The 282,978-nt window shown below is 44.0% G+C and overlaps 7 protein-coding genes and 6 long non-coding RNA genes across 30 annotated transcripts in view; 7 read left to right on the forward strand and 6 right to left on the reverse strand.

Annotated features, from left to right (window-relative positions):
- Nucleotides 1–20,789: 20,789 nt before the first annotated feature.
- LOC118178080 lies at nt 20,790–25,172 on the reverse strand. The gene is made up of 2 exons (XR_004756055.1): nt 25,138–25,172; nt 20,790–22,192 (listed from the first exon to the last, which is right to left on the reverse strand). It is a non-coding gene; the product is annotated as an uncharacterized LOC118178080 (long non-coding RNA).
- On the forward strand, nt 21,177–30,014 carry LOC118178079. Its single transcript, XR_004756054.1, has 3 exons — nt 21,177–21,314; nt 24,030–24,033; nt 30,001–30,014. It is a non-coding gene; the product is annotated as an uncharacterized LOC118178079 (long non-coding RNA).
- Nucleotides 29,391–31,928, reverse strand: LOC118178078 (neurofilament heavy polypeptide-like). Its single transcript, XM_035346300.1, has 2 exons — nt 31,881–31,928; nt 29,391–31,127 (listed from the first exon to the last, which is right to left on the reverse strand). Exon 2 carries the CDS (start codon nt 31,004–31,006, stop codon nt 29,867–29,869), a length of 1,140 nt encoding a protein of 379 aa, XP_035202191.1. The 5' UTR covers nt 31,007–31,127; nt 31,881–31,928; the 3' UTR covers nt 29,391–29,866.
- A 3,257-nt stretch (nt 31,929–35,185) lies between these two features.
- Nucleotides 35,186–38,707, reverse strand: LOC118178077. The gene is made up of 2 exons (XM_035346299.1): nt 38,585–38,707; nt 35,186–37,297 (listed from the first exon to the last, which is right to left on the reverse strand). Exon 2 carries the CDS (start codon nt 37,277–37,279, stop codon nt 35,948–35,950), a length of 1,332 nt encoding a protein of 443 aa, XP_035202190.1. The 5' UTR covers nt 37,280–37,297; nt 38,585–38,707; the 3' UTR covers nt 35,186–35,947.
- Nucleotides 38,708–40,444: 1,737 nt separating this feature from the next.
- On the reverse strand, nt 40,445–46,845 carry LOC118178085. The gene is made up of 3 exons (XR_004756059.1): nt 46,409–46,845; nt 46,079–46,253; nt 40,445–44,489 (listed from the first exon to the last, which is right to left on the reverse strand). It is a non-coding gene; the product is annotated as an uncharacterized LOC118178085 (long non-coding RNA).
- Nucleotides 46,846–50,634: 3,789 nt separating this feature from the next.
- Nucleotides 50,635–98,087, forward strand: LOC118178084. Of its 2 annotated transcripts, none has more exons than XR_004756057.1 (5): nt 50,635–50,753; nt 50,939–51,024; nt 51,507–51,601; nt 52,602–52,787; nt 97,188–98,087. It is a non-coding gene; the product is annotated as an uncharacterized LOC118178084 (long non-coding RNA). The 2 variants fall into 2 exon arrangements; XR_004756056.1 differs by lacking the exon at nt 97,188–98,087 and adding an exon at nt 58,688–58,785.
- A 7,543-nt stretch (nt 98,088–105,630) lies between these two features.
- LOC118178082 (zonadhesin-like) lies at nt 105,631–145,648 on the forward strand. The gene is made up of 34 exons (XM_035346301.1): nt 105,631–105,658; nt 110,658–110,765; nt 116,216–116,408; nt 116,924–117,060; nt 117,576–117,800; nt 118,301–118,442; nt 118,746–118,869; nt 120,226–120,417; nt 120,807–120,944; nt 121,603–121,785; nt 121,888–122,082; nt 122,530–122,678; nt 123,832–124,000; nt 124,407–124,494; nt 125,023–125,067; nt 125,187–125,327; nt 125,915–126,097; nt 126,475–126,546; nt 127,340–127,466; nt 127,724–127,863; nt 128,554–128,757; nt 132,129–132,233; nt 132,323–132,467; nt 132,581–132,795; nt 132,879–132,978; nt 133,710–133,876; nt 134,919–135,152; nt 135,572–135,669; nt 136,343–136,520; nt 137,760–137,894; nt 141,302–141,493; nt 143,235–143,384; nt 143,524–143,627; nt 144,113–145,648. Exons 5-34 carry the CDS (start codon nt 117,770–117,772, stop codon nt 144,353–144,355), a joined length of 4,389 nt encoding a protein of 1,462 aa, XP_035202192.1. The 5' UTR covers nt 105,631–105,658; nt 110,658–110,765; nt 116,216–116,408; nt 116,924–117,060; nt 117,576–117,769; the 3' UTR covers nt 144,356–145,648.
- A 780-nt stretch (nt 145,649–146,428) lies between these two features.
- On the forward strand, nt 146,429–169,174 carry LOC118178083. Its single transcript, XM_035346302.1, has 32 exons — nt 146,429–146,521; nt 147,210–147,374; nt 147,610–147,761; nt 147,989–148,157; nt 148,371–148,479; nt 148,999–149,144; nt 149,506–149,631; nt 150,049–150,228; nt 150,405–150,629; nt 150,859–150,985; nt 151,307–151,506; nt 152,150–152,362; nt 153,283–153,428; nt 153,974–154,101; nt 154,952–155,084; nt 155,396–155,528; nt 155,916–156,068; nt 157,143–157,269; nt 157,476–157,687; nt 158,399–158,561; nt 158,963–159,045; nt 159,827–159,987; nt 160,235–160,388; nt 160,772–160,959; nt 161,060–161,138; nt 161,647–161,778; nt 162,334–162,663; nt 162,988–163,097; nt 163,815–163,930; nt 165,126–165,240; nt 165,803–165,940; nt 167,285–169,174. Exons 5-32 carry the CDS (start codon nt 148,421–148,423, stop codon nt 167,471–167,473), a joined length of 4,266 nt encoding a protein of 1,421 aa, XP_035202193.1. The 5' UTR covers nt 146,429–146,521; nt 147,210–147,374; nt 147,610–147,761; nt 147,989–148,157; nt 148,371–148,420; the 3' UTR covers nt 167,474–169,174.
- Nucleotides 169,175–187,780: 18,606 nt separating this feature from the next.
- Nucleotides 187,781–207,314, reverse strand: ATP12A (ATPase H+/K+ transporting non-gastric alpha2 subunit). The gene is made up of 23 exons (XM_035346304.1): nt 207,020–207,314; nt 204,947–205,090; nt 203,275–203,334; nt 202,165–202,368; nt 201,488–201,601; nt 201,180–201,314; nt 200,530–200,647; nt 199,809–200,077; nt 199,130–199,328; nt 198,543–198,652; nt 198,048–198,182; nt 197,574–197,766; nt 196,908–197,083; nt 195,719–195,855; nt 194,843–194,993; nt 193,156–193,324; nt 192,316–192,470; nt 191,503–191,626; nt 191,033–191,178; nt 190,294–190,427; nt 189,248–189,349; nt 188,503–188,594; nt 187,781–188,328 (listed from the first exon to the last, which is right to left on the reverse strand). The coding sequence occupies exons 1-23, from the start codon at nt 207,026–207,028 to the stop codon at nt 188,300–188,302; spliced, it is 3,105 nt and encodes a 1,034-aa protein (XP_035202195.1). The 5' UTR covers nt 207,029–207,314; the 3' UTR covers nt 187,781–188,299.
- A 2,207-nt stretch (nt 207,315–209,521) lies between these two features.
- Nucleotides 209,522–226,265, forward strand: LOC118178090. Of its 3 annotated transcripts, XR_004756062.1 has the most exons (7): nt 209,522–209,737; nt 209,828–209,973; nt 211,043–211,104; nt 212,863–213,290; nt 222,008–222,073; nt 223,013–223,182; nt 226,138–226,265. It is a non-coding gene; the product is annotated as an uncharacterized LOC118178090 (long non-coding RNA). The 3 variants fall into 3 exon arrangements; XR_004756063.1 differs by lacking the exons at nt 211,043–211,104; nt 212,863–213,290; XR_004756064.1 differs by lacking the exons at nt 211,043–211,104; nt 212,863–213,290; nt 222,008–222,073.
- A 7,256-nt stretch (nt 226,266–233,521) lies between these two features.
- Nucleotides 233,522–242,213, forward strand: SCN3B (sodium voltage-gated channel beta subunit 3). The gene is made up of 6 exons (XM_035346321.1): nt 233,522–233,911; nt 235,485–235,648; nt 237,238–237,463; nt 238,507–238,645; nt 239,252–239,348; nt 239,845–242,213. Exons 1-5 carry the CDS (start codon nt 233,857–233,859, stop codon nt 239,313–239,315), a joined length of 648 nt encoding a protein of 215 aa, XP_035202212.1. The 5' UTR covers nt 233,522–233,856; the 3' UTR covers nt 239,316–239,348; nt 239,845–242,213.
- Nucleotides 242,214–247,260: 5,047 nt separating this feature from the next.
- Nucleotides 247,261–282,978, reverse strand: part of GRAMD1B (GRAM domain containing 1B) — a 147,133-nt gene continuing 111,415 nt past the window's right edge. For 6 of the 14 annotated variants that reach the window (XM_035346317.1, XM_035346316.1, XM_035346319.1 and 3 more), the window contains 21 exons: nt 282,347–282,557; nt 280,781–280,801; nt 275,002–275,022; nt 273,352–273,375; nt 265,819–265,921; nt 264,827–264,930; nt 264,577–264,672; nt 264,020–264,100; nt 261,578–261,693; nt 260,936–261,149; nt 260,027–260,216; nt 259,501–259,644; nt 258,519–258,637; nt 257,815–257,957; nt 257,166–257,269; nt 256,556–256,759; nt 256,238–256,328; nt 254,289–254,300; nt 253,844–253,951; nt 250,547–250,664; nt 247,261–249,799 (listed from right to left, as the gene is read on the reverse strand). In XM_035346317.1, the coding sequence (XP_035202208.1) occupies nt 249,710–249,799; nt 250,547–250,664; nt 253,844–253,951; nt 254,289–254,300; nt 256,238–256,328; nt 256,556–256,759; nt 257,166–257,269; nt 257,815–257,957; nt 258,519–258,637; nt 259,501–259,644; nt 260,027–260,216; nt 260,936–261,149; nt 261,578–261,693; nt 264,020–264,100; nt 264,577–264,672; nt 264,827–264,930; nt 265,819–265,921; nt 273,352–273,375; nt 275,002–275,022; nt 280,781–280,801; nt 282,347–282,557 (2,314 nt within the window). In that variant the 3' untranslated portion in view covers nt 247,261–249,709. The remainder of the gene's footprint in view (nt 249,800–250,546; nt 250,665–253,843; nt 253,952–254,288; nt 254,301–256,237; nt 256,329–256,555; nt 256,760–257,165; nt 257,270–257,814; nt 257,958–258,518; nt 258,638–259,500; nt 259,645–260,026; nt 260,217–260,935; nt 261,150–261,577; nt 261,694–264,019; nt 264,101–264,576; nt 264,673–264,826; nt 264,931–265,818; nt 265,922–273,351; nt 273,376–275,001; nt 275,023–280,780; nt 280,802–282,346; nt 282,558–282,978) is intronic. The other 8 variants (XM_035346308.1, XM_035346305.1, XM_035346306.1 and 5 more) reach the window with 8 other exon arrangements.
- On the forward strand, nt 247,907–251,436 carry LOC118178089. 2 transcript variants are annotated; one of them, XR_004756061.1, is made up of 5 exons: nt 247,907–248,044; nt 249,064–249,243; nt 249,714–249,883; nt 250,299–250,462; nt 251,309–251,436. It is a non-coding gene; the product is annotated as an uncharacterized LOC118178089 (long non-coding RNA). The 2 variants fall into 2 exon arrangements; XR_004756060.1 differs by having other exon boundaries at nt 251,182–251,318.

The raw sequence follows: 282,978 nt of genomic DNA on the forward strand, positions 1-282,978 counted from the left end.
AACTTCTGAATGTCTGTGCCAAAACAAAATCAGAGAAGGCAGGCAGGGAGAACTTGCGGGAGCTTGGGTCTGAGTGGAAATTCTCCTGACTGGCTTCATTGGCATACATTCAATGAGTTAAAGGTAGTCTGAACTTCGTGCAAGTTTTGGGAAAACTAGCAGCATCTACCTGGCTGTTCTTTTGTAGACTTGAGATTTTGCAAATTTCAGAGGTGTCATCCCAGCAGTGCCAGCAAAGGCTTTTTACTATGCTGAAATAACAGACGTAAATCAATCTCTATGAAAACCTGAGAATTTTGCAAGTAGGATTTGTTTTGCATGGCATCTGATGGTATTTTACCTCAAGTGCGGTGGTTAGTCCCTGGGTGTTTCACTACTGCTGAGTTTAATTCAGCGTGCAAGATGCTTGCCTGTTGAAAGTATTGGTTTTGGAAAGCCTATGTGCACAGAACCAGACAAGGGAGAACAAGCAGAGGAAGCACAGCTTCTGAAATGGTGGTTCCAGTAAGGTAGAAGTGTCGGGGTTTCCATTTAAGCTTTAAGGGAAAAAGGGAACTTGAGAAGATTGAAGCAAAAAAAAGTCAGGTGTCTCCTGAAATAAGAGGGAGACCTCTGTCCCAGAGGTTCTTCTCTTTTTAGTTTAGTTTTAAGCTTCTGCATCTTTAAAAGTGTAAAGAATTAAAATAGGGTATAAAGTCACTTTCTGTAATACAATGTCAACCATAACATAAGTTTTCTGTCTGTAATGACAGTGTAATTACATTCCAGTTTTGTTTCCAAATATGTAAATAATGCTTATTCCTATGACTGGAAGGTTAACTTTATGACAACATAACAACCTTGGCTATTACTCTTAATGAAGTGCTATTAAACTCCAGATATCTAACTACATCATATTTATGTTGTAATTATTGCTACTTGCTTGGTGCATTTCCAGTTAGATAAATCAGTGGTAATTTCCAAAAGGCTAAAACAAATGTCTTGTGTAATTGTACTGTAATTGTTGGGTAATTACAGAGTAATTATATGATTATAAAATATGGTCTACTATAACTTTTCTCTTGTTTGGGCTTTTTTTTTTGCACTGCCACGCAAGGTTCCTGAGTAGACTTCATGACCATGCTGTATACCTCGAAGGCAGAGGGCCTTTGAATACTAGAAGTGTTGAATCGTGGCTTCCATGGAGTATTCATCATGGTTAATGGATTTCAGCACCCAGGAAATTGTGGTGAAAGCCTTTCTGGGCCTGGTGCTTTGACTTCCTTCCTTCCAAAATGCCCTAATCTTCCTTCTTGCAGAATACTTGCTGCATGTCTTTGCTTACCTTTACCTGTTCACAAGATTTCTGTGAGGGTTTTATTTTCTGTCTCCTGTCCTTCTGTCACATTTAGCCAAGTTGTCTCAAACCTATTTGGAGACTCTAAGACGCAGATGAGGACATAAAACCACTGAAAAAGCTGAAGTGTTGTTTTCACGGGAAACAACAACAAAAACCTCTGTATTTTCAATAAAGCTGTAGGCAGAACGGTCCATTTACACTGATGTTATTGCCCTTTCTGAAACTATAATTTCATGGAACATCTTAAAGTATTCTAGTCTGGCTTTGTACCAGTTAGGATAATGGAATTACAAAGCACGTAAAAATCCTTGTTCTAGTTTGTGTGCTCCCAGAGGCATGTTCACCGGCACACATTATTTCCCTTTCTTTAAACTGGAATCTGTAGCTACTTGACAGAATTTCAGTATGAAATACTTTGTCTCCCCGAGTTATTGAAATAACTGGGGATAAAACTGTCCAATGAAACCTTCACAATGCCTTTTTAAACAGCCCTTCTCTTATTGTTCATCGCTGAACAGAGTGTTCCCTTTCATGCACCCTGCAATGTTCAAAAACTTGTTGGAGAACCTTTTTGTGTGTCTTGCAGATGCTAACTTTGGGTAAGGTTTTGCTCCAGCATCCTTGTTCCTTCTGCTGTGAATATGCAAGGCATTCCCCCTGTGCCTCCCAAATATCTTAACTAAATGGACAGGCTTCCCTTTATTCTGAAAGTCTGTCCATGTGGGGCACAACGACGATGTCTGGGCTAGTAAGTCCAGAAGATCAGGTAGGGTACACAGAGCATTGGAATGGCTATATCTGAGATGGTCCTGTAAGTGTTACTGTGGCTGTAACCATGTAGATAAGCCTGCAGCATATTTGTGCTCTAATTGGATGCATTATCTGGCTAATCACGAGAACTTGCTGGTAGAATTGTTTTATTTTCCAAGTCTAGACTGGAATAGCTGTCAGTCTAAGCTTTGATGTTCTAATTCTGTTCATACAGACTCCTGGGGGGGAAAGAAAACACTATTTCAGAAGCAGTCAGGCATGAAAAGCAAAAGGTTCTTATCTGAGCTAATAGAAGAGACCTAACACATACAGCTGATAGTTCAGAGTGTTAACTTATGGTGCTGTACACAGAAACATGCCCTGAGTATCTATTCCCCAATATGTTTTCACATATGTCTGTAAATTACATGACACTTTTGAAAATGCCTTGCACACTGCTTCTTGGTTTCTTCAGATTTTTTTACTGAAAGGAAGTATTGGGATGCTGCTTCTTTTCACCAAGCTCTGTTTGACACAAGCGAGGTGGGAAACTTGCTACTTGAGTCACAGGAACTCTGGCTGCTCTATCACAGTAGGAGAGAATAGGCTGCTCAAGTTTGCAAACCTGGTTCTCATGCCTGAGGGGCTCACTTCTTCCTTCCTTCCCTGCCGCTGCGCAGCTTTCACACTGGAGCCCTGCTGGTTTTAACAGCAGCTGAGAACTTTCTCATGGCAGTTTCTGTACTTTTTTATTTTTACTGTTCGAATAATGCAAAAAGCTTGACTACTAGGAAACACTTCTGGAAATCTTTTCTTTCCCTTGAATATTTTTGATGGGTAAAATCGTCCGGGGCCTCTTTCTCTTGCTTTTTCGTCATCATCAAATGTACTTGGGATTGATAGGAAAGATCCTGTTCTGTAGGGACTGAGCTATAGTTCTCTTATCCCTGTCTCTGACTGGAGTGCATCCAGAGCAGAAGTATTTCCCTCAAAGCCCTATTAGTTTACTTTTTCTCCCCATGTTAGCAGACACTAATAAATCATGTTCTGATGACTAGCTGACTAACTTTTCCAAGAAAATCTTCCTACTGAGAGGTCTAGGACAAAATACAATGCCACGTGTTCATAGGTTAGCTTTCCACTTCTGAGTGAAATGCTTTAGTTTTCTTTCATTTGTAGTTTTTCCATGCAGAAACCAATGAAGGAGTTGAAATGCTTGGTACAAGATGTCATGCGGTCCCCTTACACACATCTATGTGTGTTTTTCTGCTGTGTGTATTTGCATGAAATAATCACTCCATGCTTTTGTCAAGGAATGAGGTAATGCAGACTTGAATACTACTGCACAGATGTGCATGCATGCTTCACACACACATATTTTATAGACTTGTATCTTCTGATGTCTGAATGCACTTTTTGTCACGTTGGTTTTCTGTTCATTGCTGTTTAGGCTTATTCAGGAGATAACATGCTGTCATGGGTGCCTAGTCAACTGGGGGTAAAACATCAAGTCACAGAGACAGCGTGACTAAGATGGGAAACAAAATGTGTGTTCTTTTTCTTGACAGGTGCTCTAAGTTCCAGGAACATGGAAATGTTTGCTGAAGCACCCACAGCAGAAGCCCCTATCTTAATGCCAAATTTTCAGCACTCAAGCATTTCTAATCAGATTTAGGTACTCAGCCAACACAATCTTTTTCATGGTAAGGAGAGTTTATTAGACTGCACTAAGTTGCACTTTCAAACCAATGATCTCGACTCTTTGAGAAGAAACCATTTTCATGATTAATCCTGAATTTCTGCTCCTGGAGCTTTTCTGAAATGAGAGAAAAGCAGAAGCTTTGAAGCTAATTTCAGCAAAAGCAAGAAAGCTTACACTCCATCTGTAATTCCAAACCTGCCTTCTGAAATAGTAATTAGAGATATTTTTACAATAAAATTTCCCCATCATGCGGATGTCCAGATGGATGGGCAGGCTTCTTCTCCTTGTGCTCAATGTAAATTAGAGTAGGGAAGTGGTGAGGCAAGGCTCTTGGGTTTCATTTCCAACTTCACCACTTATTCCCTGTGTGACCTATGAGTAACAGTTTATTTTAGCTAATGCTTTATTTGTAAAATTGAGATGATTATACTTTTCCTCTGGGAGAAGAGGGGAACTGTGCCAAGGCATAAATCAGATAGTGGAAAACAGTGTAGGAGAAACTTGCAAAAACTTTGGTTGTTATCCTGGTCCCCCCCAGGCATTTCAAATGCTTTTATGTTGCGAGAGGGGTGTTGCACAAAACTAATAACCCGTGCAGGTTTATAATCTAAAGTTAGAATCATGCAAAGATTTAAGCATTGAATGGGAAGATGCTAAGCTTGTTCCCAAGCCTTTGTAGGTTGGAGTGCAAAAAGACAGAAAGGGTAAGAATAGTGTGTAAAACAGTGAAGCAGTTGGCTAGGGTAATAATGGGCATATGTCTGGGTAGTTTCACTTGTAAAAGTTTGAGCATGAATCTTGGTTTGTAATGTGGTTTGAGAACACAACTAAAAGTGCTACTGTCCAAATTTGTTGTATTTATTTTGTAGTAAACTGAAGCATGTAGATTAGGAATCTGGTGCCTTAAGCTCCCTCTGAAGTTAGTGGATAGAAGGAGATGTGCAGAGTACAACTCATCCCATTTGAAGTCTCTGCTTTGGTTGTGGAAGGAGCCTGGAGTAAGTAGGATGCTAATGTGGTTACCACGGGGAACGGCTTTAAAGTAAGGAGTGATAAACGCAAGGCAATATCTGTAAAAGAGCAGGCTTCTTCTTTTCATCCCTTCAGTATAGTGACTGTTAAAAGCCAACACAAAACATCTAGGAAGAGAGCATGTGTGTGAGGTAGGAAGCAGCCACGTGGTATTAATTGGAGAGTGCTGTCCTATTCAGAGACAGGCTGCATTTGCTCCTTCTTTTCACAAGGAGAAAATACTGGGGGAAGATCTTCAGTGGCAGTTATATGCAATTTGATGGCTCAATGAAAGGTGACCTTCCCTTGGGTTTTTGAAAGCCCCATTTTAGTCCTTGAATTAGAAACAAAGTACTTAGAAACATGGGTGCATACACACATGCTCCTTCTGCCAGTGTTGGAGGGAATCTTTTATATCTTTTAATGAGCATTTTAAAATGTGTCAGAGCTGCTTGATTTCCTTGGCCTCATAAGGGAAGAAGCCAAGAGAGAGATTTAATCATTCACGTGCCGTGAATAAAACAGCTGTGGAAGTAGAATTCTTCTTCCAAAAATGTATTTGTTTAACAAAATTCTGGTTATCAGCTGAGCTGGCCAAACTGTGTAAAACTGGAAAGTTATGGGTATAGCAGTAGCACAGGATTATAGCAAAGGTGTGTGGTACAGCCCCTAGCTCCTCTTCGCCCCTATCTGATGGATTTTCTCTCCAAAGAAAGCAAAGCTTCGAAAATCCCTTCCTACAGAATTCACCTGCTGTGCTGTACCTTTGTACGAGCTGCACAACAGATCGGAGGGAGGGCCCTCCTGAGTGATTTCCCACTGCTCGCTTGTGCACAGTGGGTTGGATTCTGCCATCCAAGGAAATACTTTCATGCAGGCTATAACAGGGCTACCTTTCCCGAGCCTCCATCTGTCTTTCATGTTTTAAATTTGACAAATTGAGCCACAGTGTGTGTATTTATACAGTCGGTGTATAAATATACCTTGACTTCCATCCAACCTCTCTTTATCTCCAGAGATCTAGGCCCCTTAAAGAAAATGTTACCTTTTGCCAGCAGCACATAAGCATCCATCTGCAGAATTTTTCATAAATAGAGCCTTCCCGAGGGCTGTATTATTGATTTACTTTTCACCTAGCACAGCACCAGTATCATGATCAGAAAAGGCTGCTCTCAAATTGTGAGGTTCTGTTTTTCCTTTAACTCCATTATCAAAACATTCACTCTTTCCAAGGCCTGAAATAAAGCAGCCTACCTCTGCCAGAGAGAAATACTGTTTATGATCTGACTCATGTCTCTGATAATTGAGACCTGAATGCCAGAAAGTCATAAAAAGTTCCCTCTGGTCATGGAGTTACTTCTTGTTTATTTTTCTTGCACTAATAATCTATTCTTTCCCACATTTTTCTTCCTGTTAAGCACAGCACATTGAATTACCCAGTCACCTCAAGAAGCTCTAACAGTCCTGCTGTATCTTCCGAGTTGTTAGGACTACATTTCATTAACCGTAATATACCAGCGTGCGGTGTTTACGGGAATAACAACGCGTGGTACAGACAGAGATAAGCTCCTGTCAGGAAGCCTCTATAAAGCACAAGCAATTCCAGTGCTTGTTCTTTATGTTTCTGATATTGTTGGTGGAATTTCAATTTTGTATCCTGCAAATGCGAGCAGTGCTTGTGATAGTTATGTGCGACTGAGATAGCACCTGCAGGCTGCAGAGTAGGGAAACATCCGTCTTTGTATTTCCACGTATGAAACGAGTCAGGGAGAGCAGCGCGGCTGTGCACGGTGCTGCATGAAATAAACCAGGGCCGTGCAGAACTCAGAATTAAATAAAGCTACAGCAAGAGGTGAGAGCGGAGTAACAACAACAACAAAGCGGGCATAGCTTGGAGAAGGGGCACCATGAGCTAAACTGATAGCAGCGTATGGTGGAGAAATCACTGTGTTCACTTTTCTAAAGTCTCCTTAGCAGGAGTAATTTTTTTCAGTAGAGATTCATCCTACAATGAGCACAGAATTACTTCTGAGATTTGGAAATAGGCAAAGCGTTTTGCAGCACCTCGATTCAGGCTGCAGCACTCTGAGTACGTCAGTATTGAAAGTGAGTTATTTGAAATGACAGAGACCACTTCTGTGAGTTAGTGCACTTCTGTTTCCATTCGCACTGGGTGGAGGGAAGCATCATCCTGCTAGGTAATGGTCTAGAATGTTTCACTTCAACTGCAGGTTCTCACCGTTTTTGTTGTTGGTTTTACTACCTGTTACAGTAGTATATAAAGAAGTTTTAGCACTGAGGAAAGACTTACTGTGACTGCCGCTGGGCGAAAACAAGTACACAGTTGTTGCCTCGAAGCCTTTTTATGTCAGTTCTCCTGCAGTCCTCCCTGATGATGCAAATATTTAAATTGGGACCATTTAAACTCATAACACAACTTTTTCAAATCTCAGAAATACATATTTTCATATTACTAGATTGCACCTGTGGCTCAGAATACATTGGTGTCTCTCTTATCTTTGAGATTAGCGTATGTTGGGTAGAGAGTATATTCGTTCTTTGCTTTATTTGCCACAGAAACAGTCAAGTCAGTCTTACATTCTCTCAGAGCCTGGAAAATTTTATAAGGCTTAGGGGTTCTTCAGGAGATCATAGAAACAGATGATGCCTTTCCACCTGCTGTTACAAAAAGAAAGTTTTCTAGGTGCTTGTCCTTTCCTACTGGGCTGTCGCAGATCTTACATGAATCGTGGGAGTACTGGAGAATTACTGGTGAAAACATGTATTGGGCCAGGGCTAGCTGATGCTTTGTCTAAGAGATGGCTATTAAGGGGATGAAAATAGAAAACTTCCATGAGATTTGCTGTTTCCCTCTCCTGCATCTCTAGACCTTCTGCCTTTCCTTGTGCAGCAATGATTGTTCTCAGCATTAATGGCACGTTGAGGACAAAACAGATCCTATCCTTTCTTTTTTTCTTTTTTTCTTCATATTCCAACCATGTAATCATCTGGCGTTCTGCTTCAAGGGAGAAAACCACTGAAGCATCAGCAGGTTTCTTTGCTGTCAGCCCTTCTCTATCAGGGTATTTTATGCTGTTTGTCAGCATGGTTTCTAAACACCTGTGGCCTCAGACTTTGAAGGAATCCAGCCTCTCCAAAAATTGCTGATGTTCCTTGTCGTATAGTTTGCATAATTCTTGCAGTAGGCTTTTCCTTAAGATTGAGAGTCAGATGTGATTCAAATGTGAGGGGACCTCCAATTGTAATCCCCTCCTCTCCTTTCCATCAGCATGCTGATGTTTGTAGAGGCCAAGCACCTCTATCAGTCTTCCTTACAGCTCCCCCTTGCTTTGCTCTTTGGACTATACCTTAGGGCATGAAATTGTGTGAAGCATTACATATTTTGTGTGCTAATAAGCAAAAACAGAAAAAAAGCAACAACAACCTGTGCAATAGCTTGCTCCAGCATGTGCTGTAACATTATTAGCTGATTCCTTTGGAAAATTACCACCAGTACAGCTTTGCTGACTTGCACATGTATAATGTATAAATGGAGCCATCAAAGTTTAATGCACTCTTAGCAATGTACTTCCTAACACTGCCTGTGACATGGGTTTCATTTTTTTTTGTCTCAACGGTTTATCACACTCAGCGTGACACCAGTGCAGTATAATGAAGTGCAGCCCAGCTGTGCCATCCAGGTAAATTTTGTCTTGTGTTCACTTTTCCACCATGACATGCAATACTTGTCGATGAGGGTTTTATTTTTGCAGCCTTACGATGTAGTCAGGCTGCCTCTCTGAATTTATCCTTAATAGTACAGTAGTGGCCACAGGTCGTAACTAAGGTCCAGGTAATTTCTCTCTTAAGCCTTCATAATTACATACAGACACACACAGAGTACTCTTTGCCCTAAGGAGGTTATGATTTAAACAGACTGAACTAAGGAATGTGAAGACAAATTCATTATACAGAACAACAGCAGATGAACAAAAAAAAGCCTAGATATTTTATAAGCAGGAGCTTCCGTGACCACTAGATCATACCTTGTTCAAATTTTTCTTAGTATAAAAATAAAGGACAATGAATCTGAACTGATCATGCGTAGAGAAAAGGAGGAGATGAGCAACAAAATAGAAAGTTACCTGGGTGAGAGAAATACAAAGTTGGACTCTGTTAAAAGAAAATGCTATTGCTTCTGATTTAGATGTTTTATAGAGGCATTTGCAGAAATCTGAATACAATAATTTAGAGAGGTTTGCCCAGAATTAGTAGCCAGTATGGCAGATTGATTTTCAAAGTCTACACAGGAATACATCCCCTCCATCTCTGGAGAGTGTCTGTAATCGAGTTGTGCAGTTGCTTCTGTACATGTAGCAAGGACTTGGAGAGAGCACTGAAAAAGGAAGAGGTGCAGAAGGTTCAGCTTTGAGAGTCCACACAGCTGAGTAGTGGAAAATTATTATAGGATTTAGATGCAACCACAGGAAAACCTAGATTTGCAGCATAAATATGATAAATCTGTAGCTTTGTACAGCTTTCAGCCTGGAAGTCAGCAGTTGTATGGTTTTACCTTTGAACTGAAACTCTAGGAAGTTGAAATCTAAGGAGAAAAAAATGAGTGGCTATGTGAAAAGCCATGCCTCAACTTTGTAGCATCCACAAGACTGGACTGCTGAACTATGATGATCAACTGGCCTGTTTCCAGAGGGAGATTATCATCGTCTGTGGGCTCTGTTGGTTTCAAAACTACCACTTTTGGCTTAGCCATCAGGGATCAACAGTAGATGATTGCATAAGGTTAGATATTTATCCTTTAATTAAATGCATTGCATTTAGCATCTTCTCCTGAAATGATGTGTTTATTAACATTTACTTTTGGTTGAATATATATATATAGGCTTACATATATCCAACAGGAACTCTCGGCAGTGTGCTAATTGCTTTGTGCTTTGTGCCATGTATTTTTGGACTAAACTAGTCATTGACTTCATAGATTTCTTTACATTCTTCCCTCCTGCAAAGAATTATGTTCTGTTGCAGCTCAAGAGCTCTTTCCATATTGTCAAGCTCCCTTATATTTTCAACCCCCAAAAGAGTTCACAACACTACTTATTTTTTTCTACAATCCAGCAGGTTTTGATTTAATAAGGAGTAATAATGTTTTCCAATGTGGATTTCTTCCAGGGTAATCCAATGGCTTTTCAAAATGGAACTGCATTATTTCTGTAAGGCTCTGATACAGGGTGGCTTCATGCCTTTCATTGCTGCCCTCCTGCTGGCTGGAATCCTGCTGCTTTGTGCCACAGGCTTCATATCATTTGCCAGCTCAGAGTCTGATTTTGGAAGCAAGAAGAGCTGAGCTCTTCTTGAGCTCTCTTCCTGCTGCTGCCATGAAGTTATGAGCATGAGCCGTAGGCAGCCCTCCTTGCTGACAAGTACAACATCTCATGCTGCACTTCTTAAATGTGTGTGAACTATTATGTTCTTGGTGTTTTTTTAAACTATTCTTTTAGCTGACCTGAATTGTGTTTCATTCCTTTAAGTCCACTGGTAAATCAGTAGCAAGGAGGAGTATTTGCACAGATTACCAAGATGTGAAACTGCTCTGAGTTTATGGGTACTGACTGGTCTGCACAGGGACTTGAGGACTAACCTGGTGGAGACGGCAGCAGCAAAAACTGTTGATCAGAAAGTGTTAGAGGAATTGATGAGGACAAAATGATTCATTTTGTGAGCAGATGTATCAGTAGGGCTGAATCCGTTTCTGAGTCCGCCATGCCAGGGCAAGCAGCTCTGTAGGCTGCAAAAGGACTAGCAGCACAAGGAAGCAGCAACATCTCTGTGCTGTGTGAGCTGAGAGAAGGGCAAGCAGGAGGAACCTTTCCTTCCCCTTTTCCTCCCTCACTACCCATTATTCATTTTAAACATTAACCTTTTAGGGAAGTAGAAAACAATCACATATACTGGAAAGAAAAATTGGTTTGATCTTTTCCATAATGGCTTTCGCAGCCCCAAGAAAACATGAAAGTTAATATTTAATACTAAGCCACAACAAAGAGAGGCTGAGTAAGGAGGATGAGATGGGTTTTCTTCTTGCCTTCAACGCTCACTGAGTCTCAGAAGCATCAGTAAGATAAGATTAAATTCAGAAGCACAAAGCACTTGATTAAGGTGGGGAGAAGAGTAAACTTCTCCCTGTGGGGAGGTGAGGTGACAGAAAACAGTTATTTCATTTTTGGGTTGCTTTTTATTGAGGTAAGTAATAGACATTCTCCGTTGTCTCCGTGTTGTCAGAACACCTCTTCAGTCATCTCTTCCATATTTATTAGCAGAGAGGAGAAGGAGAAAGAGGTGAAATTTATAGAACATGCCATTAATTACTGCTTACCCTTCTGTTTTGATGCTAGCAAGTGATTTATTTCTAAAAGGTGTGCACTGCAGGCATGGTAAACAGGCAACAAACCTGAATCAGTACCAGCGCTGAAACGAAAATTGCCAGCTCAAAAGTGCCCCAACAAACCTGTCAGAAAAAAAGTTTCATTAGAAGTCAAATAAATTCAGTTTATGACCAGCCATCTTTGTTCACTTTCACTGCTAAGGTCACCAATTTTAGTTTAGTCGAGGGAAGCTGCAGCACTGAGGTCTTGAGAAATGCGCAGCACAGGCAGCAGATGAGTAATGCTGGGAGAGTTAAATGCCATCAGAGAAGTGATCACAGAGGGAGAGAAAAATAGAGGCGGTGGAAATCTGGGCCATGCATATTTCAAGAGATAGAAACTTAAACTTAAACTGGGTGGCATGGGTTGAAAAAATAAGGCTATCACCTAACAATGCTCCTTGACGTTATGGGGTAGAAATCAGGGCACTTAGACTCTGTAGTGAGTGGGGCTTGTTTTTAAAGTTCTGGCTTTGCTGTGTTGCCAGGTACAGGATGGAGAGCTTTATGTCCTGTCGCAGGAGAGCCAATGTAAGAGGAATGTCAGGTCAGTGCAAAGAAAACATAGAATAAATGCATATTTCTCAAAAATCTTTTAGGTTTCTCAGGTGTCTCAGACTACCTTTTTGAAGCAATTTAAGTACTTGAGAGGTTGTTGCATATTTTAGGAATGCTGAGTGATTTACACTCAGCAAACCAATAAACTTAAAACAGGTTCCAGGCTCATTTTCTGTTTTACTTCGTCTATATTTCCTCCGTCATAAATTGGTGCTGACAATGTCCAGGTGCTCCTGCAGGGAAAAGGCAGGCAAATTTCTTCAGGGATTTTCTCTCTCCTTGAAATCTGTGATGAGCTTTCCTACTGTAATACACTGAAGTGTTTGGAAGGCTAAGAAATTGAATGGGTGGGTATAGGAGATGAGATCTGTTTCACTCATCAAAATTGATTTATTTATAGTGTCATTTCTGAGAAGTAACTCTGTTCTATTGTGGATCTTTTTGTAGTCTATCTACAGTGAAAGTATTCATATTTTGTTATCTCAGGAGTCAAACAGATGCAGGAGATGAGAGTACGTAGATATCCTTCTTTGTTTTGCTGTCAGAATTTGTTGTGAGAAGAGAGCTTTGTGTAACTGTTTGTCCTATACTTTGGAAACCAATGTATTTTCCTCCTCTGGAGGAAACTGCAGGGTTTAAGTAATTGGGTTTGCACTAAACTGGGTTCAGAAAACAGGGGATCACAAGCTTGCGCTTCAGTTGATATTCTGGGTGAGCAGTTCATCGAGGACACCTCACCACCAGCTAGACAAGAAGCAGCTTTAAGTTCCTGAGTAAGAGATAGGACTGAACCATCTTAGCACATATGGCCCTCGGTCTTGTCTCCATTCCCTCATCAGCTGCTTCTTGTGCAGTTAACTCAGAAATTTTCCAGAAGCACCTGTCTTATAAACCTTGAACCTTCTATAGATTTCTGAAGCTCTTTCCCTAAAGGAAAGACCCTAAGTATCCATATACAACAGGCTCTAGCCCTTACGTTAGCTGGGGCTAGTATGTTCTGCTCAAGCACATGAAGGTCTGTGAGGTGGACAACATGCCGAATCAGAAAAAAATATTAAATTGTATGTAATAGGCAACTGTTCGAGTACCTTTATTTGACTAAAAGGCTGTGCAGTACAAAATGGAACTTGGAGCCCTGGTGGTTTATTATCAGATTATACAAGCTGACCAATGTTTGGAGTCTGTGCTTGTTTTCTTTCATCCGGCCCTCTGCAAAATGGAGGTCCTTAACCCCTACCCCTCAATTTCGTGGTACTTTGGAAACTTCAGGTTTGTGTCCACAGAGGGAATCTATCCCTCATCCTGTCCGTGTCACGCATCTGATGACTCAGAGGGATCCCTGCATCCCTAGCATGCTGCATACTCATAACACAACTCAAACTACCAGAGTTGCCACTCTAGGCTTCTTTGGCAGATTCCCAGCTTACCCAGAGAAAAAAAAATGTCCTTAATGTTTAATGTGAAGTGGATTTCCCTGGAGCCGATTCTTCCCTTCCTCTCTTACACAAGGGAAGCCTCTGTTCCCTTCCTCACAGATCAGTGAATCTCACAGTGCATTCTCAGCAAGTGTAGCAGTGCTTTCAGGAATTGCACCTGTAGCACAGAGCAGAGAAACAGACTCAGGAGGGAAATCCTACAACACTCCATGAATAGAACTGCGTAGTTGGGGAAAAAAATCTCTGTTTTAGCCCCCGTTTTATGTAAACGCAGCTTCTTTCTGTTTCATCTAGTCCAGCTTTTATACTTGCACGAATGAAGGAACAGCTGATGCCCATGTAGTACTCAATACTAAGATGTTTTGACACAAGCAGCATGTGCGTGTGGATTTGGGGTGGAAAAAGAGACCCCAGTTTGTATGTATGTTAATGACAGGCTTCCTTTTCTCATGTGTCCTTAAAGGAACGTAGAAGCCAGTAGCATAAAGAGTAGACTGCAGGTTGAAGTATGTATCCTGCGTTTTCTGTTCCCTTACAAAGAGATGCTTATTCTGGGCACAGGTTTCACCTGCCATTTCATATGTAGCCAGGAGTTCCTCTGGCACTCTTTTGACATCTGATCGCACGTTTCATAGGTGCTTAGATTTCGGAGTGTGGATAGGAACATTCTCCTACTAGGAAAAACTGTCAAAGTGCAGAAAGTGAAGATTTGTACCTCTTCTTTTTTGAAACTTTTCAGGCTGACATTTTCTGTTCCAACAATGTAAGTAGAAAGCACTCCATTCAGAGCAATGAGCAGCTTCTTCCTACTGAAGCTAGCTCAGATTCCAGAATTGCTCTGTGGGAAGGGAGAAAAAGGGTTGTAAGTCACATATTTATCCAGCAGGATAATTAAGCCAGGAGGACTGAGATGAGTAACTAAATTATCAGTACAAGTAAGTGTTAGAAGATTATTATTTTTTTGTATCTAGGTGCAGGGAGGAGTGTTTGTTCTGGAGCTGCTTATGCCAAGAGAGGTAACAGCAGCACTGGCTCAATAGTCTACATAACACTGAATATAGGCAAACAAAAGGGGTGGTTGGCTAAGGCTCAGCACTGGGATCTGGGTTAAGCTGCAGGAATTACTGCCACAGCAGCAGGTACGCAACAGGCCATCTCCCTACAGATTCAGTAAGGGCTGGAGATAAATACCTTCTTTGGCAAGAGTATCTGACTTAAGACCATCCTATCTATTGTGACAACACAATTCGTGCCACTTATCCAGGGCAGCTAGCAGCTATTGCAAGTAAGTAATATCAACGCTAGCCTCCTATGCAGAGCCTGGTTTCACTGGGATCTTTGGCAGAACAAGATAAGCCCGGCAGTGTGTTACTGTTCTGTTAACTGTGCACAACTTGTAATTGACGACTCCCTCATCGTCTAGATGAGCATTTCTACTACCACTTGTACGTATTTTATGAATGTTGCAAGGTGTTTAGTGTAAAGATACCACATGTATCCCTTTACATGCATTCTGTAATTATATTTTGACTTCAGTTATGAACCAGGAGGTGGTGCAGCGTGGTATGGGATGGAGTCACAGAGAAATGTAGAGCAAGGATTTCTTTTAGAAGAGACACTCGATTAGTTCCTTTCCTCATTCTTTTCTCCTGAAGTCCCCAAGGATCCGTACCTACAAGCACAAGAAACTGTTTTCTCAGTACCATCGCAGCAGAGCAAATCTTGACTTAGGAAGATTGCCTGTTCTGTTTGCAGTTGCAAGCCACAAGTGGTGCAGTGAGAACTTGATGGTCATTTCTCTGATTAAGAAGCAAAACAGAAACCAGGGCTTGCCAGAAGCACAGTCAGGAGCTTTATGCCCCTCTCTTTCACCTACATACATACACAGGGGGACAATCCCCTCCCTCGCCCTGCTGCCCACGCTGCTTCTGATAGGGTTTGCTTTCTGGGCTGCAAGCACACATTGCCAGCTCTTGTCAAGCTGCTTCTTCCACCAACACCCCCAGGTCCTTCCCATCAGGGCTGCTTTCAATCCATTCTCTGCCCAGCCTGTGTTTGTGCTTGAATAACACAAAAGGCCTCCTATAGATACAGACAGTCTGTAATTTATCAGTGGGTAGTCAGTGTCCAGGCCATTCCCCCAGACACCGGATCACAGCCACGGCCAGTTACTCAGCTTCCTACGTAGTGACTTGTTAATGTGAAATCAAACCATCAATGCAAGCTTCTTCTCCAGTAATCCCCAGATAGGTCCATGGCCTGAAAGCAGAATTTCATACAAAGGAAAGGAGAATCAACCAAAAAAAAAAAAACAGTTCAGGAGTCTTAAGAAGTTATTGAAGTGACAGTTTATTCCTTGAGAAAGTTTATTCACTGGGCTTTGCAGCACAGAGTACCTCAGTTCCAGTTTCTGGACTTCATTCTTAGGTTATCCTCACATTGTATAAAATCTAATATCATTCTTGTGTTCTCTAGATGTATTTAGAAAGCCTGTGTTCTGCCTAGCTGTGCCAAAGATCTCTCACGGACCAGGACCTCGAGCAGAGCCAAGCAAAGACTTTAAGCATGAGAAGCTTGAAAATACTTGAAGGTGAAATAAATGGCCTTTTGTGTTTCCCTGCAGGTTTTCTCCTTGCCAATTTGTAGACCTATATAGCAAGTTACTGCGTGTAGTTGGCTGGTATAACTCTGAAAATCTGTTAGAGAATGGGAGCATGTATTTTGCTTAGTGCTTTAAAAACTCCACATTAGCTGTACTCTGGGATAAGCTTCACTGCTTTTTGGTGATAATAAAAACTATCTTTCGCCTAGCAGTTAGCTTTCAGAAGACTTACTGTCCTTGTTTTCCCTGAAAATAGTGGGCTTGTGTGGTGTGACATGCCATTTCTGGCACTTTGGTATGTATGCTCAGGCAGAGCACTTCCCAGAGCATCTGGGCTTTTCTCTCTTGCTTCTTGTCCCCATCACTTTTCACATTCTTGGTTCCATGACCTCTGCACTTGGCTCCCTATTTTCTTTAGCAGAATCTCACCACTCAGTGCTGGCTGCTTCAGCCTCCTGCCCTTTAGCTTTCTTAGCATTGGTGTATTCTTCTTGCTAAGTTTTCAAGAAAGCCAGGAAAAGCCTGGTATTTATTCCTTTATGTACCAGACTATGCTGGTTAATTGAAAGGAAAAGAGATGGAGTACTTTGCAGTTGCACTACAGCAGAGCTCAATTAAGTAGAAGTATGGTATTCATAACTATTAGCTTTTTGCGGTTGCCATCATGCTGATTTACCGCATTTTAAGAACAATTTCTTGTTTAACTAGGCAGCATCAGTACCTGGAGTTTTTCAAGATCTCTCTTCTCAGAGATTCTGCTCACAGAGCAACAAGATGGCTGTCTTGTGCTATAAGCTCACACGGAAGAAAGGAATCACACTGGGTCTTTCCTCCCTCAGAGCATTTTCAAGCACTTATGCATATGAATTTTTAAAAGTTTAATATCTTGCTTCAGCAGTTAGGCAGTGCAAATGCATACAAGCTAGAGTGTTAAGATTGCCTTTGCTCTGTAAATGCAGTTTCTGTAGTATTAGTAAATTTAAGGGGTATTGCCTGTTGGCAGGATTTAGTCCTATGAAACAGCTCTTGAGCCTCCAACAGCTTGTTATTAATGGGTAAGACATTTTCTACAGCTACACAGTGTTTTTTTTTTTCTTTTAGCATGCTAATGCTGAAAAGAACATAAATGCTTTTAAAAGTCAGATCGTTTTGGGTGTACCTTGATCCAAATTGTAGCAAAGAGCATTCTTTAACACAACAGGGTTTTTTTGTTGTCTAGGTGAAGGTATGAGCCATGTAAGAGAGTCACATGCAAGTAACAGAATACTCACATTGTTAGCTTCAGGTCATTTCACTCAGAGAACAAATGTGTGCTAGGTTATTTTCCCTACGCTAAGAGGCTAAAACATTTGCATCAGACCTACTTTCAGTGCACCTGACCTGGGTTAGCCTTTACACTTGCTAGTTAATTGATCAGATAATCAAAGCTGATTTGGTGTTAGCTGCCCAGATTATCTTTCTGTCAGCTGAAATATTTAGCAGGTAACAGATTTTAAATCAGTTTAACAAAGCCCCAAGTTTTCAGTTTTCACTGATGTTCCAGAATAAAAGCTTTTCCCTCTTGCTGTTTAGCCCTAGCTGTGATATTCCATCACCAGTGTTGCATCTTTTTACAGAGAACATGTTAGAAAGCAAAAAACAATTATTTCCAATAAATATAAAACAGTGTCCCAATTTATAAGCCTGCTTTTCCAAATGGATCCCTATAGGAAGCACTAAGCACTGCAGCAAATACCTGTGTTCCAATGCATTCCCTTTAAAATAAACAATCAACAGACAGTTACAGAACTGACGAACAAAGAAGTGACTACAGGAAATACTCTTCTCAATAAAGTAAGAAGAAAAGAAGAAAAAGGAAAAGCATTTTCCTAACAGCAGAGCAGGAAAGTTATTTAACACTAATTTCTACATAAAAGCCTTTTGTAACTTCAGGCTGTTCTTGAATAGAGCTTGGTAGCCACCTTCAGCATCTTTGCCACCTCCTCACAGTGAGTTCCACATAATGATTTTTTCATGACAGTGCATTGCATATTGAAACGTATCCTAATCTACAGCACGGAACTGTTGTGTTGAATTGTGCAGTGAGATTAATTGATGATGCAGACTTTCAGTTAAGAAATAAAAAGTACCCCCATGCAGGGAAATGTAACAGCCTAATGAAACAGAGCAATAATCTCTGACACAGACTGTTCAACTCTATACATAATTCTGCTTTAAGAAATTTTTGCACACTCCTACCTGCTGAATTCCGAGCTCAGTTATACTGAGCATACCCCTTTACTGTCAGCAAATTACAGCGTGAATGGGCAGATTACTCAAAAGCAGGAAAGGAAACAGAAAAAGGGTTTATCTAGGATCACAATACAGATAGAGAGGTGAGCACACACAGGGCCATGGCCTCAAAGTATCCAACATATAATTGGTGTTCACACATTCACTGACTGTTTCCACTGAATTGTGATAGTGAAATCACACATAGCACTTCAGGAAAGTAAAAACCTCTTAAGGTTTTGCCTTTAAGTGAAAGCCTGGGATACTGTGTCTTACCAGATTTAAACAAAGATCCTTTCTTCCCAACTGAGAAAATCACAGGCTGTTATTACGTGATCTCCCCTGCTCAGATACATGTTGAATATTGAAGCAGGTTTGCAAAATGAAAATCAGGATTCCTCCTAAATTTTTAATGAACTGTAATGGATGGACGGAGGAAGTATAGCAGTTGTGCTCTAGAGGCAGTGGCAAAAATAAGCAGGATGAAAGGAATCAGATGAGTTGTTCTGCAGGCAGAATCCTGTGTTTGGTTACAGAATGCCTGAGTGTTTCCACACAGACAATAATACAGAGATTCTGAGCTGCTCTGTGTCCTTGATTTTCAGTTACCTCATGATTCAGTGCTCCCTTGTTCAGGGCCTCTGCTTAATCACAATATGAAATCTCCCAGCCTTAAAACAACAACAACAACAACACACAAAAAAAACATGTTACATCCCTGCTTAAAAAAAAAGAAAAAGAAAAAAAAAAGACAAAAAGCCAAATACAACCCCCTGCCTTAAAAAAAAAAAAACAAAAAACAAACAAACAAAAAAAACTCCCTGCCAAAAAACAAAACCACCACCAACAAAAAAAACATCTCCCTGTCTTAAAAAAAAAAAAAATCATTCCAAAAAAGGGGCAGAGGTGCACAGGGGTGTCTGGCTTTGTGGTTCGGCCCTGATCACTGGAACTGGTTTTGGTCTTTGCTGTTACTGCCTGAATCACCTCCTGCAGGGCTCGCTGTGCCTGCACCGATAACAAATTACTGACCTGTTACTGCTTTCTAACTGCCCTCATCTTTGGTTAGCACTCAGATTTCAAACTTGAGAACGGATGGAAGAAATTCTCCTACTTCCCTTGACTTTAAGTTACCAGCTGTACTTTCAGAGGTGAAATACCAAGAGCCCCAGCAATCTGGGCCAAAAAAAAATCACTATGATAATTGGCAACACTCTTTCAAGATATCAGTGCTGCTGTAATTTGTTTTCATCCCTGATGTAACTTCCCCAGTAGCTTATTAACCTGTACAGGAATTGCCTGGTCCACCTGCTATAGATATATAGTCAGGTAGACTGCATTGGTGGTCTAAGAACCTTGATGAAGTGCATGTAGAAAGAAATAATTAAGTACCAGAGCTCATCACGATTGCCCACAGCAGCTGGTTTAGCACACCTTCCAAAACGCTTACTACAGTCATGCTGACAGCGGATAGTTTCAATACCTGTATGCTCTTTATTTTTTCTTTTGGGGTGTGTCTTGTTAAACTCTGCTTTAAAAACTTTGTGTAACATTTTGTTTGGGGACTTGGAGATTACAGCAAGCAAATGTTATCCTTATAGGTCATTAGCAACCAAGGAACTCATTTTGCATCAGGAGAAGCAGTGCACCAGATGGTGCTTCTGAGCACACGGTGAAAAACAGCTGCTTTGCTCCTTATATATTTCTTTGCCTGCACAGCTAACTGCTTTTGATTAAGGTAGAAGTATAAAAAAATATATGCTGTAACTATTTTTTTAGTTTGAATTCTGTTGCAAGGAAGGCACTAAGGTACACCCTAAGCTTGTTAAACACGGTATTAGCAACACCATCAATACGCTGACAGCACATCGCTGTCCCCATTCACCTTAGGTAGGCTGGTGATGCACCTGTCAAGGCGAGAAACAGTGGGGCAGAACATGAAACTGCATCTTATGTACAGGAGAGCACCAAATGAGAATGAAAATGGAAAACCGACTCATTCCAATCATCATGTGTCCTGCTGGGAATAGGATGAATCTCATCAGTGCTCAAAAGCAGTGGTTGGAGGGTTACACTTAGGAACTGCCCAAGGTAGCCATGCTGTTCCTAGGACATTGACCACGAGTGTCAGGAGCACGGGCTGGTTGCTCATTCTCTCCTGGAAGACTGGCTAGCACTCCCTGCTTCTCAAGGGTAGGCTGGGATACTGATATGGGCCAGGCTGCTTCTAGCACAGCCTGTGCTGCCCAGTCCCTGTCTCTCCCAGCAGATCAGCTGCCTTGTTGTGTTGTTTCCTTCATCTCTGACAAGGATTTTTCTTACCAGCTGCTTTCTTTAACAGAAGAAAGTTGGGCATTTTTAGGTGCCTTTGCTTTTCATTAGTGCAAATGTGCTTTGGTCATTTCTGTGACATGTATGAGCCACACAGATGGGACACAGCTCCAGTAGTCAAATCAAAAACCGTTCTGCAGTTTTAGTTACTTTTCCTTAGACTGTACTTACCTCTCTCTTCCAGAGGCAGCCCCACTGTAGCCAGAGCATAAGCTGCTGGTTTCCTGCCTCTCCAGTTCAGCAGGGAGCTCTCCTAGTTCTCAGTATCATTCTCTGCAGCTGTGGCTAGGTTGTGGCAGCCTATTTCTCCTCCCTCCCTTATCCCCCATTCAGCTGTAGTCAACGCTTCATTTGAGGCAATAAAACTAGCTTTTATTGACTTTCAAACATAAAAATATACACAAAGCAATCAATTCGAGTAGCAAAACAAGAGCCCCTTGTTTACCAACCCTCCCACACAACACCCACTATTAACATTATGCATTTGTAAACATCTAGTGTTTTTATAATGTATTTATTTAGTTCAATAGTACTAATGCACTTGCTTGGTCTGTCAGGCAGAGCAAGTTATTAAAAGCAGGGGAAAGGAAGGCAAATAGTGGTGGGAAGCACTAGGAAGATACAAATTTGTACACTGCACTTTTGGATAAGTTCAAAAAGAAAGCTATTAAAGCCAAGCCCCAGTGAGCAAGAAAGAAAGGCAAGCCAAACATCTCACAAGTTGCTTTCTAAGGGAACAGAGCCATCCAGTTTTCCACTTCTACCCCACCCAGGTTGGAAGCTCTCTGTACTACACCCAGGCCTGTAAGACAGCCAGAACTATGCAGCAGACAGCCAGGTTGAAGATGACAAAAAAATGATTTTCTGCCTATCAAGTCAGGCTTCCCTTCTTATTAGTCTTTTTTTTTTTGAGGGTACCACACAGGGCAATTGGTAGTCCTTTCACAGTCCCCAGGAAGCCTCTCTCTTGCCTGGTTATTACATCAGGCTTGGCCTTAGCTTTTTTAAGCAGAGGACTTGAGTTTCTTCAGCCACCTGCAGAGAGGGCTTGGCTTGCACTTCTTGCCACGTGGTCTCTTGCATACCACTGAGTTTCCTTCTACTGGTGCCTGGGCAGTCACCACATCTTTCACATCTCTAGCTCCTGTCTCTACAGCAGCCTGCAGATGCACATCAGGTTCTGTTACTCCTGTGTCTCCTGAAGCTGGCTGAGGCATTGCAGCTCTTTCCTGAGCTGGAGCACACAGCGTGTCTGGACTCATCATTGTAGCAGGCTTGGTTTCAGTCTCTTCTGCATAAGGCTGGATCTCACCAAGGTCTTGTAGCTCTGTGGTTTGCACTGCTATCTGTTCCACAGACTTCTGCAGGTGTTCTAGAGATGAGGCTATTTCATTTTCAACGTCTTCATTCTGTGTCCTTGTAGCATTATCTTGTGATTTCTCCTTTGGAAGACTGCTCCACAGCACAGCCCCCAGAGCCTTCGGGACAACAGGGAGATCACCTTCTGCATTTCCTTGCTCAGTTGCCTGCCTTTTAAAATTCTTGGACTTTCTACAGCAATACCTCCTGTGACTGATTTCGTTTCCCATGATTGAGATGTACAGCAATAATTCTGCTAGCAGCCTTCTCCAGCAAGCCTTTAGACTTTGGGATACTGAAAGACCTGGGCAAAGCAAAGCCTAGAAGCAGACACTGAGCCCAGCTTCTTCCTTGTTGCTAAGCTGACAGACCACTCCAGAGCCAATTATCCCACCTGCAATACAGTAAGAAATTCATTAGGACCCGCACCCTATCCCTGTGTATCTCACATACTGCTTTAACTGAGTTTCTAAGGAACATGTGATAAGAAAGTTTAAAACTCGATGTGGAACCTCTCTCCAAGTGAGAAGAGAGATTCTGCTAGTAAGCTTCAAGCTGTATGTTCCAGATGCAGATAACAGAATGAACAAGAGCACCATGATTTGGGGACTTTCCTGTGCCTAAGCACTGTTACCATCTAATTTTTATTTTGACCAGGAAAGAACCCCTAAAGTGAAGTTCAGATTCACATCTTATTTCAGAGGGGGCTGGACACAAGTTGCAAGATGTACTGTTTTAGTCTGTCTTTGTTCAAGGGACAGTCTTTTTTTTGGTCTTTTGATATCAATAAGAGCACTTAGGAAGGAAGTCAGTTACTCACCATGACTCTCAGCCAATACTGCACTTTGCAGCTATTAGTTTGTATTACCGAAGTAAATAGTATTTAGGTCTCCTCTTATTTCCTAGCCCATTTGTTAATTGTGGGAATAAATTCACATTCAGACGGAGTAGTCCAATATAGGCCTGGTAGGATATGGAAGGGAGGAAGGAAAGGCAAAATGCCTCTTTGTTGAGAGATCAGAAACAGGTGGAGTTCAGACCCCTTGGTCATTATTTTATCAGGCATTTGCTCGGTTTTTAGAAAGCACAGAAGTGTCATCACTTCAAACTCAAGTTAGAATAAGGGATGGTACATTTCAAATGCAGAGAACAATTTACCTCAAGTTATGTTTGGGGAGTGTTGTTATAAAACCACAGGATCATTAGAAAGTAGATTAAGTACTTTGCAGAGAAAGATTTCAAAGGGAATTAATAGACAGAGCTGTATGTGGGTCCCTCTTTCCCTTTTCAGCAAGGTTTTCTTGTACTCTATCTTATGCAGATCAGCCACAGTTGTTAGAAATAAGTAAACACAATTTAAACTCATAGATCAACAACAATAAAATTGCTGTTGCTGGCAGAGGAACTGCAAATGAAGCATTATTTAATGCATTTCCAGCATCACAACTTCTCAGCCTTTATTTCTTACTCAGGTTGATAAGGTTTTGCTCTTAAGTAGGGTAGTTGGTGACACCAAGCCTTTTCCCCATAAGTCCCAGATCATTAATTCTCTTAAACTGCTGTTCCAGTGCAAATCCAGTGCCACTTCTTATAGCTAAAGACTTGAAGTGAAATAGAGCCGCTGTGCAACATGATATGATTACTGATGGTTCGGCAGAAAGTTTAGCCATCACAATGTAAAATAACAGGAACTGCAGAAAAACAGATCTATAATTTAGGGACTACAATTTTTAAATTGATGCTAATGGACCCAGAGCAGTTTCGATGCACCATTTGAACTGTTTTTATGGATAGAATCTGCAGAAATGTGCGATTCCATGCCAGTTAGGCACTCACAAGACCACATGAGCTTAAAACTACATAGCTATAAGAAAGAAAAAGCAGGAAAGACCAACCCAGTCACCTTTGCTGTGGAAGAAAACAATATCAGAAGACGAAGACGTGCTATTTGATGCCAAAGCTAGAAGGAGGTCAACTTACAAATAAATTAGTGTTTTGTCAGGTTGACTGTTCAGAGTAGGCAATTGCTGTGGCAACAGCAATGATTTTGTGTAAATGAGTATAGCAGGGAAATGTTTCATGCGACTTTGGAAGGGGAGCATAATGCTAGGAGGAGAAAGCAAAATAATAGTTTATTCTATGATGTGTTTATATTTGTTATATGTTGCCATCACTACAGAAGCTCTTCAAAATCTGAGGATTGACAGATTCTACTGCTGTTGTCTCAAGAGATGTGTTATTTATAGAAAGGCATAAAGATAGACTCATTATCGTAAATACAAATGCACCAGTTACTTTTTTATATGTAGTAAAATTGTTTCCCCTTCCTGATCTTAATTTGGCCATTTCATGCTGTGAATGTTCATTCACTCTTGCTGCCAATATTGGAACTGTTTGGTGGAGATTTGGATGCTACTATAAGAACAACTTCTTTTGCTAGAAGCAGGAGGTAGGCCCTCCTGAAACAAGGCATCAGGAGGAAGACTAGATGTCAGAAAACCCATCAGAATAGGCATACACATCCCTTACTTATAAGATGATCCCTGTCCAGAGCTCCAGCTCTGACTAACATGCATCCACCATGATGTGCGAATTAAGGGTGAATGATGTCCCTAGACTCCCTCGGGTGCACTTGAGGATATTCTCAGATACCAGCAGGGCAGAAGATGAGACTGCCACTGAGGATAAGAGCAGTTATTTATCCCTCTCTTGTTCTGACTTGAAAAGCACAGATGGAAATCCATTTTTTGGCAAGTAATCAGAAAGGAAAAGCATTGTTTAAGGCATTATTTTCCTGCTGGTACCCCATAGGCAGTAGCTTCACTTAGATGGAAAACATACAGAATTATGACTAGGACAGAGCCTTCATATTCACCAGCTTATGTCACAGCTTTGACAAAATTCTAAAGCTTTAAAGTAAGAGAAAAAACAACAAAAATCAACATGCCAGCAACAGCCTACCTGAAGTCACTAAAGTACATAACCCACCCCAACATCTCACACATCTAAAACTCTCCTGTATTTCTTAATTTCTTAAATAAATTCTTACTTGTTTGTGTTTCCCCAATCTAGGTGATCTTTAAGGTCCCTTCCAACCTGAGCCATTCTATGATTTCATTACTTATCTAACGTGAATTGGGCTAATCTGTTTTAGCATACACAAAGCTTAATGTGTACTACTAGGATTCTACTAGGATTTTGTTCTGAGAAGAGAGCATAATTACACTTTTGCCAATACCTAAAGGCTGGACTCTACCTCACTAGAGCAGACATATAATAAATAAATAAATAAACACAAAACCACCACCCAGACTGGAGTCATACAGCATCCTCACTCACCTTCACAAAAGCACCCCACACACAGCTATCAGCACATAGCTTGTAAGAGCAGGTGGGCCTTAAATAGGGCAGGGCAGCCACTCCAAATTACTTCCCTCCAGAACATAATGATTGAATTATTGTTCCCTTTTGCCAGCTCTGCTGCCTGAAAAGAAGAGGTGAGGAATTGTTCATGTTCCATGTTTATGAAACATCCTGTCATGTTCTTTCCTGGTTCAATTCATAAGCCTCTGTGCATTTTGGATATCATCATCTTTTTTTTTTTTTTTTTCCTGAAATGTTTATACAAAACTGAAGAGAAATGTAATAGGGTATTTCTACCTGCAAATTGACAATAATAACCAGTATTGTAGACTGAGCAACAGCTACATAATAGGCTTTAGGAAAAATAGTTTGTTGCTTGGGTGTTATACTGTGGTTCTCAGGCACAATACATCTTCCTCGCAGAGAGGAAGGGCAGATCTCAGGTGCTTTTCATCCGTTCCAAAGTGTTGCTGTCTGCTTGCATTGTTCATCTGCAGCAAAGGAGGCAGAGCTGCTTGAGACTCTGTGATCATGTTTTCTCTGTTTGCAGAGTGCTTTCTCTCAGGAAGGTTGTTTTGACTGGCTTTTGTTTCTCAACTTGTTAAAATTTCCTATCCTGTTGTCAAATCACCGACAGGTTTTGTGGCTTGAAATCTGGACTTACATCTTACCAAGGGAGAGGTGCTCAAAGAAGCAAGGAAAACATTTTGTTGCCGAAGGCCAGAAAGAGATGCACTTTTAAAGTTTTTTTTAAAAATAACGTTTTGTATTGACAAAAAATATTGACCAACAGCTGGAGCCTTGGTTAAGGGAATTGTTTGAGTTTTGACCAGCTGTTTTCAGAACACTTCACTAAGTTGTGTAAATACTTTAAACAGTTTAGGAGAAACAAACTTTGTGTGACTAAGATGCTGTTGACATTTTATGGATGTTTCAAAAGGAAAAGAAATATATATGGGAGCTCCTTTCAGCATAAGTAGATAGCAGATGTTAGGCTCCTAAAAACTCCTGAGATTTTACATTCTCAGGTGTGGCCAGGTTGTATTTTCAAGGTTTCCTGCTGAATGACAGAAAGCCTTATTTATGAAAGTTAAAGATTCTTAACATCAGGAGCTAGGATTTTCAGAAAGCTAAAAATTGCATTACAGTACGCCACAGTATCCACAAGACAGTTACGGGAATCGGTGATGCTACTTTCATGCTTATTTGCAGTGATTCATAGTCAATTCACTAGCCAAAGAATTTGCTGCTTATCATCTTAAGAGGGCAGCCTGGAGCCTGGGAACAGAGCTGAGTTTTACTCACACTGCTACATTATTAATAAATTCTCCAGTTTGAACTTGCCTAAAAAGATGAGACAAACAGCAGCAAAAGGTACAGCTTGCAGTCACTCATCAGTGACAATGAGGCAGAGTCATGGTGGCTAAGAGATGTGCCGCGCTAGGTGGTACAATTGTTCTGTCCTTATGGAGTGGCTGTCCTTTTTTTTCTAAGGGTAGGAATAAGATTTTAAAAGCATTAAAGTGTTCTCATGACTTAAGCCCTATTTATCTCACAAGAATCACATTTGAAAGTTTAGCCCTGCATCTTTATTTTCAGCAGAGCTTGAATACAGTGAGCCCAGGAAGTGTTAAAGATCTGTAAAGAAATCATCAGGAGATGACAAGTACCTTTCATTCTGAAGCCAGCAACATCAATATTCAGCATTTTACCCAAATACTTTACAAGATGAAAAGGGCAGAAACATTAGTTTTGACATTAGAGGCAATGCAGATATCAGAAATGACGTAGAGTCTCTTCTGGCATAGCATTAGAATTCTGACATACCTCTAAAGCCATTAGAATTGCAGGAGCAAAATCTTCCCCAAATGAAATTTTGAGTAGGTTAAACCAGGACAATGCAATTGCTAGTGTTTGAGAGGAAAGCTTAGCTTTACAATACGTCGGGGCACAGCTTAAAAAACAAAAGGAGTATGATGAAGACTCAAGGAAGGAGGAACTGTCGCTATTCTCATTTACCAAGGAACATCTTAGGAACCATTTCTCTAGTAGGACACCTACCCATCGGTCAACACTTTGCAAACATTCAGGTAGTTGTAAATGAAGGCAGGATGTTGCAGAAACCTGTTTCCCCAAATTCGTGCAGTAATACATTTCATGAAAGATTATTCCCTTCTGCCAGATATTTCTGAGAAAAGAAAGGACTACTCCACTTTCAGAGCAGGAACAGAATGATGATGGCTCAGATTGTAGGTTCCTTTCCCAGATTTGCTCTCATTTTGCAATTTGATTTAAATACTAAGATTGAAGTAAAACTGAAATTAAGCATCTACCACAATTGTTCGTGCATACTGGTAATCATTTAACAGCCCATGGTGGAGACTGACAAATTAACAGCTGTACAGCAGCCAGTCTGATGTAGGCTTGAATTTAGGAATAATGTCTGTGAAACTGTAGCCCATGGTATTATTCAGTATGATAGTATTTGGGGTGAAAATTGATCCCTGTCACCCATTTGCTTCAGTCTGTCATGTAATTATACATTTTACTGTCACTCTAGATTAAACCAATACCTTCAGCCTCAGCTACGTACTACCAACAGTCATAATGGGAATAAGAGTTGCTGAATCACTCTTACATGGCTCCCTGTTGAGTAGTGAGATGCAAGCATTAATTAAATCACAAGCATAAAATACAAAAACAAGCTGATTTTGAAAATAAATGATTCTCTAATGCAAGAATGCAAAAATCTATTTTCCCAGAACCAGAGAGATATCTTTGCTCCAAGTTCTCTGAAATGCTTGCCCAACCCCAGTGATGGAAAGTCACTATCAGAATCCTACATTGCCATTGTTTCCACAATCCTTTGCCATGAATACATGCAAGCAAGCTTCCATCTACTCTGTGCCTTAATCTGTCCCTCATAATTTCTAAACTTTCTGCTGTTTAGCACTTGTGCAGCATAAGAAGAAAAGGTGTTCCTTTGTCTCCACTGTAATTCTCTTCTTGAGTATTTCACTGCTTTCCATATTTCTTTGTGCCACATTGTCAAACATCCCCTTGGTTTTCTCAGCAACTGCAAAACAGGGAGCAGATGATAAGTACTAACCTTTGAAAATACTTGGCAATTAATTATAGTGGCTGTTCTGAGTATCTAAGATACTGGCAGAACAGTGCACAGAAGCTTCTGTTGCTGTTTGCTGGCTTTGTTTCTTTTTCAGTGATTTCCTCAGGCCTCCTCGCTTTCCTGGCATTGGTAAGGAGGAGCCTGCCTTCCCATCCACAGGTTGGTAAATCTAAGTTGTAAGTAAGGAGGGCACACGTTCTTCCAGAGTAACATCAGCAGCAGTTTTTTTAGAAGCAACCAACCCAGGGCAGCTTGTCATCATAATCACCTGATGGAGATACCTTCAGGATTTTACATAACAGCCAAGGGGGATGAACGTGCTCTGTGTTAAGTGACAGTAAAGAGACATTGCCATAAACAGTGTCTCCATCCAGATTTGGTGAAGAGGGAAAACTTGTTAAGGAAGGCTTTAACTGATAGGCTCATGATGCACCAGCCTGGTCCCTTGCTTTAAGGAAATGTTAAAGGATACACTATCTTCCTGATGTGATTAAGCTAATAAAGATAGTAAAGCCAACCATCCTTTAAACAGATGCATCACTAGCAAAATCCTCATATCCTGACTCGCCTTTCTTTATTTTCCCCTCTCATGTGAGGACTGCTATTATAGGAAGTACACAAGAACACAATAGCTAGAAATGGTTTCTTTAGGAAAGATTAATCCTACTCTCCTTTACATTGTAGTTCTCCAGCTTTCTGTCCAGTACAAGTTCACTTATAATTCCCCTTGAACTCTAGCAGAATAACTTGATGCAAACCCCTTTTTGGGGGGTTGAAACCAAAGGAAATAAATTAGGCTTTTTTTCCCTTATCACTATATCATTTTTGAAGTTCATGTTCAGTTGCCCAACTAACCAGGTTTGACAAGAAGCCTCTCCTGCATTTAGGAGCTGTATAATTGGAGACAAGCATAGTGTCTGTGGTAGCCTGACGTATTTATTACTTGCAGCAAAGTGACCATCAGGAATGTCTCCTGGTGGTTATGCTCTGGAGATGACTACATCCACAGGCCTCTTCTCCTAGCTTATTTACCTCAATTCAACTAGCACAAGCCCTGGAGCAGCTGGCCATTAAAAAAAAAACACACAGCAATTGATATCAGTCAGCATTAAAATATGCCCCTTTATTGATTACAATTGCAGCACAGACTTCACAATCCACACAGCATTTCAGCATAGTTTCAAGCAGTGACAGTCAGAGTAGGGTATACAGACAAGAATAATTAGTAGGTCTGGCTTGTTTGTCAGAGAAGACTTAACCCTGTGCAGTCACACAGAGAAAGTTATCAAGTGCTAGCCCTAGCTTGGGTGTGTGTGAATGTGGAGGAGACAGGGAAGTTATCTACATAAACATACTTGTACTGAGGTACACTTGCCCATATCCCATCACCTCATACCACCCCCCAACTAGGGAAGGACAGTAATTGGTGCCACCTGCAGAAGGCTATATCCCAGCCTGAAGTGCAGTACCACTTTTCAAAGCAGGATTTAATGACCACCCTGTCCCAAGTCCTTTAGGATACAAGCACCCATCGGGTACTTGCCCATCTTGGCTCCTTGCAGGATCAAGGCAGCAGGCTCACTCTGCAGCAGACAAACCCTGAGTCTGCTCAGTGGTTGCTGCATCAGATTTCAGGTGCTCTTCCAGCAGTTCTCTGCAGCAGGCTGGTTCTCCCCCATTGCTAGCTTTAATCATCTCCTTATCCTGCAGAGCAGTCAGAGTTTCTGCCAGACAGCATGGGATCTCTTTTGATGTTTGCCCGTCATCACCAACCTCAGCCATTTCTCCAGCTTGCTCTGACTCAGAAGCATTTTCTTCCACATACTCGCTAATAACAACCTCTGCGTCTTCTTCCAGCTGGAGATCAGGTGGGGCCTTAGCAGCACAGCATGCTTTTTCTTCCACTGTCTGCTTTTCTGCGGATCTCTGCACATTTGTGATGCCCTCTCTTGTCTCTGTGGCCTTCAGAGAGATCTCTGATGCTCCCATGTTACACAACGCAGCTGGGGACTCAGCTGTCCTCTCCACAGGCACTTCCTCATGTATCTTTTCCTCACAAGTTTCCTCTGAAACACAAGCAACTGCAGCATCTTCTTCTGCATGATGCGGCTGCTCAGACTCCACAGACTGATCTTTACTGGGTACACCTTGGACTTCTGCACACACATGGACATCAACCTCTACTGTAGTCTGTGTAGGAGATCTTGCTTTATTACCCTCACAGCTGAGTTGCTCACTGGCTTTACAGCCACCAGTAGGCTGCTCAACAGCTTGAGCTTCACTGGTCTCTTGTAGGCTTCTCCTGGCAGACCGGGCTTCTTGTTTTGTCTGTTCAACAGGTTCCTGATGTTGTGTCTCCTCTGTGATAGGTTTGGCTTCAGGGTCCTGTGGCACCTCACCATCCTGTGCCTCTGTAGCAGAGGCAGTAAGTGGGGTCTCAGTGTGCTGTGCATGCAGAGGTGCAGCTGGATCTCCTGTGTCCCTTTGAGTTTGAGCAGCAGGCTCACCTTCAGGAATATCTGATTCTGCAAGAGAAGGTTCAGGGCTTTCTGGGGTCCTTCCTATACGTGCCAAGTGAAAATGGTTCTCCCCAGTCCATGTTGAAGCATCGTGGGACATATGTGCAGCTCCTGATGTCTTTTTTCCCTTGGCCTTACAGAAAACAACTTTCCTGGGAAACACACAGAGCCTCTTGTTCTTGCCAAAGATACCGCCCATTGCCAGAGCTGACAGAAGTAACCCAATTAACGGCTGCCTTCTGGAGGTGATGCCACCCAGCTACAAGCTGCACACTGCCTGAAGATGAGCAGGAAACTGTCTCAAAGAAGCAGCTTCACACCTGAAAGACATGGATACTTATTAGCTCACATCCATCTGCAGACATTAGTTGCCAATGTTCTCACATAACATTAGCTGGAGAGCATTATCAGAGGTAAGCTAAATACAGGTGGAATTGCACATGAGTGGGAGGAATGAGACAGAGATGATCTTTAAAGAAATAACAGTCTGAGGAGGAAGGAAGAGAGAGTACCTAGTACTTCCTAGGTAATCAAACCAGGCCACTGTATAAACAATTGCAGTTCCACCTAAGCTTCCAGGAACCAAGCAGGCACTGCTGTTACCTTTCAGCAGGATGGCTACAGTGCCAATACCATTGATATACTACAGGCTTGTGGAGCAAAGCTGCTGAGGCTATTAGACAAGAGTCAAACCAGTCAAGGATACAGGCTTGGGGGTAGGAACAAAGCAAACAGGAGGAAAAAAAAAAAAAAAGCAACACATGAATTTGAAGCCCACAAGACACAGCATGCCTTACTCCTTAATAAGGCCATTCAGAACAGATTAACCACCTGCAAGAAGCACAAAGCAGACCAAGAAATAGAAGTAAACCTCCAGCACAAGAGTAAACCTAGAGAATGGAGTAGCAAGGCCTACCATCACACAGGTTAAAAACAAAGATACCTACTTGTACTCAAAGAGACCCACATTGTAAAAGCTTTCATAAAAGGGAAGGAAAAAAAGATAAAAAAACAACTAGCTGATAGACTCACAGATAGCACAAAAAGCACATCATAAAATTCCCCACCCTTACCAACACAACTCCACAGCCCTCCCACTAAACATCCATCACCTACAACACAAGGCCATCAGTCTGGCCTTAAATAGGAGGAGGTGGTCACGCTCAATCTCTTCCCCCTTTGGCTCTCAATGTTAGTTCCAGCAGGTTCTGAAGGCCCCTTAATGTTAATTTTTTTTTTTCTTACAGTTTTCCCCAGCCATTTCATAGCCATCGGAAACAGCATATGGCTGTCCTTCCTAAAAGCAGCTGATACATTATTTGTATGATTGTTGTTATTCGGTAATTGGCATTGGCTATTAAAACTAAAACCAAAGATTAAAGCAGTGCAGTCATGAACAATGAACAGCGACCAGTATTTGTAACATGCAGTGTGTAGTACCAGAGTAACAAGCACACCGAAGGCAGTCACTGCTTTCATTTACAAACGATGTTAGTGAACCCATGGTGTCTGGTATTATTTTATACTGGCCACTTAGGGGTGAAAAATTATCCCCCTTACCACTTTTCTGCTGTCTTCAGCTGATTGAGTCATACAATTAGCTATTTCATGCTGGCTACAGTTTATTTTAGTACTTCCAGCCACAGCTGATAACCCTCTGTTGGTGTTAACATTACCCTATCACTCCAGTTGTGTTTACTGACTGGGAGCTGCAACGCTAAATAGGTCACCTGGGCAAAATACAAAAGCAAATATCCAGTAAAAGCAAACTAATCCCAGAGACAGGAGCATAAAGGCAGATTCTAAATATACACCTCCAACAGCAGTGCACCTGAGCAGGATCAAAAAGATCAAAATAACTGGATTCCAGACTATTTTATTTATTGTTAAATGAACCTACATCTTTTGATGGCAAATCTGGTTCAGCATCCTATACTTGGCCTAACTACTCCGATTCCTTGGATTCAGAAATGCAGGAGGAGCTTTTGTTGATGTAATTCTATGCATGCAGGCCGTTCTGAGACCGTAACAGGACAATGTCCATGTCTTGCCTTTTAAATGTGGTCCAACGTCTGCATTGTACAGTACAAAACTGGCCTCCATGTCTCAGCGGTTTCCCTGATCACATTTGCATTGGCTGTAAGAGTCTCATGTAACATCTGTTTTTCCTTAACAGCAGCTTTTCAAAAGCCATTTACATATTTTCTATCGGGCTTCCATAGAACTGAAATACATAGGCAGTTTAGGGTTTCTTTGACTACTGGAAACTTCTGCTCGTTAATACATGAACTTGATCCACAATTTCACTTTGTGAGATACACAGATGAAAATATCTGTGTCTCTGCAGACTGACACAGATCAGTGGCTGTAAAACTCGGGTCACTCTAGGGCTGCAAGTCTATGCAAGACGTGTGTGCTTTCCAAAGCAAGGTGGTTGCAAGGAAATGATGCGTCCACAGCTCCCTCTTGGTTTGAAAACGCTGTAAGAACTTTTGAGTTAATTTGTTGATTTTAAGTGAGAAGAAAAATGGCTCCTGGCTACAGCTGTTGAGGATAGATGTTGTTGTCAGTGTTGTGTACAGTGGGAAGATGCTTAGCTAACAGCTCGTCACTGAGTGGTGGGAATGTTTCTGAGATTCAAAGTATCATTTTTTTTCCTTACAAATGTATTGTTGTGGAAAACAGAGACATTCCAGTAACACAGTCCAACTTACATCCATTTGAAACAATCTAGAAAATCTGTTGCATGCAAGACACTGTGGAAGATGGCAATGTGACACATGGGAGAAGAAAAGAAGTTCTGTCAATCACATCTCTCTTGGCTAGATTTAGTATTTGTCTCCAAAGGCTTGTCTGCTCTCTGCTACTTTGATGCATTTAAAAGGGTGGTTCTACAAAAGCATACATCTGATTCTCTGACAACTTTAAAAAAAGCATAGACCTTAGGAAGAGCTTGGCTCAGATGGCAGCTCAGAACTGGGTTGCGTGGTTGAACGCTGTAGAACAGCACTGTTACAAAGCCTTTTAGCCGGCATCATCGCTTGCAAAGAGTGCACTGCAGTCAGTTCAGAACACCGATCTTTGCGTTGGGGTTTTTGATTGCAGAGAGTTCAAGCTGCTCCCTCTTACTAGAGCTGTCTCTTCCTTCCTATGCTCGTGGCAGGGCCTCTCAGTACATTAACTATGGCATCTAGATACGTTGGATGGTCTGCCTAGGGGCATCTCTCGTTCGTCATTCAGCTGACATTACAAGACAATGACAGGCTACGTTTGAAAAATTTTCTCTTCAGAGAGTGAGAAGGGCTTTCAGACACCGAGCTCTGCAGCACAGTTTGGATACCAATACTTAGCTTTTCCAGAAAGCTCAAAGTTTGTAAAATCTCTGCCTTTCCTTTGTTTCCAGGCTAAGGAACCACATGCCGAAGCCTTCAAATGGTTAGGAAACATTTCCTGTAGCACAGTTACGTATTATAACCCTGCTTAACAGAATTAACTTATCAAGCCATAGGCAGACATAAACATGATTGAGTTTAATTTCTCTTGGGATTACTTACTCAAGCCTCTCTCCTGCCTGAAGTGAAGCTTTATGTTACCACGATCAGTTTGGGGAAAAAATAGCAGTTAAGGTGCCCAGCTCCCTGCTAAGCAGCCTTAGAAACAAGCTTTAGCAGGGAAGACTGCATGACTTTTGGCAGAACAAATCAAGTAAGACAAGCAACTTAAAGTTGAGCTTTCAGTAGGCTTTGCAGAGGTGTTTATTTAATGGTTTCCTACTTTTAGGTCCAAGAAGCCCATTGTTCAGTGTCAGGTTAGAGGTTGTCCAAGCTGCAAGAGTGGTTTACCAGCTTGGACCAGCCTTGTACATAACAGGAAAATATTACAGGTATCTATTTCTTTGCAGCATATGGAGTCAAATAAGAGAAGATGGCAAGTCTGAAACATAGGATGCATTATCAGCCTAAGTGCAGTTGGAAGAAAGGAGGTCAAAGTGTTTAAGAAAGCCTTCTCCTCTCCCAAAAACAGTTCACTTTGAGTACTGAGTTATCCCCAACATCCAGCCTAACTTGAAATATTTAGCTCTCAACTCCTCAGCTTTCAGCTACATGCAGGCAAAATAACTGAAGTCACCAACAAGATATTTGCCTTTGAGATTTTTTTTTCCAGCATCATTTCAGAGTCCTGATGCATGTTATAAGATCTAGAAGTTTCAGCATGCCTCCATTCCCCCCTCCCACTTAGGCAGCTGGGCATTTTACTCCATACAGTCACTGAGTTTGTTAGGACTTCTTGAAGAGTATTACCATCCATCCCTCAAAGCATATGGAGAAGGGCACAGTAGTTAGTCATTCTTCACCTCAACAATTAAGACACATTCAGCTTCTTTTTTGTCATGATCTTAAAATGTTTATTCTATACAGTTATGAACATTAAAAGTCAGTATATTTAAGTTACAATACACTGACTTATGCATTCTGATCAAGACTACATTTTTTATGCATCAAGAATCACATGAACATTTCCATTACCACAAGAAGTACAAACAACAAACCAGAAATAGCATTTCATTGACTTCTTGTGAAAATATTTGTTCAATATTGACAATATGGCAGTGACAGTCAATTGTGAGCTACTTCCTTGGATACTTCCCTCACAAAGACTTGATTGTTTAGAGGTAGCAAGGGAAGTGGCTGTTAGCCTCACAGAAAACACTTGACTGGGCTAGATTAGAGGAACATTTGTCTGTTTTGTTGCTGACTCTTCATAAGACTGAGGTGAAACCTCATATCACGATACCTCACTGGGGGAAATGCAGTGCCCAGCATTACTTCAGTGAAATCACAGTTTAAGTGAATTACTTCTCCCAGTAAGGTGTGAGAACAGAATCAACTGAAGAATCAGCTACTGGAAAAAAAAAAAAGGAACAGAACTATGACTGAACTATAATTCAGGAGAATATCTGGGAAGGTCTACTGTATACATCACACATCTGTTAAGATAAATCACTCTCTCTAGTCCAGGACACAAAACACAGAATCCTGCGTTCAACAGCTTGAGTTAATTGCTTCTTTTAGCTGAAGTTCTTCAAGGCAGGTACATCATCTTTGCCATTGGATACCAATTCATTTGATCCCCAGGTCTCTCAAGCTTGAGCATTTTCAGCCTGAATCTCTCCTCCACTCTCAAACACTTCAGAATGCAGGGGTGCCACATTCAGAAACTCAGCTTCTTCCTTTACAGGCATCTGGGTGCAAGCCAGGGGTTCCTCTGGAAGCTGAGTTGTTGGTTGTGTGATCATCTCCTGTGGCTCTGCCTCACCTCCTAGAGTTTCTGGATCACATTCCTTGATCTCCTCACATTCCACCAGATCACTGAGGCATATTTGATCTTTGTCACTTGCCTGGCAGAAGACTTCACTCAGTTCAGACTCTGCAGAACTCAGGCTCCGCATCTCCTGTGCGGTTAGCACAACTGACTGGGTGTCTTGCTGCAGGAGGTCAAGCAGCTGGTCTTCTGTCTCTGGAGATTCCCCTCCTGGATACAGAGCCTCCCAAAGCATTGCAGAAGTAGAGTGTCTCTCAGCCATACCACTTACTATTTCTTCTGGAGAATCCTCTGTCCTAGTCTCCTGTGTAACCTGGAAACTCAATAGAGGCTCGGTCTCTACAAGACACATGATCTTGTCACTCCCAGTGGATTGAGGGCTTCCTTCAGCAAGACTATCCCTGTCCATCTCCTCTGTGTGCTCAGCAGGAGGACAGGGCCCAGCCTCCTTTGCCATCTCCTGCACAGCATGCAGTGGCAAGTTCCTTCCTACAGGACTCTCAGCGGTCTCTGTGGGAGGCTTGATCTCACAGTCTTGCCCAGCTGCCATTTCCCCTGTGATTTCCATGAAGTTGAGAATATTTGTTTCTTGCAGAGTCCCTCCAGCATATGAGCCACCCTGACTGCCAGCCCCAGCCTGTTCATCAGGCTGTCCTATAAATGCAACAAGCTTCACATCCTGAGCTGCATGCATAACCAGCTGGGCCTCAGAAGCATGGGAAGCAGGTTTTGTTTTCTCTTCAGTGTTGCATGCTTTCTCTCTTTCTTGCTGGCTTTGCAATTGGGTTAAGACTGCAACCTCTCCTTTGGTCTCCCTATCTGCAGATGCCACCAAGAAATCCACGGAGCCCCAGGCTGCCTCACATTCCTCAGTCACTCCCATGGGATCTGCAGGAGAACAGGTCTCTCTGCTCTTCTCTGCAGCATCAGCCAACAGCTGTCGATCCCAGCATGGTGACTGCACCTCTTCAGAGCCTTGGTCAGAGGTTTTCAGGGCTGGTGTAGAAGGCTGCTTCTCAATGCTGATTGATGGATCCCTCGAGGTCTGCAAGATTGGCTTGGTCTCACTGGTCTCTTCATTTGCTTCCTCTTCCTTCTTACATCTCCCACAAGTCCCACAGCAGATCTGCATGCTGAAATTGCCCCCCATGTTGTCACTTGACAGAACCTGCAAGAAACAAGAACTGTTTATCTTAACTGTTTCACAGCAGTGTTTTATACACCAAAGGCTTGTTGGCTTAGTTCCTATGGAGGTCTATAAGCTTGCAGCAGAGAGACCGTAAGGCCCCACATGACAGGGCAGACCTCCCTTTACATCAGAAGCTGAACAGCTCCTTTATGCCAGAGGACATCTTCCTAGCACACTTTGGGTAAGTATCATTACAACAGAAGTGACAAATGTACCACTGAACAATCCTAATGAACTTAATGGTAAGAAATCTGCAGTGCTAATGCAGTTCAAGTGCATCATTTCTCTGCTGTTAATCAAGGATTCCCATCAGCCAGCCAGGCACACTTATTAATTGCAAGGTGGCAGTCAACACCAAGTAACACCTGGTGTTAATCCCATCAGGTAGCACAGTTCAGATGCAGCTTGTTTGAAGCAGAAACTCCTTCAGCTTGAAGAAGGAACTGAGCTTGGACTTTCAGCTAGAGTACCAATAAAGGGAAATAACTAACCAAGGCAGTGGTCTTTGTTAAGGTTGAAAGACTAACTTTGCACAGTTATTCTCCACAAAGGATTTTTTAGTTTTTTTTCCAGGTTGAAGCCACATAGGCCTGTTTTTTTTCCTATGGCTATTACAGAGAAAGGGTCAGACCTGGGACTAGCCAACACAGCACAGCCACACTGTAAGCCATTAACATCTTGCACCAAGACCAGTGTATTTCAGAGCACCGTGTTTTGCAGCTTCTTTAAGCAGGCATCCACCCTTTCCACCAGAAGCACAGCATCATATTTCCAAGAACCATTAGAAAAATAAGAAACTGCAGAACATTAAGTTGAGCAAAGTGCCCTCAAGCACTAAAAGGCTTCTGAAGCACAAGCATATTTTTTGGCTTCCCACTGAAGCCAGACACATTTTTCTTAAAAATCTAACATTCCCAATAGTCACATGGTTTCTTCTAGGTTTCTGTATTTGCACTTGTTTAAAAATAAAGAAAAAAATCAGACCAGGTAGTCTTCTCAATGCAGAAGTATAGCCTCTAATGGGAAATAAGAGCAGCAAACATATTAGGAGCCTTAGTTTTCAATAACACTTGAAGCCTTTGAAAAATGTAATATTAGTAAAAAAAACCAAACACCTGCATACAACAATTTTAGGACCCATACTTATCTACAAGCCACACAGGGTGATCTCAGTCTCTTCCAATTTCCTTGTTTCCCCAGTACATTTCTTCTAACAGCAGACACCATAATTAGCTTCTGTAAATCTTGAGAGTTGGAGAAACTTACCAGCCTATAACAAATAAAAGCAACAGAAACCTCCCAGTTGTCCTTTGGACCTCAAGCTCAACTTAAATAGTACTGAGGGGCCCCACAAAACCACTTCCCCCTGCTCCTTGGGCAGCGATTCCCTGAATATTTAGTTCCTTTCCATTCTCATTCCCGTCTGGGAACAGCTGTTACAGCTACCTCCTTTATTTTACAGCTGAAGGTGTTTTATTGGCAATTTTTTTTTTTTATCAGAGGGTAAAGTAAAAATAAAATGCAGCTTCTGTTTATGGCAAATGAGCGATCACTGGCAGTATGCTGTAACAACACTCCATCGTAAAGCAGGAGAGGCAGAGGCAGACTCGAGTGGTTTTCCAAGAGCAGGCTGTCAGGCAGCTTGGGCTTTGCCTCAGCTCCATCCGCCCTGCCTTCTTCAGAGAGGGTGAGTTAGCAGGCTTGCTAGTTTTGCTGCAGGGGAAATGGGGTTGGGCATCCTTTAAGCTGGTCTTCTCACTTGGTAGTAGGCTCAGAAATATTAGTGCAAAGGAGATGCCTGTACAAAGTGGAAGGGCCAGCTCTTTTGAATAACAGAAACAGACACAAGAGTGGTGAGAGTCCTCATTATACTCAAGACCCAGCACGTGATGCGGGAGGAATAATTTTCTTTCTTCTGGTTGTTTTCCTAAATAGGTCTGTGTGTTTTGTGACTCGACTAATTGTGAGTGCAGACAAATATAAGTCATTTGAGGGCTTCTCTTCACCTCAGTGCTCAGAAAGTTTGAAATTAGGGGCATTAGAATCATAAAATTATAGAATATACTCAGTTAGAAAGGACCCACAGGGATCATACAGTCCAACTCCTTAATCTGTGCACAACCACCCAAAAATGAGGCCACATGTCTGAGAGCATTGTCCAAACGCTTCTTGAACTCCGTTAGCTTGGTGCTGTGACCTTGGAGAGCCTGTTTCAGTACCCAGCCACCCTCTGGGTGAAGAACCTTTTCTTGATATCCAGCCTGAACCTCCCCTGTTGCAGCTTTGTGCGTTATTGCTGCATTTTCAAAGTCAGCTTAGAACCTTCCCTAAAACAAAACAAAAACCCTGAAACAAAACCAAAAAAAGAAAAATACAAAAAGATCAAACCTGTGTCTTTAGTATTAGTCACATCCTTGCAGAATCTACCTGAATAACATATCTTCAGTAAGTGGACAGAGGGTACTCCTGAGGCTTGTGTATTACTCTTCCTAACATACTTCCATGTTTTTTTAGTTCATTTGTGTGATGAAGAATATAAACACCCCAAGAGTGAACCTGATCGGTCTCTGCAAAGTACACAGTTGCTTCTTTCTTATTCGCCCTTGTTTCTCAGAACAGCCTCCCGTTTATGGGTTTACCCGACTGTCATTCAAACTATTGTATATTTCCTTGGCATGGGCAGAAATTCCGTCTCCTCTCAAAACATACTTTATTCTACCTCCACAGAGTGACACTGATGCCAATTCTGAAGGAGCAGGCATCACCCAGGTCAGCGTCAGCCCAGGGTATGGAATATTACTGTTACTGCTTTGGTAATTTCAGTGAAGTCAGTGCGTTGATGTATTTATGGTACACATCCCATGAAAACCAAATAGCAAGTAAAATAATGGAAATATTTCTAAAACATTAGGTTCTGGCAAAGCTAGAGCAAGTAGCTAAAGCACTGAGGTCATTTGACCTGGAAGTTAGGGCAAACACTTAGCTTGTGAACAGGAGCATCGGTGGGACACATGCTGCATAACTGAGAAATATGCAAGTGTGTATGTGCGGAGTATGGTTACACGTTTAGTAACCTGAAAATAGTCCTGTCTTGTAATACATGTGCAAAGATACACAGCTGTCTGAGTTTCATCACAATCTTTTTATTTCCTTGCTGACTACTGAATACTGTAGAATTTTCCACATACACTTCATTTACTTCCACAGCACATTGGGCATCTGTTATTTTTAAGGACAAAAGTATGCCAGGCGTTGTGTTCCTTCAAAAAGAACAAGGCTTAAGCCTCACTCTGATCACGCTGGACTGCTTCTGAGTGCTATCTTCAGTTTTGCAGCACACCTTGCTCATGTTCTTCCTCAGATAGGGGTGGTCCCAGTGCTCATTTTCACATTTCTTTGCTCCCTGCAGCATCCTGGACTTGTGTCCTACTCAGCCTGTCAGTTCATCTTCACTTTGATTTTAAAAGTAGTCTCATTCACATAGGAGACAGCCTAGTGCAGTGATCCATACAGTTTATTTATATTTATTTTGTTTATTTTTATACAAAATATCAGATGTCTCAGAAGACAAAGATTTTCCTTACATGATATTTGTTCCCAATGCTTTCAGCACCACAGCGGCAACATACCTAGATAGTGAATCAATTATACAAAGATTTTAAGTGCACTACCATAGGAGACAGGTTGTTAGCTGAGGCAAAGTAGCTTCTGAAAAAATCAAGAATATTTTCACCCACAGATGAAGAAAATTTCATTAACATCCACACACTGGAAAAAGCAGAAATTGACTGGTTTCTGTGGGGAAGGGGAAAGGGCAGAAAAACTGGTCAAAATGTATATTGTTTCGCTCAAGATACTGATCTGGAGATGGAAGAATGGAGTTAAATACATCAGGCTTAAATAAGCAAGTCGTCCATTTCATAGAATTAAAGGAAATTGTATGCAGATTCCCCATGAGGTATGCAACGCATTCCAATGGTCACAGAATGCCTTACATTTGTGTCTAGAGACTTAAAACCATAGTATTGAGATCCCTGATTTAATGTGAAAGATTATGTACTTCTACAAGTTAATGGGCTGTTACACAAGACTGGATAGCGTAAGTATTTTTGAATTAAAGCATGGACTTCCCCCTTGCAGGGTAAATAAGAGCACAAGAGCTCACCAACAATAATACATCAAAATTTCCTTTAACATGCTTTGACAACTTATTTTGACAGGTGCTTAATTACAGCAATATATCACGAGGCATTGCATTCCCCTTCATTGTTTTACAAGCAAGTGGCACAGGAACATAGACCATACCTATCAAAAAGAGCAACTCCACCATGTCACCTAGTAACAGTTAAACACAAAGCAGTTAAGTATTACCTTGTTCAGTATTTCAGCACACATCAAGACAAGCTACAAACCACATGCCCCCGCTCCACTTCTCCCTGTGTCCCTGAACATTAGTTCCATTAAGTCAGTTCCTCCTCACACCGTTCCCTATTGTATCACATGCAAGGTGTTATTTAATGGCATTTTAAAATGTTTTTAGATCTGTATGCTTGTAACATTTTAAATAGCATTGGTTTAAGACTCTTGACAAAGTATATTAGAACAGTCAAAGGAAAGACTATAAACAAGAAGTCTAATTTTCTTTTCTTAGCCTTTGTGATTTTTTTTTGCATTTACAGCATTGGAGAAGCGTGCACACTTATTGTCTGATACAGACTGTTACACTTCCCTTGCAAAAGTTGAATTGACTTGGCAGACCAGCTTCAAGAGGATGCACGTGTCAGAGCTTTCCCAGCCCCTCACTGCTCAGACAGCTGCAAAAATCCAGTTGAACCCTTAGGCCAGCTGGGGGACAAGGAAGCACATGGCCCAGGTTACTGGCTGAACAGAAGAACTTGGCCTCTTCAACTTCTGACAGAGCCTGTCAAAATTCAAGCCTACTGCCACCTGCAGCAGATCTGCTCCCCCAGCACGTTATGGCTGGGGACCAGTTTGGTATCACCACAGCTGGTCACCCACCAGTGAGCTGCAGCAGAACCCCATGCCGTGGGCATAGTGAAGACAGTGTGTCAGCAGAGTATCAGCTCCCAATTCCCACACCTTTGGTACACGTGTACTGAATGTAGTGTCACAAACAATATTCCAGAGCCTTCCAAATAAATGAAGCCACTTCTTTAACTGCAATTCAAGGCCCACTGCTAACCTAGGCCCAGACTTGTCCTGTCTACCCAGGACAAGGGCAGAGACAACACTTGAGCTCTCTATTCACACCCTAACAGGGAACAAGATTCTACATTTTATATCATGTGTAGCTCACATCCACCCTATTCTCACTCCTCTTTAATGACTAAGAGTGTCTCCAGATGTTTCTCACACAGGTAAGCCAAGCTAGCTCACTTGAGACTGATCCAGGAACTAAGAAGGCACCCTGTCTGGAGTACTGCCCCTGGTCATGCCATCCATATTCCTCATTCTGGTAATAGGCACTGGAAAAGGAACATTCCATATAGGCCTGTGAAAGAGCTGAATGTGGCTTTAACTCAAATACCTTGAGCACAAGATGCTGCGAAGCCTAGAGTAGAAAAAAAAGCAGCAGAAGGGGCCAATCTCTTTAGACCAATGACATGAGTGGAAGATGCTTTTGTTCCAGGGACCTTAAAGCACATCCCCCACCTAAATAAGTACTGGACTGAGCAGAAACAGGGTTAGTAAAAAGATCAAACAGCTTGAGACAACAGCATGGTAAGTAAAAGATTAAAAAATAATGAAGCTGCTTTCAACCCAAGTGAAACTTCAGAGGAGAGCACACGTGTTTAGAAATGCTTTGAAGAATCATGTTGCATACATCTCAGTTTCCTTTTCAAGGGAGAATTTCAAAACATCAGTGTGACAACCTCAATTAGAAAGCAAGGCCTCTTTTCACCGTATTACAGCTTGGGCCAAGGACTTTGTTGTTCAGTCACCACAAACTCCAACCACAGTAACTACAGGAGAGCTACTCTCAGCTGTTAGCCTGGTGTTTTCCCCAGCACAATGAGGCCTCTGAAGTCTAGTTAAAACATTACAGAAAAAAATTACTTTGGTACTAATAGGATGACAGACAGGTGCAGAACACTCAAGTTACAGAATGCTCGCTACACAGCTCAGGTTTCTTCAGGTCCTGCATTTGTCTTCATTATACTGAGTCTATCTATAGCTTTCAAACAACTTCATTTACATTAAAGTTGCAAGACCTTTAGAATCATCTATGTGTCTTCAGCCAAGTCTCAGTAGTACAGGTCTTGACACATTAAGGAACTTCACTGATGCTTTGAAATATTGCACAGAAAGTATTCATTTTAAACTCAGTCATGTCTTCATATTATAACAGACAGCTTCTAACACTGACAAAATTTCCCACAAGGTAGAGTTACTCTTGTAAATACAGAGACTGGCCCGAGTCAGTCCAGTTAAGATGCACATCTACCAGGAAGAGACATCTCTAGCCACTATCGATCATGCAGTACAGCCAAAATACATCAGCAAGGCCATTACCAAAGACATGAACGCCAGCTATTGTCCATTAAGCATTCACTTTTTGCTGTACAGAAGGACAACATACTTCTAAGGAAAAAAATCAGCCTGTTAAACCCAAAAGAAGATTTCCGTTGCTGTAAAGCCCCCCTTCAAAAAATCAGAAAGGATGTTAAACAAGCATCCCGAGAGACTGTGATATAATCCCCATCTTCAGTCTGCAGGGATGGGAAGCAGTTGAAACAAGCCCCAGCCTTCCACCCCTGCAAACAGAGCACAAATGGAAACAGAGCACAAATACAGCCTGCATGTCTCAGACCGACAGAACAGTTTTTACAGCACATGCTCTTGATCACTTTTACAATCTTTTTCTTGCATCTGCAGAGGCCTGAAAATCCTTACAAGTTCCCTTAGCCGGCTCTTTGGTAGTATCCTGGAAGTCATCAGGCTTGTAAGGATGTGTTGAAGCAGTCTCTGGAACTTGATCCACCTTCTTGGCGATTGGCTTTTTGTAAACCACACTGAAGGGCTCCTTACTGAGTTTATCTCCCATGTTCACAGGTGTGCCTTCCAGGGAAGTTTTAAGCAGTGTACGTCTCCTGCCCAACAGTAGCAACCTTCTTGCTGCCACCGGAGCACCCAGCACGCCTGTAAAAGACTAGTTATAAATCACATTAGATGCTTTTACAAATATTAGCTAATCCACTTTTGTTTTTCCATTCCTAAAAACATCTGTCTTGTGAAGCAAGCTAAGGCAGACTGCAAGTTAATTCAGTACCTCAGTCAACAGCATTCCTGGATGGCACTCATTAAAACAAAAAAATACTTCAAGATTTCATGTATAACCCAGAAAGTAAAGATAGCAGGGTGAGCAGCAAGACCGAATTTTTGAAAGATTCTAAGTGAGAAGAGCAACTCTTTATTCTTAATAGCTATAACTAACTATTTCAGTAGAAGAACCTGTACTTTTTCTGCAGAGATCTAACAGACAATCATCATTTTTGACTCCTTTTCAAGAACCTTGGTGTTGTGGGTTAGCTCCAAGTCCCACACAGTTGCTCACTCACTGTTTGCCACTGGTATGGAGGGGTGAAACAGAAGGATAGGAGCAAGAAAATTAATGGGCTTAGATGGGTTTAACAGGTACAACAAAAGCTGCATGCACAAAACAAAATAAAGAATCCATTCACTACCAGGCAGTGATTAGCCAGGAAACCAGGGCTTCATTGTACCTAACTGTTACTTGGGAGGCCCAATGCTGTATCTCTGAGTGTCCCACTTTTTCCTTCAACCAGCTTTTACTGTTGAGCACATTTTGTTGTGTGGAATATCCCTTTGGTCAGGTTGGTTCAGCTGTCCAGGCTGCCCTCTTCCTACTTGTGCACCCCCAGCCTACTCACTGGCAGAGCAGCCAGAGAAACAGGAAAAAACCTTGACATTGTGTAAGCAGTGTTCAGCACTAACTAAAACAGTGTTATCAACGCTGTCACAAATCCAAAACATAGCTCCAGAGCTACTATGAAGTAAATTAACTCTATTTTAGCCTAAGCCTCTGAAGTACAGCAGAATTTATGAAGAAATACTTCACTGTGAGGGTGGTGAGGCACTGGCACAGGCTGCCCAGAGGAGCTGTGAGTGCCCCATCCCTGGAGGTGTTCCAGGCGGGCTGGACAGGGCTTTGGGCAGCCTGAACTGGTGGAAGGTGTCCCTGCCCATGGCAGGGGGGTGGAATTAAATGATCTTTAAGGTCCCTTCCAACCCAAACCATTCTACAATTCTATTACTGTCATGCAAAAGATTTCTAGTACAGAGCTGTTAGCAAGTCCATAAAAATAGTTTCTGGGGAAACAAGAAGATGACTTTAAGATTAGTGTTTAAAGTTAGCTTCCTGAGCACAGCTATTTGGGTTTTATTTTGGTATCTCACCCAAATCGTTCTGTACAATTTGTAGCAAGTTAGAGCAAACAGCAGAATGTATTGCCATTCATTTCAAACCCACAAATGATGTACCTACAGGAACACAGTGTATTTCAACTTTCATACTCTCTTTCTAATTTACTATCAAAGTTGCATCAACAAGTTACATATCACAGCCCAAAGTCTGCCCCATAACTCAAGATCGAGGCTGTTCCCCAGTCATCATGTTTTGTTACCAAACAAAATAACACAACCCCATTATAAGGCACTACTGAACAATAATTAGTAAGACTTGGTGCCCAGAGCAGGAAGATGTTAAAGAACACTTACCTGGCTGTCAGCTAACCAGAAAAAAGTTGCTGTAAACCTGCAATAGGCAGCACGCCCCCAGCTGTGAGCATTACTGGTTGGCTGGTCTTCCGTGGGATTGAGGAGTCGCACAAAATCACTTCCCCAAAGTCCCTGAGCATCAGTTCCTCAGGCTTTCTTCCTCCTCAAACCATTGCTGTTATGTCATATGAAATCTAAAGATAAATGCTTTATTAAACTACTTACAAACAATGTTTGTAAGTTAGGCATATTTTTACATATTTTAGGCATATTTTTACATATTAAACTACTTACAAAACTAGGTTTGTAAGTTAGGCATATTTTACTCACCTTCTCATGTATATATTCTTGTGCCCCTTTGAAATTTGAAGTTTTTGTTCATAACGCTGCATGATTATGTTAATTCATGTGAAGTATTGGTAGCTAAACAGTAGGTCCCGCAAACCTATTTATACATTAAACACTACACAATTCATATCACCATTCATTTTAGCATACTTAGAGTAGGAAATTAAGAACTTGCATGCAAATTTGCACCAATGGAGCCTTACAGAAGCAGACAGAGCTATGTCCATCATCCTGTGTATGTAGTACTTCAGTCCAGCACTGGCAAATAGCAGCTGCCTGGTGGAAAGCAGTGCAGCACCCTGGTAACACTTGGTTCATGCAGAAGGAACAGCATGTGCTGCACAGAGCGGGCAAGTGAACTGCATTTCTGCTATTGTTTTGCTCTGAAAACAGAGGTAGAATCCACCTGGCTTAAGACAAACATTCAAGTAAAGTGATGGTTCACACGACAGCCTTAAAAAGTTGAAGTAAACTAATTTATGCCCAACTTAAGAGCATTATATGACCAATTAACTGGATTAATACCATTCTTAAATCTTTTTCATACGTGGCAAGTGATTTAGAAAGCATTACTTCACCAGCTGCTTTTGCTTTTTCTGGGAGAAAACAAGTCTAAATACACCATCTCTACTGCTGTGCTACCTAACAGTTTTCGTGAAAAATCACCACTGGTTCTCACAGGACCAGGTTGCCATTTGTTGATACCTTGACTGTTCCTCTCATATCCTCACAACCCTTTTACAATGCAGTGCTCGCTGTGCTAAAAAAAATGTTATCAGAAGTGACAAAATATTTTCCAAAGCTCCTTAAATGCAAAAGGCAGCGCTCAGTCTTTCAGCACCTATTGCACAGCCAGGCAGAATCAAAGAAAAGAGCTGGATTTATCATTAGAATCCTATACAGAGAATTTACCCACCTACTTCTCAATCCAAAGCAGCAAACAGGAGGTGTTTTTCCTGTCACATTGCTGTGAAATCCAGAATCATGCTAGAAGTCGCTTCTTGTCAGCTTGGACCATTCCCAGACTCTCCTCTCACAGCTGCCAAAGCACTCACATTCTGCCAGGGTGCTGCATGCAAACAAAGCAGGTTTTCCTGACTGATGCCTGACTCCAATTCATACTAAATTTGAAGCGATCATAACTGTCTAAGGATCCTCCCATGCATTGTTGTTTCTTGTTCCTGGGGTTGAATTCATTTACCATCACCTGCAAGTAACTAAAGGACTGAACTCCCAACTGGAAACAGCAATAAAGTTCACATTATTTCTTCAGCCTTTAGTACGGGTACAGAAGATGCCTTCCCCACACCCGAACACTCAGAGGAAAGGCTGCTGAAGAAGCTATTACCTTCTAACTGCACTAGACAGACTTCACCATGGGAGAAGTCAGGGTGGACATTGAAAAGAATGGGGCATAGTGGGCAATAAATCTGATTCGCTAATTATCTGGAGATTTCATGCCATCCTAATGGTTATATTGCACGTGGCTGACTCAATACAGTGGGATAGTTTCTCTTACAACAACTGAGAGCATCTCTAGAGAATAATTGCAAATACCTATCAAGATCATCCTAATGTAAGCAAATGATGGTGGCAGCAACATGAGTCACCACCTATCACTGCAGTTTCTAAATCTGTTAGGGAAATATACATACTACTGCTGACAATAAAGAAACTGCTAAATACAGTTAGGCTTTTTTATTATTTGTTTCCCCCCTAATTACAGTTATTTTATTGCGACACTGATGGCAGCCCATCAGCATTTTGTTCATTCACTGTAGCATTTCATGATGCCAAATCAGGCTTCAAAATATTCCTGTGTTATAGAGCTCACTTTGAATATGATTTCTTGCACAGAGCCTGAATGGTTACATGCATTAGCTTCTTATGGCTCTCAAGCTTGCTCTTAGTTTCCAAACTCACTAAAACTGCATCTATAATCATGCAGTATATCACAGTAGGCTATTAATTTAGAAGATAAAATAATCTGTCTATACAGTTCAGCATCCCAGGCCAACTGCCATGTGAGTGCAGGGACAGTAAGTGATACATCCTGGCTGGAACACCAGTTTAGCTCCTTTATGTTCACCACACCACACAATTATGGAGACTGAAACTCATTTGAACTTCAACCCTACCGTTCCCAGATAGGGAAAACTCAAGCTTTCAGCAAGGCAGAAGCTCACAGTTGGATTAAAAGCACATTAACCTCTTCTCAAACTCCAACACAGCTTTAAACTGTCCACACTGATACAACCACAGCTAAGCAGCTCCGCTGCTGGTCACTGTGCTGTGACCTAAATTTGAGATACTTTCTCGGGGACAAAGGGGCTTCTGAAGTAATGCACTGTTAAGAGGGCACAGAGGCAGAAGCAGGCCACAGTATGATGTCAGATAATAGCATTATCTCAAGTTTTAAACTTTTCTCCTCTTGACAGCTGTGACATGTCACTTGCACATGTAGCAGAGCCAGAAAAGCTGTAGAGAAGTACTTTACATTAGATAATTTAAGTAGCTTGTGGAAAGACAAGTCAGTTTAAGATGACAAACCTTGGACAAGGATTAGCATGTTGATGAAAAGGACACTTGGGAACAATTGCTTACATCTCTGGATTTGGGGTGAAAAGTCACATTTTTTCTTCCAAAGAAGAAACCTAGATGGTATCTTGACCTTCAGGACAAGGTCGTATGAGCACTGCTTTGTGAGGGACGCAGAATCTCTCCATCACCTTACTACTCTCATCTCTGATCTGCAGAGCCAGCCTTTGCATGCCATGAATAAGAAGACCAGGACAGGTACATGAGTTACACTTTCCACTACATCCCTCTTTTCTGCAACTGATTCCTGCCCCTCTAAGGACTACTGATCCGCTGTTAAACATCCATTTCACACTATGCAGCACATCATTTTAAGATAACTCCCCTGCAAAAGCTTTTACGTTACTTGAATGTCATGTTCCAAATACCCCACCAGGAACAGGGCTAAACACTCAGTTTGTTAAACATCCTTAAGCCTCTAGGCCATTCTGCCTTGGAATGAAAACTGCTATGAAAATCCTACAGCTGGTCAGCTGCCTGCAGAAAAGTCAAACCTGTTGCTTTTCTTGTTACTGATCACTATGATGCTCATACATGCACTGCCTTTTCAGGGGGCTTCCTGAAGTGGCTTTCATTTGATCAAGTATGTGTTGATTGAAGGCAGGTTCCTGACCAGATCTATCCCCTCCTCATGGATTACTGCAAACCTGTCTTTCACTGAACCACTTCATTCCAACTTCAGATGAGAATAAAAATAAAGAATCCTAAAATCTCCTTAATAAACATAAAGGTACTCTGCACTCCAGTACCAATAACATGCCTTAGTATAAAGCCCCAAACACCCTACTATTAGGCTGAAATGTAACCAGGTTTAGGACTCCAGTTTTAGTACTCAACTGCATTAAACTAAGTTTCAGATCCTGCTCTTTCTATCAGGTCAGAGGCTGCCTGTGCTTTCTCATCTCCACCCAGGTGAGAACTCCCTAAATTACAGGAGTTTACACAAACACTTCGTACCTAAAGTAGGGCAGCAGCCACCTTATGAAGCTGTAGGAAGAACAGCTACACATCAGAAGATTGGCTTGATATGAGCAAGTAACGCAGCAATTTAAACATACTTTCAGGTAGTCCCTAATCCAATAGAGCTGTAAGAGCAGCAAGCACTGATTTTGTTTGTGTTGTTTTGCTTTTCCCCAACCACAATCATTACCCAATTACTACACAAAGTACACAGCGACTCATAAATTATTGATGGCCAAAGCGAGCTTTACAGAGCAAGAGAGCAAACTGAATTATGCTGGTAAACTTCGAAGAAAAAAAAAAAATAAATTGACACACTCCCAGATCTTTAATCACTAATACTGAATTAGTTCTCAGGGATGTTTCCCTCAATAGTCTGAGGGCAAACCGGCAGATGCCTGGCCAGGCAGCAAAGCACCCATCACACTGACCAAACCCCACTGAAGGTCAGGCCACTGCTGCCACCATGTTGTGGGGGCGGCCATTTTGGGGCAGCCATGTGAGGGCAGCCATTTTGGGACATGCATGTGCTGCCTGGAGCTGTGGGGGTGATTGTGGTGGGGTTTCTTGAACAAGGGCTCCTGTGTGGGAAGAGAGAGCTAGTATTTGTGTCTAAAACAACTTTAAGAAAATGTTTGTTTTGTTTTGTTTTGTTTTTCTTCTCTTTTTGAATTTGCAGTGTGCTTTCTGGGTGCTTAGGACTGAGGGTGTAAGGGTAGATTGCTTTGCTAGGGCAATCAGGGGTAACTGGGCAGCAGCAGGATGGTGGGTGCGTAGTTTTAGCCTACTTGCAGCAGTTCTGCAGGATAAACCCAAGGGTGGATAGCTTGGGGAGCTTACTGAGAGCTTGCAGCTTCCCTTAGAGGCAGATATGTAATAATCACTATTTACAGCTGTTTGTGTCTTTATTGCTCTAATTTAGTGGCTGCTTTCACATTTATGTTTTCGTTTAAGGTCTGGAATGAAGTGTATGTGCTTGAGCTCCTGCCTGCTTGAAGATGGATGGATCAGAACCGTGTGTTAATTGATGGAGCAGGCAGGTAGGTAAGGAAGTGGCTTATGCGTGTAGAAACAGCCAGCAGTGTATCTGCAGTTTATCCATATAAAAATTCTATATTTTTAACTAGTACCATTTTAGTCATTTTATGTAGAAATAGATTTAGTAGATGAAGTAGTTATCAAAATGGAAGAAGTATATGCATCAAGGTAAGCTGTATCTCAAACGAGAATGGAAAATGCAGATACAGGTGTTAATTGTATTTATGTGATAGAGTTTTGTGATACCATTCAGAATCAACATCTGAACAGGCCTATGTGTGAAAGATAGAAGATATAACTGTCCAGGAAATAAAAATAATGAACTATTTCAGCTCTGTCAGTTAAAATTCAGTATGTCTTCCTTCTTCTGTAGGTGATTTTCCTGCATTTCAGTGCAACTGCAAAAATAACTTGGCATAAAACTAGGGACAGTAAAACCCTAAAGAACAACAATAAATACTTGTCAGATTTTTTTCAGTTACAGAGTTGCTGCAGATTGAGTTCAGATATGAAAACTTGGAAAAAAGTGCTCGGGAGAGAAGGGGTTCATTAATACGAAAGCTCCTCAGACCAGGAAAGGTAAGTGACTTACTATCTTGTTTACAAGCTAAGGGGGTTTAATGCAGTGAATGGAAATCAGATTGTAACTAAACATAAGAAAAGATGAGGTCAGATACCAAAATTGGGAGGTGCCAGGACACAGATGGTGGGGAAAGTGTGTTCTGAGCATTACTTGAGACAGCAGCTATTTATAAGTTGGTTTTATGCCATTACATAAACTTATATGCCTCATGAAACAGCTTTAGCCTCCACTTGCAGTGAGGTTAAGGTGTAAAGATTGGAAGATTGCTTCTTCTACATAGGTTCTTCAAGTTGCAAGACCGTGGAGTCCCTTAGTGAAATAGTTTATGAAGTGAGGTTGCTGTGTATGGCTACTTAAGACATAATTAAGTAGATCCGTAAGGAACTGGAATCAAAGGTTTGCCATGACAATAACTCTTCCTGCTCTTGATGTAGTCTGTAACTGAGGCTTATTCCGTGGAAGCTGAAAGCTTCTTTTGTTCTGATTTTGAAACAAGTGTTAAAATAATGTATACCCATGTGAAACGTAGTGATTCCAGAAGCCTCAGGTGTTTGTGCTAACTAACTACTATGTGTGCAGACAAACAGAGAGTTATGCAGCTTACGCAGTTCTTCTCTTAGAGAAGCAGCAATTGATGTCTGCAAAAATGGATCCAGCATTTAATTAACATATGCTGGTCAAGCCATACATCAACTTGCAAAATCGATAACAGCCTGCAGGACAAAACACTAGTGCTGTTGTATAGTTAAGCTGGCAAGGAAAATCAGGCTTCATCTTAAGGTTGTTTGTTACATGTGACTACAGCAATGTAAATAAATGTATACTGTATGCTTTTACTAGGCAGAAACTGTTTCCATTGGAAGGTGCACTTTCAGCTGTAAGGTATTAAAAAGTAAACTATTAATAGGCATGAATAGATTAAAAGTGGTGTAAATGAGAGCTTGCTTCCTGCTGAACAAATGAATTCTATGTTGATTTGTCCACTGTTTTTTGCAGCAACCACTAGAGGGTCTGGGGCTTCTTTGGCAGGTTTTCAAAAGTGGTATTGCCCAGCTTCTTGAGTGTTTTATCCATCCTGAGGTGTTCTTTCAGATCTGCAAAAAGAGTAGCAGTGAGAGATGGCTCCCTGCTGAACTGGGTACAAGAGATGCTGGGGTTTTCTAGGGATGGGTGTCTACATGGGTAAGAAATGGGTCATGAGGTACTTTATTACAGGTATTTTGCTTTCACGAACGGTGAAGCTGTTTTAACCACTGAAGACAAAGGGTGTGCTGTAATGTATGCAAGTATGTAAAAGGAACTTTTCAATGTCCCCACAGGTTTCATCTTGTTCCCAGAGCTGATGGAAAGAGAGAGGGAAGTCCTGCCGCTAATGAAACATGTCACCTGCAAGTATTTAGATCCTAACAGCACTAGCAGGTGGAGCTCAGGGAGAAAGAAGTGTTAGTGAGTAGTTAGTTAACGCTCACATGGAATTAAATTATCTCTTTAGGAAGGTGTTAGTTGAAGAGCACTATTTCTGTCATGGTTAACTGTGAAACTGTCTTAAATTCATTAAGTTACACTATGGCTCACAGTTGTAACAATTGTCATTTAAAGGCTGGGCTGGTAAAAATTAAAAATGGAACTAGATGAAATGAAGATGTATAGTGATTGTTCTGATCTCCTCCAGAAAATAGAGGAAATTATACAGCATTTAATCAGGAATGTATGTTGTGGTGGTGAGAGAACAAAACAAGACTTCTGATAGTCTAGATTTTTTTTTGCAAGTGGCAGATTTGATTCCTTGAGCTTTTTGTTCACTTAAGCAGCTTACCATTCACGCAACTCTTCTTTCAGAAAGCTGCTGTGTTCTTAGTCTGCTTCAATGAGACGGAGTTACTTTCTTCACAACTCAAGAGCCTGAGTTCAGTACCAATGCTTTTCCCTTTAATTCCATTGCTTTCCTCATTTTTGGTAGTGCAGAGCTGAATTTCACAAGTTTAGTCAAACTCTGAAGCTGCATTTCCTAATAACAATTCAAACAATTAGCTTTATTCTTTGTTTTCAGAATTCATAAACTGGGAATTTTTAAATGTGTGGCTTAACAATGTGTTCTCTGCCTGATAAGCTTGTGCCCTTCTGAATTTAGTCTGAATACAGGTCAACTTTTATGAACTAATGCAGTGAAGTCCTGATCCTGTAAAGAACTTGAGATGTTCCACACAAGCTCACTAAGGGGTATTGTGTAAACTGATGCAGGTGCATGGATCTTTCTGATCTGAAGTTCTGTATGTGTTCTGCTGGATAAGGTTTTTCATGGAAAGCTAAACAGACTGAAATGCGTCTTCAAAGTAGCAGTTAATTATTAGGAGCACAAAGGAGCGTGACCTTAAAAGTTGGCTGGTGGGACAGTAATGTTAATATGCAAGTTCCACTGTTGGGTGGTTGTTAGCCCTGCAGCATAAATGCAATTAGCTTCTGATGCTATTATGGGAACTGAGCAGTTGTTTAGCCTGCAGCACTTGCATCATTACTTCTCTAGGGGTAAGGAGAAGGGAGCTGGAGGAGTTGAAATGGCTGTCTTGCTGCCATCACATTGAATATTGCAATGCCTGTAGAAGTACTGTGAGTTCTAGTCCTTCAAAATCAGTGGCAGTAGTGGAGAGGATGTCAGCAGGATCCAGTGTGTAAGCATATTTCTGGACTACGGCATGATATTTGGGTTTGTAGGTTATTAGTAACCCTTATTCCAGAGAGGTATTGAAGGGTAGGTCTTAGTATTCAATTTTAGAGCTGTGAAACTGGTTTAAGCCTTGCATAGGAATAGTATCAATAATTTTATTTCATTTCCTCTTGTCTGTTTCCTGCTTCCCGCTTCTTTGTCTGTGTCTTGCCTCTGTGAAAACAAAGGCTTGCTTTTTAGTGTAACATAACTAGTTAGCTTCTGATTTATTCCTTGTTTTGTGTGTTAGTGGTGTTGAACCCTGGTACCACAGTTGCCACTTCATATAGTAAGCTTGGGAATCAAGACAAAACCAACAACAGCATAGCTTGAAGCCTGGCAGTTCTTCAGTGCTTTGAATACAAACACCACTGGCTGAAAGGGCTGGGCCCTAGGAGTGTGTTACAGGGCAGAACAGTTGCTCTACAGCAGCAGTAGACTGATATCGGGTACTTGAGCTCTTAGATGTTGTCTGCACCTGCACTGAATATTAAACCCCTGACAGCTGAATCTTTGTAGCTGTTGGATGAGGTTCGAGGTGAGACCTCTACATGGAAAATACAGCAAAGAAATGGAGGTCTTCACAGATTCAGAGAACAGACTGAAATGGCCAATAGATGGCCTTTGGGCTGCTTTCTTGCAGTGAGATAATTTAGTTCTTGCTGCAGATTAACGAGTCAGGTGCTTGCAGGATCTGTGGCTCTTGCTGGAGAGTTGCAACCTTTTCTAGGACACAGTTGTTGTGCCATATGTTCTGTGCCCCAGGCAGTAGAACAATGAGTGAATACCAGAACTGCTGCTAGCACGAGGTCCTTAAGTGCATGGCTGGGAGGTGACTGACCACAAAACTGCATATCTACTGCTAAATATTTGGAGAACTGGTGAGGCATTATACAAATGATGTTTATCTTGCCACAGACGATCATTTAATAGGGCAATTACTGGGTGAAGTATACGCTGGAGTGCAGTTGGAACTATTTAGAAATATTGTCCTGGTACAATACTTTTTCTTCCTGCTTGTAAAGACAGAGCCAGTCTGCTGAGAAAGCTTGGAGAGTACTGCAAGCCTAAGTGCTATGAATATAGAACTCTTTGTGGTTCATTACAATTCTTTCCTCAATGTTAGTAGCTTCAATTACGAATACCATACTACAGAGGAAGGTAGGCAATGGTCCCTAAGAGTTTAGCTTCAGCTAGCTGTAGGAGTAAAGTAAAACCTAAGAACAATTGGCTATGATAATAATGTCTCCAGCTGATGGATTTTTTTCCTTGTGCAGACTGCAGATTCAAAGGCATAGGTATACCTTTGGCTTGCCTTTTACCTTCCAATTTTATTCAGCTGAATTGTGGAGCAGTTCCTTGGGGATTTTTAATAGGGTAAGGATGTCTCAATTATTGTATTTACACTGTGTTTTCAGAAATAACAATTCCTGCTTACACCTGCAGAGTTCTTTTCTCTGATTTCTGTTACAGACTGTATATCATCACCTTTGTGATGCCAAGGTACTGACTTGGACTGCATAATAATGAAAGTAGCTCTGTACTTAGGCTGAGAAATTTTAGACAGTATGTTTTTATTTGTCTGGGATGAAGGTTTTGGGGAATTTGCAGGATGCAAATGATCATATTTCATATGGATACAGCTGAAAGTACCTCAGTCCTCTTAGGCATTCTAAAAGCATTTAACACTTAGTGCCTGCATGACTATGGAAGCTCTTACTGGGGAAGAAAACCAGTAGACTACCTTTGGAAGCCTCCAAACAAAAGGCTTTAGATTGTGGCTTAAAATTAGTTTTTTTCAGATGTCCCTCGAGTCAGAATTTAGTTGAATTTAGAGACCTCTCATTGAAGTCCTTTAAGCTACAGGAAAAAACAGGGCTTATGTCAGGATTGCAGCTATGGATGGAATCAATTCATTGAATGAACATTACATAGAAGCGTGGCATTTATTGACAAACCTAAATTGTCTATAGGAATGTCCTTCAACAGCCATGCTTTTCTCTTTCAAGGCGCTTCATAAGCAAACGTGTACAACTTAGAGGCTATATACCTTAAGCAGCCATAACTTCAGCAAATGCACTGTATGCTTTGTTCATCTGTGAATAGTAATTGAGTCTTGGACTGCTTTTATAGTGTGCAGAGAGTAATACAACTACCATGATGTATAATAATGCTTAAGAGCTCCAGGGAGGCTCATTTACATGATAGTGAGGGAAATGGTCTTGCAAGGAATAAAATTAAGAGGTTGGTATTGTGCATGTTAGAGATATATTTTGAAATAGCCGAAGTCTGACATGAAGGAAATTTATGGGGGGGAAAAAGTGGTGTAAAAGGCCATTTAAAATGCCGTTTAGAACAACAGTGGCCTTTATTTCTCCTCTCCCTTGGAAAAAGGGGGTTCAGTTCCTCTGTGAGTGCTTGGTAGAGATGTTAAGTCCGCCTTTAGTGAACTGGGCACTTCTGTTCCTGAAGATCCTGATGACCAGTGGGGAGTGCAAGGAACCCAGGTGCATAACTGGGAAATGCAGAGTTTCCAAAACTCTGATGTGGTCAGATGGGAAGGAAAGATTTTATTCCCAAGTTCAGAGTGTTCTCTGGGCACAACACTGGTTTTTACTTGTTTGCTGTCGGTTGGATGTCTGTTTCCTCACGGCTTTGATATTTCCTGAGCGTTCAAGCCTTGTCCAAGCTCAGACTTTGTGGCTAAGGACTCTGAAGCGTTCATAGGCTTGCTGCTCCTTCACAGGGGTGTTGATCAAAACATCTCAACTGGTAACATGAATGTTATAGCAGAAAGGCAAATCAGAAATAAGATGCCCAGGCATTTAGTAATGAGCATGAAATGTGTGACAAATGCAGAGCCTTGGCAGTGTGGTATGATTTGGGTTTTCGTGTTTCCTTGGTGCTTGTGCATCCACTATTTCCACCCATGTCCTAGGCATTTGTTAAGAGGATCTGGAATGATTCAGTTGCATCACTTGAGTAAATTATTTGAGTTCTAAGGGACTCAGTGTTGTCTTTTCAAAAAGCAGATCTCAAATGCCAGTGAAGAACAAATATTCAGTGTCTGAAAGCTCAGTCTAATCTACACCATGTATTGATTTCCTCTGAAAGTAATGAAGGTTAGTAGGAAGGGACCTACACACTGTAAGAGGGTGGAAAAAACAAGGAATTGTGCATAGTTCCACTTGTATTTTCTTTCTGCACCAGTTTGGTACTGTATCTTGCATGGGCGGTGGTCTTTGTGCATACAGTTGGTGGATGCACATGCTGAGCCTGTTCTTTCATATGAAATCTGGAAGATTTGCCACCGATCTGCAATAGATGAAGTCTGTTTTACTCTGGCACCACAGAAGATCAGATCCTTTCCTTAAGGAAGGAAGCTGATGAGTATATCTTGTTGCAGAGCTTTATTTTTGAAGTCACGGGCTTATTTTCAATAGGTGAGTAAGGTTTTCCTTGGACTGTTTTGCCCTGTATTTTTTGTCATTTGGAAACAAAACTTCTATTTTTCCCCTACCAAACTGGCCATTCACTGCTTTCAGTGTAACACAATGAGAATTCCCCCACTGTATAGTTTGAGGGGCCTCATTAGTGGTGTAATTCCTCAGGTACAGGTGTTTCTTCTACTGCAAAGCAATGAAGAACCACTTTCTAGGGAATCTTGTGTACCTGGCTGAATGATTTGAGTTCTGAACAGTCTGTGGATGCTTTTGTTCTGCTGTGAAGCAGTGTCAAACTTTATTACTGTACTTGTTTGGGATTCAAGACAGTTACACGTGGTTCCCTGTTTGTTCTTTCTAACTTTAGCATAGCAATACCACAAAGGTTGTCATTTCCAGCAAGGCTGAGATGGGTGGCAGCAAGATGTGCTGTGTTCTGGTGCAAAAAGGGAATTGTGCTGTCTGAATAAGCTCATCTGCTGCACTACCAAAAAGATGAGCGTGGAACGTATCAGTACAGCTTGGTGAATGGGACTGACAGTGGAAGGGCCTTTGGGAAGAGTGGAGCCTTCCTGTGGAGTAAAGGGCAGGGACAAGATGGATATGCTGCTTTCTCTTGAACTCAAGAGTTTTCTTTATGATTTCTGTGTAATCAGTTCTTGTGGATGTTATCCTGGTGACTAGCCCATGATATTCCCCATAGTACCCTTGAGATACTGTAAACTTTTCATTACCTGTCCCCTAAAATGTTGATGTAAGCACAGTGGCCCAGCTATTTTTGAGTACTCCCAAGTTTATTTTAAAGTCAGAAGAGAGTGAGGGAAGGGTATTTACAAATGCAAATTTTCCAAGGCTCCCAGTATATATAGTTGGAGAGAGATCCTATGGAAAATGATTTGCATCAGTCCTGACTTAGCTTCTGTCTTAAACTGCAGGATCTGCAATGATGGGCCTCCTTAGCTGAAGTTAGCCTCCGTGAATGCTCCCAGAGGTATGCTGAGAAGCTCCGAGCGTCTGGTCCATCGTTTGTAAAGCATACCAAGTTCCTGTGTAAAAGATGCTGCTGGAAAGCAAAGTAGTATTATTGTTGTCATAAAGTTGACATTAGTACATCTGCGTGTCCTGGGGGAATGTGCTGTGTGAGCATAAAATGACTTGGTAGTTTTCCCTCCTTAAAAAGACAGTAGCTTTTAGAGCTATGCTACCTTTGTTTATACAATATATCGATCCAGCAGCATCGTGGTGAAATATGACTTCTCTCATTAGCTAGCAACTGGAAGTTGCTGTAGCGATTCAATAAATTAGCATGAGTACAGGCAGAGGTAGGAAGTGGTGCCTGGTCTGGCAAGGGGCTGGTTCAAAGGTTTATGTGGCTGTCGTGTGTGCTTTAACAGATGGCTTTACTACAGGCATGAGGATGGAGTTACATTACTTCTTTGTGGTGAGTGCCATCTCAGCCTTGTTTTGAAAGCCTTGTGCAGGTCAGCTGCAGCTTCACCTCTGAAAGACAGCTGGAGCATCCTGCCCTTGGTTCTTTGTAGCTCCTGCTTGAACCAAGAGACTAATTGTTTCATGCTGCTGTCATCACATGCTTAGAATGAGAGTTCACTTACTAGTGCCTGCTGGTGCGAAGCCATGCCATGCCATTGCTCTCATTGAAAGGAGCAGAGAGCAACTTAAGGCTTAGGGCTTGATGAGGCATTTGGTCCCTTCAGCAGGTAGCAGAGATGCAGTCACATGCAAATGCTCCGGAACCTTTGTGACTGTGTTCATCGCATCACAGCTGCTTGTTACAGGTAGTACCTTGCCACACTGCCATCCTTTCCATTTTGGTAACAGGAAAGCCAGTAACTGAAGGTAGGTGAGGGCAACTCCCTCATCTTACATTTTCAGAAAGCAGCGGTGGAGGGGGAGGGAAATATCTTAGTTGCTTCAGCTTTTTCTGTTGCTTGGTGTAAGCTAGTACCCAGTATAACTTGTTCCAGCAGAAGTGTAGCAGGCTACAGTCAAGCCTTTCCCCACAAGCTGAACATGGATGGGGACCTGCTAGAAGCAGAAATGGTGAGGATGCCTGACAGTAACTCTAGGTTTGCTTGGGAGGCTCCCGTTTCTGTGCTTTCAGTGACATGAAATTGTGTGTAGCTGAAGCACAGGCTTGGCATCTTCACGTCTGCAAGAGCACCGTACCATTCAGAGCAGAAATGTTTGGTTTGCATTAGGGACTTCTGTCCTAAAAAAGCTGTCAAAAAAGGTGTATGTGGGGGAAGCTAGGACTGTCAGCAGTGCTAAAGCCGGTACAGGTCAAAAGCTAACCGGATTGCAGTGCACTTCTGCAATCTGTACTCTGCTGGAGTGGCATTAATGGCTGCTTGCCAGCTGTGACACCCTGCCAGACAACTTGCATTACTGGTCCTGGTACATGGCACGATGCATGTTAATGCCTCTAATATTGCTTGCAAAGGGCAGCAAGCGCTTGCCTCCTTGGGAAAAGGTAAAAGGAACGTGGAAGGGCTGCCAGAAAGGTGTTGCTGACAACTCTGAATTTCCTGCTGAGAGATGAATAAATAACCTGGGTAATGTTATGCAGAAATCATTTGTCTTTGTTTTAGCCTAGGCTGTGATGTGTGTAGAAGGACCACGTAAGTTAAAATAGTGCTGTTGCCACATCAGCTTTGCACTGCTGTGAATTGGAATGTAAATTCTAAGATGAGGCAGAACTGATGCAGCTGGATTCCTTACAGATGAAAACTAAACTGTGACATTTTAACACCTCTCCAGCAGAGAGCCTGCCACCCCCCTTTACCTTCTTGGGATTTATGGCTTACTGTTAAACTGCCTGGGAGACCTGGTGCTGATGGAACAGCCAATCCCTGAAATAGCTTTCTGGTGTCAGGCTGGCACAGTGCTTATGCCTGCATTAGATGGTGTAGAGGCTAAACAGAAATATTCTAGCTGGCAACTGCCTAAATAAGCCCATCACTCTGCAAGTGGACAGCAGAGCCGTGAACCTTGCCTTCCTACCCTGCTTTGTAATTTGAGTTGTGCAACTATCCTGTAATTTGCAAGGTTGGTTTTACTTAGATTTGTCTTTCACAAGGAAAAGATTCTTCTCTTTGATTCTCCTCCAACTGCAGTATAATTTGGTGTAGTAACCTAGATGCATTTTGTCCTGGTTTCATAATAGCAACTTTTAGCAAGGAGTTGCATAGGATGAAACTGCTTAAACTTGTACCGTGTTTCCTAGGGTAAGAAAGCTGGGTAGACAGGTGCCCGTTGGCCCTGGCAGGCCATTTCGCAGGGAGGTGGCCTGAGAGGTAGGGGTAAGTTTATAAGCAAGAGGTTTGTCTAAGGAATCAGTAATAATAGACATGGGGCTTTGGTAAGCCTCTTCTAACACAGCTTACTGAGATGGTTTAAAACAAACAAACAAAACTATTGCACAAGCTGACTCCAGGAGCGTGCAGTCCTTATAGCAAGTGCATGAGGAAGGAGCATCTTCCCACAGGTCAGGCGTCTGACCTGTTAGCATGGATGGATGAAGGCGGGAAGCTTCACTGTTTTTGACAAATGACCTGTGGTCAGGGACATCACCAGCCATATGTCCTCATGGTTAACGTGGGACATCTCAGTAAGTGCAAGGTTTTTTTCTGATACTGTGCTGTGTAGGTGGATTCCAGGAGTAAGAATGCAGTTGTCGCTTTCTAGTTTGTAGTCTGAGAGTAAGGACTGGTTGTGATTTTAAACTAGGAAGACATTTTCTTCAATAAATGTAACTTGTGGGGCATATAATTTGGTTCTTTGGCCCCAGGTGTGGAACTGTCACTGGCCACATGTGCAAGCAGGTGCCAGTGTTCTTTAAATGTAGTGATTTGCCTCATGAGAATCTGGGAGCCTTCCTTGCAGACATTGTTGTTCCACTGGTATGACATACAGTTGCTGTGAAATACTTAAAGTGTGTCTGTACAAGCTGCCATATGCAAGATACACTTGCATGGTCTCTTCTTAATTGTAAATAACTTCTGCTTAAGGCTACAAGAAAATTCTATAACAAGGGGTAGGGCTGTGTGAACAAACACTGCAACAGTCACGTATAAGCATCCTTGAAGGGCTATGCATGCTTAACAGATTAGAGAGTAGCACCTAAGTCTGTAGTTATTTTAAATGCTTTTTGACATCTTGCATGGAATTGTGTGGATAACTAAGCTTGCAGCACACCTGTAATAGGAGTAGTGCACTGGATCCTTGTGATCCAGGAATGCTGCTAACAGAACAGGTAGGTGTAATAGATGACTAGGGTCAGAAGTAGTAATGAAAGCAGCTGGTGTGCAGCTCTAATGGGCTGTAGAAAACCTGCCAGGTAGCTTAAAATAGCAGATGTGTTTATGAAAGCACAGGGAAGTAGGCCGATTACTTGTTTCTTCTCTGAGTAGTTTGTTCAGCACTGAGTATTGATTAGGTAACATTGGACCTGCTGGCAAAAACAGTGACAAGACTTACCCAAGATCTAAGTTGTCTGTGCCAGATGGTGCCAGTTAATCTTTGTTTGCTGGCAGCCTGGAAAAATGCTGCATGAGACAGGTTTGTCTTGCTGGCTCAAGAGGTACCCACACCTTGTCTTCCTTGTCTTTGTGCACCAAATACTTTGCGCAGCTGCTGAGGTCTGTTTCTGAACCAAGGGATGCATTTGAGTCCTTACCCATCTGAAACTGCAGATGTCAGACTTTTGAGGACTTACGTAGCTCACTGCACGCTCCAGCTAATACTGTGATTATTCTTGGCATCTTCAAGTTTCAGTCCGCTAAAACAAGCTTCTAGAGAAGTGTTCTGTGGCATGCTTTTGGTGGACCACGTATGGCCTTTATGTGTGCAGGAATCTTCACATTTTCTTTGGGAGGATTACAGATTGAAAAAGGAAGAAAAAGGTAAGGGCACTGTTCTTGAGATGCTTATTCTCTGGAGCAGACCTGACATAAGCCAGAGATTCTTCCCTTGGGCTTTGTATGCTCATTGTAGACCTGGAAGAATTGATGAGCCGTTTACTGGAGTGAGGAGTGGTCTTGCAGAAGCAGGTAGCATCACCTACCTGCTCAAACACCCTCTCAAAATGTTGCAAAACCAAAAGTGCCAGTCTACCAGCTAGGTCCATGATTGCAAGCATTTTCAAGACATAAATGGAAATCTGCAGATGCTACGCTTCCATTATTCACCCAAACCTGGCTTTCCTTCTGCTCAGCATTTAATGGTCCAGTAAACAGGACAGCAGCATCTTAGAAAGAAGGCACAGTCATCCCGGCCCTCAATTCTTTCTGCTCTGCTGAAATGTTTCTATTAATAGCTGGGACAAGGGCTCCTGTCCCACTCTCTTGCTCTCTTATTAGCATGCTTTTAGTTTTCAGCAGAGCTGGCTGATGTGCTTATTGGACCTTGAAGGATTTGCTCCATGTCAGATGCAAGATATGAGTACAAATGCAAGACACACTTTAAATTCATAGAAGAATTCTCATAGGGATGGTGGTGAAAAACAGCTAAAGATGTGTCGGTGTCCCTGACTTGCATACCGGAGGGATGCCTTTCTCAGCGTTCTTGGTAGGGTGAAATAGTCACCTGGTGTTTTTCATGCAGAATGGATGATCCTGGTTTCAGTCTCTTTTAGTGGCAGCAGAGAAGCCTGCTGTTTGAGATCAGAACAACAGAAATGGAAAAGCCCTGTTCAAAAAGCAAGCAGTAGGAATAAGGATTTGTAGCAGTTCATGTGGTTTATTTCTTTTCTATGGAGGGGAAAGAATTGTTCAATATTGGCAGCAGCGCAGAAACATGAATAGAAATTAATCTGAGCACTTAGAAGTACTGATCTTTATCCAAGCATCATAAAAAGTTATCTGAAGGTGAATTGGTAATGAGCTTGTTTATAGCTAGCTGAGGAACCAAATGCAACATAATTGTAGTTCTAAAGCTGAAAGTACTGATGCTATCATTAGTTTGGGAGGGAGTTTGGGAGGTCAAGGATTGGCCTGCCTGTCAGAACACTTGAGGCTTTTCACATCTACTTTTGGTCAAACACTTAAAGTACTTTGAAGAAGCAGGCTTTAGATGAGGATTGGCAGGAGGTCTTTCCACTTCAGAGATTTTGTTGAGGAACCACAGGTCTGAAGTGCTGATCTCACCCACACGATGTGCATGCTACTCTCACCCTGATCCGTGTAGCAGTTCATGAATTGTTGCAGGGCTAAAACAAACTGCAGAAGAATGAGCTTGGTTTTATTTAGGCTATGTGGAGAGCCCATTGTCAGGCATACTGGTCAGTTGCTATGTGCACAATTCTTTTAATTCTGCTGTGACCAGATGGGAAGGGATAAGCTGATCCGTAGACAATCAGAGGCCAGCCTCTTACCAGCCTGCTTTCTTCAGAGATGGGACAACTTGTAAATGTTTTTTCTTCTGCTTCCCACCAAGCTGACATAAAAATAAAGTATGAGTGAGTATGTCTATTAAGGAGCAAAAGAATTAGAGAAGAACGAGATGCTTGGAAATCCTCTTAACCCTTTTAGGGGATATCAAATGAGTACAGTTGATCTGAGTTTCCAGCACTGTCTTTTGTATTCTTCACCTGTGGCAGGTAAAGAGTTTTACAGACTTGTGAATTGTTAGATGGTGAGGAGCTTGAGGCAATATTCAGGACAGTTGGTTGCTGCTAAGCCAATTCCATGTATTCCAGATGAGAAATGAGGAGCTCTGTAGGTTTGGTTAATGAGAATTGGTACATGCATTTTCTATGTCTAACATATTACAGGAAGCTTTCCTTCTGCTCTGTTTAGAATTCTGAGTTACAGTAAGCCTCTCAAAAACTGGGGGATAACCAAATCCAGCCTGTTTCTGTGTTTCCTCAAAGCCAAAGAAAGCTGAGTTGAGAGTTTATGACTTTGGACAAAGGCTTAGCTCAAATAAACTTTAGTTCATTTAGTTAGGTGTGCTGTCAAGCTTTTGAGAAGTGATGCAAAAAAACCCACGTCCATCCCTAGAAGTACCAAGAAGTGCTATGTCCACCTGTGACACTTCTGCTTAGGTTGTCTTTTGTTGGCTTAAGACATCTCTTGAATTATTTTGTGTGTTGCCAGCGTAAATCTAGGATAAAAGCTAGCACCTGCGTAGCCTTCAACTATGGCACAAACTAAGGAATACTTGTGCAGAAGTGGATGGAGAAGAAAGTACTTTATAAATTCTTAAAACACTTTTGAACTATCCAAATGTTCATGATAATGCATTATTCAATCAGAAAAGTGCTTTGCAAGGAGCCTTGAAATATATCTTCATGGTAAGTGCATCTGTTGTTCCTTGCAAATGATTAGCTGTCACCGAGTTGTGAATTCTTCTTTTTGTGTGGTTAACATGATTTGTCCTAATTAAGGACTGACGCTAAGAAGCTAGCTGTATCTAATAGCGCTAGGGCTTTGGGTCATTGCTGCTTGCCAGGTCGTAAACGTGGCTGACGACATAAAGCAGCACCAGTGTTGTACTGAGGCAGAGCCTGCAGACCTGTGCTTGTGCTCATTGTCATGAGTCCCATTGTGCAGGCTGGGCTGATAGATAGCAGCAGAGCATTTAGACTCCAACTAGAACAAAGAGCAGGGGAAGACTTATTCTTAGAACTGGCTGATGTTTCTCACTGTCCTTCTTGATAAGGGAAGGTTGGCAACAGCATCAAGAAATAGTCCTGTTGCTGAAGCGTAAGAGCTGTGAAACTCCCAAGGTCAGTTTTTTTTTCCCTCATGTGCCCTTTAAAAGCAAAAACTCGCTACCTCCAGAAATAGAAGGGAGACTGCTTCTGGGATTAAAAAGAAATTACGAAGAGAATAGTGATAATGCATTTGCCTGGACTTAAAGGGGGAAAAAGCTTTGAAGTCTACAGAGCTGCTGCTGCTCTTTTGTGTGTTAGTTGTAGCAAAATAAGCCATGATGATAACGTGAAGTGTTAAGAGTGATGTGGGGTGTGAGGGGTTTTTGGTAATAAAGGATGTGGAAGATGCTGTGGCAAAGACCGTGGAGAGGCTAGGCAGATGGAGTAGAGTTGGTGATGTGAAGACTGCCAGGGAAGCTCTTAGTTTTTGTAGAGTGGAAACCACTTTGGGTATGAATGGGAAACCCCAGACAGGGTAACAGTCTGAAAAGATAAAACTTTCATTTCTTGAGGATGAAATTCTCTTTAGGCAAAAGGTTTGAGTATGTGCTGTGCAGCAGACATGAAGCGATGTGACCTCCTATAGTGTTTCCTTGGCAGACCACGTGGTTTTTGACCTGTTCACCTGCTGGCATTAAGGAGCTGGAGAACATCTGAAGTGAAAATGCAAGCAGTGGAACTTGGCAGCTGCTTGTTCTGAAATGGGACAGGCGTGCATTTTTGTACCTGCAAGGTTCCCTGCTAATACTTCCAAGTGATGACTCAATTTTACAGCTAAGAGCTTTATTCTGCACAAGCATGGAGCTCCATTGCATCGCTATTCAGCGGAGGCTACACGTGGCTGGTGGGTTTGCTGTCAGACTTTCTCCTTCAGCTGCCTTCCCAGGTTAGATCACTGTAGGACTCCTTCTGAGGTAGTGAAAGAAGGTTTTTAAAGGAAGTAGCTGCCAAGAAATAAGCAGATTAATAGCAAAATAAATTGCTATAAGATGGACTCTGTTGTTTCCCCCTTAGGCTGACCTTTGCCTGCTTTGCTTCTCTGGCCTTGCTGCTCATTGTCCAGCTGTTGCACTTCAAATGAATTGTCCTTCCCATTTGTTGTTTTTGGGCCTTTGTTTGCACTTGGAGGTGGAACAGCCGGGAGGAAGCTCACTGTAAGCTCCTCCAGACAGTTTCTATGGAAACTGTCAGCTCTCCAGCAGGTTCTCCGATGGGCACAAGCTGTGGATGACTGTGAGTAATGGCTGCATTTACACACTTCTGAACCTTACCCCTGGACACCAGCAGATCTCCAAAACGGTTTCCTAGGTGACTGCATCTTCCATGCTGGGACAGGAATGGCCATGTTAGCAATGCTTAAGCAGTGCTTTCTGCACCTCTTCTTGCTTGTGATGGAGTATCAGGTGAAATCTTGGGGCCCTAGGTGCCTGTCTGGGGTATTGTTCCAAGTGGGACCTGTTGGTCTGCAGTTGGGTACAGGAATTACACGTTTCTGTATGAGCCGTGGTGACCAGCAGGGTTTTGTCCTTATTCCTTGGCTAACAGACCTGCTGGATTTCAAAGCAGCTTTTTGTGCTAGGATTCTGTCCCCTCCTAGCTTCTTGTGCAACTCCAGCCTTCTCCTTGCTGCCAGGGTGCTGTAAGAAGCCCCAAAGTCCTTGATTTTGTATAAGCACTGCTCTGCAACAACTAAAACATCAGTTATCTGTGCTAAACACAGCACCATGCAGATACTAGGAGGAAAATTAACTGTATCCCAGCCAAAACCAGGGTGGTATTGAGATGCAGTATCAGTAGAATGAATAATGGATGTTTGGAATCAATAAAACTGGTTTGGAGTGGGTAGAGCAGGTAAATCCTCCTCTTTCCAGTAAAATGGCAGCTTAGGGAGTCAGAGTACATTATTTCAAGTTCTTCAGCTGACTGAGACCTTTACTTTAATGACTACATGTAGTCAGTCCTTCTCTTGGAAAAGTGCAAGAGGGTTCTGGTCTGCCACTTCTGTCTTGCAGTGGCATGTTTCAATGCAGCATGTTCATGGGCTGCTGATGAAGGACTGAGGCTTTCCTGTTGGGAGATGAACCTAGCAACAAAAACAAGCAATGGCTGTGATATGTTGCAGACTACCTACTCTCTTGAAGCTGCATGCTGTAATACTTCTGTTGCCACTAGGATGAAGCGTAGAAACCATGGATAGCTCTGTGGAAGATGGTGCACCAGCTCCCGATAAGTAGAATTTCTACTTAATTATATAAACTGATGGGTTGGGAATATTCAGTGGAGTGTTCAGTGCCACTGAGCTGATAAGGAGTTGGATTGGAAGTTGCAAGAAATTAGAATACTTGGAGGGGAAAAGGGAAGGCAGTTAAGGAGAGGTTGTGTGTACTTTAGAGAATGAAATCAGTTACTAAAAATAGGGGAAAACTGCATAGAATTAGGTGGGAGTACGTGTCTCCTAAATTCTATGGATGAGCTTTAAAATGGCGTAGAAAGGATCACAAAATGCATACAAAGGATCAGTTTCCATTAAAGGATATTGCTTTAGAGTAATCAGTATGCAACCCTATTGAATTCCATATCCGTTTCTTTTCTAGGCATCTGTGCAGAGCTTTCTATGAAAGGCTGCAGTTAAACCACGTAGCTTCTGGGTGGGATTTTAGCGGAGAGAGCTTCTGGTCAAGTGCTTAATCGCTAGGAGCTGAAGTTATTCAGCTAGCAGGAAATGCAGAGCATTCAGCCCAGTCCCTTACCACTACCTGCAAACATCCTGCTTGAGTTGCCTGCTTGATACTCCTGGTGTTAACAGAGAAGGGTGCGTGCTTCCAGTGGAGAGCTGGAGCTGTTTGACAGCTTCTGTGGGTCAGACTAGAGTCTGGGCTTGTAATGTCTATGAACTTGGAGGCTACACAGGTGCCCAACGGCCGCCTTCTCTGCTCTCAGTAAAGAAAATGAACCATGTGTGGGAGCTGAGAGGTGCCTTCTGTATCTCAGGCATCTCTCCTAAGTCAAAGGAGAGCATCTTGTGGTGCCCTTCTGTGGGGCAGTAAGCTGCCTTTGTAAAAGGGATCATATTTTTCACGAGTGATTTGAATGCCCTTCTCTTGCTCTTGTTTCACCCTTGACCAATAATTGCTGAAACCATAGCTAGGAATGCTTAAGTCTGTTATGCATGGACCTCTCTAAAACCTTGTTTGGGGGCTCTCTCTGGGAGGTGATTCAGATAGTGGTTTTCCATGCTCATTAAGAGCCTTGGGAGATGCTGAAAGGGCTCTCACTCTGCACTGAGCAGTTCAGTCAGTGGGGACAGAAGGGTCCCAACCTTTTGTGTCATCTGCCATGAAATCCAAAGAAGTGTTTTTGTTTCTGTAGGCAGCCATTCCTCATCTGGACATGGTTACTAATGGTGATCCTTGCTGAGGAGAAGGGAAAATCTGGCTGAGTTCAGTCTTGTCGGGTTTCACGACTCCAGTTAATCCAGCTGGGTTTGTCCCCTGCCTCCCCTGACATCATAGTGCAGTGATGTCAACCCTCTGTGCGTCTAAATGAGTGCACTGCAGTGGCTATTAAACCTGGGACAGGGAAGGGGACGTCTGCTGCTTTTACATAACCTGGACACTTGCATGGGGGAGAAGACTTTCAACTTTCTATTGGCTCTGAGAAAGCCAAGTGCTGGCAGGGCTCATTAATTTTTAATTTAGTCTCCTCTTCGCTGCACTGCTGTTGTGTTTTATGAGGACATTATGCTGAAATGAAGGCTTGTAAAACAGAATTTCATAGCTTAAAAGGTACGGTCATTATAATAATCTGCATGCTGAACTAGGAGTGGGTATTTATAGCATGGCTAATACTAATTATTTTTTATTGTGATGTCATCCTTACCGGTCAACTGCACAGTAAGACACGATGTAGGCCAGAACTCCCCGGGCAGATGACTTTGGTTTAGGGGCCTTACAAGTGTTAGGGTGAGTTTCACAGAGGCTGGTGCTGGAAAAAGCATGTCCTAATTCAGTAATATCCTTGTTCTACCCCACTGGCACAAACACCTGCATCTTGGCCCAAGTTTATTGTGCGTGGATGCATTTCTGTTCCACCTCCTGTTGGTTAAAAATGTTTTAAATGGTTTCTTGTGTTTCTTGTTAAATATTACCTTATGTATTATTGCAGTCCAGGATATCATTCAGTACTATTACCACTGAGATGCATGTGCGGTATCAGAGTTAGGAGGTGCACCTGTTAGGATAGAGAGGACCTGTGGAATAACACTTCTCGGTATTGCTGCTGGTGATCCGTGCATTGTTTTGTGTTTCTGTAAATACAAAAACGAACGTGGCGCCTTTCTCTGCTCTAGACTCTGTGCTAGCAGTTGACAGTGACTTGGGGATGGTAGGGGCAGATGAGATGTAGCTGCTGCAGTTTGGAGGCAAAACTGCTTCTGTTGTAAATCCTGCATTAGACTTGGGCCGCTCAGACTTTCAGGACTGCACCTTAAAGTGCGATGGACTACAGGGAGAGTACAACACTAGTCTAAAAGCATGTCTGGGCTACAGGAAGCACAGTAGCAAACCTCTTCTGATGTTGCAAGAGAATGTAATTCCTTCTGGATACTCTTATCCCGTACAGACTGAATGGCAAAAGCCCTTTTAAAGGGTCTCTGAGCTGTGCTGTGAGGAACAAGCTCTGTTTTTTCTTTTTTTACCATCTCCATTTGATGTTTTAGGTCCTTATCAGCTGCCCTCTCCCAAGCAGGCAGGATCAGTGTCTCAGATGCAGCTGGGCTGTAAACAGCTTTTACAGAAGTTGCTTTGAGAGCTGTAATATTTACTTTTTGACAACTTCTTTTTGCCTGTGATCTGCAATTATCTCTATCTTTGACTCAGTCTGAGAATGATGTGGTGGTTAACTTGATTGGAGCTGGACTGTAGTAGAGTAATTCAGGTTGGAGGGGACCTCAAGAGGTCTGGAGTCTAAAATCCTGCCCAAAGGTCTGTAAAGACTTCAGAATTTACTACAACTGGTTATCTTATGAGGAAAAGCCTTGAATGGGAATTGATGAGAAATTTCTTTGCAGTGAGACTTCCCATTACTCAATTGCGTATTTTATCGAGGTCCTTTCCTCTGTTGGAAGCTTTGTCTTTGCCCAGCCTTCATGTAGTACAATCCTTTCAATCGGCTGTTCCTGACTCCCCCGCTTCATAAAAACCAGCTGCGTGGGGAAGGCTGACAGCAAAGGACTTACTCAGGTTCTGTTATGCTTCGGGGAAGAAAGCTTTGTAAATTCAAGAGCAAAACAAATTCTTCCTCCGTTGAAGGAGCTGTTTTGGACCTATCATGGGCCTTCTCTCTGCAGGATGCACAAAGTGGGCTTGTGAAATGGTGGAAGGTGTCTGCCAAGGCACATAACTAAGGTATAGAAAGCACTCCCCCAAAGTTTCCTTTTAAGATGTTTTTTCTAAAAGCTAAAATTCTGAGTGTGTTATGCAGTAGGTCACCAGGTACCTCTGTGTGGCTGAATGATGCAGGCAAGGAGCACTTATTTGTTGCAGGTGGGCTAATGAGTTGCAGCTTTACTAGCCCTGCTGCAGGTATTTCATTTAGAGCTTGGAGCTGCTTGCATGGAAGTTGAGGCTCAACCATTTCTGAATAATCAGATTATGCTTGTGCCTTGACCTGCCGAATGCAAGAGGTAATAGATAAAGGTTTTAAAAACTTATCTCTAGGCTTGCAGGGTGAAATTCTGATCCATTTGGCATTAGTGACAGTGTACAGGGCTTCAGCTACCTCAGTGGAATAGCAGGAAATAAATTCATGAATAATGGAGAAAGAGCTTGTATTGAAACTACATTATTCAGCAAATCCATCGTTTTCATCTGAAGATCTGCGGTTTGTATCAGATTAAGAACAAGGCTGGGGGCTTGTTTTCTTTGCCTCACAGGAGTAAATAGCTGACGAATATAGAAATAATGAGTACCAGAAACAAAGCTTTAGAACTGACTGACAGAGTTGTAGGCAAGCTGAGGGACAGTTAAGTGAAATAATTTCTGGCAAAACCTGGTCTGTCCTTGTGCCACCTGAAGAGCTCAGCATAAGAGTTATTTCCAGGCAATTTGCTCGTCCTACAAAAAGCAGCCCCCCAGAACAGGGATTTGGATGGTGTCTTTCGCCTGAAAATCGCAGCATTGTAAATCCCCGAAGCTCCTCCCCTCCTGAAAAAGTTGAAGCACAGGAGGAAGTTCCCAGGCAGCAGACTGCAGTGGTGGTGAATAGGATTTTCACAGCTCACTAACCTCGTAAGTGTTTAATAAATCTGAGATCCATCCCAAGGATAAGGTGGCCCTGATACCTAAGCAGACAGACCCTGCCTGCTGTCATCTTTCTTAACACTGACCCTGAGCAGCAGGACCAATTACCCAGCTAACAAACTGGAGACAAGTGTCTCCTTTTGTGCTATCCTGGCAGCGGGGCTAAAGGTACTGCGGTTGTCATGGCAATGTTGCTTCAGGTGCTGATAGTGTGAGTGGCTGTGATTAAGTGCCTGAGGATTGGGTATGGAGATTTTTCCTCTTTTTGTATGGATTTTCTTGGTTAATCATGTGACCTTGCATTGACAGGTTGAGGGATGGTCTTCTCTGAGCAGTCTGATGCCGTGATTACTTGCTGAGGCAAATTGGCAAGTTCAGGATGTAGTAGATCCTATAGACACTGGTAAATGAGTTGCTGTGCTGGGAGAGATAGCTGTATATAAATACACGGAGCAGAAAGCCTTTTGCAGGCTGCAATGCAGAGGATGAACAGCTTAGGCTTCCTGTAAGCTCGTCTTTTAAATGTTGTCAGACTGCTCTGTGCAGGTGAGATGATTGTTTTGTTTCAGTCTGAGGAAAGGATTTATGTGACTAGCTTGTTTCTTAAGCAATTGCCACTGGTCATGAAGTTGTAGATCTAAGCAAATGTAGAGTTATGAAGCTGAGGCTCTTGCCAGGGAAGGGTAATTGGGGAGCAATATAATCACACGATTGATGTCCTAATCAGCCAGCTGGTGGCAGAAGGCCCAGTTGGCATCTCAGAAGTGATCTTGAGCATGAGCTGCTTGTTCTCTGGCTAGAGAGTCCCCGTGGAGCGTGAATGCTTTACTTCAGAGAAGTTGGCTGCTTGGCCCTTTGGCTCATGACCCAGCATTTAAAGTTCTGAGACCTCTTTCAGCTTGGAAATGAAGAAAATGCAGGACTAAAAGGCAGCGCTGAAGCTGTTGCCTCGTTTTTTATATCCTGGTTGCGTGCATATCGCTGTGGTAAGTCTATAGACTTATCTTTTGTCAACTGGTGTGCCATAAAGAACCATGAAATACAGTCACTCTGGGTTTAAAGTAACTGAGTGTAATTCCATTATGAAATAGTTTCACTTTGGAGGTGAAAACTATGTCCAGGTGTACAAGGGAGATGAGTGGATAGAAGCGCTTGCAAATGCCAGCTGACCTGGCATAAATTTGTGTGCAGCTAGGTAGTTTGTCTCGCTTGCCTTATTCCTAGATTGGTTTTGATTCTTGCTGTAGCTTGCTATAGAGTGGAATCTTCTTCCTGGAAGTGGCTATGTCCTGCAGGGATGAGTTAAAAACAGCCTGTACACAGGAAGCCAGCTCAGCTCTATGTGCTGGCGGTGGTGGTGGTAAACCTTTGGTCCTGGGGTTAAGAAGGAGGACAGGAAAGATGGATGTATTGTTCCAGCAGAGCAAGTAGAGGTTTAAGGCTGCTTTTTTAGAAGCAGCTGAGATGCAGAACAAAAAGGATGCAGTAGAAATTGGTGTTAAAGGTGAGACGGTGTTGTAGAGAATATGAATGATAGTTTTGGGGCAAGTTTTCAATAGTTGTCTTATGCAGGTGCTGTTAGTGATGTCATGTGCTTCACAGTGAGAGCATCTTTGGCAAGGTCTGCTTCTTCCCTAGTACTGGGTTCCAAATTGACTTCCAGATGTAAACAATTCAGTAAAATGTTAGACACAGAACAGCTAAAGGGAGGCCTTGATGCAGGAGGCTAAGAACCAGGTGCCAAACTGTCCTGATGACTTGATACCGACTTGTTCAGGAATCTGGGGAAAAGCTGAGAGAGAATTTGTCCTGGCTTGCTTGTTTGATGCAAGTGGACCTTGAATAACTTAACTCCTTTTAATGGGTTGCAGGATAGGGAGGGTAAATACCACGCTTCCCCTGTTGTCCTGATAGGTAACTAAATTGTCATAGTTGGATTCACAGGATGGTTGAGGATGGAAGGGACTTCTGGAGACCAGCTAGTCTACCCCCCTTCCCCCCCCCCCCGCTCAAGTAGGGTCACCTAGCATCAACACCAGGCAGGTTTTGAATATCTCCAGAGGAGTTTCCACAGCTTCCCTGGATGACCTGTTCATTGCCGTCACCCCACTGTGAAGTTTTCCCTCATATTCAGATGGAACTTGTAGAATTTGAGTTTGTTGCTTCTTGTCATGAAACAATTAGGATTGTTTTCTGCCCACAGAACAAGAGTGTTTTCTGACGTTCTTGTTGGCCCTCTCAGACTGGTAGTTCCTAAGGCTCATATGTTCTGGCAGTAGCCATGGGTCAGAAGGAAGCTAGCTGAGCTCCTGTGTTCTGGCTGAGGTCCCGCTGCATTCTAAGAATGGGCTCCAGTTCTGTACTGCCAAATCCAAAGTGGTTCATTAATTTATTTTGCTGGAAATAGCATTTGTGCCCTTCGGTGATGTGGAACTTAGTATTATGGCTGTGTTAGGGCATGCACCTTGAATGACAGCAAGCAAGGTAGTGATTTGCATACAGAAAGCAACAGCCTTTACACAGTGCAGATAATGCACATTGTAAAACAGTTACAATAACATTCACTGCAGCCATGAAAACAATTTTACAGCAGATTAAACACACTTAGAAAAAGGAAAAAGATGAGAGAGAAAGCAAAACCGACACTAAATTAGGGTTTAGTCAGCAGCAGAAGAACATAAGAGAAAATGAATGTTCCAACTGTCCTCTACTGCATAGTTTTTTCCAGGCCAACTGTTCCGCTCTAATCTATTTTGTTGGGCTCCAGTTTGAATTGAGAAAGTGTTTTCTGAAATCACGCCTGTTAGTGAAGAATACGAGAGCTGAGACAATCAGATAGTGCTTGGATCAGCAGCGTGCGCTGGCGGCCAAAAGCACCGGCTCTGTCTTGGGGTGTGTTGAGCAGAGCGTTGCTGGCTGGTGTCAATGGAAGCAACTGTCCTGCTCTTAAACGAGACTTAGTTTAGTTGGTATTCTATGGCTGGAGGACGAGTTGCACTGTTTTCAGACAGTTCATCTGTAGACTTGGTGTTCCTTCTTTGTCATGTCAGCCTCAGTGCTCAGGAACAGCAGTATCCATTCAGCAAAAGACTCAGACGTTTTGGTGGGTTGTTTAGGCTGTAGCCGCCAGTATGTGTGAAGTGTTTACTCTGTTATAGAGCATGGTGTTGGTTCTTGGGCATGGTTTGGAGCCTTTCCTTTGTCAGGCTGAACACTGTTAGGGGAGCATGGCATTGCATTTCAGGCAAATGCCAAGGTCTGATCCAGGCCAGGTGCTGAATGGTTGCAGGCTGCAGGAACCCCAGTGCCTTACGTTGAAAGCTATTGTAACCTGCAGGTGGCTGTAAACCAAAACCTCTGGTTTTCTAGATGATTGATCAGATAGCATTTTCCCACCTCTGGTAGCTGTAATGCTGTGCTTTGGGGAGGTTTAAGCAAGCCTCCACTGCTGATAAAGCAGTGGGAAGGTGCATTTCCTTCAAAGCATAGAGGGAAAACACTTTTATACCTCGCTGTAAACGTGTTGTGACTATATGCATAGGGTACGAGCATGTCAGCATTTATCAGCATGGCCTCTAACGTGACAAGCCCTGTCCTGGTATTTGCATGTGTTGCTCTGAGAATGTCTGTAATGGAATATTGCAAAAGTTTTAACTGTTGAAGGGTGAGAGGAGGTTAAATGGAAGTCAAGGAGTTGATTCTATCAGGATCTTCAGGGATTTTCCAGTCTGGCAGATTCATTACTGTCAGAAATGATAACTGATTGTATCTGAAGAGGTCAGAGGAGGAGTAATTTAGATCGTGTCCATTACTTGTCAGCAAATAATGCTGCATAGAGCTGCAAGGAATGAAATGAGTGTCTGACATTATCAGTAGCTCTCCCATTGACATTTCAACGAGAGCTACTAGTTGTGCTCTTACACATATGTATCTTAAAGTTTGAACTATCATTACTCCTCTCTTGGTAAGAAGGGATACCGGTGGGAAGTGTGCAGTGAGCCACCTTGCTCTGGTGGCTAGGAAAGGCCAGGAACAGAAACTTAGGAGACAGTAAACTTTACTGCAGGCACGTGGCTGTGCAGTCCTTAAAAGCTGGCATGGTGCAATGCTCTGCTAATCACATAGCTATATGGTATGTGCTCTTCCAAAGTATTGTTTGTGCTCTGTCTCGCAGCACAAATACATCCTCAGTTTGAAAGCAGCTGATGGCAATTGCATGTTCAAGTAACTTTTGCTGTTGCAGAATGTCACTGCTTCTGCTAAATAGAAATGTGAAGAGGTAAAATACTTGGTTGGGGGGATTTGTTTAACTTTATTCCTCACTATGCTTGTGGGTGTGTTTAAGAGCTGAGTCTGGAGGAGAGGTTCTTTCATCTCCTGCTTTCTATTCCAGTGTTCCTCAGTATCTGGAAGACACTTCCTGCTGAGGTGGCTGCCCCATGCCTGTCAGTGTTCAGGAGGTGTTTGGATAATGCCCTTAGATAATGTGCTTCAACTTCTGGTTAGCTCTGAGGTAGTTGGGCAGTTGGTTTCCATCGTTATAGGTTGCTTCCACGGAGTTATATGTTGGGAAATCATGAAAGTCTTCTCTAAAAGAGCCATCAGGAGTATACATAACCCCCAGTGCAGTGTTTGATACCAGGAGTTGATAGGCAGGAGTGCTGCTGGCTCTGTGGGTAGGCTCAGCTGTTGGAGGCACTACGTTTTGTTACTGCTGTTCATCAGTTTTTTACCTGGCAGATGTCCCTGCTGGCGTATAGCCTTTTAAAGCAGAGACCACTTAACTCTGCCGTTTACTGTTGTACTTTTCTCCCTCTTCAAGGCTGGCTGGGTTGACCTCTGTTTGCCAGGCCAGGAACTGAATATGCATGGGCCTGGACTGGGGCAATCTTCATGTGTTAACCTACGTGTGCTGAGCTTCATGTAAAACATGTGCGAGCCTTTCTGGCTGTCCCTTGCCTTATCTGCATGGTTACTCAAGAGCTTTGCCATTCTGAAAAACTGCATTCCCCAAACTTAAGGACTATTGGGGACCTGCACTGCAGCTGCTGTGCTCTCCCAAGAGTTGACCCTCATATCTGAATGTTCTGGCTCACGGGTATGTAACTTGCTTCCCTGCTCTTCTAAAAGTCAGGCTTCTGTGGAGGTGCAGTGGTACTGATTAATAAGTAGGGCTTGAAGTATTTTTTTTCATCCAAGGCTCTTTATGGGAATTGCTCTCAGCAATCAAGAGATGGAAATCAACTGAGATATCTTTTTCTTTATGAAGTAAAATGAATAGTATCTTGTGCTTGCTATAATTTCAAGGGTGTAAAGCCTGTTTATGATAGTGGAGTTTGTAATTCTATATCTGCAGTTTTATTTTAGCAATGTTGATGGAGTGCATATTAGAGAAATAGCTTTGAATAGTAGATCACAGCGAAGAACAGTGGCAGGACTTAGATGGATATGCATGGGCCAATTCTTCTGCAAACGTCAAAAAAAAATCTTTAAAGTATTGTAGATTTTGTCAGTCTCCTAAGATACCCATAATATCGGGGTGGAGTCCACCTCAGTGCAGCTCAGTAGATTTTTTTTTTTCCCTGCCAGTCTTGTGTGGAATAGACCCATTATTAAACTAGAACTTGCACTGGATTTTGAAATGCCTTGTTGTGAGGTGGGATTCAAGAGTAACACTTGCCAAGCCAGTGAGTAAAGTGATGCAGTATGGAAAATGAAAGGCCACTGGGGAGGCAGTGGCTGAGCAGGGACCTGTGTTTATTTACGTGGGCCTGTAATGAAGCTGTTCCTGTCTTGTGTTGCGGAATGATGTCTATACCTAAATGACATTAGGTAATCCTCTGTACATCTCCGAAGCAGATGTATTCAAACAAGCCTTGAAGGAACTGCAACGTGTTTGTAGCCATAATCGGTGTGGTCAGCAGCAGACAGTGTGGAAGTCATTGTAATTATGTTCGACTCCAGCCAGGGAAAAAGCCCTCATCTTTACAGGTGGTTAAAGCGGGGTTGTGACCTGCAGGGCACAGAGCAGGGAAGATGGAATGAATATCAGCAAATGCTCTCCCGAGGCGCTATGCGTGGACACGAGCCAATTCTGTTGCCAGTAATGCTTTTTGTGGTACTTGGGTTTTAAGTCTCCCTTTAAAGTTACTGATCCAGCATAAGTCTAAGATCAGATCTGAGTCCCAGTGCTCTAGGCAGTTGGCTGCTTTGATTTTTCAATCTTGATGCTGCTTTGTCTTATAACAGACTTGCAAAAGAAACGACGTATTTTGAAGATATGGCTGTTGGTCTTAAGCTGATTACTATTTATTGCTCACTTCAGCAAAGTGAAGAGCCTGCCTTTTGGGAACCAGGCAGGGTATATGTATCAGCTCCTGTGAGCAAAGCAAGAGAAACCCCCTGAGTGAATTACCAAGCAGGACAAATGGGAAACTAACAATATTCCTGGGTTTGGTTGCTGGTGAGTTGGTACTCCTGGCTATCCGGGTTTATTTGTGCTTGAAAAGTTTTGTTTTTTTTTTGTGTGTGTGTTTTGGTGCTTGGTCTAAACACTTGGGTATTGAAGAGCATAAGAATTGCAAACTTCCCTTTATGTATGTGCAGGGAATCACCTGCTTCTGAGAGTTTTATGTAGTGAGGAGTGTGGGGGAGTGTTTCCTGCTGGCAGTTCAGCGGGCCGCAGTCCCTTTCTTCTTGCAGGGTGGATAGCGAGTCAGGGAACTGCCATGTGTGCTAGCACGTCTCACAGCTGACTTTCATTTTCCTGTAGCTTGTTAGTAGAAGCTGACTAGATTTATTCTAACATGGAAACCAGGTGAAGTGATCAGAGGACAGCCCCAGTTCTAACTGTCCATGTAACTTTGAGCATGACGGGCTGTAATGCACAGTTCTAATGTAACAGGTAATAACTTCATGTGTGCTGACGTGTAATGTTTTTCTTGGATTTCAGTTTGCTACCTGATATCTTAATGAGCTAAGTCCTCCTTTGGTTACTGTGGAATTAAATTCCCTAGTTACGCTGGATGTAGCTCTTCAGATTTTGACAAATCTGTTAGAGCCCTTTTCAAAAATTCTTTTTTGGTGAGGTTCAGTTTGTGTTCCTGTAACTTCCTTGTGCAACTCCAGTGAAGTGACCAGAACTGAGCAGTATATTTGAGGCGGACCCATGGTCAAGAATACCATTTAAATGAGGAGTGCAGAGTACCACACCTGTTTGCATCCCCAGTACCTGATGGAGAGTTGGTGAGGGCAAAGGTACCAAGACACCAAATAATAAAACTGGTGGTGGAATTTTGGGGTAAGGGGCATGCAGAATGAGGTGGGCCATGCTGGTGGCTTGTTTCAGCATGGCAGAGGAGATCTCTCTAGCCACATGGGGTGGAAAGTAACTTTCTCTTGAATATAGTATAGTTTAGTAATAGTCACTGGGCCTGGGTTCTCAGAAGAGCTGAGGGGGATTTACTTGCCTGCAATCTTATCTTCAGACTTCTCAGTATTTTGACACCTCTTGGCAATTTTCCTAAGTGCTTAAACTGCACATTACCGTGAAGAATGTTTTTAGGCAGCTACATGTTCAAATTGGGTAAGGCTTATTTACTGTCTGACTTCTGTCTCTGTTGGCATTTATTTCACTAAACACTTTCTGCTAAATGAGTTATTTTTCAGTTAAATTGAGCAGGTTCCCACACTTGCATTTTCTTTCCATTTGCATTTTCCTTCCTTTCTGTCAGTGTAAATCGTCCAGCTCCATAGGTAAAGGAAACTCTTTTTAAAAAGTCAAACATTTTTTGTCACAGGGTGTGATAAAAGGGGAGGAGAAGCAGTGAAGGTCTAGGAGAACCTTGCAGCTTTTAGCTATTGAATGACATAAGCTGCTTTATGAGAGTAAGAACTATTTCATTTTACCTTCCTCTCTTTGAGGAGTGACAACTTATTGATGAGGCCAGGAGAGTTTGGGGTGGAACCAAATAATTACCTTTCTGAAAAGGCGCTTTAGGGTGCCAAGATCGATAGCTCTAATTCAGTGGTCTTCCACATACCTGGCATCCTTACTGGGCATTAAGCGTCCACAAAGTGATGACTCAACATAAGTGCTTAGACTTCTTTTGAAGGGCTGATGACATGTTTTCTAACCTTTGAGCTTCCAACTCCGTGCGCTGCTGTGTGGAATGCCTACCCAATTTGATAGCACTTAGTGGCCATGGAGAGATGAAAATGCTTTGAAGATGATTCTCTTCTCCTGTAGGTCCTTGAGAACCCTTTTCTGTCTCTGAGCTCTTCTTGCCTTAACTGCAGACCGAGAAAAGGGGAATGGGTCTTGTTGAAGCAGCCCTGCTGCCACGCTGCCTTTGGTAGGTAAGGGAACTCGCTGTGGTAGAGGTGGCATCATGCTATCGGCGAGCTGCTGGGTGGGCACAGTCCCCATGCCATGGAGGTGCTGCTGCAGCAGAGTTGTCCGCTGAAGTTTAGTTCTGGGCATGCAGGCTGAGGCAAGGGACCTGAAGAAATGAAATCTGCTTCTGTTTGTAGCTGGGTGTATTTATCTCAGTTTATTTCTTATTTAATGAAAAACACTTTTTTCAAGGTTTTCTCTTGTGTGCAGTACGGAGGACTTAATCTTCAGGGTAATGTTTCTGTTATTGTAAAATAATTTACTTTGCACTTGAAGAACTGAATTCCTCTGTTTCAGTGAGACTAAGGCTTGGGTTATTTTTCAGCACAGACAAAAACGTAAACCTAGTAAGTCACGTTCTTTTAAACTGGTGAGATAAAGCAAACTTGAGGTTTTAGTACAGTATGTGGGATTTGGTGAAATTGATTACTTCAGTCTACATCCAATTATTTTAAATAGCTAAGTGAAAAACACTGTGTGGAATGTGTCAGTTGCTGCTGTTGAAGGCTTGACTGTCTTGCTTTCTACGGTGATAACCTCCTGCACAGACTTTCTTACGTGAGTCCTGTCCCTTTTTGGATTCAAGTCTTTTACTATAGTTTCAAACACTTAAAGTCATTATCAGGCTCAAAAATCTTGAGATAAGGCTGGGCCACTCAGGCAGGCAGACAGATAACATCCATCTGCCTCAGAATGAAAGCAGGCTGACATGAATACTGACCCTGCGTCCCCTTTGGGGATATTATTGTCTGGCAGTGGCAAAGGCATACACTTTAGAATTGTAATTCTGATGAGCCCCGCTTTGTGTTCTTGGCCAGAATATCTTTACAGCCCAGACCCAGCTAGATTGCGTTGCTTAGCAATGCATTTCTGCTAGAGCACTGTACAGACCTGAGGCCTTGTAAAGTTTTCTAGGCTGATCTCTTGCCTCTAAAATTAAGATTTGAGCAATGGAAAGAGATCTTTCAAGAATCTCTGCAAAAGCCAAATACTTGACTTTATTTCCTGAGTTTGCAGGAAGAGAGCACAAATGTAGTTTGGAAGGCATTTGCAAGCAGAAGGTGGGAGGGTAAGAATGAGCTCCTTTGTGCAGCGATGCTGTTGTGATTTAAAGCTTACAGTGTCTGAGCAGTGCCTAAGAAATTCACCTGCCAGACCTCCCAGCCAAAGGTGGATCCTAACCTAGATTTCTTTGGACTATCCAGCGAGGCAGTCAGAGGAGCACAGCTACTGCCTTCCTTGAGTGAGTTTCTGTAGTGACAGGATCTCCTACCATTAACAAGCTGCTTGGTGTCAGGACTGATGCTTTAAAAAATAAACAAACTTGTATTAGAACATGCCTGGATCTAAAAGGAGACAATACCATAGCTAACTATATTGCATCTACTGATGAATGTCTCTACGTAGAACAGATCTCCCATAGTCTGTACAGGAAAGTGCAGGTTTAGTGGTAGTGGTGTTAGATCATGGCCAAAGATCTGCCAGACCCTGTTGTCTCTGAGCTGAAGGGTTGACTGAAGGTTGTATCAAAGGGATATGACTTGGGATATTCTCTTCCACAGTGGCCCTGGTGCTTTGTAATGATCGCTTTGGATTTTGATACCAAACATGGACTCCCTGAACACATCACTATAGAATGTTTCCTGGTTTCATTTGTTCTTGTGGAAATCAGGTTTTGTAATGTTCTTCAAAATGCTGTATTGCAGCAGCAAGGGAGTTGATGTTCTTATCCTTGCTTCAGATGCTTCTGGGGTTGAGTTAAATGTCCCCTTAAAACCATTCAATTAAGAAGGGGAGGGGGATGTAAAAGTTAAGGTGACCCACTGTGGTCACTCAGGCGCTGCTCATGCCTCATGATAGGGTAAAGGAAAATGGTGTTGCTGACATTCAGGCTTCTGTAGCATCCCTGGGCTTTTTGCTAACTTGACTCCAATGACTGTTGGACGAGAAATCGCTCCAGCTCTTCAGCTTTTGTCTGTCTCATTAAGGGTTACACAAGTTTCATGGTGAGCTCACATTTCTGGATTTCATTTGATATGAGCTGCTAAGTGGTGAAGATGCATGTAATGGGATCTTCTTGCAATGTTATGGACTCCTAAAACTGTAGGCTTCAGCCTGCTTCACTAAAAGCAGTCTTGTGATTTGTTTGTATGTGCCCATTAAGATGCAAAGAGTGGATTTATGGCCTGTTGTAGCCATTTGGGCTCCCATTTTGACTGTGAAAGGGATGCTGCTGCTTCAAGATTTCATTGCTTAGCTTAAAAATGTTCAAACTGCAGTTCTGAGCTAGGAAATTGTGCTGCTTTAGTAATTGGAAGTTTGCTTCCAAACAATCAATAACAAATGTCATAAAGTACCAATCTATTCAGAAAATTAATTGGAGATACTTAGGAGAAATTAATAATGAATGTTCAAGTGAGTTCCTTTTTAACTTAGCAAGAATGCTAAGACAAAGTAAACATCAGAGGAATTACAGTAAAGCAGGCAAACTGTGGGGGAATTAGGTATGCAAAATAGAGAACTGTATAAATCTGCATGTTATTAATCGGGGGGAGAGTTCCTGAAATGATCATGCAGGCTGAATATTAAGTATAAGCACAAAAAATGAAATGAAGAGGTGCTCTGTGAGGAAGAAAGATGGTACAGCACATGGAGGAACTGCTGCAGTCATCCTTCAAAGGCTTCCACCTTCCGTGGTGGTTTACAATGTACATGGTATACAATATTTTAAATGAATGTTGCATTTCCTGTATATGCAAGGAATGTTTAAGAAAGAAGATTAATTAATCTGATTATTCCTTTATTAGAAACCTCTGTAACCATATAGCTATTGTACTTTACCTCCTGCAACCTGGAGTTTTTCTGAAAGAACCTGAGCAAGATGCTTACCCCCTGGCTGCCTTCTGTGCAGCCAGAAGGCAGCAAGAATGGTTTGTTCAGGATGTGTTCTAAATTATTTCTGGTGAAACTTCAGAATTCTTTTTCAGATGCTTCAAGCACACTAAACACTAAGATGGCATCTTTGATTAGGGGGGTATTGGTACTTTGCTAATCCCTGGGGTGGGAATGTTTCCATCATGCAAGCATCAGAACCATTTTAGTTTCTGTATCGTTAGCTGGGGAGGAAAATGCTAAGCATCACACTTTCAGATAAGCTAGCAAGGAAAGGAATAGAAGTGGCCTGTAGTCAAGTTAGTGTTTGTTTGGTTACAGAAAAATGCTCAGCCAAAGCAGGAAGGATGTAGGACTAAAAAAGGAGGCTGAGGTTCTGTTCCCATGTCTGCTTCCATGTTGTTCTGTGACCTTACGTGTGTTGCTTCGCTTGACCATGTCTGGTTTTCCCATCTGTGAAAGGTTCTTAACCTCCCAGGGCTGACGGCTGGGCTGGTGTGGGGGTGCTGGTGGAACAGAGTGCAAGGTTTAACTCCCCACTAGGGAAGGTTTTTTATTCCCTGAGAATGTTGGTACTGTTGGCTGAATTGGCAGAGGGAGAAGAAAGGAAGACAAAGAAAACATAGCAAGGCTAGCTCAGTTCCAGTACCTGTGACCTTGGTTTTCTGCAGGTTTGTCTTTAGTTTTAATCACAATGTTGTGATGACCTTCAAAGAAATGTTATTCTGTTCCCGAATGTCCTTGTGTCTGTGTAACAGTAACATCAGAATTCCCTTGAGGTTGTAGCGGGTCCATGGTTAAGCTGTTCATGGTTAATGCCGTCCTGGCCTTGGTATTAGTATATATGTGGCACAGCTTGCCTTCCTGTTCAGACCGTTTGTCACAATGAATGCAGTGACGCAAGTGAAGCCAGCTAATGAAATAGTGCAAAGTACACAGCAAGTGCCTGGCTTCTGTAGGCATTCATACTAGATAATGAAACTCCACGTAATGTTTTCTTCTGATTGAGTTAGAAGTGTCACTCGGAGTCCTTAGCATTATCTAAAGACTAAAATTGCCAAATAAATGGTTTGACTGAACTGCTTAGGGAACTTTTTGGTTTTATGCATTTCTATAGAAAAATGGCTTTTGTGAGTGGTTCTAATTGATTAAACGGGAAAATATTGTATAGATGTTTTCTGATCCCACTTATCACAATATTGCTGCTGTCCTGCATTTTTATTAGCTTGAAATAGGACGGGGTTAGAGATGGTGATGCTAGTTCACGTATGTGAACAGGCTTTTCTGTGAGCTGCTTCAGGGGTAGGTGGGAATCTGCTGGTGAAAAGGCTGAGCTTTTGTCAGCTTGGAGCTGTTGAGCTAACAAGGGAAAAGCTGCAAACTGCTATGTGCAAACCAATGGGAAGTAATGCAGTTGCTCCATCAACCAGCTCATTTTTCATCTGACCCTTGAAATGTCTCCAGTTGTACAGATGCAACAACTGAAGTTCAGAAACTCCTATAATATCACTCATATATACAATTCGTATGAATTTATGGGTCTTCAGGACCAAGCAGGAGGTTTACTGCAGTTCTGGTTTAAAAAAACAAACAAACAAACAAAAAAACCAGGCTCAAACTGCAGGTGCAACCATCTGTGTATAGCACCGGGTTTTCTTTCTAACCAGATTTTCTTTCTAGCTCATCCTGCATGGTCCTATCTGGGCAGCAGGGCAACCAGGAGATGGGTTGTACAGGCCAGCACCTCTAGCATCACAGGAAAGGGACTCTGTCTTGATTTCTTGGAGGGAGATGCTGCAGTTTTACTTTACGCTGTTACCAACTCCAAAGCAGTTTGGCTAAATCTCCACGCTTGTTCTGCATTTGCAAATTGAGTGCTTTGTCAGATTTATTGCCGCCTTGATATTAATAGTTCAGGATGGATATCCTGCCTGCATATTGCTCCATCTACTGATGGAAACCAACTAGCTTTGGGGTAGCATGCTTGAAAGCAGCACTGTTGCAAGGTTAGGGTAAGAAAATGGTTGTTTGTGCAGGGAGAAGACTGGACACGCTGTTGAAAGAAACTTCTGGGGAGCATTAAGAGAGGTTGGAATACCTTTAAAATCCCCTGTGGAACAGAGCAACAGAAGTGATAGAATTTTTCTCCCTGGAAAAAAAGCTTTATGTACATCCAATAGGAGTAGTGACACAGCTGAATTAAGTCAGCTTTCTGCAGATTTATGGGTAACCTGACATCTTTGGGTCAAGCTTTCATCTTACTAGCCCCAGCCCTATTTTTTGTTCAGATGGGGCACTAAAATGCCCGGTGTGTGTTGTACCTTTTTCCACTGAGGTTTGTGACCCCTTCAGTGTCACTCTGTGATCCAGCCAAGGGTGAGCATCAAATGATACCGTTGGCTATGGGAAGAGTTTGTGTATGCGTGTTGATGTGATCTTTTTAATGGAAGGAGGAGGGAAGAATCCTTTCAGGAAAGGGGCAATTGAGTGAAAACATCTGGATTATTGCACTTTATTTCAAAGGATGTGATAGGTTACCGTGGTACTTGAAATAAAGCTTTTTAAAAAATCTGTAAAAAGCATAAATAAGGACAAGATATCCAGGTGCATGCCAAAAAGTACACAAAAGGGCTGAGCCTGTTTCTCTTTGTTGGGTCTGAATGTGTTTTTAATGCGGTATTAGAGCTGAATGGATTTGTTTTTCCCCTGACAGAGTAAACAATTCTTATGAAAGAAACATCCAGGCAGCACTTAAGGAAGCATGGTTTTCTGAGAGACTTTGATATAGTTGCCTTTACCTCAGACTCGAGTTTTGTTAGAAGTCTGTTTTCTATTAATGAACCTTCATGCTTCCTTATTTGAAACGAGGACGGCTTACAAAGCCCCTGAGCCTGTGTTTACTGTAGGCTCCTGTGAGCTTTATATTGGGCTTTTATTCCACATAAACCTGCTGAAAAGCAGTTACCCTAAAGCTGCATCTTTTCAGGTTAATGAGCACTCACAGGTGGCGGTGTAGCCTGAGATATGTGGGGGTGTTACATGAAGTGTCGTACCCCAGTGACTGAACCCCACTGATGTACGGCTGAAGCAGCTGCATTTAGACTTCAGTCTGACCTGGCCTTGCCTCCGTGCAAGGGATGAACACTGAACCTGGGAGTGGGATTTGGATCTCTAAAATCACAGGCACTAATTCACTGTGGTGAAGGCTGCTAAATATTTGGGGTTCTCCGTTCCAGCTGATGCCAGTCTTGTTGCAGCAGAGTGCCCCAGACCTCACTAGTGCTTGTGAAGCTGCTCCAAGGTGACTCTGTGCCACAGAAGTATTTGCTGTGGAGTGGATAGATACAACATGAAGGAGAGGTCATGCGTGCATGTCTTACCTGCCGCAGTGTAGACCCTGGAGCATTGCTACACCCCTGCAGAAACTAGGTGACACGGTAACACGGAGTCCTGCAGGACATTCAGAGCCTCTTGCCAGATGCTGCTGCTCCCCAAATCCCCCCGCTGAAACAGCGATGGTGTTGGCCTGTGTAATCCATCTGTGGGCTGTCTTGCTAGAGAAGTGGAACAAGGAAACAAAAGGCTTTTACTGTTCAGCATGCTGCCTCTGTTTCCCTTGTGACCTCACTGCAGCACCTAATGTGTTTGTAAAGAGACTGCTGACCTGGGGCTTGTTAATTAGTGTTCCCGTGTGATCCGAGCGGCTGGCCTTCTGCTTGTCAGGTCAGGTAGGCTGTAAAACCAGGCAGAAAGTGCTGCCTTTCTAATGAACTGTTAAAAATAAGTACCAATTAAAGCATTAAATAAGCTCTTCTCCTGAACCAGCCATTTTTGTTGGTTATTAAATTAGATTGCAACACAAGAAAAGCCATTAGCGGGGACCATTTGTAGCAGAGTGGTATTGCTCTTTGTTTGCATTAGCCAAAGTAGACAAGAGGAGTTGATGGCCTTGTGGGTTTGCTTGGAAGGTAGGTTAACAGAAGAAAGGTGAATGCCTGCCATGGAAGTGACTGGAAGCTGGCATGATCACTTCAGATGGGCAGGTAGGGACCCAGAGCCGCATATGGTGTGCACAAATTGATGTGATGGACCTGAGGCTCTTGAGGGCTCTCATGTCAGAAGAGCCTTGGGGGGGAAGCTAGGAACTTTGTTCACAGCTGTGGGGCTTGTTTAAAATCTTAGCGATGTCAGTGATGTGCCTGTAAAACAAGGTTGTGTGAGGCAAGCTGTTTGGGAAGTTTGGGGATATGAAGCGAGGTGGAAGCATTAGTAGTTGTATGCCAAGGGATGGTTCTTCTGTCTGACATTCTCAGCGGGTTGTGTAATTAGTATTATCTTCTCAGCTTGGGGAAATGAAGACAGCCTGTCTAACGTAACTGATGTTATTGCAGAACAGCGAGGGAAGGACCTGACTTCAAGCTCCTTCAATGCTACTAAATCCGAGCCCTTAACACCACTGAGATAAAATAGCGGAGTGTTTGGTTGCTCAAGAACAGCTCTACAGGTGTGTTGAATTGTGGTACTCTGTGGGACCATGTGGAAAACACGCTATGGTCAGCAGGACTAGAGCAGTGATAGTCCCCCTGTACTCTGCTCTGGTGAGGCCGCACCTCAGGTACCATGTTCAGTTTTGGGCCTCTCAGTACAAGAAGGACATCGAGGTGCTGGAGTGTGCCCAGAGAAGGGCAACGAAGCTGATGGTTTGGAGAACAAGTCTTGTGAGGAGCAGCTGAGGGAGCTGGGGTTAGCTTGGGAGAAGAGAAGGCTCATGGGAGGAACCTTATTGTACTTTACAGTTACCTTAATGTAGGTGAGGTGTAGTGAGGTGGGGATTGGGCTCTTCTCATCACTTGGTGCTTGGGAGGGGAGATGGCCTCAAGCTGTGCCAGGGAGGTTTAGGTTGGGTATTAGGAGAAATATCTTTACTGAAAGGGTTGTGCAGCACTGGAACAGGCTGCCCAGGGAAGCGGTTGAGGCACCAGCCCTGGAGGTCTTCAAGAAATGCGTAGATGTAGAACTGAGTAGCATGGTTTGGTGGTGGACTTCAGTACTAGGTTAAAGGTTGGACTAGATGATCTTAGAAGTGTTTCCCAACCTGAATGACGTTACGGTTCTATGCTTCTAAGTGCAGTCAGGCTTTTGCTCATTTGAGTTCTTGGGAATGGAAAATGGTTAAAAGTGGAGTGGTGGCAAGTGGGTGCCTCTTAAACTCTGAACTCAAGCAGGTCCGTAGTGTGGCAGCTCAGCTTGTCTGGGATGATGACAAAAAGCTGTCCACTGATGGCTAAATCAACTCAGCTCCTGTAAGCAGAGGACTGGGCATTGCAGCTGTTGGTGCTGCAATGTTTATAGCAAATTCACAATAAAGCTAAAAAATTGTCAGGGATTCAGTATCTGGAAGGATATCATAGTATTTGAGGGAAGATAAAACCAAAATCTTTCTGTGGCAGGTCTCTTTACCTTCTGTAGATAAACACCTCTGGGATGACTTTTCTTTATAACTGCTGTGTATTGAGACTCTGGATGTCATTTACGTCTGTGGTGCTGGGCCCAAAAGGAAAAGGACTGGAATTTAATAGGAATTGAGACTCATGCAATTTTTATAGAGATGTAATCAAGTTGTCTAAATTATTTGTTTAAATAAAGCCATGTAGAATTTAATGGAAAACATAGTTCTCTATAGGCCTTATTGATACACTCTTGGAATTTCTGCAGCAGGGGTTTGCTCTGTATTAAATTTGAAAGTCTTATAGCAAGACTGGCATTTTCCATTAAATTCTGCAAGGCACTGCAGGAATGCCTCATGGTATTTGACAACTTTAAAAATAGTGCAGCGCATTCTTCTCCGAAGAGCTCAATTGTTGTCTTGGAACAGCTGGTGTTTTTGAAGGTCCCTGGGCTCTGTCGCTAACCTTTGGGGAAAGCTTGCCTTTTCACGGAGGGAAAGGCTCTACCTTTGCACTGCTGATTGCAACTCCTTCAAGGGGAGGGAGGCAGGCACTTTGAGGAGTGGCATCTTGCAGCGAGTTTTCTGCGGAAGAAGATGTAGCTTAGTAAATGTGTCCTGACTGAGGGCATTTGTATGTTAGTTTTTAAAAATTCACTCATTCAGTAGAGAAGCAGTACCTGGACTGATGCTGATGTTATATATGTGTGGTGGTTTTACCGTGCTAGGCAGTTGAACACCACAACCGCTCTCTCACTCCCCCTCCTCAGATGAGGAGGGGAAGAAGTAAAGGAAAGAACAACTCACGGGTTGAGATAAGGATGATTTAATTAAAAAGGGGAAATATATATATATATATATATAATTAAGGAAATATTATTATTAATTAAACAATTCAACTAAAGGGAAAAAAGGGAAAGGGGAAAAGGGAGGGGGGAAAGGGAATAACTAAACAAAACAAGTAAAGGCTATGTGGAAGTGCAGAGGAAAGAAATTACTCTCTACTTCCCACAAATGAGCGATGCTTGACCACGTCCTTGAAGCAGGGCCTCAACGCACGTAGCCGGTGTTCGGGAGGAGGACAGACGTTTTTGCAACGAGAGCCCACCCCTCCCCTCTTCTTCCTTTTTCCACCTTTTATTGCTGAGTGTGACATCATATGGTATGGAATATCCCTTTGGTTGGTTTAGGTCAGCTGCCCTGCTGATGTTTCTTTCTCACTTTTTGCCCACCCCCTAGGAGGGTCAGAGAGAGTCCTGATGCTGTGCCAGCACTGCTGAGCAGCAGACACAACACTGGTGTGATACCACTGCTGTTCTAGCTACAAGTGCAGAGCGCAGCACTGTATGGGCTGCTGCAGGGAAAGTTAACATCCCAGCCAGACCCAGTACAATATGTAATACAAAATGTCCTCTTAGACCTTTACTTGCTCTTCATAGAGCAGTAACTGTTACCATCTTCTATTAGATTCTCTTCTTTACAGGTGGCTTCTGTACAGCTATGAAAACATGTAGCACGCATTAAGGCAGCTTACCTCTGGACCTGCCCAATTGTGATCTGTGAAGTGTCTTTTGCTCTTCATGTGTTTCTTTTAGGGCAACTATCGGTATTTCTGTTCTACTGAGTGAACAAGGAGCATAAGGCAACTTACTCAAGGGCGCTCCGGTCCCTTTGTGAAATAATATTCAGTCCCTCCATCCTGTGCAATCCAGCGCAGTTTTCTTTGTGTTTGCTTGGCTTGTTAGAATGATGCTTCCAACTTCACAGATCATCAGCTGGGGGCTGAAAAATCCATTCTGTCTCCCTGTACTCCCACAACCAGAGATGGATTTTGTCTCCATAGGTGAGTACTAATAGAAGCTAGCAAGATGGACTGCTTCATGCTTTCAAGCATGCTAGCAGTGATAAGGATGGGTAGTGTGATTGGCCTTGCAGAGTTTCCATTTTACATGACTGTTGGAAATGGGTGCACATTTCTATCCACTGAATTTTACCTTTGACTTGAATCAGGGCAAAACAGTTCTGTGCATGCATAAAAAAGTGCTGGGATGATGGATGTGCTGGATTTTTCCTGTCTACTCATTGCATCTATCAGTCAGATCACTACAGATTAGACAACGTTTCAAGTACTCAACTTTGACCTGTAGTGAGCATTAATGTTCACTGGCTCATTTAGTCCTTGGCGTCTGTTTGCCAATAAAACTGCTGATTGCCTGTTTTGGGGAAGGCAATAGAAGCTTTTTTTTATTGTGAAGTTGCATACAACTTCATCCACTGAATAGCTATCGTATGGTAAAGCTTCTCGTCACTACTGCTGTGGGCTAGTTTCATGCTAGTGACCGTATGCTTATAGGAATCATTTCTTAGTGTCACTCCCCTGAGTTTGTGAAACTGTATCTTCAACAGAATACATACATGTCACTTCTACTGCCCAGCCAATGTCGCTATCCCTATCAGCATCAACAGTAAGTACGATAGTTCGAGGTGTTGGAGACTAAGTGATGCTTTCTTCTGGCTTGCACAATGTTGGAAGGCAGTGCTGGTTTGAAGTTTTGATGCTGTTGTGAAACGCCAGCTGTAATCTGCTGCGCATCTAAGTAGATCATGAAAGGGAAACTAGGTTCAAAGCCAAATGGGTTTTCACAACAAAAGCCACAGCATTTGGTGGCATAACAAAAACATTTTGGCTGTCATCTGACTTTGATCTAATACAGCTTTTCAAAATCATGTTAAAATACTTGTGCAGGCTTAATAAATTGAATGGCTTTGTTAGGATTGGAATGGTACGTTCCTGATGTTGGTGTCACCTGTCGTACATTATTGTGTGCATGTATTACCCCATTAAACGTGAAGGGAACCTAAACCTGAGAGGTGAGGTTGCAGGCTTGTGCTGTTGCCGCTGTACAGAGCAGTGTATTGTAAAGGTCTTCAAGCGTTGATAAAAGAAGCAACTGATGGTATTGTGCAGGTTGGCTAGATCAAATATCTATGCCACAGAAGCACTGCTGTTCTGCTGAGACTTGGGTTGTGTCTGCACAGTGTTATGCTTCCCTGTGTGTCTGAACTCTCCTTTGTGCAGGATAGGCATGTCCACACTGTCCTGGGGGCAGCAAGATCAGCCTCGGTCCTGGATTTCAGGTTTTAGTTGCCTGAACATCAGGTGGGAACTTGTACTGAGTAAGTGGAAGAAAGAGCCCGTGAGCCTTATCTCTCAGGCAGCTGCTCAGCTGGCAAGCTGCAGATGTCCCCTAAGAGGGATGCTCTTGGAAATTTCATAGACAAACAATAATTAAAGCAATAACCATTCTGAATATAAATTCTGTTCAGAGCTGGCATTTAAATGATTTTCCCCTGAAATAGGGATGGGGAAAGGAGAGCAATTAAAACAATCTTCATAGCAAATGCTATGTGAGTGACTTTGTGGCTTTCTAAAGGAAAACTGACCATCCAAAAAATCTAAACAATGCTTTTTGGAGTTCTGACACTCATTTTTCAAATGTAAATTGAATGTGTCATAATAAAGGTAAAACAAGGATTGGGGCTTTGTAGGTTGTTTTTTTTTTCTTTTTTTTTTTCCTAGGTATTTTTGACCCAGTGAAATTAAGTAATCTTTCTTTCCTACTTGAATTTCCAGTAAGAGAATCTAGCTCATGATTGTGTTCTTGGAAACTGGTTGTACAGGCTTTCTAGGCAAGCTGATGATTTAGAACAAGTCCAGCTGTGAGCAATGGGTAATTCCTGTAAGAGACTGGCTGCTGGGATCTCTTGGAACATTAACACAAGTCATTCAGTGCCAAGAGTTGCAAACACCTGTTGGTCAAGAAGTAGGTGGAGGGGTGGGGGAAGAAGTCTGCTTAAATTCTGTTCTTGACTAAATAGCCTAATGAAGAGATTTTAATAAGGGCCCAAATTTTGCCATTCTTATTCATGTGGATAAGAATAACTAAAAGTACTAAGTGGCTTCTTGCCCGAAGAGGTTTAATTCATGAGGAATGTCCAGGTCCGCTGCCTTGGCTAAAAGCAGTGCAAAGTGATCCTGAAGCATGGGAAAAGAATCCTTTGCTACCTTAGTTCTGCAGGAGCAATGATGAATAATTTGGAAGTCAGTTGTGTAGAAGGATTTGGATTGGAAGGGACCTTAAAGATCATCTGGTTCCTGCCCCTCTGCTGCAGGCAAATACCCCTCACATCAGACCAAAGTGCTCAAAGCCCCATCTAACCTGGCCTTGGCATGATTCCCTAGATGGGAATTGCTCAGGTAAGGCTCTACTCCCCTTACTAAGATAATCTTGGATTTTTCCAGTTGTCCCAGAATAATAGAAAAATGACAACAAGCTACTTTGGCTCTTGTTCCTGCTCCTTTCATCCACCCTCTTTTCTGTGAGGAAAGTGATGAGACAGGAAAGGTAATGCTGTAACAGGAGGAGGCTAGTGCAAGATAAATGGGAAGGAGTTGAAAGGAGAGAAGCTTGCTAATTAAAACGTGACAACAATAACCAGGCAACTAAACTAACCCCTGGGTTAAACTGTCACAACACTGAAAGTTAGAAAACTAAATGCAGTCCCTGCGCTGCATCAACGAAAACCACAATTTGGCCCCTTTTTAAACAAAAGGGATCCTCCTGAAGAGAGGATTCTCAGGAAAATGCAGTACAAAACAGAAGGAATGCAAACTAGGGAGAAACAGCTTGTTAGTATGCTTTCTACTACAGACATGAGATTATAACGAATGAAATCAAAGCACTGACCATTTCAGCAGAACTCGTAAGATGTGACAAATTACCTTGTTTTGCTTGGGTTCACACCCTTTTAATTCCTAATGATGTGTACATGCATTTAGTTTTCTCTTGTTGCTGAAAAACTTGGGCAGTGGAACAATAGCATCCACATACACTTCTGCTGCCTAGCTCTCTGGCAAGCAGGAGATAACTAGCGTGAGCAGCCCCGCTGTAGATGAAGGGGAAAAATCACCTTGACAATCTGTAGGATCTTGTTACTAATACATCTTAGTGGTAGGACTTGATAGCAAGCCTGGGCTGTTGGAGTAGGTGAAAGCTGTGCTGTTGTCAGTTGCCCTAATTTCTGTTTTTCTTAGTTTCTGCTGGTGTTTTGCATGTGAAATGCTGCATGAGAATGTCAGATATATTTCTAGGCCCCAAATATTTCCTTGGCTTTGGATCTTAAGTCTGAGGAATGGCTGTGTTACCCTGACTTCATGAAGTGGCAGTTTCTGGAAAACGTCTGTAGCCCAGGAGAGTGACCATGAGGTCAGCTAATTGCCTTTGTGCAGCTCAGAATTTTGTTGAAATTTGTTTTGAGTCCAGTGGGAGTTGTGATTGGGTCAAGTGTAGCTCCTAGGAAGGCACCTACTTTTGGTTTGAATGCATGGAGACAGTCATCTGGTCACTTCCTTCAAACTAGAAGTTTGGTTTTGTTTTCTAAGGAAGTCCTTGGTTTAGAGGAGTTTGGTTTAAAGGTCATCAAGTGTTGTTATGTCTTAGGTTAAAAATCTGTTAGTACCATATGGTTTCTCCCCATGCCCAAGTGACTCAGGCCTACTGCTGAAGATTACCAGATTCCTCAGCCTACCTCTAAAGTCTATTCTGCCACTGGAAAAATAACCATCTTGTGCAGTGTTGTGGTGTAACGTCTCAATAGCAGCTGGCCTTGAGCTCAGTGCTGTTACTCCTTCCTAATTGTATATGTGCAGGTGTGCCATCAGCCCCCAAACCGAAGGACATTGGACTCTGTAATGATTCTGTAAGTCATGGGAGATGCTAAAGGGCTTGTTTGACACAGCTGTAACGACACTGCTGATAACAGGGAAGCTGTGGTTCAGCATAGGCTTCTCAAACAGCACATTACTCAATGAGTAGGAAACGTTTCAGCAGAATTAATCACTACCTAGAAAACAATTTCATGCTAGGGTAAACAGGAATTTAAAAAAAAAAAAAAATAAAAAAATCGTGCTGGCTCACAACCCAAGCCTTGGCTTTCAGAAACAAATGGAAAAAAAGGAAAGATGGCTACCTCAAAGTGTGGCTGCACATCTGCTCCACAGATGATGTTTTGGGGGTGAGGTTGGCCTAGATCAGTGGGACAGTTGCCAACTGATCATAGTTTTACAAAGTATTTAGCTTCCTGCAGTAATTGCCTGGGTAAATATACAGCTTAAGCTGTGGGGAAGGGGGGATAATAGTATTAAGAGCAAAGGGGAGGACACATTAGCACCTTGCAGATTTAGGATGCAACACAAAAGGTCGGAGTGTACACCCAAATATTTAAAATCAGTTTATCTACAAATGAATATATCTGCTAGTCTCTGAAGGGCTCTGCAGAGCATTTTAGCCTGTGACAGATTTTCCTATACAGTAAGCTCTATTAGCTAGAGGACTACACAGATGGAAGAAACTTTGAGATGTATCACTTCTGTGGATCAAAAGCTCACAGATAATAGCCCCAAAGTCAATACTCTGCTGCTTGCAGGATCTAAAAAACTTTTTTTTTTTTTTTTTTTTTTTTTAAGATATTAGGCTACTGTTTGAATCTCATGCATTCAGTCAGGTGCTATGGTAAAGTGGGTAGGAGCTAAAACTGCTTGTGTGCAGAAGTGCCTGGTTCTTGTTGAGCCAGGAGGAGGTCCTGGAGTTAGGGAGTTCAGTGACTTAGACTCGAGTTCAGTTCCTGCTGTGCTGTTCAGTTCCTGCTGTGCTGTATGTGTCCTTCGTGGTCTTAGACAAGGCACTACAAGGAAGATGAATGGCTGCTTTTACTGTTGTCCTATAACACTGCCACTTGGGGAAGGTTCATGGCCGTGTAACGAAGCAGGAGCCACAACTCCAGACAGCTGCCTTCTGCACTTCAGGGCAAGTCCTTTACAGATGTAAGAAATCAGCTTGGTAGAAAACGTGTAAGGCCACAACAGCACATTGTAAATGCCTAAAGGTTAGATGTATGGTTAGCATATGATGGGATAGAAGCCCTGAAAATTCCTCTTGATGTTTGCATCGCGTGCTTCAGTATCTCAAGTATAGGATACAATTACCCTGCCTCATGACATTCATGTGGGAGAGTAGGCTAGGTACAGAGTTTGTAAACAAATGTAATAACTCTCGAGGTGTACTGGTAACACTGTGCCCCGCCAAATGATCTTGATCTCTGTTTCTATTAAAAACTTGTTTCTAAAATCTGGAAGTTCCCATTGAACAAGTTTTTCCATGTGTCACTTCGAAGGATTTTCCAGAGCCACAGAAGGGATCTTCCAGGAGAAAGTGTATGCTCTGCAGTGCTGCTTCCTGAATGAGCCGCAGAACAGAATAAACACGAGTATGTGCAGTGTAGCTGTTACTGAAAGAAATAGGTTATTCTAACAATTGTGGAGCTAAGGCAAGTGAAGATCTCTTCAGCTCATCATAAGCAGACTGGAGGTAGCTCTGGAGGCTGTGCTACGTTCTTAAAAATATGGTTGAGATTCAGATAGGCAGTGGCAAAAGCTAGCTGAAGCTGTTGAAAGGGAGAAGAGGGCTGAATTCAAGCACTTGAATGGAGTCTACACAACTGGACTGATCTTCAAGTACTTTTTTCTTCAATAGGTAAAGTTGTGTGACACCTCTACAGAAAGTAAAAGTAGAAGATATGTCGTGAAGTAGCTATTGAGATATTTAAGCCTGTTAGAAATAATGATTCTGAACTATTTCAGGTGCTGTTCTGGAGGGTACATCACCACTGTGTATAAAGCTAGTGTTATTTTTTCTGTTCTTAACATTTCTAACTGCTGCAAGGCATCTCTTGAACTCCACCTGTAGTTACATGATACAGGCTGTGTAAACCTTCCAGGGATAAACAGGCACCCAGCCATCTGTGAGTGGCAAAATGAGTCTGAGTCACATGCTGAAAAGACCCTGAAATCAGGATCCTGTGGTTGTTTACTAGCTTCAGGAAGCTAAAGGCGGTATTTAAATGTCTGCTTCCCCTCATCTCAGGTGAGATGGGAAAAGGCATGAATGCAGAACAAAACTAACAGGGTAGCGTAAGTCGTTAGAGCTCGCATTCCTGCCTTGGTAACTGCTTTCAGACTGCTCTTGCTGTAACAACCAGTGATATGAGGCAGCTGAGTTGCAAGGAAGAAGATTCAACTGACTGCATCCCAGGTTGTCGAAGTGTGTGTGCTAGAAGGCCAGACTCTGCTCTCCTCTGTGCAGAGGTGCCTATAAAGTCACGCGGCACTTGGAGTGGTTTCTTTAACATGCATAAAATCCAACCTTCCCGGGTGCCTGATGGTAGTACTATGACCATCTCTGACAAATCTTGTGCTGCCTGGAGGGTTGTAGCGTGTTCTGTATCTCTGCATTCAGCTAGCTACACTATTTAATATTTAATGGTTTTGCCTTTCAATTAAATTCCTGATGGGATATGACTAGCCTGAAGTTTTCTTCCTGGCTGGACAGACACAGTGGCTTCGTCTGTCCTGTTAGAAGCCATTTGTCACTTTAATGGAATTCTCAGATTCAGATTCTGAAGCATCTAATTTTTCAGTACTTCAGGATGAAGAGACTGAGAAATCATTGAGTGCCTCTGATGGGTTATGTGAGGTCCCTTAATATAACACTTGCAGCCTTTGATAAATTACTAGCCTGAGGTTTTTGAAAGGCTAGTTTTTTCTTGAAATATCTTTTCAGTCACTCTGTATTGTGCTGCTGGCACTCACTTCAGTCTTCTATTTTTCTAGGCTTTGGCACTTGAGCTGCTGCTTTGGCCTTGGAGACTTCTGACAGTCCAATTTCCCAAGCTAAAACCTTTTTGGAAGGTCTTAGAAGGCTTCAAAAAGGGAGTTACTTCAGCTCCTGTGTGACAGGATCCAGATTTCTAGAGGATGCAACAGGCTTTAAGCACGTTCTCGTCTAGAAGAAGTAAGACTCACTTTTTCCTGAGGGCCTTGTGTCCCATTCTCTTGAGCGTAAGTCAACAATGATCATACTGTGGTCTTTTAGAACTTAGCACAGAATGAGTGATGATTGTACTATCTAAGAATTCAGGCGAAAAGAATATCTAATGGAAGTGGTGGGGGCAATTTCAAATAAAATGTTGCAAACTTCTCCAGGTCACCGACTAATGCCACTTTTCTGTTGCAGTAGCATTTTTTTCTTCTACTAAAATGCATGACTGTCTTATTGAAGAAAAGCTCTGGTGCTGCGAGGAGCCTTTGAAGTTAAGATCCTTCCTGGACTGCACGCCACTTCATGCATGCTACAGGACTGGAAATCTGTTGTTTTTTTTTTTAAACCCCTGTGCTTTGTTCTGCAGTTTGCTTTGTACTTTTGAATCAAATACCTTTCCATAGCTGTATTTACTGGAGTAGACCATGCTATTATAGCACCTCATTCACATACACGCAGAGGAGGAGGACAGCCAGCTGCAGCTGGCACATTCAACACACAGTTGGGTTTCCGTTCTGTGGAGATTTGCATAAAATGACCATGTTTGTCCTCTATTCTGCTGTAAAAATAACAAACAGCTTTCTACTCCTGTTTCATAGAAAATATGTAAATAAGAAAATATGTAAATTATGGCACTGCCACCCACCCCACTGCAGCGTTCTGTAACAGGCCTACTATAAAATGGCTTCTAATCTATAACAGAATGTTCTTGACTACTCTGCCTGTTCATTCACTGATGAATACTGCTGTACTGTTACACCCTAGCTCTACTTTGCTCATATGTACCCATCATACCCTCTCCATCTACTGCCTCTACATGCAGACTGATCTAACGCTGGGGGGTTTTTGCTGTTGACAGAGTCAGGAACCACTGCTCTGTTTTCAATTACAGGAGATAAAATTAACAAGGCTGCAGCTGTTTGGTGGTACTTTTTATTAATCACAAACATCGTTTATTTTATTAAAAATATTAAATGAAGATCTACTGCAGCACATGTGGGCATCACTTCAATAGCACCAGCTGTTTTATTGTCCCAGTCTGATAAAATTGGAGATGAAATTCAGATATGGGCATAAAATTCACACCCGATAGCACTGTTCTAGTTCAGCCCTTTTCTGATTCTAACCTAGAGTGATTTTTCTGAGCTGGGCCAAGAGACAACAAAGCATTGAGATACCTTAAACATGCTCAGAGAGAAGCCGAAGAGCTCTTCTAGACCACAAAGTCTGAACGGAATTATTTTTGCCTGCTTTGTAGCAAAATCCTAGAATCCCTGTGTTGCTTTTCCAAATGATTTTCTTCTTTGCTGGTCCCATTCAAGGCGAAGATTTCATTAGCATGCAATGGAGGTTTACCCAACCCTGTTTATTATTCTGTATGCTCAAAAATATTCCCCTTGTTCTCTTTAACAAGCCCTCTACGTGTTTGTCCCACTTTTTCCTCTAGGTAATTTCAGGATCAGGTTGCTCTGGTAGCTAAACACTGGCCTGCTTCCTCCCATTTCATTTTCTGAAGACTCAGCTCTGATGCGCTGAGCTTACAGTCCAGTCCTCCTGCTTAAGGAACAGGCAGCAGCACCACCATCACTGATTACGTTTCTGTCTCTTCATTTACTTCAGAGCAAGGAACAAAATGCATTTGTTAACCTATCCCTCCCTACACCTTCCAGACCATGTTTAATATTGCAGTAGTGGAGACTTCAGAATACAGCATTAGCTGTTCAGTGTGATTTTGGATCTCCTTTTTAACACCAAATCTGTGCAGGATGTTAATCCAGCTCAAGACGAGGAAGGCAGCTGGAGTTGTCCTTGCTGCTGGGCACAACAGGAGCTGAGGGGCTATGGGCCATGGAGGCACTTAGCGTTCCCAGGCCCCTTTTACTAAGGACAGTGCAAAGAAATACAAAGCGTTGAGAATTGTCTTACCAGAGTATAATTCTCATAAGTTGCAATGGAATTGTGGAATCATTTTAACAAATGCTGCCTGAGTCCACTCAGAGTGCAACTAGGAAGGTACCAATAGAAGTATGTGTGGTGATGGAGCCAGGCTTTATGAAGTTTTGGAAGTCAGTCTGCCCTGCAGTGATGCCCAGAGACAACCCTGGGCTGTGTTTTGTAATTAGCTGTTTACCAGAGGAAATCAAAACCTGTGGGAGAATAAACCAAGGAAGGGGTCAGCCTGTTTTGGCCCAATTCTAAGCTCTGTGTTTTCTGCTAGCCCTTGTCGAACGCAGGATGTTGGGAAAATGCTCCGAGCTGGTACAGGGATGGGCCAGGCGCTCTGAGTTTGATGTGGTGTGGGACAGGAGCAGGGCTGTCAGCTCCATGGGTGCAGGAGCTGAGCAGACCAAGCACATCGTCTCCCTTTGAGAGAAATAAATGACGTTTCTTGTCATTACTTTTTGCTTAAACTATAGGAGCATCTGTTAAGACAGTTTCTCCCAGCTGAGCCTCTTTGCACGTGTGTCTTTGCCTGCCTGTGCTGCCTGTGATGCTGTGTGTATGTGAATGCTACAAGGCTTTGCTAATACAGCAAACTTGGGTTATTGTTGGTCCTAACGCTTTCAGAGTTGATAAGCTGTTTTGGTATTAAGTGTGCGCACTGTTGGGTGAAATCTTAGCCCTGTAGAAATCCGAGAGTATTTTGCTGTTGATTTCTCCAGAGCTAGGATTTCCTCCTTTTTTCTGCCTCCTCACCTTTCCCTACTGCTGCTTTTATGCTGCTCTAATCCATTGGCCACCTATGTTGGGTCTACTGGAGGTGATTTGGGAAAGCTGTTCTGTATTTTAATCTAAATTTGCATGAAGATCTTTGCGTTATTCTATGTTATAACCATTTAACTTTGCTCTCTTTCCAAAGTTTATTGCCTTTATAAATTTACCATTTAATTTTGTTAGTTCGGTAGGGATAAAGTTTAGCACGCAAAACAGCATGCAAAATAAAGCTATGGGATGATTTTACGCTGCTATTTTGCTGCTGTTGTTGCTCACATAAGGAGAAAAACTTTAATTTATTCGTGAAGGATAGCTGAGTGTTGTGCGTGTGTGTGTTGGCACCCTGACTGTGGTGGTGCCTGCTTGTATTTAATGTGTCGCTGACCTTTGCTGTACCTTGTTTAAACCTCACAGCTCTTCTCTTCAGCACTCATCTTGTTCTGGGACTGTATAACAGGAAAACTGCCTCTGTATCACTGCAGCATCGCTGAGGATATCTGCAGGCTCCGTACTGGGAGGTATTGGTGTCTTGTGACATCCAGCCCTGTGGCTAAGGGGTGTTAATGAACATTTGGGCTGTGTGCATAGTGGGGCACTGCGGCAGCCCCTGAGCAGATGTGAATTATGCACGTGGTTTGTAGGTGTCAGTAGCAGGGGCTTGCAGAGTTGTTTTTGATGGTTTTTGTGTAAATATATGCATGCATTCATGCAAGAAGGATGTGGCCCTGACTTTGTAGCTCTGAAGGTGGAATATTAATGCATTAATCCTGAGGTATGTGAGCAGCACTATCTGCACAATAATAAGGAAGAAAGGAAAAAAGAGGAAAGTGGATGGGAGGAGACTCCACTTAGAGACTCCCTTAGCCGTTTGCATAATTCCTGCCATTTTAGGAGATAACTGGGGGCATAAAGTTGAAATGTACTTGTTTATGTACAGGAACAAAGCATGGTTTTGATTCATACTCACAGATCTTTTCCTTCTGTGTTAATGAGAAATTTCTAAAAGCTGTTGAAGAACTTCTATCTGTGCAAATATAAGTAATGAAACTATTCTCAGTGTGATTTCTACTTCCTGCCTCCCTCCGCAGTTTTGAGCCCATTGTGCCTCCTTTTCCCTCCCTGCTCCCTTCTTCCCCAAAGACTTGCTGTGGGTAAAATGAGATTTGCAAATTTGCGTATTTGCATACTTTTCATTTAGAAAATGGACTTTTTATGAGGTTTGATGGCTGAGGAAAATTGCCTTCACAGAAATGCGAACTAATTTCAGTGTGACTGATTGCAGCTTTCTGCAAGGTGAGATGTATTCCCTGGCACTTCAGGTGAAGAGCAGGGACCACAAGAAGGTACTTTTCTGCTATAAGGTAGGTAGTAACGCTTCTTAGACATCCTCTGGTTTATTGCTATTGGCAGCGAGCTGAGCAGAATGAATTTTGGTGTTCAAATCAAGAAAAATAGTACCTCTCTGTTTAGTGAAGGACCACTAGTATAATTTTGGGACTGACCAAATAGCTCAAGAAAGATGGGAACCCTTTAATATACAGCCAGGTCTGCTGAACCAATAGCCAAGTCACTGGTGGAGAGAGAAGGAATGTGTCAATTCTGGAAATCAAACTGGTTTGTGTTGTTTTTTTTTCCAAAGGAGTGAATATGCTGATACTCGCCAGTCATACAGTCTCCAATACCTGCAGCCAAGAAAAGGACACACCTCTTTATTTTCCACGCTGGAGTCTTCTTCATGGATCTGTACACTACTTCTGACAGCCCAGACTTATAATTCAATCTGCATCTATTTGTTTCTTGACAGAAGAGGAAAAAATAATAGCAAAAGGCTGTTTTCTTTATAGTCAGGAATGGATAGTTACGGCTTACCATCCAGTGCAAACTGCACGGGGCTTTGTGATGTTTCAGATGAATGCTGCTGCTGCTCTGTGAAAGTAAATTGCAGCGTCCTGGAGCGAGTCCCAGGTTATTGTGCTGGGCTCCCAGCAGCTCATTTCTGTGGCAGCACACAGAAGTCCATCAGGGCAGATTCAGCTTCGTGCTAATGCAGAGACGGACAAAGTGGGCTGATCCAAAACTGGTGTGGATCCCCTGGATGTCAGAATCTGCCCTGAGATGTTCGGAATTCCGAACTGGGCAACCTCTATGACCAGGTAATGCTTCATGCTGTGCCAACAGGGTGGGTGACCTGCCGTTAGTCACCGACCCGCTCAGAGCTCCAGCTCGGCTGGTTGGAGGGAGGACTGACCATTTCTGCGCACCAAGTCGGTATTTCATTCCCCAGACGAGTCCCCAGGCAGGTGGCAGATGCTTTCTTTGTCTTAGTCTAGCACATGCTGCAGGGGTGGGTTTGACCTGAGCATTATCTGTGCATAAATCTGATAATTTCACAGTTTATTAAGAAAATGGAAATGAGGCAATGTGAATCTAACCATTTTTCTTGCCTCTTCTGCCTTCTATTGCGTATTCTACATTTTCTGAACTTCTTGAAGTACAAGGGGCAAGTGGGTCGAAAATGGGAAGAAAATTAGAAGCAATTGGCCTGGTGCCTGCCTTTACACTGCGCTGATTAGGTTTTAATTGGCAATTCTTGTCTGTAATATAAGATAATTGCAGAGATTTCCAGGAATTGTGTGCAGAAGAGGAAGAAACAGATATATCTGAGTTCTACTGGAGGAGTTTAATTAAAGACTTTATAAAGTGCAACAGATGGTGCTTTGCTGGTTAGGAAGATGGGTGTTAGGCCTGGTTGTAGACACTGCCACTATGGGTAGGGCTTCTGCGCCCTGCTGGCCGGAGATGCTGTGACACAATCTGTCATTAGAGGACTCGAGCAATTTGAGGATAACAGGCACTTTATGTTCTGGTCCAAACTGCGTAAAGATCCTGTTCTGAAAAGGAAAATTAAACAGTCAGAGAGTGAAATCCCTCAGGCATGTGGTAGGACTGCTCTTCCCAAAGTGAGCTTTGCTTTCACCGAGCTCTCCAGTTGTCCTCCCCAGCTGCCCTCTTAAAGGCGTGCAGAAGTGAGAAGATACGTGAGTAGCCATACAGATTTCTTAATACAAACTCCAGTGGTCCAGAGGATGGAGGATTTATTTATTTATTTGGATAGAAGTTCTCCCCACCAATTCCATGTGAGCCAATGGGCATCCTTGGGCTGGCTCATGCATCCTAGTGGAATTGCGTCTGTGAAACTTGGAAGATGTTTTTGTTTCTGTTGCTGGCAACCGATATGTTTCCAGAGCCCTAGGTAGCCTCTGGCTGCCAGGAGGTTCTACAGAAAGCTAAACGAAGAAAGGATATTGCAGTTTCCAGGGGGGAAAAAAAGGATCTCTTTGCAGTCTTCGTTGGAGCAGGTGCTGAATCTTGAATTTTTCATGTTACTTCTAAAAGTAGGAGAATACTTTTTTAAACAGAAATCTGCTCTGAAGTAGAACGTGCATGAAAGTGCTTCAGGATATATTCTGCTTGTTTTGCACTTGCAGAAGAACCCAAAGTTCCGTTTGCTCCCCAGCACTACCATAGCTTTCATGAAGTTTAGCCTTGTGCATCATCAAAGGGTATTTCTTATAGCAGGCCAACTTAGCTAGAAGATAGGAGACATTACAGAGGAGAATCTAATTTTACGAAGAATTCACCTGGGTTTTCAAATTCCAGGAAGAACCCAAAATTGCAGAACAAATAGACTGCAAAAATATTTCACATAGAGGCTGAAGAAGAATAAATTTTTGACCCTGTGGTGTCCTGTTCATATGGTTATCTTTCTGAGCAGCCAGCCAGATCTGCAAGTTAATGACAAGTAAACGTTAAAGCTCCCTGCCCACAGGACACTTGGAAGGTATGTGTTATCTCATGTTTGAAGGAGTTCTCTCCCTTTTTAGCACCACTAATGCCAGGAGGGAGTTTACATGGGATTAGCTCTTTGGCCATCCTTTCTTTCTGCTGCTTGGTGTTCGTTTCACTTCGGGCTGTACTGGAAAGTAATTACGTGGGAGGGATTTCGTTACACTGGGCTTCAGCAAAGGCGACACCAGATGTTCAAGAAATGTTTTCAACAGAGCCTCCGAGCATTTTCTTAAAAGCTGTTTACTAGCCCCCATGGCTAATGCTTTGAGTTGGTTGATTTTATTCTGTAGCTTCAGGATCTTGCTGACAGGTGAGTGGATAACTTTCTTATTCAGGCAAACTTGTTGTTGTTGTATTGGTGCTGACACAGAGAAAACAGGCAGAGAAAGGGGATTGCTTTCATAAAGAAGTGTCAATTTTTTAAAAGACAGAAAACCAGTGCGGCCGTGTTTTGGGGTAATGATAACACTAAGATGCTCATTTGAGCGTGGAACAGATGGCTTAGTCTGAAAATAAAAAAAAATGCAGAATAAATGTGGTATCTTATAAAATTTGAAATGAGAACTTTTCTGCACACCTGCACACTCACTTTTGGTGCTCAGGCACAGGCACACAGAGAAGTCCTTTGTGTGGAACTTCATGTAAAATCCGTGCTGTTATTATAGCAAAGTTGACTTTTCAAAACAGATGACTGTATCAGGACAGTGGCACACGAGAATGTAAATCTCACAGCCATGCAAAATTAAACTAAAAATGTCTAAAGTAGAGAAAGATGAAGTGTCTTGGTTGAGATCACCCAGCAGTACAGTACCTCTGTCATCCTTTAGCTCTTTCTGCCAGGCTGTGTTGTGTGCACTCTGATGAAAACTTCGGTTTTCAACTTTCTGGCAAACAAAATGTGACTTTTTTTGAAAGATGATAAAGGCATCTCTGTCTACAGAGGGCAGTTTGATTCAGTTTGATAAAGCACCTGAAATAGGGGTGCTGATCCAAAGCCTATTGGGATTTCCCTCAGAATTTTGTGGTTGGAGTATTCACCCACAAATCTTAGAGAAACAGATTTTCATGCTAGAAAAAATAAATAAATAAATAAATAAACTAATTTTAACCGACAAATCTTCAGAGTGAGTGTGGTAATGGACATAATGGAATATAATGTTGCTGAGTGGAAAAGCCAAAAGTTTAGGTTTATTTCCAGTTTTGGTACTCTCTGGGTAGCTTTGGGAAGTCAGGTAATTCATGCAGGTGTAACAGTAATAATGAGGCACTTGTTTAACAGTAGAACATGAAATTTATTGATTTAGTTTCCTTCTAACAAGATGCTTAGAATATTTCCAGTTTGTTTTTTAGTCATTACACTGCTGGGATGCTGCGCCCCATTCATTAACACCGCTTCTCTATAAAGGCAAAACAGCGTTGTTAATGCTAAAATAATCGTATTAATAGTGCTGCTGCTATTAACACCAGTGATAGAACTGTGCAGATACTACATTATGGTGTAATAATAACGGGTAGTTCAGCTTGGAGGTTTCAGTGTTTGTTCTTTGCCACCTTAGATTTCTTTCTTCTGCTTTCTTACAGGGACGCCCTCCCTCTCACCAGGGTGCAATGTAGACTGCCAGACCCAGTGTCTGATAGACTGCAGGCAGGGACATTACTACACAGCTGGCAACTGCTTGGAGTGTCCAACAGGCTTCTAGTAAGTCTCCTTCCTTCCCTCTGGCTCAGTGTTTCTACTCCTGCAATAAGTTAAACACTGGGGCATTTGCAATGTCCTCTTACGTCGAAAAAATTCTGAGAGCTACCTCATAATGCAGACGAGGGGCACAAAGTGTGGTGCTAGTTCCTCATAGATGAATATCCAGCTGACTAGGAAAACCACTATCTTCACGTAATAAGGCTTTCTGGGGCTTTCTGCAGTGATTGGCACGTTCACAGTTCCCTTAGAAATCAATGGAAGTGATTGTTCTTCAACACAATAGTGCTGTAGTCTAAGAAAAAAGGTAGGCAGCCTGTGTGTTCCTAGGAAGTGTAAGCTTGATGAAACCAAATTCCCTCTGAGATTGCTTAGGACAGGTTTTGTGTGTTCTGTGTTGTATATTTAGGAGGGGCAGGGTAGGAGTACTGTCTGTATTTGTAGTGGCAGCAAAGTCTAGGATGAGTTTCAGCTTAAAAGGAGCACAAGGTGTCTGGCACTCGGTCCAGAGAAACCTGTGTCCAGGTTGCTTATTTACTGGTAGACAAGTCAGAATACGTGATGTTAGCTGAGCACAGAACAGTAGCCTGAAAACAAGGAAGCCTGGGTTAAAAAGCAATGAGTAGCAGGGGGCTGGTGGCTGACTTCTAGAGGTGCTGAACCCAGGATGCTTCTGCCTTCCTTAGGAGAAAAACATTCAGGCTGCTTTCTCTGCCACATCCAGCTCACTTCAAATGCAAGTGGTAATGGTCATCTCGGAGTTCTCAGACACAATCCCAACCAAGACTGTGAAAGACAGGTTTTTTACAGACCAGCTTGAGCCTAAGTTCAGGTTGCCAGGTCTCCTACTGCAAATTCTCCATGTCCGTGGATGTGCAGTCCAGGCCATGCACCTTGACCTCCCAAACACAGTAAGTGTTAGCGCCCCCCAAGGTTCTGGAGTGATCTAATTTGAATTCACCCTTCCATGGCTGAAGAAGCTTTTTGAGCAGTTGGTGATGGGTGTGGTTCTGTAGCTACACAACACCCACACTGGGCTTTTGGGGACAGAATTCCAAAGAAGTGGAAGCATTTAGTTTTAAAACCATTATTCTTTTTGTTCCAGTTGCCCAGGGGGTCAAGCAGCTCCAAGGAAATGCCCACTGGGAACAGCAAATGAACTTACAGCTCAAGTGGATATCACAGCCTGCCAGGTAAGCTGGGGAAGGAGAGCAAGCAGGTGGAAGTAGTGTTTTCTACCTCAAACTGCCATATGTTTTGAATCATCTGATTACAAACTTTTTTATGTATTTTGCAGACTAGTTTGAAATTTTTCAGGAAATTTGTTCTTGGTGTTTGTCTTTGATTTGGCTCAGAGCAATCTGGTTGTCCATCCAGGTTAACAGTGAGCAGGACTTTCTCTATTCATTCTTTGCACTACATTATTTTGATGGTAACAGGTATGTGTTGGGAATTCATAGAGTTCATAGGCCAGATTTTGAAATGCTTTCCTTTTAGCACTTGAGCTAAGGATGTTTGAAACTTTTCTCTTGTATGTTATTCATGCAAAGAATATGTTGTCGTGGATCTGACACTGTTTGTGATCTTACTGCAGGTTTGTCCCAATGGCTATCTCAGCCTAGAGAATGGAGCTGGGTGCCGTGCGTGTCCAGATGGCTATTCATGTGATCCACGCCGTGGTGTGCAGAGGAGCTGCAGTCCTGGTCAGTATTCTCCAGAGGGAGAGTTGGAGTGCCTGGAATGCCCAGATAATTACATCTGCCCAGATGGACGAAATAGACAGGTACAGAATGGGCATGTTACTTTTCAAGGGCAAATATTCATTCTTCCTGACAGGCAGGGCCTGAACATGATTGAATTGTCAGGAGAGGAACAGCCCTCTGGTTTAATAGGAGGACACTGCTGACCTTTGTTCAGCAAAGAAGAGTCTGAAACAGTTCAGTGGTGTAGTAGATGTAGGACTTCCCACAAATGGCCTGTATTAAGATGAATAAATATTTCTCATCTAAAATCTGAGAGTGTTAGTGCTCACATCATCTGCCAACCCCTAAAACCCTCAGCTGAGGCCCCAAAGGAGCTTGGAGTTTGAAGCATCATTTTTGCTTCTAGAAATTATCCCTGGAGAATATCCCTGAAACAGTGCTGGGAAGGAAGAGGGGGCAGAGGAGGAGGAAGCACAGGACAGAATGCAGTACTGGCTGATGTCCTGCCTCAGGTGTCCCTGGGATATAGCTTTGGATAGCAGTGGCCTTTTAGGCCTGTTGGGATGAGCTTTTCTTTTTCCCCTTAGCATTGTTTGGTCGGGCAGGAGCCAAATCCAAGCCGCACTCGTTGTGTTACCTGCACTCTTGGTTCTTTCTCAACTGAAGATACTCTGATAAATCAGCCCTGCCCAGCAGGTAAGTGCATCTCATGTGCATCTTATTTAGTCATTAAGATGTAGAACTTGAAGGACACTGTAATGACACTTGGCTCTGGTGAAATTTAGCCTGCAGTATTGGAACAGAGCTTGGCTCCTTCTGGTTACAGCAGAATTCGTGAGTTTAAGAAGTAATTCCTGAGATAAAGCAGGGTGCTGTTCAGAAGTGCTCATGACAAAACAAAAAATGAAGATGAGAGAACACTGAGAATCGCAGCTAATTTTGCTAGTCATCACACTTGCTGGGTTTATGGGAGAATCATAGAATCACAGGACATCCCATGTTGGAAGGAGTTCACAAGGATCACCGAGTCCAACTCCTGGCTCTACACAGAACTACCTAGAATTAAACCATATGTCTGAGGTCCAGCTAAGAGGTCCAGCTGAGGTAGCCTTGGGACATAAAGTAACATAACATGTCTTTCTCCACTTCAGGACCTCAGTTCATTGGCCGTGGCAACTTGGTGGTGGGTGCTGTATTACCCAGGTGACAAATGTTTAGGTATTAAGGGTCAGATAAGGGTACAATGTGGTTCTCTTACGTAATTTCTCATTCTGCTTGACACTCAATAAAATCCAAAGAATCCCATGTTTAGGAAATTGTAGTGCGTCATCGTTGGGTGTGTCACAAATCCACCACTGAAGCAGAATCAAGCAATGAGAACAGGGTAGGAGGGACCATGCTTTTGTTGCAAAACAATTCTCTTCCAAAATTCATCTTCCAAAGGCATAAGATGTCATTTCACATGATCAATTAGCCAGAAACATCCTTCAAGGGAAATGATGGAGTAAGTTGGGAGGCTTCCTTAGGTTGCATGTTATGGGTGTTTGCTGTTTGGGAAGAAGCTTGACGCAAACAACAACAAACCTTGCACTTGCCCAGGCTGGTGGCCCGCCAGTCTTCACTGAGACTACAGGTTAAGCCATTCCAGTAGTGAATGGCTGCTTGATACAGCAGGGGAAGAAAGAGTTTGTTACGTTAAAATCCTGGCACATCCTTCCTACATCCTAGAGAATGCTCACAAGCCTTCTGAGAATTTGGTAGCCCAAGGTTAGCTTCCTGTTGGGCAGTTTTCCTGTGAAAAGTTGGGTGCTTTGGTGTACCACAGAAGTTCTGCTCGGTTCTTTTGTACAGCACTCAGTAACAGTACAAGTGTAGTGCTGCAGGTAGCAGCAGTGTTGCTGATAATTCCCTGCACATATCAGCAGACTTCAATTCCCATTTCCTGGCCCTGCAGAACCCAAGCAAAATGGCCTGACAGGGAGAGCGTGGTGTAGCTGTGATTTTGCAAAAGAATATTTAATGTCACTACGGGGATGCAGTTCACAATCTGCAATCCTACCAAGCTCTCCTCTCTCCTACAAGCCCTGTGCTGCATGTGAAGATGAAGTATTTAATGAGCAGCTCCAGGTGCCTCCTGCAGAGTCACTGAACCCAGCAACTTAATTCTTACATCTGTAATTAGAATCCTTTTTATTAAATAATGATGGGTTCCTGTGCTTTGGGTATGTTACCTCCTAGCAGAAGGAGAAATGGAGTAGCTACAGAGATCGTACTAGACCAAAGCCTCAGTTTAGATCCAGCTACAATACACAGATGATAAAACAGATGAGTTCTCATATTTTCAGTGCCTGGTATTAGGTGTGAATAGTAAGCCATCTCTCATACATAAATCATACCTGGGAAGTGATGGTGGCTTTGTGGTTGTGTATCACATATCATATTGCACTGAACTGTTCGTGGTGCTCTGTAGAGAGCCAATGAGCTAATTTTGGCTCCATTAAAAACGATAACAGTCTGGGAAACACTGGCTTCTTTGGACTTACGGAAGCATTTATAAACTGTACTTATAAAAGTTTAAACAAGTGAACAGACATATGTTAGGGCGTGGATTTTACAGTGACAGATTTGCTACTCTATGATTGTTCAGAGCACAAGATCACCCTAAGCTGCAGTCAGTTTTCAACTCCAGTCTATCAATCACAGAACCTGGAGAGAGCAAGTGAAAGTCTCTCAGTAGATGATCAATGGGTTAAATATATAGAGTATTCCAGGCTGAAATTGAATGTTTCAGTCTTAAAATTAGTCCCTCTTGTGTTCTAATGGGTAGGATGCATGTTCTCCATCAGTTCTCATAAAGCTGAATAAGTCATCCAGCCCAATAGAAAAGATGTTAGATGGTAAGGAGTTTCAATACCATCACGAGCAGGAGAGGCTTGAGGATCCTCAGCGTTCTTTTCCACAGTTTGACTGACTTTAATTATATATAATCTGTGTACTTAGTACTGCGTGCATGTGAATGAAATATCATCGCTATGCTGATACATAGCAGTATATTTCAACACAGCAGTGGCAGTTTTATGCCACAGTTAAATCCATATATTCTTTTAACACTCTTCAGATGATCCAGCTGGACTTTACTAACGCATTTGACATTAAGTCCTACAAAAGCTTACTTGGAAAATGTACTTAATTCTAGCTGGACATGAACATTTCATCAGTAATGTACAACTGGCAGAAGGATGTTAAGTGAGGTGTCTAGAAAGTTGTTTCTGAACTATGTGTTGTATTCTTCTCTACAGGTCACTTCTGTGTGGACAGCCTTACAGTCACTCCCCTGTGCCCAGCAGGGAGTTTCAAGCCCAGAGAGGGACTTCACACACCCAGCAGCAGTTCCTCATGCTTGCCTGGTCTGTATGGTGAAAAAAACTTTATTTTGTGCACTGGGAATAGTAATTCTTGCTCTAAATCACACTAAGAAGTACATGCTAATGGAGGGGGTTGCCAGTTAGAGTACTTATTTACTAGGCTCTGTCTAAGGCATTACTAGAGCTGGATGAGGGGAACACCCATGGAATCTCCTACAAAGCACCAGATTTGTAGTGAAGCATTCAGTAATTACAAGTATTTTACAAAATAAAAAATATACTTGGGTTATAAGTTCTCTGGAAGAGATGAATGATGAGAATTAGCAATAGAAGCAGAGACGTTGACTATAACTCCATCTGTTAAGTCTCCGGGGGTTGATATTTTTGCTGAACTGCTCGAGCACTGCATCAGAATGGTGTAAACGTTAACAGGACTTGGGCCACAGAGTCTGCTTGTGTGCAACTGCCGCCTTTCCCCTAAGGACAAGAGACAAGACCCCCCTGATACAAACAGTCAATATCCTTGTCTGAAGATCACGGTACGGTAGGCTGACAATCCTTCCCAATACTAGTGCGAATTCAGGTGGCTACGTTTGAAGTGCAGCTCCCTGGGGCTAGAGGTCCTCAGACTGCCTGCACTGTTAGAGCTTCAGAGGAATGGCCGGCCTGCCTCGCTGAAATGTTCTCAGCCAAAGAATCTGTTGAAGAAACAACTGATTTATCAATGCAAGGTGCTTGCATCAGTTAAATACAAGTTTACAGGTTGGGAACCTGTTGAGAGGGGCTGCAAATAAAGTGTCTCCTGTATTTGGAAGCAGTTTATTGTCAATTGTGTTGCCTTGAGAGCTCAGCTGGCACTGTGCAGCCACTGCCCTCATCTACTTTTTGAACAGGGTGAGCGAGTCCCCGGGGCTACCACATTTATCAATACTGAAGGCAGTTCATCTAGAACTATCCAGGCTGTAAAATTAACCTTTCACATACAGGACAATGACAGCAAGGTTTACAGCATCCTCCTTTCCAGCTTTATTTAAGCTACTTAGAGATAAAAAGAGTTGCGGAGACTGCCTATTTAGAGAGGTCCTGGAGGGAAATTTCTCATACCACTGAAGGTTTAAGGTGAGGTAAAGGCATATGCTTGGAGTGAGGAAGAGAAAGGTAGAACAATGTGTCTTGGTAATTACAAACATTCCTCCTGCTGGCTGTGCACTCAGGTAGTAATTGGGCCACAATGCTCTAGGCCACTGTAGAATAATTTGTGCTGGTGCAGGGGGCTTGCAAAAATACAATGCTTGACGTAAGATGCCTTTTAAAATAGTGCAGTAAAGAGGAGGATGGGCTTCCTTTGCAACTTGTCGGCTGGGTGGTTGCACCCAACAGTGTGCACAACTCACACTGGGTGTACAGTGTTGTGTGGCAAATTGGTGTTAGATGGTTAGCTTGATTTCATCTGCTGTGTCAAAATCAACCCCTCCAGAAAGCAGGGCACAGATAGGAGTTTGTTTTTCCAATTGTGTGAATGCAAGGAGAGGGCCCACAGCTGTCACTCAGCTGGCTGGGTCTCCCTGGTGTCAGGTGGTGATGCATGCAGAGCACTGAGTATTTCTGCAGGAATGCTCTTGGTGTGCTAAGGTCATTCCTGCTGTCTATTCCATTATAAAACGAGTTTATTTTACTCACTAGTGACATCTGGTAGAACAGGAGATCAGTGATTCAGCCAGCAGTCTCTGTCACGACAGCTATCCTAACGAATGACACCTCTCAGTGAAATAAACCCTTTTTTCAGTGGAGTGGACTGCATGCGCAGCTACTTCTGAAAGAAAGGACACTTCCATGAATATATATGCAGCCGTAGAAGTGAGCGCCCAATCCAGGGAACCATTGCTGACCCTCAGTTTATGAAGTGTAGGTGAAAGCTTTTCACTATCTCAGTAAAATGTTTCAAGCTGATAGGGCTGGAGTGCCAGGCCTGGAACACCTTCCAAACACCTTGGGGCACCACTGGAAAGTTTAGGGTAAGGCCATCAATTGACTTTTACGTTACCAGGAATTTTAAGGAGCAGATTCTTTGTACAACTGTGTTTTCCTTTTGCTGCTGAGCCTGAAGGCTACCATACAGCTTTCCATTCTGTAAGACACAGCTGGCAGAATCAGCAACCAGATGGACTTGTCTCAAACAGAAATCCACCCCATATTAAAACATGACCTTGAAGAGTCCTGTTACTAGCAGTACAAAAAGTACGTGTAGGTCTACATCCAGAGGTGCTAACTAACCCCTTTTTTCATTGGAGTTGCCTGTATCCTGATGGATGTGGCCTTAGTATCTACATGTCTACCCTATGCGGAGATTTCTAGGAAGTTTCACCAAAGGGAAAAGGTGATTATTGTGCTTTCAATAGAAAGAAATATGGAATAATCTGAAATGATCTGCCCACGGTAATCCAACAGGTCGGTCACGGAGTAACATTGTAAAGTAAGTTGACTGTATGATTTCCCTTTGGAAAAGGGGTTTTCTTTTTGTATGGGTATGAATCAATCACAATAGTCGCAAACCCGTTTTTGCAGCAAGGTGAAATTAGGTTACAGATTAGTCTAAGCTTTTTTTTTAATTACAACAGTAAATAAGCATTGTCATTTATGGCTTCAGAAGCTGTAGAAGCCCTGCTCTTAAGAACTTCTAAAGCACTGTTTAGACGAAGGTGCACGTGATGTTCTGATACGCTTGCAAGGGAATAGACACAAGGTTTGCACAGACTTCCAGCCCTGTTTTCTGTGGCGTTTTTTTCTAAGCATTTTTGCTTTGGTTTGGTTTTCTAAATCAGCAGAACTTCATTGTGTATCCAGTAGAACTAAATGTCATGCTGATGATTGAGAAATGTGTTAAAAGTGACTAGGCTTTGCAGCTCAGCAGTGGGTTAATTAATTTAAAAGGAGAGAATAATGTGTGGGAAAGTGATTAATTTGTAATTGTCTGATTTTTACTCTTTGAAGTTCAGAGGTGGCTGAAATGTACTTTGTTTGGTGAAGGCATTTATGTGAAGTAATAGAGAGATTAGCTGAAGACTTCTCTGCTACCAAGTCTTTGATAAGATGTGGAAAGGGAGACCTGGCTTTCTGCTGCAATAATCACACGTTGCTCAGGCTAACCCTGCCTGGCTCTCAACATTTCAGGGTACCTCAGTGTCTCTCACAATGGTATAAAATATGCCACTCTCTTCTTAATGATGCTATACAAATTGGAAAATAGAGGGAGATTCAGGGGATGAACTCCATTCACTAAGCTTTGGCCCAAGTCCAGAGTGTTTTCTCCAGGGTCACAGATCACTGCTAGGAGCAGAAACCCAAAGTTCAGTTGCTCACTCTCCCTTCACATCTGCTGTGCTCTTTGCCTCAGAGAGGTACACGCGCTAAGAAAATAATTATCTCCTTCAAATCGAGCCATATATTTTTCTATTTGATCATTTCTTTTTTAGCGAATGACTCAGCTGCTAAAGCATCTTGACTGTTGAATGATTTTTTGCTCACCAGCTAAGACTAGGAAATTGCTGCTTTCCGCCCACTTCTGAAATTAAAACCAGAATTGCATTTACATGGTGCAGCAAGGAAGAAACCTCACATCTCATCAAGACAGCAAAATTCAACAGACAGGGCCAGTGGCACCTGAACAAACACTGAAGAAGCTGCAGAGGAAATGAGAGTTCAAAAACACTTTCAGTTTAATCATGTAAGCTGTTATCCTATGCCTGTACTACCTTATATAATGATGTTGTCAACTCTCCGAAGGAAAACGTGGCAAAGCTAGGACAATGCTCGCTGAAAAATAGGCAGGGGACACAAGAATAAATTCTGACGAGGCAGGGAAGATTTCAAGTCGTACTGCCATGGGGTAGGAGATGGTCTTAGCCTGTCTCTTCCATCTGTGTCACACAGTGAGTGTGACGTACTTAACCCTCAGTGAAACCAGGTTTATCCGCATGGTATTTATGGCCCGGCAGGTATGTGGGCTATCTATTCCTACAGAATGGATAATATGCTGTAAATCCGTGCCCTGCTTGGTTTTCTATGGTCCAGGTAGCCATGCTCTTCAAGTCTGTTCTGAGCTCTGCAGTAAGGGAAGCACTATCTACAGAAAGTTGGGCAAAAAGCTTAAATTTTACATAACCAGAGTCAAGTGGCATGGGTTCTGGTTATGTAAAATGGCAATCCTGGGTCTGCTAGGGGTGCAGATCCACATCACAAAGCTTTTGTCAGCTGAGGCAATTTTTAAGAGTTCCCTGTAGGGGAACCCTGCAGATCTGTGGGGTTACAGCCCCCTTCGGGTGTGTGGATTCAAGCTCTTACACTTAGAGCTGGGGAATGAGGCAGCCTCGAGAAATTCCAGTCTTGTGCTACTGAGGTTTTTGAACCTTGTGTTTAACTGTGTCATGAGGAGTGTAAGGGGGAAACGTGCAGATGTTTCTGAGGGGTAGGAATGAGAAGGTGGGCAGAATGCCAAGGGGGATGTGCCCCTCGATCTGGCTTTGCCACCTGAGGAGCCCTAACCTGTCTGCACGGGCGCCTCCGGTCTGTGGAGAGGGAGATTTTAATACGTCCTGGTCAACTTGGGCGTGCTGTGAGGTTTTTCTCCAGCCTTGCAGAGGCTTGTATATGCTACACACACTGGTGTATGCTCGAGCCTCGCTGTGATAAGCACTTGGGAGGCAGCTGGGGTTCAGCATGGAACTACTCCAGGGAGCCATGATAACACCGAGCCAGTGTTTTTCCTGCACAGCCCAAATTGCTCTGTTTGCTTTGTGCTCTTGAAAGTCCTGACTCAGGAGGATAGCAGCTACTCCTGTGCTAGATTTGTGTTTCCTTTTCACTGAGTTAAGCATCTGGGGACATCGTATAACTAAATGCACTTTCTGAACATGGCAACACAAATAATTTTTATCACCTATTAATCTTGCCAGAGTTTCCTTTAATTTTACAGTTTGAGCACCTGTTAACGTATGAGATTTTAGAGATGGTCACAGCTCAACTGGTTGTCATTCCAGCAGGTATCCGTGTGTTTGTGTTGAGTCCATCTCCAGTCTGCGAAACCTGTTCAGCTCTCTCGGTATTCAGAATGCAAATATGGAAACGGCCCAGCTTTCGTGGGAACACCAGGCTCTTTTACAACTGAGGTCCAGGCGTTCTGGTTGTTAAATCTACCTGAGTCAGTGTGTTTTCAGGCTGATGTGTTGATTTTTTAATGCATCTTCTCATATTATCAGCTCAGAACGTAGTCCAGGTGGTTCTGCTGCTTCCAGGAGCCACTCAATTGCAGTAATAATCAGCTAATCCAACACCACCACCTTCTGGCTTTGCAATAACTTCCTTGCTGTTATGACTGAACTTCCATCATACTTCCTTGCTGTAGGTGAAAGCAAAGGGATCACGTTTGGAGGACCCTCTGTTTCATCAGCAGGTCCTGCTCCCTTTGGGACCCTAAACGTCTTCTTTCTCTTTAGGAACTGGGCTGTGTTTGAGGTGCCCTGCTGGATATTTCTGTCCTGCTGGAGCAAATCACCCAACGCCATGCCAGCCAGGTACATACAATCCTCTCCAAGGACAGGACGAAGCCACTGACTGCAGACCCTGCCCGGCAGGGAGAGCTTGCACTCAGGCTGGACTAGCTCAGCCTGACTCGGAGTGCCTACCAGGGTGAGCCTTGCTTGTTTTCTGTGCTTCCCTTTAAGCCTACGCATATAGTTCAGCTCCACTGTTGGGGTGTTGTGCACAGGGATGCACAGGTGGCATTTTCTGCAATGCTGAGAGTTTTTTACATTTTCTGGCAACTCAGCGTGATGTAGGCTGTATGGGTAGAGGAGTTGTCTTAAACACAATGGATTTTGCTGCCTTCTATTGCCACAGAAATGGCGAGAGAGTGAAACAGACACGAGTGAAGCCCAGCCACAGGTCCATGATTATGAACAACACAACCTGGCTGAATAACCCCCATTCTTTTGGTGCAAAATGTATAGCAAAACCAATGCATTCAGTGTTTTCTTCTCAGTCTGTGTTAGCAGTTGTCAGTTACATTTCTGACAGCTGCAGTACCAAGTGCTTCAGCTTTTCTTCCAGTTGCAGCTTTCCTCCGGATACATTGGGAGGGCACAGAATTTGTCTCCCTCTTGCATCAAAGCATTTGCCCCAGATAGCCTGCTGTGTTTTATTAGGTTCGTGTGCCCAGTGGGGTCATCCAGCCCTCATTTTCCCAGCAACGCCTGTCCTCCAGGAACAGTTGGCAATGACTTCAACCTCTTTGATAAGTCCCAGTGTGAAACATGCCCTGCTGGATTTTTCTGTGTTAGAGGTAGGTGGCTTTATGACAAAGTGAACTGTACTCTGTACCTCGTAGCGTGAAGCTCCCCAGTAAGTACCAGAGCAGGTCACTGAGGTATCACAGTGCTGGTAAATGGGGAAAAAGGTGTCTGTGTAGGGTTTAGTGTTTCTGCAGAGCCTGTTCTGCTCACTGGATGGGTTGGTTTTAATTTTACTCTGAGGTTTTTCCTTTACGCTACCCCATAGTTACTGTTTAACTTCATGATCTGGAAGCAGCCAGTTTTTACAGTCTCCACATTTTTTTTTGCTTGTTGGTGGCTTCTTAAACTTGGCCACAAAGTAGGTGGCCAGTTTTGGGCCCAGGCACCCCGCAGGATTCTCAAGTTTAGAAATAATTGCTTCAGTAACCAGTTCTGCGACACAACCTCTCATCAACAGAGGAAATAGTTACTGTTATCTGACCTTAAATGGATGAAAGGTGTAAGAGCTTCTTTGCTTAAAAATTAAATTTGCTTAAACCTTAAAAATTTGGTTTTGTTTTTACAGGAACAGGGGGAAGACAGAAGCCTCCTGCTCCATGTCCAGCTGGTCACTACTGCCCACCAGGCACAAAGCACTCAACGCAGCACAAGTGTGCCCCAGGCACCTGGAGCAATAGGACGAGGTTGACATCAGAAGATGAGTGCTTGCTGTGCCCTGCAGGCTGGTTTTGTGTAGGAGGACTTCATGTCCCTTCTGGCATGTGCAGCTCAGGGCATTACTGCCCTCAAGGTAGGCAGTTTTTCCCAGAAATGAAAGAAATTTAGTTCATTTCTGTCTTTACGAATTTTGTGGACTCTGAGTCGTATGCTGAGTTTATCAGCATAATTTTCTGCACCAAAGCATTTCAGTGTGGAGTTGGATAGCAAACTGTCTGTTCCGAATAATGAATACTTCTAACCTTTACTGCTTGAAATGGACACCTTGATATCATTATTTTCTTTCCTTTAATTTGCAAAGAATTAAAATGCACAATCAAGTGTCTGGTACAAACACAGTTATAACTTGAAAGTTTGTGCCAAGTTTCAGCAGTATTTACTAAGTGGTGACTTTTTTGGTTGGTTGGTTGCTGCTCAGAGTTGGGGGCAGTGATTTAAACATATATAAATACATACTTACATGTAGCTCATGTAAATACCTAATAGCAACAAAGAACAAAGGGTGTTATTGCCTTGTCTCTTCAAGGCTTTAGCAAGAATTAGGGCATTTCTCTCATTTTTTTTTTTGGAAAGGTACACGGAGAAGCACACAGTACCCCTGCCCTGCTGGAACTTACAGTACCAGGCTGGGAAATGGCAGAGTGGAAGACTGCGTGGTCTGTCCTTCAGGGGCTTTCTGCACCAGGGGAACCTCCAAGCCAGTTCTTTGCCCAGTGTAAGTACACTACACGTGCTGTCATAGCTGTGGGTCTCTGTGCACACAAAAGGATTTGTATGTAGCATTTCAGAACACTTCTTATAAAAAGAGATCGCATTCTGCTCCAAAAATGTTTGCAAATTCATTTCACCGTGCATGTTCTTGGGCAGTCTGGGCAGTTTTTTTCTGAACTGGGCAGTTTCTTGCTTCAGAAATGGCAGATATCCTCCGTACAAGAGGCTAAGAAATGCAGATGCACTGTCCTTTTCTTGGTCAATTTGCTGCAGTTGATGACTCCCTCTGTTCTGTTTTCTCACGCAGAGGAACCTATCGCATGGAACATGGTGCAAAAGTGGCTGCAGATTGTGTCCCTTGTCCTGGAGGGTATTACTGCCCTGAACTTGGCACTGTTACTCCTCGAACATGTGGTGCCGGCAACTTTTCAGTAAGTAGCAATAATTTTATCTTGGCATCTGTTCAGCATATTGGCAATTTTGGCAGAAAGAGGAGCTGCAGGATATTCCCCTCAAGGGAGGAACTGGAACCAGCCCATCTCCTTGCATTATGAGTCTGCTTATTTGGGGTGATTGTGTTCGGTGTTTTCAACAATATTGCCCACCTGTGCTGAGCCTGTAAGTAATGAGAGAAAGTGCTAGCCTAGAGAAAGCACCGGGAATGTTCCTGCATGGTCAGGCTTGGAGCTGCTCCAGACGTGATGCCAAAAGTGCATCACGTGTGCAGTACTGCTCTTGCTGTTAGTCCCACTCCTGAGGCTTGTGGTAGCAATAAGTTCATCTGTCGTGCACCCAGCAGTGGATAGTTTGGTAGATGCTTTGAATTTTGGTTATTCAGTTTAGTTTTTCATTGTTAGTGTAAGTATTGCAGGGGAATAGCAGAGCAGGCACCTGTATTTAGTTCCTGCCTGAGAGGATGTATTGGATTGCAATGCAGTTAAATAATTGTTTGGCTGTGGAAAGTAAAACAATGAGATAGAGCCATAGAAAGGAGCAGTGGATGGCACATCGACTCTCACAACAGGGTTCTGAGGCTTATTTCTTATTTATCTGCCCCAAAACTGTAGTGAATAATTCTAGCAATAAGTGCCAGATTTCACTGTTGAGGGGAAAATGGCATGTCACTGCTGTCAAATGAGCCCAGTAGTTCTATTCAGGCTGGTTTTCTATCACTGTGCACAAATTTTGTAGTTATCACTGGATGATTCATTAAGATAAGAGGGGAGATAAATGATGAATGGGGATGTATGTGTGACAAATGGACCTTGATTATCTTGATTATCTCTCTTTTGCACTTTGTAGTTCAGCATGACAAAGAAAGATGAGGGAATGTGTTTGTTTTTCTCTACTCCTGCTGGCAAAAGATGTTGGATTGGCTGTTGTGGGGGTCCTTCTGCATGGATAATCCACGGGAAGCGACAGGACCTGCTTCTTGTTTGTGAAGCACAGGCTCTCTTGCCTGCAGGGTGAATACACTGAATTACATACTGTTTGTTGTTGTTAGGTTAGATTAGGTGGAATTTTTAAGGGGAAACCTTTCTGTTTCCAGTAACATTGCTAAGCATAACAGGGAATGGTTTGTATGAACAGGGTCCTGTCGTCGGTTCCCAAGGGCAATGTCTTTGCTCAGTGGCTTTATTTTTGCAGACTGTTTTATTTACTGGTGGGCTCCTTTGCAGTGTTGGTTGCGTTTATTTCCTTTGTATTGTGCCTCAACACAACATGTCGAACATGCAGGGATTCTTTTGTCCTCTAGAAATGGGAACCATGTGCCTTTCATGTTGTAGGACCAAGGTTCAGCCTCCTGCTTGCCGTGTGTTGTTGGACATTACTGTGCCAGTGAGCACACCAGCCGGGAGGTGATGCTGCGTGCCATGATTTGCCCAGCAGGTCTCCTGTGCCCCAAAGGACAGGCAGTCGCTCCAGATACCAGTAAAAATGCCTGCCCAAGAGGATACTACTGTCCCCAGGGAGATGCTGTGAGTGCTTCTGCTTCAGTCCTTGGGACACTCTCTTCTCTCATTGTGTTGGTTGTACAGTTACAGTGTCTGCACTGGAATCTTGCTGCAGGAACCTTTCCTGTTTTTTTTATTTTTCTGATTTCAGTGCTCTTTTGATGTTGGTATTGACCCAACATATAATTTCACAATACCGGGATAACGTTTTCTGATCTGCTGTATACAACACTCCCCATTTTGTTACAGCCTCTCTCCAGCATTCGTACCTGATGCCTAGTGTTGCTTGTCAGTGTTTGTTCCCAAAAACTGGAATGAAGCATTTTAACAGCTTCAGCTGCTGTGTGTTTGCACTGTGGTATGCAGCAGTCCTGTTAGGATCTTAAAGACCCATTTTTCTATTTTATTTCAAGGGCTTGCCTGCTAAACCTTGCCCCAATGGGACCTATGGTGAGCAGAAGGGTCTAAGCAGTGCTGAGGAATGCTTGCTGTGCCCTGCAGGGAAGTACTGCTACAGAGCTGGGATGGAGCCTCCGGGAATTCCCCACCCTGTAAGCACAGCCCAGCTTCTCCCACCCTTTCTTTTCCAGAGGCTGCAGCTGTAAATGGAGCCTAATTAAAACTTGTACTTCCTTTGCCTTCTGCCTGTCAACGCAGGTTATGAAAGAGAGTTCAAATGTCAGGAGTTGGTATTGCACTGTCTCTAATGAATTTGGGGATCTTTCTTTGTGATTGTCTTGCCCCTTGAAAGAGTGAATTCTTCAAGCATTAATAGAGGTGTTTTTGTTTTTTTTTAAAAAAAGCTTCTATTAAGAGTAAAAAGAGCAGTCAAGTTTCTTCAGAGTGAATTAATCCATGGTCTTATATAAGAGTGAGGTGACAACTCTTACCAATTACAGCCACTTTTCCAGGCACATAGGAAGAGCATCTTTGCCATGACTGTACAGGCAAAGGATAGGGGCTGTCTTAATGACAAGATTTTCCCTCAAGAAATTCTCACCTAAAATGATTATCCTACATGGTCAGAATTTTACTGATCTGTAATTGTAAAGGGATTATGAATTCCTTTCCTACTTTCCTCCCCCACTTTTGCAATAAAAATTCTAGGTTATTCAAATTATAGATGAAGCTTGGCTCTTTCTGTGTTGAATCTTAACAGACTGTTCTTCCCTACCCAAAGCCATGCTGACTGCCTTTTTTGCTTTCTAGACTGGGGATTGCCCACCTGGCTATAACTGCCCTCCAGGGACTGGATTCCCTTTCTCCTTCCCCTGTGCACCAGGCTTCTTCTGGGATAATTCCAATGCTGAGGGTGAGGAGAGGTGCAAACCATGTCCAGCTGGCTCCTACTGTGACACTCCTGCCATGTCAGAGCCCAAAGCTTGTCCAGCAGTGAGTAGTTCTTTTGCAGTCCCCTAATGCAAGAAGCTCAGTGTGGGGGTCTATTTAACAGAAGATTCTTAAACGCTGTATTCAGCTGACTTTGTTTTGCAGGGCTTTCACTGTGGCAAAGGCAGCTCTAGACCTGAGCCCTGCCCAGAGGGCACCTACAGTAACAAGAAGGGGCTGTCGGGGCCATCAGAGTGCAGCCCGTGTGGCCGTGGTTTCTACTGTGCTGCTCCAGGACAGACTGGGCCAAGCGGTCCCTGCCAGGCTGGGTTCTACTGCCAGGGCAGGGCTCTGACTCCCGTAAGTCTCACGGCAAGTTTTTCTCATTTTCTAATTGTGTTCCACCGTGGTGCTTTTTATTAACCCAGTGACTTTCAAGAGCCACAATTTTCCACCGCGCACATTCAAGGTTATAGTGTGAGGATCCACAAAGGCTGTGCGACCCTTTCATAGTTTTCCCTCTCTACACGAACATCCCCGTAACTAAAAATGTAGCCAGGTTTATATCCAGGTGTGAAGTTCAGTGGGTGTGGATCACAGTAGGATTGCTAGTTTGAAAAGGCCATCCATATATCTTCTTCCTGTGTGTTTTGCTACATTTACCTTAAAGAAGCATTGCCTATCCTCTGTACAGCAGAGTATGTCTGTTTTTCTTCTTGGTATTGCTTTGAGCCCAAATCAGTGTGATGCCTTTAATATTTTAACCAAGTTTGCTCCTTTTTTACATGCTGCCTTTTCCAATTTCAGTTGCCCACAGATGGTGTGACAGGAAACGTGTGTCCCCCTGGGGCATACTGCCCACCTGCGTCCCCCTTACCTGTCCCCTGTCCTCCAGGAACCTACAGCAACAGGAGTGGATTGAGAAACCTCCATGAGTGCTTGGACTGCCCGCCCGGGTGAGTGTGATGTTGGCTGAACATGGCTCGGTTCTGTCCCATTGCAAAGGGATTATTTAACCCTCACATTTCCTGCCACAGCAGCCTGTCCTTACCTTTAGCCCTTTCACAGAGGAGTCCCCTCTGGTCCCAGGGCTCCAGTACAAATGTGCTTGCCTTCTCCATGGCTATGTACCTGTATCAGTAGATTTGCAATAAGGAACTTGAACTGTCTTGAGTTGTATCTCAGCTTTTACTGGTCCCTAGCATCTGTCTGGACTCATTATGCCTGTAGTGCTGGATGGCTTGACCTAGCAGTTCTTGCTTAAACATTCTCATTAATACTAATTGGGCAGTCCTTTTTATATTACCAGATTGTATAATTCACCACTATATTGCATCCCTTTTAATGATGCCAGAGTTACACACCTGATTCTGAAGAAAAAGGTAGGGATCTAGCGCTGGCTTTCACCTTTCCATGCGCGTGCACTGAATAAGTGCAGGTTGTTAAGGCTAGTGATGGACAGTCTGCCTTTCAGGCGGTCATGTCTTCATGCTGGTGTGACAAATGGAGCATGCAAGATCATCTCGGGCTTGGTGGCACAAAGGCTGTGATTTTTTTGGTTCACTGTGAAGGGGAATGCTGATTGGGGTGGAGCTGTTGGTCTCTATGGGGTAGAATCTGAATTTTTCTTTCTCTTTTTTTTTTTTTTATTTACATTTTTTCATTCCCTGTTTTCCCTGGAGAGGTAGGCAGAGAAACAGAGCAAAAGACAGCTCTGGAATTCATGTTCTGTCCAGAAGATGAAGGGAATGTCCTCAAAGCTCCTTTTTATTCCTGTATATTTCTAGTCCAAAGAAGCAGAAAAGGCTTGAAGAAAACCAACATCTGGGTGTCTGTGTGATCTATATGCAGATGCCACTCTGTTTTTATAGAGGAGGGTATTCTTTCTGGGATAAAACTACTGAATCTGAGGGGTTATGGTCTTTAAAAAGCATGTGTGACATGTGATATATATACTTCTAAAATTCCTTTCAAGGCCTTTAAGTGAACAGGAACTAGGTCTCACTGAGATCCCAGGTAGACCGCAGTGATTTTTTTGTATTGCAACCACACTATCCAGTGACAAAACAAACTACCCAAGATTTTTATCACTTTCTCTCCTACACATAGCCTTTATTGTGATGGGACAAACAGCCAAGCTCCCTCAGGACCATGTGAACCTGGCTACTTCTGTACAGGAGGGGCCAAAAGTGCTCTTCAGCAGTTGGTCATGGAGGGGCATTATTCCTTAACAGGAGCTTTCAGGCCAGAGCCATGTCCTCTTGGCAGCTTCCAGCCTGTAAGTACATTAGAATTCACTGTAAGATGCTTGCGGGGTCATCACAGCCAATGACAACTGTACAAGTGTGTAAATAGTCATTTGTGGAGTGTCTGTAAGCAGACAGCTTAAAAAAAGAGGGACTTGGGTTTTCTATTAAGCTGAGTAGCCACTGCGCCGTTTTGCTTCTGCCCTGCAGTGGAAGAATTCTTTGCAGAACTAGAAATATTAGACCAGGGCTGTGCCTGCCACTGTTTTAATGCTGCACGGTGCTGTGCAGATACCACAAATCGGTTGCGTTTGGACCTCTGTGTTCATTTTCTAGTAGGGGAAGTCTTGGGGAGTTGGTAGAATGGTCAAAGTTTATTCATCTTATAAGCAGCAACACTGCACATCTGCCGAGTTCTTTCTTATGTCCCTTTTTTAGGGCCGTGGGCAGTCTCTTTGTAGGGACTGTCCAGAGGGTACATTCTGCAATGAGACGGGCTTGTCTGAAGCCCAACCTTGTCCAAAAGGGCATTACTGCTTGGCTGGAAGTTCCCTGCCTCTCCCATGTCCAGTGGTAAGAATCCTTTATGGCTCTGTTCTTTAAGTAGCGCTTTCCAGTAGTTGTCAGTCCCTTGGTGAAGGGCATTCACTACTTCTCTGTCTTTGTGCAGGGAACATACACGGATGTACCCGGGGCAGGTTCATGCAAGCCCTGCCCAGCAGGCACGTACTGCAGCATGGCTGGTCTGACGGAGCCAGAAGGACGTTGCCAGCCAGGACATTTCTGCACTCAGGGATCCAACAGTTCCTCGCCTGTGAGTACTGAACATTGTGCATAGCCCCTTCAGCACTACAAAAGCTTTCAAAAAACATACTCATCTTATTTCCCTTGCTTCAGGTGGGGCTTTCCTTTGGAGATCTTTGCCCACCAGGACATTATTGCCCTGCTGGCACGACGCACCCAAAAGAGATGCCGTGCCCTGCTGGCACCTGGAATGGACAGAGGGGAGCCCAGGATGCCACTTGGTGTCTTCCTTGTGCTCCTGGATTTTTCTGCAGTATGTCTGGCCAAGATGCTCCTGGACAACCCTGTGCACAAGGTGAGACAAAACCAGAAGTTCTTTAGCGGCTCAAAAATGTGGCTGTTGTTTTTTGTTTGTTTGTTTGTTCTTGTTTTATTTTTCATGACAAAGAGGACTCAAATGCTTTCTGCTTTAAGGCTATTACTGCACGGGAAGGACAAAGACTGCAAAGCCAGAGGATGGTGTCACTGGAAATATCTGTCCTCGAGGACATTTCTGCCCTGCAGGCTCAGCAGCACCTTCTCCCTGCCCCAGTGGAGAATACAGTAATGCAACAGGTCAGGAACTGGATCTCTGCAGCTTCAGTGTGACTTGAGAAAACTAGAAGTGGATGGTATCTCATGTCTGCATCCAAGAATGTCTCGATAGCTGCTGACTGCTATGAGTTGCTCAGTATTTTGCTTGGGATAGAGAAAGGGTTTTCTTTTTTGTTTGTTTGTTTGGTTGGTTGGTTGGTTTTGTTTTCTTGCCTTTTTTTTTTTTTTCCCTAGTGTCACATGGTGGGAGGAAAGGGATTCTTTCACCTCTGCAGCAGGTCAAATAGTAGGATTGCAGCAGTGACAGCGCACGGAAAGCTAGTAAGCAGTTAACCAGATTTCCTCACTGTTCTTCCTGCCACCTACCGGTGAGATGTGGAGGTTACTGTGACTCAGGTTGGATTGGGTTTGTGAAGCTTGCTGAATCAGACATCCTTGGGAGAATGTACATATTGGAAGACCAGTCATTCCAGGAGGGCTTGCAGAATAACTTTATTTCATCTGCTGCTTCTCTAAGTGCACAACTAGACAGGAAAAAAGTTGTGCACATGGTATTTCCTTCCAGTTCATCACATGTTTCCTTTCAGTTTTCTGAATTTCCTTCACAGGTCAAGACAAATGCTTTCCTTGCCCTGCTGGGTTTCACTGTCCAAAAGGACTAAGACACCACTGTCCTCCTGGCTTCTATTGCCCTCAGAAAACTGGAATCCATTTGTATCCTTGTCCCCCCGGGACTTACAATCCCTCTTATGGACTCAGCCAGTCTGAGAGGTGTCAGCAGTGCCCTGCAGGTGAGTAAATACCAGTACTCTGATCATCCATGTGGAGCAGTGTCTGAGAGAGTGATCCCTCTGCATCTCTTCTCCCAATCCACTGATGCATCTTACCTCTAGGAAATGAAGTGATAATAATATGCAATCAAAGGAGATTCCTTGTCCCACTGATAGTATCCCCCAGTGAGCCACAGTTTGGGGTTCTTTTGGCCCCCACAGGTAGGAGAAGAGTCTGTTTTTAAACTCAGGGTTTCCCAGAGGAGCACAGTTTGAATTGGAATGCTGATCTTGAGGAATCAGCTCACCCAAAGTCTGCCTCTTTACCTTCCAATCAGTGCATGGAGCACAGCAGCTCTGCTGTTTTTACTGACACTCTTTTCTGTGCGATCTTCCAGGAATGTTCTGTGGAGACTGGGGTTTATCCTCTCCAAGTGGTCCCTGCTGGCCAGGATTCTTCTGCACAGCAGGTATCGAATGTAACATTCACAAGGACAGAAGAGAAGTGGAAAAGTAGAAAGCTGTGATCTTGAGGATTTTCTTACACATTCTCTGTGCAGTCTCTCCCTGGATTTTACTGGAGAGTGTGGCAGGATAGCCCTGAGGAATGAAGCTCTATAATAAAGTTATACTTGGTCGCAACAGGAATTTTTCTAGTCAAAAACGTGCTTTCTGAGGCCAGTAGAAGGACATAGGAAAATACCCAAAGGGGAGCTCAAGGAGTCCTTCTGTTGTATTCTTCCAATGTCCAGCTATCAGCGATCCAAGAACATTTTGAGCTAGAGTTTGGCTCTGGGATCACCATGTATAGTAGTTGAGTTTTCTTTCGGGTCTTTACCAGTTTCTTTGCTCTTTGCATGGCCGTTGTCATGAATGCTGTAATGAGAACAAGTCCAAATTTAAGATACTGTTGGATGCAGTCCAGTTTAAAGGAAATGCTGACAGGCAACTTTGTGTTGTTTGCCACACCAGTGCAGGGAGAACTTGCATTAAAAAGAGGCCTTTTTGTTTCTAACTTTCTGTTTGCCAACTAACACATAAGCCTGGAGACTGCTCTGAAACAGACCTATCAAGTCTGCCGTGATCTGCATTGAGATCCATGCTTGGCAGTGTGGACAACAGCCCTTTGAATTAACTTCATGCTCGCTCCCCTTATTCTTACATAAAAAAGCTTCCTGCTATAGAAATTACTCTATAGGCATGGGAGGGTGACAGACTGTCCATTATCATTAAGGAAACCTTTGGTTTATCTTCCTGGTGTAGGAGCAAGTGTCCCAAACCCTAATGGAGCCACAAACACGAGCACTGGGGGCCCATGCCCACCTGGCCACTTCTGCCCAGCTGGCACAAGTATCCCACAGCAGTGCCCTGTGGGCACTTACTCAGACAGGTGAGCTTTTTGGTTCTGATGGTGCTAATCTGTATTTTCCTTTCCTTTTTATCTTTCTCTTCTACTGCTATCTACTACCTCCTTTGTTTCCCTACAATGTCCTTAAGCTGCAGCCCTGTAAGGCTCATTAGGCACATCTCTGGATTTATTATAAAAGCCTCATGGCTGCTTTCCCTTGGCCAGGGGTGTAGGCATCAGGGACCTCCTGCTGAACTTGCACACTTGCCAACAGAAAGCTTGCTTCTGTCTCTCTTCAGGCTGTACATCGGGCAGGAGTCCAGCTGCACAGCGTGCCCATCTGGCTATTACTGCCGCTCTGCTGGCCTCACAGCACCCTCAGGACCCTGCTCAGCAGGGTACTATTGCCTCTCTGGAGCTTCCTCGCCATCACCACCTGGTGAGTTGCCCTGGGTGAATGTCAGTGTCTTCACTTAATTGTGTCCAATAATTAAGGGTCTCGACAAATGGGTCTTTGAAAAATGGCAGTTCTTCCCCCAGTACTCCTGCCCCTGCCTCTTCTCAGTCGTTTGATTTTTAATATAATTAAACCCTGTATTAATTTTGTTTGGGGTATTCTTATGTCTGCGTACATAACGAGGATGAAAAAGCAGTCAGTCCCCCTCTTTGTGTTGCTGAATGAGACACTCGCATTGATCACTGGAAAGTTGTGGGGACCAGCCTGTAATGAAGTAGCCTGATTCCCCCTTGTCATGTTATTGTGTATCAGAAAGAATAATTTCCAGGGAAGAATTCCAGGTCAATTCCTGTGGACAATTAAATATTCTCCAAAATTCTTGTTACATATGAAGCAGAGTGTTTAGAAAGCTGATGTGCGAAATACAGCTCACCATGGCTTTGCCTGTGAAGCTAGGAGGAAAAAGACATGGTGACACAGCACTGAGTAACTCCAAAGCTGAGATACTGTAGTTATTTTAGATACTGTGTTTTACCTCATCATGACCTGTCCTCTGGGATCCCAGAAAACATAATTAAGAAGAGATCCTCATCAGTTCACTCCCTTTGTTGGTGTTGACCCTCCCTCATAAGCTGCCTTTGTTGGCTTTGTCTCCTACTTCTTGTGTCCTAGGTGTGTGGGAGAAAGGAGGCCCTTGTCCTGTGAGCCACTTCTGTCCCGAAGGAACCAGCTTTCCCTTAGCGTGCCTTGCAGGGACTTACAACAACCTCACCAGACAAGCTGTGTGCTTTCCTTGTGCAGCAGGCTACTACTGCCCAGAAAATACTACCAGCTACAGCGCGAATCCATGCCCAGCTGGCTTTTACTGTCCCAGAGGTGAGATGGGCCCAGGGAACAAGGCCAGCTATCGGTCAGGATGAAATAACTTTTTAAAGGCAGGAAGTGGTCCCTGTGAAATAAACCTACAGCCATCAGTCTGGTCCTTCATAGAAAAAGAACCCAATCGTTTAAACCATAGACGAGGCTGTCACTTCCCCCCCCCCCCCCCCCCACTAGTAAGCTGATCAGCACCTGGAGGTTGTCATGGCCCTGAAGGCCAGGCTATGCACCGGGGAGGTCAACACGGAGATAAACTGGCAAAAATCATAGAATCATACGATCATAAACTGGCAAAGATGAAGGAGGTAATGCTGCAGGATTAATAGCAAAGATCCTATTTTAGTCCATGAAATATTCTGTCTTTATTTCGAAGGAACCAGGTTTGCTACTGAGTTTCCCTGTCCTCGGGGCTACTTTAACCCTGATCCCATGACACAGAGCTTGGATAGCTGCTTGCCCTGTCCTCCTGGGCATTACTGTGGGAAGGAGAACTTGACAGCTGCATCAGGCAAGTGTGACGCAGGTGAGTTCTGGGCCTGTTTGGCTGCAGCCCTTGGAGGCAGTGCCTTAAGGAGGGTGTTGCATATATCCTGCAAATTTATTGGGATTATTGTATTAGTGCATGGAAGATGATGCCATAGTGCTGTAAAACTTTGGTGATATTAGCCTGTCTCGTATTCCCTGTGCTTATGGTTGTGCTGTGAAGGCACTATGTGCAAGGCCATTGTCATTGCTTGAGCTTCTCAGCCATGTTTTGTATCCTCAGGATGGTTTTGCATCTCAGCTGCTTGGACCCCACGGCCTTTTGATCTGGATAACTACACCAATGCCAACTGCCTGTGTCCTGCCACTGCCACTGGAGGGAAGTGCATAGCTGGTTTCTATTGTCCCACAGGAAGCCCAGAGCCGCTTCCCTGCCGTCCTGGGTTTTATTGCAATGCCCCAGGTTAGCAGCTGCTTTTGGAGAACAGGAGTGGTGTGTTTTGGGGGGTGTGGAAATAAAGGTAAATAAAAGTATTTGTTATTTAGGAACTTGACATAAGATTTTAAAGCTAGGTTCTGGTTCTGGGTGATAAACCTTACTTAGTACAGAATTTTCTGTGAATCACTTAGCTTTGGTGACCATGTTCCCATTTTCAGAGGACCCGTATGAACACACATCATGGGTTTTGTAGGCACAGGGGATCAGGATCTTCTGTAAACCCTCCTCTGTATTCTCTGAATCTGCAGAGCCAGCAGATGCTGGGATACTGACTGCTGCTTCATTTTCTCCTGTTTCTTTCCTGTCCTTTCAGTATTCTTTCAGTGTTAAATTGGAGCTGTTCTTATCCTTGTACTTTCATTGAGTTGCAGCACTGCTTGCAAGATGCCTTTGGTTTTGCTAGCACAGAATGGGGCTCAGGTGTTACCTTGTGATGTTTACCCAGAGGGAAGTTGCACTCCTGCTTTTCTCCCTCTGTCTTGGTGCTTGGAGTGCTATTACCCTTCTGTCTTCCAGGTCTATCTGTTCCCAGTGGGGAATGTGCTGCTGGCTTTTACTGTAAAGGTGGAGCAACCCTCCCTAATCCAAGAGATGATGTGACTGGGAATATCTGCCCTGCTGGGACTTACTGCAGTAAGTATCCAGCATCGATCAGGAACAAAAATTCCATATCCCATAATATCTGAAATACTGGGGGGTGATTCTGAGAGTGTGGTGGCCAGCTTGCGAGAGTGTGACCAGGGTGCCCTGAGTCCCAGGTTCTTCTTCTAGTTCCTGCTTTGACCTGTTCTCTGAAAGTGGTGATGTATTTGTCTCAATACCTTACCTTGTCTGTCCTTAGAATGTAAGTAGCTTCATCTCTGTTTCCTTCTGTAAAATTTATCTAATAACTATCTATCCTTTTCCGTGGAGCACCATTTGACCCGTGAGTGAAAATAAGACTCCACAGATTCTGTTTCCATATGCACTCATCTCGGCCCCGAACTGAGCAATGTTTTCATTCTCTCACCGTTCATTTCTCTCTGCCTTGTTTCTGTTCTCACAGCTGCAGCATCGGCAGTCCCCACGCTCTGCCCAGCAGGCACTTTCTCTAGCCTACCAGGGCGGAGAACACTTTCTGAGTGCCAGCCTTGCCCCTCTGGCTTCTATTGCGAGTTACCTGGTCTCAGTGCCCCCACGGGAGAGTGCTGGGAAGGTAAGCCTTGAATAAATGACCGTATTGCATCCCTGCAAGAGATGTCTGCATAAATATTACTGGCTCTGGAGTCTTGCTGTGGGTGAAAGTTTTAAGATTTACTGCCTACCTTGGTTTTCTTCTCTTAACCAGAGAAGAATTTCTGTATCTCTATGAAAAGGCCGTAAGCAATTCTGAGGTGAAAGCAGAAGTGATAACTTCCATGTATTTATTCTGAACAATTAAAATATCATTAAGGGAAGACTCTGGTGTTCAGTGGGGAAATTGTCTTTGAAGGGTTTCAGTAACTGAAAGGAAGAGAGATCAGTGCTGTGTCCCTAAGTGTTTTCCTGTGCCGCCTGTAAGTTTTGTCCTGAGTTTTGGGGACCATTGGGTGGTAAATTTCCTTCTTAGGAGTTCAGCATCTGGTAGGCTTTGATGTGGATTTGTCCCAACAGAGGTGTGATTCAGATCAATAGTAATTTAAGGTCAGCAATACATTATTTCTTGAGAGGCCAGTGAGGTGCTTGGTATGCCTGGGAGAACCCGTTAGGAGCCTTCTCTTCTAATGAGCACAGCTCAGTAGCTAGTACATCTCGGTGACTAATTTACCTTTCTTCCTTCTGTCTTCGCTGAAGGTTATTACTGTGACAATCAGCAAGGGCCAGTTATAGATTTCACCCTTTACCCGTGCCCACAAGGTTTTTACTGCCCGCCAGGGACAAACAGGAGCACTCAGTACAGCTGTCCTGCAGGAACCTTTGGACCAAGGCAAAGACTGAGAACTATCAAGGAATGTCAGAGATGCCCACCAGGAAAATACTGTGAATCCTCTGGACTTGCTGCCCCAACAGGTACATAAAGCATTTAACTTCAGGCTTCGCTTAAGGATGGTTTGAATATGTGCCTAAGGAGAAATACATATTAAGTACCTGCCCGGTTATGGAGGCACTGCTTGCAAGGTCTGAGCTAAGCAAAATGCTTCCCTATTTAGGAGCTGCCAGCCTGTGATCTGCTACCAATTCTCCACTCCCTACGGTTACAAGCAACTTCTCCACTTGATGGCCATTACATCAGTTATTTCCATACCAGTGGTGGCTCTGCACCGCACCATAGCAAAAGATTGTATTTCAGTATGTATGCTGAAACTTCTATCTTTGTGCCTATTTTTAATGCAGTTATGTGTTTTTTGTACGTTGTTCTGCTTTCTAGGAGGCTGTGCTGAGGGGTTCTGGTGCAAAAGTGGTGCCAAAGTAAGAAATCCTCAAGATGGAAAATCAGGACTTCCTTGTCCACCTGGTCATTATTGTCCGGAAGGTAGGATGCTTTGGTAAAGCACAGTTTTTCTTATTTCATGTGAAGCACGAGGTGGCATTTCCTCACTCTGGTGCCACTCATTTTGCCAGGTGCACCACTTCCACTAGAGTGCCCTCCTGGCACTTGGTCTGGCACTGAAGGCGGCAGCAGTTTGCAGGAATGCCAGCCTTGCCCTGGGGGATACTATTGCAATAGCTCTGGACAGAGGGCTCCCACAGGACCCTGCAGCCCAGGGTAAGAGAAGAGTGAACACGTTTATGTACTCTTTATAAGGAAAGGTGTTCTGCAAGGGGTCTTGTTTACCCTCTTGAAATAATGACGTTATGCTCCGATACTCACTACTGCAGGTATTACTGTGTCACCAGGGCCCAGACCCCAACACCCACGGATGGCCTCTCAGGAGCTCCATGTCCAGTCAATCACTTTTGTCCTCTTGGATCCAGGAGTCCAGCACCATGTCCTGCTGGCTCCTATAAGCCACAGACACATGGAGAGAAGTGCCATGCTTGTCCAGAGGGTGAATACTGTGTCTCTGGGGAGAAGCCAGAGCCATGCCCGCAGGGTGAGTTAGGATTCCCCTTACACGCCTGGTTTGCTGTAGATTTTCTGAAGACTGCTAATGCCGACCTGTTCTTTCTTTTCCAGGGCACTTCTGTCCCAAGGGCACAGCTCTTCCAATGGCTTGTCCAGCAGGGTCATATAACCCCTCACGAAGGCAATCCAGCTGCCTCCCCTGTCCTGAAGGGTAAGAGTGAGACCGTGACCTTAGTGGTGCATGTGTGAATAAAGGACTATGGGAAATAATGGTTTATCCCACCACCTTGGAGCAGTGTGCAGTGGAAAAATGACTGACCTTACCACTGAAAAGCACTTAGATCTGAGGGGCAAGTATGGAATGCTGTTAACAACACTATAATTGATTATGGCACCAGGCAAAGTCCTAAACCCAGGTACAACTGGTGTGGAAGAGGATTTAGATCAGAAGTCTATTTAAAACAAGGAAACCATTGGCACCATAAACCTCTTTCACGTCTGGAGTAATAAATGGTTCCCTTGGTAACAGGCTGGCATAGCTGTAATACAGGGGAAGAAGGTCTTGTGTATCAGCTGATGCTGAGGCTGGTGTCCCCTTAGGGGATTAATCTCCAATTACTAACTGGATTTGACCTTGATTAACTTTTACAAGTTGATGATTCGCAGCCTAGATGTGTTATGACTCAAGTTAAGAAAATTACGTCTCTGTGGCTTTTGCAATTATGCCATCAATTTGGCATATGAGGAAACAACTAAGAATGTAGCAATATACCTAAGTAGGATTCTTTTGCAGTCAATACAGCACAGTGCAGCCATATTACACTAGCTTCTGCCTCCATTAAGTCATTATTCAGGTATTTGTGGATAGAGTAGTGCTTGAAATTCCTTCCCTTCCCTCCTTTTTTAAATTGGACCTCCTTTTTTTTTCCCTCTTTGGACCAGGTTCTTCTGCCCCCAGAATTCCTCTTCATTTTTGGAGAATGAATGTTCAGCTGGCCACTACTGCCCTGTCGGTACTGCTGCTGCCGCTCAGTTTCCATGCCCTAAGGGCACTTACAACCCACAAAATGGAAGCAGCCTGCTGTCTCACTGTACCCCCTGTGACCCAGGTAAATAAGCATATCTCAGGGTGGTGACCGGACAGCTTATGAAAATATATTTTGGATGCTCTTGAGCTTCACTGGTAGCATTTGCATGGTTTGGTGGATGAACGACAGGCTTCAGTGTCCCACACCCAGTGTGTTACGTGGAAATGAAGACAGAAATATTCAGCTGCCTGTTGATCCTTAGGGGGTTCTAAAGCTATATACTGAACTGGAGTTGGAAACACCTGGCAATTGTCTTGCTCCTTTCCTTGGTATGACTGGAGTCAAGCACTTCAGAGAAAAAGAGGAAAAAGAGTTACTCCTTGAATCTAAAATGTACCTTAACAAGATATTATATGGAAAAATGTGGGAAAAAGTACTTGTCTGGGAGATTGTCATCTCCATGCTTCCACAGCTACCTTATGTTATGCTTTATAAACTTGAATAAGGTGATCCATGTAAAAAGAAACTTAGAAGACAAAATTTCACACTGTGCAGATGTAGTCAAGTGAGATGAAAACCAGAAGCAATATGGCCACGACATCATGTCCTGCTAAGAATTAGTTTAAATTACCTTGGGCAAAAGATCTTATAAATTGATTATACTGTCTCCAGCTTTTGTATTTGTATGCAGCACTGCATTGTTCAATGCAAATATGATTTTAGCATGAGATTTTTGCCATTTTTAAGTTGGGAATCTAGGTGAAGCTCCTCAGGTAGGCTGTCTGGTCAGGTGAGGAGAGAGAAAGGTTGAATTATTCTTCTAGTATAGACATCTGATTGACGATGGTATGAATCACATCACAAGCCTAGATGAATAATTTAGGCTGCATGCCTATCTTACAGATACAAAAAAAAAAAAAAGAGAAAATACCCTAGTTTTCATTAAGCCTGCCATCACTAGACATCACCTGCTGGTTGGTTTGTTTTCCTGAATCATGGAAATGAATATCCTTTTGCACTTCAGTGTACGTATTTTCATGTTTGTGTAGGCATGTAGCTTGCTCTCTGCAGTAGCTTTCTGATGTTTTCTGCCAGCACTGATGCCAGTGCAATGCTTTCTCAGGGCACTACTGTGCACTGCCGGGGCAGTCGCATGTTACAGGAGCCTGCTGGGCTGGGTTCTACTGCAGTGGAGGCGCTTCTAGTCCAACACCTACGGATGGTCTCCTGGGGGACACATGCCCCAAGGGAGCTTACTGCCCTGTGGGCACTGCCTTGCCACGGCCATGTCCTCCTGGTTACTACAGCAACTCAACTGGGAATACTGGGATTGAGGACTGTCTCCTGTGCGATGCAGGTACAATACTGAAAGGACTAGCAAGGTTCCAGCATTTCTCCTGAGAAACTTTGTGATTGTAGACCAGGTAATTGTGAACAACAGTTGTCATGGTGAGAGATGTTAAGTAGAGTATAGAAAGACTGAATCTGCCACTTTACTATGTAAGAGGATACTCACAGTGAGGTGCGAACTTCTGCTACGATCTTCATTTTCCACCCTTTCTCTACGTGCTTTCATGCTCTGAGATGATGCAGAGTGCGGTTTGTTCAGGCGTCTCAGCTCTGAACTGCAGCTGTTCTCAGTGAAAGCATCTTCAGGAGAATAGAAGTGGGTGACATCAAACATGATGGCTGAGTGATTGTTTCCTAGTTACATAATTGCTGTTGTCTCTCTTGCCTGGCCAATGTCATGATGGTGCTTTTGGGTTCCTTTTTCAGGGTATTTCTGCAATGGGACTGGACTTCTATCTCCAACTGGATTATGCGAAGCTGGATTCTACTGTAGTGGAGGAGCCATTTCTCCTAAACCTCCCAGGGTAAGCTGTGCTTGTGATGTCGGTATTGTAAAATGTGGTACCCGAACTGAGCACCATAAGGACACCTTTGTTCTTTTGCCCTGGCTCAAGCTCTCTGTTACCTTATTACTTTCTGTATCGGGTACATCTGTTTTATTGATAATGAAAGTTCTTGTGACAGTGAGAGATAGTGAGGGGCTAGGGGCTGCAAAATACACCTAGCCATCTTGCAGCTTTTAAATCTAAGGGCTGACCAAAAATATCTCTATTTTTGCATATCGATGCTGCAGAGCAGCACAGAATGCCATCACGTAAGAATTACAGAGGTCAGTAGTGCATGAGTTTGATTAGAATATTGCATCTGTCAGCCCTCCTTCTAGGCAAAATACACTAAGAATTTTTCAAGATGATAATTCAAGAAGACAATGGGTTTATGCCACAACTCTCTGCAGCCTATGAACAAAGAGGAAAGTGTGGTGCCAGTTTCCAAGTGGGCAGCCCAATGAGATTTGTTTTGTGCAAAATTCTGATCCCTTGTCTTGGAAAAGAATAAGTGTGCAGCCTTAAAGACTAAGCGATGAATGCAGACCTTCACACCATTAGGATCTGACCTAGTTCTTTTGCAAAGCTGGACTATGAGTTTGTAAATGGTATGGAAAGATTTTTTTGTAACAATCGTGTTTTATTTTCAAAGATAACAATCGGTGGAGGACCGTGCCCACCTGGACATTACTGCATGGTGGGGAGCAGCAGAGCCCAGCCTTGCCGTGCAGGGAGTTATAACCCATCCTGGAGTATGGCACAGTGTTTGGAGTGCCCAGAAGGTTTTTACTGTAAGACTGCTTCCACAAACTACACAGATTGCCCTGCAGGTGGGTCTGATTGCACCTACCCACTCATTCAGGGAAATTTCATTTAAAGGATTAACAGATGCTCTAATAGTGGATTTGTCATTGAACTGTGTCACATGGATCATGAGTCTCTTCCACTGGATGGATCAATGACCTTGGCCAAAACTTACAACCTCTTTGTGATTCAATTCCTCTGTCTGAAAGTGAAAAAAAGTACAACATAGCAGAGAGAGTTTTGGCAGTAGAAGTTTATAACCTACTTCAAGATGTTATTAAAAAACTGGTTGATGTTAAAACTATTGCTAATCCTCAGCACCGATCAGCTTCATTTTATGGTGCTGATGTGATGAAGGCGTCACCTAGTTGTGATTACTTGCAAGACGGGCCCACCATCATAGCTCAGTTTCAGTCCTTCTCAGAAAGAGATGAAGAGAAGGCTGTGTGTGCAAGCTGGGGGTCCTTCCCAGGCTATTACCAGCATCTGTTAACCCTTATGAAACCTATCTTTACTTTCCTAGGTCACTATTGCCCCAGGAATACAGAATTTGCCTCGCAGTATCCTTGTCCTCCTGGAACCTACAGCGAAGCTTTAAATATCTGGGATGCTTCCAAGTGCCAGCTGTGTCCTCCTGGAAGGGTTTGTTCCAAGCCAGGCCTACAGGAACCAGATGGACTGTGCACACCTGGATGGTTTTGTCCACCTGGATCCATGTCAAGCAAACCGGTGTTTCCTGGAAATCACTCTGGTACAAAGGGGAATGATCAAGTGTGATGATTATTATTGAGGTGGTGGTACTACAGAGTCACTTAAAGAACCTGCCCATTTCAGGATGTCTTGCTTTCTCTCGTTAGTTTCCTTAATTCTGTGCTCTAGTTCTGTTCTTCCTGGTCCCTTTAGATGAGATAGAGCACTTGGAATTTTTGTTTCAGCTCAGTCTCTGTTCTTTCCATTAGCAGGCATGGCAGCTCCAGCTTCTAGATCTTTTGGGCAGTGCCAAGCAGGAACCTTTTGTCCTTCTGGTTCATACCTTCCTATTCCCTGCCCACCAGGTAGGAGAAACACCCTTGTCCCTGCACAAGTTGTTTTATTTATTTGTTTATTTATTGTACATACTCACTCCCATTTTGCCAAAACTACTAGGCAATCTGGGACTTGTGATATTAGTATTTCATTTCTGGTGTCTCTCAAATTGAGGGTCTTGCTTCTGCCCCCTGCTTCAGGTTTGTACTGTGCAACTGCAGAGCTTGCAGCTCCATCAGGTCCCTGTGAGGCTGGCTTCTACTGCACAGGGGGTTCTACGCTCCCAAACCCTATGGGTGGAGGAGTGGGGAACATCTGTCCTCGAGGTCACTTCTGTCCTGCAGGAAGTTCCTCTCCATCTCCGTGTCCCCAAGGTAGGTTTGACAGCAGCTGCTGCATACCAGCATTTCTCTTCCCAGTGCTGGGTGAGCTGCTGAGCTCATCTGAGGCTGTGCCATTGTTTTGCAGCCCCTTGTTATTTTGCACTGAAGCATGCCTTTATGTTGCCCAAGGGGCAGCTGCTGTCAGCACGAGAGCTTAGCCTCTAATCCGGTGCTGTTGTATTGGAAGCATCAGCCCTAAATGTGCATTCAGACAGTAATTACACAACAGCCTCAGTCTGTGGCCTTACGTGCTGCTGTGCAGCGGTGGGGGGGAAGCTCATTCCTGAGCCATCCTGAAGGAAAGGTCACACAGCCATGGTGAGCTGAGCACATGTAAGTCTCTGCTGCTCTCCCTGCACAGTGAGAGCTGTCCTCCAACATCACCTTTAATGAGACCGCCAATTAAATTGAATGAGAAAGACTTCTACATGTTTGTTTCTTCCTTGGTTAAATCTATAGTTACATTAAGCAAGTGACTGTTCTGCTGTGTCTGGGCCAGAAATAAATGGGAGTTGACCTCAGCCAGCACCCATGACCAACCTCTCACAGCCTTTTCTCATAGGAACATTGCCATCTACCTACAGCTGTACAACACTGCCTTGTCTCTTACAGGAGTGCAGGATGGTCCCTTTGATTTCCTTCCTAGCCAGCATCTTTTTGGCATCTTACCTGAGAGGTGGCTGGGGCTAGTGTAGCTAGAAAGCTGATGCATGAAGAACCTGTACTTCTCTCCACAGCCACTTCTAGCAGGGTTGAGGGTGATGGAGGATGATAGGACAATGTGCTTTTGGTGTCTTTATTTTCAGGCTCCTTCCTGGCTTATCGCGGTGGTCAGACAGCACAGGACTGCCAGGCCTGTTTCCCAGGGTGGTTCTGTTCTCAGCGTGGTCAGAGCTCCCCTGAGGGCTTGTGTAAAGAGGGATGGTTTTGCCCAAAGGGCTCTGTATCTGGTCAGCATTCAGGTAGGAATCTCTGGGGTCATTCTTTACCTAAAGGAGTTTTGATGGCAAGATTTAAAAATCTACCTCTACTTAAAATTTCAAGTTACATTTAAAGATGGCTAGCTAATTAAATGATTAAAAAAATGTTCTCCAAAAATTGTACCCAGTAACACCAATTAAGTAGTTGGTAATTGTGCATAAATTTAATAGGAAAATAGGCATTGTTTACTGGGATCTTACAAGGCCAAAGAACAAGATGAACAAATATCTCAAGACGTGTTTATTCCCTGTGACATTTTCAGCTTTGCTAGAAGGAGCTAGTAAGAGAGAAGGTTACATGTGATTGTTAGTTTCTCCATTTCATAAAGGTAATGTAGGGATAGGTGTAACTCAAATCCTGCCATGTCAAAAGCATACAGGAGCTCTGTGAGAAGGAAGTTAGTGACCACACAGCAGTGCAGAGAGGCTGCTGCCCCTTCAGCTTTCTGAAAGCTGTTGAAGGCAACAAGTCCGCCCAGCCGTTCAATTAGAAGCCCAGCTCAGTGATAAGTGAAGTTCATGTTCAGACTGCAGTGCATGGGCCTCACTGCTCAGATCTGTGTTCAGCAAAGCTTTTAACAAGCCCAGGCTGTTTTTTGGGGCGTTGTTTTTTTTTTTTTTTTTTTTTTTTGTGCATGTGTTTGTTTCTTTGTTTAATCGATTGTTTTTTTATAAAGCTTTTATCTTAAACCTTACTGTTTTAGATTTGTAGTGACACTTCCTCCAATGACATTATACAGCTCTCCAGGCCACGAGCAGAGCAGTTATGTTAGACGTATTCCTTCTTTATTTTCTCCTAGACTATCTCTGTCCGGTGGGTCACTATTGCCCCTCTGGCAGCCCTGAGCCCATACCATGTCCCTCTGGAAAATATCAGGACCAGGCTGGTAAAAGCCAATGTAAAACATGCCCAGCAGGAATGTAAGTGGAACAGATCTGCTTCTTCGTCTTGATGCTTTCCTTGGGAATTAGCATTTCTATTTCCATCTGCCTTAGGCTGCTCTGTGTGATACATCATTTGCTACACGTGGCTGTTCTTTTTGCTCCTGTATTTTTATCGCCTTTCCCATTATTATGTCATTTTCTGTACTTGAACCTGTGTAGATAGAAGATCTGTTCTGGTAGGTGTGTCTGCTGGGGAAGAAAAAATGGCCCTGACAGGTTGCATCTCAGCTCTCTGTGTCATTTCAAGTAATTTGGCTTGTCATCTTAGACTACCACTGTTGTGCAGAAAGGGTTTCTCAGTCCCTTAGAACAAAGGGAAAGCATGGTCTGAGGCAGTACTTGGATTTTTATTTATTTATATATTTATTCTGTTAGGTTCTGTGCCCTAAAGGATCACCCAGACAATCTCCAAGAGAACTCCCATGGGATAATCACACCAACAGACTGTCCAGCAGGGTATTACTGCCTCTCAGGCACAAAAGCTGGCAATCAGTACCCGTGCCCCGTGGGGACCTACAGTAATGAAACTGGACTAAGAAATCAGAGAGAATGCAAACCTTGTCCTGGAGGCACCTTTTGTGCCAGTGCAGGTAGGGATCATGTGTGGATTAAATACAGTCCTAAATGTATTGTATCTAGGAGAGTTAAAAAGTTCCATTGATGAACGAAGTTTCCTTCTGTCTGCAGTTTGTGTGACTTCCAAGTAGCGTTTGCTCTGGTCTCTGGGACCCCTTGAGTAGAGACTGCTTACAGTCATTAGAAAGATGTCTGCAAGGCTATCTTCTGTAAGTTTAATAAAAGAGGCAGATTAAGGTGGGGTTTGTTTTTGAATAGATTATTAAAGCAAAAGACAAGTTGTTTGGATTCTTGGATTTATTTGTTCCTGATTGTTTCTCAATGGAGAAATGGGTGCATGATCTTACCAGCCTCTTCTCTAAGGTGATCTAGAAAGCTGTTTGGGCATTTAAGCTGGTAATCAGTTCTGTTAGAGAATACGGAGACTGTAGATCTAGCTTTTAAATAACAGAGCTGGTCACAGATAGCAGGCTCTAAATGATGAGGCTTGTCTGCTTTCTTTAGTCCAGAAGCTGTGAATTAGGTAGCGCACTGGCTGATTTGATTTTATGTTTCTTCTCTGTAGGACTCACATCCCCAAGTGGTATTTGTTTGCCTGGGTATTACTGCACTTCAAAGGCGCGTGTACCCAATCCCATCAGTGATGAGACTGGGGGTCTTTGTCCAGCAGGCCATTACTGCCCCCCAGGCAGCAGCAAGCCAGAGCCATGTCCCACTGGCACGTTTTTGCCTCTGTCTGGAATGGTTTACCCAAACGCCTGTCTGCCCTGCCCAGGGGGGAAGTTCTGCCAAGGAGAGGGCCTGACCAGTGTTTCTGGTGTGTATCGCGTGCATCTAACATCTTTTTGGTTTTAATATTATGCTTAATCCTAATGCTGAATCTTTTCTTTCTTGCAGGATCGTGTTATGCTGGCTATTTCTGTGATGCTGGGTCCACACAGCCGGACCATAAGCAGTGCCCCCCTGGCTCCTACTGTCCTGAAGGCTCTGAATCCCCAGTCCCTTGCAGCCCTGGGCACTTCAACTCTGACAATGGAAAATGGCAATCAAGAGATTGCCAGCTCTGCCCTGCTGGGTATTTCTGTAGTGGTGAGTGTCTGCTGGTGTACCTGGGACATGTGGGTTACTAATGTAAAGTGAGATAAGTACCCTCTACAACTTGATCTCTTACAATATTTTCTGGGGTTAATGAAGGTTTCTGCAGGATGTGCACCAGGTGTAAATGCCCTAAAGCATTTCTCTTCCAACATTTCTGGGGTTCTCCGTAGCAGTCTCAGGTCACCCAGGCCGCTTTGTGCTATTTTACACCTTTTTTGTTCCTTGGCTCAGACACCCTTTGTAGATGTCTTATATATAGTCAGCCCCTTAGGGAAAGAAAATAGCCGGGCAGACAGGTCCTTGGTACTGGCTGGCAGCCAGGGGCTCTGCTCTGAGACAGCTGCTCCTTCTCAGAGGTTCTCCCAATCTGTCTGTGCAATATGTTTATTTCAGGTTACTCTGGTATTCACCCGCCCCTTCCATGAGACAAAGAGGCTTTTCCTTTCTCAGGTGGGAAACAGAAGCAGTAGAGAAGAAATGGCTCAACTGAGCTTACACAAGTTTATAGCAGAGCTGGAAACCACAACTGAGATTTCCAAAATTGTGATTGAACATTTTAATTGGAGGCCCATGTTTCCTGCAGGCATATAAATCAGAACTGACTTTCCTGTCTGCTAAGATGTTCTTCGTCTGAGGCTGAACTGCAGAGAATTCTTGCTTTGTGATGCTTGTTAAAGGTACAAGATGAAGGAGGTTGTTCTCTCAGGAGATGAAGGTTTCCTGTTGTCTTTGATCAGTAAAGTTAAAGACTTTGCTGTTCTCGTTGTAGGACTGGGAAAAATCACTTCCAAATGACCATGTTCTGTGGGCTGCTACTGTCCACCTGGCTACTTCTCCCATTCCCTATTGCTGCCCATGAGGCTTTTATTGCCCCACATCTGCCTTTCCTGTACCATATGGCAACAGGATCTATCAGTTACAGGAGAGGAAGGACTTGCACAAACTCTGCCCAGCTGGACTCTTCTGTGAACAGCCTAACAAATGTGAGGGGGCTGTGTGTTGCATAAAAAGGGATCCCATGATACTAAGGGCTGAGTCTTCCTGTGAGACTTAGTGGGACAAAAAGGGTTTTGAGTGTCGTAGCTTCCTTACTTCTGTTAAGGTTCTGCTAAGTATTACGTGGATTGGACTGGGCAGGCAGATGCATCAGATTCTGCCAAGAATGGAAGCCAAAACAGATTTCTAAGACTGAGGTTGTCATTGAAAGACTAAGCTGAAGCCAAATCCTTCTCTTCTCTGCGGGGAAAGAACTCAATGCCCAGGAAAATACAATGAAGCTATTCCTGTCTGGCAGCTCATGCATGCAACATGAAATGCAAGAAATATAACTGCACAGGCATGGTCCTACTCCCTAGGTGGGATTACTCTAATAAAACTTAAAGACAGCTCATTTGTAGACATCTGAATCTGAGCTAGATTTTTGTCCTCCCTCTGTAGTCAGTGGAAAGAAAGAGGCACATCTGGGGTGCAATTCATCTTTCTTATTTTAGCTGTCTGCCTTAGGGTGAGATGAATCGCACTTGAAGCACAGTTCCTCTGTAAGTGCTGTTTCTCTCCAATTACTGCAACAGGAATCTGAACAACTACATCAGAATACACATGATGAATCCCATGTCCTGGGTCTGGCTGTACTAATAGAGGAGGAGGAAGGCTGAATATGTTGATAGAGAACGACATTGCCTATCATGTCTTGTAATATTTCCTGAGCAAGATGCTCTCCTTTGTGTCGTAGGTTCTGGAGCACGTACACCTGAGCTGTGCCCTGCTGGGTACTTCTGTCTGCCAGGTACCAACTTCAGTGCACAGCATCCGTGTCCGAAGGGAACCTTTGGCCCCAGGGCTGGTGCCACTAGTAGCTCTGACTGCGAGCCCTGCCCAGCAGGTAAGCAGGGACATGGCACGAGAAACTCAGGGGGCACATGTGGAAAAGCTCAGGAAAATTTCTTCCTTCATGTTACTGACTCCTCCACCAGTCTTCTGTGCAGGCCATGTTACGGAGATTGCTTTCCTGTTCGTTTTAGGCATGTATTGCTCAGCACCAGGTCTTTCCCAGCCTTCTGGATTGTGCTACCCGGGTTATCACTGTGCCAGTGGAGCCACCAGCCCAGCACCCTTCAAACACAGGGTGAGTGAGTGCTGGGCAGCAGCAGAGTAAACCTAGCTTCCTGGGGACAAGGACTGGACTGTCACAATCTCATAGCTTCTAGTGTAACGTTTTCCAAGTATTACTGCACTGTATAGTTACTCTTGCCTGCTACTGCTGCCCTTGAGAGCTCCCCAGGTCGCCTAACGTTCTGCTCTTAACATCTGCTGGAACAGGCAGCTGCCTGCTAACAACTTCTGGCCAGACTTCCATTTCCGTAGATTGTACTGGAGTGTGCAAAGGTCTCTTCCAAACAATGGCATCAGTGATCAGATAGCCATGGCTCAGCAGCCAACGCTTCCAGCGACCTTTTTATGCCAGCTGTGGTCTTCATGTAGTTTCAGTGGCAGCTTGCAGGACTCAGCTCATACATAACCTTCCCAGAACCTATCTGTGTAGTACTTGGTGCCAAATTTTGTTTCAATAATTTTTTTTCTTTCTTTCTGTTTTCTTTTTTTCTTACTCAGGTGGAATCTGCTGGCCTTGGTGTGCCTAGTAATGACATCTGTCCTGTCGGGCACTTCTGCCCCAGTGGTACAGGGTATCCCCTGCCCTGTCCTCCTGGATCCTTCTCTGCTGTAACGGGCCTGGAGGCAGAAGAGCAGTGCCAGCCCTGCCCAGCAGGACGGTATTGCAGTGGGGCAGGATTGTTTGATCTGGCTCAGACGTCGCTGTGTAACGCAGGGTGCGGTGAGAAAGTCACTTGTTAGTGGGAAAATATAGCTGACGGGATTACTGTAGGTTAAAGCAGGCTCTTGTGTGCAAATATTTATACTCAAGATTAATTAAACTGCAAAGACTTTGTTCTTAGCCCTCCAGGTTGGCCATACAGCATCTGCTTGGTGATCTCACTGAATGGCCTCAAAGCTATTCCTTCTCCCTCTACGTTTGCCTCACATTCTGTCCCAGCTTTATACATGGTCTTTTACCATTTTCCCCATAGTTTTAGTTTGTTACAAAACCCTTACTTAGTCTCATAATTAGACTTGAAGAGCATTTGACCTGGGCATCCTTTTCCCTATTCTGTGTTTTATCTCTTTTCCCACGAGGTGGTGCAATAACCACTGGCAAGCCAGCAGTCCTAGCCTGCGTAACACAGGCAGAAGAGTGCTGTTAGCAACATTTGGCCCTCTCAGGAGTACGCCATCGAGCAGGAGGCTGCAGAAGCTCGGTTCATTTAATCTGTGAAAGAGAAGCTTAGAAGTGATTTCAGCGTAGTGTAACAGAATTTAGTAGGGAAGAATTTGTGATAGCAGACAGCCCTTCAATCTACTAGAGAAAATCATAACGCAGCTGTAATCTAGCTAGAAGCTGAAGCTAAACTCAGATTAGAAGTAAGGGCTACATTTGGAAGAACTAAAATAATTAGCCACAGGAACAAAATTCCTGGGAAAAAGGGGTATTTACCACATCCTAGTTAAATTTTAAGCCTTCCTAAGAATTCCTTTAACTTGAGGAAGATGTGACAGCCTGGCTGCAACAGTACCGGGGAAGGTTTTCTGGCCTGGGTTATAAGGAACATTATGTGAGTATAAATGACCCTTGGCTTACAAAATCTTTGAAGTTCTTGTCCTCCAACTGGGTACAATTTGTGTTTTGTCCAGGCTGCTTTCCAACACATCTATCATGTAGAATCCGTCAGCTTTCATAGCCTGCTACTCAGCCTAGGGGGTGTTGCTTGTGGGGAAACAAATGACAGGCAGCTCTGCTGTTCTGCTTAACGCTGTTCCTTTTACACTCAGTCATTGTCTTAAGGGATTGTTTCTTCTTTAGAAACTGCATCTGCAGCATTCAGTAGGACCATGGCTCTCATTTTCTTGTTGCTTAGCTCCTGGAAACCATAATATTTTTTTAATATTTCCTCATCTGTACTTACGAGTATGTGGCAGAGGGGCGGTAAAGGGCAGAGTCAATGTAGAAATAGATGACATTAAGGCAGAGGCCTACAAGAAGATCGAAGACAAAATGAGACTAAGCAAAAACAGCAGGAACTGAACACTTAGGCCCTGTGTTTTGAAATAAAACAGAAACCTGCATTTTTAAAGTGTTTTTCTTTCAGAATGAGAACACTTTCCAGGCAGCTTAGAGAAAAAAAGAAAAAAAATTACTAGGATTTTCAGGTGGCAGTAAATTACAGCTGCAGGGTTGGGGCAGGGGAGGAACAGTTGTTAGCCAAACTGAAATAAAATGTATTTTTAAAGGGATGTTTCTTAACATTGCAGACCCTTGGTTTTTGGTTAGTGCCTCCCACGTCTACTATCTAGGAACAGCCTGTGAGCCCATTGTTTCAGGACTGAATTTTCTCCTTATAGGTATGTTTGCTTGGAAGGAAACTCTGCTCCCTGCCCGTCGGATGGGATTCATGGATACAGATGTCCCAGTGGCTTCTACTGTCCTGTTGGCACTGGGGTAGAGCTGCCCTGTGAGCCTGGCACGTTCAGCCCTATGCCTGGGGCGAGTTCCTGCCTCCCCTGCCCAGCTGGTATGGCCTGCAGCAGTGCTGCCACCGTGGAGCCACTCAGCTGCCCCAGAGGTAAGCAGTACACGAGTGCAGCAAAACCCCTTTCGTGCAATCAGAGGTGTGATGGGTGCCTGCACACCTCTTTCTGTCTGACCATAGCAGTGGTTCACTCCAGGGAATGCCATATTTGCCAATAATCATCAAGGTCAACATTCCCACTTCCTCCTTTCTTCTCTGAGCAGTGTTTGATTCACCTCTCGATGCACAGGTTACTACTGTCCAGCTGGGACTGCTGCTCCCCTGCCCTGCCCCGAGGGGACGCTGAACGCCTTGGAGGGGGCCCTGGCCCTCGCTGCCTGTAAGCTGTGTCCTGGGGGGAGGTACTGCAGAGGAGACGCTAACTGGGAACCTGATGGTGAGTCTGATTAATAGCGGACATCCCACACCAGAGGGGTCAGAGATAAAGGGCTGAAGGAAGCAAGGGAAGTGGAAATCGTATGTCAGAGAACGGGGGTAGTATTGGAGGGTGCTCTCATATCCTGTCTGTTCCTATCAGTCATTTCTCTGTTTCATTCTTTTAATTGAGCATTTGTTCTGGGTGTTCAGTCTCCTCCTGCATTACTTTCCTTGTGTCCCTTAGTTTTTCTCTGCTTTCTTTCTTTCTTTGTTCTTAATGCTTTTACTGGTCTTCTTTCTGTCCTCCTAAATACCACTCCTCCCTCCCCCACCACTTTCTTGTTTGTTCAGAGCAGTTGTTACTGGGCCAAAATGCAAAGGTGGGACACATGAAGAAAGGCAGAACTCTTTTCACAGGAAACAAAATCTGGGGAAGAAGTTAAAGAATTAAGATATTAAAAAAAATACCAGTTGAGGTCAGTGCAAGCAAAGAAAGGAAGTGACAGATGCTGTAGGTAGTGGGGAAGAGAGGAGATGAACCAAAGGTGAACAGTGCAGAGCATCAGCAGAGTGATTACACCGGACAAGGATGGGCTTCAACTTCTCTCCTCTGATTTATCTGCCTACTTCAGAGGTTTTGAGGAGATGCTTCCATCCTTTTCATTGACCACAGTACCACGACTACGCCCTCTGTTCTCCCATGGCAGGTCTGTGTTCAGCTGGGTACTACTGTGAGGGGGGAGCCACTGATGCTGTTCCACACGGGACTCCTGGGTTCCCCCTCAGCGGGCCCTGCCCGCCTGGGCACTATTGTCCAGAGGGAACTCCCTTCCCAGTCGCCTGCCCGGTTGGGACCCTGAACAACGGCACAGGTGAGTGTGACTTCACCCCCAGGTTTCTCCTGTAGTCCACAGTGATTGGGGTCTTGGTTACAGGCAGCTGTAGTGTGGGGCTGCCCCTTGGTCACTGGAGGTTATTGGTACACTCAGCCAAGCCTGATAATGGCAATGTGTTACCCCTGCAAATAGATGCTTATGAAACTGTGACTGTCCTGGAGATGCTTCTGTGTCCTCTGTCACTGACCTTGAGTTCTGGTTTCTTCCACAGGTGGTACCTCTCCAGAGAGCTGTGTGCCATGCAGTCCTGGGTCTTTCTGTGCTAGCCTTGGTTTAAGTTCTCCAACAGGACCTTGTACTGAGGGGTTTTACTGCCCAGCAAACTTCAGCTCCTTCAGCCCCACAGCATTCCTCTGCCCTAAGGTACTGCTGAGTGATGTCTGGGCAGTGAAAGAGGTGTGTCTCAGCTCTGGGCAGGAGGTGTTTGTTTTCCACTTCGGCAGAATATCTTACAGGCCTGATTGAAATGTTGATTGCATCCCCCAGGGAGTGTTGCCCCAGGCTTTGGTAATGCTGGGATTCACACTTCACACAGATCCTAAGTTTGCCACCATCTCCATGCAATCCTCTTCCTTCTCTGTCGTTGCCAGGGTCACTTCTGCCAGTCAGGGGCAGCCCACCCAGCACCGTGCCCTCCTGGGGAATACCAGCCAGCCAGGGGCTCTGCATCCTGCATTCCATGCCAGAGAGGATTCTACTGCCAGGACCTGGTGGCAGGAGACCCCAGGCGCTGCCCACCGCATTCTTACTGCCCCTCAGGTACACTGAAGCTGGCACACTGGCTATGCTGAGGACTCAAGCCTTGCGTGCCTCGTTGTGGCCCCAGAGTTGTACAGGCCTTGCGTGTGTTTTCCTACAGGGTAGGGGGTGGGGAAGTGACAATCAACAAATCCGACGTAGTGCCATCTGGAGCCCCGTCAGATCACAGGGGTCTTCCTTATTATTTTTTTTTTCCTGTGTTCTGCCTTTCAGGCACACGGTTTCCTCAGACCTGTCCTGAAGGCACCTTTACTCCTCCAAATATGACTGGCCTCTGGAATGAGAAGGAATGCCTGCCTTGCTTACCTGGCCACTACTGCAGGTAGTGACCGTTCATTTCAATCTGGTGGTTTTTTACTTTGTCTTAAGCACTTAGGCATCCTTGTTTTGTGCTGATAAATCAATGCTAAGTTCTTTTCAGTTCCTCTACCTCCCCTCTCTCAATCAAGTATAAGTCCAGACACAGCTTTTGGATAGAGATGTTGGATCTGTGAATTTGGAGAGAGATCGCCAAGCAGTCTGGCATTGCCATGATGTAATGAGGTAAAGGAGCATCTGAAAGAGAGATGTAGGTAGTGTTTGTGAAAAGAGAAAATTATCCACAAAGTCCAGCCCAGTGGAAAGTCGTCCACAATTTCATGTAAAGCAATTTGCCCACGTTCGTGGCATTTGAACTCAAAAGTGGTTGGCTCACTCCAGTCATCTAGTCATCTATTTTTGCCATTAAGTGGAAAAAATGGGTCTATTTTCTCCCTCTTATCAGTGTAACAACTGCTCTGTTTATGTACCAAGTCATTATCAGCAGCTCTTATATAAATTCTTCCTGTTCTCTCTGCTCCAGGCATGGGCAGCTGGAGGGCAAGTGTGCTGCTGGCTACTTCTGCCTTGCTGGGAGCTCGCAGTCTGCTCCACAGGGCCCTGGCTTTTCCTGGCGCTTTCTGTCTGGATGCCGCTGGGGTCAGGTGTGTGCTGGGCTGTGTCCTGCAGGTAAGGGAGACTCTCAGAAGGGTATGAAGTGTAAAATAGCGAGTTGTTTCTGTTTCTAACATCTGTTGTCTTGCATATGTTGTAATACCCGCTTAGAAGGTGTCATTGCTCATCAGCGTCCTCTGCTTTTACATCTGTTGAACAAAGAGTTGTTCCTGACCAAATACACCACCTTGAATTTGTGGTGCTAAGCTGCCGGTCTGGAAGAGTCTGAAGGTTGTTGGATTGGCTCTCTATAGGCACAGAATCCTAACAGCTGTGTCTTGTTCATCCTACAACAACAGGAGATTCTTGCTGAATCCTTTTTTTGCCATTGGAGGGCAAAATTTCACCTTCATCTCTTTCCTGTCCATTTCTGTAGGTTTCTATTGCCTGGAGGGCTCTGAGGTGCCCATACCGTGTCCTTCCAATACTATCAGAGATGTTCCAGGGGCTAGGCGGAGAGAAGATTGCCTGCCCTGTCCACCCGGCCGCTGGTGCAAAGCAGGTTGGAACTTGTGGGAATGGTGAGGGGAGGGAATGAGAGTTGGTTTTCACGAGAGCTGTACGTATCCCTGAACCTGGTCAGGCTAGCTTTGGTATCAGATACTGCACTGTGGGACAGTCCTTGCAGTGGGACACACTGTCTCTACTGGTGAGTTCTAGAGTCTGGGGAGAGAAGAGTTGTATAACACTGTTGGTATGATATGCTGTTCCGTCAAAGGATGGAAATGTAGGAGAGCGTAAGACCAAAGCCAGTCTGCAAATATCTCTGTGTGCCATCTGCCAGAACAGGGGCTTAAATTGTGGAGGTGGATCATACATATACATGTGGTAGTTTAGGAAGGACCCAGGGAGGACACAGAAGAAAGGTGTTATTACAGTGAAAAGATGGCTCCTTAAAGCTTGGTTTTCTTTTTGTTAGGGGATTCAGAGGCTTATCCATGTCCCTCAGGACACTATTGCCTCGGAGGTAATGTCAGTGACCAAAGCAATCTCCTGGCACCTCAGAAATGCCCTCCGCACACTTACCGCAAACACCCCGGAGCTCAGACTGTGACAGATTGCCAGCCGTGTCCTCCGGGCTATCACTGCCCTTTATCAGGTAAGTGCCAGATGAAAGCCAACCCTCTCCCACCACTGGAGCTGATTACAAAACTCCCCAAGACAAGATAGGGAAGGGGAGAGGTAATTAATGTTCACGGTGAGCTTAGAATTCTTCTCTAAAACACCTCCTGGCCATTCAGCCTCCCTTTCTTCATTCTTTTCTCTTCCCAACAGGTCTGACCATGTTTGAGGATTATCCGTGCCCCCTGGGATACTGGTGCCCTGGTAAAGGGGACGCTTTCCTTTGTCCACCTGGTACTTCCAGGAGCCAGCCTGGTGCAAAATCACTGGAAGAGTGTGATCCCTGCTCACCCGGATACTATTGCCCAGACCCAGTGCACACAGGGCTACCTAACAGCCAAGGAGTACCTTGTAAACCTGGCTTTGAATGCCCAGCAGGTGATGTAACCACGCACCTTGGTTTTCTTTATTTCCAGTTCTTTGAGTCCAGATAGGTGAACAGTGCACAGCAGGCATAAGTAATCCAGGAATCCAGGCAATAGAAAAAGTGGAATTTTTATCAACAGTAACACTTAATAAAGCCCCCTTGCTCACCGTCTTCCCAACACATCCTCTCCTATTCTGGGAATGTCACATAAATCAGTTGCTGGTTCCCCTTTTTCCTCAGGTTCAGTGAATCCAAAACCTTGCAGACCTGGCTCATTCTGTGGTGCTCGCACAGCTGTGCCTTCCGTGTGCCCTGCTGGGTATTACTGTCCTGAAGGCTCATCAACATACAATAGCCCTGAGCAGCTGTAAGTACTTCATGTGTTTGGTGGAGCCAGCTTTAAGGTTGTTTTAAAACTCCAAATATTGTGAAATCTGCCTGTGATAAAACCTGAGTTATTGCTTCAACCACAGTTTTTGTGCATTGTGCAAAAGCAAAATCTTCCTAGTCACAGTTAGGGATTTGGTGACTGGTAGGCCTGCACAGGATGATTTATGATTTGTATGAGTTAGCCTAAGCCCGGAACCAGAGGAGAATCATTTTTAATTTTGTACTGGTGATTGAGTCCAGAAATCAGAACATTTTCAGTGACATTTATCCTCTCTTCCTGCCTTGTTTTGCTTTCCAGGTGTGTGTTTCCCTACTACTGCCCCCCAGGCAGTGCCCATCCACTGCCTTGTGAAGGAGGATTCATGGCCCTCATCTTGCCTGGTCCAAGGGATTCATTTGAGAAATTCTGCAGAATCTGCGATGCAGGCAGCTATCGTAACATCTCTGCCAGCGCTGCCCCCTGTCAGCCCTGCCCAGCAGGCTTCATCTGCCCACAAGGTAAATGGGGCTGCTAAGCAGAAGTAGTGCAAGAAGTAGCTTGAATTGTAACCAGAAAGCTCTAAGTTCTATATGGGCAAAGCTCTTGATCCTCTACAATTTTAAATCCCTGGTGTGGGTAGAGGGCATGATCTCTCTGGCCCCTGTGAACCATTTTTCCTCCAATTTTGTGATTCAGCTGCGAGACCAGGAATTAATGTATTATCAGAAGTGTGAACCTAGGTGTTCAGAACTTGCGGTGTGACAGCCAGTGCTGCATGGATCCTGCTGGGCAGGAGGAATAGCTTTACAAGCTTTTGGAGGTCTCCGCTGGTTGGAATCCTCTGTTAAGTTCAGTGATGTGTTAGCTCACACTGTAAAGCATGGAGGAGATCATGCCTACCCGCTGTGGCCTCTGGATTTGTCCAAAGAACTGGGACAAACAAGTCAAGACATTGAAATATAAATATATTAAATTGGAAAGTGAATGGTGATTAATTTTACATGTTACATGCTTGTGTGTTTTCATATATTCGCATGTAATATATAAAGGTGCGTGTTTATGTAGAACTGGAACAAATAAGGGGATTTCTGTCTATCTTCTAACCCTTGCTCAGTTCCATAAGCAGTCTTGTACCTGAGATAACCAAACCACTTTCTCTAGGCAGTGAAAGTTACCACGAGAAGCCTTGTCCCAGTGGCTACTACTGCCCTCCCCTGGCACCTGCCCCTCTTCCCTGTCCCCCAGGGACCCATGGGAGCAGCAACTTTGCAAAGAGTGTAGAGGATTGTCAAGCCTGTCCTGCTGGCACCTTCAACCACCTTACCGCTCAGGCTGCCTGTTTTCCCTGCGGCAGCTCTTCTTCGTCGCAGCCTGGTGAGTTGCTGTTTGTGAGTGAAACTTTCCCCACAGTTAATAGAAAATCTAGTAAGAAAATCACCCAGAAAAGTGATTCCTCCATGTGGTTTCCCCATGGACTGCAAGCCGTGGGATCCTCATGATGCTGTGTGTGCTAACAATGCCCAGCTGCTCCTCCTGTCCCACCTGGAAGAAGGAGGATTGACTTTTCAAAGCTTTCTTTTGTCTCTGATCTTCTATTAGCCAAGGGATTTTGATCTCATCTCCTTCAAAGGAATGAATAGATGAGCAGCCCTACTAATTTGTGCTCTGTCATTGCTTTGAAAGCAGTGGAGTACTTTTGCCTTTGCAGAGCTGGCAGTAAGTGTAGTTGCGGTTTTGAGCCAAAATTGGGGACTATAGCCCCTAACTGGGACCGTAATAAAACAGGAAGAGACAGAAAAAGCATAGGGGAAGAAGCTAAGTACAGTAGAGAATGCACGTGCCTTACTCCATGTGTTGTGCAGTATTCTTCCAGCATTTCAAGCCAAGCGGTTTTGAGAGTCTTGAGGCACAGAGGAACTGCAGAGAGGGGCTCAGCAGCCTTGGCTGGGTCCTTATGCTGTCCGGTGGCTTACCCTACAAATTAACAGGGCTTGGCAAAATGTCATTGCTACAATTCCCAGCTGGGCCTTTCTGCATTTCTTGTTAAATGGACATTGCAGCAAATGGTGCAATGACTGTGCTGGTGGAGCAAAGGACAGGTTGGCTCCTGCGGGCCTTCCTGTTGGCTTAGCTCTGCTGTGCTAGAGGGACAGCAAACTCCAGGTGTGACTAAAACAAGCAGTGTGATTTGACCGGAGTATTCAGCATAGGAACTGCTCCTTTATCGTGAGCACGTTTTTTGCAAATTATATTCCTTACCCTGACTTCCACTTTAAATCTAACCCTTCTCTAAGGTGCTATCAGCTGTACCTGCCATGGGCTGAACCGGGCTTTCCAGCAGTCAGATGCCTCCTGTATCTGCCAGGCAGGTTACGTGTACTACGATGAGCGAGGCAAGGAAAACCCTGACAGCAACAGTGATCAAGACTGCCTACCTCAGGTAAAACCTGGCTTCAAAACAGTTATTGCATGACACACGAGAGAGAGAGAGTAGCTTGATGCTTTTTGTGCTGGTTCTGAGTCTGTGGATGCGTGTGATCTGAGTTCAGTTCACAGAGCTGCTGCAGACACAAGCAAGCACTTCAGCTGTTTTGTTCGCTACCCTTGGCCCTTCCTTGCGAGTTAATGGCATTTGTCTTCTTTCACAGAATCTTGCAAGGTTAAATTCATCGAGGGCTGGAGGCAAAAGATATTTGGGTGCTAGGATAAGGGGGAGCAGCTAAGCATCTCAGGTGCCAGATGCAGGAATTTAAACCTCCGTATTTTCACTATGGAAGTCTTCATTAGGGCTGGTTGAGGAATTTGGATGGAAAGTGAAATTGCTGTGATCTTTCTTCATGCTTTTCAAGTTGTCATTTAGCAACCCTTGTTGGATTGACATTATGTTGGACATCAGTGATGAGTGGAGGGTTTTAGTGATGCTGCTTCTCTGTTGAAACACTAGAGCTTGTCGGGTTTCACAGATAAGATGTCTTGGTTTTCTAGGTGGACGAGCTCTGTGCTCCTGGAGAGGTTCGTCTGGCATCTACACGCCAGTGCGTTTTTCCCGAGCAATATGACTGCTCTCCATCTTGTGGGCCTGCAGGTGGAGAGATTAATGCAGAGCTGGGCATGTAAGTCTCAGCCTAGCCTCTCATTAAGAAACACTTCACAATTAGTTCTGACTGGCTAAGGTACTGAGCCCATGAGGTGATTCCAGGGTAGGACCTGTGGAGGTGTTTTTGAGAAGCTTTCCATTGTTGGAGATCCTTTGTGTGGAGATGCTGGCCTTCAGTCCTCATTCATTGGCCTCACTCCTCTTCCTGTGTATTTAAAGTTACCTAGTGATTTCTGTGTGCTTGGGTGGAGACAACAGAATGGCCACCGAGTGACAATGTAAGAGTGGATAAAACTGACATTTTCTGAGGGAGGTCTCTTCCACATATCTCAGATTAAGCCCACCACAAGTGGATGATGACTTTATTAGAGTTAGAACAAAACCAAAACCAGTTCCTATGCCCCCCTTCTAATGCTGACTGAAGCATTGAAACTAGTTCTTGTTGTATGCTGCTTTTTTCTCCTCATGAATGAACTTCTGTATTGCAGAATCTCCTCCTGGCATGCATAGCACAGGAAGTCGGTGTGTTACAATTATACTCTGTCACTTTCAACCGTTTTATCAAGGCAGAACTTTGGGGAGGGATACATGACCCTCTGCTCCAGACTGTAACTAATCACTGGCAGAGAGTGGGCTATCACATTTTGGCCTATCGTGTGGTCCTTGTGCTAAGGAAGAAGTATTGAATAACACACACAGTACTGGGTGAGATGGACTGCAAGCTTGTTTTATCCTGTTTTCCATGGCTGTAGAGTAGGTCTACTTGTTGTATAGATTGTAAGATACCAGGGCTAGCCTGACCCTCAGTATTTTGTAGCTGTTTGGTTGTGGATCATAAGTAGTTAGGACCTTTTTCTGCTGTACAGATGTCACTGCAAGCAGTATGTCTCCGTTGAGGAGCTCTGTGACCAGCTGTGTTTGCTGAAAGCCCCACGGATCTCCTTGAGATTTGGCATCAAGAGAGAGCTGCTTCTGAGGATGAATGAAGGAGAAGTCAGGGTAAGTGTCGATCATGTGAGATCCTGGAGAGAGCCCTTAGAGATGACAGTTAATAAAGAGCCCCCTGGGGGCTGATGTTACGGAAAGGTATGAAGCTGTAAGCAGAGAGAAGGGAGGCTCCTTTTGTCTCATGACCCAGAATACTGAGCAGGCAGGATGGTACGTTCCTGAGAAATGACAGTTCCAGAATTGTGGCAAAAAACCTCACTAAGAGCAGTCTTGCACAGCTGAATATAAGGTGTGATCACAACCACGGTCTGAGCCCAGGGTTGATCCTGTCAGTGATCAGTGTTCCCCTTTGCTTTTAATAGGAGGTGGCAAACGTTCTGGGCCCTGACAACCATGTGCAGAAGAGCCAGCGGGTGCATTTGGTTCTGTTTAGCCCTGCTGGAGTGCTAGGTTTTATTGTCTCCACCACAGATGTTTTGGATGCATTTCTCACAGGTAAGGTTTGAGAGCACCTGAGGGTGAACTGAGGTCCCAGCCAGGCTCAGCTGTCAATTTACTTTCAAGTCTGCACAGCAAGAGGACAGCAAGTTGACACAGAGAAGGTATTTATCGTCAAATTAAGATTTTAGGTTGATTTTGGCCTTCCAAAATTGCTAAAAATAAACTTCCTTTGGTGGCAAATCTGTTGGTATGTGTGCTGGCTCTTGATTCTAGTGTAATCCTGGTGCATGGTAGTGTCACTTAGAGTAGAATTTGGGCTTGTGTGCTCAAACCATCCACAGATACAAAAGAGCCCTGCACTGCCAAGGGCTGGGTGTTATCATATGCTGCTCATTTTCCAGAGTTGATTCTTTTTTTTTTTTTTTCTGTTGCTTGTGGCAGGAAATTTTTCATCAGATCAGGTGCTACAGAAAGGTCATCAAGTGCAGAGGGCTTTTTTCAAAGATACCCATGCTTTGCCCCTTGTCCCTAACCCACTGGTATGTCTGGAAGCAGGAGACACAATCCTTTTCCAGCTTAGCATCGATTTTCACAGTGAGTGTTGCTTGGGTCTGTCTGCTCTTGGTGGATATATCGGCATTCAGAGCAGTGACTGTACTTTTGGTAGTGCTGCATGTACGAGCACATTCCTTCACCTCTGTACTGGGTCTGGCTGGGATGTTAACTTTCCCTGCAGCAGCCCATACAGTGCTGCGCTCTGCACTTGTAGCTAGAACAGCAGTGGTATCACACCAGTGTTGTGTCTGCTGCTCAGCAGTGCTGGCACAGCATCAGGACTCTCTCTGACCCTCCTAGGGGGTGGGAAAAAAGTGAGAAAGAAACATCAGCAGGGCAGCTGACCTAAACCAACCAAAGGGATATTCCATACCATATGATGTCACACTCAGCAATAAAAGGTGGAAAAAGGAAGAAGAGGGGAGGGGTGGGCTCTCGTTGTGAAAACGTCTGTCCTCCTCCCTAACACCGGCTACGTGCGTTGAGGCCCTGCTTCAAGGACGTGGTCAAGCATCGCTCATTTGTGGGAAGTAATTTCTTTCCTCTGCACTTCCACATAGCCTTTACTTGTTTTGTTTAGTTATTCCCTTCCCCCTCCCTCTTCCCCTTTCCCTTTTTTTTCCCTTTAGTTGAATTGTTTAATTAATAATAATATTTCCTTAATAATAATATATATATATATATATATTTTCTCTTTAATTAAATCATCCTTATCTCAACCCGTGAGTTGTTCTTTCCTTTACTTCTTCCCCTCCTCATCTGAGGAGGGGGAGCGAGAGAGCGGTTGTGGTGTTCAACTGCCTAGCACGGTAAAACCACCACAACCTCCCAGACCATCTCGCCTTTGAGGGATTCCTCATCATTAGTCTAGGCTCTGCCAGTGACTCATCTGGTGTTTTTACTTTTTGACTGGATTTCTGTAGGCTACAGATAATACATTTCCTCTTTTAGAAGAGTGTGTTTGCTGGGTAGTAATGCACAGTTCAAACAAAGGAGCTGACGCTGTATGGCCCTGTAAAACAAACGCAGTCACAAAGCACTTTGTGAGACCACCATCAGCTCTCCTAACGGAAGTGGGTCAAAGTTGCTGACATTGTGCTGAACTGTTCCCAGATCGCACATCCAGCCATTACCCAGTTTATCAGAAGCAGCATCTTTACAACAGCAACCCCAGCTGGGATTTTGGACCCTTCCGAAGGCTAGACCACCTCGTCCAGGAGACTCACCTCAACATCTCCTGGTAATAGCTGGTGTGACTAATAGTGCATGTGTTAGGCGCAGGAATTGAGAGCAAGTCTTTCACATAATTGCTAGGTCCTTGGCAGTGAACAGCATGTGCAAATACAGAAATCTGGTGTGTTCAGGTCCACATACTTAACTGTCATCACTGCTGCAGGCTAAAGGACACTTAGATCAACCTGTGCCTTCCTTCTTTCTCCCTTTTAGGTTTGCCCATGTTTTCTTGGAGTCTGGGACATATGTTTTCAGGGATAGGACCATTCAGGAACACTTCTTGATTGTGACTGTGAATGAAGCAAATGTGGGCTGCAGCCCCAGAAATGTGTCCTTCCAGCCCTCTTCTCTGTTCCAGCTGGCCAGACATGGGGTTCTGAAGCACCAGGAACTGAACTTAGCTCCTAACTGGGCTGCTCTCACAGGTACAGCCAAAATGCTGGGGGATCTTGAACTCTGATGCTTTGACATAACCCTCATTGTACCTGTTTGGGTGTGTTTAAACCAGCATTTCTTAAGAAATGCCATCAATCCACGGGCTTTGTCATTTTTAATCCATTTCCCGTCAGCTTTTCCTTCCCGAAGTTCATGGCTCCGTAGCCAAGAACCTGCTTGTGTAGGAGCAGAAGGGGGAGAGAGAGAAGCAGCAGTTGTGTTTCTACCCACACCCTGCTTGAAGAATTCAAGTAATTGAGGGCTTTGTTTCCCTTGGCATGAAAGCAGAAAGTGTCAGTATGTTTCCATGATAAACTAAACTGAAATTAAATGCATCATTTAAGAGTTCACTAAAGGCTAACCACAAGGGCAGTTAAGGTCTTTTCCCAAAGCCCTACCTCTGTGTAAGTGTTCTGCCTGTACAAGTCTCTTGTCCTTCAGAGAGAGGACAGCAAAATGATGGAAATGAAAGCATGAGTCTTGGTTCTCTTAACTACCTGCATGGAAAACATTTTGTCTCCTTGCCTGTGTGTACCAGAACAGGGAGGGGAGGAGCAGAAGCCTGTGTAATGAAGATGAAACTTGCTAAACGTTGGTTTCTGTGGGAAGGAGAGCATTTAGTGAAGTTTAAAGGAGAGTGCCATTGACACATACTGCTTCCTGCGTTTCTCACTTCTTGCCATCCCCTGTGGCTTCCCCAGCGGTGCTCTTTGTTCTGGGCTTCTTAATTGTGATGCTGGCAACCCTGGCTATTGTGCTACAGCCCACTGTCCCCATCCTTAACCCCCTGAAGAGCTGGAAGCCACGGTGGAGGAGCCTGGGTGAGCCACACATCTCCCCAGAGTACGTCCTTCTTAAAGACAGGTAAGCTGCCTTTGGGTGGTAGATAAGCAGCAGCTCACACCTCGAGAGTACCAAATCATGTCCTACTGCATTTCCTGGCTCCTTCAGTCCCCAGGGCTGGACTCCTGGCCAGCAGCACAATAGACTGAGTTTCTGGCTGCATGGGAAGTTTCTTGGTGTTCCCCAGCAGTGTTTCAGCTCTCTTCCAGCACAGTGTATGACAGCTCTACCATGCCCTCTGCACAGAGTACTGTTCTAAGAACTACCTGACCTAGGCTTCCTCTGTTTGTTTTGCATCTAGAGAAAAAAATTGTTCTTCTGCTTGAACTAAAGCAGTGATAGTGCAGTGTCTGATTTGACCAGGGTGAATGTGGATGTCTGACACAGAGATGCCCTTCACCAACTTCTGTCCTTGCCTCTAGCCTGCAGTACTATCAGGCGCTTGGCCCTCGTGGTTCTGGAGAAGATGCTTGCTTTGGAGAGAAAGGAGCTGCACGTAAGGAAGGTGAAATGATGTGCCAACCCCAGCCTTCTTACCACTTACTCCCCATTCTGTGTCTTCTGATAGCCTGATATGATAGTTTTGATACCTGCTCACCTAGAAATATGTTCACACGTGGTCACAGGCACTTCTACTGCTGTGCACTCGTATGTAGACATTTACACACTCATATTTTTATTTTAGGTTCATTTAATCTCTTCATCTGGAGACTGTAACCTCCTATCATTGGAATGAATTAGTGTGTTGTTTTTTTTCCTAGAAGGTAGGAGGGCAAGTGGCTAGTTCTGAAAAATAATTTGAAACAACAGTGGGTTCAAATGATTAGTGAAGAAAAAAAAAAATCTTTAAAAATAATTCCCCGGGTTATTCTGTTGTTTATTTTATTCTATTCCCTGAATGCATGCAATTCGTGGGCCTCAAAAGGCCTTCGATGACCTCATCTTGGCAATTTCAGGTTGTTCACAGCACGTCTGGAGCCCAGTAGATGGCACTATCTAGTGGTGCTGAGAACAGTTCATGGAGAAACTACCACTCACAGCTACAAATCTGGTAGAGAAGTAGCACCCTGACAGTTTACTGGACAAGTTAGAAGTTGATAGTAACGCTCCGTCATCCTCCCCCTTACTAGGGAATGAGACCTTTTTTTACATGTCTTGCCTATTCATGGTATTTACTCTCAGTACACAAAACCCTGTTGCCTCCTATGGATAGCCAGTGCCCCTTGGGGGGAAATAGAATAGATTTGTGGCCAGTGGTCAAGCTTGAGACTTACCTTGTGTTTCAGAAGAGTGTTTTGCAGTGAGAGATCTGGAGGATTTCAGTGTTCGCACCCTGTATGATAAGCTGGAGGATCAGAATTTGCACCTGGCATCTCAGCTGGCAAAACACAGGAGGGATGTGTTGGTGTTTTACAACGGAATCAGCCAGCAGATTCAAGGTCTCATGGTCAGTGTGAAGAAACAGTTGAGGGAGGGGGAGTCTTGGAACTGTGAAACTTGCAAGATTCCCCTGAAGTGGGGAATGATAGGTCTTATTCCCACTGTACCCTATTTTAATTTTATTGTGCACTAATTTTTTATTGTACCCTAGCATAAAATAGTTTGTGCTAATCTCTATTTTGATATGAGAGCAAGAAAGTGAAATTAATGGATTGTGAGGCTTGCAATGTAAAATACTCCTTTGTTGTAAACAGAACATGGTGCAAGCAGTGGACTCTGAAGGCCAGAAAATCTTTGCCAGGCAAAGGATTTGTGGGCATAAACCTGCAGAGAGCAGCTGGGCAGCAGTGGGCGTTGAACCATGTGATGATCACTGTAGCAGCGACTTCCACACAGTAGGGCACACAGGTGAGAGAAAGGGCAGAGCAAGAGAGAAGTGGAGCGGGAAGGAAGAAACAGTGGAATAGTTAAAAAAAAAAAAAAAAAAAGGCATGTCTCGTACGGATGAGCTTGTGTCTTCCAGTGTTGTTGTAATTCTTGAAGATTTGACAGCCTGTTGACAGAATACAGGTCTGTCAGCTTAGGCATGGGTGAGCACAGAGTTACAGCACCTCCCAGAAGTCCAGGCCTAATGAGTGTGACAGTGTCTGGTCATCTTCTCAGGAGGCATCTTGAAGCCATCTGGGGGAAGTTTCAGAGAAAGGTTCCTGCTCTTGTTTTTGCTCTGGTGATGACAACTTGCCAGATGGTTCTGTAGAAGTCCAATTTCATTGCTTATTGGGTTCCGTTAGGTGCGCCATGGCAAGAGGCAACAGAGTTAATGAAAGCTCTGGAAATCCTTCTTGAGAGAGCTCAGCACAAGAATATCTCTGTGAAACAAGAGATGGAGCAGCAGGTCCAAGGACACGATGCGCTGGCAGTTGTACCCTCACTGGGCAGCCTGGCCAGTAAAAGTAAAGCAGAAGTAGGGGAATGGCAGGTGAGTTGCAGGTGTCTGTTGCTGGGTCATCTCTCACCTTTCTGCTGTTTTTTTCCACCTTCCCATTTCTTTAACTCTTGGGCCCTCTTTTATCCCACAGGATCATGAGCTACTTCAGCAATGTGAGCTATTCCATAGAAGAGGCGCTCTTTTCAGCTTCCCTGGACATGACGAACATGGTGAGTATGCCATGGGCACTCGACAAAGGTCACAATAGAAGGCTGACTCAGTGAAGCCTAGGTTAAGAGAGGATCTGTATTTTGCTAACAGAGCAAATGTAAAATTACCTTTCCCCATTTATGCTATTTTTACTGGCACATAATTCTTTTCATTGAAAAAATTCAGTGGGTAACTGGAAAGTTCTCCAGTTTAGTAAAGCTACTTCTGTCCTCCCTGTTCCTCAAAAAGAGGGAACCCAAGAATCTTTCATCCCCATAGAGCCCATTACACCTCTAGATTAAGCAACCACCTGGAGGGAAGAGATTGAGTGTCACTATGCTAATTAAGTGTTAATATGAGGAGGTCAGGAAAATCCTACACCCTCAGTTCTGTGACCCTCAGAGCTTCCAGACAGGCATTCTCTCTGCTGAATGAAGTGTTCCTTTGTGGCAGCATGTTTATTGCAGTCATCCAGCCATGTAGAGCTTCTTCTAGCCTCAGGTGTTAAAAGTGTCCCCCTGTTTTTAGATCTCCAGCTGGCTTACCTGACTGAGCTGGAGGTGGAAGGCCTGATAGCAGCTTCCCCCCTTGCCAAGACTCTGTGTGAGATCAAGCAAGCTTTGGTGAAGCTACAACAACCTTTAGACCTTCGTAATCCAGGTAACAAAGCTTAGTCTGTATTGCAGCTTCCCTGTAGGGGATAGAATATAAGATTATAAGACTGGGTGGAAAGAAGTCTCTCATCCTTGCCGTCTTGGTAAAGCATTTGCACACAAAAATGTCTGCTGCTGAGCTGCCGCTCATTAGAAGGAAGTCACCAGAAGACTGATAAGCCAAACAAAGTGCTTGAATAATTCACATGTGTGGACTGTGAAAAGGCCAGCTTGCTTGGCATTTGGCATCAGGGAGTTCTAAATCCTTCTGTAAGCAGAAGGAGAGGAAGTTCCAAGTGGCAGGCCAGGTTTCCTCTGCCAGCCTTTTCAAACAACTCCCAGGTAGTTACTGGCATGTTTAGGGGCTGGGCTACCAGTGCACTCTCAGTGTTATGATGGAAAAACTGGGGCTTTGGAGTCTTGCACAGGGCTGCTGCACAGTGAGCAGACAGCAGAGAAGGAGTGAATAAGAGGTAGCAGACAGCTGCCATGTGCAAGAGGAAAAGATGGAGCATTCAGCTGGCTTAATATGTACCTCAACAGCTGTTTTCCTCCTTTCCAGAGAAATGTTTAAGTGACAGTTCCTCAGAAGATAGGAGGAGTGCCCTCATCCCCACGGACCTGGCCAGTTTGTCACCTCACCAGTTTGTGGTGTATCGCTTTGGCTGTGCAGTGGTGCGCCTGCTAATCGGGGCCTGCTCATGCCCTGCTTTCGTACTCACACTGGCTCACTCAGTTCCTGCCCAAAGTCCAGGCCAAGAGCTTCTCTCAAGCCCTGGGGACTTCTACTATGATGCCACCAATAAGTACCTCTATGTACATGCAGCAAGGCTGGAAGATGCAGGGGAATTCACTGCTATCCTGCTGAACGCTGTGGCATGGATCACAGCAGGTACAGGTGTGATGAGGAGTGTGTAGCCTGTGGGAGAGGCACACGTTGGTTCTGCATGTGGGAAACGACACCTTGTGTTGTGATACGTAGGTAATTAGGGGGGTCCTGTTCCCAAAAGCAGGCAGGATTTTATGAAACCTAGGAGCATCAGTTTTTGTTTTTTTTTTTGTGTGTGTGTCAAAAAAACTTCTGTGTCATGGATAAGGGGTATACTTGTACATGTCAAGTGTGCAAGAACAGGAAGAAGAATTGCCTCTTTGATGTTCTCACTTAAAACAGTCTTGATCTCAACAGGTATGTCCTGTTCCTTTTCCTTTGCTTTAGGTTGTCCCTCAACTGGTATCAGTCATTCCTGCTTTCTGATGGAGCTCAACAGAGCTATCATGGCTCTTTCCAGTGCCTTTTTCCAGCATTCATGGGGGATAGCAGAGAAGGTAAATATGGTGATTTCCTCTAACGGCAGCAACTATCTAGCCTGCAAATCTGGAAGCCAGGAAGCAGAAGCAGTATAAAATGATTTGATTTTTTAGGAACTGGGGGATTTTCTGGCTGAGCCTTGAGCATGATCTTTGGCTTTGTCTATAATTTTTGGTATTACCCTGATTTTATCTGCAGTCAGCAATTTGAATTTCTTTGAGATACACCTTTATAATATGCAAGAAAGAAGCATAAGAAAGCTAGAATTCTTTTTAATGAGAAGAGGCATCTTGTGATTAGGTGTTACTGGGCAGGAATATTTTCTCCGTTGTGAAAGGCAGATTTCTACTACATGTTTTTCCCCACTTCTACATCTAGTGCATTTAGGGATGTTATCATTAAATAGACGTTCATAGTATGAAGCAAGGAATGGAAAGTTTCGTTAGGTGTACAGAGTTTAACGCCTCCTTGAAAGGGGATTCTTCAGCACTGCTTGTGAACTGGCATCTAGTACAGCAAAGAATTAAGATCTATAGTTACAGCTAGATCTCAGCTTGGCAGGGTAGTTGATGACCAGAAATTCTTCACTGGAAAGTAACTAGTTTTTGTCAGTTTTACTGACTAATTAGGTTGCAAAACTTACTGGATCATGGTTAGGGTAAAATAATCTCTGGAATTGTGATGTTCTGTGAAATATTTGGGTGTTGTTTTTTTTTTTTGGTCTCCAACTTCAGGATTCTTCAGGAGGTTGCTTAGCTGTTCATTTTGACCCTCAGACAGTGCTCAAAGAACTTGTCAGCATCAGAGTATCACCGCTCCCATGTGTCAAGGAAAAAGCCCCAGAAAAGAGGTAAAACGCATCAACAGATTGCTGTCAGAGAAATAAAAGCATCCATACTATGTAGAATGATTTACTTTGTCTTTCTAGACAGTGGATATGTTACTCTTCTGTTCTGGGTGGCAACACGTTGTTTCTATCAAAGTTTGTGCTTCCCAACATCCTATTTTTTCTGCTCATGGTCTGGAGTCCTGAATCAGCTTTGCTGTGGTGGTACAGATTCAGGATTCCATTATGAAGACCAGTGTCATCATCTGGCTTTTAAGCTCTAGGAAAGTCATTGACCAGTGCCTCAGTTTCCTTTTTTGCAAACCTGTTTCTGTGTTTTTTAACCCCAGAATGGGTTAAACAGTGAAACAGACATCGGGATTTCTGAGTTGGTGTCTTTGCTGTGAATATGAGCAGGACAGAAAGAGAATGGCATAACAACTTATTTTGGGAACTAAAGTATTTTATCATAAATAGAAAAGGTAGCTATTCTAATGAAAAGTCAGCTTTAAATCTTTAATTTAATTTTAATTTAATAGCAGAAGTCATATGCTACTAGAGAGAGACAGAAATTTATGATGGAAATGTTTTCATATATTCTAATGCAAATTGCTTCGTATTCTGCTGCAAAACTATTACTGCAGCTGACACTATTCTCCTTCCAAATGCTGGATTCAGTTCCGGTCAGTTACCTGCAATCATTTGTTTCAAATATCCTTCAGGCATATAACTGAGGCAGAGAAATCCCTTTTGCTAATCACAGAATCATTAAATGGTTTGGGTTGGAAGGGTTCTTTAAAGATCTAGTCCAAGTCCCCTGCCAGAAGCAGGAATGCCTCATAGCAGATGAGGTTTCACAAAGCCCTGTGCAACCTCATCTTGAACGCTTCTTATTTGGGCAACCTATTCCAGTGCCTGATCAGCCTTGTGGTAAAAAAAAAGTCTTTGTAGTATCAAATCTGAATCTAGCCTCTTTCAATTTGGAACCATTACCCCTTGTCCTATCCCTACAGAATATGGCAAAAAGTCTTTCACTGTCTAATCTACCAGACTTACTTGGAGGTACAGGATGAGACGGTTCACAGTGCTACCCTGTATGTTTGCCTGCCAGCCTTCCTTCCTTCATTCTTTCCATCCTTCTGAAAAGAAATAGATAAAATATGGGCGGTACTTCTGTGATTCCTTCTGGAAATTCCTGTCCTGTTTATTTCCCAATTAGGGTGTCTAGTCTGGAAAAGTACCAGGCCCTAAAGCTGCAAGTGAAGACCCATGACAGGATGGAAAGTTCTCAGAAAAGTGATGACAACTGGATGTTAGATTCCTCTGCTGTTAAGGTCAGTCAATCATTTTACTAGTTTTTCTCTGACAGTCATCCATCAACATCTATAGAACTTTCCCTGATATTTTGAGTGTGCAGGGGAAAAAAAAAAAAAAATCTTTAGTGTTTAGGAAGTTGAGAATTTCTGTTTTCTCTTTTAACTCTCACCCTATGCACGATGACGATACTCATCAAAGATCTCAAGTTATGTGTATTGATTTAATACAGAGTCTTTAATACAAAGAGTCAATTCAGAGAGTCTTAATTTCAGAAAAGTATGAAATTAAGTATGAACACCTAAACTTTTTAGTAATTTTTTGACAATCTTGTTCAACCTCAATCTGACAGACACATTACATCGATTGGCCAATGTCTGCAAAACAACAGCATCACTTCTGCATTTCTCTCTTGCTACAACTCCTGCGAAGAATTTGTGTTCAGTGAGACATCTCTTTTACTTGCAGTTACCCTCTGAATTGGCATGCCTGTCCCCAAGACTGACTGACCCCTGCTCGAAGATGCTGCCATTGTAGAATGTGTGTTCGTTGTTTACCATGAAGATATTTTGTGTTCTCTAGCTGAAGGTTGTGAAACTGCAGGAGAGGCTGGATGAGCTAAATGAGGAGTTTTTTGAACTGACAGTACGAGCCTTGAGCATGCAGGAAGATGGGGAATCGTTGGAGGAGGAGCTGAGAATGCAGGAAGAGAAATTTTCGGTATGAATCATCCTTTGCTGTTTAGTCTTTAACCAGCCATAGAGCGGTGGCCACAGCAGCTCATCTTTACATAGGCACATGCCCTTGTGATTCAGCTTCATTGCATTGCGGAGGTGAAGGCAGGTGAAAAAGGCACACGAGAAAACACGTGCTTGTGCCAATCAGTTGCATTCCAATCTGAACCTCTGTAAGTTCCAGTGTCTTTATTTTGGAGTATTAGACAATGGAAGAGATATTTTTTTTCATTTAAACATAAAGATTTTCTTTTCATGTAATTGGTTCTGTCAGGCAATGTCCCCTTACTTACAGTATTTTTGCAAGATCAGCAGCATACCTCACTCCACACGTACTCCATGTCCTTATGGTATAAGTATCAAGCTGGGCTCAGTCCACAGCTCTGGTTTCAAGCTAACGAGTGAGAAGCAACAGCTTGAATTAAATGCTGTGCTCCATCAACAGAACCTGGGAGTCAGGCCTCCTTTGTTCTCTTCTCATCTCCATGCATGATACTGGATAAGTCCTGTAAATTCCTTGTTCATTAGTCTCTCCATTTATTTTTCAAAAGCCACTGTAAGCTACAGTGATAAGCAGATTCCTTGAGTCACACGAAGAGTGACACAGCCTATCCTTAAGCTACATAGTGGAAAACAGAGGTGCTGAGAATTCAAACACTGTGTAGAATAGCATGATATTGAATGAAACTACAGTTTTTAAGAGAAAGCTGTGGAGAACAGCCACTGAGGTACAAGTCTTTTTATTTTCCTTGTGTCTTTTGGTCTCCCAGCAGGTACTTGCAAAAACACAGGGGTTTTGTTTCTTAAGAACTCGTTTGTTAGAGCTTTTTGGTTCATCAAAAAAGATTCAGGTGAAACCATTGTAATACAGCCAAGTTCTGTGATCTTAGGGAGCAATTTACCTGCAAGAGAATAAGAAGCCTCTTCCTTTTCATGTATACCTATTTCTAGCAGTAAATAAACAAAGAATTAAAATAAGTTGGATGTCTTCTGCACTGAATATTTTCCTCCAGCTGTTGCTGAATTTTTAGACTGCGATGCCTAGAGCTTGAAATTATTACTGGCGTGGTTTTGATGTAATAAGGCGTGGGTTGTTTGCAGTATTTTGAAATTCAGATACAGTGGGCTCTGCAAAGGTCAGAATGTGCAATGTGTGTGCCCTGTGCAGCTCGCTACATGCTCTTGAGTCACTGCGTCAGCGTATAGCGCTGGCAGTAGATCCTGTCCCAGACCTGTCCACTTGGCCAGGTGGCCTCGGTGGTGGCTTAGCCATCCCTTGATGCAGTCCACTGAATCTACACTCTGCTTTTGTTTTGATTTTCTGTAATAGACAGCAAGCAACAAACAAGCATGGGGAGCTCAGCAATATTCAGAGCTGTTGGATTCTTGGGCCACAAAGAGGGATGAAGCCCTGCTGTTGGAAATAAGGAAGAACTGCATTGCTCAGAGGATTGAAGAGATGGAAGCAGAACTATTTCATCTTCAGCAAAGTAAAATAGGCACCAGCCCATCTCCTTGAGGAACCTAGCTCATAAGGCAATAGCTAAAGGCAGATTATGGGAGCATGTTTGAATCCGTGGACAGAGTACTTTATCTGAAGTATCTTGACAGATACATACGTAGTTGGAGATGCACTTGGTCAAATATGTCATGGATAATCCATATTCTGTTTTCTTTAATTGGTTGAAGTACATTCACACTTAGCCTCAGTCATCAATAATTTTGTGGGCTTGAGAGGGAAGCTGAAGTTCTTAACATTGTTTACTAATTTCAGAGTTTTCATTGCTAAGTCAGTAACACAGAAAAGATGTGAGGCTGTGGGTCACCCCCTCTTACTGGTTTATTCTTTACGGCTTTTTTCAGCTCTGGTATCAATGATAGTTGTGAGGATATTTTAGGTACAGTTCAGAGCAATACTTCAAAGCCTTGCCCAGCATTTCTACGCTGCCTGTGCATGTTTTCAATAGAATCGTATTGATCTCAGTAAGGTCTGCTGGCAGAGACCTTGAAGGCCTTTAAAGATGTGATGTTTGGGCAAAGAGTACACTTAAATCATTCCCTGTAGTAGAGAGTGCACCAAGCTGTGTATCTGCTGGTGTCCAGTGCTCTGGGAGCTTGATCTTTAAATAGAATATATCTTTCCTACCATTTCTATTCTTCTAGTCTGTCTTTATGATGCCAGGAGAGCCTGGCTGCAAAATGGGCTTTGTTTCTGAGGAGCAAGATTGGACTCAGCACACCTGCTGTCTCTTTCTGCACAGTATTCCTTAGCTCCAGGTGAAGTAGCAAAACATAAACTTGCTCGTCTGTGAGCCAGCACAATGCCTTGGCAAACCACATCGGTAGGCTTCAGCCAACTGTTTCCAACAGCAAAGTCTGCTCTTTTTTCATTTCAGTGTTTACTGAATTGCTTATGCCTGAAGAGGTTTGTGAACCCACTCCTTCCTGGTTCCTAAACACAAACCTGTGCTTACTCATTCTGCCTTTGCATAACCGTAGAGGGTATTAAGAGGGTGAGACTTAAGTGCCTGGGAGCCAAGACAGAAGCTCTCAGCTTTAGTTCCATAAACTGGTGTCTCTCCTCAGTCCAGAGGAACTGCCTGTTTCTTGCCCTCACCTACTCACTTTTTCTCATTTTCTGAGCTTGCCTCCAGAAGCAAAAGCTTTGTTGTAGTTCCTTTGCACCTTGGGAGAATTTAGTTATTTGCTGACACCTTCAAGGGACTTCAGAAAATGAGAGGATTTTAGGAAGCAAAATGTACCTACATGCAACCACTACAAAACACCAGGATTGCCTTCTTCTGGGATATAGTAATGAAAAGGCTGTCATTGCTCTCCTAATTGCTTTCTTTTCAGTTTATCAGCAGATATAACAGTACTCCATGTATATAAGTATCTTCAGTGACTGCTGTCTCTGTAATACCCACTGGAAAATATGGCACACAGGTGATGGAGTTATCTCTGTGTGCTGTGCTTCCAGCCAATATTTGTAAAAGGCATGTTGGAAGGCAGTAGCAAGTCAAATCTGTCAATTTTTTCATTGCAACAGTTTTCCAATGAAAATAGTTATTTTTATTCTAGATCAAAACAAAGATATGTATATAGAATTTTGCTGTTTTTTCTTTTTTTTTTCCCCACTGTTGTTTTCTTAACAAGTACACTTCAGTTATAAGTAAATAATTTTGTGCTTCAAATTATTTGTGTGTTTTTTTCCACAAAATGAAAGAATATCAATGAAAAGACCTGAATTTCATACAGCGTTTTCTTTTTGTGTTCTGTTGATAGTTACTGAAAGAAAGAACAAATATAAAGAGGAGTGGTGCAACCATTATTTTTGTTCTTCTTCTAAAGTATTTACTGTTGATAGCTCCTTTTCTAGTGTTCTCTGAAACCTTCTGGAAGTCAAGCTTGTCTGGAGTAGCTCTGAAGTCCCCTCACATTTGGAAGGCTGCTGATAAGACTAACCAAGTCCAGGGTGACTTAATTTGGAATTCGAGGAAGGATCACAGGGCTGTTGGTTTTCCTTCAGTTGTTTTGACTTATGCCTCTCTTAACAGAAAATGAAAGGCCCTTTTCAGCATTCAGGGTAAAGTTTAGCTTCTCATGGAGAGCACCAAACATGGCTGTGAGTGTGAAAAGGGAGGTATGGTGAGTACCCTGACCAGGAACCTCTCCGGCTTGCAGCTGTGTGTGGCTCTGCAGCAACACCTGCTGAAACTGGGCGATTTCTACTGCTTTTTGTCTTCCAGTGTGAAGCTTATCAAGCCTCCTAGCATGTTAACAAAGCCAGACAATGTTCCAGTGGTGTGTGTCGCAGTTACTGAGGCCCACCTTGGCTGTTTTCATTATGTAGTTAATCCTTGCTTCTCATCCAGATAGAGCTCGATACAGTGCTTTCAAATGCTGTTGGAAGAAAAGGTCCAGTGAAAACAACTAATGAGAATGTCCATCCAAAGAAAATGTCCAGTGAGGATTTCATTAGGATGTCAACGCAAATGAAATGCAGTACTGGTCCGGATCTGCTGGCAGAGTCTCTGCAGATTTTCACACTGAGTGCTTAAGTACAGGCAGGTTAATTAAGCCTATTCAGTTGCCAGCTACAAACATAACAATAATAAATATCCATTGAATTCTCCTAGGCTGTAGCAGATGCAGGTTATTATGACCCAGCTTACCCCACAGCAGAAGAATTTTGTGCTGAACTACACAAACTAGTTTTTGCCTTGACTGAAAGCACAGGTTGTTTTAACTTGACTGACTGTTAGAGTGAAAGGCAGATAACTTATTTTGAGGTGGTCCTGGATCATAGTCCTCAAGTAAAAGGCAGCCAGACTCTGGGCTGTTGATCAGACGTGGATTATATCTGCATAGCTGAGACATGTCTTGAGTTAAATTGCATAGCCCTTAGTAACTTTCTGCCCTTGAACCCTGACCAGGATTTCTGTGTGTTGCAGATGAAATTGAGTTGAGAGATGAGAATGGCAAGGTGATGAATTTGCTCCAGAACCATTATACATCACAGTTCCTAAGTGAGAGGGTTTTGTGTACTACTCAGAGTTACATGTATGTAAATTTGCTAATCTCTGTATTGCAGATGCTATTATTTTCCTTTGCAGCTGAAGAGACGCCCACACACAAATGAAGGCTGAAAGTTAAAGGGTATTTTCCCGTGTTGGTGACCTAAGGTAGGTGTTTCTATAAAGTTGTTCTCAAACCTGAGAGGGGAAAGTATCATGTCAGCCATGTTCCTCAGGAAGGAATAAAAGCCTGAGGTAAAGAAGAATGCTTTAAATTTATGGTCAAAATGAGAAGTCTTTTCAGAAGTAAAAAAACAAACAACAAAAAAACCTACAGCTAACTAGAAAAGAAAATGCTCGTTAATAGCTTTTCATTGTGAAGTACTGAAATCACAGATGACTTGGTGTGTGCTGTAGAAGTTCCATAATGGCATTTGATCTCTTCCTACCAGCTTTTCTCTTCTCTCTGGAGCTAAATTGGGAAAGTGAGAAGATTTGGAAGTGTCACCTACTGACTGAAAACTAGAAAATGTGGCAAGCAAACAACCTTGCTTTTGGAAGTTCCATCCACAGAAGGTAAGCCTCTTGCCTGAATGTGATTTAATACTTAGGCTGAAATACTAAATGCCTCCTTCCAATGACAAAAGAAGTCTCACTGAGCTAGTTCATCAGTTTGAAGCCAGGAACATGCTTAATGACTTTGCCAAATGAAGCCTTGATTGTTGCAGACACAGGGTGAATCGTAGAAATTGGCAGATGGACAGCTGCAGCCCCAGGTGTCTGCTTTCAGGGTCAGTCTTGTAATTGATTCATCTTTAACTTAGTAATTTTATTTCTGAAGTTGTTGAAGTATTCAGTTACCGTGTCCTTAGTAGTCTCCTCTAAACTTTTACCTAACCAACTTTGTAAATAACTTTATAACTCCTCATAGGGATCATATCTCTGTGGGATGGACCCTGTCCCATCCGTAGTGTACTGTAATCCTGCTGATTTGCTGTGCTGAGTACTTCTTCATACCCTGCACAATGAGAAACATACTAAACCTGCATATAATATTTAAGATAATCTTGTAAAAGTAATAGATAAACCTTTCTTCTTCAAGGTTCCTCTTAAAAAAAGGCTGTAAAATCTAATCAGTCAAAACATAACTTCCCTCTATAAAACACCCAGTGATACATTGATCTCAGAATAAAGATAAGTTTGCAAACAATTTTAAAGTTGCAACACTTGATTTTGTGCAAAACTTCTGTTGCTGAAAATACTTCAATTTAAACAAAAAGATCTCCAAAATGTATTTTTAACAGTGACCCCCAAATCAGAAAAAGGCTGTTGGGACTTTCCAGTAAGGTTCCCTACATGTTGATGATGGCACACTGAATTCATCTGTGTCTGTGTGAGCCCTATATGACAGTCTTGGATATATTTAATTATTTGCGTCATCGAAAAAAAAGTAGCATCTCTATTTTCCCCAAGGAACACATGCTCAATGAAAGATCCCAGTCACCCAGCAATTAAAATGCCTCTGTAAGTAAAAGCAACAACTCTCTTCCATTTAATCCAGAGGGGGAATTTGTGGTTATGGACACACTGTATTCCTCTGATTTAAATCCGTTCAGTACAGCCACTGGTCTATATGTGTTATTTGTTCTGACTTATGTTAACGCATACTTTGAATCCAGTGGGTAGCATCTCTTTTCTATTAGGTTGGCAGAAACGCTAAGACATGCTGTGATGATACAGGAGGAATCACTGCAGATCATGTTGTGGACTTGATGTGTTGTTGATGGCGATTGCCAAAGGCATGAAGCAGTGGAGCTGCAAAGGCAGATTGTGCTGATACTAGGGAAGTGCGAAACTAGTGTGTGCTCTGGAGTTGTGGAGATCTAAAAATTGTTGGGACACAGCATTTTCGTAAGGTAGCACTGGAGATAGCAATTACTTCAGTGGGACATTTCCCTGTTTATTCTTGAACATACAGAATTCATTCTTAAAAGAAACCTGGCACAACAAAAATGAGATCAAGGCAGTTGTTATCCAGGGTAGCTTTTCCTTGGAAAGAAAACAGATAACCCTGGAAAAGTAGCATGTAGACCTAGCTAACTTGATTAATAAAGCAGGATAAAATCTTTTTTTCAAGTAGGCCAGGTAGATGTAATCCAGCAATTAGAAAAACTGGAAGAAGCTTGAAGTGAGGAAGCAGAAACTGGGTTTTCCTTTTTGCCTATTCCTGACTGGCAGTATTAGACCCTGAAGAAGTGAAACCATGAAAATACACTCATATCTACCGAAAGCAACAGGCATTAATTCCCAGTCTCCCCCTCACCCATCTGTCAGCCGGTTAAGTTCTGACAAATCAAAGCCCAGAATAGCAGAAAAGATGCACTGTTCTTGGTGTGAAATCTGCTGCAGCCCATTACTCCTACACCTTTGAGCAACAAAGCAAACAGCACTGTATTTTGTAATTCCAAAGCTATACTAAGTGTACACCTCTGGTATTCTTGTAAGAATACCACAGGCTTGGGAGAAAAGGTGCTAGTAGGCCTATTTCTTGGAGCAAATTTGCCAAACCAAACATAGATAAAGTGAAGAATGTGGCATTTAAAAAGCTGGTGGTTTCCAGGTGCCCAGCTGTAACTAAACTTCACTGGAAGGCCATTGTGCGTAGGTCTGACAGGTTGCCCTTTGTTAACAGTGCCAGGGGAGGTATGAGCTGATACCTGGGTTGTGGTGAAAAAGAGAAGTCAACATGCTGTACAAATCAAAGGCCTCTTGTAACGCTGCATATTGAGGTCAGTCCCTTTTCTGGCAGGTGTGAGAAATAGCATTTTCAAGAGCAGCTTGTCTGAAGCACCCAGCTCTTTCGGATCCACAGGCTGAGCTTTACTGCAACATTAGTTGGCAGGAAGGGCGAATTACTGCAGTCCTCAGTGCAGACGCTGGGCTAACAGCTTTCTGGAATGGTGTCGGATAATGTATATGCCTGCAAATGATACCAGGGGAGAGATCAAAGGAAAAAGTGGATATTCATGGTTTAGATTTACATCATGACACTTCAGAAGAAGCTAGAAATTGGAGCAATAAAAACACAGGGTCTTCTCTTAATATATGCTCCTGTGAAGTTTAATTCACTCCACTTGCATGAAATTTTGAAATGTTTTGCTATAAATGAGGCCAGGACCTGTTGTGGTTTTATTTTTGTTGTCGTTGTTTGTTTTTTTTCTGTCTTGTCAGAGAAGCTAGTTTTTGTTTTTTTTTTATCTTCAAGTGGAAAAAGTATGCTAGGTACTAGATAAACAGTCCTTCAACTCTCTCCTGGAGAATTATTTTGAATTTAAGATGTAAAAGTTATTTGATCCATAGTAAGTCCATCAGCAAATGTCTCCCATCAATGATTTACTACCCTAAACAGTTTTCTTGTAGCGTATTTACCTGTGTTTTGTAGGTCAGCAGTAACTAAGAATGAGGAAAACTTTTGTGGTGTTATAAATCCTTTGCTTACCTTGGCTTCTCCACCCTCTGTTAGCAAACTGCACTTTCAAAATTCATAACCAAGCTCAGAAAGGAAGTATTCATGCAGCAGAATTACTCCTGTTGAGTTTTATTCTTGCGTGATTTTTTTTTCTTCCTGCTACATTCACCTTCTGGTCTGGGAGGGGATTTGAGACTTGGCTGCGTAGCTCCTGGACTCAAGGAGAAACTCACCTTGTGGAAGAGGCTAATCTCAGCAGCAAGCAAGCTGGATCCAGCTGCAATCTGAACAGCGGGCTGTGCAGCCAAGCGGCTACTTACCCTTCGAGTTACTATTCATACTTCATTGGGTGGTGCTAATGGTGTGTGGGGGTGGGGGGGGGCTGCTCTCCTGCACCCCATTTGACCTGCCCTGGTGTGTACCCTATAAAGAAGGTTCAGTTACAGCTGGCCAGTTGGGAACTGGGAGGAGATTTGTGCTGGGAACATTCTGTCTGTTCAGGATATAATGAACTTTCCTCCGAAGTAGCTCATGCCTGGCTATTCCAGACAAAAGTAGAGAGTAATTCAAGTCCAATCTAGCACAGCTGACTTGGAACCCCTGGGAATTAACAACAAAATTCTGTTCGTCCACAAAAAGGAGAAGAGACTGGTTCTAGCCAGGGCTGTGCCGCTTCCAACATGGCAAAGTAATGGAGTTAGAATGGGGAAAACCCTATACGTTTCTGAGAAAGACTGAGGTGGATGCCTGAAATGCAAATGCAGTAAAAGAGCATTGAGTTTCTGACCTGAGGACTTGCATATGTAAATGGGGAAGGTGCCACAAATAGCTTCTTTCTCCAGGTCTTCAGGTAACTATGAATGATTTGGGGTAAATCTGTTAATGTTTGAGCTTTGGGAGCCTACGAACCTCAGTGGAAAATTGGACCAGAGGCTGTTTAGATTAAAAGCATACGTAGGTCTGTGCTCTCATTGCTCTGCATCTGGTGTTTAGTGACAGCATTACATCAGGTTGCTTTTCCAGTCTTGGAGGAATTCAGGGCTCTGATTCTAGAAAATGCTTGGACTTCCTCAGATGAAAGGCCTTGTACAGAGTTGTACTGTAAGTTAGAAACCTCCATACCAGCACATCTACTGAACAGTTCTTTGTGTGACAATAGGGTAACTTTCAGAACTAATACCAAGGCTGGGTTTGAGCCCATTTGACAGGTACCTTATTTATGTACCAGGAAGAAACCGATTGATTTTTCTGGTATAAACTCCTTATGTAGTCTTCATTTATTGTCTGTTACACTCCCATGGGAAATTACATTTGACAGATACTTTGTCATTAAGCCATGCTTTTGGGGTGACTTTTTCTTTTTTTTTTAAATCTGCATAGGGGAAAATGGAGGTCTTCATGGGTAGTAGATTTGGTTTACTAGGAACAGTAAAGATGAAGACTTTTTTGAAGCTCCAAGGTCTGAATAATATTCAAGGAAAGTTACTAAGTTGTACAAGTTGTTTTGTGCAAAATGGGTACAAAGCCTATTACAGAATACTGAAATTCTCCAATGGAACGTGTTCTACTGATCTCACCTTATTTCAGAGGGGAATCTAAATGAAAATCTGACATCAAGGTGCTGTCCTAACTCAAGTGTGTCCCTTCATATGAATCTTGCCACCCAGTCTGAGCCTTTGCTTTGTTGAAGTGGGTGTGTGTTGACAAGAAACTTGTCAAGAGTTGATTGCCTGTTCCCTCGCAAGCTATAGTGCAGGAGCTCTCTGCTCAGGCGTGATGTAGGTCTGGCCACCTGATTCTGGTTTTGATTGAGTCAGGATGGTGTGATTTTCAAAGGTTTTATTTGTGATCTTTGTGATCTGTTATGTACCTCTTGGGCTAGTTTGCCATTGCTTTGGCTCTTGCCCTTGCTCAGGTCTGCATGATTTAGCCATTACATTTCTTGTCTTCATAAGGCAGGACTTACAGATCTAAATTGTCCTCTCACAAACCAGCCTTTCATTTCTTTCTTTTCTCTCTTTTTTTTTTTATTTTTATCCTTTTTCTTCTTTTTTTTTTGTTTTTCCTTTTTTCTTTTTATCTTTTTTCTTTTGTTTCCTTTTTTCTCTCTTTTTTTTTTTTTTTAATTTTTTTTTCCTGTAAGACAGTAGAATGCTGCAGAGAATGAGCACTGTGGGCATCTTTAATAATAGCTGCATATCTATTTTTTTTTCCCCGGTCACATAATTTCAGTGCATCTCTATGGCTGCTTCCTCCTCCCAGCCTTCCTGCAGGCAAGTAGCAGAACCAAGCTCAAAACAAACAGTTGCAAAGCACTGCTGTGAGTAGCATCTGAACTTTAACCCTCCTCCTTTCCCGACTCTCTGGCACCACATTTACCCCCAGGAGAAATACAGGTAGCTTCTCCAGGCTGTTGGGCTTTCTCCACTGGGGGAATTTCCTACACTTTGTTGTGTGAATCTTACCTACTCTCTTACTCAATATATTATTTTGTTTTTTATTTGTGCAGAACTTCTGATGCACTGCTGACCTGTTTCACAAAATACATCCATTCAGCACACTTCTGCATTCTTCCCTCTGTCCTTCTTTCTTCCAGGCCTTATTGATACTCTGTGAAGTGCTTTTCTATGCTCTGTTTAGGATTCATAGATCAGGATGTTCCTGCTTAAGTGTGCACTCTTGATTTGCAGACCATTCAGACTGCCAGGGAGATCATTGAGATGTTGACTTAATGCCTGGAAAACAGGCCTAAAGATGGGGCAAGATATGCCAGGAAGTCTACCATAAGTAAGTTTATTTGCATGATAAATGTACCATTCTTGGGATTTTTATCAGCACTGAACCCTTCAGAGAAGTTATATAAAAATAACTCAGTTCTCTCCTTCCTTCCTGTCAGTCTTTTCATTTGCATCCATCTCTCCTTAATTCCCTTCACTTTCCATGTCTTCATCTTTCTCTCCATTGTTCTGTATTTTTCTAATCCCCTTATGTTCTTCAGCTTCTTTTTGGAATAATCTTACTGAGTAATCCTTTCTGGCCTTTAAAATCTATGAATCATTAGCACCAGTTTGTGATAAATTTACTGATTCTCCATCTTCTCTCCGTAAGACTGTAGGAGGTGAACAGTTAAGTGTCACAGACTTACTTGAGCCATTTTTTTTCCTCTACTTCCCTGCTCAGTACACATAGTGTTTGTGTCTGTCAGCTGTAGCTGTGAACAATTCTTTGCTGCTCAAACCTCACCTCTTCTGACTCAGCCTGCGTGACATAGAGGGACCGGAGAGATGTCAGAGCCTGGGGCGGCTGTGGTACACAAGGGTGAGAATCTGCTGGTACCAGCAGAGAAGAGAAAGCATGATTTACCTGTGCATGCGGACAGTCTCTCCTTCCCTGCTGGTACCAGCGCATTCTCCTTACTCAGGTTCAGGCTGGTACCAGCATTTTTTATTTATTTATTTTTTCTCATTTGGTCCAGAATGAGATGTTTTTCTGCGTAGTTAAAACACCAGGTTTTACAGCTCAGTGAAGCCTGGTAGTGAAAGCCTTTTAAAATATGTTTATTTGAACTATCTCCATTCTGTCCCTGTCCCCTTTGCTTCAGAAAGGCCAGAAGGGACAGTAACAGGGAGTCCCAGGTGTGCTGTTTACCAGTGCATTATCAAGACCAGCCAGCCCCACATAATGCAGACTTAACAGATAAATCTAGGCAAAAGAGAAGGGCAAGTGAGAGATTCTTGAGGAAAAGAGAGAAGTTGTTCACCTAGATAATTAGTTCTTGTTTGGAAGTGTATTTTCCTGTCAGCCAGGGTCTATTCTGGGTGTTGACATCTTTTCACAAAGCTGAGATATTGTGTATTTTCTTCGTGTTGAATCTCTGAGTAGCCTGGTCCTGTAAACCCTTAGCTCAATGCAGATGAGTAGGTGTTGTACTCATTCAAGATTTTCAAAACTGTGCTGTGTATTTTCTTGCCACCAAACTGCAGATCTGTGACAGATCTTGATAGTTTTGGGGTATTTGTCTCCTTGAATTAACAAAAATGGCATACATCGATGTGTCATGTGAGGGAGAGCAGATATTCCAGAGGGATGTGGCCCAGTAAGCAAAAGTGCTACCTGCAGAAGAAAGTTGCAAGTTCCTGAGTATGTAAAGCAAAAATGAGTTACTGATCTGAACAGGGCCAGCAGCAGAGATTATTGCAGCAGGATAGGAAGCACCATGTGTAGGCATCAGCTGGAAGAAGCCCAGTCTAGGTCAGTGAAGCAGTCTTAGAGGGCTTCAGACCTGGCAAACTGACAGTATAGGAATTTCTGCTTAAGAGGCTAGGCCTGTACAGAACAATGTGGTTTTTCTTGTAGCTTCTCAGTTGCATAGCCCCAAATGTTGTCTGTTTTCCAGTTTTACAAGAGTAGTGGCTGGAGAAGTATGGAGACTATGTAGGGCTGGAACGATGGGACAAAACAGAAGTGCTATATGACAGAAGAATTCGTAGGTTGGAAAAATAAATAATGCAGTCATTTGCAATATTTTTATTGTCATGATAGTTTCAGGTTAGGGCATTTCTTGCCTGCTGACAGAAGGTGACTGATAAAGTACCGTTTACTTTTCACATTGAGATTGGAATGAGATTGGGCTGAATTTTTTGAATCTCTAGTGGGGTTACACTACAATGTACAAAAAGAGCTAGTGCAGACTTTCCTGGGGTGAAATTTGGAAGAACAGAGTTCTAGTAATAATTGTGTTCCATTAGAAGCTTCAACACTATTTTATTTGCATCATATTTATTATAAAATTACTGTTTTTCTTTCTGCTTAATAAAGGATTCATAGCTTTGTTGGCTTCCAAGGGAGAGATTTTACAGTAGCCAAAACCCACTTCATTTAACAGAGAAATCTGCTACCGATTTTACTGTTTTTCATCTGTTCTACCTGTTCTACACCCAAGTGCCTGTATTTTGTCCTCAGGAAGACTTACAGTGTCTTACAGTGTTCATCTTAAAAGCTCCTTGTAACACAGAAAAGCTTCTGCTTTAAGTCTGTGTGTCTTGCTGATGCACATATGCTGGCTTTGTGCTTGTAGACAGCTTCAGTAGGGCTGTCTGCCTGCAGGGCACCTAAGACAGCCCCCGCAGAACTGGAGGCTGCATTTGCTTATTGCTCATCCTAGCAGCATTTCCAAATCTTACTGTGTTTTTACTGCTGATAGGGAATGGGCTTCGGTGTACAGCTGCTTCCTTCTAGGAAGTACTTTATTCTTGCCAGATAAAAAACCTCCTTTCTTCCTTCAGTTAATAACCTGGAGTATAAATACTGACAAACATCTGTTTCAAAGTGTATTTATTTAGGAAAACATGTAATTGAGAAAGCTCCTGCAAGGTGCGCAGCAGCATGTGGGTGCCGCCATGGCGAGCAGGACAGCCCTGAGGGGCAGGGAGCACAGCGGTGTGGAGCCCTGCAGTGTCTGTGGACACACTGCCTCACACTGTACCTTTGCATAGGCAAGAAATATTGATTGTGCTGCTGAGGTTTGTTGTTTTTTTTTTTTGGCTGTGGGTGCTGTAAATGCTCAGGCAGCACTTGAAGGGGTGGGGGGTGACTGGTGGCAGAGTCTGTCTGTGGTGAGCTGAGGCCGCACTTCACCTCAGTAAGGTCTTGGTGACAGACCAGCTGCGTCTGTGGCTCCTGTGAGCTTGGAATCCATGAATGCAGGGAAAAATAAAATGTGAGTTGTCTTTACTGATGACGAACACAATCTGTCTGCCCTTCCCCATCTCTGCTAGGCCTGGAGAGAGTGCGTGGCCACCAGCCAGCCACCTGTGGTGCTCCCGAGGTCAGGATGATTCCCCTGGAAGGGCTGTGGCTTGGCCAGGCTCTTCCGGTGGTTCTCCCTCATAAATACTTGGAAGTGAGGGACTTTACTGTTCTTAACCTTTCAAAAGGAGGCTGAGGGGAGACCTCTGCCAATTATTTGCAGATATGCTCTCTGCAAATACCTGAAAGGAGTTTGCGGCAAGGAGGGTGCCAGTCTCCTTTCTGAGGTGACAAGTGATAGAATGTGAGGCAATGGCCCCAAGTTGCTCCAGGATAGGTTTAGATTTGATATTAGGAAGAATTTCTTCACAGAAAGGGTGGCTGGAAAAGACCCATAAGATCATAATATTGAGCATTAGCTAAAATAAGACTTTACAGACTGGTTTACATCCATTTTAGTAGATTTCCTTGCCTTTAGAAGGGGTTAGTTCTCTCAGTCCCCTTTAAAATGAATGCGGGACTACAGGTAATCTGTATTTGTGGAAATCATGACAGACCAGGCCAGAACTGTGGGGCTTTCCTTTCTAAACAACACATGCCACTCTTACACTTTAAAACCTTAAAACAGGCAGGATGGGCTTCAGTTACTTCACCTGATGTACACTTTGCTGTACTAGGTCATGCTTTCAGCCTTGCTTGCTAAAAATTAGACTTTTCTTTCAGTTGGTTCTCAGCTGAGTGCTTTCTACATGCCCCCTGGCTACATAAGATGCTAGCAAACACTGTACTTTACCCTTTTTATTTGTTCCTATCTAATGAATGCTGCATTTTTGGAGCTAACAATGATTGCTTTGGACCAAATTGACTGCCTAAATAATGCAGCAATTACTACTGTTTTTTTCCAAAGTGGCTCTCCAAAGTCCTGGGGACTTTGACCCTTATGACCATGTAATTGCTAATCTAGCAGAGGTAAGGGCTGAACTTTCAAGGGAAGCAGTAATGCAGAATTAGGAAGTCTAGTCTTTGGATTTGCCTCCTTGGCAAAGGCATGACCTGCAGTTGTGTGAAGTCAAAGTGCCTGTCTCCATGGGACTCTGACACATATTTCTGATACATAGAAACCCCTCTCAGTAGCAGAACTGTTGCAAGTTTAGACCATTTCTTTTTCTAGGAAATAAGCATTCAGAGATTTACAGATCCACATCATTAATATCATCAGCAGAGTTTGGTATCAGTGGATTTGCTTTACTTGGGGATCAGCCGGCAACTGCTTTTTTATTAAAATTCGTTAAGGTTTTGGAAAATAAACCTTGTCTGAAACAGGAACTGTGGCCCTCAAGTTGAGACTGTTTAAAGGCATTAGGATAATCCTTTATCACAGAAGTACAGAGTCTGAGTGCTGGAAATGAGATTTTCCTGCAACAGATCAGATATTTAACTGCAGCAAGTAGTGCTTTAGAAAAAGAGGGAAATGGCTGTCTATGCAGAATATCATGCCAACATCTCCAGACAGTGGAGAAAGAGATACAGTTGATATATAACCAACGGCAGAGCCCCAGAACTTCCTTATAAAAGACTGTGGTCTGGTTAACCCTAGCTCCAGTGCTCTCACTCGGCCTATTGGCATGTATTGAGTACTTAGGAATTACTGTTTTGTTTGTGATATATAATCAGCTGCTGAAGGTCTTATTATTGTTTTTCAAGAAAAAGAGCAATGCATTCTGTCACTTGTTTTGGATTTTTGCTTATATTTTTTGTATTAAACACTTCATTGAAAGTATGTCGCCAGTTCCAAAAATGTCAGATCAAAGGAAAGTAGTCTTTTAGTCTGTTCAGAAAGCATCAGTTCCTGTTGCAATTCATTTTCCAATGAAAGGAGCATTAGTTAAAAACCAGTGGTATTTCAGAGTAGGTTGTTAGAGAAAAGACACAGTTCTGAAGAGAATAAGTGGGTTTCTTGCTGCTTTGCTATACGTCTGCTAGAAAATTCATGTTCATCCTTAAATACAACATACCGTGCTGCTATGAAAGATCTAGTGGGCATTCTGCTTGAAATTTGCAATAATTTTGCAGCATCGAGCCAGCTAAAGTTGATTCCAGTTGAACTTTGTTTCCTAAATAGCATGGTTAGTAATGTGAGCATGTAAATGATGCCAAATGAGCTTTTAAGATAGCATCTTACAGGGAACAAATGGTAGCTCACGTTGCTGAATGGTAGCTCACATTGCTGTAGTGGTTATGGTTCATCCAGCAAATCTGTTAGGCAGCCAGTGCTGGGGGTAAATACCATTGCAACTAGCACATTTGTGTTTGTTTTTCATTTATGGACTCAAATTTTACACCTGCAACTTAAAACTGTTCTGTCAGCTTAAAAATAAACTTCACAATGTGAAGTTGTAGGAAATTCAATTACTGTCTGAGCAAGAAATTGACTGTCATTATGAATGCAAACAACATTGTGTTTCTGGTTCTGTTACCTGGAAGTCAGATGGACTGAGTGATTATGGGGTGCGTAGGGCTGCCAGAAAATAACTGCTCCCAGGGGATCTTTCACACTGGTGGGTCTGGACTCATTAGTCATTCACTGCAAAATAATGTTTTGGAAAGAACTGGTTAAGTGATCTGGTTAAAGCAAGTGTGATAAGGCATGACTTTGGAGATGGCATTTCTCCTCTGAAAATCTCTGGTATCAGAAGAAATGAATGCAGCCAGCTTAACGTAATCTTGAGAGTTTTTGGCAGAGCATGGGATTGGAACATCGATGTCTCTGTAAATCAAGAGGCCCCAGGTTGTGTAGTGCTAAAGACATTTCTGAGACATCAAGGCACAAAAGTGGCATCATTATCGTACTCAGTGAGTGTGGTGTGGACTTGCTTCTTATGGTTTACATATGTGTTCACAGTAATTTACTTTGATGCATCACAGATTTCCAGTAAGGCCCTTGAGAATTTGTTACCCTGATGGGGAGCTAATCCTGCGTTCCTTGTGTGGCAGCGCTCCGGCAATAATCTATTGAATGACATGGTTAAACAGACGGTGAATGGGGGGTGTGTATCCAGCATCATTGTAATCATTTCTATTTTCAGTAAGTGTTGACACTGTAGTGGGAACAGCAGTTGTCTGCAAATGTTTGCAGGAAGAAGATTCATTTTTGTGTTTTCCTTCCTCTTCTAGCAGAGATTGACATGGGCCAGCAGCGTTGTAGTGTCTGCTGAAGAGGTTCCTTGCTCTAGAGGTGGTGCTGCCAGGAAAGGTAATAAAAACAATTTCCATTGTATAATTTGGCTCTATTTTTTTGTTTAGAAATGTAAACCCTGCCTTTGAGATAATGGCAGCGAAGGCACTCTCTACACTGTAGCAATGTGAGTCTTTACTATATCCCTCCAGTCTTCAGTGGAATCTCAACATCACAAGCTCTCTCAAACAATTCATCAGCTCTTGAATCGTGTTATGTGGTTTAAAAAAATGTATTATTGAGAATTCCTGATTAGTAATATTTTGAAAGAGGATGAGTAATCCTGCATGAGGTCTGCAGAATGGATTTACGGAGAAGGGAATGTGACTACATAAAGTAGTCACTAAAAAGACTGCATACTACACTCAGATATTATGTGTCTCTCTGCTACTACTGCCAAAATCAGTTTTGCACTTGAGTATATAGGAAAATTTGTACCTGCTACACATAAGAACTTCATCTTTTACTCAGTTAAAGCAGAAGGTGTAAGCATTATTATTTATTACCATTTTAAAGTTTGCCTAACCCCAAGTTAAAGTGCTTACAACTGACCCGTTCGAAAGCCCTGTGTTCAGAAGTACAATACAAAATCCTACTGATAGTATGAAGTATTCTTATAAGTAAGAATTTTCAGCAACATACTAACAGGACCAAGATACAGACCTGAGGACAGAGAAACTATTGCAATTTTCCTGCCTAAATAGCTCTTACACACTTTGTTGCACAGCAGTTTTTGCTGTCCTTAAATTCTCTCTCTCATTTGCTGAGGAGTAGCACTTTACCTTAGGGCAACTCTCAGTTTTCATCTGGCTGCCTCTTGACCAGAAGGCAGGAATTGTCTAGTGACATAGCATGTAAAAGGGGAAAGGTGTCAGGGTTTTTTGGAGGTGGGAGGAGGGGGAGATGGTGAGAGCTAGTTTAAACTAGAGAAAACTGTGCAAAGTTGTTGTTGTTACAAGGGAGGTAAAGGAAAGCTGTGAATTTCTATGTAATCAGTGGGGACATCTGACCTGTCTAGTCTGGCTTAGGCTGGAGCAAGAAAGCACAGTTTTGTATTAAAGAAAGATTTCTCAGTTTATGAGCTAATAACTTAACTTTTGCATGCTTGCAACATAGGTGTAGCCAGAAAAGAAACAGCCTGCTTGAAGGTGTAACTTCCATTTCAAAATCTTCTCCTCTGCTTTGCATATCTTTGAGTTATTGCTACTTACTTGACTGAGGGAGAACAGTGCCTGTTCATGTAGAAGTTGCAGAGCTGGTAAAGGAATTTATAAGTAAGGACTGAGTGGAGAAATTGTATTTTCTTTCTGCTTTAGTAGTTAGCATAGAATTATTTATCATGGCTCATGGCTATGGTTTCTGCATGCTTTCTAACCCTGAGAAGATAATGATGGTGTAGTATGCATGCAGTGGTAAGAAACCTATGTAAGGTTAAAAGATCCTTCTGATAAAGGCTCTGTGAGACTAAACGAAAAAGCAGTATGTAGATCTGAACAGGAAAGTAAATTATCTTCCTTACCAGTTATTAATATGAAGACTCTTTCAGCTCAGTTTTTCAGTTTCTGGATCACAGTGTGCATATTCTGCCCAGATTTGCAATTTAATTTGAATGTCAGTAACATTTTTGATACGGGAGCAGCTAGAACCTGAAGATGCCATGCTATAGCGAACGTCTTTAACCTGATCATGACTTGTTTGCAAAATAAGTAAAGCAATAAATAATGCAGCAGTAAGTATAAGAATTGATGGGTGGCATAACTATTGCCTTTTATTTTAGAAACCCATTATGAGATTGAAGGGAGGATTCCTCTGTACCTGTTTGATTATCATCAATTTGCAGCTGCATTGTACCACCTTTTTTTGCACTTCTTGTGAACAGTCAACTTCGGTGGGTACAGTAACATCCTCTGGGTTAAATGAGGCCTTTGTTTGAGGATAGTTCCATGCTCACTTGCAACAATTCTATGATTCTATAGTTCCATGTTCACTTGCAACAGACACTACAGCCTCACACCATTCTGTCAGTGGAGGATGGTTGTACTGGACGGAGAGGTCCTACCTGCTGTTTACTGCACATGCTGTTATGCAACGGCCTGTGTTGTCCAACGCAGTAATTCCCAGACTTACTCGTTCTAACAAGCATTATGCATGCCAGTCAGTGAATGTAGGATTCATTCTTTCCACACCTATGGCATGTTTGTCCATTTTGCCTTAATGTTTTGGAGTTCTTATGTAATACTGGAAAGTCTCTTTGATTTAGAAATGGTGAATCATTCTTCAGGTGTTCATGGGCTTTGCCTTTCTTGGATCCCTTTTTGGCTATTAATCTTCTGATTTCTTAACTTGTCTTCTGGGTTGCTTGGCTATTTGCACTGTCTGTTTAGGCATCGGTATAGTAAAACAGATTGCTAAGAACATCTTGTCCTCTCAAAGAAAATGTTGGTGTGCTGGAGTCACGGGCAGACAAAGTATGGAAGACGTGTTAGGTTGTATACTGCTCTTAGCCTTTGGAAGAGAACTTTGAACTAAAGCAGTGTTTGAAATGCAAAGAAACATTTGCTGGTGCCTCTTGTTAAAAGTAGAAATGACCTTATAGGTATGAGAGCAGACTATTTCAGAATCATTTGCTGGTTTTGAGGGTTTTGCTGTAGACCATAAGCTGCTTTTTTGCTGTTTCTGATGGCTTTTTTTTCCCTGAAAATGATTATTCATGTGGGAAATGTGATGCCACAATTCCTCCCCACTCACTTTAGCACCAAGGGAAGCATGGAGACACGTTTGCTAGTTCTACAGATATTACCATGACAGAATTCTTCTACTCTTCTGCCAAAAGCATATGCTAATACTAAAAATTGATATATTGCATCATCTTTCTAAGTCTTCCTTTCAAACCTCTCTTTATTATTTTTTGTTCCATTGCTGGTGAGTTTTTTTCCAGCTTGCATTACTTGTTTCCTCCTGGTTTCTTTGGCTTTTCTTCAAGCCAGTGGCATCCATGTATCAAACTTCCCTCTGACACTGGAAGGACATGTTTATCAGACCAAGGCTGAATGGTTTGTGATAATGCAAGGGAAGAATGTCTGTAGAAAAACAATGAAGAACGTGGATTAGCATCTGGTGTTGCAGTTCTTCTGCTGCCATTTGGCCTTAAAATCCTGAAAAAATCCTCTCGTGCAGCTCTATGGTTTTGTCAGTCCCTTTTGCTGTGTTGTGAGATTCTGATTAACAGACTCTTCCCCGTATCCCATATGCCTCAGTCTCACACATCACATTGTTTCTGTTTTGAAGGAGCTGCAATGATGCTTGTCTGTTGATCTATTTGACTTTTTCTCAAGGTCTTCTTCCAGCTTCAACAAAAATTTTATCCTAAATGAGCTTTCCAGGCTGTCCCTGCAGTGCTTAGAGATAGTACACTCCTATTCTTTAGAAGTCCTGTGTTTATGAGATGATAACTACCAGGAACCAGGAATTAGAGGAAAACAGGCTAAATCTCTTTTTTTAAGAATTTGCTGTGGATTTGGCCTTCAACTAGTGGGAAAAAAAAGCCTCTCTGTTCAAAGGTTTTGCAGAGCAACCACTGGATTTCTCAGTGCTTTTAGGGTCCTGAATATTCTGTGAATGAACAACGTGTCTACTTATTTTTCCTCGTTTTTTTTTTGTCCAAAAAATAGATTTTGTTTTTGAAGTAAAACAAAGGTAGGTGTATTCTTTCCTGGTTCTGTGCAGGAACTGTCCCTGTGTTGTGCAAAAACTGCCCTCACCCTTTTTCTTCTTCTCAATCTCTTCCTATCTGAACTTGGACAAGGTGTTTTGACGAAGTACTGCAAATCTATAGCTGGTGAAAAAAAGGTTATGTTGCTCCTCCGTGTAGCTTCTTCTCATATATTTCCTGTCTTTTAAGCAGAAGAGAAAACAAATCAGTCCTGACAGCTGGCAAATGACAAGGTGTTGAAATTAGTCTGCTTGGCACCTCACATACTTCTTGTTGGTGTGTTGCAGGGTTGCATCACCAAATGATAAGCAGCACATGAGGGCATGGATCTGGAATCCAGGCCTGCCTTCATAATTCATAGCTTACATGCTTATTTTTTGTCACTCTTCCTTCTTCTTTTGTATTTCCTCTTCTTCATGTCAATATGTGAAAAACAGGGATAGATCCAGTGTAATTGCTCTCTGTTGTAATACCCAGCCAGTTTTCATGGGGAGAGGGTTTTGAGGGGGGGGCTCACTAAAAGCAGAGTAACTTCGAGCACTTAAGACTGGAGATTTGGGAACAGGCAGGCTCTAGGCCAGAAAACATTCTCCGTTTTGCCCTCCCTCAGTTCTTCTAGTTTCTTCCTCATTCATAATCCCTCTTGCCTTTTCCTGCAGCAGGAGGTTCCTTTCTGTCCCTGTTCCTTCTCTAAAGCTTGTCGTCTGGACTTGTATTTAAATGTGAAATAGCAACACAGGTTATTTATCTTGTTCTCTTTAAATTTGTTAAAGCCTTTGTCTAAACACGTGTGACTTATTGGTCTCTGCTAAAAAAGACCATATTAAAGCCCTGGTTTCAAACAAAACCTTAATGGTAGTGGAACTTGTAATGCATAGTAAGTCTATTTTGCCAGAGTGTAGTCTTTGGAAAATAAGTGTTAAATTGGGTATCCTAAAGTGAATACATCATTTATTTATGCTTTGTTTTGTAAGATGTATTTATCAAAACTGAACAGGCATTTGAAATATGGTAATCTGTTAATGGAGGTTAAAAAAAAAAAAAAAAAGGTGCACACCATTTTTCTCTTTCAGGCAGAGCTTAGACCCTTTTCCATTTCACTCCATTTCATAGTCTTTATAAATAATAAAATAAGGTGGAAAGCAATTTTCTGGAAAATACTTTTATTATCAAATTCTTCCTATACAGTATTGTTACTACCCTTGCTAAGGTAATACAGATTTAGGTATGCAGTTGCTTGGAATTCAGAAAAAAAAAAAAAAAAAAAAAAAAAAAAAAACAAGAAGAAAATGAGCAAACAACACCTCTAGTGCAAGTTAATGCCTTACATTGGTAGGATTCTCTGGTGTTTTTTTCTTTGTGTGTTTTCCTCTCTGAGTGCTCTCAAAGTTCATCTTTGGATGAGGGAAAGTTGTGCTTGTTATAAAAATAGATAGCATTTCAATTTCAGACAAGTGTCATCTTTACAGTACAGTGGGAGGTAATTTGTCAGACTGTGAAGTCCTTATTTCTTCATGAAACTCATGAAATTTCTTCACCCATTCATGGGGCGAACCCAGTGCATGCTTGATATTGCACAGACAGGACATTTAAGCAGCACGTGCTGTGTGAGGTGGAGAAGCAGCTCTCCACAAGGATGAAGAAGTCCAGTGACAAGGATTGTTTCAATAGTACATGTTCTTGTCCCACCAGCCTGCATTAGGAAAAAGAGAGGGTAAAAAAATAAAACCAGTTATTTCTTTCTCAAAGAGGAAGAGTAATCTTTGGGAACAAATGGTCCACCTGTCTGAGGCAGCTAACATGGGTGAATAAGTGGAAGGGGAGGAAGGAATAACTTAAAGACCTAAATGTAGAGAATTCTACTTACTTCCTGGGTATCTTCTGATAAACAGCTTGCGGACTTCATCATAGACCCATATCAAGATGGCAAACGGTACAGCCACAAACCAGTACTGAAACCTGGGAGTGGAAGAAGAGGTTCTCATTCAGAAGCATCTAACTACTGAGCTCAATTTCTGGTTCTCTGACTGTGCTGTTTGATGTCACTAAAAGAGAATCTGGATTTCATGGCTTTTTTTTTCCTCTAAGTGAAGCACTTAAATGGTTAGAAATAAGATTAGGTCCATGCAAGACTCCTAAGCTTAGGTAGTTAACTGAATTAATTTATTCCAGATACTGTTCAGAAGGGCTTGTTGCCTAGTGGCATTACAGCCTCTGAAGAGGGAAGAAAAAATGAACATTTCTGACAGTGATATATTTGAAATAAATGTTGCTTGTGTAAAATTAACTAAAATGTTATCTAATCTCACCAAAAGATTGGGGATCCTGGAAAAAATCTTAAAGTGTTTGTTCTACACAAGTAGATTTCTGTATCCTGTATGGTAAATCCAGTAGAAAAAGCAGTGTGTTTTTTTGTAGGAATTATGAGAATAACTCCCTTTTTGGTCAAGAAATTGTCCACCCTGTCCTTCATAATGAATATTCTTAAATATTTATCCTGGAATTGTAATGCATGAGCAACCTGTTCCCATGTATCTGTTGCTCGCAGAATGGTAAGTCCATGTCCGTTTATACACGAAGGACAAGGGATGTATGCTGCCATCAAAACTCACCTCAGAGGAGTGAAGTTCAGGGCTGTAACATGTCCAAGACCATAGCAGAGAATCAGAGCAATTCCAATCTGGGAGAATATACCCACCCAGATGACTTTGTTCCTACAAGAAAACCAAAGAGGAAGGGTTACACGTGTCTGTGCATGAAAAACGGAATCCTCAGCATAATGCAAGGCTGGGCCACTTTCAGCATCGTTGCAGCATGACCTGCCTCAGATGCTGAGCAAGGTAGACACAGTAGCACAAGACATCTGGTAGACCGTAGCACTGTTTTACATCACATACTCCTGTGTCTTCCTTGCTACCGTTCTTGACCTACCTAGATTAAAGCTAGCTCTAGGTAGGCCTGCGGCGTGCATTAGTCATGTTTTTTTCTTGCATTGTCAATGTGCTCATTGTGACTCAAATGTAAATGTAAGAAGGAAAAATACATAGGTGTAGGCTCTGTATCTGCAGATAAAGAAAGGAAAACAATTTGCTTTCCTATCAGAAATACTCTGACTAAATGCCAACTTTACATGTGGCCTCCATCCCAGTAGATATTTTTAATTCCCTGGCTTTCATGGGATTGAAAGGTGCAGAACCTTTTGCAAAGGGTAGCCAGTGCTATCTTGGGGAGTTTGACCAGCTGGTATCTCCTTATCTGACAGGCTAAAGTTAGCTTGGAGAAGTCTAAATGTTCTATCTGCTGATAACTAGATAAAACTTAAGAAAACAGTCTGGAGAGGAAACTCCCTTTTTCTTTGTAGTAACCATTTTAATGAATGGAGAGTTGCTTTTTAAGCTGAAGTGTGTTCGGATTAAACAGTGCGAAGTGTTTTTTTAAAGAAACCTTCTGTCATGACATAGAAAAGGGGGTGGGGGAAGCGTAATAAAATGTTTGTCTGAGATTTGCAATTGCTAGTATCCAAGTTTCGTCTTTGTTCATCAACTGAATGTGAGGCAGCTAGATCGTTGAGCTAATGTTCCTTTTTTTTTTTTTTTTTTTTTCAGTGGTAGGCTAACTTACCCTTCCTTGTGTGAGATAAAGAACCTGCAAAACTTACCTGAAGAGACCCTGCTGGAAAATGGAATTTCTCCGTGTTTTCCTGATGATCAAATCTGCAACTTGCTGAATTGTGATGCTGACAAAGAAGGCAGTATAACCAGTCCACTGCAGGTACATCCTCTGGTATTTAGTCTGCAAAGCAAAAGAAAAAACACTTGTGTTACATCAGACACTCATATCTCGTGCAAACCTTGACAGTAAGATTTCAGTTACAAGGGTGTAAATGCAGAGTTATTGCAGATTTAGGAAGGTAATGATCAGATTTGGGCCTGTTTTTGTAGTCCGCTAGTTACAGTGGATGAGTCATGTGGCTGGAGCACTGGTGTGGTACGAGGAGGAATTTATATTGATTTATTAATGGCTTTTGTGTCTTGTGATTTAAGCAGAAGGGAGTGAGGGGGAGTGAAGTGTTGAAAGGAAGAGGGAGGGTCTAGAGACTGCTTTGAATAGTGCTCTTCAGAAGTAGGGCTGAGATTATGATGGCTCTAAATGTGAAGTCCAGAGAAGGTGCATCTCCAGGGGCTTGAAGTCAGAAGAATGGAAATTCCAGAAGAACAAATGAATGAGTCTGAATGAGCTAAGTGGCCTGAAGCTGATCCTGAGGAACCATTAGATTAAAGCTATGTTTACATTTAAATCTCTCTCTTTCTCTTAATTTCTATTTTGGAGGATAGAATAGAATTTTAAAGAAACTGCTGGGTAAGAGACAGTGCAAGCATGTTTCAGTGCATCTTTACCCATTCCTGTCCGTATGAGTCCTCAAAGTCATTAATGGCATTGTTTTCCCAGTCGACTCGCACACCAAGCAGCGTGGAAGGGAGGAAACCTTGTTCGGCGTAGACGGTGAAGTAGGTTACAAAGGCTCCCACTGACTGCATGATACCTGCAAAATCAAGGAGGGAGAAATGAGAAGATGCAAAATCTAGGGGCATGGGGGAATGCACTGGGGATCAGTGTTGCGATGCCTAAGACATGAATCTTGTTAAGAAAGTTAGTTTTAGAGCTCTAGATGCTCTAGCGTTCTTGACCTGTGTAGATAAAACCTGTTGTGTTGTCAGATATGAGCAAGAGGGGAGTTAGTAAGTTTGCCTAGGAAGGCAGAGGAAAGAATTTAATTCCAGATCCCTCTTTTCTAAGAAGTTAATGAGCTTGTCTTTGTCTCGTTATCCTGATTCAAGATAGTGTTGCAGAGAATAGGCCAACCTACCGATCTGCAGGTAGGAGTATACAGCGAGCTGCTCGTTCACCAGCCTGTCTTTCTTTTTGTTCCGAGGTCTCCTGTTCATAATATCGCTTTCAGCTTTTTCGTAGGCCAGTGCAACAGAGGGGATCTACAACAGAAATAAACCATCAGAGTCTTGGTAGCAACATCTGTCTACTTCTCAGAGGCTCATCAGACACGTTGCAGTTCTGCAGTGGTTCTGTTACCTCCCTTGGTGTCCTGGTTTCAGCTAGGATGGAGTTAATTTTCCTCCTAAACCAGCTGAAATCAGAACACTTGGCTTTTAAATATACACAGAGCAAATGAAGGAAGGCTCCATGTGGCATTATGTTGACATGTATAAAAGATCTGAGAGAAAGCTGAAACTCTGTTATAGGTCTGATGATATTTTGACGGTCCAGAGGGTGAGAGGATACTGAAAACATTAAAGTGTCCTTCAGATCCCTTGGATCGGGCTCTGATCAAGTGCCTAGTGTTCATCCCCTGTACTAAATGCAGTAATCCGTATGATCTCTTGATTGACAAACACTGATACTTTGCACACTGCTGGATTTTGCCTGTCAGCAGGGATCAGAAGTCTTTTCTTTCCATTCCCCCTCTGCAGTTTTTTCCCCAGCTCCTCTTTCTCTGTACCCATCTGTTTTTAATTTAGCCCTCTACCCTTTCACTAGTTTGTTACTCAGTTGTAGGGCAAGGCAACTAAATCTTCTAACGTCCTTTTGCTCCCAGCTTCTCTCACATCATGATATTTCAGCAGAAAATAACTTAAAAGACACCAGCATTGAGGCAGCAACTTACAATGTCCGTTCCAAGGTCAATGAATAGGATGGTGATGGTGCCAATGGGCATGGGAATGCTGGCAATAATGTAGATGAGAAAGGGACAGAGCTCAGCAATATTCTTAGTCAGGGTGTAGGCAATTGTTTTCTTTAGGTTGTCAAAGATCAGGCGGCCTGGAGGAAAAGGAAACGCTTCTATAAAAGCTTATTGTCAACCGTGTTTGTAATAAGAAACCTTAACTTTTTAATTAATTGAAGTGAAAATAGTCATGGCTTATGTCTGCTATCCTCATATGTTTCCTCATTTTTTGATAGTGTTTTTTTTCAAACCTTCCTTCCCTTCAACTCTTCTGAAAATTCAAATGAAAATAAAAAATCACTTTAAGTGAGAAAGATGGAGGAAAAATCCCATTCCACAACACAGTGTAGTTTTAGTGGAAACCACAAGCTCTTTGTGGCTAGAGAAATGGAGTGTGTGTTAGTGTCATGGACTGAGCATGATGAGGATGACGTGTAGGCAAGTAAATGAAAATGGAAAGAAAACACCTTGTATCTATGCGATGTTTAGAACTGCATGGGAACAAGATGGGAAGTACTTTGTTTGGAGTTTGAACAAGCAGAGATAGCAGACCCAATGCTCTACTTAATGAGGAATGGTTCCTCGTTGTCAGTGATTTTGTTGTGTCTAGTGAATGGAAGTAATTCCCTTTTTTTCATAATAGCAAAATCACATTTCCTAATTCAGGTAGAAAATAGGGGGTGGGCGTATGCAGGAGGGAAGGATCAGGAGGACTTGGCCAGTGCTGTGGGGCTGCCAGCAGCTTTCAGCTAAGAAAGTGAATAGCAACATTATTTTTACCTTCCTCCACTCCTGTGACAATAGAAGCAAAGTTATCATCCAGCAGTACCATATCAGCGGCATTTTTTGCTGCGTCGGAACCGGCAATACCCATAGCAATTCCAATATCTGCTTTTTTAAGAGCAGGGGAGTCATTGACTCCGTCTCCAGTCACGGCAACAACTGCTCCCTGGAACACACAAAAGGATCCGGATGTGGGTGTTTTTTTTGAGGTTATGGTGTTTTCCCCTAAGGACAATCTTTGTCCTTGTCTTGGTTTGTGAAGTGCTTATGGAATCAGTTGCTTTTGATTTTATCTGTAAATTGCATAGCTGTTCAGTTAGAGATCCTTAGTATCCTATCCCAACAACTTATGGCCATTGCCAGGCTATGCTAGAACTGCTCTAGTAGTCCAAAAGACAGAAAACTCTGATTTTTCGAGTTGGCTTCTTTGTTACCTTCCAGTTAAACCATCTACAGCAGGTAAGGAGCCTTTTCTAGGCTTGACAAACTGATTAAAACAAATACTAAATGCCCTGTCCCTTTGGGGATTTAACACTGTGTCACTAATTATAAATATTGCCATGTACAGAAGGGCTTATAAGCTCTAAGCACTAAACATAGACTGCTTGGCTTGAGTCAGGGAGGAAAGGTAGGGTGTTCCTCTTCAACCTAGCCAAAGCTGCTAGGAGTTTGGGCATCTAAGCAGTACAGAACATGTTTACCCTCTGCCTGCCCATGGCCATTCAAAAAATAAAAATAAAAAAAATAAAAAAGAGATTAAATGCATGCAGTTTTTCCCCTGCAAGTAATTCAGGCTTAAACCCACAGAGCTGATAATGCTGATTGGAAAGCTTAGTGCTGGCATAATTGCAAAAACAAAATAATAGCTTGTGCTGTCCGCTCTCCTGTAAGTTCAGGTGTGGTGGTAGTGGAGCTTTCAGCTTGCAGCACCTATCTGGGAAATGTCAGAGGGCAAAATCTCCTGATGACAGTTTGCACCTTTCCGTGAGGGCTATACGTGTCATTTCTTTCCCTGTGCCTCCCTTGCTGGCTGCACTCCATGCTCCTTTACATAATATTGCCTATGAATAGGACAAATCCTCTTTAAGTCCTGCCTCATATTCATGCTTTCTGTGGGTTGTTCTGCAGTCATTTAAAGTAATACAGATAAGGCTTGGTCATAGATAAATCATGCTGTGACATTTTGTGGGATTCATACCTTATTTCATGTCTGAGCATTCCTGTGGGCGGGAAGTACATAGGTCTAAATGGCTACGAGAGATAAGATGAGGGGATTTGGCAACACGCTGCTTTTATCTGGGTTTAAGGAATTCCTGGGGGAAGGCTCCTTCCCAAACTGTGTACAAGTCTTTATCCGGGAGGCTTTCTGGGCATCCCAGCAGCAGCTTCGCTGAATTTCGTGCGAGCTAGTCAGCCCCCCTCCCTCAGTACGGCTCCAACCCATTCAAATGCAGGAAAAACTCATTTTGTCAATTGGAGTTCAGCGTCTGTAACAGGAATTTAAATGGCTTGGAATCTGTCCAGAGAAGACAGTGTTTGTGGCAAGCTGTTAGATAACGTTCTTGCACAGTGAACAGAGTATAAACAGGGCTTGGAGTGCTTGGGAAATTGGTTTCCACCCTTTCCCCTGCTACCTGGTGCATGCGCCGTAGCCGTATCGTGTATAACCTTGTACACCTCTTACCTGTCTTTGGCAGCCTTCCACTATGATCAGTTTCTGCTGGGGCGATGTCCGAGCAAAGACTATCTCTGAATGGTTACACAAAATGTCATCCAGCTGCTGCAAGCTCATGTCCTTCAGCTCCATCCCGTTGACTACTGCTGCCGTGGCTTCCCTGTAATAGCCATGGGAAAGCTGGATAAATTTTCAAATCCAAATGCTTAGATAAAAATAGCATGCTTGTAGAACGTATGCGGCTTAAGGAAAGCAGAAAGTGGAGTTAATTGCAGAAGTGGTAGTTGTTAATCAGCAGGTATTGAATGAAAGATGCTATCAAAATCCAGACAGAATTAGTTACCTAGATACAGAGGGAAGTAATTGAAGCTTCCTTCTGAGTAGACCTAACAAGAGCAAATGCATTTTAAAGAGAACTGAGTGGGAAGGTGGGACAGTGGAAGTGGAGGAGGATCTTTTCTGTAAAAAGCTTTTAGGTTTCTCTTATTATGTTAATTTTTTCACATTTAATGGATGAAAGAGGAATGTAGACTTGCTGGTCCTTAGGTCATTCTCCAGCACTGCGTGGGATTCTGAATTTTGCTTTTCATATGTGTGTGTTTTGTCAGAGGTGCAGTGACAGCAAAGACCAACATGATCTGCCAAGTTTTAGTCCCTGTTTTTTTCCCAAGTGCCCCATGCAGATGAGAGCCCCAGCCCTAAGCATACGGTTATTTATGTAGAGATGATTTGTTAGATGGACAAGGTGGCTGGGAATGTTACCAAGAACCAGAAAAGCAAAAAGCAGCTGTGATGCAGAAATTGGCTAAAAGCACTGTAGAGGGAGAAGGTGTAGCTTGCAGAAAATGAAGCCATGGGTACCTCCTCTATTCTGCCTGCTCTTACCGTCTATTGACTTGCTCAACAGGAATATTGAGGCGCTTAGCAATATCTTCCACGGTCTCGCTGGTGGCTGAAATGATGCCTACACTCTTGGCAATGGCCTTAGCAGTGATTGGGTGATCGCCAGTGACCATGATAACCTGAGGAAGGGACAAGCACTTAGGGTAAGTGACAAATGTATATGCAATGGATGTAAAGAGATAAGTTGAAATATCTATTGTTCTATACCAGGAAGCAGTTTGGAATCTGAACTTGGAAAGCTGTGCTATGTACGTAACAAAGACAGATTATGACTATTAATTAGCTTTGTATTGATTTCTGTTCTCCACTTCTTGCTATTGGCACTATTTTATCAGGGCTGCAAAAGAAAAACTTGTCATGAGCAGCAAGGTTGGAACGATGCAGAATAAAGAAGCTTTTATGTAAGAATTTGTAACATGTAGACTGAAAAGTAAGAGTTCTTGGAATGTTGTATTGTAAAATGGATCCTTGAGAATGAGGTCTCCTGACAGATAAGGCAAAGATTTTTCTTATTTTTCTTGAATAAAAGTTGCCAGTTTCCAGATCTGTTTTAAGACTACAGAAAAATTACTCAGAATTAGGACTTGGGATTCATTTCATCAAAGATAATGAGAAATTGCTAACTCCAAATACCAACTTTTCCTTTACTTAGCTAGGTGACCTCTCAGTCTCAAGCTGGAAGTTTACTTGTGGTTCTCTTGGCACTGAAATTAGGAGAACTATTGCGTCAACTTCAACGTGAATGGTTTCGAGATTAGTTGATTCATATGTGTAAAAGTTCCTAACAAGTGTAGCCCTGTGTCCTGATGCTTTCTCAAGAAATGCTCCTCTTACCTTACACTGTTTACAGACAAGTAATTCTAGCTGGCATGGTTTCTATACTCTAGAAGGGGATCCAATGACACGCTATCTCAGTTTCTCTAAATTTGGATTTCCAGTTCCAGGGTTCTTCACACACTTTCTGTGGTCTTATTCCCACCTAAATTTAATCCATTTCCTCTCTCAGGGCCTTCAAGTAGTTTCTCTAAGTTACAATTTCACAACAGTACTAATGAACATTGAAAATCATGGTAGGTGTTTCTAGAAAGATACTTAATGTCAGTGCAGTGGCAGTTACAGTATCATGAGTCTTTCTGTAGCATCGCTGTATCTTTCAGTGTAGGATCCCTACCTTGATTCCAGCACTGCGGCATTTTGAGACAGCATCTGGCACTGTGGAACGAGGTGGGTCAATCATAGATAAGAGCCCAACAAAGCACAGGTTGGAGGTGGGGAAGTTCATGGAATCTGTGTCAAACGGGTACGTGTCTGGAAACTCATTTTCAGGTAGGTACAGATGACAGAAACCTGAAAGGAAACAGTTGATGAAATGTACAGGAAATAGTGGGAGAAAGAAGAGAGTTTGCTGTAGCATAGCATCAGACTTTCCTCTTGTCTATAAAACTCGCATGCATTTAACCATGAGCTTTTTATGGAGCACTGTTTAACCTGCCATTTTAACCTTCAAATCAAAGTGCATATAGAGTCGGTGTTTCACGTGGCAAAGGTATTGATACTACTAGCTGGGCAAGAGCGTTTTCCTTTGTGGATTACTTCTGTTGGCTTTTTATTTTTTTGGCTGCATGGCGTGGCAGATCAGCACCAGTATATAGCAGTAAGGGCATCCCTGCCACAGGGAGCTTACAGCACATCAGTGAGGTTTTAGCACTCTGCTGAGGAGGCTGCACGCTTTGCTTTTCTCCTTCACTGCAAGTGTCCAGGCAAACTGGTCCCATACAAGGATTTAAAGCCCCATTCTGCATTGCAGTTCTCTTACAGTCTCTCTAGTTGCACTCACCCAGTACTCTCTCTCCCATGCCTCCCAGCTCCATGTATGCTGTTTGGAAAGCTTCTGCTTTTTCACTGTCCAGTGGTTCTTCTTTGCCATTGATCATGATGGTGCTACATCTCTCTAAAATCCTCTCTGGGGCACCTTTCATCACCAGCAGAAAGCGTTTGTCGTTGGGATCGTCAGTCTCGTGAATGGAAAGCTGCAGGCCACAAATACAAAATGATTTGAAAGAACATTTGTGATCCTCATTTGTTTCTGGTTTTGGTCACTTTGCACAGAAATAATGTTTCTCCTGCTTTTCTCCATGAAAACATAATTCTTTCCATCTAATGGAATGAACTGCAGTTATTGTAGGTTAAATTTCCCCTGTCATTGCGTTCCCCCATTAAGACTGCAGGTCACAAACCAATGCATTACACACAGTGATAGAAACAGTGAAAGCTGAAACAGTCTGGCCTGATTCCCCAAACTGAAACACACCTGGAATTTGTTGGTGGAGTTGAAAGGAATTTCAGCCACTTTCTTGTTTTGTGCTCTAATACTCATGACGTCACCCAAAATGACTTCTGCAAATTTCAGCAGAGCTGTTTCAGAGGCATCACCTACCACAACTCTCTGCATGGACAGAAGAATCATAGAATCATTAAGGTTGAAACAGTTTATAGCACACACAATTCTGCACTTCCGTCAAGAGAGCTTGCGTACTTCTGTAAGATGTTGTGTGCTTAAATAGCAATGAAGCTACATAAAGCAATGGTCGTCCTGAAAAATACACTAAAAATTTTAGTAATTAATAGCATGGAAATTCTTGATACCTGAGTTGTTTTTTTTCCTGCCTTAAACTTTTTGCAAGCCTATGGCAAGTGGTAACTCAGAAGACTGAAGTGGTAAAATTTGAGAGAACTGAAGCTAAACAGAACAACTTGTGTCTTCTTCTAAAGGAGGAGGAACAGGTTGATGTGAAGTAGGCTGTACCTTCATTATTGGGAGATTTTCCTGTCCTGGTCTGAATTCTGCCCGGTTGCACAGAGTTACAATTTTTGATAATGCTGTCCACGATGGAGAACTTTGATCAAAAGGCTGAGCTGAAATGAAACAAAATAAAGATTGCATCCTTTAGCATATTACATGGTAGAAGTAAAAACTTAAGTTTGAAGCAACAGGACTGAATTACTTGCAGAAGAGCATCGTTCATTTGGTAGGTTCTGTTACAGAAAACCAATTTGACATTAGTCAGCTAATTAGTTCTGGCAATATCACTTAGATCATGTTTCTCTGTCTATTTTCTTACTAAATTTACTGTTGGTGAAGGGACACACATTAGAACCTCCTCAAGACTTATTCTCTGTGAATGGAGTTCAAATAGTAATTCTTTTGTTCACAACTCTACATGGCAAAGAAGGGGCTGTCCTATTGCACACCACACATCTGTGTGGCAGGGAGACATATCTGATTTAGCTATGGAAAGATCCCCATTGACATCATCTTGGCAGACGGTGTGAAACATCACAGGTTTGATCCATGTGGCTGCCCCTTTCCAGATCCCCCATTGCCATATTTACTTGTTTGATCTTCACTGGTATCAGCTGAGTAGATCTGATTATCAAACCAGAGGTGAGCAACAGTCATCCTGTTTTGTGTGAGGGTGCCTGTCTTGTCAGAGCAGATGATGGAAGTAGAGCCAAGTGTTTCGACAGCTTCCAAGTTCTTCACCAAACAATTCTTCTTCGCCATCCGCTTGGCCGTCAGGGACAGACTCACCTGGCAGAAGGAAAGAAGTTCAGCTCACTGTTAGTGAGGTACAGTTACAGAATGGTGTAATGGAGTTACATACTTCTGTTTGTTTGTTTTTTTTTTAATGCTTTTTTACTTTCTAAAAGATCTTTTAAAAAAATCTTCTGGTTGGCTGCAGTGCATTGTTTTTCTTTGTAATAGCATTAATAAGATCAGAGGTTTTGCGGTGACTAGCAAAGTACATGTGCTGTACGAGGAACCTGCTTCCCTGCTGATGGAAATAAGAGTGTCATGTCAGTTAAGAGGCTGTTTCAGGTGGAAGAACCTGCAATGTGGGGGAAACTCCTAATCACCACCTAATGAATCCTGAAGCGAGCCTCTTCATTACTGCAGTAATGCTACTTGATCATTGGTGGTGTACGTTAGGGCTAACAGTGCTTAACAGTTCTGTTGGTTCTCAGCCAGAGATTTTAGTGATAATTTTTATCTATTAGTTAACAGACTTACTGTTACTGTGGCTAGCAGTCCCTCTGGCACATTTGCCACAATGATGCCGATGAGAAAGATGATGGAGTCCAGAATCTTGTATCGCATTGAGACAGAAATAATGAAGAAGAGGACACCAATGGAAATGGCCACTCCTGCCACCAGGTAGACAAAATGCTCTATCTCGATAGCAATGGGTGTTTTCTCATTTCCTACTCCAGACGCGAGCGAGGCAATCCGCCCAATGACGGTGCGATCCCCGGTGTTGATTACAATGCCAGTAGCAGTGCCTGCAAAGAAATAAGGATCTGTTGGCTCCAAGAGAGATTGTCTTCTGTACACAGTACTGATTGACAAAGTCCCTTCTTGGCCTAATGTGACTAAGACTTTATCCCAGAATGACATTTTTCTCCTTAGAAATCTTAGAGCTGTCAGTGAAGGGAAAGAAGGACGTATTTTCACTAATCAGTCTTTTTTGATGGTGTTGCAGTAGGAATGCATCGTTATCCTGGGCACTGTACAGTTTCCTAACAGATAGTCTGCTAAGAATGGTACGTAACTTTTTAGTTCTGAAAATAGGGACGGCACCTTTAAGGGTACAGAGCCCTTTCACAGAAGCATCCACAAGTACTTAGAGGATTCTAATTCCTTGAAGCAGAAGTGTTCAAAATGAGTTAGCAATATTATGTAGCACCCTGTCCGTGTGTCATTTCAGGAGGCCCTTTTCTCTGTCACTACACACCTTCCACACAGGTGGTGGAGTAGAACGCAATGTTCTTGGTCTCCAGCGGGTTCTCGTGGCTGAAGTCGCAAGAGCGGGACTGTGGTTCTGATTCCCCTGTGAGTGAAGAATTGTCCACCTTTAATGAAATGGAGACATGCCCATATTAACATTAGTAATACACAGTTACAGCCCAGAAGGCAAGAGTGCAGCACATTTAATAACAGGTGACAGGGCCATAATTTCTCAGTGCAGTTTCTCTGAGATGATTGTCATTGTCACTGAGCTAATCTGCTTCTGTGGATTTCCACATTGTATGCCTGGTGGTGGGATTTTCAGTAGCAGCCTGAAAGAAAACATGGTTTGAAGATCTACCTCCAGGTCTCAGAAGACATTTAACACAGTGTTGGTATTTCTGCCTCTGTCTTGGCAGAGCATTGGTAGAACAAGGTATGGCCATAATGCCTTCCTTTGGTGTTTGGCAAGTGGGGATGTTAGTACTGCGTGAGCTGAGCATCTCAGGAGAGTTTCTGCATTCTGTGATTTTAATAGCTAATGGCTGATATTAAAGCTCTAATAACTCATATTGGGTGCATAGAAATTCTTTATGTTATAAAAGCCTCTCAACCATGTTTTTCCTCTCTCCCCATGCTCTACAAAGCATTTTTTACCTTACACCCCTGAGCAGAGATCAGGCGAATGTCCGCTGGGATCCTGTCACCACCCTTTATTTCCACGATGTCTCCAACCACCAGCTGCTCTGCTGGCAGTTCCTTCTTCTCTGCATCTCTGATGACAAGAGCTTGCTGAAGGGATGGAAGTATGACAAAAATGAGTGCTGCACTGTTCTTTAAATCTCCTATCAAGAGGTAGATTCAAGTTGTGCTTATTGCTCAGTGTCTTGACACAAATGACTTGTGTCATTTTGAGGTGTGCTCTTAGAATGAGTTTTTTTCTCAAATGCCTTGGCTGCTCTCACCTGTGGAATCATTTTACTGAAGCTGGCCATGATGTTTGTACTTTTAGCTTCTTGATAGTAAGCGAAGATACCAGTGAAGATGACAACCAGTGCGAGGACTACACCAAGGTAGAGCTAATCAATAAAAGAAATAACCCAGTTAATTAAGAATACACATTCAGCAGTTCCTCTGCTAGAATAGTTCCATATTGTTCGAGAGACTCTTAAAATGATGTATTGGACCAGGTTAAAAGACAAATTAAGAAAAGTTTTGCCCTGCTGGTGATCAAGTACATCTTTTGGGATATAAAAAGGATTTTTAATTGCAAGTGTCGTTTCTCTAAAACGCCTTCTTTAAGCTAAACCTGGCATGAACCTGAACAAATTATATTCCTAGCAGAGTGCAGCTCATAAGGGAATCGAAGTCAAAGACTCCAGAGTCCTTTTCAGACCTCAGTGTTGCTCTTATGAGTTCTCGAGTGTTATGATTGTGGGTAAGTGGTTATAAAACCTTTGGACAGGCACTCGTAGACAGAAGTGGTATGTCAGGTATTTATCAGAAATGTTCAGTAGTGGAGGGAGAGTCCTGAAAGAATAAAAGGCCTCCTTGTAGTTACTGAGTAACTATGAAGTAGTATTTAAATTACTTAGATTGTCAAAGGGTCACATACTCACTTTGTAGTTATTCAAACACTTACATTGTCAAAGGGTGATTCAGCTCCCTGGGCAAGCTGAATGCCAAATGAAATCCAGGAGAAGACAGCTCCTATCCATAAAAGGATGGAAAAGCCTCCCACCATCTGCTTGAGGAACTTTACAATTTCAGGAGTGGCTTTGGGAGGAGTGAGTGAGTTGGGACCATCACGAACCAAAATCTCTGCTGCTCTTGAACTGGAGAGACCCTGCAAAAAAGCAAATGGCATGTTTAAAATGATGTCACAGAAAACAGATATTTAAATGAACTCAGAAATAAAATTTGCATGCTGCTTGTTCATTAAACATTGTTAGTGTTACGGATCAGCTGCAGTAACCTGCAACTTTGATTTCCAAATCATGATGTCAGGGTAGCTGTTATTAGTTATCTGCTATGAAGACATAGATACTGCTTTTCTGGAACAGTGAATTTGCGGCTGTGTCCGTTAGGAGTTTTCATTCTCTGTCAGTTATCTGTCAAGTACATCTGTATGAAATGTTTGGAAAGATGAGAAAAAGCAGACATCTGTTCTTTTGCTTCTGTTTCTGTATTTCCACAATGAAGTCTGTAGTTCATGGGTTCCTTGAAATTATTGTCTGTACTTTGGCTGTGCTAGATGCTTTGATATTCAAATGTAAAGTATCAAAGGGATTCTGGGGCACAGCTTCTCAATTCTAGTGTTTCCCTCAAGATAAAATAATGTCCAGTGCACACACTTGCCATAGGTTTTTACAGACACTGCCAGTGAAAAATGAATTGTAGTGAAATCTGAACACCTGATAAATATTCTCTCAGTCTTTAGAAAAGCAGAGGTCCTTCTGAAAACCTTGAGGTCAGGTTTTGTACAGGGAATTTTATTTCGAAGCAGTAGATCGGACTGCTTCAGACTTGAGAAAAACTCTAGTCTAAATCCAGGTCAGTGCTCCACGCTGACTTGCTGTCTATTTTAGGTTTTATTGGGAGTTAGTACATCATGCACACATGTATGTATCCATGAGTGCGTCTCTCAATTTGGATGCTTTTCCCCTGCCTTTAAGAAGCTTTGGATCAGCCAGAGATAAAGGAAGGCATGTGAACTGGGCAGTTATACCTTAGTGATGCCCTAAGTACTTACTTTGTTGATGCTTGTGCCGTACTTTTCTTCCAGTTCGGAAGTGCTGAGTTTGTGGTCATCCTGGATTCCAAAAGAAAGAGAAAATGATAGTAAGCAGAATGTCAGACTGCTGGAAACTTTATATTGGGATCTAGAGAATGTTCAAACTGCCTGGATCTGGGACCATGGATCCAGTTGCTAGGATTACATCCCACTTTCATGAATAAGCAATATGCAATTTTTCATAAAAAGCACGAGCCTTCTGTTGTCTATTTCCACCTCTGCTGGTAGCTCATTTTTTACTGTTTGCAAAGCATTTCTTCTTTACTTCTCTCGACAGAAGTAAGATGTGTTTCACCACAAATGTTGGTCTTATGTGGAACCAAGAAGCTTTACTGATAAATGTGAAAGGTTGGGGGGAGCTGCTAGCAGTGTACACACCCCTGGAAGATAGCATTTTCTTTAGATTTTGTGTGTGCTTTTGTAAATATCTCCCTCCTCCAGCAAATCTATTGCAAGAACAGAATGGTGTTCTCACGTTAATACCATACTGTTTGCCAGAAATGTGTGTGCTGCTTTCTGTTGAATGGTTCCTCTTTACATGCATGCTACAGGACCATGCATTCAGGACCATGGCCGATGTTGTTGATAGAAGAAAGGGTGTGGTGCTGGAATATGTGTGACAACAGTCTTTGCATCTGATTGACAAGGTAAGGTATGTGAAATGGTTTGCCAGTCTTGTAGAAGGAAAGCAGCAGGGTCTAAACACAGTTAAAAAGGCGTATGGGAGAGGGAAGTCTGAACGCTCTTCTCCTCTCTCTGCAGTAACACCTCTGTGGTATCATTGACCTAATTATAACTTGTGCCCAGCTGAGATTTAGAAGCCAAGAATTCGTGAGTTCTCACAATTGTTTTCACAGAATGATTCATTGGTACTTGGATGAGTCAATTAACTTGTCTGTGCTTTGGTTTCACTTTAGAAACATGAGAGTAATGTTACATCCCCTGACAGCAAACATAAGCTACATTGAGAATTATTTAGCTGGTACTGAATAGGTCTTGGAAAGATGCTGGATAAATTGATGGCCCATTGTGGGCTTTCCTTACCTTTGAAATGCTGTCTTAACCCCTAAATAGCCTTTGCCGTGAGTTGCTCTTAAAGCAATTCAGAAAAGAGGTCAGTATAATTACCTTCATTTTTCAGATTGGGAAACTGAAACATACAGAGCGGAAGCAAGGTTTCCAAGATCAGTTGTCAAGTCAGGAGCGACCCAGAAGTAAAATACAGGTTTCTTAAGCTTAGTGTGCTGTCCTTGAAGTACACTGCATTTAATTCAGGGGAAAAAAGCTGTGTTTAAAGCTGAGGCATGCTTTAAGATCTGCTAGAAATCTGGAGCAAGATATTTTGCTTCTCTCTTCCCTCTGTTTCTTGGCTGAATGTACAGGTGGCAGTTCAGAGGAAATGCTGATTATAGTAACTCCATCTGGGAGAATACAGACCTCTTTAGGGAGATACTGTTCTGTACCATTGGTAGCTTAAGCCAGAATCATTCTTTCATTAGAGGTATTAATCCTGCACAACTTTTTCTCTGGCAGAATTCAGGACAGTGAGGAAGGCAGTTCTTCCCTATTACGATTTTCGTGCAATATGCCGTTAAAATGCCAGGTGAAACAGGAGCTTAGCAACACTCACCAGGTCCAGTTCTTTCTTAAGGTCTTCATTCTTTTTTTTCTTGTTGCCTTTCAGGTCTTTGTACTTCTCCTCTTCATCTCCAGTCTCTGTTTTTTCCAGATCTTTTATTCCATTGATCTCAACTGAGTAAACATCAGACTTTTTCTGTAGAAGAAATAAAGTTTTGGCATTGCTGTGAGCACCTGCTGCAACTAGAAGGAAGCAGTAAAAAATACTGCAAACATTTCAGACTGACAAATCCACTTTTTTTGAGCTACAAACAGCTACTGTTTTGGTTTGTTTGTTTGTTTTGTTTTGCTGCTGGCAACTTAGAGCACTAGTTCTTGTCCTGAGACTTCTAGAGCAAGTGTTAGATCACTCATGATCTGGTCTTCAGCGTATGTAACTGACAGTGATTCCTTTAGAGAGTGCAACGCTTCCAGTAGTTCATGATCTAACACAAAGCCTAGGAATATTGCCCAGGATCTCTGGATTACCACTGAAAACCAGTCATGTATTGGCTCTAAAGAGGAGATAAATGTAAAAGCAAAAGTTGTTGAAAAGAAAAGTGAAGAGTAAAGGAAAGGAAAAAAAAATGAGAACTTTTTTTCTTTGGCTATTCCTGGAGCTTTTTAGATATGTGACTTTAACTTTTCTTTTTTGAAATAAAATTAACGTTTCTATTTACTCATTTACACTGGATTACATAGAAATTGAGGCAAACAGCATAATGGTTGCCAAGGAGAACCAAGCCTGTTACTTCTGCCTTCTCTCTTTGCTCATACTTGTCAATCTAGTAGCAGGTACAGGAGACTGCTAAATAACCGGGGGATGCTGCCAAACCCCTGATGTTCTGCTTTTATTGATAACTTGAGGGGGAGGGAGTTGCTGCCTCCCAAGTTTAAGTTAACACTGAAGTCTGAAGGGCAAACTTCCTGTGTTGCCAATTTACCAGCTTCTATAATCATAACGTTCCAGATATTAATTATCTTGTAAACTACATGCCATTCCTTGGAAGAACTATTGGTTGACCCCATTTCAGAGGCTTCCTTAGAGATTAACCATCAGAGCTTCGTGAGAGTCACACTGCATCTTATCTGATGGCGTGCTCTACTAGCGAGACAGATGCCCTTGTGTGCTGCTGCTGCTGTTACCTGTCTGTCTAACAAGTGCATACGCATTTTTGTAGGACAGATGTCAATGTTCAGAGTTGTTCTGCAAAGGTAGTGTTTCAGGTGAGTTGAAAGTAGACATCCTACATACAGACTAAACCAGATAGCTCAAGCGATGGAAACAACAAGGAAAGGAAAGGTTTCAGACATCTTGCTGTTATTATGAATTCAAAACTGGCACCCTGTCCTCCAATGCCCTTTAGTTAAAGGAATGTTGAAATCTTGAAGTAGTATCTTGAGGAAGGAAGGGAAAAGCTAAGAGCTGGTGGTAGTTTGAAGCAGTTACAAGTCTGGAATCCTTCTCCCTAAAGCACTTGGATTTGTTTGATACATATCCCAGGTAAAGAACATCTCTGTTATAATATGTTGATTTTTTATCTTGTGGAAGATTTGGTCTGGGTTATCGGTTGGGATTTTTCCTTCACACTTCTCCTCCTCCCTTTAACTATCCAACCCAAAATCTGTTTGCCTTTTCAAATCTCTAGAAAGTAGAGACCAGGACAGAAAGAAAACAACTATTTGTTGCAAGAGTGTCACAGGAAGAGAATAAAGAAAATTCATGAAGTCAGTAAAATCAACAGATCACTGTGCATGATGCACACGTAACCTTTAACCTGCACGTTTTCATAAAATCTCAGATTTTGGCATTTGCAAAAGAGCTATCATTCATGAAACTGTTGATTACAAAACTAGCCATTCCTAGAAGCATTTCCTAGCCAATCTTTACTTTTTAGGATTAGAAATTCACTCCTCTCTAGAGTGAAAACTTCAGTAGTTACACTGGATGCCCAGCATTGTCTAGTACCGGTTCCATTTTCACTTAGCCCACAATTATAACATACATGTATATTAAAACCTAATTCAGTGCTTATTCTTAAGAAACCTGTGCAGTACCAGTAGTTCTGGTAAACAGTGTACTCACCTTTACCATCTTGGTGATTTTATTCCCTTGCTGATGGAATGAAACAGCCAAGCCAAAGGGTCTGGATGAAAAGCAAAAGCCCAGTCAAACCACAGAGTATCTCAGAGCACTTCTGGCTATTGCAGTGCAAAAGCTCACAGAGGTTGTAGTTCCCTCTCAGCTGACAAGCAGACGTTAGCTGGAATCCTGCTTGTGCTTTGGCATCCTTCAGGCAGGACGGGTTCGTTGTCCAAAGCCTGTGGAGAAAGAGCACTGTTTGCTAGTGCTTTATAAATCAGCATCTTGTGCTGCCACTCCACCCCTTCCCTTCCAGGTCCAGCCCATCTTCTGTTTCACCTGTAGTAGGTGGAAAAATACCACAGTAATGGGCATGTGGGTTTCAGGTCAGATAGTTTCTAATTATTCCTTTGTAGTGTTTGCTCACGACTAGGGAACAGGTGTATTATTCATCTTGCTAGAAGCAAAGAGTTTCCTTCGGAGACTTTCCAGCACCGGACTCCCCTTCAGATTTCTAGCTGTCACGGCAGCATGTGGTGGGGTAGAGGAAGTCTGGGCACATTTTGTATCTCCTGGCTGTTAACATGTTGTTCTGTTCATCTGCTTTGGGTCCCTAAAAGTTAGATCCCTGCCCTGTTTAGGTACTAGGGATTTTATGGAGGAGTGCTCCTTCAAGTTTCTTAACTTTGACTTCATTTTTTATTTTGGCTTGCATTTGTTGTGTTTTTAACCTTCATGTGGATCTGGAAAAAAAATCACTTCCCCGTGCATTTTCAGCAGCAGCACTTACCTGAAGAGCTTGTGTAAATTGTTTGTCTTGTGCCAATTACAAGCTTCCATATGGGAGCGATAAGAAGATTTATGACATGCTTGATGCCCGGTGTATCGCGTCAATCAGAAGTAAAGTTGGCTTTTTCTCCATCCCTGCAATTTCACTGAAGAAAAACTAAGACGTATATGAAAAAAATTCTATACTTCAACATTACTTTGGGAAGGGGTGTCTTTCATCTGGCTGGCAGAACTGGTCTCACAGCACACATAACGTTCCAGCAGTGTTCTACGTTATATAATTCATGAGCTTAAAATTGCATCATTTGAGATGCTGTGAGGTACCACAGTCACTGGCAGATGACTCCATTTGTCGTCAGAGATAGAACATGTTAACAGAAATAACTAACACGGACCGTTTCAAGCCATAGATGTAAACTGTTAGTAGGAAAGACAACCCAGAAACATGCTTTACTACTTCGACAGGACCAAGAAGAAACACACATTGAAATTAGGACTGGCTTCCAGTGACTAGAATTCGTACCTCCTTAAGCTATGTTTATATTTAAAAACAGAGCAGCGTCTATTTCTCAACTTACGTGTATTTGTCTTTTTCCATGGTATTCTTCAATCTTAAAACGTTATGTAAGATATAGAATTGCATCAGGAAAGGTTTCACATTGAGTTTCTGCTGTTTGTTAATCTTTTGAGGAATGGATTGTGTCCTGGAGCTTGAATAGAAACCTGTCAATATGCGTAGAAACATTGGGGATTTCATGGTACATGCCATATGCAAGAGCATATGTTGACTGTTCAGCGTCTCTGTGTGTCATGTGTTGCCCATTACCAAGCTACTAGAACCAAGAGGATCGAGAGGTACAGGGACACCAAAACCAGAATGATATTGGACACTAAGCCAGAATGCTAATGCTGGAAGCCAGGGGCTGTCTGAAAGCAAATGTGTACTTGGAAACAGCGATAAGCCATCCAGGAACACAGTTGTGTTGTCCTTCAGATCTATTGGTAAAGATGGTGAGCTGGAAAATGAGAGAAGAGGGCTAACAACTTCACCTTTTTCATTTATAATTTTTAACTGGGAACTGGGATTTACAATCCAGCAGTGAGGAATAGCTGGTAGATGGAAAGCAGGAGTGTGTATCATATCCTGCTGTTCGCTGACTTGTAAAAACAACTACCCTGTACTTCTTACTAATAATTCATGATTTAGGATGTTTTCTGGGTCATTTTGGTGGGCTTCACATTTCTCTAAGTCATAATCATTTTTGCCTGGGGACAAATGCTAGAGATGCAAACTAGAAAGTGCTTGGCAACAAAGCACTCCGTGTGCCACTGCCTGGATGCAATATTTACATTGATGCACCTTCTTAAAGGTATGTCTTACAGCAAGTTAATTCAGCTGGGAAAGGCCTGTAGGCAGTGCCATAGCTTAATATTCACACAGTATTGAGCTGGTTTTGCTGCTGACATACAATCTGTAGTGAGATTCCAAGCTGAAAGTACAAAAGCAATGGTTTAAAAGTTTTGTGGCAGGAATTTCATTCATTTTTTCACTGAAGGGATTGTTGATTTTCTTGTGAATTACAAAGGAAAGATGAGAAGTGCTATAAAAGGCAAATTCCTCGTTCCCTGTGAACCAACAAACCACGGTAGGACACGGTAGGATCCCACTGTTGGGAGCGCTGATGTTCTTGGGTTTTGTTGTTTGGCCCTGCAGTGAAGAAGTGCCAGAAACGGAGCACACGTGAGAAGCCAGGCTGCAGTGCTGGACAAATGCATAGACACACTTGAATCCTGCCAGTGAAGCACTTGTCCCTTGCCTTGGCAAGATATGGCATGCCCAGAGAGGAATATACTTGTGCCTGTGCCAGAGCTGTAATCATCATGTGGGTTCCCAGCGTGTCTCAACACTCCGAGCTGAGCCCTGTTTTGAAGGTAAAACAAATGTGTTTTGCTCAGATTTCTAACAATTGGCCTAGGAAATAGTGAGTGTCCCTTCTGAAATACTCTCTCTTGTGTCTTCAGGAGTATTAAGATATATTTTGATTCTGTTTCGAGGCAATGTCTGCTTGCAAGTGCTGCAGAAGGACAAACAGGAGAGTATTCTGCTGTTATTTAACACACCGAGGTGTTTCTTAACACGTAGGCTGAAGGCTGCAGGCTCATTGTCGGTACGTGTGCTCAGATTCTCAAATCTGTTCAGGTTGTGCAGGGAAGGTAAAAATGTTTGTAAAAACTCCTGGAGTAAAAAAACAATTTAATGGTTTTGCTTTCATTTATCTTCTTGACAGTGTGTACCTTTCATAACACTACAGTTTTATTTAAATGCCTTCCATCTTGCATGAATTAGGGCGTGCATTACCAAAAAAAAAAGCAACATGCAGCTTGAGAAGTACCTAAAGATGCAGGAGTGGGGGTGGTAGATCTGTGCTCGAGTTTGCTGTCACAGGGTGTAGGAGCTTGCTGCTTGCTCAGGGAAGGCCAGCAGAGGGAGCGCAGCAGCCTCTGTGCTTAGCTCTTTCCTTGTTCATTCATTGCAACAAAAATACTCAGAGATGTGTGTATGTGTCCAGGGTCCTATACAGGCCTGTCTCTAGCTAGAGAGAAGTGTGTTGTGGCTTTTTATTTTGTGATGTAAACATAAAGCAAAAAAGTAGAACAATCTGAACTCCAGGTGATAGTTTTGTGGTGCTAAAATCGTCTTCCAAAGGTGGGATAGAACTGCAGGTGAGCTAGGCAAGCACTGGCAGGTACCCAAATCAGCTGTGGGCTTCCCTTATGCTGTCAGAGCCTTGAAAAGGAGGCTTTGCAGCCAGCTCTCTCCAGTGGCTGGCAGCTGTTAGGCTGAGGACATGTTCTGGGTTGGGAACTTCCCTCACGTGGGAAGTTCTGGGGAGTCCTCGCTGCCTTACCCAGGGGAGAGGAAAAACTGAGCAGAGGGAAAAGCCAGTGTTAAATCTTACCCTTTTCCTTCTTCGTTAAATTCAGAGATGCTAAACCATAACTCAACAGGCCACCAGTGATAAACAAAACACTTCTATAGACATGGAAGAGGCCAAATTAAAAACACAGGCAGTATTTTGACATTGATAATGTAGACACTGGCCATAAAACACTCTTTGAGTGCCTACAGCACTCATCTTCCCATGATCAGCAAATTGCATGTTCAGTTTTTTGTAGTTGTTTATGGAGGTAATAAAAAGGTATATTTCTGTGCTTTTTCCTTCTTGTTCATCACAGGTGAATAGGAAATTCTGAAAAGCAGTAGGATCAGGTCCCAGCTTTTAAGCTCACTTTAAATGGTGAGCTGTAGTCTGCCTTTCCCGAAGTGCCGTGTTGACTTGATATCCCAAGGACCTGGCACAGTCACCACTGTTGTAGTCTGTTTCAGTGAAAGTTTTAGCTCAGTTTTATAAAAGGAATTGCCCTAAGCTTGTGGGTTTTGAAGCTAATGTATTCCTGGGGTGATTTTTGTGTATGCACATGAGATAACAACAGATGAAATAGATCATTTCATACATTCATTTCAGTGTATCATTTATTTCTTCACTTCCTCTGAAGAAGAGAGAATTAGGCTTGGGGGAAGTGTCTGTTCTTGTTATTTCTAGCTGGGGACTTGCTTCTCAGATTTCTACAACAATGCAGTCATTTGTATTCTGTCACTTTCTAATGCGCTCATTCAGAACATTTTCACATGGGTCATTGAGGAGCCATGAGTGTCTCTAATGTACCCAGAGAAATCATGGGTTACTGGAAATAGCGAGCTAACAGAAAGGAACGTCTTCCACAGCATGCTGGCAGCTGCTGAACTAGCAACTCCCTACCTAAGGAAAGTTCACAAAGATTAGACAAATTTGCATGTTTCTTGTGAATGGGGTGGGGTGCAGGACTCTTGAGGGAAAAAAAGAAGTCACAAATGAAACACTGGGTCTAGAACTTGGTCATTCTTCTTGCTATTTTATCTTCCTGCTTCTTATTGCTGTTAATATGATCTATTACTTAGTTCTTACTGAACTTGGTATAAAAAGAGTAAGGAAAATTGAACTTTTCTCCTCTTGACAACTGCTGGGGCTGCCCAAAGGTACAGTCGGGACTGGAAGTTGGTGTAGAAGCACAGTACAACTTTCTGCTTTAAATGTGCTGATATTTTCCATGCTCCATTTGCAATCTTATACAGGAATTTGTAGTCTTTGTTCGAACAGTTGCTGTCCTGGTGCTCTCATCATTCTCAGGCAAACCTTTTTTTCCTTTTAAAATGCTCTCTAACGTGCTGGTCTAATCTGCCAAACCAGTGTATCTAGAGCCTGCAGAGCCAACCTGTAGTTTGCAGTCCAAATCTAGTCCTCTAGCACAACATATCCAACCTCATTCCTGAAAGATGTCACAGCCCAAAAGATGTCAAGGAGCAGAGGCAACCTAGCCCTTCGGGCTGTGCAATAGATGAAAAAGGAACAGTTAGAAGAGGGTTGTGAGTATGGGCTTACGTGAAGCTAAAGTTGGGTACGCAGGAAGAGAAGTCAGTAACACGAAGGTACGTTTACCCCGAAGCACCTATGCAAATATAGGAAAGAAAGCTTTGGGGTAGAGTTTCACTTGTAAAATAAACACTATGTGTCATACGTGTTTCTAAAGAATTCGGTCTAGAAGCAGCATTGTGTGGTCCGCAAGTGTTCCCAAACACCGCCTCTGGAAGGGGGTTGGCCATTATTTGTCAGAAGTCGCTCGTAACGGACAATGGCAAGATGCTATTTTGCACAGAAAACTTGGGGCTTGGGGCTTTTGAAAATTGATGATGAAAAGCGGGTCATTGGACTAACGTGACTGCACAGTAATTGGCAACCGATACAGCAGGCTTAGATGTTGACTAGCGAGATAATTCTCACTGTAAGACTGCTGAGGTGCCACAGCCAGCTGTTTACGGGCTGGATGACCTCTATTGGAAAGTGATTAAAAATGAGTCAGTCGGTTGAATGTGGGTTGCTCAGACAGATGATCTTCTTTTCTTTTCTTTTTTTTTTTTAAACGTCATGATGTCCTTACATTGATGTCACGTCACCCAGGAGTTCTGCTAACAGAAAATGACAGTTTGTGAGCACAGAAGTGGTGAGTGTTTCAGCTGAGAATGCCAAGATGCTGCCTCACAGCTTGCAACAGCTGCTAGCAGAGCAAGTCAGGATCTTTAGTCACAGCTTGCAAAGCTGAAGGCTGAGACTGGCGAAGTGATGGCTCATGGTTTACAAGACCTGACAGCCAGCGACCAGTGCTCTGATGCAGATTGACCTCGGTGTTCGGTATTCCCATCAGGAACTGTGCTAGCAGATTTTCAGGAAGGAAGCCAGGTTGAAATTGCCAGTAGTTGAAATGGACATTGAAAACTGGGGGCTTCAGCAGCTTAGTGGAAGATAAGAGTGAACCATGTCTTAAGATGACTATTTTAAACTGTTTTTTTCATTTCTGTAGATTGTACAGAGCTGCACCAGCAGATAAGGTAGGAATCTGTTGAAGCATTTAATGGAGAATGTTGTGTCTCCCTCTTTCCTTTTCTACTTTAAAAGGTGGATAAGGAGGAAGAGCTTCCTCTACTCAATTGTTCATACCTTTAGAGAGATTTCAGATAATCTGTATGCATTTCATTTTTCATTTGTATTTCCTTACGAAACTCTGTTCTTTAGCAATAATGGTTATGTTTGTGTGTGTGATGCAGCAAAATTCAGAGAAGGCTTCCAGGGTGAGAGAAAATGGTCTTGAAATAGTTCAGGGTGTTACACAACTGAGATGTTTGAGCTGTGATACAAAGTTGAAAACAGCCTTTTGCCTGTGGAATTTGAAAATCACATGGGCTTATGTGCAACCCAGAGCAGTGTGAAATCTTAACCCCTACAGACCTTGCACTTGGCCTCAGACTGAAAATACTTAGGATCAGGAAAAACTTGTTTTCATATTTGTCAAAAGCATGTGAAGGGGCTTGGCCCAGTCTCGGTGCCTTTGCCACCGGTGTCTCTGCCTTGGTCCTGCACTGGGCTCCGCACGTGTAAGCCAGCATCCCCGATCAGTCACCAGGTGCTGAGACACCGCAGGTCCGCAGTGAGCAATCTGAAAGGTAAAGTGCAGAGCTAAAGAAAGTGCCAGTGCCGTAGCATGACAAAGGAGCATGATGAGAGTGAGAAATTCCCAGAGCTGATTCTCAGCAGTTCGTGAAAGCCCAGCTTTCTGGAGGCCCCTTTTGGTTGCACCCTGCTCTCCTACGTTACTTGTGCTTCTGCCATGAGGCAGAAAGTCACGATGAAAAAACTCCCTTGCTGCTTAGCTCTGTCTGGAGTTGTACATGCTGCAGATCGGTACATGTGTGCTGGTGGCATCAGAGGGAGGAATGGGCATGCAGAGAGGAAGGTGGCCGTGCTCTTCTTGGAGCTTTCCGTGAAAGCAGCACGAGTGAGGTGCCCTGCCTCTACCTGCACTGCTGCCATCGCCTCCCTTCCAGCAGTGCCGAGCGCGTCCCCGTGCGTGGGCAGTTTCACCTCGCGCCCTCAGTCCTGGGGCAGTTGGTGCTGTCGGAAGATGGAGCCATACCTTTCACCTACTTCCCTCTTGGGAAAATGCCCTTGACTGATTTACACTGGATAGTGCTTGGCTGCTGCCGAGAACCAGTCCAACCGCTCATTCGATGCACATCGCTGTAAAGTCAGTTCAGTAAGAAATCCAGAAAGTTAGAGGACTGGGGATGTGTGGCTCAGGGAAGCCAGCAAGGAATTAAGGCAGCCAGGTTCAGTGACTAACTGGTTTTTATATAAAGTGACTTAGGCCCTCATTCAGTGAATGCTGTGTTCAGCATATTTAAAGTAAGTTCACGTGTGAATGTTGTTTGGAACTGGGACCACGACTGCTACTTTCTGCTTCCTGACAGCGTTATCTGTATTAGTACCACAGGCACAGGGCTTTGTCTTAAGGCATTTTTCATTCATTCTGTGATCCTAAATTAATTAGGAAATAGGCTGACAGTAGATGCTCTGATTAGAAGTAATGACTAGGTAATATTTGCTCAAGTAATATGGTCTCTGGCTTTGTACTCTGTCACCAGTAGTTTCTGTATAAAACTTGTTTCCGTACCGTGCAGCACTTAGGAGTTTGTAAGGTATTAGTCACTGTTGGGAGAGAAGATGGGATTCTAAGCCTGATAGCATGGAAGCATAGACACCATGTTCACATCGTGTGAACTTCCTTCTCCTCGTGGTTCTTTTGATTTCAGAAGTCACTCAGGACAGCATGCTTAGCATTTTGTAAAGGCGCTTCACAAAGACCGTATGGTGGTGTTGGATGTAACATCTACTGAAGCGTTCTGTAGTCTTGTTTTGGTGAAGCATTTATATTTAACAGCTTCAAAATGTTATCTTCCATAGAAGATGCTAGCTGAGTTAGATTTTTCCCTGTAGATCTCCTTTTGCAAGTTGTCGGAGGTACTTTATTATTTACTGTGCTCTGCTTGAGGAAGGCCCCTGGAGGTTGCAGGGACTTCTTAGTATCATACTTAAAGGTTTACAAATACCCCTAGGTAGCGAGTGACCTGTGTCCACTCTGTCCTAGGGTTGTTTTTTCCACCAATAAATCTAACAACGTTTGACAGAGGCGGCCAGGAGCATCATCTCTACTCCATAGATGGGGAAACTGAGTCACAGAGGGGCAGTAAATCAGCAGGGAAACCTGGAGTGCTCTGCTGGCACTGTGGTGACTTGCTCATGTTGTCACAACCCCCGTTGTGGTACCCGTTCTGTTTGCTGGCTGCCACCGCAGCCAGCTGGGTGGACCTGCAGCAGCGCCCTGTGGAGTGGTGCAGAGCGGAAGGCGGTTAGTTAGGGACGTCAGGCTGTGCCACAACCCGAGTGCTTTCATAAGAAAATCAATAGCAGTGGTAAGGTCCCAGGGAACAAAGAGACCTGAGCTTTCTGCTTGCTTGATTTGTGCCCCTCCGCTGTGTAATTTGTTTGATAGCTGCAAAACGTAATAGGATCTCCTACTATAAAATTGCTTAGGACGAGATACAGCTCATCTAATTTAACGCCGAGGCTACAGTAGTCACTCAGATTGTCTGCATAGCCAAAGGGAAGAAGGAAGCACCTCCAGACAGCAATTCGTTTCATTTGTGTTAAGCATATATGAGATAATGATTACCCTGTAGAGGCGTGCAGTTCGCTGCCTGCAGAGAGGAGGAGCCTGGAAGAATAATGCGATGAAATGCCTCGCTTTTAGTGGAGGTGAATCCTGTCCTTAGGAACAAATGCGTATCGATGAGGCCAGGTGACATGTTTTAAATATTGAAACAAGTATTATCCAAGCGTGCGCTCTGTTAGGATTTGGCTTTTGTGTCTGGGCGTGTATGAATTAGTCACAGGTGTGGGCACGTGTGGTCCTTGCTGGTGATTTTGCTGGTGATTGAGCTGCAGCCTGTCACATCAATTTGCCATGGAAAGATTTGCTGCTAATAGTGATTTTTACCAAGAGTGGCTCTTGCATGTCCTATCAAGAGTCAATTATTTTGAAATGCATCTGGGGTGAGAGGATTTTGGAACGAGCTAACTAGGAAGGAAACGCTGCCCTAGGAAGGAAACGTGTCACCCGAACCACTCTCAGTATGCAAAGTTTTACAAGTAAGCAGGTCAGAGCTGAGGTCTGTTGTGAGCTACATGCAAATAAGCTTAATGCTAATATAAACACACAAAAACGCTGAAATATCTCAACAAGATCTCTACTTTTGATGAGAGGGAAAACAAACTGAGGCATCTTGGTGTAGTGGGTCTGCCCCAGGTGACTCCAGGGCTGGGGAGGTCGGGTCTGTCCTGGGAGAAGTGCCGAGGGCTCCGTGTCTTTCCCTGCTCGCAGGAGGGATGACTCCAAAGCCAGCAAAACTCTAGGAGACACCGTAGTGAAGGACTGTGCCCTGCAACACCTGCTGATGAGCTCGGTAATCCTGTGAGGAGACGGATGAAGCAGGGGATAATTACAGCATCCTGTCAAATGAGCCATATCGTGCCTTCCTCGCTCCTGTGCAGCCTGTCTGCAGGTACCTGCAGCTCACATGTGGGGCACAGGTGAAGCATTCAAACCCAGCGTCCTGCTTCAGAAGTCAGTTCTGATGCGTTGTGATGTGTCGGGTACCTCGCTGTACTGTGCCTGCCGCTTCCTGGCGCTTTTCCAGGGTGACGTGATGGAGATGGATGTGGAAGCGTAACCGAACCCTGCAACAGGAGGCAGGCAGGGCTGGGGCTGCTGGCAAATGAACCAGCTCCAGAGCTGGAAGCAGCACAGCCACGTCAGCACTGTGCTCGTGATAATAAGCTCTGCTGCATCACAGCGGTAATTGGTATTTGCGTAGCGCTTTGCAAATACGAAAGAATTGCTTAAATGCAAATGATAAATAGGTTGGCTTCCAGACCGTCTGTATAGCTTGCCCTCTCAGCTAATCAGGCACTTAGGCAGTTGGTATGGATTTAAAATAAAAGATGGAGTCAATCAGCTTTTTTTCTTTTTTCAGTTTGGTTCTGATTAGACAGTTTTATTCCTTTCCAAGCGTGTAGATGAGCTGTGAAACCATCTGAGTGTAGAGAGCTGTTAGTAGAGGAATGTGCAGCATTTTGGGATCGTGATTCCAGGAGGTGCCTTAAAAGCCATGGTGCAGCCATGCTCTGGTTTACTTAATGTGCGAGCTGTTTTATGATGAGATGTACGGTGCTTGGTGCCATAATGATCATTTTACTTGAGAACTTTTCATCCTTCTTGATGCTGATGAGAATTTGTATTTGGAAATGTGCAGAACTTAGTTACTGACTTGGGGTTTTGTTGGGCACTATCCACCTGCTTTTTAGCTGGCAGTAGTAAACTTGATCTTTGTAATTGTTTTAAACTGTAGCGCAGTTGGGGCAGCCAGGACACTATAGACAGATAATGCATTAGGAATGACTGGAAAAGTGCCAAAATGTGTCTCCTAAGAAAAATGTCATCATGGCAAATTAAAATACATGAGTTAGTATTTTCTTCCATGGAAGTGAAGCCTGATAACTTTGGTAGTTCACATGCACATAATAATCCCCCCTTTATAGCTGTTTCAGGACCTTGAAAATTTCCACTATCTGGAAAAAGGAGGTTTTGTAATCATAGCATGTAGGAATTTATGCTACTGCATCACTTGAAATTAGATTACTCTTTAACGTAACGTATTTTAGGATTAATAATTTCAGCAGATTTAAAGCATCCATTCAAGAAAGCTGCTTGGGACAATAACCATCTCTATTGGGTTATTGCAGAAAATCAGCATTGCATTCATATATTACTGTCTTGCAGTGTCATCCTGAAGTGTGTTATTCAGCTGCCGAAGTGATACTGCAAAACGAGTGTCATTTTGTCACAAAACGCACGTAAAACCAAACATCAGAAAGGATAAATTATATGCTATACTAGTAGGAAAAGAAAAGACTAAAATCCAATCGTGAAACAGTTCTGTGAGGTCCACAAAAGTTGAGAAAGGGAAAAGAGCATTGTAAGGAAACGAGTTATAAATTACCACTCCTGTGGGAACTGTTCTGTACTCTGAAAAGCAATTCTGTGATTTCTTCTCACCAGAATGATTAATGGATTCTGCAAGAGGTAGCATGTTTAAGCAAAAGATAAGTACAGAAAAAGGAAAGCTTAGTGGTTTTGCAGCTGCCCATTGTGAAACTGGGTTCCCTAAGAAAGAGACAAAAATGAGGATACTTGCATAAGGAGTTGGACCAATGAAATACAGCAGTTTAATTTGGATCCAACAGGGGAAACTGGGACCACATGACAAGGCTGTATCATCCCCATGCTGACTTATGCTCTTTCCTCCAAAGTCACCTTAGGTACTCAGCTACGCAATTAAAGCCTAGCCACGACAGGCTGGCCCTCTAAGCAGAAGTTTCACCAACTGGATTGAGTCTCCTTAAAGTTTCTGTCTTTCTCCGCAGACTCCATGAAACCAAGGTGCGTTTATCCCTCGTGGTGGCCTCAGGTAGCACATTGACATTGAAGAGCACGCCTGTTCTGCTTCCTACGTGCTGCTGGTCAGTACCATTTCCCATTTGCCTTTGGACACATCCCTGGTTGTTACCGGCTGCCTCATGCTTTTGTGGTAGCTGCCTGTACGGTTGTGTCTCTTGCGACAGAGCTCTAATCTAGTATAAAACATCTAGTTTGGCAGCTGGCAATAATTTATCCTATGAAATATCTGGATGTATTTTTTGCCAGTAAAAAATTCTGAAAGGCAATTCATTTGGCTGATGGAGTGGCACTGCTGAAATGTTCAATGCGAGAGGAAAGCCAGGCGTGCGTCCAGGGTTTCTAGGTGAATCGGCCCAGTTCCCAGGAGCTGTGCCGTGTGCGGTGCTTGTAAGTCACACAGATGGTTTTCAGCACTCCCAGCCTCCTGCAGGAAGTGCCAGCGATGGCCTTTGCTTTTGGTTTACCCATTACCTATTACCCAGCAAGAACAAGTTGTAAAGCAGTTCTTGGTAAGTCTGAAATAAATTAATCCCTTTCATGTTAAAGCAGGTGGCCTTCCAGAGCATATAAATGTCTGCCGGGTTCGCTGTTCTGGATCAGTGTCTGATTTACTTATGCTTGGTTTCCTTATGGAGATGAGTCAGAGACTAAAGAGTTTCAGTCTAGTGAGGAGCAGAGTACCCATTTTAAGTAGCTGTGCTTTCTTGAATTCCCCTGGGAGGGAGATAGCAGGGACTGAGCATTTCAGCTGATACCGTTGATATCTCACACAATAATCTTTGAGATGGAGAGTATCAGAACAAAATTACAAGCCCCTACTGCAGCAAGCCAACCAGATAATGCCTCGACATTCCTGAGTTGTTGGGGCTAGATGGACTCTGCTTCTTCTGCAGCCAGCGCTGTTCCTGTGCCTTTTGTGTAAAGCATTCTCCTGGTTCCCTCAAATGTGCACATTAAAGTTCCTTTGTTCATTTTTTGCATTAGCCTGTGGTGCTCTCAGTACTGCATTTCCTGATGTAGTTTCTCTTCTTATGTTTCTAGCCTATTGATTGCTTTTTAGCTGGAGGTTTCGCTTTGTAAATTGTTCTGTTCATGCAGTGCAATATATTCCGGTCTGTCAGCAGTTATTTACAATCTAAAGGTAAGTTGGGAATCTTCAAAGCTGCCCATCGCGTGGTTTGATTTTCAAAACCGGAGAAGTGCTGTCTGTGTAAAACGTGTTGCTTGCAATTGTACATCTGGCCTGGGCATACGGCTGCCTCCTGCTGTGACCTTACAGAGTCCATTAGGTGGGCAGAGCCTTCTGTAGAGTCAAAGTAAGCGTGAATATGCGTTTCCTTATGTGCGTTTCTCCTGTTTTTTTCCCTTAAGAACAAAACCTGGCTGCAATACTAGCACATCAGGCAGGAGAGGGAGCTTTTACCTTGGGATGTCACATCCCTGGCTGTGATTAATTCCTTTGGTTTTGTGAGCGTGGGGTGTCGTTGCATTATAAAGCATGTTTATGGAGATAATCCACTTATCAGCCCAAGCACACATTCTCTCTTCACTAGACGACAAATTAGTTCTTTCCTTACTGAGAGAGATTATAAGGGCTACCCTAACCTAACGGAACAGGGGAGGGCATGGCACCAAGCTGATAACATCAGAATCAGAAGTAGAAGCAGGAGAGAAAAAATAAATGCATTGAAAAATGGCTACAAAATACAAGCGATCTACTGCAGCAACTCATTCATCAAGGGGATTTGGCCTTGCCCCACTCTAATCTAAATTGTATCTAATTTAGATTCCAAGCAAGGGATGGGAATCCTTTCCTGAACCAAAACAAGCCTTGCCACCTCCTACCTTTTCATTACTCATTCCTTAATTTGTTTGGGTTTGTTATGTAGGACGCTCAGGAAGAATAGCTTAAAGCTGTGTGTGCCTGTGCTGAATCTGATGGTGTGATCGCTGCTTTGCTGTACCTTGGGTTGACTTTTTGAGGCAGTAAGAGCACCCAGAGCTGGCAGCCTGCCTCTGCCTGGGGCCCCCAGGAACCTAGGCGTGAACATCTTCCTCTTCTTCCCTGAACGATCGCTTACTTGCACTGCTACTTGACCTAGTCTGGGGGAGTACATTGCAGCCTCGGGCTTGAGCAGCTTCTCTGTTTTTTCACTCTAAAAATCCTCTCTGCTGGTGCCCAGATGCATCAAGCCCACCCCAGAGGATGGGACTGGCAGGTAGTTTTCTTCATTTTTGAGATATTCTTGCTGACCTACTTTCTGTTCTTGCATTATACATTGATAAACAGCAAAGCTCAGCCTCCTCGTTTGTGTATGTCTGAAAAGACCAAATGGCGTAACTCCTTCGCTGAGGCTTGCCAGGGCTCCCGGCCCCTGAGCTGAGTTCAGACTGTGTTCCAGGTTGTGGTCAATTTTTTTTCCCAAGTCTTTATTCAGTGCTATGATGCCGATTCCCTCTTAAACTGCATGCCCTATTTTTTCTGAGGCTATGTCCTGCAGAGTGTGAGGTTAGGAGATTTGGGCATTGATTCCAGGAGGGATTTCTGTAGCATGGGGCATGCCAGGACGCTGCCTTGGAGCATGTCCCAAACCTTCATGCTGCCTCACAATTTTCCAGCTCCTTGCCTGATTCTTTGACCTGTGCCACTCAGTGGTTTGCCTCCCTTGCTCCCAGAAGCCCAGCCCAGTTCTGAGGCATTTATTACCCTACAAATACTCTGCCACCGTACAGTCTGGTCGCTGTCAGAGTGCCAGCAATTTTGTGGTGTCTACATATTGAGTTCCCATAGACTGAATTTGTCTCCTGCCGCTCCCGAAGAACGTGCCTCAGTCTGCCCAAAGTGGTAGCGTGAGCAGGTTGTTGGGCCCCGAAGGCTCAGGATGTGGAAAGCTTAGGGCATGGAAAAACCAAACCTGCCAAAGTAGTGGGACAGAGCGCTGCTTTGAGGAAGGGCAAAACTGAGGGGCAAAGCAGGGATGGTAAGAGTGGCTTGGAGGAACTTTGGAGGCAAAGAGTATTAAATGATGGGGTCAGGGGGTATCAGGGTGCCACTGAGAACTTGCTGGAAGAAAAAGGAAATTGCTGCCCTGCAGAATTGAGGGTATATAAAGAGCTAAACAGTGAGCCAGTGCACATATATACTTGATGTCCTAACTGATGGCTTTCTGCTGTCTTTATCTTCATGCTTATCAGGACTGTGAGACCTTTTTGCAGCCTGCCAGCCTCCTTATGGAAAGTGTTAAAAGCCACGTGAGAGAGGTGGGTGCAGCAGGCTGCTAATGGGAGTAAGGACTGTGGGCCTGCTGCTTCCTTCCCGCTTCCGAGAACTGCACCAAAAAAAAAGAACCTCTATCACATGTGAACTGTGCTCTAGACTGCTTCAGGCAAGGGCTGGGAAGTTTTTGTTCTGGTTGCAGAAGGAAATTCCAGTCGAAACCAAGACTGGGTTGGCCTCATTAGAACAGGACACAGGTGGCAAAACATCTCCTTTCCTGAGATTCCTTGAGTGAGTGTTGGGGTCTGCTATTGAACGCATCCAGCCAGTTTTCATGATCCAGTAATTGTGCTGTCTTCTCCAACAACCTGCTTTAGTGATGGCCTGTTCTCTCTTCTTGTTTTTCTCTCTGACATCCTCACTCTGCTGCTGCTCAGCACTTCAGTACTGATGAGAGTATACTTTTATTTCATTTTGAGCAGAAAGGAATTTGCAGTTTGGTGTTCAGGAAAATAGAGGCACCCCATTAAATAGTAGTTGGTGGAACTGATTGATGTTTTTCAAAATCCATTTTTTAATTTTTGGGATGTGTATAAAAATAATATATTTAAATTTTATTTTAGAATTAAAAATATATATATATTTCAAAACAGCTGAAAATAACAAGTAACTGACACACTCTTGCTGATCAGCTTTTCTGGCTGCTCGGGTAAAGGGCAGGTAGAACTTCCCATTGCTAAGCCTGAGTTCTGCTCCAGCAGACTGGGCCAGAGAGGGTTGCTGCCTGGGAGCTGTTTGTGTGGGTTCTGTGAAATACACTGTGGGCTTTTGTATTTTCTGTGATAGTGCTTCCACGTGAATAGGAGATGGTGCTGCTGTTAGCGTGAGTGCATCCCTTTGGGCGACAATGTCACTATCAAAACTAGAACAAGTCTTGGAGATAGCTCCTTCTCACAGCAGGGTATTTGTGTTGCATTTTCCAGGTGTAACCAGAAGACTTCAACCTTCCAAGCCAGCATTTTGGCTTTGAGACTAAGATAACACACAGGAAAATCTATATGCTGCTGGAAGCATTCCTAACTGCATTAGATCTTCCTTATCAATCTAAGCCTGCCTTTGGAATTGTGCCATGGATTCCCAGGCTTGTGTTCAGGTTTGCTCAGTTTCGTGCTTGTTTTGTGTGATGCATGGTGTGTCTGTCAAGCTGGCTGATGAGTGTTTTCACTGGAAAACAGAAAATTAGTAGAACATAGAGTCCGTTTATAGAGGACTGTCGCTATTTGCAAATGTAATGATATGCAAATCATTAATGCAAATGCCTTAATGCCCCAAGGAAAAAAAGTATGGGAACGGGAGAAAAAAATGAAACATTTCATTCTGAGACAGCACCAAGAGGAAGGTTGGTTTTGTTGTTGGGATATTGCAGTCAGTCAAGGACTCTGGAGTTTAAATGGTAAGATTTGGTTTAGTCCAGATTTATTGGCCTGACTCTTCCTTTTGTTCCCCCATTCTGCATTTTTCTCTTGCCTTCTACTGCAGCTATAGCACCTGACTGCACCAGTTGTTTGTACAACAGCTACAACAATGGAGCCCTCTTTCCCCAGACAAGAATAAAGAAACTTTTCTGGTTTGCGCAGGATTAAGAAGATATCAATATCTTAAAATAACTGGAAGGGTTGTAGTTGGAATGATACTTCCTAAAGGATTAGAACAAGGTCCTGTGAGGTTACTGTTCCCCTTAACGTACTTCACATGCACAGCTGGACACAGGTAATGGAGTATGCTGATGTTGCTGACCTTTTTTGTCAAAAGAGAAGATTTTTGTCCACTGTCCTACTGTGTGCCTGCCTTGTGTGGTGTTTCATTTCTTTCCAAATAGCAGAATTGTACGGGAAGAGGACCTTGTGCTGCGCTGCTGCAGCAGTTTGTGAAATTATTTAGGGTAAGAGGATGCTGCAATCAGCAGCAGCAAGGCTTTCGATACTTTGAAGTGCTGAAGTGCTTCCTGCTTGCACGTTGGCACCCGTATGTTCCGACAGCATAACACAATGTGGGGAAAAGAAGGGACTGCAAAGCTCTGCCTAGAAAGGGAAATCAGGCAAGATGGTTTTGCTGAGCAAGCTGCAGAAGGGCAGGAGAAAAACTGATATTGCCAAACGAGCCCATGTGTGATCATGGGCCAGCCATGAAGGTATGGGGGTCAGCGGTGGGGTGAGGCTGCGTAACCTGGTCATTAAAGCAGGAAACAGGAAGCTAAGGGCCCTCACCTCAAGCCCAGATTTAATCTGTGGCCTTGAGCAAATCCCTTCACCTCGGTCTACCTCTGCTTCCGCTCTGCCTCTTGGGTGGGAGGATCTGGTACCGCGTGGGCTCAGGTGTTAAAGGGCTGCATCAGTTTATGGATGGATACGTACCCAGTACCTACTGAAAGCAGAAGGAGGTGACACCGGAGGAATATTCAAAACCTGAACGCATTTTGCATATGCTTGTGTGCAGAAGTGACCCTACATGTCTGTCTGGTCTTCCAAATTCTGCTTTTATGGCCCCCACAGTAATTGAGAGGAAAAATACCCTGCTTAATATTCTGCTACAGATTAGGAGCAATCGTGGTATTTTGAATCAACTCAAATATGCTGCTGTGTTTGAGATACTTGTTAATACTTTGCTGTGATTTTTTAAAAATTATTATAGGTTTTGGTTCCTCTAAAAATGCAGCTTTATTTCTTGCTTTCAGAGAATGAAAGAGGCTACTCAGACATATAGCAGAACACACATTTCTTTATAAATTGAAATAAGCTTTCTGCTTTTCTGAGGCTGTATGAAAATCTTATTTCTGCTTCAGAAACAGCTTTATGCTTGTGCCTTCTGTATGTTGTGCTGATGGGTGTCATTTCTTAGAGAAACAAGTAGCCTGAGACTAGTTGTGTGCTGTTGCTCTGAGATGCTGGGAAAGGGTGGTAACGTCTGTGGTTGGTGAGAAAAAGACTATTTATAGAACAAACAGCTCCTGTGTTAGGAGATGTCATTCCTCATGTGGCATACATCAGGATGCGTGTAGGAGGAGGAAGGAGCGATGTTAAAGCGCTGGGAGTTGCTCTGCAGCGAGCAACCCAAGCCCCACTGAGCACCTTTCTCCCCAGCTCCCCGCGTGGCGAGGACAGTTACACACAGGAGCTGAGAACATAATCCAGGAAAATGGAGTACGGTTACGTGCAGCCAACTGGGAACATCTGTCGGGGTTGTGCTGCTTAGTGCACGGCTTGGTTTTTAATGTGATGAAATTTCTGGCATAAAACTTGTTTCATTAAAAACAAAACAAACAAAAACCACAATCTCCCCTGAGATGGCTTTGTTTGAAGTCTCCTGACAAGAAGTGGACATCCCATCATCTTCCTTTGCTTGCCACGCATGAGGGTTGAGAGCTCTGCTTCCCTCAGCCTCCCAGCTATCGTTCTGCCGATCCTATACAGAAAAGCCTCTAGAAAGGCTTGAGAATATAAAATGTCTTGGTTTGAGAATGAAAACTCTACTTCCCAAACTGTTTTTAATCAAGGACTGTTTACCCTGGAAGCACTAACTAGCTGCTGTAGAGGTACTGTGAGCATCCTGGGTACATGAATGATCAGAATTTAGAACCTGGTGTACTGTTAGGGGCTGAAGGCCATGTGTCGTGCCATTGGAATGGAAATGATCACGCCACTCCTTACTGGGTCACATATGTAGCCTTTCACCTCATTCTTACTGGGATTTTATGACCGTATTGATAGCTTCTGACATCGCCACTTTTATGTAGAGGGATATATTTGTCTCTTTAAATGAAATATATGTGTATAGTGTTCACTCTCTGATGCAATCAGCACGGCTCCTTATCCACAATCTGCTGTTATCATCGGATGATTGTATCTGGACAAGAATGCTCAGAAGCTGAAAGATGAAAGAAAAAGGCAAAGGACGTTACAGTACAAGTAATTTCCTGTTTTGATCATTCAACTGTATATAATAACAAGGAAAATGTTATGGAAGTTGCAGACAAAATTTAATTCTCATCAGAACAGCAAGCTTATCTCTTAATTACGAGTAATAGCAAATAACTTTTTTTTTTTAATAGGAAATGTTTCTGATAATAATGGCCTTCTGGAAGCACCGTGCTGAAATCCTGTATTTCTGAACGTGTGAGTGGTTAGGGAGAGCCCATCAGCAGTGACCCTTGTTCTGGAGTTGAGATCCCCAGTGCTGGAAGGAAGCTTTTTCTGTTTCCAAAGTAAGTACCATCCAAAGAGCTGGGTTTGGTTTCATTTAGTATTGAGGGTGGGCAGATAATTATGGTACCTTTAGGACCAAGAGCACTCTCAAATTTCTTTCATCCTCCATGTGGCACTGATTTTTAGTCCTTGCCAAAGCACAGACTTGAGCTGATGACCTGGTTTCAGCTTACCTTGAAGTAAGCAACCTCTGTGACCTTCGGGCAATTACATGACTCAGGTTGCTGGCTCTCCTGTCCACGGCATGTAGAGCCAGGGGTGCTTTTGTTATGTTCTGTGCAAGGGCTGCTGTTGGAATTGCATTATTCACTCTGCCTTCCACCCTGTCTGATTTCACGATTGTTTGTTTTATTACTATTATTGTTACTTTATTTTCAAGAAGTGGCTGATGTGTGGCAGGAGCACATGGGTATCTGTATGTGATATCAGCCGTTACCAACTCTTTCTCCTCAGAGCATCGAGTGTTTTAATTAGAGCCAAAGCCAGTGTTTTTATATAGTCTGTAGCTTCTAGTTAAAAGTAGTGACTCCCTGGAGTTGGTTCCTGCATGCAATACAGTCTATTTGTGTGTAGTATCCTCTGTGTTCAATGCAATCCATGTGATCTTCAGAGGCACCATGGAGGAAAGAGTAAGTGTCCATTAAACAGGCAGGGAGAGGGGACAAGGGCCTGTGAGGCTTGCAGGTATGGTGTACGAGGCAGCAAGGTACAGACAGAGCAGGATGACAGAAATAAGGGTACCTGTTGGGGGGACAGGGGTTGGGCAGGGCAAAGAAGATGGTTAGACGTGAAATGGGAGGAGTGAGGGAGAGGGGGAAGGCAAGGCAAGCATGTGGAGTGGGTCAGAATTGGTACCATATCCCAAGGTTTAGTCTGCAGAGAGCTTTCTGCATCCCTCTTGCTTTTATCGTGTCACAGAAATCTAATTCTGAAGTCCTTATTAGGCATCACGTGCATCTTTCATGCGTGGAGCCAGAATGATGGCAGAGCACAGAAACAGCGACCGGGTATCTCTAACTCTTCAGGTCTGTATTGCCTGAAAAACCTCACTGAAGAGAGGCGCCTGCCCTTGCCTCCTGCTCCGGAGGGAAGCGCCTCTCCCCTCCGGGCTCTCTCCGGGAATACAGAGAGGACAGCGCTACCTGCCGGCCCCGCGGAGCACTGCTGGTGTTCTCCAGGTCTTCAGAGCAAAGCACTAGGCATGTTTTATCTCCTGCCCACAACACATATCTACTCACACACATTTTCCTTGGTATTTCTCTGCTTTCCTGTACAGAATTTGGCCTCTGGATGAAAACCTATGATAATTCTATATCTGTTTTTTTGTTGTTCTTGTTTGGTTGGCTTTGCTTTTGTATTATTATTCTTTTATATATATATATATATATATATATATATATTTAAGAGTTAATAAAACAACTACTGAAGCTCAGCAAGCTGTAGCACAATATCTAGCCAGGAGAATGTGCTTACTTGGATGCTGAAGGACAAGCAATAAGTTCCCTCTGAAAAACAGATTTTTTTTTACAGATTAAAAGCTCTGTGTGACTTGCGTCATTTTACCCAGCACCTATGAATTTGACCTGGAAGATGTTTCTTACTGTCTGAAGACAAAACATCTTCCAAATTTGTCAAAAGACCTTTCAGATTTGCCATATTAAAGCTGGAAAACCTGTTTCTCCTTTTTTTGTGTGTGACGTCTAATGTATTACATGTGCTTGTTCTTTTAGATGAAATTACTTGTTACTAGGAAGAGGAGGTTGGAAACCTACAGATATAAGGTACATATATACACAACATGAGCAAAAACCAAGGAAGTTTCTTTCACAACGGGAGATGTGACTGCAAGATAGTAAGTATGTAAGTATATCCAACCAAACATCTGCTGTACAAAGAAAAGTCTCCTGGAATCCTTTGCGTTCCCTGGACTTCTGTGTAAAAAAAGACGTGTTTGAGAGCTAGCCCAGAGGTGCCTTCTAGGGGACTTGAAAATGAACTTAAAGCTGCATTTCCCTCGTTTATTAACGGCTGTGATGAGCTTCAGCCTTGCTCACCATTTAAGGAAAACCACAGCAGCCAGCCCTTGGATTCAGCAAAGGTAAGGTGGTAACACTTGCTGAACGAGATTTGATTTTTTTTTATAGAAATACAGTCATTGCATGGTGCTACAGTAATTGATGCTTTGGTGTATTTTACTAGCAGTAAAAGTTTAGAAATTAAATGAGCAAATGTGAATGAATGTGTGTGGCAATCTGACGCTAATGGATTTTCAGCTGCTGCTGAAGTGAATGGGCTGAGGAGAGGCCTAAAAGCGTATTTGTGAAAGTGCCACCTCATTAGATTCCAGACTGGTAAAACAGCAGTTCAGTTACAGCACACAAAGGCTTGCTTATGTGCATATGCATGACTTGATTTTATTGGCATTGAGTCTCAGAAAACAATATCTCAAAAGTACCTGGAGCAACACCAGGGCTTAGAATTTCCAGGATGTATACCGTAACACACCTCCAAATATGGCTTGCACTAAAGGTCTGAAAAAATGTTTATTTAGTTGTTGACCACAGAGTTAGCAATGTGCAGGAATGTCTCTCAGTGCCAATTTCTCAGACAGAGAGGACGATTTTCAGCCCAGCCTTCAGAGTGCACCTGCTGCTTACAGGGATCCAAGTCCCCAGACCCTACCAGCCCTCTGTGCATGCGCAGGCTTTGGCTTATGCAATGCTGTTGTACGTTTGAGAAAGCATTTCTCTGACAGGGAGCACCACTCTGGAAAGCATTACGGGCTCACAAACAGCTCAGGCAGCCGGCTTGCCAGAGCAGTTGGTTCTTGTTCACAGAGAGAAGGACTCTCTGTATCCTGGCCTCCTCATTCTTTGTCCTGAAAGGAAAATAATTCTCAGAGCCAACAATAAATAGAGGCGTGTTGAACAGCCTGTGTTTTCTCTGGGAGGTAAGGATGGCAAAGGGATCGGGTCTTGTGTGTCTTAACTGAAAAGAGAAAGGGAGAGCAGCTGGTGTTAAAGGGCCAGAATGTTGCCCATCCAGAGGCCTTGGAAATCAGCTGGTCTCTTCTGCAGGCACAAACAGACCTACATAAAGCACTGCAAGTAGTAGTAAATCGAGAACATGCACTGTCTTCCATGTTGGAAGGACGTTCTGCAGTGTGTATGGGACAGAAAACGGAGCGGTTTTCAGGATGGAGCACAGCTGTCAGGAATCGTAGGGGTATGTGTGTAGGGAACCCGAATCTGCTACGTTCATGGGGAAATAGATCAGAAAAAAAGGCTGGAAAGCAAATGCAGGCAGGTGTTTGTAACAGAGAGCAGCCCAGGCTGCACAGTTACTCTGGGTACCTGCCTTGTGAAAGCACCGACAGGGACCTCCCTTGTGTGTGGGGCGGGTGTCCGGGAGGAGCACACAGCTGGGGCTGGGCGCACCTGAAACTGCACTGGGAGCTAGGTCTGCAGGCGGAAAGGTGTATGAGGAGTATCGCTGTCTGCTGCTTGCAGTAACTGGGGCCAGATGTCAGTGTGTACATGGAGAAGACGTTTAAAATCTTGCATGTGAGAAAGAGAGAACTGAAGTTGTCCTGTAAAGGCAACTAGAGAAGTCTGCCCTTACAGTGGATTTCTGTAGAGTGTTTTTTAAGAGCTTGGGAAGGATGCCTTCATCGAATTCAGCATTTTTAAATCAGTCTTAAATCAGCATTATCCTGTGCGACTTTGCTGCAAGCCATTTCTAGTTCGGTACCAGCTCGAGGCTGCTCTCGGGGAGCAGGGTGATCCCTTACCGTGCTCCTTCCCCCAGCACTTGTTGTGCAGCGGGCGCTTGCCCTGCTGCTGTTTGTTGGCTTACTGCACAGAGGCTGGGACGACCGACTGGGAGCGAGTGATGCCGGGGTGGGTCTGTGTTGGCTCCTGCCAGACAGGAGAGGCTGTGCAGGGAGCGAGTTTTGCTGATGCGTAGCTGCACGGCGAAGAGATTTGCGCTGAAGGGAGCTGATGTGACTGCGGTGGCAGAGGGAGCTGCCACGATGGCTGTCACACGGAGACCAGAGATGCAGGCTTTGTGCTCCCACTCCTGTAGCCTGGCTCAGAGACCATAAGAGTGAGGGATGAGTGGGGGCAGGGGTGCTGAATTTATTTTTATCTCCTCGTCTTGTTGTGCCTGTGCAAAAGTGCCAGCCTTTTTTTTCCTTTTTTTTTTTTTTTTTTGCCTGTGAAGCATTAACTGGGTGGGTTGCCATAGCAACTCCTGCACGGTGAGTTGGGCTGCTTCTTGCAGAGAGATTTCTCCCTCACCATTCAGTCCCCTTCAGCATTTCCCCTGCAGCAGCAAAATGGCTGAGGGCTCTGTGGTGCCAAGGACCCCGCACCCTGCGGGTCGCGCCTGTCCCCAGCCTGCCCTCTGGAAGCATCAGGGCAGGAAGGAGCGGCTGCGCGTCCTTGGCTTGGGTGGGTTGTGGAGGATACGTGCTCTCCACCCCTTTCACAGCACAGAAAATTCACAGAGGCTTCCAGTACGACATCCCATGTTTTTGCAGGTTTTTCTGATGAGGTCCAGGCAGTGTTTCTTGTCTGCTCAAGACAGGCACGTGGAGATGTTGGAGCGGTTCCCAGCTAAGCCCAGATCGCAGTAAGAGTGAAAGTATCTTATCCTTTCATTCTCAAAGCACACAGTATGGCTGAAAAAGTCCATGGAACACGTTCTGGCAGTTTAATAAACTGGACTGACTACAAGAATTTATTTTAAATCACCTGTGGTTTTGTCTGTAGTACACAAAGCATACTCTAGGTGAAGGAATAAAGTTCAGAGCCAGGTGAGAGAGGGTGTGATCTCCATGTACTTCTCTTGCCTATGACTTTTTGTGTTAAAATCCACCCAAATCCAAGCCCTGTTTCACCAGATTTTCATCTCTGGGTACAGTTTGCCTCCTTTAGATGGTAATTAGAGCTCCAGTCTCACCAGGATGGGTAGTGCGCAGCGCTTGAGGTCTGTACATGAGTGATTCTGAGGGACAAACTCATTAAGGATATTTGTTTGTTACTGTAATTTAAATTGGTTGACAGATGAGTTCTGGAGTGCCTGGGGTTAGAGGAGGAAAGGCTTCTGTTTCTTGCTGGAGGAGCACTGAGGCACCTGAGAGCAGGGTTGTGCTAAGAAAGGGGAAGAAATTATGAAGGGTCAATTAGTGGCTGCTGACCAAATGACAGAGCTGCTGCCTCCTCGTAAGCCTATAGCTCCAGCCCCTATTGTCCCTGGCAGGATGCTCCATGATAGATGTAATTAGAGCAGCTGTAGCACACGCAGTACAACTCTGCTGATCCGTGCCCTGTGCTTTCTGGCAGTGCACCTGGCTTCCTGAGAACAGATGTGATTTCCACCCCACTTCATGAAACAGGTGTTTGTCAAATGAGATGGCTGTGGACATTGTTCAGTAGTTCCTGGGTCTATAAAAAACCCCTCCATCGGCACTCATCCACCACGCACAGGCTGGATTGTTCCAGAAAAGTTAGGAGCAAATCCCCATGGCTTTGTCTGCCCTTCCTTTGTTGAGCTGTGAACACAGCACAGGGCGATGGGAGAAAACAACTGACTGTGTGTAGCAGGCTGTGTCCTTCCATCAGCTCTGGGTATCACAGTTGCTATTTTGTCTTTCTGTAGAGAAAAGTGAAATGTTAGGGTTGGATATTCATCAGGGCTGGCTTTGAAGGGGGAAATTGGAAGTGTGTTGCTGGCATCTGCAGGGAACTGGCCTGTTGGTCTCCCCAGTCACACCTGGCTCCTGGAGATACAGTGAACGGGTCTTATCTGTGATGAGTTTGGGAGTGCACAGAAACCAAAGCAGCCTCGGAGCAGAGGGGCAACAAGTGAAACTCGACCACCAGCATACAGGAACTGTCGTGGCTTTGGTCAGCTGCTGCTGTAATACTTCAGGGCTGCAAAGGTTTCAGCTCCCAGCCAGCCATGGTTTGGAACCGGGAAGAGTACAACGTGTCCGGGGGGTAGTAATGCAGCAGAGCAAGGAGCTGGAAAGATGTCCTTAGCTAGGAATTACCTGGACTTGTTGTGTGGCTCCTCGTGCACCTGCACCTGGTGCTTTCTTCCTGTGCATTTGTGGTTTGGTGCCTGATTCTGCCTGGGAGATGCGGGTGCTGCTTGGACCCTGGCATGCCTCACTTAATTCTGCCATCGCAGAAATGCAGCATGCAAGGGAGCCGCAGGAGGGGGTAGCGGGTGCTGTGGAGGCAGTTGCTCAGCACATGGCTATTGGCAGATAGTAATGCAGCATTCTGACATGAGCATGCTGAGATGATGTCTAGGAAAAGCATTTGCTGTCTTTGTTCTGTGCCTGCTTCACTTACGCAGCACAGGGACCAGGTTACACGCGTGTACCCTCAGCACCAAGCCCCCAGCACCAGGCAGGTCTGGACCTCAGCAATGTTGTGCCCTACTGAGAGTAAACGTCCAGCTGACGGGCTCGGAGCTGATGCTCTCTGCTGCCTGCAGTTTTCCTGTTCGGGTGAGTCTGACCGTCTGCGCGCTGCCCGCGTCCAACACTTGCTTCTGGGTTTTGGCACTGAAGTTGCTCACATGTCGTCTGATGGGATGGGTTAGGTTTAATTCAATAGGCTGTGCTGTTTATTGAGCTGCCATCAGAGCAGACGCTTTAAAAAGAGGGAACACATTTAACAAGCACTTCATTTCTCCCTCTCGGTCCACTGTGACCTTCAAAGCTGGAGAAGCCCTTCTGGGCCCGGTGGCTCCAGTCCAGGAAGAGAAAGCCCAGCCTGCTGCTGGCATCGACCCCCTGGGAATCAGACTGGAACATGAGGAGAGAGGATTTCCCAGTATTTCCAACTGCGACCTTCAGAGCTATACAAATGTTAATATTAACCTCATTAGAGGCGGAGGCCTTGGTGTGACCTCGCCCGGATAACTCTTCCCCCCTCCCTCAATCCGGATTTATTTCGGAGGCCAGATAAGTGATGCTAACATCGCTAACATCCTCCCTCCGGCTCTGACCGAGCCCCACATCCACGCAGCCGGGGCAGGAGGATGCCGGAGCGCTGCCCGCTCCCCTGACTCCACCAGGCGCTGCGGGGGGCGGGGAGGGGGGGCGCAGCCGAGCCCCCCGAGCTCTTTCCCCGGTGCCGGGAGGAGCCCGGCGGCTCCCCGCGTTGGGGCCGGGGCCGGGAGGAAGGGAGGGCCCGCGCATGCTTGCCGAGAGCCGGGCCCCCCGCCCGGGCTAGGCAGGGCTCGGCGCAGCCTCTGCCGAGCGAGGGGAGGCTGCCGGGGAGAGCGGAGGGCGAATCCCTGCCCCATCCCGCTGCCACCTGCTGCTGGCTGCCGCCCCTGTCCGTGGTGCTGCCGCCGGGCCGTGGGTCCCACCCCGCGGGGAGAGCGGCAGCCGACGATCCGGGAGCGCTCAGCAGCATCCACCCACCCCTCGGCTCTGTTCTCCAGGCACGCCAGAAGCATCCTGTTGCACCGGGGACGAGGCGGCGAGAGGAGCCGGAGCGTTTTCCGCCGGAGCCGCTGGGATCTGCTCCTCGCTCCCAACAATGGCTGCGCTGCCTCGGCTGGCGTGGGTGTCCTCGGCCGTGCTGGTGGTCTGGGGTAGGTGCCTCCTTACCTTGTCATCTTCGGGTTCGCCTCCAAATCCTCTGCTTCTTTCCTGGAGGATGCTCCTTTCAAGTGCCACTTTTCCTAGCAGGGTTTCTTTAAGGCTGCCGTGGAGCCCAGCCTTCAGAGTGGATTTTAGTTTTGTTTACAGGAGGAGAAGGAAATAACGTTTAGAGAGTTACTAGGAATGTAATGGAGTTACACAGAACAAAGAAAATGCATTCTTGCTAAGTGGACTTAACCGCAGAAAACGTGTGCTGTAATATGCATGCAAGTTCCTTACTGTTTCCTGATTGCTGTTGTTCTCAAATTTGCAATGTAATTTAACATGTAGTTTCCTCAGAGAGGTTGTGCAAACCAATATTCAGTGTGTGTTCGGTGCCAGTTTTCCATGCATTCTGTGTAAACTAGAGGAAATGTGTAGCTTTTATTGCAGTTTCAGTTTTTCCTCTGAAACCCAGCAAAGCTTTGCTAGTTTTGCAAATACAGCTGAACTCGATATGCACGTATACCTACAGCTCTGTGTACGTGTGCGTGTACGTGGGTGTGGGTGTACGTATTTAATTGCACTGGAATAAAGCATGATCCCGTAGTGTTTTTCCTTCCTTTCTCCCAGAAAGCTGTTGCTACCCACGGAGCTGGTAGTATGGGAGAACTGGAATCCGGCTGTTCCCAGGATAGGTCCCGGGATAATTCAGTGGGGATGAATAGCATCTCGGAGGCTGGGGAGGAAGGGAGCAGCTAGCAAAATCAGCATCTTCACTCATCTACACTCTAGGCTTTGGAGACAGGTTTGGACAGACGTAACCCAGCATTGTTTAGCCTAGGGGACAAATGTCAGCAGGGATTTAGTCTGAGATGCTGTTCTGAAGGATTCGCTTCCACATCAAGTATTCGGCTTCACAGCTTGTGATTTTTGTCTTGGTTGGGAGAGCGGTATTTTATAGTTGCCAGTGTTAGCACAAATCTGATTGGAAACATTTTGAACAAGAATGCATATAAAATCAATAACTCCCCCAGCTGCCAAATTTACTCGAGTCCAAGCCCCTTGGTTCCTTGGACTGCTTATGAAACCTAGAAACAGGAAGCAAAATGGGAATCCTACCCCTTTGTTTTGAACACATTGCCAGATTAAAACATCCAGATCTTTTAAATTAGCACAAAGAAGAGCGAACTGTTCCTCCATGCTTGAATTCTGGGCTTTCTCTCATACCAGACACTGTAATTGCTGCTGAAACAGGAGCATGCTCAGCATGTGCAAGAGAGAATGAACGGTGCCTCAAGCAGCATTAATTACTAGGGGGAAAATTAAAGTTGTGGCGAGGCAGATGCTGGAGAGGTGAATCTGCGTGAAGTGATCACCTTCTGTTAATTATTATGAATTATTTATGTCTCCAAGAAGGAAGCTTGGTAAAATTTGACATTTGAGACTTATTTGTTGTCAGAGGGTGCTAGTAATGAATCAAAAGGGTTTTCATTGGGGGATGATGGGGTCACAGGTGCTGAGATGTGGATAACTGATACCTCTCTTTTTCTCTCTTATCTTTCTTCTCACTTCTCCTCCTAGCTGGTTTTTGTTCTGCAGTATGTGTTGAAGTTCCATCAGAGACAGAGGCTGTCCAAGGAACACACATGAAGCTACTCTGCATCTCCTGCATGAAAAGGGAAGAGGTCACAGCCAGCACGATGGTGGAATGGTTCTACAGGCCGGAGGGTGGAAAAGATGAACCCGTATGTATGTTTGGTAGCTGAGCCCTTGCTTTCCTAGGCCATCTTGTGAAACATGGTCCAGTGAAGGCACATAGGAGAAGCCAAAAGGTGCTAGGAGAGAGTGAGTTTGTCTTGCCACAGAGTCCCTGATGAAGAAGAGAGACCCAAATACAAACAAAAGGTTTATGCCTTGTTTTCATTCCAAGTCTGTAGAAATGCCTAGCAGGCTGCTTTAATGCCATGGAGGAGAGACAAGCTTGGAGCTAAATTCAGCTCCAACCTGCAGGTCTGCTCCGTTTGTATAGCATTTTCACCCAGAGGTTCCACAGCACCGCTTTGGGGCAGTATCTAAAGGGTTTGTTTACCTGTTATCCACGCGTGCACACAGCAGGTACCGTACCTGTGTTAGGAAAAGCTGGAACCTGTTGGTGAGCCCAAACATTTGGGGCTGTACATGAATGTACATGAATGAGATTTTCTAGTTCTTTTCCTTTAATATGTATTGTCTAATAAATGAGGGAATTGAGAAGGGAAACAAAAGTATGGAGTGAGTCCTGGTTGCCTTGGCCAAGTCTTATTTCCTGGGCCACTTCTTAACCCTGAAACTGTTCTTTGGAAGTTAAATCAGGCTCTGCTAAATCTGTAGGACAGAATTTAATTCTTTTTTTTTTGCTACAGAGAAAGCAGTAGTGTGCTGACTGTGGCATGATCTCTGTTTTGGATCCCTGTCAGGACAGGGTAGAATTAAGTTTTCAGAGTGAATTAAAATGAGAATCTTACACAAGAGGCAAGTGGAAATCAAGAAAGAACGGTCAATCTGAGAACAAGGTTTGAGTGCACACATTTCTTTCTAGCTATTTTATCTAAGTATGAATAATTACATAAGTACCTGCATTTTATTGTGATTGATCAGAGACAGACAAGACAGCAAATAGTCTCCAGCTGTCTGAGAACGAAAGAAGCCACACTAGGGAGTGAGGCGGGCATTCACTTTCAGTGACACTGGTAATTTATTTGCTGGTGGCAACCTAAAGAAAGGTAATGAAGGTGAGCTGGGGCAGGCAGTGTAATGTGAACTGTGGTCAGCCAGAAACTTGCCAAAGATAAGGCTTGTGAAAGCCACCCAAGATCTGTCTGATATACTATTTTCACACTGCTCTATTTCTTCTACAACACTGATTTCAGCTGAGTATCCCAGGGCTTACTGAAGATGACCGTTTGTCTTTGCGCTATTTATTTTCTATGGTACCTTCTGAAGAAGACCCAGGGACTGACAGGCTGGTCATTAAGACTACGGGATCCTAATTTTAGTTCCATTGCTGATCTTTTGTGTCATTGTCCCTGTGTCTCTCTGCTGTTCTGTGCCTCAGTTTTTCTACTTTCACAATGGAGATAATTCAGTTTTCTCTCTTTTGCAAAGTAGTTTAAGATTTTGAGGTAAAGGATGGTAGAATCTGAACATGTGTTTTTCCCAGGGAAGCCAAATCCCAGAGCATACACAGCTGTACCTAGGGAAGAACACAGTTTCAGCCATTTCTTGCATATTCTCTGGTGTTGTCCAAGATATGAGTCAGTGATTAATCTGAGTATCCCTTCACGTTTCCTCACAGATCTACAAGTACAGGAACACAAATCAAGAATTTCCAAGCCGCTTCAGTGGTCGGTTACAGTGGAACGGGAGTAAAGACATGCAGGATGTGTCCATCACTGTGTTAAACGTGACCTTGAACGATTCGGGCATCTACACCTGTAATATCACCCGGGAGTTTGAGTTTGAGATTCACCGGCCTCTCTTCACAAGCTCCAGACTGATCCACCTCACCGTGGTGGAGGAGGGTATGGAGGACTGGCAGACAGTGGGTTGTGTCCTAACGTGCCATGGGCATTGTCACCCAGGGACATAATTTTGTATTGCATTGCAAGAGAGGGGTGACTGAGCTCCCAGGTAGCTGTGTCTGGCTTTGCCAACAGCAAGTGCTGTACAGGGTTCAAGAGGAAAGCCCGGCTTTATTTTTTTCTTTTTCCTGACTGCTGCCTTGCCTTGGGCACAGAGTGCTTGTGTGAGTGTGGGAAGGTAGAAGCATGGAAGGCTGAGGCAGTGTCTGGGAACAGCTGGGCAGGCACAAAGTGCAAGCAGAGGTTTCCAGTTTCTCTGCTCAGAACCCTCACTTCTCCCCTGGCGGCTCTGGGATGCTACAGCACGGCCTTTGCCAGGATACCCACAGCTTCTCCTTCCTCACTTCCGCCCCCTCCCTCTTCGAACAACTCATTCTCCATTTTGATAGCAGTCTGTTGCTTCTTCCCTCTCCCAGCCCCTCCTTCCCTTTGCACTGCTCCTGTCTTACCACTCCTTTTGGTTTTGCTCACGTCTGTGCCAAGATCCTGGCTGTTAGAAACCAGTAGGAATCCTGCTGTTCTCTACAGAGAGGGACAAGTATTTTTACCCCTCATCTTTTCCTGTTGTGTCTACCCTTTCCTTCTTCCCCACAAGCATCTCTGTTTTGATCTCTCTCAAATCACTGCCGGCACAGCGCAGTCAAGTAACAGCAGCGAGTAAGATGTACAAAGGAAGCAGAATGTGAAGATGAGACACGGTGAGCAATCTGTAGGAATGTGTAGGTTGCAGAGAATGCAAGACACGTGCAAGCCTGTGCATGCTTGATGCCTGTGGAAGCACGCAGTGGAATTGCTGCTGGCATACATATTCTGCTGGCAGCCTTGCCTGCTCCTTGTCTTTTGATCCATGACAGTGTAGTGGCACTTGGGTCTGTGGCAAGGTGGGTTAGGAAAGATGACACGAGGGTGGAAAGTTTGAATGGAGCTGCTGTGCTCTGACAGCTGCATGTAGATGATCAGAGATGGTTTCATTTTCTCAACAGCTGGAGAAGACTTCACCTCAGTCATCTCTGAAATTATGATGTATATTCTGCTGGTCTTCCTCACCTTGTGGCTACTGATAGAAATGGTCTATTGCTACAGAAAAGTCTCTAAGGCAGAGGAGGCTGCCCAGGAAAATGCGTAAGTGTGACATCCCTCCAGATGTGAGCTGTTCTGCAAGGGTCCTTCAGATGTCTCAGTCCAGGTCAGGCTGCAAGACCAAACCTTGCTCTTGCACGTTTCTAGCTGATGTTTGCTGTGTCTGAAACCATTGCAGTGTTCCGGAGTACCAAAAGAGACAGTGTAGTAGCAAGGTGAGGGATGATGTACAGGGAAGGGAGGGTGGCCAAGGTGGGCAGTATTCCAAAGTGGCCCAGCGTGAACCATGCGGAGATGCTCTCCTGGAAGGCCTGCCTTCAGAGATCTGACTCACAGGTCTGCAGCCTGTGCGACTTCGAAAAAGCAGAGGAAGAGAAGGGCAATTCTGGCAGCTGACACCAGAGATGTTCCAATTTTTACGCTGGCCCATTCCCATCTCTAGGAAAGCTCTATGTATAGGATTTAACAGTCAGGAAGGCTCACTGTCTGCTCCTGACTATGCCAACAAGAATATCCTACTGTGAGCATCTTCTACAGGTGGAATTTATTACCTTAGAGATATTTACAGTCATTCAGTATCTCTGAAAGGGTGAATGGGCCTGAAATGTGCACTTGATGTTAAGCTTTCCTCTTTCCTTCCAACTACAGAACAGACTACCTTGCGATTCCATCGGAAAACAAGGAAAACTGCGCCGTGCCTGTGGAGGAATAGCAGAGAGGAGCCAGCGGAACAAACGGCACCAGGGTAGGTGATGAAGAAGCAGTCAACTGCTTCTTATGCCTGTCAGCCCCTCACCCTCACTGCAGTGGGTTAGGGGTGTGTGGGGCTGGAGAAGTGGCAGAGGGGAGATTCCTGGAGTCTGGCTTTGCCCCTTCTCTGGAGCTTCTCCAGTGACCTTAGAAGCAATTCAGGTATCTCTGGATGGTGGGTATACAAATTAAAAAAATTTTAAACCCCAAACCAATGCACATATTTAGGCTGTGATTTCATTACTCCTCCTTCATGCATTCCTGTGGAGTTGGGAACAGTCACTGCCCCCTGCAGATGGGGAACAGGAGGAATAAATGGCACTGTCTCCAAAGGATATGTCTCCTAGGAAGGACTTTGTGTACAAAAGTCTATGACCCAGATCTTCTAAAGACTTGTTCATGTCCTGTCAGGTATCACGCTAAATGTATCACGATCCTCACTTCAGTACCTTCAAATGACTTGCACTCCAAGGGAATTCTCTCACTTGCAGGAGCTCTGAAGACAGAAGGACCATGTCATGCCAGCCAGGTTTGAGGGGGAGCTCTACGCCGTCGGGAGGAAATATGGGGAAGTGTAAATTCTCTTCCATTTGCCTTGGACTCTGTACAGCCTTGACTTTGGCCTCATGACTCCATTGTGAGCTGCCAGCCCATTTGCTAATGGACTCTCCTTTTGAAGCATGCTGAGCAAAGGGCACAGGGGTGTGGGCAGCACGGCTCCTTCCCAAGTTTCAGTCCCCTCATCACGTTAATGGCTTTGTAAATGTTAGTGTCATTCCTTAGCTGCTGTCACCACCACTTTTATTTGCAAAATATGCTAGTTCTCCATTGCAGAGGTAAAGGTTGTATGTATCATGTTGTTCTGACCTCCAGGACTGGGAACGAGGTCATTTAGGGTGATGTTCCACCATTTGTTACAGCCCCAGCATTTATTATAGGTGTTAAACAGGAGTTCTGTTATTTCAGTTATTGCTCAGTAAGTTGCTGTGGACTTTGGGCTACCAGTGCAGATGTAGAGTATGAAGTACGAGGACTATAAATGCATTGCAATTGATGAAAAATGTGTAGTAGGAAGGATGAGTCCCTGTGCCATGTTCACACTTGCTTCTGAAGGAGGGAGCTGAGAATATAAATCCTGAAGTACTCCTAATCCAGGAGGCTGTATGATACAAGAATCCCGTGTACCCTCCCTTCCACTTAGCATGTGTCAAAATTCTTAGTTCCTTCCATTTCCCTTGTGTAGCAGGTTTACTCCTCAAGCATGCAGAGACACAGTGGTAGAAATAACCTGCGGAGCCGTGTTCAGCAGCAACAGGCAAGCCAGTCAGACAAGGTACGCCTTTAACCTGTTTCTGGGGAAAACCCTGAAAGGATGACAGCTGGAGGCAAACCAGCATGCCAAGTAAATAGGATGCGTAGTCCTCGCAGTAAAAGGACTGACAGCTTTGTAAAATGACAGTACTTGTAACCCTGATGGGCTTCTCATGCTATCGTGCAGCACCACCTAGAGGAACGTGGAGAAAGTGGTTATGTTTTTCCTAGTTTTGCATTAATTATGTATTACGTGAAGATTAGTCTCAATATTCATTGTAAATGACCCACTACTGCACAGGAATTACACTGTAAATTCAGTGTATGCAAACTGACCTTTTAAATTTTAGTGGTTTGAACAGAGTAAAATCATTTTTCTGGCGTCAAACATAGGTATTTGAGCTCAATAACTAGGACTGTGAGGAAACAAATGGTAGAAACATTGGCTGGGGTAGAATTGTACTTAAAGTGGGAGGTTTTCTTTTCATATAGTAGATGGTGTTACACCCCTGCTGCAATGGAGCCTGTACTGCTTGCAAGAGCTGACAGATTTTGCTACACTGACCGCTTCTAAATATTACAAAGTGCTTGTGAATCAAAAGCATGCTTCCTACATATGGAATTTCCCTGCTTATGTTCTGCTGCAGTTTATGTGTTGCTAAAAATCACAGAAATTGTTCCATTTGTCAGTCAAGCCCAAGCCAGATTTCTAACTGGCAGTTGTTCAAAATGCTTTTTTTAGAGCAGTGTCAACTTCAGTAAACTACTAGGATCCAGTCTTCACCGTAGGATCTTCCTCAAGTCCAGAGCTGAGTCTGGCAATGTGAGCACATTTTCCAGATGAAGCACGCTTGTAGTCTGGGCACTGGTTCCTTAAACCATAATGTCCAAAAATAGCTCCTCTTCCAGTTCTGATGGATATCTTTGTTTTTCCTAGGCCAACTTGCCTGGCCTCAAGGCACTTCTGGGCATAATCCCAACTCTAGATCCACAGCAACAGAGGAGTGACTAGACAGTAACTACAGAGTTTCCATTGCTGACCATGGCAATAATGCTCAGAGTGATTTTTAGGTAAGGTTACATAAACCTCTCTCACTTCAGCTCTGTTCCTCCCAGTCCTTGTGAAGTCTTGAAAACCTTCTGATGTTATAATGTGAAGTCAAAATAGGAGTAAATTGAAAACTTCTTGAGAGCTACCTCAGGTGGTAAAGAAGGGCCGTCCTTTAGTCCTGCACCTTCGGCTATCTTACACGCATCTTCGTAAGATGCCTTTTGGACAAATCTATCACTTTTCCAGTTCCTGCATACAGACATGATTATTGCCCTGTGTTGTTCTAGGCAGGGGAAAATGGTGTCTAAATTCTGCTCAAGATTCCCAGAGTGGAAAAAAAAAAAAAAAAGTTTTTTTTCAAGGGCGGTGTTAAAGGCAGGCTGGGTCCTGGGAGAGATGGGCCTGGTTGGGATCTGAAAAGACCCTCTCTGTGTATTTGGCAATGACAGAAGAGATTTTAGAATAGGCAGGACAATAAAAAGAACAAAGCACTCATGAGTCATGCTGTTTGTCTGATAGATTTTTTTTTTAATTTATACTTCCATTGTACTAGCTACTTACATTAAGTTTCGGCTGCATAGCCTTTACAGTTCCTAGGTTCTAGCAGGTAAGTTTCATTATCATTTTATCGCATTTTGCGCACAGCGCAAAGTTTGACAGTTATACAACTCCTAAAACAAAACCACGGTTCGTCCCCCACCCCACCCTGAAGTTCACGGTGGTGCTCCAGGCTGCGCCGGCCTTGGCCAACAGCCCTCTGCTTCCCGGGCTCCGGTGGTGAAATCCCGAAGGGAAGCATGCACCTGCGGGTGACTGTATGACCCGTTCCCTTTCCTTGCTGGCATGAGGCCATCCTCGTTAATTTGCAATTCCGACAGCATCTGGGGTTGCAGGATCCAGGGCCTCAGGTGAGGAGAACACGCTCCAGGGTCCTTAGCAGCTTTATCCAGCCCTGGAGCATGTGATGAGAGATGAACTGCCGTGGGAATGATAATGTCCCAGAGGTGCCGCAGCCACACGATGCCAGTCCGAGGTGGTTAAGGATGTGTACGCTGCAACGGTTCTGCTGCTCCTCCCTCCACTCTGACCTCAGCAGGCCGAGAGCCAGGTTAGTGCTTCCGTATCTGCTCTGCTAAGTGCTATTACAAGGGAGGTGGGCTCGCGGAGATCAGAACTACACCCATGTGGCACAGGCTCCACCTCTTTGCTGGATGAAGTTGCTGTTTCGTAACAGCTGCTCTCACAAATCCTAGTGCTGCTGGGGCAGTTTGAGCCGAGACTGTGACACGACCAAGTGGCTGTAGAACCTGAGCTGCACATTGGTTTTATTCCCTAACTATTCTTGGAGTTTCGGTTGGGGAAGGTGGCCATTTAACGTTAGCAATGGAATTGGCCTAAATGAGTGAGGTAACAGAAACGGCCAGAGAGGGTTCCTCCCTGAGCCATGTGCAAATATAATTCCTTCTGCAGAAGGAAGTCCTTTTCCCTACTGAAGAAAAAATAAAAATAAAAAAAACACATTCACTTGAAGAGCGGTACGGACTGCATCAAGGAAAGGCAAGCAGGGACAGCACCAGGTCAGTCCATCTATGACAAAGGGAATGATTGTCTGGCAGCAAAGGGGTGTGGGGAGAGGGAAGAGCCATAGCAAGCACTGCAAAATGTGTGTGGGAGAAGAGGGCATGGCACACCACGTATCCATGCTAAGGGTTAAGCCCATGCTGTCTGGCTAGATCAGGGAATAATCTCAATCGGCAGTTGATCAAGACATGAGGAGATTATTTGGCCAGTGTGCACATCCAGAAAAAGACAGGTATTATGGCACAAAGAGACTCGTGCTATGGAGACCGCAAAGCATAGAGCTCAGAGCATGCCAGGCAGAGGGAACGGGCCTAAAGGTCGGCACGGTCACATCTTAGAAACTACACTGACACAAAGGTTTTGCGAGCCACTTACCTCAGATGCTTTGGTTTAAGAGACTGTTTTGAGTATTGTTGTTGAGCAAGCCCCTGCTGGATGTTTTAACTAGTGCTGAGACTGAAAAGACTGAGCCAAGGTCTGCACAACTGCATTGTTTGGGTGGTCCTGTGTGAAGCCAGGCGTTGGACTCATTGATCCTTGTGGGTCCCTTCCAACTCAGGATATTCTGTGGCAGCAAGCCTAGCAGAGATCCTGCTGCAATGATCTCACAATTCTGCCTTGAGAAACATGACAGTGCCTCCCTTGAGTCAGGTCTGTCCTTCCGCTAGGCAGCAGCACTGCAAGCACCCAGTGCTGATGCCTTGTTTGTTTCACCTTTAGCATGCTGTGGAACCAGAAATTGCCACCTCTAAACTAGAAAGCAGTTTGCTTGTATCCTGATTGGGATAAAGAAACACAGATAGTCCTGCCCTGGTTATATGCTGGAAAATGGCTAGTTTGCTACGTACCTCCCATGGAAGCAAGCATGGACATTCTGGGGAGAGGTACTTCCAGGAGCAAGGTGGCATCACACTGATGGCAGAGTAGGACTCAATATGTTTGCCACAAATGTAATTTTACCTATTGGAGACAAAGCCTCTTCCCAGATCACTGCAATAGGCTACAGACAGTGTATGCCTGGAAAGGAGCATTCACAGATGGGTTTTTCCTACACCTTAACTCACACTACCTTCATGCTAACCGTGTTTCTGTAAATGAACCCCACAGGAAGAAGGGGCCCAAAAGTTTTTCCACTCTTAGTAGTAAGGAGAAAATCATCTAACTAGCTAGGAGTGATTCACTCCCCCAGGATTTCCGCCACGAACCTCTAGTTTGCAGCTCATTCTGTGTGAGCAGTGCTGGTCTCTTTAGGGTTGGAGATTATCCCTACCACTCTGTCCTAGTGCTGGCTGGTGTGAAAGCTGCAGGCTGCCCTCTCTGTCTCCTCCACTTAAGTGCATCTGCATCACTGAAAGATGATGGAAATACAGGTCTGAGAAGGCAGAGCTACCAGGAAAGGGAGAAGGATTAAGGTCATGTGAGAAAGAAACTGTAGTCACCAAAACCTGTATGTATGTAGTCCCTTCTGGTTAGCATTTTTGACATGCAGAAGTGAAACCATGAGGCATGACAGTGTGTCTTTTACTCTGCTTGGGCATATCGCAGGCCTACAGATCTGCATAGAAATCATTGCACAACACAGCCCAAAGTCCTCATCTCAGGTACGTGAACCATGTGTCTCCAATGCCTGGTTGAAAAACAAACTTTCCACCTTCTCATATAAAGGTAGGAAAAAGCATACTTAAGTAGGCTACGAGATTTAGTTAGGGACAGGTATGCTAAAGACTATCCCCCATACAGCCAGGTGAGCTTCCAAAATGAGCAGGGGGCTGTCTGATGTGAAAGGAGCACAGCCTGGCACGCCAGGCTTCCTGAGAGGCGTTACAGCACTGCAGGTGACAGTTTTGAGGTGTTTTAGTGCTGGTGTTTTAAAACCAGCAAAGCATCGGGCTTTGAAGCCTTGCCTCTTTCAGTACAGGGTTGTATTGTAATAAATATGTATTATATGTTTTAGGTTTCTTTTTATTAGATTTAATGTAGACAAATGGGGTCAGGAATGGGGTCCAGACAGGAATGGCAGTGTGTGTAAGCTGTGTGGAAATGTGTACTCTGTGTCAGCAGCATAATTGAGATATGTTATGGACATCAAAGTTACATGACTTTTTTTTTCTCCTCTCCCAAAGAACTTAGAGAAGTCAGAAAGGATATATGCAGCAGTTAGTATCAGTTAGTATAGATTATAGATGGTGGCTGAAATGTGTCTTGGATTATCAGTTAGTTGTTGAAGAACCAAAAAGCCTGAGTGTCCAGTTCACTGACAGCTAAGCTATTCTTTCCATTGCAGCACCTCAGTCTTCAAAGAGGAAAGGAGCAGCCCCAGCAATGCCCCTGGTTTGTGCACGTTTCTGATTAGCCACCTGAAATAACCTTTGTCTTTTGTAGATGTCACGCACAGACACTGCACTACATAAATTTGACACCTACTTAATGAATGCATGATTGTGTAGCGGTATCCAGGTCTCAAATTGACTTTGAGCTCATCCCAGATGCCATAACCCAAACACCTCTTTCAAGGTAAGCGTTAGGAGGCATATATTTATTAGAACTGAACTTGTATCAAGCTAGGATTAGCAAGTATATTCTTCTCCCACAGAAACAGGTGACATACACAAACAAGGCTTTTTCTTCTCCCTCCTGCCAATCAATAGGTAGCCTCTTACTTAGGCTACTGTCTGTTGGCATTACTTTGCACATATCACGTTTGGCTGGGGAAATGCTTATTTGAAAATCCCTTGTATTTGCTAAGAGTCTGAAAATGAAAACCCAGCTGCAGTCGCTGGACAGATTGCCAATGTCAGAAGGGACAGCTGGTGGAACTGGCAGGGAAATGTTTGCAAGGCGCTATAAAACTACCATTTGTGTGGGATTTCTGTCATAGGTAAGCAAGTGAAGAAGCAAAACCATGTCAATGAAAGCCAAGCTGTGACATGGCTGTGACTGCTTAGGTAAGGCAGAAGCTTCACCTATCATTTAGGTTGCTCAGCCTTGCTCCTAGAAAGCATTTGCTAATTTCCCTAGGAAATGTAATCATTAATGAACTGTAGCAAAATTGCCTGTGGCTGTAAAAGGAATTAATCTGTTGATTGGAATTCAGCTGCAGTAGCAGGTGATTCCTAGCGTAGTTCTCTAGAAGCCATCTTCTAAATGAAAACATGCTGAGGTTTTGTGAGAGCCCTTGCTTTTGTGCCACTCTGGGTTTTGCTTTAAGGAAAAGACCTTAGTTTTCTCTTTCATTACTACTTTGATAAGTGGCATTAAAGGATTGCTGCACCAAGCCAGATTTGCCAGACTACCCACCTCCAAGCCAGACTTGCTGCCAAGTGACAAAAAAAAATCCAGCATAACTAGGATTTTGAGAAAAGGAAACCTAAGACCCCAAACAGCAGCGTTCCTCATCCTGAAGGGCATGTTTGGTGACCACCACTCCTATGTTCTTTATTGACAGATCTTCTATGATGTTCTATATTGAGGAATTTAATACAAATGTTTGACAGTTCTAACACAGAGGTTAGACACAGTTTAGAGTACTGTGCAGGCAGAATGAATATTAGTGCTTAATATTTTTATATCTGCCTGTGTGTAGCCTCACATTAATTTAACTGAGCTTGTGCAATTCTGTCCCTAAGGCCAAGCCCAAGGAAGCCATATCGGTGGGAACATCCAGAACCCAGCGTGACCACCATTTGCAAAAATGCTGCAGAGGAAGAAGGAGACACAGATAAGCAAAGGGATTTCTTGCCTCCATAACTAGCAAGAGAACACCAGATGGTAAGAAGCCAGCTCTGACAACTGTTTTACCCTCTCGGACACGTGAGTTGTTCTGTCCCTTGCTGGGTTATGGCTTTCTACAGACAGGAGCTTGCCAGCCAGATTACAAAGACCCATATTCCAGGTTTCTCGCTCAAGATACAGCCTTTCCATTTTCTGGCAAGGAAACACGGCAAGCACAGGGCTTCCTTTCTATCTTCTCTCTGAAATGAATTTTTGAAAAAGGGGAAGATGGGCAGCAAGGCATGTTTCTGTGCTTAGCAACTGTGGGAGTAACAAATGGGAAAATGGGACTCTTAGCCAGTGTGGCAAGTCGACAGTGGGGACGGAGCTGGGGCCCTTTGGTCCCAAGATGAGAGCAGCAGAATACCCTTTCAGGTTACTAGCAGCTCAGATTCATCGTACAGTAGGCATTTCAGCAGCCTCCCTGGAAAAAGCCAGGGAGCAGCGCAGTAGTCAGCAGCATGAAATCAAACAGACAGACATAAATACGAGTTATTCTCTAGCTTCCGAGGCATATTTTTGCCAATTGTACCTTTCACACCCTTTAATGTGCGTTCAGTAACCTGCCTTCATCCACACTCCTTCAACTGTGAGTCTTCATCTGTGGGACATGTTTAGAATTTGGTCATGAAAATCTTAGGCAGGCTGGGAGAAATCAGTGGGTTACTTCTACCAGCGGTACCTTTCCCTGGTTGGGCTGTGGGTCCTTGTAAGCGTTTTCCTTAGACTTGTTTTTTTCCCCAGCTGTCTGGATCAGTGTTTCTGATCCAGATACATAAACCAGTTGCTCACCCTTATGTCCCCTGCTCTTTCAGTGCCAATGAGAGCAAGAGACAGCGGACGAGCTAGAACCGCACCATCTGCATACGGGGATTATACGGCTGACTCCTTCCTGCCATTTAGAAGGTGGAAAAATCTTGGTGTTGAGCAACGGTGGAGACTGAGCATCTCACATACCACCTGATCTACCTAGCCAGGTAAGATGAGCAGGCATTTATTAATCACCCACTTGAGCACCCTGCATCTCACCCACTCACAGTGGCTTTTGGTACACTGCAAATCACAGCCTCTCTGCCCTTCTTTCTCATCTGGCTGCTAAAGGGAATCTGGAATTATCCCCCCAGAAGTAGTAAAAACACACCATGTCTTCAATGCAGCTCTACCACCTGACTTGTTAGAGAGCAGATGTGTTGCTGTGCAGCTTAGGAGAGAGCCCAGTCAGATGCCTTACAGTGTGGACATCCCCCAGTCTGTCCTGCACCCCCCCCATCAGTCCCTCTTTAGTCCCTTTTTTCTTTTCTTTTTTGGTCCCTGGGACCCTTCCTAACCTCTACGGGACTGATGGAGGCCTTGCTGCTCTAGCTTTCGGTCAAGTAAGGATCCAAAGCGAAGGTATCCTTTTGTTGGCATTGTTAAAGGAAAGGATTTTTTTTTCTTTTCTACCTAGTGTTTTCCCACATGGATTAAAAGTAAAGGTGAGGGCTAAGAGGTACGAGCAAAGTGGTCTCAGACTAGGGGCAAGAGGTAAATTTGCTGAGCAGGATGGCCGGAGCGGTTCTGCTAAGTTCCCTTAGCTTTTCCACTCCACGCTGTGCTAATAGCACGTGGTTAGGCAGAAAGGAGGGCTCGCATAGAAATACTCATTTTGATTTTGTTTTTTAAGTTGGGGCACTCCCCCTGTTGTGAGAAGTCACACAGACAGCCCTTATCAGCACCGATGTAGATCTTCAGCACAGGGATGGCTTAATGGCAGGGGCCCAAGCACACAGAAAGCAGAGAACCACAGAAAATGTAAAGGGGACACTGTCAAAACAGATGGACGTGTGCTTTCTGCAGCGTGGCTCTCCTCCATCTGAGCACCATGTGGGCAGATCCTCCCCCTTGCCACCATCTCCTTGGCAATTAATGCAGTATCAATAACAGGAGGAGGCAAACTAGGTGTTTGGAGAAAGCTTTTCAGGCTTATTTACATTCTGTGCTTTGCTCTCTGAACCAGGCTGGCCAGCACGACAGCAAATTGCATTTCTGCTCCAGGAGACATAAAGATGATTGCCAGTGAGACCTGCTCTCCACAGACCTAGAGCAATTCCTCTGGAGGCCTCCTCTCCAAACGGGGAGTAGTTTTGTGAGGAATAGGTGGTGATTGCCAAGACCTCTCTGTCCTGAAGCCAGCAAGGTAAGAAAGTTGACAGTGTTCCCTTTATACGTGTAGATACACAGAGTCAGTCAGGGACCTTCATGCGCAGGGAGGGGAGGGGCATTCACTCTGATGCTTCCCTTTGAAACAACGAAAACAAAACAGACAGACAGACGAACAGACAGCCAGGAGTATTACAGAAGAGTGGTGCAAAAGCCCAGGGTAGCACACAGGGTGCATCCCTAAGCGCACCTCAGTGCCAGGAGAGCACAGCCCTCCCACACGCGCACACACGCACACCCCACACTACCACCGAGACGCTCCATTTCAACCAGTGTTTGGAGGTCAGTCCTTCCTCGCGATACGTAGGCTTTTTTTTTTTCTCTTAAAATCTGTATATAATATATATATTTATATTCTGTATATATATATATTTATATATATATTTATATATCCTATTTACACATATTGCACACCGTCCTCTGGCCTCCTGCATTCCTGCCTGTTAGTGGAAACGTTTCCGTTTCTCTTCTGGATCTGACCCGAAGTCCCGGGACCCGATGCCATTCTGGAGATTTATTAGTGAATCCTTCATCTGCAAGACAAGAAACGTCTCCAATGGGCTGCTACCCTGAAGGTGACAGAGCTTCGGGATTTCCTTCCCCATCAGTGCCTCCAGGTGCCTCCTTCATCCATGGAAGGTACCGATACCGTAACACCTGCTTTTGGGGACGGGGAGGTCCGGTGGGGACTGAGAAGATGGGAGCCAGTGAGACAACAAGGGGTGAGCAGAATGAGGTACAGGGTGAGCGACTCTCAGCTTAGGGGACAGCAGCTTGTTGCTTTTACGAAGTGTTTCAAGCTGCCCAGCATACAATTGGCTGTCCAGGCAATGGATACTAAAACTGCTGGTTCTGTGCTGTGAAGGGCCCAGGGAGAGTGCGTCCCCTTCATCCGTGTGAGCTACATATGAACCCAGGGTTAAGGGGAAAAAATTATATTCCAAATGGATTGCCAAGGTCTTACAGACCCCTCTGGAATGTCAGAGCCTAGATACATGATGTGTTATCTAATAAAAGGTTTTGGCCCTCCAGAATTCTCTCCTTGACTTGCCTGGACCCCCCGTGTGAGGTGAGAGAGAATCCATGGTATCCTGTGAATGGCCCTTAGGATCTGCTGCCCACCCCAGCCTCAGCAGATGGAGCTAAAGGGAGACAGGAGCAGAGGAGATGCACCTGACAGGCTGCAGCGGATCCAGGTAAGGACTGCGAGCAGTTGGCTGTGTGGCTGGGAGGACACGGTGACCCTCCACGCACAGCCCCAGCGGGCCGTGTGGTCTCACCTGGTCTAGAAGCATCACGGAGGATTTGATGATCTCGCGCCATTTTTGTAGCTCTGAGTCATGATACTTCTGCTGCGATTCTAGTAACTGGGCCCATTCTGTCTGAGATTGGGGTAACCTGCCAGGCAGAACATGAGCAAGAGTGAATCTGGGGAACCATGGTCAAGGGGGAGCAAGGGGGGGGGGGGGGGGGGGGGGGGGGAACTGCAGCTTGCATCAATCTCTGTCTAATCCTTCCACCCTGAAGGGGCAGCATCTAGATGCACTTTTTATTTTCCTAAATTGGATACTAATGTTAGCCTGCCTTAATTGTGGTAATTAACAGCAAAGATCTGCCTTTTGCAGAAGTGCTCTAGTGCAGCTGGAGCTGAACGCCCACGTGCCAGGCAGCACGCTGTCACTGCTGGGGAGGTGAGAACAGCGAAAGGTGGCACCACGGCCCCTGACAGGGACTGCAGCGTACACTGCCTTGTGCAGTTTGTTTGTTTTTTTTTCATTTCCCTAGACGTGCCGTGTTGGCCATCATCTTAATACCACGCTTTCTTTATTCTGAGTAACAGCAGCACCAATTCACTCTGCAGCAGCAGCCAAGTACCACCCCCCTCCCCTCAGGCCTAATTAGTCCTCCACAACAGGGCTGGAGGCTGCTGAGTGGAGGCGGCTCAGGGCAGACACAAGCTGTCAGGCTGCTGACAGGAGGATCCCCAGGCCTGGCTGCCCAGAGCTGCCGCTCAGGGCCAGAGGAAGGACACCGGTGTGTAGGTGGAGCTTGGCTGGGACAAGGCGAGGATAAAACTCAGTGGAGCAAAGCAATGTGAAGAGCAGAGTTGAGGCAGAGAACACAGCACTTGGCGATGGCAGGAAGGCACTGCAGAGGCACCCCTCTCCCCTAAGAGGTAGGATTGTTTTTGTATGCCTCCAGCTTTTAAGCTAGCTCTCTCTTTACTGTTCTTTCTTGGGCATTGCTAGTTTCTAAGACAGCTAAATCTTTGTCTTCTGCTTTCATTTCTTGGGCTTTGCTTATCTCTAAGAGAGAGGGATCTTGCGAAGATCTTGCTTTGTCTTCTGCTTACCTCCTGGGCTCTGCTATTTCCTAAGATAGCTGGATCCCTCCTCTCTTAGCTACTGCCTGCTGTATACAACTCTTAAGCTCTACAGACCGTAGTGGAGACGTCTCCTACCCTGGAGGCTAAGCAGAGCAGCTTAAGATGGCCTTCCTAGGGGGGAGGGAGAGCTCCCCAAACTCCTTTCTGCAGCAAGAGCTCCCTTAAGTTCCTTCTTTCTCCTAACACTGTAAGTTAACAGCCTTATTGGTTCCCCTCTTACCTTGGCAAACGGCCAGAATGGGGGCACCTCTGCTGTGCCTTCCTGCCACGTGCCATGCTAACTGCCTCACCTCCACTCCTTGTGTTGCTTTGCTTTGCTCCACAGAGTTTTATCCTCGCCTTGTTGCAGCCAAGCTCTACCTTCGTGCCAGGCGCACTGTGGACACCTGCCTGTGGCAGCTCTGGGCAGCCAGGCCTGGGGATCCTCCTGTCCAGGGCTTGCACCTGCCCTGCCCAGCCAGCTCCTGACCTGGAGATGAAACAAGGACATGGTAAGTGTGACAACCAAAAAGCATTACAAGTAAAAAATGGACCCATTCCCAGTGGTCAGTAATCCTAGACTATAATAAATAACTCTGCTACTAATTAACATTGCTTTCTGTGTCTAAGTGGAGAAGCCACATACTTCGATTCAGAGTGGGTTGGGGCAGTGAGTAGTCCCCTAAACTAAGTGTACCACTCCTAAATCTCATTAGCACCCAAAGATAATGTCTTCAGAGCCTCGAACTGAATGCTTCTGAGCACACCCCCACCTTGGACCCAGCAGATGGGTTTGGTCTAATCCACAGCAACTGCAGTTACAACACAATGAAGTTAAACGTGCAGGGGGGAAATAGGGCTACCCACCCCCATAATTACAGTACATGCACCTTACAAGCAGCATATAAGTCAGTCCTATACTTAATACCATATTCAGTTGGGGTCCAAATACATACCAATACTGCCATAGGGAGATAAAGCAGGAAAAATCACTGACTGGGTCTGTGGGAAAGTTGCACAGCTATTACCTGTAAAATGGCAAGCCCTCCCTAAAAGAAGTGGAAAGCCCGTAACGTAAGGCAAGTAACACATAAACTCTTTTGCTATGTTTAAAGTCAAGACAAAGTCAGCAGAAGAGGGAATCACTGCAACTACACAAAAGGATGTCCAGAAATGGGACATAAGGAGACCAAAACACCGTAGCAAAGGGAATTGTGATGTTCTCAACCTCAATTGCTGCCCGCAGAGGAGAAGCTTGTCAGGCAGGACACCTAGCGTTTATGTACAGAAAAAGCATTTACCTAAACTTACTAGAAGGAATTCAAAACACCAAATTGCTGGTCATTGTTAAACAGCTCTGGGCCATCAGGTCACTGCTGTAACATGCCATCTACCAAAAGGTGGGCAGCCTGGGAAATGCTGACTGGCAGGTCCACCTTCAACTCTAGACAAAACGGGGGAGTCTATATAATAAAAAATGATCCCAAGATCTGCCAGTCAGCGTGCTCTCTGCAAAAGGAAATGGGAAATACTGCCTCACAGCCTCAAGCTCTCCTCACCGCAAACAGCACACACCCAGCGGACAGCGTAATGAAACAAGATGTTCAAAAAGCCTTGGGCACGGCTCCACACTATCAGTTATTAGAGAAACTAAGTCAATCTGTAATGACATTTCACTGCTTACCATCTAGTACACCTCCAGGGAATGCTTAGGTCATTGTGGAGCACTCTGTCCTCCGAGTGCGCTCTCTTTTCCTCATATGTTGTAACAACTTGCTGATAGCTAGACCCACACCTTTCAAGATCCTTCAACAATTAATTGTGTCACAAGTCCAAATTCTTATCTGGGTACAAAGAGGTTCTTTCTAAACACTGCTCTGAGTGTTTAGAGTTGAGCCATCAGAGAAGGGGAGGTGACAACCTTGGCCCAAGATTACAAAACATTTCTTTGTGTAGCCTGTGTCCTCAGATAAGTGGGACCCTGGGAAGAAGCAGTGGTTGCCTTAACTCGCTCTCTTCTGCTGTAATTCAGCACTTTGGATCAGGAAATAGTGAGCGGCCCCGTATCTTCAGCTATCTACCCGCTTCATCTGTTACACACAACAGGGAAACAATCTACCGGACAGCCCTGGGCTGTGGTGGCCTGGGAAAGCCTCTAACAGCTGTAGGAAACATGCAGAAAGAGGCAAAGACAAAGCTGGTGTGACAGTACCTCTCCTGGAGCCGCAAGCCCTGCCATGCTGTGAGTGTCTGGGTAGTGTACTCCAACATCCAGAGTTTGTAGAACAGCATCATATTGAGAATGACCAGCAACACCAGACTGCAAATAAAGGAATGAAAAAAAAAAAAAGAGATGTTTACTGTGAGCACTGCTGCCCCATTGCCTGCCTGTCACACCTGGGGAAACACCCAGAGCTTTAACGAGGTTTCTGGGGCCCAGGTCCACGCTGAACGTGAGTGGGAATTTGTGTAAGGGCCAAGTGATCAGAACCCAAAACTTCACCATGTGGGAGGGATGTGTGAGCAAGGACAGACAGACAGGGATGATGGATGGATGAGACAGGCTGGCTGAGTGGATGTGCTGAATGCAGAAAAGGGGGGGGGGGGGAGGGGAGGGGAGAGAGGTTTGTTTTTTTAAAAAAAAAAAAAGACAGTACCTGAAACAGATCCTAATGGGAGCAGGGAAGAGAAAAGACGGAGTAGCTGCAGGTTAGAAACAGACTGACAGAGAACGGGAGAAACTGGGCTGAGCAGAGAGGGTTTATAGACAGTACAGAAGATAAATGGCAGGGAGGAGGGAAGAAAGGAACAGGGAGAAAAGACGCCAGAGGGAAAGAAATAACCAGGCTTGCAATTAATGTGGAAATTCACCCAGGAAAAGATGAGCAGTGTGTAGCTCCTGTCGACACATACAAAGCGCCCATCGCAGGGCACTAACACGGAAATGCACGTTGCACACATCCAGCCCTACCCATTCCCACCTTATGCCAAGGTAGGAACACCACCGCAGGCTGGGCAGCCACTGAGTTCACCAGATACTGTCAGGCTCCTCTCTTCCCTCCTCCACCGCCACGCATGCACATTTCCACTCTCTTTACCAGCGCAAGTGGTGGCTCAGGGATTAGGCTCAAAAATAACATGCTCGTGGCTGTCTCTGAATAGTGCGGCTGTTCTGCTGGAAGAATGGCCCCTCTGTAGCCCAGCTCAGGCAGGCGGGTAGCAACCGGCCAGAAAAGTATTCTGAAAACATGACGGAGAGCTCATTCAGCACTCTAAACTAAGCTAGTAACCTGTAAGGAGGGAGCATCATAAAGCTTTTGTGCCTTGCTACCCACCTGTCTAGCCACAGAAGAGAGCACCTGGCTGCCTACCCAAAGCATCTGTCACTTGGCCTGTCACATTTCTCCAACTGCTCTGGGTTGTTGCTGTAAACCTCTGCAGTCGTCCCCATTGGGAAAAGGGGATGCAGAACGGTGCTCAATTTGAGACAGCAACTAACCTCAGTCTGCCGCTCTCAGCTGCTTCGCACCTCACTAAAAAGTGAGTGGAGCTTAAGAAAAGAATGAGCACAAGTTCTGCTGTACCTCCAGGGTTAACATGAGGTTTTCAGTTTCCTTAGTGATGGAAAGAAACCTGCTATGGCTGGACTCCTGCTGTAGATTGTGCTGCTTCACAGAACCGCTCCAGCTACAGCTGCAGCACCAACCCATGAAAGCTACTGGCAGCCCGAAACACAGCGAAACCATGAACCCTGCTGGGTTGTCCACATAAAGACCGAGTCACTGTGCTGTGAGGGCCCCGTGCCCGGCTCACTCTGAGCACACATCCAGCAAGTCCACGACTAGCAACTGGGAAAGGTGGTGGCAGAGAAAGGACACAAACTAAAGCATAGTTCTTGCTGCTGAACTAGTGAAACCATGTCAAGTCTCTCTTGCCTCATGTGTTTCTATCCTTACTGTGCAGATAGCATCTCTGAACGGTCCAGCTCCTTTCTCAGAGAGTACCTCTCACCAAAATCACTACCCAGGATCAGACATTTCAAAGTACCCAAATACGTTTTGCCAGTCCAGAGAAAAGAACAGACTCCTCACATACACCAAGCCCTGCTGTGGTAGCACAGTAAACTGCCAGAGAGCTTTGTGGTCATCTTTCATGATAATAGCTAGCTTGTTAGTATTTAAATTAGAAAAAAAAAAAAGTTTTTAGATGTCACTTTAGATGAAGAAATTAATCAAAATCTCTAAAATAAAAAAAGCCTCTTACTAGTTGTCAGATTTTGTCTAACTGTTGACTTGCCTCTCCAAAGTGAGGGAAAGAAAAGACTTTAAAAAAAAAAAAATAGATCTGGAAAAACCTGCAGAGCCAGATCAGTGTCTGGCTAGGCACTGGCCAAAGCTGGGATCAAGCCAGACCAAGCAGCTGATGGAACATTTGGGGGAAAATTTAATTCATTCTTTTCTGCCTGTCATTGTTTTGCTCTGTGCTGAGCAAAATTTGGGACCAGAGAGGAAGTAGAGAAAAGAAAATAAATGGCACAGGGGAGCACAGAACACTAGACACATGAGAGGACCAAAGTAAAGGCAGAGCAAAAAAAAAAATGACTTACACAAAACTGATGACGAGGAGCAGCTTGGAGACACTCTGCAGGTGGAAGCCACTTGGGCTCTCCTCAGGGATGTGCCGTGTCTGAGTGGAACCTAAGGAGACAGATGGGTTTGTTCAGGCTATGAAATGCTGCCCGAAGGGAAGGGCAACATTTTTTTTCTACCAATCCCTCCATCTTACCCAAAAAATCATAATGCGTCCATCGCTCTGCAAATCCCTGGCCCCTCTGCCCGTTAACCCTCCACGAACAAAGCTGTGGTTTGTCTCTGGAGGTGTCCAGCTCTCCACCCCCAAGTGTGAGGTCCCTGCAGTCCCTCACCTGCCACATGCTTGATTCGGTGAGCAACCTCCTCGTCCGTGGGGGTGGTGACGGGACTCAGCACCTCCTCCAAGTGTGGCACCCGCAGGTGGGCATGAGCCCGTTTCCGCCGGCGGACGGTTGATTGCTTGCTCACTTTCTCTTTGGGGGATTGTCGGTGGACCTCAGCCAGGTATGTGCTCTCGGTTTTGGTCAGTTCACTTTCTGCAGAGGCAGCGAGGAAAGAAAGCATTTAATAGAGATGGCAATAGCCTTGCAAAGATACAAACCCCTGGCACGGATGCTGGATGGAGTTCAGCTGGGCCAAGCACCCTGGCAGGGTCTGAGGTGGCTGTGCCGGGGTACGCACTACAGCTCCCTTACACCTTCAGCCAAACCCTGACCCCAGACTGCCTGCACTCATCTCAGAGAGGAGCTGATGGCCAGCAAGTACCACCAGCTGCACTGGCAATGACTTTGGCCGGCCCTTTTTAAAAGCCCCTCTGAAGCCTAATCCCCAGAAGGCTGGCAGCAGCTACCACACCTTTATGCTGCCTGCTTGCAGGGAGGCACACATAAACCATAAGTGTGCCCCTGTCGTGGCCGCAGCTCCAGTCCTCGCCACTCTTACCCAAATGACGGAAATAATCTTCTAGGCCGCTCCAGAAATTTTTCTCGATGAAGGACTTCACCAGCCCCCACGGCTGTTTTCTGTAACGTAGTTCTGTGGAAACCCTGTGTGGAAAGGGGAAAGTCGCTCTCAATTTTGCTTCCAGGAGGTTACATCAATTCACAATCCTTTGTCAATGCATATGTAAAAAATAATGATGCTCACACTTATTTCTGGAAGGGTTTCAGCCCTTTGTGTTTCTAGGTGAGCAGCATTGCATGAAAAGTCCTTCCAAAGGCAGTGGCAGTAAGGCCTCAAGAGGACTCCCAAGACCTTCAGCCATGGGGCAGGCAGACATTTAGATTACTTATCAGAGTGAAACACAAATACTTTAGTTTCCCCTGGTACCAAATCCCTGTTTGTCCCCCAAAGTGCTTCTCAGAGGCACAGTCTTAGAGCATTTAGTTTGTTTTGTATGGCAGCTGTCCCTGCTTCAAAGAAGGGGGCAAGAGTAGTCTGTAAATTCTTCTCCCTGACCCAGATGTAACTCCTCTGCAACAGAGAAATGGGGCTTAATTCTCCCCAGCCCCTTCTACCCCTCCAGAAAGAAGCACTCCCACCCCCGGGTGACTTTAGATCATCAATAAAGCTGTTGAGCCCACCAGCATACCTGAGTCGGCTTTTGTTTCTGGCAACACGAGTCAACGTGTAGCGGTTAATGGTGTAGAAATAATCGTGGTAAGGGACGTCGTGAGTTAGCACCTCTGCATCTATGACATAGCACTCGCTTTCTTGGCTGGCTTTGTACATTGTCTGTATAAAAGAGCATGCAAGGCAAATGTTAGGGTGGTCAGAACAAGGCTTTGATAGTTAGGCACCTTCACTAGCACTTGACAAAAACAGCTCTACCACAAACAGGAGACTGTGCCCATGCCCAGGCCAAATCTCTGCAATTTCTCCTTAAACAACTCGCCTTTGGGCTGGCCTACTCAAGGTACCCAAGTGTCTCACTCAGATGTTTCCAAGGACATACTTCAAAAGGGGCATTCAGTTCCAGCAGCTGAATCCCCGTTTTTTTTGTCTCAGACATGCAGTTACACTGTCACATGAGGACTGATTCTGTGGGACCTCTTCTCACTGAACTAAAGTCTGGCTTGCCAGAGAGCAACCTGACCTAAAATGAGAGCTGAGCCCGCTTTCAGCAGAGGCACTTTCTAACTTGAATTACCCTGATTCTAAACACTGTAAGAGCACGTCAGTCATTTCTTTAAAAAAATGAAGACATGATGAACATGAAGAGGAGCAAGCTCAAGACAAGAAAGCAAACCACAGACCTGTTCCTACAAAGCATACCCCTGCTGCCCATTCACATACCTGCGTCTCAGTGACAGTGGCAGTTTTGGGGGCCAAAGGGTTGGTGAGTGTAATGGTATAAAGGATCACTCTGGTCTGATTGCCATTTTCTTCCTTCTTCCAGGGATGAAAGATAATATCTGAGAGGAGAAAACAATATTCCATCAAAGTAACTTAAAACAACCTCAGGTCAGTTCTCTAGTAAAAGCATAACCAAGCTGAGGAGAGTATTTCCTGCCCTCTAGGGAGCTTGGCTGCAGAAGTGCAGAAGCTCAACTGAGTGTGAAGGAAAGGTCTCCTGTACTAAACGTGGTCACTGCAGGGATGAGGTGCATCCCCTGCCAAGATGTGATGGGAGTATCTCTGCCTGAGGCTGCTTTCTGATGGCTTTGCCTTGACTTGACAGAATCCTGCAAGTCTGCTACTCAGAGGGCTAAGCAGAGCAGCTGCAGAGAGCCTCACTGTAGTATGGCTTCAGACTGAGATATGCCTGAGGAATTAGAAATGTGGGGAGAATTTTCCCCTCTCTCAGCATATGGAAAGAGAGAGAGGCTAAGGCCATCGTTCCTTTTGCAAACCTGCAGTTACAGGGAAAGGAGGACTGCAGGATGCCCAGGAACACTCTTTGCATCATAAACTACACAGTCTGTGCCAGTGTCTGGAGTAGAGCTAGAAGAGCTTTTCCCACAGAATGTTAAGCCTCAAACACAAGATCAGGCCTTACCTGGTGTTAAGATAGAGAATCTGATTCTTCCACAAACTTACATAGGGCTCTTAAAAATACACCCCAATAGCCAAACTAGGCTGGCTCTACCTGCTTTTGATTACTGTCAGTACAGGTAGGTGCGGCCCCAAGACCTCACAATATTACCCAATCCCTCTACCATCAGCTGAAGTCGCACCTCCAAGGCATGTGCTCAAGAACTAGAAGCTGAGCCCTGCTCTGTGCCCCACAGGGAACATGACCTCTGTCAGCGACTGGGCTTTGCCACCGGCAGCTTACCAGAGAACCGACGCTGTTCCATGAAGTCCCTCTGGAACTGAGAGTCCGTGAAAAGCAAGTCGTACAGCTTGTCCACGCTGAAGTTGAACACTTCGTTCACGTACTGACGGCCATTCAAATCCTCGTAAAAGGCCTGGACTTCACCTGTGGGGAAACAGGCCCACAAGCCCCAGGCATGATTCTCTGTGCCAACCTCCCAGGCTGTGCTTTTACAGTCCAGGACAGTATTTTACAGTATTTTACTTTGTGAAGAGGAACCCAAAGGAAGTGCTTCTATCCCTTTCCCACCACTGATCCCAGGACAATAGCTGGAACATCAGGTGGGGTAATTAACTACATGGCATTATTTTAGGAACAACCTTCCAAATATCCCACAGATTCACTTTCTGCAGCCCAGGCCAAGAATTCTTTGCATCTTCTGAACTCTTAAGGTCCAGAAAAAGAATTCAGTATTTGCTGCCCCAGGCCCTCACTGAAAGAGACAGGGCAAAACACAACACCAATGGAAGGGTTCATCCCTGCACACCTTCATCATGGGTCTCAGACGAGTCGCTGAGCTCCGTGGGAATGTCTTCATTGTCATTGAAGTCCAAGGAAGGGGAGTTCACAGGAGCAATGATCTCTATCTTCTCTCCCATGATATTTGCAATGCCGAGGTCTTTTTCCACAGGACTCTCTGCTACTGCCTCCTCCTCTTCTGGTAGCACCCCATCAAACTGCAGCAAGCACAGAACATAATGAGGGCAAGACCAGCACCTAGAAACTGGTGGTTATTCCTGAGAACTATTTCCATCTGTGGGCCAATTTTCATACCTTTGAACATCTGGCCTCAACATGACTGGAAATTAAATGATGGAGAGGTGGCAGCTTACCATACAGTATTTGGAAAACACATGGACATGGACATATTAGACCACTTCCTCTCAAAAACATATAGAGTTCAAGCTTGGGACATATGCAAGGCTTTTTGTTTGTTCAGACAAGCACACAAACAATACAGGTTTTGTCCCAGACAAAAACACTAAGCAAAACCAAACACTATACAGCTAGGAAAATCTGAGTTCAGGTTATATTTCAACAAGGTCTGCTCTGCCATAGTACCATGAAGGTGCACATGGCTTCCTAGGGAACGACCGGAGCCAGAGGAGGAATTACAACCCCTTTATCTTCAGTGCTCCATTTCTTTTAATCTAAAACTGCACATGGGAAAATACCCTTGCTGCTGAGAATCCTAATGCACTGACTTTTAGGTCAGGCATGCTTTACTTACTTTTCCTTTGGCTAATGCCATGCCCTCAAACATTACTAACAGGACCATGGTCAGCTGCAGTGGAAGAGGAGCTGTAGGGCAGTCACCTTGTACATTCAAGCACTGCCAGCAAAATCCCCGTGAAAAGGATTCCAGATGCCACTGCAGTGGAGGAAGGACACTTACCGAGGCTGGTGCTTCGCTGCTTCCTGTAGATGTCAATGTGCTGGCAGTGACAGATTTCTTTGGCAGCTGAGGGCTAGCTTCTGGCTTGGCCTCCATGCTGCTCTTTGAGGAGCTGTCATTGACTTCATTCTCTTCCACAGGGATTTCTTCACAGTAGCTGAGACGCCACAGAGAACACAGGTTTTTATGTTTACCCCTCTCAGTACAGCTACAGCTGGACACACAGAGCAAGTAAGAATATTTCTATGCGGTTTCCAGTCTGACCGGAATCAGAAACGGCTCAGTGCAGAAGAGATCAAGCCCAAACTTTTCAAGTATTTATACATAGACTGGCAAGCATCAGCACTTGTTGACCATGTAACACGCTGACTGGCCCAGTGAATGGAACATTTTGGCATTTGAAGAATTGCTCATCTACTTCAAGTAGAGAGGCAACCATTTCAGTTCCTACTGATTTCCATGAGGAAATGGTACACTTTCAGCTTTTTAGCCCTTAATTCCTAAGGCCAAATATTTGCCCAGAACCCAAAATCTCTCACCAGGAACGAATTGCAGTTTGAGGTATGCCAATATATAAGGACTCTTGTTCTCCTGAGGCCATCTTTTCTTCATCACAAGCAGATTTCACTCCTCCTCACTCACCCCATTGTGTTGAAGTCATCATCAGGAGGCACGTAATCTTCATCATCGCTGGTCAGACCTAGCTCGTTCCCATAACACTGGTGGACAAAGTGCCAGAGCTCTTTCGGACAGAGAGGCTAAAAGAGGGAGCAGAGCACAGGGTACGTTTTCACCTGAGAAGACTAAAAGATAATGAATATGCCACACTTCATACTTACACTGGATCCCACACTGCAAGTGTTAATTCAGTATTGCCTAAACAATTTTCATGTTTGACTTCTGCAGTAGGCAATGGAAGTGAACAGCACTGAGGATTGTGATGACTTTTTTTCTCCACCCTGCAGCAGCTTTTTCTCAGTATGAGTCAAACCCCAAAACGCTGGCATTTTGATTGCCATCAGCCCATTATTTCTTTCTCAATCTGGAATTATGACTGTCAGGAATATTACATTTCTTGCCTTGAAAGCAGAAGCGAGAGGTTCTGACACATCCTGCTGATGGGAGGCGAGAACTTTTTGATCGACTCACCTCTTCTGAATTCCAGCGATGCCACAAGGTAGACTGAGTGTTACTGGGAGGCTGGCCCAGCCCCATGGACTGCAGGCGTATATTTATGTCTTAATACAGTTAGGCCAAGTTGGCACAGAGATTGCCCTGATCAAGTAGTAAGAGTCCCTTTTGCCAAGTAAGTCTTCGCTGCCAGCTCAGGTTCTGCTCTAAAATCTGTTATTTTTCCAGGTCACAGTCTCAGGTTACTGAAGACACTGTCAGAAAGCCAACAGGAGGCTACACCCCGAGCAGCACAAGAAATGAGATCTCCCACCACTACAGTGCTGTGCATGTAATAATGTAAGCAATCAATCTGTGTTTTCTTCCACATGTTTTCTGCTGTGTCTCCATTTAACGTCTCCTCTACCACACCAAACCCCAACACATCTTGAGTTTTTCCTCCCCTTTGACTTTGTTTAAATGAAAGCTACCTGCTGGGAAAACCATCTAAACAGCAACAAAGAGAAACATTTCCTGCTGCAGTTTAAAATCAAGAAGGGTTACTACTGGGAAAAGACTGTATTGCATCTCCAGTTAAAAAGAAAAAATGAATTATCAAGACGTTTCACAAAAGCCCAGCTTTTTACAATGCAGGTCCATTGATTCCCACATGACTGCATTCTGGAGCCCTCAAGAAATGGGTCTGTGAACTCGTGATTTAAGTGTGTGCTGCATGGATGAAAGGAGATGGATTTTTACCCACGAGAAACTTATGACCAATGACAAAGATTTCTTGGTAATGAGGGAAAATAAACCTAGTGAACTTTTTCAGAGTTGCTGGTGTAAACTTCTTCCCATAGTTACTGTACGTGATAAGGCAGGATATTTTTAATCTAGCTCCTAAAACTAGCAGTCAAAAGGATGGAAAACACTCAAATGAGAAACTTTTATTCAGAAACATAGATAGCTGTTTTACCTTCTTCCCCCATACACTCTCTTTAATTCACATGTTAGCAGAAAAAACACACTAGGCTCTTTCCCCCTCCCTCCTGCCAGGCGTGGATCCTTCATTAGGCAAACAAGCTCCCTCAGTGTTTCCTGCCTTTATCACTCCAAATCTTAGTTCCTGTTTGCCATGACCTTGAAACCAAGGGTGCTGAATTTTGTGATAAACTTCAAAGGGCTGATTAAATTACAGCATCTGATAGCAACAGGAGCTGCCCAATGCAATTTGATCCTTTTGCCTACTAAATACTACCACCCCAATTTCAGGACGGGCCATTCTGGCACTTGATTACTTCAGCATCCCAGTACGGTATGAACTCAAGCCCTGAACATCTCCAGATGCTGGCAGCCCTGTACGATCTGTTCATGAGCCTTACTCCTGGAGTAAAGCCAGAAATACTCGCTGGACATTGGAACAGATACTCAGAACCAAATATAGGATGTACGGGGTCTTTGACATAGCAAGCGCAGATCCCTGCTTTATTTTAAAATCCAACCTACTGAGCTTTTACCCAACGCCCCCTGCACCCACCATCGCTCGTTTGGTTTTGGGATGTGCTGAACACATGCTTCTCTCCTGCCCTATCTTGAACTCCACACTTCTGAAGAACAGACTTCCTAAGAACTTTCCCAGTGCAGTGAGCTATTTCTGTTGCATTTTGAACTTTTCTTCTGGGCTGTTTCACTTGTATTACAGACCTGAAAAATCTCCTTCCTGATTGCTTCCACTCCTCAGCAGAGGCAAAGAGACATCTACTTTGTGTGCAAGACGTGTCTGTGGGTAGACAGAACTCCATGCAAAAAGACACTTGCACCTGCAGCTATGTACCTGCTCTACCTAAACACACACGTACTTACTGCCCCTACGCCTTTTTTTATGTATGTAAGCTTGTCACAGGTATTGTGCTTCTGCATAAATCCAGCACCTCCCTTTCATCCCCCCCAGCACTGAGATGCTGGTCTCTGTACCTTGTCAAGGAGAGCGTTCTGCCAGAGTCTGAACATCATCATGTATGTCCTGTCTCGAGCCCCAAAGGAAGTAAAAAAGTGCTGAATGGGAAGAGATGGAGAGAAAAATCAGTTCAGAAAAGGCCCAACGAAGGGATGAAGAGGCACAGCTGCTTGGATCATTTTCCAGAAACAGCACACAGAGGGACTGAGCAAGGCACACAGCACTGCTGCTCAGCTCCTGGGCACAGACTGAAGTCCGTGGAGGCTTCACGGCGAGGCTGAGCGCCTCTCAACCCACAAAGCTGGTCTGAGCACAGAAACAGCTCAGTTAGCTGTTTGCTACTACATAACCCAGATCTTCTACTTCCTCCATGCCCACACACAAGCTACATGAGTTCCCAACTCAGCTCAAGCCCCAGGTCTGCAGAAGCTCTGCGCCCAACCCTTTTCCATTAGTGCTTTCTCCCAGGCCCCACGTACCACAAGCAGTCAGTTTGGAAAACTCCCATGGAGGTGGTGTTAACACACACTCCCTTGCCCCTGATACCCACAAAGTGCAGGCTTCAAGGCTGTACCTTTTCAGTGTCAGTGCAAACTTGGATGGCATTAGGAATGAGCCGTGCTGTTTTTTCCTTGGTCATCGAGCAGATATCCTTCAAGCGAACTGTCAGCTACAGTCAGAGCCATGCAGAGAGGGGAAGGCAGAAAAAGAAAGCAGGTAATGAGAGACACTGGTGAGAAAGACGATGGAAAGAGTGCTTTAAAGTTGTCAGCAAATATACTGACATAGAACACATGCTCCGTGTGCCAGTCGGAGAGCCTTACCAATGTCTCCCAGCGGAAGATGTTGCTGTAAAAGCAGATCCAGTTTTCAGAGAGGTAGAGGCGGCCCTGCAGGAGAATGTCTCTTTGTAGTGCACATGAGTAATCTGTGGGTGAACAACACATCGTAATTAAGGAGAATCAGGATGAGAAGACAGGGCAGCCTAAACGTGAGGATAAGCAGCAGCACCAAGAGAAGAAATTACCCGAACAATCCTTCAAAAAGGATTGTGAGCCAGAAGGAACTGGGCCATAGCTGCTGTTCTGCCCACTAGGTTACGATTTCTCCCAAGGGCATGCCACAGACAACCTCTCTTAGAGACAAAACTATCTTGCCTTGTTAGCTGGTTATTCAGTAGCATTCTATGAACTATCTCCAGATTTTAACCTGTTTTCTCCTTCTCTCCTTCTAGTGTCACTGCTTATTTCTCTCCAAGTTTAAGCCTACTAAACAATTTCTAGTCCTCTGCTAGTCTGTGCATATTGCAACAGTGTGAGACATGGCATGAGATCACCAGTTACATTAGATAAAAGAACAGATGCGATGCAGTGGGCAATCGCTAATTAGCTGCAAGGCCACAGCCTAGATGAATACAGGAAGAGTCATGAGTAGGGAGCATCGGGGATGTACAAAGGAGCTCGGAAAAGGGAACCTCAGGGCCATGCATGTTGAGACAGGCAACCCTGACCAACTGAGGAAAGAGCTCAAACACCAACAGGTTTGGGGAGCAGTGCAGAGGAAAACATACACCTCAAGTCAGGAGGACACAAGGCTGTAGCTGATACTGATCAGCTGTGCTCTCCCTGAAGTAAAACAAATGAAAGCCATTAGAAACAGTGAGGAGGGGACTGTCCATGCACAGGAAAGAGACAGTGGGCTTGTTCCTTGGTGACAATCTCTTAGGAGAGGAAAAAGCTGCATGTTTGTTTGCTGGATTTCCTCCCAAAACCATGGGCCCCCACAAAAGAGCATGGGACAAGAGGACAGGCCTTACCTACAATGAGACGCTCCGTGTCGGGAAGATGCTTGAAGAGTTTCCTGAAATCTTCATTCCGTTGTTTGTAGGTTGGACTCAACACCTGCAAATAACAGAGTGCCTGTTAAAGAGAGGGGCAGGCATGAGTAGAGAGAAACGCAGTGGGAAAGCAGGAACACCTAGGTAAGGAGAAGGGGGATGAGATGCACTTACAAAGCACGAGGCCAGGAGCTCCCATCACAGCAGGCACAGGTGAGAGGATCTGGGATTTAGTGCATTAAGTGAGAGAAGAGGAGAACCTGACTTGGAAGAGTACGCACAGAGCAGAAGGCCTATGCCTCTGTCTGCAGTGCAGAACTGTGTGGAAGCTGTGGGTGCAGAGGAAATCCCTTTTCCTGCAGTCACAGACTGTACAAGGTACGATGCACGCTCTGTCTGCAATTCCTCAGCTAGCTGCCACTCCTCAGCTCTCCAGGAACAGCATCGCGACCCCAGGCCATAGGTGCTTCAGTGTAGCTGCAGCCCTGCCGGGGGAGCTCGAACGATCCCTGTCAGCTCAGGAATAATGCAGTCATGCCCTCACCTCTCCCCATGGAGTGCTCCAGCTGGCAGTCAGGGAACCCACAGCTACCTGCTGGTATAGGGGGAACACCTCTGTGGGGCACAGAGGAGGCTCGCACAGGGACTTGACCATGTTCTGTGTTTATTCTGCAGACACCTGGCCTCACGGAAGGCATCAAATAAAACCGTGCTGTTGGCTGGAGGGAGATCAGGAGCTGGCTTCTCTCTGGTGTTTACTAAACTTTAACGTGACAAGGACCGACAGTTCTAGCCAAAGGCCACCTCCTGCATGCCACGCACGTGCTGACAGCCGCTCAGAATAGCCAGAGCTTCTGAAGGCAGAACTGACTGAAAGAGAGGCAGGTACAATTTCAGGAGGCCCGTGTCTCTCCTCTAATTTCTCCTGCTCTTTCTCCCACAAACGTAGGGAAGGCAGAGCAACCTGGGGACCAACCTCTTCCCTCTGCATCTCACTTTCCTCTCAACAACCCCTTCCTACCTCTAGCAGCTGCACAACACAACTCTCCCGATGCCGAACGGTGGGCACACGTCAGAGCCTCCCTGCAAGGGGCCCCCAAATGGATGTGACTACTGAAGGTAGTTTCTGGTTGAGAAATTTGGGGGGGAGTGCTGAAGGGATAGGAGGAATGTGGAAGTTATTAGACTTACAAAACTGTCAAATGCTGTCAAAGAAAAGAAAGAAGCACAGACACCCCCACCCTACTCCCCCAGAAAAAGCATTCCCTCTTCCACACATCATTTCAATGAACTAATGAACTAGAAACAATAATTTTAACATCTTAGCACTTCGGATATTTGTTTCAGACCTGTGGGCCCAAAGGAAGGTGTCTTGATAAAATCTACAAAGCAGCAACTGACAGAGAAGTATCGTTTCACTTACCAAATTTCTAGCCTGAATATCTGGAAAAAACCTTGGCCAGAGACGGGCTCCAGTAAGAGCCTAAGCCCAAGATTTCCTGGGACAAGCGGAGAGGATGGGAAAGGAGGGAGGAATAGAGATTATAATCAGCACTGAGCTCTGGGTTTAACACGTTACAGACCAGCCTCAGCCGTTCTGTCTCTATGGGGAGCCCTGCTCCGCTCCCTTCCCCACAGCTGGGGATGTTCTGACCCGTCCAAAGCCTGCACTACAACAGACGCTTCTGCTAAGCACCAGAACTTCTGTTAAGAGTGAAAAACAGTTCAGTTTAGAGACACTCACAGCTAGAATTTCATCTGATCCACTGCTGACATACTCCTGGGACAAGTCGACAAGCCCATCCAGGTCCGAGAGCAGACTTGAGAGCTCTTGATGCAGCACAAGATCCCAGAGAGCCTCGCACTCTGGCAAGGGATCCATAGCGTCCCCTCCGCGCTCGCACAGCTCCCCGTGTTCCCAGGCAGACTGCTTTTCCTCTTCCTGCTGTCACCGCTTCTTGTTTAGATTCAAAGTCGAAAGAGATACAGCAGCTTGGCAGGAGTTTGTGTGCCTTCCCCTGCTTCCCCGCTCACGTTCAGGTCGTCTGCCCTAGCGGCCTCTGCAGCTCTGAGAGAGGACTCGCCCTGGGGAGGATTTTTTCCAAGGGGCTCATGAGGATAAGCGTGCTGGTGGGCAGCGTCCGCACTCTTCTGCTCCTGTCTCACCCAATTCTCGCTGTGGGTATCCTTTGAAAAAGGGCTGCAGAAGCTCCGACAGCCCAAGAGGTCCCAGGCAGGTTGTGCAAGGCGTCTGTGACTCCTGAGCCAGCCTGGATGGCCAGGACTGCGAGCGAGCACCCAGCACAGGTCTGATGGCCAGCACCCCCACAGGAACAGGACACCAAACAGCTCAGAGCCTTCAGCTGTTGGTGGTTTTTTCTTCTTTGAAAGCAGAAAAGCAACGATTCTTACTCGTGCCCGCCTCAGGCTCTCTCCTCTTGTCCCTCTGCTCGGAAAGGCAGCTTTGGTCTTTGGGGAGGTTTCTCATGGAAGGAGCAGGCGGGGGGGATACCAAAGTGCCTCGCACATGCTTCCAGTTACTGCAGTGGGGAGCTCTGACGGCCAATGCCCGGCAGTAACCCAGGCTCAGCCTCCAGCAGATGTTTCCTGTCGTGGAGAGCTGCTGGACACTGCGGTGGGGGCGGCGCGAGGGGAGCTGGGCTAAGGAGGGACCAGCCGAAAGAACAGAGTGGTGATGAAATCAGCCCTGCGAGACCCACGGGGTTAAGAAATTTTAGAGCTCAGCTACTTCTGTGCCCCCCAGAAAAGCCTGGGTCTTTCTAGGCTTCATTCATCAGCCAGGTCACTTTGGAAAGGACAAGCAAGGGCTCCCTCAGGCTCCAGTAAACGAAATCCTTGCAGGTCTCAGGAGGATTGCTTGGAGCACAGCTCCCTGCATCCCTCTGCCCTCCGTCCCCACGCTCTCCATCTCTGCTCAAGTGTGGAAATGCACAGGAAAAGCCCACGCCATGCCAGCGCTGCTCAGCCACGATGCTGAGCTGTGAGAACCAGACACAAGCATACTGATGAAAAATCCGAGTTCTTCCTAACAAACCGGGCACACAGATGTTTCCAACCACACAAAACCTGAAAGAGCACGGCTACACTGCAGGGCCAGTGAGTGCAGGGTGCCCGCTGGCAGGGAGCACCATGGAGCTGTTCAGGTGCACCACAAAGGCATCGCTCCTCGCATCTGCCTGCATTCACCCAGCATCCCCAGGTGAAGGGAGAGCAAAACAACTTCTGCAGCCCAGGAGGGACAAGGTATTAGCACTGCAGACAACTGCGAGGCGCCTGTGTTGTTTTACTGAATGGCCTATCTCGCTGGAAACTCTGTATGGGATTGCTTCCAAAAAATCCCACCAGGATGTTTCTCAGTCTCCACAGCCACCCACCTCTCCCGTTGCAGATCTGAATGGCACGAGCGATCGGAAGACAAACCCGGAGGTGGTGACAGCAAACATTAACCCTACTGCAAACAGAGAGGGACGGGACAGGATGGCACTGCGACGGGCGGAGGGGAGTTTTCGGGGGGGAACGGGGAGAAAAGCGTGACCCTGCCAGGGCCACGACTCACTGGTAATATGCTGAAAAATCCTCTGGGAGGAAATCTAAAGCAGCTGCTGCTGGGGGATGGGACAGGACAGGGAAGTCTGACAACACAACAGCTGAGGAAGGTACAGTCTGACACAGAACACAGGTAGATATAAGGAGGCAGAGAGAAAACCAGGAAGGAAAACCTTAACTGAACTGCGTGACTGATGGACTTGCTCCTAAGCCTTTGTGGAAGACTTGCATTGCCTCTGGGCAGATCAGAACTAATGGAAAGAGCAGGATATGTTCCTTGCTTGTGTGGGAGAGTTTAGACCCCACTGACAGCAGGACTGCTGTGCTGATTAATGCCAGCAAAGCAACTGGCCACCTGTCCCACGGTGTTTCTTCCAAATCTGGTCGGGTCGCTGGGGACTTCCTTCCTTTTTTTTTTTTTTTTTCCTTTCTTTTAAAAGTGAATTAACACCAGAGGGAGAAGCTTCAAAGTAATCACTGGCAGTTTGTGGTAGAGTGAATTTGAATTCATCATCCTGTGAGCGTGCACCAGAAGTTCATTTCTAATTTAGTGCCGCTCCACCACAGCAGGCGTGCCAGGCCCGGTAATTGATACGCCTGACATCATGGAAATCCCGGAGGGAACTGCCTGTGAAAAACACCTGAAAGCCAAGGAGTTACATTGCTCCAGGAACAGCTTGACAAAATGGTTACCGGCACTGGAAAGCTGAGAGCACTGATTCAGAGTAAGGCAGCTCATTCAGCACCTCACTACATCATCGTCAGGCCTGGGTTTTTGCAATAAGCCCTGTTATAAGATTGCTGGTGCTGAGTCAGACTCAGGCTGCCACCCCTTGGGAAGACATTTCTGATGTTTTCCCTAAAGCAGTGCTTCATTTCCTTCTCTTGGTCTTAATTCAGGATATTTCACTCGTTCCAACAGTGGAGATTCCCCCTCCGCTCTGGCATCTGTGGGTCTCCAAGAGGGTGCTGCAAGGAAAGAAGTCAGCACACCAAGACATCAAAGGCTGATTTCTTACGGTGCTCAGCCTTGTGATCATTTGACGTTGTTAAGAAGCTGCAAGTGCTGCTTAAAATGCTTCACAAAGAAAGGCCCTCAGCCACCTCCTGCCTCCTAATGCACTTTTGCTGCAGCTCTCCCAGGGCCAGGGCTCTCTCCTTTACGCTGCTACCTACCAAAACGCAAATCTGACCAGATTTATTTTTGAGACATTCAGCTCTGCAAGCTAAAATTGTTCAAAAGTTACAGAGGAGACCAACAGTGCACAGCCCCAGAAAGGACATTTCCAGAGGAGACCACATCCCTCCTTTGTGCTCCAAAAGGCTCTCTGCCTCCTTTCCACTGTCTCTGGTTCTGGTTCTCCTATGGCTTGGAAATTATACTACTGCTTTCCTCTATGAAAAAATGCTTCTGTGCAGTAGTACTGCATTCATTGAGCATGATTTCCCACTCTGCAAATGGCGACATACAGCATGCAGCTCCAGCACTACAGCCAGGGAGAGCCTGCAGATCTGGGGACAGAGGGAACCACAGCGAGCAGTGATACCTGAAGCCAACTGTTCGGGTTTGTGCATGGCTCGGCTGAGGCCTTCCCTGGAGCCACTGCTGGGAAAGCTGCCCTGTGTGCACAGCCTTTGTTTGCAGAACTGCAGGTGCAGGGCTTCTGCTGGGGCTTTGACCCACTCAGCGCAATCCTCGGTGCAGACTTTGCTCTCCCAAAGACAAGCGGATAGAACCGTACTGCTGTCGAACTTTTCAGACTCACCAGGACAGTAAAGATCTTTGGTAGTGCTTAAGAACACCTGGAAGAGGCAATTACTGTCTTCTCAATGTATATTTTCCCCAGTAATCACTCTGGGACTGTCCTGCACATGGGTGGAGAGGTGAAGGCTCGGGTCAGGTAGAGGGAGAAGCTGTAAGAAGAAAAAAAATTGAAGCGTGGTTCCAAAAGAGAAGGCAGGTGGAAAGACTGCAAGCAGATAAACACAAAGGGAAGGAGAACGGGAGGGCTGACCTTGGGACCTAAATATTAAACTGAAATCCTCATGGACAGACACAAATCTCACATCTTCCCCAGTGTCAACTGCATTTGCTCTAACTTTTCACAAGAGCCTCTCTCTTACTCTCTTTTCTGGGAGCATGCTCTGCAGATTCTCCATGCATGGCATCTCCAGCACAGAAGTAATCCCTGCTATAGAGCAGCAGCTAGAAATGCTGTGGAAAATCAGAGATGCACAGCCTGATTTAGGAACAGTCAGGGAAGCAGAAGTATCACCAGTCCAGCTGACAGAGAAGCAGGCAGAAAAAATCCTGGCAGATTTGCTAGGCTCAGGGCCTCAACTGACACCAAGCTCAAGACATGAAACCTAAGAGCTCCTCCACGGTCAAACATGAGGCTCTTCACTCAGAGCCCAACAAGAAAGAGAAGAACAAAAGAGATGCTTTTTCTTCTTTGACACCAAAATATCTCCAATTTGTCTCCCATTGTAGTGATTTCTGCTGGGTGAGGAATTCCTTCTGCCAACTTGTGGAGCTTTTGTATCCTGCAGAGCCAGTGCAACCTCATCCTTCATGTCACAAGGGGAGTGATACACAAATTCCCCACCTCTAAGCACATCAGGTCTTCAGAATAAGTCATGTTTTAGTAAACAAAATTAAAGAGAAAACTTGTTTATGAGCTCTATTCTTTTTTTTTTTTTTTTAAATCATTTAAAAATAATAAACCAGTTAACAGGAATTTGACATGCAGACACACAACTCCAATGCAGACACACTCAAACTGCATCCTGATGGATGAGCATGGATGAGTGGGGCTGGCACCAGAGCTGACCAACAAACTAGGATTTAATCCGTAAGAAAAGCAGTTCTTCCAAGCCAGAGGTTCCTTATCTGCTGTTCCTCACCAAAGGCACAAGAAACACCTCGGGAGACTTTTCCCTTCCACTGCTAGTGAGCCCAGCCAGCCCAGTGATGTTTGCTTTTCCACTGTAAGGGCACAAACACAAAGCAAACCCCGTAAGGTTGAGCATATTTATTCTGGTGTTGCTTTCTAATGCTCACTGTGCACCCGACCACCTTGCACTCTTCCTCTGGAGAGCCAAGAAGAGAAAGCACCAAGACCATGAAAGGGCAGGACTCTTGCCAAATCAGACCATGACCTTGGTTCGCTCCCTTTCTCCCACTTGTCAGTCTGGTAGGGATGCCAATCCTAAAAAGCACTGCCAGGATCAAGAGGAGAACACACAAGGGTGGAGAAGTCGGTAACATCGTAAGGAAAAAGTAGAGAATAAAGAATCAAGGGAGAGAGAAGGAAGGCTTCCAACTGCCAAAGAGGGACATAGTGCTACAAAGACAAAAAGACCAGTTAAAAGCAGCAAAAACTGAAGTCATCTTAGAAAACCGGCATTCTGACCGCTGATGCTCTGGGGAGCTTTGATGGCATGTGCTCTTTGAGGCAACGACTATATTTTTGTTTTGTGTTGCACAGTGCCTGGCACCCAGGGCTGCCAAAGAGACACAAAGAACAATTGTGGAGCGTTGGCTGCACGCGTAGAGAAGTTTATGTAAAATGATAGTGAGGGGAAATGGGTAAAATGAAACTGCAAGGCCTCATGAAGGGGTAGCCTCCACGGATTCATTTCTACAGCTGCTCACAGTGGGGCAAGAAATAGAAGAGTCGGAATGGTCCAAGTGCCAGAAAAATCCTCCCTGGAAGGAGCAGGCAAAAATAGAGAAATTCTATCAAGGAGACACATTAGCAAATTTTTGATGTTAATACTAGCAGTAGGATTGAATGCCTTCCTGCAGTTTGCAGCCCATCCGTGTTTCCACATTGCTGCTTTTATCTGGCCAGACCGTCTCTACTAACTAGAACGTGTTTTGTTTTGCTTTCTAAAGGAAAATAATTGTGGGGGGAAACCACAAAAAATGCAGCCAGTGCTTACTCTCCGGATGTACTGTCTCTCATGCTGAAAATATATGGAGGAAAAACAAGAGAACAGAAAGATAAGATAGAGAGGATACAAACACACGAGACCCACAGAAGCAGACCACAGCAAAGCATCATGCAGCAGGGAATGGATCTCGGCAGCTACCGCCTCCATCAGCTCTTGTGCGATAGCAGAAGTCACCTTCAGCCATGGCCATGGACTTCACGCGCCGGTTTGGGGTGCCTACATGCCCAAGGAGCCTCGCCCCACGGTTCCTCTATCTGCCAGTGCTCCACCACCTCGGGCCACCATGGGTTATGCTTCATCCCTTGTGCCACTGCCTCCACACCTCCATCTGCCTCTGAGATCACGTCTTCCCCTGTCCTTGCTGCTAGCTAGCTCTCGATCTGATTATCCCACTTGGCTCTTCCCCCACAACAAAAGGAGCTTTGCACTGATGTCCCTGCCAAGAGGACAGCTGTTTTCTGTTCCCACTTCTCTCCCCCTCCTCTCCAACCTTATTAAATTCCCTTCTCTTTTTGAGGGAGGCCTGTCTGTTTCCTACTGAGAGTACAAAGGATTCATACATCAACCCAGATGCATTTAACACCTTAAATAATCATCGAAGGGGATTTCACCTCAGAGACACAGCACGCTTACCAGGGTTAGTAATTACTAAGTAGTGAAAGGTGCAAAAAAGTGAGAAAAACACACCTCCTCCTTTAACAATAACAAAGAAAGAGCATGCTCTGTCACAGCCCCTCTCTGACATCTCTGTGCTGTCATTCAGAGCCATGATCCCAGCCAACCCTGAGGCAGTGTTACCGCAGAGAGCCACGGATCTGCAGCACCTGACACAGGTTCCCCGGCCAGCACGTCCAGCCAGAGCTCCGGCAGGCTGCCACGGCTGCACAGCATGCTACCTACGCCAGCCACGGCTTTTGAGACCAGGCAGAGAGAGTGAAACATCCTAGTGCTGGTTATTTACAGCAAATAAGCGTGCATCTCACACCTCTGTCAAATTTGAGCACGCTGTATCTGCTAAAATCGCTGGTTCTTACACCTAGCGCTGCAGAAAGCTAGAAACTGCTGCTGAATGTGGACAGGCTGCTGCATTTGGCTACAAAGCCACCGTGCTGCTCGTATCTGCTTCAAAGAGCTTCAGGGGTGGGGTTCGACCATGCAAAGGTGGCACCGATTGTGGAAACTCGCAAACCGCCAGCTTTGTGCCTAAACACTGCCCCTCGTGCTTGCAGAACAAATATAAGATCAAGGCAGAAGCAGGCGATGGTTTGCGTTCCTGTGAGATCAACAGAAAATAATTCCTCTCTCGCCCCACACCACCCTGAGAGATGCAAAGGGTTTGCATGGTGGCAGCTCTGTTTGACACCACATCAAGACCAACTCTGCCAGGAAACTGGAAGGTACAGGACGTAGAGATCACCAGAAGAGTGACTGCACAGGCAAAGCTTTTGCTCCCTACCACTGGCACCCTTTCCCTCAGGATGTCAGTCCGCCTTTGCCAGTTCCGAGCCATTTCCATCTCCTCTTTTGGGAAAAGGCCAGCATGCCCCACTGCCACTGCAAAGCCCCTTTGCACCTTCCCCCCCGCCCCAGGCACCCAGCCCATTTTCACCCAGGGACAAGAGAAACTGGAGTACTTACATTATACCAACTCTGGCTTTTCTGTAAGGACAAAATAAAAGAGAAGCATTAGTTAGCACAGAGATCTTAGGATCAAAAAGAAAGACGGACAGAGAAACTAGGTCCAATCTGATTTGCATAATTAGCGGAGTGAAAGTGAGGTTAAACAGAAGATTTCCATGGATTTCACAGTGCAGTCTAACAGTTATTCCCCGTTACAGAAACAAAGCACAAATCCAGGAGCATGAGTCTATAATAGGAAACAGTTCAGGCTAATGTGTGCATGTCCGCATGCACGCACACGCACACACAAACTCAACGCTGCAATCATTTTGCAGGACAGCAGCGCCCACTAGCAGCAGAGGAGCTAACCATCAGCAGTGCCAGTCGTTCCCTTTAGAAGCTTTATCCTTCCACGGCTGCTGGCTAGGGTGTAAAAATCACCGATTTGAACGGACCCTCCGCAAATGAGCCCTTAAAGAACCATCAGAAGGCAGGGACACCATTTTACTCACAACAGCCACCAGGCAAAACTTTATTTTAAATTTTAAATGGGAGACGCGTACAAAGACAGGAAAATTGCTGAAGAAAATCGCTAGGAAAGGTGAACGGAAAAAAAGACTTTTGCATAACTTCAGCGCACAGTGCTTTGCATCCTCTGCACATGTAATTTTTTGCCCTTATTATGGCATTTCAGACGGTTTGAGGGCAGGCCACATGTCACACCGGAGCATATGAAAAAGCTAGCTCAGCTTGGAAAGTCACACTTGGCAATTTTCAGCTGGAGGTGAGATTTATCAGCACAGAGGGAGGAAGAAATAAGCTTCACACTCCCACTCCAGTGAGGCTGGCTTTCCAGTGTCAGGACACAGAGCAGAGCTGACAGCAATTACAGGCATCCCCCATTTTAGGGTGGATTAGCCTCAGAGCAACGAGGCTGGGAGGCACTGTAGCCTTTCACCATTAACGGTGGTCAGCAGCAGAGCTCATGGTCAGGCACTTTGTGTGTCAGCAGCCACGCAGCTGTGCCTGTCCCCCTCTTCTGACCACCAGCAGCATGCCTGCATTACACCTGCGGGAGCTCTGTTCCATGGATAAAGACAGAAGCAACATTTACTGCATTTCTTGAAGTCATCTTGCTTCTGACCTCGGACTGGGAGTATTTCTCACAGCTTTATACCCCATCCAGTCTAGAATATGAAGGAAAATGAACTTATTTCTCTGACTTATGGCAGTCTGTGAAAGTTTCACTCAGAGAGCTAAGTTCCTATTCACAGAAGCACAGAAATCAGCTGCACTGGGATAGCCCACAAGAGGACCAACAACATTCACGATGTCTTACCATAAGAAAGTAAGCGCAAAGTGTTAATGAGATCAGATTGGACCAGAGATACCTATGAAGACATGGTTTCCCTACACTGTTCTCTTCTTAAACCTCCCTGCTTTCAGTTTCCTGTGCTCCCTATGTCCCATCCCATACAGACTTCCCTGCCATCTGGATCCCACTCGCAGAGCCAACGTTTCCGAAGGGCCCCTTGCCACCTTGGGCATTTCTGCCGCTTGGGACAGCATCCTGTTCACTGCACTGGTCTCTAACGAAAAAACCCACAGTAACATGGTATATGCCACAGGACAGAATAGAAAGGTTGATATTAAAAAGAGCAACACCCCGAAGGCCTTTCCCCAGTCCCTAGGAAAATGATATGAACCAAAGAACTGAATACACACCGGGCTCATTGACCAACCAGACGAATTTTCTTACTTGCTACACATTTCCATACTTCACCATAGGCTCCATTCATAAATGGTTCAGCTGAATTCATCCTTCTCTCCAAGCAGGACATGGAAAAAGGCCTTATGCAATTCAGGCTATACTAAAAAAATTGGGGGAATTAAGTTTTATCCTCGTACAAACCACCTTGTCTTCAGGAGCACAGGATCTAAGATGGAGTGATTTTCCTGCAGATTTGTTTTGCCATCTGTCTGCCTTAATGAGCAAAATGCATAACTCAGAAATTCCTGGGGAAAAAAATCATAATCAAACTAAAATTGCCATATACAAAACACTGCTGTTACTGAGCCTTTTAAATCAGGGTGCACATGTGGTGTCGGCACACTGCAACAGGAGTTCATTCCCCTCTGTTACATTAATTGCAGTAATTCCTTTCGCCCTGCACAATTGAATTTCCCCAAGTGTGACTTCTCTGTGGCTTTCTTCCCCTTTCACACAGTCATACTGACACCCAAGCCTCCTCTTTTGCTTCCACCAAGTGTTCTAAACACGAGGAGGTTCCCTCCTCCTAACCCCTATGTTCTGCAGGTAGAACAGACTACAGAGAGTCCAAAGAGGAGCAAAACTAAGCCTCAGTGTAAATCTGACTCCTTAAATCTACCTTCAATTTTATTTCTTTTTTATTTTTTTAATCACTGAGCATCAGAATATAGAGGGATGCAAACTGTGAAAATCGAGAGATAGTATAACAGAGGGGAAACAGAAAGAAAAAGGAAAAACATATTCTTACTTTGAGCAGGTTAAGTCTGTCATACTGGAAAAAGAAACCATAAACATTAGAACTGAAAAGACAAAATAAATGAGCAACAGAGGAAGGGAGTTGCACACAGAAGTGGAAAAGATGTCACTGGCTGTCAGAGATGATGCCATAGGAGCAGGTACCAGAGTTCATAGCTACATGGTGGCTGTAACTAGGAAGAACTTAGAAGTTGAGGAAGGAAAAAAATGGGGGCTTTGCTCTGAGCCTCTAATTAATGTAGTGTTGCCTCTGAATCTTTGCAGGTTAACGACCATATATTTGCATGTATTTCTTTGGAAGATCACAGATTTACAGTGCAGATGGGAAGCAGCGGATCACGTATATGAAGATCAGCCTGCTAGCTTGATGCCAACAGAAGTTTCCACCTTTTAGCATTACTGGGAGCAGGATCACAACTCACTCCTACGTACTGCTGCTTCCGGAGGAACGGAAACATTTTGCCAAGTGAATGACTTGCCATGGACTCTAGGGACACCACTTAGTCCTTTTTGGAACAGAGGAAACAGAGGCACAGACCAGGATGAGGGCACAGAGCTCTGAACAAATTCCAGAGCCCTTTCTCCTGATCTATGCACGTCCAAGTTCTATGCTATTCAGCTGGCTTCTGAACCCTCACAGCCTAGTAACTCAAAGAAATTGATGAAATTTATTCCCAAATTCCTCACTTCAGTCTAAAACAATGAGAATTTCATGACCTACTACCTAAAAGGGGATTATACCACCCAGCAGGAGGGGTAAATGAGAAGACAGACAAATTCTTCTCATAATTGCACGCTGGAAGGACAAGGTGCAACAGCCATAAGCTGCAGGAAGGGAAATTCTATTTGGATAGAGGGAAAAGCCTGTTCACAACAAGAGTGGTTAAGCACTGGAGCAGGGGCCCAGCAAGGCTGTGCAATCTCCACCTGGGGAGGTTTTCAAAATGCAGCTAGAACAGATTCTGAGCAGCCTGATGTTACCAAATCAGCCCTGCTTTGAACACAAGGTTGGACTAGAGAGCTTCAGAGAACCCTCCTGACCTAAGCTGCTCAATCTTCAGAGCCTACATCAAAATTCATGTTTTTCTCTAACCTGATGTTTTCTCCTCGGCATTCATTATTAGGTACAGACAGTGGGATGAGTCTTGAAAGACATGCAACTGAGAGCAAATAACTTTGATCCTTGGCAAGAGCAAAAGAGGTTAAGAAACATGCATTTCACTGTTAGCTGCAAACAAAACTCTTTTATTCCCTGTGTTCAGAAAGCTATTCCAGGAGCAGCAGTGCTTGCCAGTAAAAGCTTAAGGCTAACACAGGCCTTTAGGTGGTTTGGGCCATGCCACGCTGGTGGATTGCATGGAAAAGCTCCAAAGATTCCCTACAGATGTAATCCAGTGCTTAAAAACTCCTGGTGAAGCACTCCCTCTGATGGCAACACTGCAGCATGACAATTAACGCAACAGAAAAAGAGGGCAAGGGACTTCAAGCAGAACTGTCAGCAATTGTATAAACACAGCATCAAACTCATGGGCTCAAGCTGTTTCATTTCATCAGCGAGACAGGTTGGAAAATCAGACTTTTTCTTCTTACAGAAGAGGGGTGGGGAGAGGAGAAGAGGCTGAGAAAGGAGAATTTAAGTTTTTTACTCTTCAGTTCTTTGTTCCTAGCCTTTCCCAGTCTTGAACAGGTATCTTCATCTGCCTGGGGAGAATCAGAGGATTCAGGGGATTCCAGATCCTCTTGTTCCAGGAAAGGTGGCTTTGTGGAGCACAGGATGAGATTCACCCTTCAGCTGGGGCAGGGGTCTGGGGCAGGAGGCCCTGACGCAGGCTGGCAGAGGTCAAGCCCAGGATCCCCTTCTCTGCATCGTGCATCCATCCTTGCACTGAACCCACCTGAGGTCCACCTCCCTTTTGGTTCTCTAACTGTAGTAAAGTATTTTTCCTCTTAGAAAAGCAAGGGGCTGGCTGCAAGCACATCCCAGTACCCGTACAAATGTGCCTTGCATGCACATCGCTCCCTGCCAGTGCTCTTCCCACCTCTCCTGACAAATCTCTCCACAGCTGGGCCAGGCACCTCCAAGCCTGCCACAGCCCAGCCACGACCTGCCCTACTGCAGACCTCTCCCTACTCACCAGAAGCCTTTCGGGACTCTCTGCTACTCCAGCCCTGCACTTTCCATAGAACTTGTTTCACACCTCACCACAGAGACTCTTGTCCCACAGTCTTCATTTGTAGCATCCAAGCTACAGTTACCATGCAAAAGACAAGCTATCTACAGAAAGACACGGAGAAGTTTCCAGCAGACACCAGCAATCATGCAAGATAGGGCTGGCTACACGGGACATTCTGACAAAGGGAACTGTGAGCCAGTATTGTTAACTTCGCTGCTAACTAGCAACTTGCCTAGAATTAAATCCAAGGCATCAACTGGGGAAAAGCCAAGACATTGATTTAGTAGACTGAGAAGCCATCCAAGCCATTCTGGTTTTAACTTTACTTGCATACACACGTGGAAATGCCAGCAGGCTGGCACTCTGTCCAATAAGCATCCCACCAGCATTTCTGGTTTTTACACTCTTCTGAGGGTAGCACAGAGATTTGAGATCACGTCTCAAATAAGCTTATCTCCAATCCAAGCACCAACAGAGGGATTTTCTACTTATTACCTTTCAGAGCGAGCCCATGAATTCTCACAATTCATCTGGGACAGGTCTGTTCTAACAGGTTTAAGCTGGGTTCATTTGAAATCACTGATCTTTAATATTTACATCACACAGAAAAACATGTAAGGTCAGTAAACTGAGATCAATGGCCTCTCTAGTCTTCATCCAAAAAAAAAAAAAAAAGGCAGGCAAGAAGTTATGGAGATTGACTCCCATTTCTACAAGGCATAAAGAAGAGATGAAAGAGAAGGGATTATGTTCAGCCCACCAGAGCCAGGAGATCTATCCCTGTAAAGACAGCGGCTATTTTTAAGGGAGAAAGAAAGCAAATCTTAAAATGAAGCCTAAAATTCTTTGGAAGTAATTGAAGGAGTGTGAGGAACAGGCCACTTTTTGCACCATGTGAGCAAATATTAAGGAGATCCCAGTGATATAAGTGAAACCAGCTTCTCAGCTACAGGCATCAGGGTGAGCTCTTGCTGACATTCTCACAGCCGCACCAGGAGAATGCCTTACTGGAGTCACTGCTCAGTACCACAGGGAGGGTTTCTGCATGATGAGACAATTCTACAGTGGGGCACAGGAGAGAAAAAAGAAGGCTTACTTTGGAGAGGCGCTTGTGTGACTTAATCGGAGAGAAAGCATGCAGGAATGAAAAGAGAGAAATTAAGGAAAGAAGAAAAATTACCTCACAAGTCAAGAGAAGGAAAACCCACAAACCCAACAGAAAGCATTGTACCACCCCTTCCTTGTTAAAAGCACCACGAATTACTATCAAGCTTTAGTAGTTACACTGTTGGCAAGAATCACACTCCCATGGCCTTGAATCATAGCACATCATGGGCCAGGGCAATGCAACTCATCTCTGCAACACCCCTTACTAAGCATGCGATTCTCCTGACGGACTGTGCGCCAGCCTGGCTACAAACACAGTATGTCCTGTGCCCTGCCTGCCTCCCAAGTGCATGGCTTTATTTTGGGGACAGACCGCCCAAGTGCACAAGCCTGACAGCACCATCATGAGGCTGCCATCCACCATCCTGGGCGGTGGTTCTAGCTTACTGTGTGCACAGGAAGAAGGCTGACCTCAAGGCAACCTTGAATCTGACTGGTCTCAAATGAATCATCTTGAAAAAAACCCTTCGCCCCCTTTTGAACACAAATACTCCTCCCTTAGTGGCTAGTGAGTCCTGTTTTCTCTGCTGACAGTGAACATAAAGAGGAGTGAATGAAGACTTTTTGTGCAATCCAGCAATAAATCAGGTAAAAGATCCAACAACTCATTTCACACAAGCCATCAGAGTTATGCTGTTCTGCCACCTGTGACACCAGGAAGTCGTTCAGGCTGAAATATTTCATTTCATAAAGCTGGAAAAATGCAAGTGTTCCTGACAGCAATCTTACAACACACCACTGACATTAGGGTTACAGCCAAAGGTTATGCTTGGTTCCCAAGGCACTAGCATGCTTTACCAGGTCCCACTGCTCACAGAAAATCAAGGGTCCCCAAACTTGAAACCCTGTTCCTCCGAGTATGGCAAACAAAGGCTGATACTGGTTCTAATACTGTCAAAAGACACAATGCTTCCCTAGGGAAAGTAGCATCTACCCAGCCAAGATTTCCATGGAGTTTGTCAGACAGCTGTAATACTGCACCCGTACAAGTCAATGTGCAGAGGACTGGCAAACTGATTCTGTGCAATTTAAACCTCATCTCAACACGGGGCTTAGACAGGACTGGAGAAATGCATGGGCCCTTCGCAGGCTGTCTGCACAGAGGAGACTATTTCTTCCATGACCCTTCACAATCCAGTTGATAAAAAGTAATTGCAACAGCTGATTTTCCAGGTCTTGCTTAAAATCACAGAGTCTTCCAAGGAAACAGGGCCTTGATTGCAAAAAGATTAGCCTACCAAAGCCACTATGGAGCTGCAGTACAAGTCATCGGCAATTCCTGGACTGAGTTCACTGAAAGGGTGATGGAGGTGCACTGAAGTCTGGCCTACCCAAACAGCTCCCAGTTAGGAGAATTTTCAGAATTATGTTGGGGGAAGAAGGAGAAGAGTTAGCCAGAAATAAAAAGGCACTGAACAAAGCCAGTGTACTGCATTAGAGTTTAGAGCAGCGGACAAATGAACATCTTGACCAAAGTTATTTGCTCGCTCCTCACCTTGGAGTTCTTGGCCCCACTGCGGCCTGACTGAGAGGAACAGCTCCGCTGTACACCCTGCTCCGGCGTGGAAGGGGATTTGTCTGATGAGTGATCTGAGCCTTTTTCCACCATGGTGTCTCCTTGGGAGTCCTGCGGTGTCGGGGACCGAGAGCGTTTGCGCAGGATGGGGGAGCAGGCAGGCGTGCTGCGGTTTGAGTTACTGGCAGTACTGCAAAAAGAAGGAAAGAGCACAAGTGTTAACCCTCAGCTCAAAGAGAAAGCAACTGCACCCTCCCTTGAGGTGAAGCATTACCCACAGATTTCTCCAGCAGCACAAAAGATAAATCCGGCTTCCTGAAGCAATGCACCCCGTGCCACACTTATTACTGATCTCCCCAGTAAAATCAGGCAGTAGACAGGCATCATTTACTGGTGGCATAGAGAACTTCAGCTGCCTGTCAGTGTCTTTTTCCACCCACTTTTCAATTGATCTGCCCACAGAGAAATTAATGAGAAAATGAACTCATTCTCTCCTGTAAGGTTCTGAGATGTTAAAATGATTATCTGAGCTTAGAAAACCTACACTTGTGCTAAGAACAAGGGAGATGTCAGTGTGTTTGTGACACGATCCCACCCCATCCCTCCTTTAC

This window comes from Oxyura jamaicensis, chromosome 24 (genome assembly GCF_011077185.1).
Source record: "Oxyura jamaicensis isolate SHBP4307 breed ruddy duck chromosome 24, BPBGC_Ojam_1.0, whole genome shotgun sequence".
Lineage (NCBI taxonomy): Eukaryota > Metazoa > Chordata > Aves > Anseriformes > Anatidae > Oxyura > Oxyura jamaicensis.

Excerpts from the sequence above, each read along its gene's own strand:
- LOC118178082 (XM_035346301.1), top strand. The coding sequence starts at position 117,770 with ATGTGCAGCTCAGGGCATTACTGCCCTCAAG. Across the intron at positions 127,864-128,553 it reads TTCCTCGCCATCACCACCTG|GTGTGTGGGAGAAAGGAGGC; the intron begins GTGAGTTGCCCT and ends CTTGTGTCCTAG. Across the intron at positions 135,153-135,571 it reads CTGTCTCCTGTGCGATGCAG|GGTATTTCTGCAATGGGACT; the intron begins GTACAATACTGA and ends TTCCTTTTTCAG.
- ATP12A (XM_035346304.1), bottom strand. Across the intron at positions 195,856-196,907 it reads GCCGCAGTGCTGGAATCAAG|GTTATCATGGTCACTGGCGA; the intron begins GTAGGGATCCTA and ends TCCCTTCCTCAG. Across the intron at positions 191,627-192,315 it reads TTGACCTTGGAACGGACATT|ATCCCCTCTGTTGCACTGGC; the intron begins GTAAGTTGCTGC and ends TTTCTGTTGTAG.
- LOC118178077 (XM_035346299.1), bottom strand. The coding sequence starts at position 37,279 with ATGGGGGGCAATTTCAGCATGCAGATCTGCTGTGGGACTTGTGGGAGA.
- SCN3B (XM_035346321.1), top strand. The coding sequence starts at position 233,857 with ATGGCTGCGCTGCCTCGGCTGGCGTGGGTGTCCTCGGCCGTGCTGGTG. Across the intron at positions 235,649-237,237 it reads AGGGTGGAAAAGATGAACCC|ATCTACAAGTACAGGAACAC; the intron begins GTATGTATGTTT and ends GTTTCCTCACAG. Across the intron at positions 237,464-238,506 it reads CCTCACCGTGGTGGAGGAGG|CTGGAGAAGACTTCACCTCA; the intron begins GTATGGAGGACT and ends TTTTCTCAACAG.
- LOC118178078 (XM_035346300.1), bottom strand. The coding sequence starts at position 31,006 with ATGGGCGGTATCTTTGGCAAGAACAAGAGGCTCTGTGTGTTTCCCAGG.
- LOC118178083 (XM_035346302.1), top strand. The coding sequence starts at position 148,421 with ATGACTGGCCTCTGGAATGAGAAGGAATGCCTGCCTTGCTTACCTGGC. Across the intron at positions 151,507-152,149 it reads AGGCTTCATCTGCCCACAAG|GCAGTGAAAGTTACCACGAG; the intron begins GTAAATGGGGCT and ends CACTTTCTCTAG. Across the intron at positions 157,270-157,475 it reads ACTCACCTCAACATCTCCTG|GTTTGCCCATGTTTTCTTGG; the intron begins GTAATAGCTGGT and ends TCTCCCTTTTAG.